Raw genomic sequence first — 280,837 nt, forward strand, 5'->3', positions numbered from 1 at the left:
TTGGAAAACAACCAGCTCGGGAACCTCGCTCCGGGTTTCTTAAACGATCTAGAAGCGAACACCGTTCTTGTGAGCAACAACAAAATTAAAACCCTCGAAAAGGAAGCGTTTGAAGGGTCGCTAGGAATCTTAATCCTTGACCTGTCGCGGAATCTAATCAAAACGATACACGAAGACGCTTTCGTCGGGTTGGAAAACTTGGAAGTTTTAAATTTGGAACACAACACGATTTGTCATTTAGCTCTGGGGGTGTTTAAACATCTCCACACTCTACGACAGCTTAATTTGGGGAATAATAAGTTGGCCAAGTTCACGATTGGGACCTTCTCGGGACTGCCGAATTTGCACAGTTTAGTTCTTGCAAATAATTCAGTTTCGGCGTTCGATGGGAATATTTTGATACCTTTTAACCACTTATCGACGCTGGATATTAGTGGCAACGGAATTTATTATTTAGACGCGAATTCGATTCATGAGAATGTTCCGACTTTGAAGACGCTGAGAATCGATGATAATTTGCTTTCTTGTATTCATTTGATTAACACTATTCAGTACTTCAAGAAGATGCACGTCCAGGTGGTTAACACAGTGGGAAGATATCATGTGCAGAATGTCATTGGGATTGCTTGCACCGAAATTATTCTTAATCATTCCGTTGATTTTGATCAGTTTCTTAAAGTGGCCAAGGAGGACACGAAACGGTCTGTTGCATTTTGTTAGATTTTTCGGAATAAAATATTGATGAAACTTTGTGTGTTTTTTGTGTAAAAAGTAAAAAAAAAGTTGATCAGTTCAAGAGCAGGTGTAGAGAAAAAAATGATTTGTAAAATGCGAGAATTTTTTGTCCAATAAAGTATTGAACTTATCGCCAGGTATTCAATTAAACTTTTTCATGCTTCATTAGAATTAGAATCCTGCTTTTAACGATTACATAAAGTTGGACCAATGCCAGTAATGCCAACTCTATCAAATAACAATGGAGGATGTTTGTTTGAAACTAGCACATCCCAAATAATGCGAGCGTAATAATGAGAGATTTTGCAACTGAATGTTAAAGTAAAGTCTCAACTCTTCAAAACTTCCGTTGAAAGAATGTAACTATACAATGTATTACTTCCTAGTCTTTTTTATCTGAATTTCATACGGAATATAAAAAAAAAATGGGATAATTTATTTCGTATATGAATCGGAAAACGGCGTGCAAAAAAAATCAAACCAACAAAAACTGCTAGGGTCAAACGAAAAGGTTGAAAACATATCAAGTATTCTCCTGTGATCCCTCGATATCTTACAGTAAGTTTAACATTGATGAATACTTGGCAAACTGGAAAAACAAAAATAATCGTCTGACATCGCATAGTCAAAGTTAAGAGGGATAAAATCAATTTGTTTTTTCCACAGTTGTGCTGTAATTCCGGGATGAACTCTTCAGAGCTGTAGAATTGTTTTCAACATAGAGGCAACCAGAGGCACCGACTTAGGAAGTTTTAATTCAAATTAAAAAAAATGCAAGAGAAATTTAAAGAAAATCTAAAATAGTATATTAAAACACCGAGTTTCATAAGGCAAATTTTAAGGCACGAATCCAAGTTTTATAATAGATGATTGCCTTAATGGCCTTATGAACGAAGTTTTTATATTATTTTTCCTAATTTGTTCTTGTAACAAAGCTATTTTCGCTATTTTTGTATTCGTTTTCAGTCCTTGAATATACATTTCGATACGGAATGTTAGAATAGCTTTGTTTCCATAGCAACTTAGGAATGTTTAAAATACAAATTTAAAAAAGAATTAATTTATAACATTATAACAATAAAAGTTTTCAAAATATGTTGGTTCAGTTATTCGTTGTATTAGAACTTTCAAATTTGTGGTAATTATTACTTGAGGCTTGCTCGTTAAATCAGCCAAATTACAAAATTACTGAAAGGACGAGAAAGAAAATTTTGCTTTTTGGGATATCATGAGATTTTGAAATTGAAAAGACATCTTCATAACTCTGTTATTTCTAGGAAAATAATTTTGAAATTTGCTGAAAATGCTACATTTAACTACTTTATTAGCCTTGTTAAATATCAAAATTTTTGAGAAAACGGGATGGAATTTTAGATTTTTTTTTGTATAGAACCAAAATTTTCGAAAATTTATGTGATATACTTGTAAAATGGGTCTTTTTCGGATTATATCCTTGAAATTTGCCGAGATTACTCGTTTAAACTTGCTTAATAAGTTTGCTCAGTCATAGAATTGTTCGAAAAGCGGGATTTTTATTGATTACCGTAACGGTTTTTTTTATTTTACCTGAACATTTAGGCGATACAAAAAACATCTCAGTTCTCGATGAAGAATTTTCCAGCTTCAATTTAAAGAAGAATTTGAAGAATTTAGAGAATTTAGAAAAATTAATTAAGTGTAAAGTTTCTTTAAATAAAATCGCCAAAATATCTCGGGAAAATGTAAAAGGAATTTTCAAAAAATCTAAAAAGAAAAATCAATAAGAATTTAAGCACAATCTAGAAAAATTAAACAGTACCGAGAACTCAGAAACTTTAAAAAAAAACTAAAAAAAAAACTGAGAAAAAAAATGAACCTAAATGGAAATAAAGACTGTAATGAAAATCAAAAAAATATCAAACGAAAAGTTATGGATAATTCAATGCAAATCTAAATAGAAAATAAAGAGAATCTGTAGTTAATAAGAACAATCGAAAGAATCTGAAAAAAATCTAAAGAAAACTTGTAGATACAAATACAGAACTTATTTACAGAATAACGTATACAGGTCCGGCAACACTTGTGTCCACCCTCAAAATCGTCTTCAATTTTAAAGATAAAATTTTAAAAATTTGCATACTCTCAACAGTTGACAAAGCTCTTGAAGCTGACGCAAAGATTTGTTTTTTATCACTAATGGTTTTAGCGTCGCGACGCCTTAAAAATGTAATTTTTAGTTAATTGTGAGGGTTTGTGATGTCAACCTCTAATTTATTTTTTTTTATTATAAATGAGTTAAAAATATCTCAGTTGTCATTTTAGATTCAATGCAAATTGTCTTCAAAATTTGAGAAAAATATGCTGTTTTATCAAGTTAGTTTCCAATTTTATTACGTCAAAATTGGAAACTACGTTTACACCCATCTGTCAACATCTTGTGTCACAAATGACATCTATTCTTTGGTTCGCTTTAGATTGTAACAAAAGTCTTACTTGGTGAAATTGTCGTCTTGTCGATGTTAATTAATGATTTCTGGTGTCCATAAAGTGCAACATGCCCGTGTTAATCAAAATTAACCTTTATAAGAGTGAATGAAGTGACTTGTAAAATTTTGGTGTAAACGTACTTTGCCGCTGCGCTGTCATAATTGTGAAAACTAACTTGATAAAACAGTGTTTTTTTCGCAAATTTTAAACACAATTTGCATTAGATTTAAAATAAAAACTCAGATATTTGTATCACAGTTATGTTGAAAAAAAATTGAATTCGCGAATTTTTCCGCAAAGACTCAAAAATCGCTAAAAATTATACTTCTTAGGCGTCGCAACGCCAACCAAACCGTGATAAAAACAAATTTTTGAGTCAGCTTCTAGAGCTTTGTCAACTATGAGCGTATGCAAAGTTTCAAAATTTTATCTTCAAAATTAAAGACGATTTTAGGGGTGGACACAAGTGTTGCCGGACCCTGTATAAAAAATCCAAAGAGAATAGATAGAGCCATTCAGAATCGAAAAAAAAGCAGATCTAGAACATCTGAAGAAAACCTGGAAAATTCCAACAGATCCGAGAAACCAATCTTAAGATAATCGTGTCCGTTTTTAAGGACTCAATATTTTCTCATGCGCCCAGGGCCTCCACCAACTTTAATCCTCCTCTAGAGTCACCACAAAGAAGCGACTTTGGAACATCGCCAGAACAAACGTAATATCGTTTGAATTTAATTTAATCAGTTGATGTAGCAAAAAGCGCTGGAATAATATAAAATATTGTTCAACTTCCAGGTTTTCAGGTTTCTTTTAGAGTTCATTTTCGTAAATTTTTAAGTGATAATTTTTTTGATTTTTCGGTTACAAGCTTGTCAGATGCTGTTAGATTTGAAGCCTTTACAAATTTTAGGTTCACCGGTTCTGATTCAGTTGAATTTTCCGGATTTTCTCTGTTTCACATACCCATCGCCCACAATTGCTTTGACCATCAATCCGAGAATAATATTTGCACACCTGCGAATCAATAACACAAGTTTCCATATGTGTACCGACTGTTAAGAACCTTATCTATAATAATTTTCCCCGTATTTTTTTAGTATTAACTACCGTATTTTTCGTGCAGATACACCTATAAATATTGTCCTAAACGATATAAATAAAAGTAGATTACGTGTGATAATAACAAATTTCCCCTAACTTTTTATCACTTCCTTCAGAGTTCCCAGATTTATCCCATAAATAAAACCATTAAAGACAATTTATATTTTATGAAGTCTTCAATTTTTACACAAAACGTTTGCTTTTATCGCGGATTAGGGTCACTGTGATACTTTTTCTCGTAATTAAAATCGTTACACAGAAGAATATTCGTTAATTCCTGAGAGGAGTCCTCAACAAACGCGGTTTTAATGGGGGCTCAGAATCAACTCCTTATCAAATAAGAGAGGGACGTGGTACAGATTAAGCGATTATAAAATCTCCATTAAAATAGGGATTACTCGAGATTTCAGCAAGCGTGTTCCAATTTCAAATAAATTAAATCATAACCGGCAGTACCTGATACGTCTGTCTAAACCAATTTAAACCAGCCTGGAAGTTGATAAGTCATGCATCCTCCAAATGGGATTCGCATCAAACATCTCCTGAATTCTTAATGAAATATTGATCAATCAATTTCACCTGAAATTTACACTAACGATTTCCAATTAAATCGGAAGTGCGTGAACGATGCTCTGGATCCAATTAATAAGACTCCCAGGCGTTGGTGCTTTAAATCGTTACGTTTACGAGACCAGAATGAAGACGTTTAATCTTTTTTATGAATCTCACATAAAACCAGACAAAATAGCGCCATCTGTACGTTTCAGCAAACGCAAGCGCTTCAGGGAGAATCGATGGCACTCTTCAGCGGATTTTCAGTGGTTACAACGCCGGCAGACACGCAACAGCGTTTGCAAGAGACGCTTACTGGTCATGGTACGAAAAAACTACGAGTCGCTAAACCTAATTTTTTTTTCTAGTACGGGTTTGTCAACTACGCTTTGGAACTCTTGGTGGTGAAGACTTTCGGCGAAGAAACATGGGAGACCATAAAGTGAGTAAATTCCACAATAAATAAAAAGTACCGAAATTTTTTTAGGAAAAATGCGGACCTTCAGATGGAAGGGTCTTTCTTGGTGCGCCAGATTTACGAAGATGAGTTGACGTACAATTTGATTGGCGCGGCTGTGGATGTTTTAAGTACGCTTAACTTTTTCAATTTTTTTTTTCTAATAGTCGTTGTAGAGATCCCAGCCAATGCCATTCTAGAGCTCTTCGGCAAAACTTTCTTCGAGTTTTGCCAGGACTCGGGGTTTGATAAGATTCTACAGGTGTTGGGCGCCACTCCGAGGGATTTCCTTCAGGTGAGCTAACAAAAATTTTTTCGCTCCAAAAAAAAAAATCTTCTAGAACCTGGACGCCCTCCACGACCACCTAGGAACTCTGTACCCCGGAATGAAAGCTCCATCCTTTCGTTGCACCGTCCGTCCGGAAGATGGCGCTCTCATCCTCCATTACTACTCCGACAGGCCCGGACTCGAGCACATTGTCATTGGGATCGTCAAAGTGAGATTTGACGATTTTCCGCACATTTAATGCACTTCGTTTTTTAGACCGTCGCGAGTAAATTGCACGGGACAGAAGTCGTTGTCGAAATCCTCAAAACTAAGGAAGAGAGTGACCACGTCCAATTCCTAATAACTGAAGCTTCCGGTCCTGGGAAAGTCCAAAACGCGGAAATTGACGAAATCCAAACTTTGTCTCTTGGTACGATTTTGCGGTTTCGCTTAAGAAAAATAGCAGCGTTTTAATCTCAGATTATTTTTGTGTTAGAGTGATTGAAATCGAAGTTGCGGTTCACGTTTTATGAAAGAAAATCGGTCTTGGAGAGCAGGTGGTTGATGATTGGAAAAGCAGCTGAGAAAAATTGCTTTGTTCGACATTCTATAAAATATTCAAGTGGTAATTCTTCTGCGGAACGTCAAAAACAGTCGGATTTCATTGCGGAAACATAAAAAATGCAATAAAAAAAGTTAGAAAAGACGTGGGAGCCCTCATAAACCAGATTTATACCTTGAGGCAATAAAATTTGACTCGTTCCTGAGATGTTTTTCATTGGGAAGACAAAGATATATGGAAAAAAAATTAATTTCATCGTCTTTTTGTCTCAGTTTCAAACACTTCTGGAAAAACTGGTTCCGCGAATTTGTTTACAAAACACTTCACGCTGATTTAATTATATCTTCAGGAATTTTTCAGAGCCCAAGGTGAACGCAGCCACGTTCTGTCGCGTCTTTCCGTTCCATATAATGTTCGACAGAGACTTGAAGATCGTCCAAACAGGTTCAACAGTGGCCAGAGTGATTCCAAAAGTCACCTCGCCAAACTGCCGCGTCTCAGACATCTTGGACACGGTAATTTTGCAGACAAAAAATCTTCGCTACAACGTAATGAACTTCTTCGGAAAAAACTGCATTGTTGTCAATTCCCAGGTGCGGCCCCACCTGGAGCTGACCTTCGAAAACATCCTCTCTCACATCAACACCATCTACGTGCTTAAAACGCGCCCAGGGGTGATGCAAGTGTTGGCTCCTCCGGAGTATCGCTATCTCCGGCTCAAAGGGCAAATGTTGTACGTCCCAGAAACCGATTTGGTCATCTTCCTGGGCTATCCCAGCGTGATGAATCTTGACGATCTCACCAGGTACAGTCCTATTAGTGCGATTTGTTTGTTTACACGGAGGATTCGCAGGAGGGGTCTTTACATCAGCGACATTCCTCTCCATGACGCCACACGCGATTTGGTACTCATGTCCGAGCAATTCGAGGCTGACTACAAATTGACTCGAAACTTGGAGTTGCTCACCGACAAGTTGCAACAGACTTATCGGGAGTTGGATAGAGAGAAGAAGAAGACCGATGGGTTGTTGTATTCGGTTTTGCCCATTAGCGTGGCGAATGAGTTGAGGCATAAAAGACCAGTGCCGGCGAAGAGGTACGACTGCGTCACTTTGCTCTTTTCCGGGATTGTTAATTTCTCGGCGCTTTGCGCCGCCAACACGGATCCAAAGGGTGTTATGAAGATTGTTAATATGCTTAATGAGCTCTACACGAACTTCGACGTTTTGACGGATCCGAAGCAGAATCCTAACATCTACAAGGTGAATTTAGCTCCTTCAGGACACGAAGAACTTTTCCACTCGTTTTTAGGTGGAGACCGTCGGCGACAAGTACATGGCGGTGAGTGGTATTCCGGAGTACTGCTCCACCCACGCCCGGAACATCGCGAAATTGGCCCTGGATATGATGGATCTCGGCAAATCCGTTCTTTTCGAGGACGAGCCTGTGGTAAATCCCCACGAACCTCTCCACAGATTAGATCATTTTTATTTGCAGAAAATCACGATTGGAATACATTCCGGAGAGGTCGTCACTGGAGTTATTGGTCATCGAATGCCGCGGTACTGCCTCTTCGGCAACACAGTGAATTTGACCAGTCGGACGGAGACCACGGGAGAGCCAGGGAGGATTAATGTTTCCGAGGAAGCGTACAAGTAAGACAACCAAAAAATTCGAGCGAAAGCTAGGAATTTCCTGTTCTAGATTCCTTTGCAAAGAAGACAACTACGACGAGCAGTTCCACTTCGAGTACCGCGGCCCGGTGACCATGAAGGGAAAATCTGAGCCTATGAACGTCTGGTTTTTGTCGCGAGCCAAACCTGAGGAAACACAGTGAAGAGGCGGCTAACCAGGTCAGGCTTGAATACAAATGAGCCGCTGGTTTTAGTACTGGATTGTACGATTTTTTTCCAGAGACGTATCATTGTATTTTTAACGTGGCCACCCATTGAAGTAATGATATTAAATCTTATAAACACAATTTAATTATTATTGAACGTGCGGTTGTGTCAGCACGCATAATAGAAATCCATGTCAGTTAGTATTTTATCGACTGTTGTTGTACCAAAGAGATAAATAAACGATTTAGTTTTAATCGATCTTGTTTTCTTTCAATTCGTTCAAATTTTTGCAGTTTGCGGTTTCAGCAACGCAGGCGCTTGGGGGAAAATCGATGATATTTATCAGGGGATTTTCAGTGGTAACAAAGCTGGCAAAGAGGCAACAAGTTTGCAAATAAAGAATTTTAGAAAATTTAAAAATAGAAAAATGTTCTTTGGGTTCTTAAATAACAGGAAGACCTTCGCCCTTTCGTTGCACTGCTCAGAAGATGGCGCCCTCATACATAACAATTCCGACAGGCCCGGACTAGAAAACTTTACGATTCAGATCCCCAAATAGTAAGAAAAACCCGCTTCCGCACATTTAACGCACTATTTACTCTTTAGCTCGTCACCTCTGGTGCAGATGTCGAAATCCACTTTGTCTTCTGGTGTGACTTCCTAGTTTTCGCAACATTTCATGCGGGCAAAAATTGTAATTAGCGGAAAATCTGTATTATGCGTGAAACACTGAGCTTTCTATTAAAACAAATCGACACCGTTTTAATGATATCTTCGAAGATTGAATCGTATTAGCATGATTGAAATTGGAGCTGCGGTCGGTGTTTTATGATCCAAAAGAAAAGCGCTCGTCGACAGCAGATGGCTGTAATTGGAAAAGCACAGGAAAAAATTGCTCTGTTCGACATTCTATTTAACATGCAATTGGTAATCGAACGTCTTACTTTGTTGCAGGAGCGAAAAAAGTCGACTAAGAAAACAGACATAAAACCAGATTTATACCTTGCGGTCATAAAAATTTGAAACTAGATAAGATACAGTACATCACTTTACACTTTCATCTGTCGGGTTCTTCTAAATCATTTTTAGTTATGACTTGATAGTTAATTTTTCTGGTTGATATCGCTATAGTATTCAACGTCACGTAGCTGCAACTTGCGTAAACTTCTAGTACAGCTTCTGAGAGCTTTTTTAATCTGTCATAAATGGCCCGAGTGTCATAATTCTAAAAATTCCGCAATCTGCACTTTCTTGAAGCATGTAGTAGTTACTTTTATAAAAATATTCCACGGATATGTTTACAAAACATTTTCACGCCGATTTAATTACATCCTCGGAGATTTTTCAGAGCCCAAGGTGAGCGCAGCCACGTCCTGCACGTCCAACAATGGGTTTGAAGATCATCCAAACAGGTTCAACAGTGGCAAAAGTGCCAGACTGTCGTGGACACGGTGATTTCCTTCCATCTGCTCAAAGTCAATAGACGGGAAAAAGGTCGGAGTGGTTTTATGGTATTAAAAAGAGATAAATTGGTGAAATTTTCGTTAAAGCGAAGAGTTCCCACGCATCATTTTACAAAGATTTATTATGAATATGCATTATGTTATCATAAATTTATTTCTAATTATACGCTGACCTTCTTGTAGAGAAACTCAGTAAATTGTTAATATGTTGCATTCGCAACAGAAACAGCGCTTCTAGATAAAATAAATAAAAAAAAAACTGCGAACCAATTTACCTACACGAACTCTTCATTATTTTTTTTAATTACTTTGAATCTCAACTTTCGTGAACCTTTTAATTGCCTATTGTTAATTTGAAACCGTTTTAATGCGAATTTCATGCACATTTCCAGGTCCGGCTCCTCTCAGATCTAACCTTCGAAACTATTCTTCTTCCAACGACACCCCAGCGAGGTGAATCTAGACGACCTTAAAAGGTACAGTCCCACTTCTTCGTTTTATTTGTTTACAAAGATCCGCAAGAGGGACCACAACATTAGCGACATTCTTCTTCTTGACGGCGCACTGGTGCTGGAGGAATTTTAACACGAAACGAGTTTGAATCAAACGGTTTTAGAACGAAGTTTGGGAAATTTTCTTATTAAAAAAAAACTGTTAATATACGAGTAATATCAGCCGCCCCCGCAGCTTTTAGAGGCACTCATCCCGCCAATAAATTAACGTTCACCGATCATAAAGATCGGCAAACAAGAGAAAATGATTTCTTGAAACATCCTCAACATAAAATCGCTCTTAGTTGGTTTACGACCTGTCGAGAGATTAAAATCAAAGTGAAATTCATATTCGATTTAACTTCCCTAATGGCGTTATGCAGTTACGACATTGTGTAACATGCCTCATTTACCGTACCATCTGGAATATTAAGAATCCGTTTTACATAACATTTCAAAACGAAGAATTTATTCGACTGGTTTTAAATATCTGGTTGATCGTGGAAATTACCGAAACGCGCCAGATGAGCAAATGTGTTCTATTTTATGTCTCATAAAATGAAATAAATCGGTTTATCAGCCTGATCGTGTTTCATTCTCATTATCTTTCGACACAAATCACGGAGGTGGATTTTTATAATGTTTGTTTTTCTTGAAAGAGTAAACAGAGGCGTTGGTAATAAATTCCAGTAAATTCTCCAAGAAAAATGGAGTACTTCGTAACGAAATTTCTCAAATTAAGACACGTGCCTTTTGTTCAATCATAACAGAAGAAATTAATTAGCTGAATGTAAACCTTGCAGGTGATAAAATCAACGAGTTAGCACATTCTAACATAATCGCTTACACAATCTTTGCCGAAAGTGTCACGAAATCCGACGTGCTCTCACCATTTTCTTATCACAATTCTACATCTAGCCGGAAACGGTTGGTGACAGTAAGTGGTTTACCGGAACGTTGCTTCACCCACGCCCGGATTATTGCCACAGGATCTGTTCTTTTCGGTGCTCAACCGGTCACTTTAGTATTCTCATTTATTTCCAATAAGTAACAAGCTCAACAATTTTTTAATCTTGCATTATATCCAAATACTTCTTGAGGGAGTTTGGAAGCGACAGCGCAAGTATCCCGTTGGGCAACTGGTAGTTCTCCCATAACCGTCTCCTGATGCAGCACCGGGATAAATGTTTAAGTTCCGGGACTTGAAATCCGCATCGCGTAACAGGAATGATAGCATCATCTATCAAATCGGAATAATTTTCAATAAGAACGCTCCTCTCGCAATGGATCGTTGAAATCACCCGCAGAACTATCTGAAGACAAGCAACAATGTTGTACGGGTAAACGTGACAAAACTCCATTAATCTCTTGAGGAGGTACTCGATCTGATGGTCATCAACCGAAGCGCCGTATCGTAAAAGAATATGAAGTTTATCGGGCACCCCCAATTGAAGAGCGATTTTCGCAGGGGTTGGAGAATCTCCCCCGCAACTCTCCATCGGAACGTCGATGAATCTCACAGTTTGGTCCGTTTTAGTTTCAAACTCCAACCCTCCATTTGTTGCGTGGTCGATGAAGTAGACCATTGCTCTAACATTCTCTTCTTGGCTATCAAAATCGCTTTTCCACCCCGCGATGTAATAAGGCGCTCTGTTTCCGAAAATAGCCCCAACGAAGATTCTTTCAAACGTTCCTTCGCAGACATAAATGTTTTCCAGGAGCGTCACAACAGTTCCTGTGTCTTTCAATTGCCAATCGTAGCACACCTTCACTGCCACGTACAGGATATTGTGGAATCGACCCATCATGCATACGGAACCATTCTTGGCGCGGTTATCTTCGTGGTAACGTATTATTGCAATGATTGCATCATGTACTGCAGTTTCTTGGGCGTAATTCATACCTACAATTATGCAATTGGTGGCTGTGCGAGATTCTACGTTTTACCTTGAATGCAGGCTTCAATGAGGGTGCTTATGTAGGTGACCATCATGCGGCGGTTTTGGCGGTCGTGGAGAGAGTTGCGGGGGCTGGAGTTGAATTGGTCGAGGTAGCATTTGACGAGGTAGTCCATGGATGTGACACAAGTTTGACAGAATTAAATGAGGGAGTTGGAGAGAAGTGGGCTTTGTTGCGAGGGGTTGTTATTAGATTTGGAAGTTGGAAGGTTTCTTGCCGGATTAACGAGTGACGCAGGAATTACTCGCAATTCCAAAAATATTGCGGCGTTTTCTGGTTTGGAGCATTTAATATTTTTAAGATTCTAGAAATCATTTAAAGAAATTAAAATGGAATTAGAACCAATCTAAAGAATTGAAGTGTCTTAAAAATGGAACAAATGAAGAAAAAAATTCAAAAACTGAAAAAAACGCTGACGAGATAATGAAATTAAATTAATTCAAAGTCTAGAAGTTAAAAATGTAAAAATCTGTTGAAATTCAAACAATATTAGAAAATTCGATGATGTTTAAAGTCTGTAAAATTTAAAATGATTAGACAAATCTAACTGTTGGATTACAAGGAAGGATGAAAAAAAATGTAAAGAAGCAAAAGAATAACATAGAAACAAAGTAATCCAAAAAAGTTCAAAAGAATTCTAAGCAAATGAAACACAAAAAAAGTCAAAAATCAAAAAAATCTGAAAACTTGAAAGAATACAAAGAACACGCAGAAATCCAAAAAAGTTTGGTCGAAAGAATAGGAAAAATCAAAGAAGCTAAATTAAATGATTAAAAAAGCAAGAGTCCAAAAGTTCTCAAAAATTTAAAAATTTGTTGAAATTCAAACAAAATTAGAAAATTCTATGATGCTTAAAGCCTGTAAGATTTAAAATGATGAGAAAAATCCAACTGCTGTATTATATGAAAGAATAAAAAAAAAATTAAAGACGCAAAAGGATATCATAGAAACAAAGTAATCCAAAAAAGTTCAAGAGTTGAAAGAACACAAAGAACACACAAAAATCCAAGCAAGTAGTCAAAAGAATAAAAAAAATAAAAAAAAAACTAAATGAAATGATTAAAAAAACAGAATCAGAAAGTTCTCAAAAATTTAAACATCTGTTATTCTATAATGCTTAAGGTCTGTAAGATTTTAAATGATTAGAAGAATCCAACTGTTGGATTACATAAGAGAATAAAAAAAAGTAAAGACGCAAAAAAATATTAACAAAGTAGGTAATTCAAAAAAAATCAAAAGAATTCTAAGCAATTAAAAATCGAAAAAGTTAAAAATACAAAGAACACGCAAAAATCCAAAAAGTTGTTAAAAGAATAGAAAAAAATCAAAAAGTTACTATTAAAAAAATTAAAAATGTAAAGAAAAAATGCAAAATTTGAAGGTTGAAATAATTAATAAATAAGAATTTATAAGAATCTGAAAGAATGGAAAGAATCGAAGAAAACTAAAGAAAAACCTAAAGAATCCAAAAAATAAATGCAGAAAATTACGTATTCTGAATTTAAAAATTTAAGAGCTCAAATTAGAATGTAAATTTATTTCTGTGGATTTTTTCCGAAATTTTCAAAGTTCCATATCTCCGATGCTACGACAGACAGAAAGATGCAGTTTTCACCATCGTTTTTTGGTCTTTTTGTGGCTAAGAATCCGAATGATTTATTTAAAGAAATAAACAAAATATGTCAATTTAGCAAGATATTTCATGATCGCAAACTTCGAACGTCGATTTTAGATGAGTGCCAGCCACAATAGCTCGAGTTCTTCCCATAATTTCCCTAAAATCACATATTATTATGCGTTGCCCGAAGACTTTGTAGCCAGCACTGTATTTATTTCAAATAAAAAATCGAAACCTCAACATAATTCGCATACGAGCTCTTTAAATTGTATGAAAATATGAAAGTAAAACTTACACCGACTAAAAATAAATGAGAAGGCAAAAAGTGCAAACACGCGATATTATGTGTATCGACACATGCAACCAAGAATATAATTATTCGTTTTTAATGAATTTGAGCACACTCAAATCATTTGCATATGTTATAATTCTTATAACTAAAAAAGATAAAGTATAGTCAAACGTATATTATTAGGTGGCATTTACATATTTGATCTTTTTTATTTTGCTAATTAATGGCGGATAAATTATTTTTAATGTTACCTCATGAACGTGGAATGTATTCTGTATTTCCACCAAACGTAATGGCAATTTTAGCGAAAGGTATCAATTTCCTTCCCATTCTAGATTCCTCGCAAGGAGGACATCGCGCGCTCCGGTAAGTATGAAGGGTAAATTCGAGCCCAAGAACGTCTCGTTTTTGTCACGAGCCAAACTTGAGTAAACTCATTGAAGAACCTTCGTAACAATACGTCTCCTAACCAGGTCAGTATGGTAATTAGATAAACACACAGTTGTATGGTTCCGCACATGCTTTCTTCATTTTCGTGAGATACACTCGCCTCTCTTCATCTTAATTGTATACTTTTGTAATTGGTCGTGTGAAACCGCCTCGGAAGTTCCCTAGAGACTCTATTATTTATGAACAGAGATGACAACGTGGATAAGTGGGCCACAAGTTGGTGAATTATACGAAAAATGGAGTAATTGTACGACAGAAATTATAATGGTAGTTACACGAGCAATTAACTACTTTTTGCACTATAAAACATGTTTGTGCAACCGATTTGCATGAAAGTTGTTCTGCGAATTTAAAAGCGCGCTGGCTGTTTATTTGACCGAAAATATTAAATTGTTTCGACCGAATCTCTGGACCACAATCATTTACCTATTGGCTGTTAAAACTGAACGTAGGAATATGTATTTCTATTCTCACTCCTACATGTACCTACTCTCGCAAATTTCTACTAATATGCGGGCCCACATTGTTTTGATTTTTAACTTTCTATTCATTTATGTGTCTAATGGGTTTCTCGCATTTTTGTCAGAAAATTAAATTTATTTACTTAATTTAATAACACTTTGTTACGTTGGTAACCCTGCTTCTGGATTCCTTTTCATGTTCTTTCTGTAGGTAGAAGCGGATTAAGATTGGTTGAGGTCCTGGAGGCATGAGAAAATTTTGGAACTCTTGAAAATAGGTACTAATAATGATAATATTGCTTCCTTGGTTTTAAATTTTCCTCAAATTAACTATCGATTTTCCTTGGATTTTTAAATATAACTTTTATAATTTATTTATACATATTTTCCAGGTTCTTCTTGATGATGATAATGATTTCCTATTGATTCTCCTAATTTCCCAGTGGTTTTTTAAGACTGATACATTGCCCAAGGAGCAAATATCTCGTTTATTTATATTATCTTTAAAGTTTCGAGTTTGTTTTAGATTAAAAATTCGCTCGAGTATCAGTATCTACATTATTTTAGAATTTTTCATACAAATCTCGGTTCTGTTTAAAGTTGCATAATGTATTATTGTTTGTCGATTTCAAAATAAAAATTTCAAAAATGAGTTCCTGTGGCTCTACAATTTTACAACTTAGCATACTTTATAAACTATAAATAAATAGTAATTTTCCAAAATGTTAGAGTTGTATTGTGAAAACTACCAAAGTTACAAATTTTAATTGAAAAAATAATAAAATTTTTGGTTCTACTTTAAAATAACATTTTTTAAAATGGGTTGCTTTGGTTTTAGAATTTTTAAATTTAGCACAAATAATAAACTAAGAAAAAGTAGTAATTTCTATAGATCTTATAGCTGTAGCGTAAAAACTGCCAAAGTTACAAATTTTAATTTAAAAAAAATAAAATTTATAGCCTGAATTCAAAATACAAAATTTTAAAACGAGCTCTCTTTGCTTTAGAATTTTACAACTTTGCACAGTTAATTAACTATAAAAAAAGGAGTAATTTCCCTAAATTTAATAGTTGTAACGTAAAAACTGGCAAAGTTACAAATTTTAATGTAAAAATTATACAATTTTTAGATCAATTTTAAAATAAAAATTTCTAAAATTGCTTCCTTTTGCTCTAAAATTTTACAATTTAGCAGAGTTAGTATTCTATAAAAAAGTTGTAATTTCCTGAAATTTTGTAAGTATAGCATGAAAACTCCAAAGGTAACAAATTTTAATTAAAAAAATAGTCAAATTTGTGGTTTGATTTCAAAATAACAATTTCTAAAATGGGTTCTGTTTGCTCTAAATTTGTACAATTTAGCACAGTTAGTAAACTATAAAAAAATAGTAATTTCCCTAAATTTAGTAGCTGTACCCTAAAAACTGTCAAAGTTACAAATTTTAATTGCAATTTTTGGTCCTATTAAAAAAAATGTAAAATGAGTTTTCTTGTCTCAGATTTTCCAGATTCTTTTTCTACACATACATTTTTCTACATCCTTTCTTTAAAATCCTCGTTGAACGAAATGACGAAATGACAAATATTCGTTGTTGATAGAAAATTCTAAACTCGTGTCGTTGATTATCAAGTTTTCCAATACACAAACTCTGTTGACCATCAGAAGAAATCTCTCCCAAAATCAATAAATCTTTATTCGATTTCACCCACACAAGAAGAAACAGTTTTCATTTGTGTAGACTTGCGTTAAATTTATAACAAGTAAGAGCCATTTGCTGTCGGACAGCACAATCGTGAATAGCGCCATTAGATTTTACTGCTCTCACGAAAAATATTTTTATATTTGGTCCTTAACGAACTTCTTACAGTTACATTTACAGTCTTCAGGAAGTGTGTACAATAATAGGTCTATAAACCCCACAGGGTACTGTTACTAATGCGCTTTAATTAATTAGAGGGAAAATTTTTAAGTAGTGCGAACCGTTTTTTAATGGTACTTATTTAGTTAGAAGCATAATAATTAATTCAGCGAGTAACCGCAGGTTTGAAATGCATAATTAAATTAGTTTGCACACACGTGCTTATATGTACCTACTAAACCATTTTTCTTTTGAGAGACGAGTTCTGCACGGTAAGTAACATTCCATGTTTGTCGTGACAACCTATCCGACCGTATTGTTTCAGTTATGCCATAGCATTCTTATGTGTAATTATAGAGTACAACTATCTACTTATAAATATCTATTAAACACAATTTAATCAAAACATGCGGTTGTGTCAGCACGCATAATAGAAAATCCATGTCAGAGTTAGTATTTTATCGTCTGTTATTGTTGTATGAAAGAGATAAAGTAAACGATATAATTTTCCGCGACCTTGTTTTCTTTCAACGGAAAATCAACATTTCCAAGTGAAAAACCAACGACCTATTGCATAATCGCCGCTTTCTCAACGTCGAATTTCACTCAGCTCGCTGCGCCCACACCGCCCGAAATTCTTCGTTTCGTTCACCTGCATCAAAGTCGCCGTGGGCGCCCAGCCACCTTGATGGCAAGGTGAACCGGCTCATTCCAGCACTTGTCGCGAATGTGACCGTTATTATTGACACGTGATCTCAAAGAGATGCTCCGGAAGGCTTTTGTTCTTCGGGTTGGTAACAATTAGGTGATTTTCATTTGGTTCCATTTCATGTCGCAAGAAATAAAGATAGTTCATCGCGGTTGACCTTAACAGAAGATGAGATCAGATGAGATGGGTCCCAATGGGTAAATTGCAACGTGTGGCCCTGAAGATAGCGCGGAAAGTCAACGAGAAGTGAATTATTATAACTTTCAAAATGAAAACAAGCTACGTTACTTAATTCTACTTTTTTTTGGTTGTTTGAGCGATTTTTGCTTTTTGCTATTACTGAAGAAAAGGTTTCACGGACGAACGACCTCTCAATCATGTGAAAGTGATGATCATATCAAAAAATTCAGTGCAAATTGTTTGAAAGTGACAGAATTGATAGCAATGTTTTCGCTTTCAATTTAAATGCTCTGCAGAAAATTTCCATGCAGTTGCATTCAGTTCCAATTTTAAAAATACTGTTCAAACTCTAGTTTTTAATAAAAATTGATAATTCTAGTAATTTTTACGCAGTGGCAATGGTCTTTTGAGATTTTCCTAGTTTAAATACGTTAATTAGCTCCACCAACTTAGAAAATTGTAGACCAGAGACCACAGTTTTTAGAAATTTTTATTTTGCAAATGCTCTAAAAAGCCCCATTTTTTAAATAAAATTTGCAATTTTCACGCTGTGATAATGAAATTTGGGGATTTTGCTAGTTTGGACATGTTTATCACCTCCACCAAATTAGAATATTGTAGACCAAAGAAGACAGTTTTTAGAAATTTTTATTTTGCAAATGCACTAAAAATTCCCATTTTTTTAAATAATAATTTGAAATGTTTGAAATTTTCTCGTTGTGACAATGAATTTGGGGATTTTACTAGTTTGGACACGTTTATCACCTCCACCAAATTAAAAAATTCTAGACAAGAGAAGACAATTTTTAGAAATTTTTCTCTTGCAAATGCACTAAAAATTCCCATTTTTTGTTTAATAAAAATTTGTAATTTTCTAATTTTTATGCTATGACAATGAAATTTGGGAATTTTACTAGTTTGAACACGTTTATCAACTCCACCAATTTAGAAAATTGTAGACCAAAGGAGACAGTTTTTAGAAATTTTTATTTTGCAGATGCAATAAAAATTCCCATTTTTTTTTAATAAAAATTTGTAATTTTTGTAATTTTTAAGCTGTGACAATAAAATTTGGAGATTTTACTGGTTTGGACACGTTTATCACCTTCACCAAATTAGAAAATTGTAGACCAGAGAAGACAATTGTTAGAAATTTTTCTTTTGCCAATGCACTAAAAATTTCATTTTTTTTAATAAAAATTTGTAATTATTGTAATTTTCACGCTGTGACAATAAAATTTGGGAATTTTACTAGTTTGGACACCTTTATCACCTCCACCAAATTAGAAAATTGTAGGCCAGAAGAGACAGTTTTTAGAATTTTTTATTTTGCCAAGAACTAAAAATTCCATTTTTTAATGAAAATTAGTAATTTTGGCAATTTAAGAGGTCAAAAGCGTTCTCTTTTTCAATTCACAGCATCAAAACTTTTAGAAACTTGCATTTTTCCGGTTTCTATTTTGCACAATTTTTCTGGCCCACATTTAAATTAACAGTACTTTAGCATGGCATTTTTGCATCGCATTACGGCATCTCATTGAAATGCGCTTTGAATAATTCATTCCGATAAATATTTCATTAAAGCAGAAAAAAACTTAATAACAGTAACATATTACCAGACACGTGAATTGCGCGAACGTGTCAGCTCGGTCACGTGGATTAGAAAATATGACTTCGATTTCAACTCCAGAAGGAGTAAAAAACGGACAAAGTCGTCGAAGCGGACACTCGAAATGACAATGAACATAAAAGAAATGCAGTTTGAGGAAAAAATTAGTGAAAGCGTCGTAATAGCAGTTTGCGGTATTTTTAGATGCTAATCACGTTTCAAGCTTCTGCAAAATGATATATTTTGGAAAAAGTAGGATAAGTCGCGATTTAGACAAAAGAAACACGAACAATACAACGTGGGGCGGTACTAAAAATATGAAAAATTTAAGACAGGAGAAGATTTATGGTGATTTGTTTTGGCGACCAGAACGAAAGTGACATGGAATTGTACCTTCTTCAGTTATAATTTCAACTTTCTGTTTGTTTATTTTATCACGGTACATTAGTACCATTAGGGAAAGATGATTGGAACCTTTGTTATTACGGTAGAAGAGCAAAAGAGAAATTTGAGTTTTATGCCCATTCTATCGCTCTAATTGCCAACGAATCGGCGAGTAATTACTTACGATTTTTCCAAAATTCTTCTAGATTTCAAAAAATTTGAAAATTAGCTAAAATAAGTTTTGACCACAACTGCAAATGAAACAGTATAAAATTGTGAATCAAATAGAGTGCAAACCTTTTGTTTATTTTTTATTCATTACATTTAAAGCTACACCCTGTATATTATTGTATTTTAGAAATGATTCTAAACGCACGTAATTTTCTATTATTGCCATGCAAAACGGGAAAGATTTTCTGATACAAAACGTCCCTTTCGATCAACTTGAATATCAATCTCTCGGCTTGATCATAAATATAATAATTACGTTGTTTTCCTTTTATTGGACTCAGGTCAGCTGGGTACTAACTCATTATCTCTAAAAAAAGCGAGTGCGTACGAACACACGCAGTTTATTATAAACGTGCTAAAATTTCACTACCTAATTGCCACTTAAAGGTGAAATTGACTTTTTTCTATTTCACCTTTCCTTCTGATTAGTATTTTACCTAAAAAGTGAGATTCTAATGAACAGACCAACAAAGTTAATTTTGTAAAATTTCGAACTAATCAGTTTGCAGTAATTACACTCCCGATGAACGTTTCAGTGAAATATTTTTACTATTTCATTTTAACTTTTAAAATGACTTTCACATAACCGCTACCGAGCCCACCTGCAGCTGCGATTTTATTATTTTTCTTATGATGTACCTAATATAAAGTTGGTTGAGTATTTTATTCCTTCAACACCTGAGAAATTATTTTGGTATCATTCCGAGTTGGGAGATTTATAATTTCACGCAACATGTTTGGAAACGAGACCTCAAATCTCCATCTTCTTGGCAGATCCAAAATGAACAGATTTTTTATCTACAATATTATGATAATTGCTTTTTAAATTATATCCATTTGACACACCACAGACCATTAGAGCATGACGTGAAGAAATAATAAAAATGCCATTAACATCACCTGACCTGTCACAACACATTTTTCTCAGAAGTCTTTGCTTATGATCAATCAAAGATTAGTAGTACCGGAGTTTAATTCCGTACGATTTACATCCATTAAATATCCAGATCACAACACAATCTTCTAGAAAGTTCAGTTTCCCGCAATTCCGTAAAGTGCACCGTTTATGCAGCGATCGTGCATTTTCCCTGCACTTGCGTAACAAAGGTACTATTACGCTAATCCGCGAATAATGCGAAATCAATATTCTTCTCCACCCTCCTCCCAAATTGCATTATCGCTTCTCAACTTTCTCCTGTCCTTCTCAAATAAATCATCATCTCATCACCGCTTTCCAACGCGAATTTCGGGTGGTACCTCCGGGGTTGCGAAAATGACTCAAAGCCCGGAGAGAGTACCAATGTCATCGAGAAAGCCGCCTTCTGAGCGGAGCCTGCGATCGCACAAGTAGCACAGCTCGTAGTCTTGGAGTGACCGCCGTGTCCGTCGTACAGTTAGTCGGTACCACTCGATGCCGTTAATTGACGTACCGTGTGCTGTGTTGGTGCGAAATATCGAGTGATTAGTTTTGGGTGTTTGCGATTAAGAAAAACGCGTCTTGCAGATGTTCCAAACCGGTACCGAATTGGTACAAGCGTATCGGGTTCATGGATGGTACTAATTGAAACGAGAGCGACTGAAACTCGATTTTGGTGATTCGATATTTTGGGTTTAATGAGGGCGTGACAGTGCACAGGTTTACATTACAAAGGGACGACTTTTACTTGGGTAAGTGCGATCGTATCACGAACACGTTTCGTTTCATTTGGGGTCTTTGGTGCACGAATTGGAACTTTTCGGACGCTAATTCAGCATTCTGGAGCGAAAGATGAGCTCAAGAGACAGATGGTGCACTTTTTAACATTGATAAAGAACTAAAATTAATTGAAAATTTCTAATTTCTTTTTGTCGATAACCTTTCATTAAAATAAGTGAATATCCAAACATTTTTAATAAACTTTCACATGCAGATATTCTTTTGAGATTTTTAAAATTATCATTTTGAGATCTGTTTTCTACAGACAAATAAGACAGGAGAAGAATTTAAAGAACGATATAACATAGAACCGAAACAAATGAAAAAAAAGTGAAGAATAATTAGATCCAACAGATCTGAAGACAGTTTAATTCGTCATGATTTTTGAGTGCTCCAATAATTTCCATAATAGTTAAGCAACTATTCCAAATATTTAGATCATACTGTGGAAAGAACATAGTTATATAAAAAGTACATTTGTGCCTTAAATTTCATACTCTACATTCCACATAATCGTTACATAATGTCTTTGACCACGTTGGATAATGTCTTTCAATTTATATGTATATCATGTCATAATATAAAAGTTGTATAATACGCTATTTGAAATTTAATTATTTCCTCTGTGAAGCTACCAATTTAAACCGTACAATAATTAAAATATGAAATCAGACGTAGAGCTGAAGTTTTTACAGTGATCTGCTTTAAGTAGCGGTTATAATTTATGTAATTCCGTTTTTCACACACTTAGTATCTCAGTACTTAAGAAATTGTAACTTTCCCACAACTAAGTATTTACTTAAGAGTTTTATACCTCTAGAAAACACTCAAATATTTAAATTTGTAGGTGTGTACTTCTAATGACTTTACATTAATAAATAACCGACAAAAACAGTCGTAAAACCTGAAAACCCGTCACCGCTTAATATTAAATTGATATTGCAAATTAAAACGAGTTCTAAACGCTTTTATGCAAATAATCTGCATATCGTACATTCGACTAATTAGTTGGCGACTTCAAAATTTCCCAAAATGTTACTAAAAGGATGTAAATTAAATTTCGCTGTCAGTCGATGTAAATTCCTATGAATGCTATTTAGATTTTATGTTGTTAATTATGAGTCTTATTATCATGTGAATGTGGAGTAGTAGAAACCTGCACCAGCAGTTCGTTCACTGTTAAAAAAACGACCATCAGTTCATTAAGTCCATTATCTTGCGGATAAACCATAGACTAATCAGATGTGCATTAAGTGATATACAGTCGTGTAATGTGTCCTCTGCATACATTTCCTGAATCGAATTACAACAGAGTCATCTATACAGCGCTGACAAGATTACTAATTACACCAAACTGTAAACAGCTAACTGATCTAGAACCGGTATTGACTGAAGGAGATCTGTAAATCACCGGATTACGGTAAAGTCGCTGATTTTCAGGAATTCATAACTAAATTGAAATGTCAGTTTTGTGCAATAAAGGATTTATTATCCAATCTTTAAGTGTGTTTTAACAAGTGGAGGAAAGTTGCCGGAGTGACATAATACTTTTCTAAAGTAATTAAATACGAAAGGAAAAGAGCGTGCAAGCTGATAGCGTGAACTATTAAACGAATCACATATTTTAGATTAATGGAAATAAAATGCACTGGAAATGTAATTATAACTTAACATGACCACTTGAGCGCGAAACGATGCATGCGGTTGATGGGCAAATGCTACAAATTGACGTCTTCCAGGGGCGTTTTTAAAATCAACTTTGAATAATTTGTTATACAAGGTGTTTATAAATGTTTTTAGCAGCAAGGGCGCTATGAAATGTCAAAAAAAAATTGCCGCACAATACAAATGAGGGTTCCGATTTTTTCAACTGACATTTGTAGTTAACCGCAATCATAAATCCAAAAAACTGTTCCAAAAGTCATTTGCCGGTTATTTGTGGAGCCATCTATTGATCAAAATTGACGTCCATCTATTACAGGTGTTTAACTTATCTCCTCATTTTCCTCATTTTAATTATAAAACGGTATTTCTCTGCAGGAAAAATGACGTGTAGTTGTGGTTTGAAGTATTCACTATAAAAACAAACCGATAAAATAGTGCATGTCGGGAATTCCAGAGCCACCCTTGATGCCATAAACATTTATAAACACCTGGGGATCCATAAACCAGAAATTTAGCTAGAAAAGTTCCGATTTGGGCGACCCAGCGGCTGCCTCGACCCGCCCCTGTCCGAGGGCGCCCCTACTTTAGAAAGGCCGTTCAATGTTTATAAATTTGCAGCAGCCTCTCGGCCACAATGGAGCAAGTCGGCATAGCACCTCCGCCGCTACCGCCGAAGACTCGCCGGTCCCCTCCAGCCTCCTCGACAACGGTACAACACGACGACGTGTTCACGCCATTCCCTGAACAAGTCAGTACCGACCATTCTCCAAGTCATGTCGTGAAAATCCGCATCAACCCTGATGAAAACGTGATATGCGACGTGGCGCCGTGTATTCGTATCAGTGTGAACTCGCCGGAGATGATCACCAACCGGGAGGCTCCCACCGACCGGTCAACGGCGTACTTTTTCTACAATTGTGCAGTCATGTCCAGTGGGCAAATCTCGCCGAGTGATACCTTGGATTCGGGTACCTGCAGTGATTTGGATAGTACGCCGCCGCCGGTGCCGAAGAAGAACACTTCGGTGACGCTGATCCAGCATAAGAGAGCTTCCAGTCTTACGGATAGTGACGATAACGAGAGCAACATCAGTTGTGACTCGTTGACCAGTGGGAAGGTCTCTCCGGTGCAACAAACAAACCTTCCACAGACGCTCCTCCAGGACATCAGACAACGGAAGAACAACGTGGTGGTCAAATCATACGAAGAACGCAAAGAAGAAGAGAAGCAGAGTGCCAATAGTTTGTCGTTTGAATCCGACGTGTTTTACAAGTTCCATTTAAACGAACATTTCGAGGAAGAAAAAGTGCCCAAAAAGGACGTTGAGGAGGATGAAACTTTTGCGGGATATAAAGACATTTTGGGAGACAGTGCCGCGACCATACGCAGCGCGAAAGGGACGGTGAGGGGGGTCAAAAACCGGGTCAGAGCTGGAATTGCCACTTTCTTACAAATCAACTCGATTGCGAAGGTAAGGACACCAACTTCATTTTTTGATACATTCGTCCTTACGAAAAGTAGGAAAGGATCGGACAATTAGCGCTTTTTACATTAGCAGTTCTGTTATGTAACAGTTGGCAGACGTGCGCATTCTGTTTTCTTATCTGAATGATGCACAGCTGCGGATGCTCAGATTTCGTAGTCTTTAAGACACAGAAAATGACTGTTAATTGCGGCCGAAGGTCGATTCAGTTACCTTTCGAAAAAATGTCGTTTTAATTTATTGTTAATAATAATATGACAGGGCAAAAATCTTAATTGACAGGTAATTGGAAAAATGCGAATCGAACGTAAGTAATAATCACGATTACGTTCAAAAGTGCACATACAAGTTTTCAATGAAAAAAGTTGGTAACCTAGTAAAACACAACTGCGTCAAAGGAGACTTAGAATACTGATTTTGTTGGTAGGACTGCTGTTATCGTCTCTCCTGACAGTTTGAGGTTAATTTAATTAATATGTCATTGTCAACACGTAACAGATGTCGAAATTGATATATAACAGGGCTACCAACAATTGCGAACAAAACGAGGCCTGCTATTCGGTGTTAATTTAATTCTTCTAATAACACTTCGGAGTTAGTCCGTTTCGTTTTATCAAGTCAGGGTCTAGCAAAATTTTCCGAATATGTAGAATCAGATTTTCGCACTTTGCCAGTTATTAATAGTTATTTATAGTCGCGTGTGGTAACTTACATTTTACAGCGCGAAATCAGTTTGAAGCACGACGATTAATTAATGATTGAGCGCTGTAAAATGGTTAACGCACAAGAGTTGTATTAAACTTTTTGGCCGAAAAACTTTAATTTAAATAATTGGGTTTTTCAAAATTCATGAGAACTGTCACATCTGACATTTAAAAATTTCATCATCTGTCAATTCTGTCAATTTTGTAGTTGGTGCACAAAAAGTACACAAGATGGCGCTGTATAAAAAACGTTTTAATATTACTTTAAAAATAGAAATATTGTCTCAATTGAGATAATAATTTAGGTAGATTCCACTTTGGTGATCAATCTTCATTATGGTAAAGTGATTTTAATTTATAAACGCATCTGAAGAGCAGACGATTTGGGCAATTTTTACCGCACGGCGTGTGTAAACGTCCAGGGCGCTTGTAAATCTAGTGTTTCCGAAGATGTCAATTGAATGTTAATTTGACGTTTACAATTCATGAGGCCAAAAACAATCTTACCTACAATATATTAAATGCAGTGAACAACCGCCGCTCTACTTAACAAATTAAATGAAAATCAATTTTCACCACATCAGATTTTCATTAAACCGCCCCCACATGGTTTAATAAAATTATTTAACAAACTGTGATAAAATTAGCTAATCACGTTGATAACAGTGCAATAACACGTTCATTCTAATTTACTTTTTCTCGGTGATTATCATATTTTGTTTATTTGTTTACGAGGGGAAATTAGAAAGGCAGTGAACGGACACAAAAATATTTTTGAAATGTTACCTTGTATCTAACTATCTCCAATCTATGATTAGTGGAACTGTAAAAGTTGAATCAAGTTTTTGTAAGAATTGCATAAAATAGACTGCGAGCAAAATTTAAAATTCAAATTTCGCGCCCTAACGACTTCAATTCGAAGGCGCGCGATTTGAAATTTAAATTTCACTTAGTTTTATCTATTAATATTCGGATTATGAGAAATACTTTACGATCGTTTTTCTCAAGCACAATCGCTACAAATCACAATCTGATAATGAGTAATTACGATTTGAGTCACCTGTGTAATTGGAGATAAGAGATAAAAGTACTTGTATGAACCGTGTGCGTGTCTTTGATGTCGTCTCCGCGAATTTTGAGCCAAAAAGGCACCGTTCGGGGCCACAAAAACCATGTCCGTCAAACTGTCGCTTTCTACTCCGACATGGCGTATTTTAAGGTAAGATGAAACCGCAGTCTATTTTCATCTCTGCATTTATCTTGGTTAATTGTTCCGTGGCGGATTTTCATGCATCCAATTGATTGATGTGGAAAAAATGATTTATGAAGGAGGAACAATAGAGCGCTGTTCGAAATTTCCTGCTTGTGCAGACAGACTTCAGATGTAAGATAATATGAAATGCCAAGAATATAATGACATTGTGAGCGTGAAACGGATTGACATTTCGCTCTTGCTGTTTCAATCAACTATTCAAAGCTCGACATAAATTGCGCAAATTTTAAACAATTTCCAACAAAATCAATTAAAAGCGAGCAATACTAGCCGAAAAATGCGAAAGTGAAAGGTGTGGCGAGTGGCGGAGCGAAACCAGAAACCGCAACAATTTGAGGTTTTTTAAGCGAGATTTTCCGAGAATGGAAGTGCAGGTGACTGATGTCACGGTACTGATTTGACTGAGCTTGAGGACAACGAACTGGGAAAATTGTTTTGATCAAGTCGCGTTTTATAAACACCAAAAATTCCGGGATTTCTATTGTTGATCTTGTTTGGGTTTTACTCGATTTGTAATAAACGCTCTGTAAAATATGCAGGTGTCTTTGAGGTCATTTCCGCAACGCAAGTGGTGCAGCAATGTATTTCATAAAAGTCGCGCTCGTAAATGCGGAAGAACCATTTCTCTAAAAATTGTGTTTACTAAATACCGACGTGTCACAATTAATTACGGTTCCGGAACAGGCTGGTTCTAATTATGGGGTGATTGTCTAATACGGGCAATGTGTTGACTAACTGTTCAGGATTTTTGATAAGAACATTGTAATTTTCAGAGGCGGATTAAAGGCGGTTGAGGCTCCGGGCGCTTGAGACAATAATTAAGATTGCTTTCTGGACTCTGATTGAAATTAAATTGTTTTATATTTTTTTCAGATTATTCATCGATTCTATTTATCCCTACTTTAGATTTGTCTCATTTCTCTACAATCTCGGAATTCTCTTTTTGGATTCGCTTCAAATCCTGCACAATTTTCCGTAGAGTCTTCGATTTTCTTTATTTCTTTAAACTGTTTTTGGTCTCTTCATAAATGAGTGATTCTGATCTTTTACTTTTTTCAATTTTCTTCAATTTTTTTTAATGATTAGATTTTACATATTATTATCAATTATTTTAAAGAGTAAGACTTAATTGTTTTAGATGCTTATTTTTTTTACTTTTTTCTTCGAATTTTTATTCACTGTAAATTCATCTTTTCGCAAGATTTTCTAAATTATGTTGGGATTTTCTTTATATTTTTCTCAGAAACTTTAGAGCTATTTAAATTTACTAGATTCTCTTGATTTTTCTAAATTACAAAATGCAGTTTTACCCGAATTCTGTTTCGTTTCTCATTGGATTTTCAAGGTTCGTTTGGAATTAGTTTTTTAACAATACAGAGTTTAAAAGTTACGTGTGTAGTTTCTTTCCGGAAAAAGGCGCGTAACACTTGTTATATTTTTCTGATATTTTCTTTAGAGTCTTTTAGATCGTTTTAGATGTGTTTGAGATTCCTTTTAATTTCTCTAGATCCTCTGGGCTGTTTTTTGATTATTTTTGAATGCACTAGATATTCCTCAAATTCTGTTTAAATTTTGTAGATTTTTCGCGGAATTTATCTTGGATTTTCTCCAAGTCGTGGATAAATTTTCTTTGAATTTCGTTTAAATCATTCGTTAAAATCCTCTTAAATTTATTTCTGGTCTCTTTAAAGTAGTTTAGTTTAGTTTAGTTTCTCTTTAAATCCTTTCAGGGGTTAATAGTTCAAAAAATGGCATATATCTACCTAACTTCCCCTGATTTCTTTGCTAATTTCCTAGTGATTTCGACCAACTTCCCCTGAGTTTCTTGTAATTTCGTCCAACTTCCCCTAATTTCCTTGTGATTCCATGTAACTTCCCCTGATTTTCATGTGATTTCATCTAACTTTCCCTTCTTTATATTCTTCTTGCTTTGCAAATTTTGTTTAAATTTTGTAGATTTTTTGCGGATTTTATTTCTAAGTTGTGCATAAATTTTCTCTAAATTTTATTTGAATCGTTCGTTAAACTCCTCTTGGATTTACTTCTGGTCTCTATAGCTTCATAGTTTCTCTTTAAATCCTCTCAGGGGTTAATAGTACTAAAAAATGACATCCACGTGACTTCCCCTGATTTCTTTGCTGATTTCCTTATGATTTCGACCAACTTTCCCTAATTTTATTGAGATTTTGATTAACTTCTCATTGCTTTGCAAATTCTGGTTCAATTTTTCTTGCATTTTGTTTTTTATTGTCTTGAATTAAAACTTGATATTAATAGAAAAAAGACTCCTAAAATTGGGGTTTTAGGACGCACTTTTCACATTACGACATATTTTCCGGATATTTTTTCGTTCATTCTGTAAAGTTAAAAAAACGATAGTTTTAGACACTTTGTGAAAGTGGAAATTGATCTTTCTGACCACTTTAGAGAGTCAATTAAAAGATAACGAGATCTCTAGATATGCGTATATTTTTGATACATTGCGTATGCTTTGGAATTTTGTTACATCATAGATAAACATTGGTTAGACAGCAGTAAAAATTTCTTTGAATGGAAAGGAGATGTGGACACTCCTCTGTAGTAATTTGTATTTGCAGAATCAATAAAATCTGTTCCTCATGGCCGACAGAAAGAAAAAGTGACTACAAAAGTAAGAAAATAGTAAAAGGGAGATAAGAAGAAAGAACACGAATAACCAAATAACTGCTACTTTGTCGTCAGTTTTCATTTAGTAAATTAGCTGTTAAAGGTTAGAAGGCCACTTTAACTTTCCACTTAGGCTGTTTTCGTTCATAATTAGTTAAATACCAGAGCGCTGATCTTTGATATATGAAATATTTTGAAACTAACTGTCCACTTCCATGCATAACTTTTAGTGTACACCTAACCAGTTTTGGAATGTTAAATTCGTTGCGTTTCTTTACTACTGTCGTCTCTTTAATTTCAAGAAACCGCAAAAATCCTCAGCAAACTTTTTGTATTTTGTACTGATGTTTTCACCTCCCACGCAAACATCGGCCGTTTTTATTTTAAGATCTCGGGCTCGTAACCTTTTTAATGGTCTTTAAAGCTGCAGTTCAAATGAATACGCGTTGTTTTTCATGAAACTTTCATTATCATCCTAGCGTGATCCCATTCTTAACTACTTTTTCCCTTCAACAATTCTGCATTTCTAACATTCACTGTTACAAAACAATAGCTGCATTATCTTCTTATCCACCGAAAAAACGATGGGTGGAGTAGAATGCAACAAGTCAACCGTTTCAAACATCCGTTGTTTCGCAAATAAAAATGTTTCGTGCAGTCAAAACCCTAATCAATACACCCCATTTAATTTAATTATGACTTTATCCTAAAATACACAAGGATTTATAAATTAATCCCGGAATTTTCATAATCGATCTTTTAAAACAGAGCATTTCAACACACAAGGTCGGCAGAAATTCGCTGCAAGGTCGCTGAAAAATAAAGCTTGGCGACAAGACCCGTTTCTAAAGATTTCATTACGCTTTTTTGTCGTGGCGCCGGGGTAATTATCTATTTAGTGCACAAATTAAAATTAATTAAGTTAGCAGGAGGTTGGAAAAATTCGCACCGACTTTCTAAAACTGGATCAGCTATGACAAAATAAGATAAGATAATTCTATGATAGGGAGACTTCCGCATTTTTCTGTTCAAGGTGACAGAACCATAAATCTCTATTGTTTGCAGTATCAACGACCAAATTCCATGAGATTAATGGTAAAGATCATTAATCCGAACTAACCCAGTTTCAATGACTCAACTTGAGTCATATCTGTATTGCTTAATTGGCTGCGTGAGGTAAAAACGTGCCAATCAAAAGAGTTTCCCACATTGAAAAGATCGCGTACTTTAATTAACTCTATTTTCCATTATTACTGGCACAAAAAATAATCACAATGACAGTCGGAAATTTTCATCTCGTTAACTCTTTTTCGCATCAACTAAATAAAGTTGAAAGTTGTAAGCCCATCAGAACATCATGACAAGTTCTCCAAATCCAATTAAATGAAATGTTTCCATTGTGATGATTGGTTCTTTGTTTTTAAATTGGCGGAATAAAAGAGAAGACAGGATTCTAATTAGAAGAAACGGTCCGGAAAACGGAGACATAATAGTAGAAATTTCATTGTCTTTTAATATTCCCACAAATAATTAAACGAAAGTGTAAAATTAACGTTGAGAGCCGCATCTCCAAATTAGCGCTCTTTTCGATTCTCCATTCTACATAATTTAGAGAAGATCCCAGTCAGTAATTATTTATTGCAATTGATTGCTCAAGAGTCTCACGACTCGAAAGTTCAAGGTTGCACGCCCAAAGCAAACATTTCAAACAGGAAAAAAAATGAATAGAAAAATATTCCAGCCAACTATAGCATCCCTCAGATTACTGTTTACCCCTTTCTATTCCGGGCGTAACCTCCATCCCACACACACACGTGCCGTAAGTTCCGGTTAGAAGCGGGTATCGGCTCCGGCGCCCGACTTGTACTTTTTGAATTAGCGGAAGAAGCGCGCCGTAACTCAATTAACCGAATGTGTGTGAAGTGAGCGCCGCATTTGTAATAAATTGGAGCTCTTTGATGGGTAAATTATGATAAAACGCACTATTTTCCGCTGTTTTAAACACGTTCAAGTTCAATTATTCGAATAAACATGACGAGTGTTTAACGATGTGTTATTTCACAAAAACACGCGTCAGAACAGAGATCGGATTGTGAGCAATTTGTTAAGCGAAGCGCATTAATCGGAACGGGAATATCGCACGAACAAATTTTTAATGAAACTCGCAAAAATAGAAAATTTCAAGGGAGGTAAAGGGGTTGGATTCGATGCAACTTGGAGATCGCAGCAATTACGTGTAATTGACAAGAAACTTTTTATGTTGAAAGTTAGATGTTTACCTCACGGGCATGTTACCTGTGTAATCCACGATGTATGCACGTTTGAACGCTAGCATTTTGCGTAATATGTAATTTGTGTTCAATTACAAAGAGATTATTTTGTGCAAGGACAGACCGTGCTGTAATTGAAAACATTGAGATTTATTCATTTCATTTTGTACGGACTACACTGGCACTGATACAAAATATTTTTCTAATGCAGCCTGAATAACAACGACGGAAAATAAAAAGCTAGAAAGAACGTCAGAATTTTCATGATGCTTTGCTGTTAGCATAAATCGACAAACATACAAACTACTGTTGAAATAAATATTTGTTTTGGATTTTGCCCCCATATTGGGCCTGATTTTCAGCGATTGCATTACATTAACTTTGTTTTGTTTATTTGGGCCATATTACGATTTAATGGATGCTAATAAAATTACCAAACATTTTAGTGACAATGTCTATAACTAATGTAAAATTGGGAAGTTAGATGAGGGGAGACCAGGAATTTGATTTTATAGTTGGTCGTAATATTTATGTTTGTAATTTGTGATAAAAATTGATGGACTTTCAGTTTCCCCAAAATCGGTTTTAATTATGAAGCTGTAACTTTTACTTGAAAAAGAAATAATAGCCTTCGAAATTGACCCCATCAGTTTTACTCTAATACAGTCAAACTTCCACAACTCGAACCTCTATTACTCGATTTTTTCTCGAAATTTATTTTATTCCCTTGCGTTTTCCTTAAATTTTACATATGATTTCATCTCTATAACTCGAAAAATTTCTCAGAATTAGTTTGTAAAAGATAATATTGTAGTAGTTTCCTGAATCTTCTGAAGTTGATTAATAGCTTTAAATGTCACCATAAATCTAGAATTTTATCAAAAGTGCTAGATAGCCATCAAACTTGCAACAAGATGCACAAAATTGATCTTCTGGGTTGTGTAAAAATCTTATACGCCATATGGAGAGCTCCGATCTAACCGAAAAAACTATTCAAAATTTTATTTCGAAAATCTGGTTTTGGTAAGTGATTCTGACAACGATATCCCACTCGAAGAATTGAGCCAGAAAACAAATTTCTAAGTACAAGAAGAAAAATATTCTAAAAAATCAGATCAAAATCAGATCTTTAACAAAAATTTCATAAAATTATAAAAATTGCAAGTTGAAACGATGTACATTTTGAAGATTTACATTTACAAATGAAAAATACTTCTTTCTTCTTCTTTAAAAAACAATTTTATGAAAAAAAAAATGCGAACAAACATTTAATTTAATAATGGATTATCTAGGTACTTCTATAAAAACTCGAACCAATTGTGGTTTTCTTTCAGGTTTCAAGTTATGGATATTCGACTGTATTAATCATATTAGCACAAAAATGGTTTTGGCAGTTTCATATCTTCAAAATTACTCATTTGGGGGTGAAATTCAAACCGAAAATTTGATATTTTTTCCCTCGTACGTAACTTTGTTTTTTCTTATCCAATTTCATTCGTTTTAATAGCTTTGGATGAAGAAAAAAAATCCCTAAACCACTTTTTACCATTCCGCTCGTGTGTTGGAAAAAATTAGAGAAAATGGCGCCGGCGTCGCTCAATTTTTTTCATCAATCTGTGAAAGATTAGCAACTAGATAAATTCATTCTCCGACGATCATTTTTATATTTTTCCAATTACGTACTTTTGAGGGTCTTATTGCCAGCGAAGCGAGCGTCAACTCACTCTACCACGAGCTATAAGCAAAACAATCCACAGGTTCCATCATGAGAGTTTATGAATATTGAATAGAATGACGCGCAATAAATGCCCTGAGCTTTCAGGATCTGCTTTATTTTATTTTCAGGTGCCATGAGCAGACATCCCGTTTTCTAGTTTTACCATTTTCGTAAAATTACACCACAAAAGGTGTGCTCTTTGTTTCTATTCTCATACGTCCTCGCGCTTCATTTCCTCCTATACAAATCATTCTGCTTTCTAAAGCCAGACGCGAACCAACTAGCTGTTGGGAGTTTTCCCTCTGCTCAGAAATTGAGGAAATTGTGCGATGTGCTTGATCAGGAAGTCGCTGAAAAATTGCCAAGTTGGTCCAACAGTCGGGAAACTTGCTCGCTTCGCTCGCTGAAGGAAAGACAGTCGGAAAAGTTTCCGAAGTTTTTCAACAGACAGACAGTTTAACTGTGAAAGAATGCTTGGGAGAGTTTGCTCGCTAAAAACGCAATTCGTAATTACCTCGTAAACCGCATTGAATTGCACCCCAAATCCACCTTTTATCCCCATTCTTAAAACTCCCATGCATCATTTCCGCCTTTCCAACTCACTTCTTAACTAAAATAGCCATTAGTCGGTTTGCTATCCATTTTGTTTCGCGACCAAACGGAGGAAAACGCGGGATAATCGACCTTTGCCTACATTTTAATTTTATTTCGTATTTATAAAAAATTTCCTCCGCTTATAAATCGGCGAATTTCTCCTCCAAGTCTGTAAATTTAATAAAAAGCGGATTGTGGGGCTCGAGTATTGTATTGATCAATCTTCCCGCGTGTAAGTAGGTTCTTTAGAGGATTTAGAAATTTTCTGGAGAAACGTAAGATGTTCGATTGCAAATTTATCTGTTGATATCAAAGAACTAGAGGATCTTCCCGAATCTTAAAAGGACTTTCACCGGATGTCCGGGAAAGTTGGTTGCACAACACCTTAAAACAGTTCGGTCTTACATTTCCTGCTGTATCTAGTCCGTGTGATATGGCAGGAATATAAAATTATGTGACTGTTTTACGGTCTAAAATTCCATCAATTACGGTTTTGTAAGACACTCGATACTGTAGCGGGACAGATTGCATAGCGGTGTGTTCCGCTACAGCTCTTCAATTAATGAGTGCAAGAGGAAGGAGTCAAGTTTGGATATCAACAGGTCCTCAGGACATTGACAAAGAAGTGAAGAGGGTCTCAACCGTTCTCATTATGGAAAAAAAAACTGTCCTTGGCCCAATGATCGTTAATCTTCGCCGTACCTAATTGTACTAATATGGGTATAAATTCCTGATCACTAATGACCCAATTAACGTAGTTCCAACAAGGTGGCGCCACCACCGAACCCTAAGAAAATGTTATGATCCTTTTATCCGGTACCCGGAAATATTGACTCTAAATTATCTCCGGCCGTTGAAGATTGTTTACATTTCCAAAGTGGCCTCTCCGTTTTTAATTTTTCTTTCAACTTTTGCCACATTGTCACAATCCCGCGTAGTTTGCATCAAATATTTGCTCAAGATCTCCCACGCTCGAAAACTAAATACGCTGTATATCCTCGGCTATTTAAATTGTAAATTCATAATTTTACATTGATCTGAAAAGCCGACACGTGGAATGTGTTCCTACCTACACCTGGCTCCGTCTGAATCCTGAAATTGCATCGATTGCTCGACCGAGACAAGAATAATGCAGCGCCAAGCTTATTTCGAACAATTACCCGGAGTTGCTTAAGCTGCGAGTCCGGGGTTTAGCCGGAAATTGGTGACAAGCTGCTGTTTGCAGGATCAAGGGTGATAAAAAGGGAAAACGGTTTTCATTTTTACCGCAATTTCACGCCAAAGGTGCGATGTACTATTCGAGAAACTAAGTTTAGAACTAAAAGTGCCAAGTTACAAAACTTAGAAATTTCTCTTGGGACGAGTGCGGACGAGTTACGTACACTATTTTTTCTACGACCCTTTCGCCGTGCTACTCCGTCTGATTAGAATTGGGGAATATAAGCGAATTTTTTCTTGCAGAACTACAAGGAGAAGGACGCCGGCAAGGTGGTGGTCTACACGACGACGATGGGCATCCTCCGCGAGACCTACCAAGCCTGCATGAAGGTGAAGCAGATCCTCCGCACCCTCCTCATCAAGTTCGAAGAGCGCGACGTCTTCATGAGCAACGAGTATCAAAACGAAATAAGGGAACGCATGCGTTGCGAACATATCCTCGTGCCACAGGTGTTCGTCGACGGGCAACACGTTGGGGTGAGTTTTAGAAGCATTGCTTCCCTAGTCCTGTCGCTCGATCGACCTTGGAAATCTTCCCGATTAAAACGTCGCGTCGGGAGAAAGTCGATGCTTTTACCAGACCGGGAAGGGATTTTTATTACGGGGTTGGATTGGGGGAGCGGTGAACTCTTTCAAGGTTTGTTTTCCAGGGGTAATTAGCGGGTTTGTTTTGTAATGCAAACGTGGCGAAAAAACTGCCAGACATTACCATTTCCAGCGGATATGTCTCTGACGCGATTTTTCTTTGGCTCTCAGATTTTCAAAGTAGCAGTGATGAGGGTAATTCGATTGTTATATCTACATTCATCCCGGCCAAAGAAAATGTTATTGTTTGACGAAATATCCCCAACAAAAGCTTGAAAATTGTATTTGTCCTCTGACATGAAAACGGGGTCTTCGACCCCGTCTGTTCCGAGCGGAAAGAAGACGTGTGCAGTTTAGGAATGTGAATTTCCGGTTGCCTAGCAGGATATGACACTCGACCACTGGCTATTGGTTCACTAGGCCGTCGAAGGAGGTCATTTCTTCGTCGATGGAAAAAAGTGTGAAAATTTACAAGGTCGCATGTAATTGCGATGATTTATGAATAAACGTGAACTTTCATTAGCAGTTGGTGGAAAGACGCGCAATTAGAAAAATAGGTTGTAAGACCGCCAACCTTAACGACTCCCCTGAGGCGCACCGATTTTATCCCAGAACAAATGCGCTGCTGCATTGATTTTAATCCGAGTGTTTTCTGACAGAAAAATTCGTGGAAACGCCCGGACTAATGTGGAATTATTTTTACCTGTCGTTAATCCGGAGAAAAAAACTTCTTTCAAAGACAATTTTTAAAGCTTCTTTACACTTTCAAACTTTCCGGTGTGTTGAAAAAGCGAATGCGCCCAATTCATAACTTTACCAACTCTTCCCGTATTTTAACTTCCCAGTTAGACCTGATTGAAGCTGTAAATAAATAGAGACGAGACCTGGAAATAGGTCACATTTCATTAAAACTTTGAAGGTCCCCGCATTTGATACATTTCACTCTCCCCGGGCTGCAATGAAGCAGATTAAAGTTTTGGATTCGGAAAGGTCCTTAACCCCCTTCAACCACCTTTGATTAGAGCGTGTATTAACCAATTTCCTTCTTCTTGCTAAATTTCCGTGCATCCAAACGTATTCTTGGATTTGTCGGATTTGGTTTAGTCCGCTCACAGTTCTTTCAAAGTGGATATTTTTACGAAATTTCCGGTTCATAAAAGACATTTCCGGGTTAAAAAATTCAGTAAACAAATCGAACGGAATTGAATACGAATGACAGGAGTGCGCTTCAGAAATTTATCTTTATCCACAAATAGCAGATTTAAATTAATGTCTCGTCTACTACAAGTACAAAATCACAAATTCCAACGACCATCAATTACTCGCCCAAAGAAGGCCATTTCTTCCGAAGCAGAAAGTAAAATTTTATGTTCGAGTTTTTACGACTCTAATTATTTATCTGCGATTTTCAGATAAGCGAACATGTTCGGATTGGAAACTTGAGACGGAATTGCTTAAGCGGTTTTGGAAGTACAGTTAATTAATTTCAAAACATTTATTATAATTAAAATATTCATTATACGTGTATTTAAAATTAATGATCTCAGACAGCGAAAGTCATACTTCACCTAAATTCTAAACATTCTTATTGCGATAGGCACAATATATCATTAAAAATCGTTATTAAAGTCTGTAGTAATACCAACCTATCGACCCATTAGAAACGAATTTCTCTAGAACCTCACAAAAAGCGCATTTGTTGCAAAACTATCATTTCTGACCTTTCACAATGAGAATCGCACCTTGACGAGTTTTCATTTAATTTGTGAGAAAACACGTCTCCAACAACCTTGGCTATAAAGTTTCACGAAATTGTAAAGTAGGTTACCACTGTGATAAGGTTTAGTTTGGAACGTTGCTAAATTATTCAGTTATTAATAAGAAAAAAATTAGATCAAGAAAAACAAATTGCGTAAGAAATGGAATTGTGTAACGGCAGAATTACCACGACAAATGTCAAGAGATTTTCGAAGGCAGGTGCGGCGAAATCATCGCGGATTTGTTACAACGAAGTGTCATTTGTTACTTCTTCGCAGTAACCCAGAAATCGACTTTTTGTAAGTTGTCAATTGTATTACATATCTAATGAAGAGAAAACTGGGATATCAAATCGTGTCTTTTTCCTCCGACTCTAATATTTTTATGCAAAAAGCGCCATTAAGTTTTACGATGGTATTGTGCCTCGAATCTTTTTACTTTTATAGGTGCCACTTAAAAAGCGTGAATGAAACCATTTTGCACATCCATCAAACCGGAACCTGGTCGTCACGACTAAAATTATTATTAATTCACCTGTAAGTCGATATTTCGGTGTTTGGAAAATTCGTGTAGAAAGCGACACAGTCGAATTCTTAACGCATCCTAACACTACTGTCACCCAATCGAGGTCACGGATGTGGGTCACATCACGATTTTACAAAACAAAACCTGTCGTATTGCTTAGATCATGCAATATGCGAGATTTTTATTAGAAGAATGTATAAAAATTAAATTACACACAACTCGAATAAAGCGTGTCAAGGCTTCCGGGGGTTTTTATGAGCGTTAAAAAGCCCCAAGCTCACTTAAAATTATTGCAAAACTAATATTTACGGGATTAAGTTAACGACCCGTGGGGTTTATGGTCTAATGAAGATTCAGTCTTCCGGGAGTTCCGGGAGAGAAAAAAATCTCCAGTCGATGAAATTCGATGAAATTTCAGGTGGGCTCTACTCTTACATTCGCACTTTCGTTGATTCATAAACTAGTTATCAGTTCGTGAGTACTAAAAGGAAAAGCTTTGCAGTGCTGTTGTGTTCTTTTGAGAGAGTTTGGTAAGAAAACATAACTTGGTCTGTCTGCATTTGCTTTAATAAGATTTCCAAGAACTGTTGACAAAGCCACATGAGTGTGCCATTGAAAGCATAATATTAATTTGGAGTACATATATTTCCCATCTTGCTAATTGCAAATGTCAATAATTGTTATAGTGTTTGTTTAGATGTTATTTGTGACATTTTGCCACTTCACTCATCAAAGTCTGCTCCGGACTCGAGGTCTGCTTTGAGTACATGCAAAGGTTCAGTGTGCTTACAATTTCTGGTTTACATTTAAGTACAATTAGATAACTAGAGAAACATAGTAATTTTCCAGGAAAATCGGAGCTACGACTTAACGAGATCTTTACGCTCTTTGGACCTGATATTGCAGAACAGGTCTATGAAATCTTCAATTAAATTTAATCATGAATTAAAAAAACGAGTTTTAAGGTTTGCAAATCGAACTTGTATGCTATTTTTCATAATTTGCATATTAAATGGACACTTCTACAAAATCAAAAAAAGAAATGAAAGAATCTCTCCAAAGAATTCTAAGAACGAATCCAAAAAAATTATCCAATTAGTTGTAGAATTTCTTGTTTGTTCTATGAAAATTAATCAATTTCTTCTCACAGTTTGAAGCTCAGGATCAATTTCAATTAATTTCAATTAGTCTTTAGTTCCTCTGCATTCTCTTTAGATTTGGTCCAATTTTTTTCCTCACATTCTGTTTAAATTTCCTTGAACTTGCAGGATTTTATCTTCATTTTCTTTTTATTAAAAAGGTACATAGAATTCATCTTTATTTTCTTTTGATTTCTTCTATATTGTGCATTGTTTCTTTTAGGTTCTTTACATTTTCTTTAGAATCGAATAGAATTTCAATATGCAGTTTAAAAAAAGATTTGTGATCCTATGATTGGAGATTTATAAGGAGCATATTATTTTACGATAATATTAAATAACTAACTACTAATAAAATAATTTTAGGCAATAAAATAAAAAATTGATATTCAATTTTTACAGTCACAATATGAAAACACATTTTTTGTCGATAAAAACGAAATAACTTCTGAGCAATAATTATTATAGTTCTAAAGTATAGGTATTACCTAAAATGCAGTTTTTGCGAACCATTCGTTGTTGTTTAGCAGATGAGTCCGTAAAAACTTTTTAGATCCGTCTTACAAACAACAATTTTAGCTTAAACATCTTACTATGAATAATTAATTTAATTAATATTTCTCAAAAATAGACAAAAATAGATTGTTTTAAATAAACACAAAAAAGTTTACTTTCTTGAATAAAATGCAGAATTCTGAAAAAATTACCAAAAGCGCGAAAAAAATTGTGTTAGAAGTTAGACTTACTTACAAACTTAATAAATAATATATTCACTTTGATGTACCGAATATATCAAATAAAGTCGAATCACTATGCTTTTTTTTTAGTTGTCACGAATTGTGTGCAAAAAAGCTCATTTTATGGACTTAAATGAGTCCGTAAAATAACTATTTTTGGGAGCGAAACATTAAAAGGTCTACATTAAGATCACAAACAAGGTCAAAAATACTCGGCAAAAGAATTACGATTTCTTGTTACCATCAAAAATGTTAAATATGAATGCATAAAACTGAGAACTTTAAAATAATTAAAAAAAACAGACGGCATAATAATAACATTTCCTCAAGCTCATAGTGAAAAAAAAACTTGCCGCGCAGAAACTATGGAATTCGTGTTTTTTTTTTAAATTGTGAACGAATTTATCTCCATTTTATCGCGAAATTTCAGTGCAAAAACCCCAAATAAACTGTCGCTTCAAATAATGCTCGGATTTATCATGTTCTATGACAAATTATTTATTTGCGGCGTAGAAATGTCATGCAACGCTTGGAGTTTTTTCGATTTTATTTCGCATTCAATAGTAAATCGTAGTTTTACTTGAGCTCAAAGTCGGGAGGTACTTATAAAGTTATATCCTTAACTTCTTTGCAATCGTGATCGCTTTTTCTGGTCTTTTTAGAGGCGCGACTTATATATAAATCTTTTACGGAGAGAGAAATATTAAAGAATTTAGAATGTTTTTAATTTTGAACAGAGGATAGTAAATTTCAGTGCATACATAAATAGTTTAATATGCAGAGGACAGCAGTGAAAATTTACTGCATGCGCCATTCATTACCCAATTTCTCGTTAATAAGCCTTGTTTGTCAAGCGCGTTACTTTTATTACCAATTTGGCAAATTTAGTAGTTGCGAAAATGCTGAATAAAATCGCGTTTTCTTTTTTAAGAGCTAATAGCATCGCGGAAGAGTTGAAAACCACTCAAAAGCTGTTTAGACAGCTTGAAGAGAAAACAAAGAACGGGAACACTTAGATGTAAAATGAGCATCAGGTGGTTTTATTATTCTCTCATTTCCCTACTTTTTCTTGTAATGTACATATAAACTGGGCTAAAATCGAAATACTGGTGGTCTATTTTAAAATTCTATTATTCCATGCATCGGTTCATTATTCAAGTTTCATTAGGATTTCGATTAAAAATCGTTCTTTTCGAGTGAATAGACAGGAATGAAACGGATTTATAAACCGTTCTGCCTGATCTATCTTTGCCATAATCGATCAAAATCAGCGCCGCCACCATCATAGGCGTCGTCTATTATTCCAATTAGTTCTGATAATTCCAATCCACTTTATCCCTTAAAACAAATTTGACGTCGCAATTCACCCCGTCTCTCTGTGAAATATGTACAGAGTGTGAAAGCGGGGAGCGCAAGAAAGACGTCTGGTCGAAGGTCAGTGTCCTGGAAATGCTGCTGAAACGACAACACATGGAATTTTTAAGCGCAGGACTACAAAGAAGTGTCCTTGCACTCGTCCCGAATTCTATCGATCGCTTCCCGAGATGAAAAATTGATATTTTTCATGGGACTATCGCGAGACACGCCTTTTTACGAAATTAGGATGAACAGCGTTTTGGGAGAAAATAGCCGGGGGCCTCACAAGACGGATCCATTAAGTCGCCTCAGGTGCACAAACTCGGTCGATACAGCTAGGCACCACCTAGTTCGCTACATTCCGCGGTGTCGGTTTCCACGTGTCTGTGGACTCCATTGTCGGAATTACATAATGGGGGTAATAAAATGAAGCGTCAGGACGAGCGCCCGAGGATCGAACTGATGACGAGGATAACGAGTTTTTACATCGCATTCAAGATTTACTTTGTGTGGCTCGCCGGGAAAAAAGGACAAACCACCTGATGCTTGCTTTCGGACAGATTTCTATTTTACGTTTTGATATTTCACTTTCTTATTGTTATTTTCAACACTGACAGTTATGGGTTTCTTTTTCAATTGCGGTGGAACATTTAAAACAAACCAAAAAGAATTCGTTCCTGTACAAACGCGGCCAAGAAAAATGAAAAACGGGTTGTCCTCAGGCTAAAATGGTTGTACAATTTCCTGTCTGCTCCAACGAGAGCGCGCGGGAGTTTTTGCTAAATACTCGTCAAAGGTAAATCACCAGTTTTTTAGAGTACAAGAAGGATTTTAGTATTTAGGCAAAACGAGATCTCGAAACCCACAAAAATAATCTTGAAACATTTATACAGGCTGTCTCAAAAGAACAGAAACTTGTTGGTCTCCATTACAGGACTGTTGCGTAAGACTTGATTGAAAAAGAAGCACTTTCATGCTCTAGTTCCGCTCACCTAATTTCATTTTTAAATAAATCGAAGTATGGATAATTGCACCTTGCAGATTTGCATCAAATACAGTAATTTCATGCACGCGGCTCCAGTTTTTGCCATCGATATCCATTTATCTCCAATTTGGACCACCACTGGACACAAACGGGCGATGTTTTTCAATTAGTCGTTCCAATGTATCGGCTATTGCTCCGACCTTAGAACGTTTAATTAAATCCAACTGTTCACTGGTAAATAAACGTAGAATTAATAGACCGAAACCGAATTCGACTTTTACTAGTGACGAAAATCAAATTTTGTTTGAGCAATTAATGCAGCAGATTTATGCATAATGTGAAGTAGCATCCTGTTTGGACGTGTAATTACCGTAACACTAACCTAATGTTTGGAATTCAGCGGGAAAAACAGGTAATGATAAACGAGCCAGATGACTAGCATGTTCAATTAAAGTAATCAAGAAAAGTAAAAGGGGTGTAGCGACCCGTGGGGGATCAGATCTTGCTGGTTTTCGTCGCGGCCATTAGGTTTTATCGAAATGAGAAAGTTTGGCATAAGAGGAGGGTAATTATTCATTAAGTACACGACGATGTTTACACTCTCAAATTATTTAAACCGGCGTTTTTTGACGTGTTGGGGAAATTAAAAAGAACAAACTTTTGACTTTTTCATTCTCAAACAATTGGAATTAACCTGAGTAATTGCAGCTGGAGGCATTTGTGTTAAATGCAAATTTCTCTTACTTCAGACCCCGCAGTATGACTGGAATTTGACTGTGTCGTTATTAATTTTCATCAAAGCCGCCAGCTATATTTTCCTCGCCAAGACTATTTTTTGTTCATTAAAATCTTCGAAACTGCAACACAGTGTCATAGTACAACGTCTATTTTACGACTTTGCTATTTTTGACATTTCTCCAAATTATACTAATTTTTGAGTTTTTCCTTAAGTCGGACTAAAAATTCCCAACTTGTCTAATCAACTCGATAATTTAAATAATTATGACTCTAAAATTAAACAAACTTGGGTATTTTACTACATACTGCGAAGTCACTCTTAAATTAACCCTAATTTTATAATTTTAGATAAAAAAAAATCGATTTTAGAATCTTTTATTTTTCAGGCGAACCAAAAATTTGCAAATTTTTCTATAAGTTCCATAGCTGTTTTTGACATTTCTAGAAACTGCGCAATAACAAAATTTTTGGAAATAAACGAAAGAATTTTTGTTTTTTCTTTTCAAATCGGACTAAAAATTTATAACTGTCTGATCAACTCGCTAATTTATATAATCATAACACTAAAATAATGCAGTTTGGGTATTTACTACTACGGAGTCGTTCTTAAATTCTGTCTAATTTTAATTTTTCTTACCAAAAAAGATCGATTTTAGAACTTTTTATTTTGGAGGTGAACTGAAAATTTCCAAATTTTTCTAGAAAGCTCCATAGCTTTGTCCGATTTAATGGTAAGACGATGAAATTTTGTAGTTTTACTATCTTTGGCATTCCTGACAATTGTGCGCAATTACAAGATTTTTGAAAAATATCGAAGTAATTTTTTAATTTTTTTCTGTTTAAATAGTACTAAAAATTCCTTACTATTTAATCAACGCGATAATTTAAAAAATCTAATTTCTAAAATTAAGCAATTTGTGAATTTTACTACTACAAAGTCTCCCTTAAATTGTGCCAACTTTTTAGACCAAAAAACAATTTTAAAAAATTGTATTTTGAAAGCAAACCAAAAAGTTCCAAAATTTTTTATAATGTTTCGTATCTCCGTCGGATTTAATGGTAAGACGATAAAATTTCGAGGTTTTGCTATTTTTGACATTTCTGAAAACTGTACGTAATCACAAGAACTAAAGAATTTTTCCTTTATAAATCGGATTAAAAATTCTCAACTGTCTAACTAACTCGATAATTTTAATAATCATACCTAACTCTAAGAGTACATAATTTGGGTATTTTACTACTACGGAGTTGCTCTTAAATTATGCCAAATTTCTAAATTTTAGACCAACAAAGATCGATTTTAGAAATTTTTATTTTAATTTATTTTAAACTTAATAGTAAAACCATAAAATTTTGAGGTTTAAATATTTTTGCATTCCTTAAAACTGCGCAATTACAAAAATTTTTAAAAATAACTAAAAATTTTTGGATTTTTCCTTTTTAAGTTGGACTAAAAAACTGTCTGTTCAACTCGATAATTTAAATAATCATAACTTTAAAATTATGCAAATTGGGTATTTTACTACTACGGAGTTGCTCTTAAATTGTGCGGAAATTCAAAAATCTGGTCCAAGAAAAATTGATTTTAGATTTTTTTTGAAGACAAACCAAAATTTTTTTTTATATAATTTCATAGCTCGACTACATTTAAGACAATATAATTTTGAAGCTTTAGTATTTTTGACAATCCTGAAAACTATGCGCCGCAGGCTCAGGCTACATTTACTGGAGAATCGTTCAATCAACTAAATAACTATTGAAATTATCGAGAATTTAGAAGGATTTTCCTAAAATTAATGTAAGCCGCCAGTTATATTTTCCTAGTCAAATCTGTTTTTCTCTCATTAAATCTTCGAAACTGCAATACACATTGTCATAATACAACGTCTATTTTACGACAGTGTTCACTCATAAAAGTTTCCTTTCGTTCTCACTTTACATAAAATTGCAACTATGAAGAAAACTGACTTTCAGAGCATGAAAAATAAACAGGCGACCGCAAATATCCAATTTCGAGTTACTTTAATAATTAAAGAGCAAGAAACGTGTCTGTGATTTGAATGTTTTACTCCAAGCTGATAAATAATGAATTTTTAATCAATTTTTGTGGTAATTGGTTTCGCGAAAAATTAACAGTTCGGCGCTTGATATTCCGGCATTGTCAAAAACTTGGGAAACTCACAAATTTCTGGTAACTCAATAAATATTCGCAGATTTCAGGTATGTCTAGGGAGGAAGGCAGTTTCCGTTGGAAACTTACGTCTTAATTTGGATGTTGAAATTTAATTAAAAGAGACACTGGAAGAATATTAAAGTTGTTAAGATTTTTACTCCAAAATACGCATTGATAACGACAACCCAAACCCAGACGTTTCGAGCGTAATTTAAGTTCGCAGACTGTTTCGTTCTTATAATTGCTTTTTGATTCTGAACGTTCTAAGACTTCTCGCCGTTTGTTGTTGTTGTGAATTCGTCTTCCTTCCCATAAATTGAAAGATGTTGACTTTTTTTTGCTCGAGTTCGATAAACTGCACACCCCAACTGTCTCTATTGCGTTTTATGAAACCGTTACTCATGTTTTTAGACGCCCCAGGCAGAAATTTAGTTCTTTTATGTCATGCACATGTCGCGTGTCCAACAAGTAGAGCAGCAACTCTTATGTCATCTCCACGCGTTCATCACAAACTAAACTACCGTTTTTGCCTGTTTTATAATAAAAGTAGACTTTATAATCGAAGCATCTCTTGTCCGTTCTAATATTCGATCTCTTGTTCCAGGACGCCGAGACAATAGAGAGATTAAACGAATCCGGAGAGCTGAGGAGAATATTAAAACCTTTCAAGGTAAGTACCACCGATCGTTCAAACTCCCCAATCGATTAGTCTAGGGACTGTTTTATTTACGTCGGCGAGTGTCAAATGAACGCTTTTGCGGATAACTGCTCGTTAATTACACCCAAGTACAAGTTTGAATGTGAGTTTCTGTTGCAGAGCATGGACGCTTGTACGACCTGCAAAGTTTGCGGTGGTTATCGACTATTACCGTGCCAAGTTTGCAACGGAAGTAAGAAATCCGTCCACCGAAACCATTTCACCACCGAATTCGTTGCTTTGAAATGTATGAACTGTGATGAAGTCGGATTAGTTAGGTGCAGCGCATGTTAATCGGAATCTCAAAGCTTCGAATCTTCCATCAACCCATTGGTCACAGGATCAATAATTCCGGGGTGCCGGAAGTTGCACCGTCCATTGCCATATCAGAGGTTCCATCCAATCTTTTGTACTTTTTATCATGTGGGGGCTTTTAAAAGTGCAATCTTGTTTAATTTTAAGAGTCTTATACCGATACGACTTATTTTAATTAGCTTTAGCCAATTTTAACATTCTAGCTCTAAGGTCATATTTGTATAAATTTTATTTTGTGTTGAAATAAAAACAAATAAAACACATTTCTACTTCTTTTTCCCTAAATTTCTCAGACTTTTAATTTCATCATCACCATTCTTATGGAGACCTTTAAATATTTGCGATAATGATGATAATAAGGAAACGTAAATGCGACCATGACTTTTTAGGAGAAACACGTAAAACCGCGTGTCACACCAAAGCTCAAACAGACTAATTATTATTTATGACTCGACTAATTTACAGATAAATCAACACGAAACACGACTGGAAATATCGAAAATCGAACCTTTTACGAATCAAACTTAAATCCTCAGAATTCCCAAACAAATAAAATTTCTCTGGAAGCAGGATTACGCGCAATGAAAGTTCACATAAGCAAATGTGAGTAACTTGACCCTGACATACCCAGAACCGTACCCAAATAGTCGGATTTTTCCGGGCCCTGGTAAAAAAAGTATAATTAATGAACCAACATTGAACAAATTGTTTAGATTAAAACAGATTAAAAATTAAAGTTACAAATTGAACGCACATTAGTCGCGACGAACAAAAAACTGAATGTCAATTTAATAAAAAAGTTCAAGTACAAACACAACATTTTACTGTTTCGAAATTGAAGTTTGCACAAATAGTTTCGTTTAAGAAACCGATGCATTTTCAAAATTTGCATAATATTTTTACACTGCACACGTATGCGGTTTTCTGCTGACATTTACTACAGACGCCGCGTTTATTTTGCTGGGGCCCGGAAATTGTCCTCCCGTTTCTTAGGGGGTTAAAACTATATTTGACCTATTTCTTATTTTAATAACTGTGCTCAGAGCTTGGCACGGTTATTACACTTTTATTATTAAATTTCTTTAAAAAGTTAGCAATACAATTTGCACTTTATGCAGCTTAAAAACAGTTAATTTTGAAATAATCGTTGTTAGAGCAACTTTTTTGGGACCCTCTCTAGATTTAAGACAATATGTCCCTTGGCTATGAAGCCTCTTTAACCTGGACTATGGTGGAAGCTCTTACACGCAAGAATAAACAATGCCTACCTGTTGGAGCACTTAAACTTTCATGTCCCTGGATTAGGTGGAAGATTTAATACAACATTTATCCCTTGAAGATCCTGAGCGAATATTTTAATAAAGTCACCCCTACTACGCAGGCGACTAATTACACAATATTGATAAATACAAAATTGACCTTAATGTTTTGTTTAGGGCTCAAGAAGATGTTAATTCAAAAATTAAAAGTGGACGAACAAAAATTTCGAATTTTTAGGAAGAAAAGTTCATAACTGATAATGTTAACGCTATGGCAATATAATTTGAACAAGTTACTAGTTTGAACATGTTTATTATTTTCTCTAAATTTCAAAATTGTAGACCAGAAAAGACAGATTTAAGAATATTTCATTTTATAGTCGAACGAAAATTTCGAATATTTGAGAATAAAAATTCATAACTCTGCTAATTTTAACGCTATGACAATGAAATTTAAACAGTTTACTAGATTGGACATGCTTATTTCAGAATTTTTCATTTTATGGTCGAACGAAAATTTCGAATTTTTGAGAAGAAAAATTCATAACTCCGATAATGTTAATGCTATGGGAATATAATTTGAACAGGTTACTAGTTTGAACATGTTTATTATTTTCTCTAAATTTCAAAATTGTAGACCAGAAAACACAGATTTTAGAATTTTTCATTTTATGACCGAACGAAAATTTAGAATTTTTGAGAATAAAAATTCATAGTTTTGGGAATTTTAACGCTGTGGCAATAAAATTTAAACAATGTCCTAGTTTGAACATGTTTATTACTTCCTCCAAATTTCCAAATTGTAGATCAGAAAAGACAGATTTTAGAATAATTCATTTTATAGTCGAACGAAAATTTCCAATATTTGAGAATAAAAATTCATAACTCTGCTAATTTTAACGCTATGACAATGAAATTTAAATAGTTTACTAGTTTGGACATGCTTATTATTTCTTTTAAATTTCAAAATTGTAGACCAGAATACACAGATTTTAGAATTTTTTATTTTATGGTCGAAACAAAATTTCGAATTTTTGAGAATAAAAATTCATAACTCGCTAATTTTAACGCTATGGCAATAAAATATACAGTTTACTAGTTTGAACATGTTTATTATTTCCTTCAAATTTTAAAATGGTACACCAGAAAAGACAGATTTTAGAATTTTTTATTTTATGGTCGAACAAAAATTTCGAATTTTTGAGAATAAAAATTCATAACTCTGCTAATTTTAACTATGGCAATAAAATTTAGACAGTTTACTAGTTTGAAGATGTTTATTACTTCCTCCAAATTTCAAAATTGTAGACCAATAAAGACAAATTTTAGAATTTTTCATTTTGTGGTCGAACAAAAATTTCGAATATTTGAAAATAGAAAATCTTTATTTTTACAATTTCCACAAAATCATCTGTATTTATTATAAATCACTGTGTATTATTCAAATTATATATAAAATGTTTAATTTTGGTAACTATTTAATAATGCGCGCCGTGTCGAATTGATTTTCGCCAGAGCCCACCCTGCGGCCCTCTGAAAAAATCCTGCAAAATCTCCGAAAAGATTAATGAAAAAAAGCGTCGGGATCCGAACAAATCCGTGCATCGATAACCTGCCATAAACTGATGCAAACCTGCTTCCCTTTTGTCTGCAGTTCCCAGACTCCCCGTGGGTTAATCCTGCCGCATCCCTGCTCTACCTTCCACCGACTGGCCTTAACCCAGCCTCGTCGACATTGAACCTGGCCAATCGGTGCCTAGGTCGCAAGTGACGTCGCGATGCGTGCGTCGAAACGCGCCAACTTTCATTCGAGGCGTCGCGACGCTGTTTTAGTTCACATTCTCCTGCCGACCATGGGACTAGTGAAAGCCGCTGCTGCCGTTACGCCCGTCCTTCCAAGTGAAGAACACAACTATTCCAACACCGGTAGTGAGACAGGTCAGCCCTTTTGTCTTCTTAGTGATCGGTGTAATTTTTTTCGATTGTGGAGAGTGCGTAAGTTGATTCGATTTTTGCATGGAATGAAGTTTGCAATTTTGCACGCTCTTACACACGGAGGTATTGTGGGTTGAGAAATACAAATCAACCGACGACACTCAGTGCAAGCTGAAGGAGTTATGAGGATCTATAGAGCTGTCGCTTTCAGAGCGTGAAACGTTCGCTTTTTTATTTATTTATTTCTTTTTTTTTAATAACGTGCAGTCGTGTTTACAGCTACAGAAATCATTTTGATTTCCCTCGATACAGTACGGTATTTATCGTCAAATTGATTAGGAAGAGATTGTCGCTGGAAGCTAACAACTCCTGTCCACTAAAAATCAAAGGAGACACAAATAATTCGGAATTTGTATGGGCATAGGTGTGGTAATTGGGTGCTGAATAAGTGAACAGTGTAGACACAATTGACAATCGTGGAAAGTTTCTTGAGAGACGATGAAGACAACGAAACTTGTTAAATAATTAAACAGGTGGTTTGTGGGATAACTTCCCAAGTTTTATAGGCTCAGGGTCGTTTTTATTATGTGCATGTCACGGCCTAGGCAGTTAAGATTCTCATATCAAAGCCACACGGTCCACAATCTTGAAATGTAAAATTAATAAAAGAAAAGAAAATTATTATCAAGGGAAGAAGTAAAGTTTTGCATTGTCTTTAAGTTCATGGAGTAATAAATAACGTTTTTGATCCATTAATTTGAGAGCTTCTGCGTCTTGCTGCACGGGAATTTTATAACACAATTAGCTGACATCAGATAAATTTTCTTAATTTAATACTAAAATGAAACATTCGTTTTTATTAAAAGACGCGAAGAAATTCTCTACTATTTTTTTTGTTTTCGAATTTTTTTCTACCACTTCTTTGTTCACAATCACTATTATTCAACACGTAACGTTTTAAATATTCCATTTTTAATATTATCACGTTACGCTCCTCCGTTATTTTTATCGCTTCGCATTTTAAACGGCACAAAGGAACACGTTAACAAAGACGTTTCACCAGTCCTTCAGGGTTAACAACCCCTCCTGCACAAAGGGTGAACCACATAAATACATTTTAATTATAATTCTAATTACCCCACTAAAGTGGTATTTATATTAGCAATTTCTCTGCTTTAATTTTTCCATTGTTGCCCCAACACCGGATTTAGTTTCCGGTACATGTGCGCTAATTATCCGGGGAACTGATATAACAGAGCTCTACATCTTGATTTTTATGACGGTAATTTCATATTTTGTGAGAAATAATTACGTCAACGAAAAAAAAGGCTGCGAATTTTGACTAAAAAAAGTTGTTGCATTAAAATTATTACATATGCACGCAGTCATACATTAAACTCGTTCATTAATAGGTGTTATTAACTAACGATTTTACCCCACCGTGCGTTAATGGCTCTCTGTTAGGACTGAATGACTGAAATTACCCGCTCCAAAAACACTTTCAATAATTGAAAACGCAAAAAACTAGTCTCGTCCCGTCAGCGAAATTATTTTTTCGTTACATGGATAAATTGGCTTTGAATACAAATACCGCGAAGCCACTGGCAAAGAGAGGTAAGCGGTGCACATTGAGCCAGCAAACAACTTGAGGGCATTTGCGAAAAATGCGATTTTAATTTTCAACTTCGCAATATTAAAGGTTGAAAACGGCAATTCCGGATGACCTTTTGCATTCGCCTTTGTAATATTTTCTTTATTAAATCTTTCCTATTGCTTCTAGCCACGACCGTTATTTGAAACCAAAAATTAAATAAAATATTCACCTGATTAAGCAGTTTTTACGAATCTCACAGGACAATACTTTGAACTAGATTGTAGTTTTCTTGGTTTTTATTGGTTTAACTGAACAGTTTATGTCTCATTAACTCGGCGACAAATCAAGAACATGGACCTTTATGCTCTATTAAAGATGATATTGGATTTTGACGCTGGTTTTTCCGAAGTTTATAGCTAATTCGCACCGTATCGCCCCGAAAACTTCTTAGTTATTGATCCCGCTTCATAATGAAGTTAGTTGTAGATCAAAAGATACAGAAATACGCCTCGGCTCAAATTTAATAATTTACAACATGCGGTGATATTTATCTTTGTAAAACGTTTTGATTGCTATCGCGGTAACGTCTGCTACAGATAAATAACGAGAATTTCATTGTTGCCGACAGAAATGCTTAGCAAAATTCGAAATGGCCTGTGATTATTTAAATGGAAGAAGATCTTTTTATTTATGGGTGGGTTTTATTACCAAAACTTGCAGCGATGCTACATTTATATCCCCTCATTTTTTATTACTTCTGAAAACTAGTGCCGTCATTTCTCTTAATTTCTCATTCAGTGATAATTTTTGCGAACAATGCGGAAACTCGTTTTTCCGATGCTTATTAAAGATATCTCCGTTTGAACTCAGTTTAAACACGTGGGCTGACTACCAGCATCACGCTGTAAAGTGCGTAAAAGAAATAATTAAAACTGGGGAAAACCACCCCCGATTAAACGAAAATAATAAAATGTGACGCTTTTACTAAATGAAGTCGCGTGTTTCAATCACGTTGTGGACATGTGACGTCTTAGAAAATCTGTCAGAAGCAGAACCCTAAATAACTCACGGTCATGGTTTTTGGACAACCTTTAATAAATTGATAACGTCGATGAAATTCCAATGCATCAAAAGTAATCAACTTTGTGACATTCAAAGACGTGTGCTGGACTGGAATTGAGTAAAAGAATCGTTCCTTTGAAACAATCAAAGTTCATTACGAGTTTTCAGATCAGCGCTTTTTGTTAATCGATGGAAATTTTATCGCCCACACTTTGTTTTCAATAATTGCAATCGTTCAAACTCGATGATTTTAAATCAAAAGATGTAGATAAATTTAGAACAAAATGTTTCTACTACTGTTTTCTGTAAGTAGGTATAATTCCTACACTCTGACTAAAATACTAATTACCCTCTGAACAAGAACAAAGTGATTCTTCTATCAAAGAGAATACAGAAAGTGTGGGTGGAAGAAAATAGCAGCATTGTGGCAAAGTTTGCACATACTTAGACAAAGCAACTTGAGACGAATGTACCTCAATGTTTTTATTGTGACAGCACGAGCTAAATTTTACCCGGCGCATCCACCATTTTTGACCACTGGAAATCCAGGGAAATTGTCGATAAAACATGTTGGCCCGAACTTTTAGATCTAAGTGGTAAGAAATGACTTCTTTGTGACAACTTTGTCCACTCGAAACTTATAAAATGTGATACGATGAGCTTCTACATAAAAAAAATTACAAGTGCTTTTTGCATTTAATGCCGTAACTTTGGCCATTTTGTTTGTATAACTGTAAGCTTTGGCAACATTTCTACTTTAGATTTGTTTATCAACTGTGCTAAACTACAATATTTTAGAACAAAAGTGTGAATTCTTAAAACATTTCATTTTTAGATGAAAAAAAATTTCAACCGTATTCTATTAAATGCCGTAACTTTAGCATTTTTCATTCTAAAATAGTAAGATTTGTTGGCGTTACTACTAATAACTGTGAAATTCTATTTTAAAACAAAAATGTGAATTTTTGGATGTTTTAATTTTCGAGACGAACAAAATTTTTTAGTCGTGTTCTAATAAATACCTTAACTTTGTCAATTTTGGTTCTAAAACAGTAAATTTTGGTGGCATTACTACTTTAGACTTAGTTAATAACTGTGTTAAAAAACAACATTTTAGAACAAAAGTGTGAATTTTTAAAAATTTTAATTTTCGAAACGAATAAATTTTTTTAATCATTTTCTATTAAATACCGAAATTTTGGCAATTTTGATTCTAAACCAGTAAACTTAGGGAGCATTTCTACCTTAGATTTGTTTATCAACTGTGCTAAATTACAATATTTTAGAACCAGAGTGTAAATTTTTAGAAATTTTCATTTTTAGATGAATAAAAATTTTTCACCGTTTTCTAAAAAATACCGTCACTTTGGCAAATTTGATTCTAAAACAGTAAGATTAGGCGGCGTTACTAGTTTAAACTTGATTAATAACTGTGTTAAATTACAACAATTTAGAACAAAAGTGTGAGTTTTTAGAAATGTTAATTTTCGAGACGAACAATTTTTTTTTATCATTTTCTATTAAATACCGTAACTTTGGCAATTTTGATTCTAAAACAATAAGATTTGGTAGCGTCACTACTCTAGATTGGTTTATTAACTGCTTTAAATTACAACATTTTAAAACACGAATGTAAATTTTTAGAAATTATTATTTTCGAGACGAAAAAAATTTTCAAACGTTTTCTATTAAATACCGTAACTTTGGCAATTTTGATTCTCAAACAGTAAAAGTTGGCGGCAGTACTACTTTAGATGTGTTTGTCGATTGAGCCAAATTACAAAATTTTAGAACAAGAATATGAATTTCTTTAGCAAAAATTCACCCGGCTCATCCACCATTTTGACCACCCCAAATCCGCGGAATTTGTCGATAGAAAATGTCGGTCTGGACTTTTAAGATTTAAGTGGTAAGAAATGAGCTCTTTATGACAGTTTCGCCCGCTCGGAACTCATAAAGTTCGATACGATGAGCTTTTACACAAGTTTTAATAGCCTCTCTTCTGTAATAAATACCCACAATATCTCTCCAAAATGTCAGTTTAAATACTTTTTCGGGGAAAACGCCGTCGATCTGAGATAACTTCAGTAAAACGCAAAAAACGCGCTAAAACAATTTGTTAATCAATCGCTAACCGTAATGCGATTTTTCGTTCCTTTTGTTAACTTATGCACATTTTTTCTCAAACTTCCCTAAAATTGTTCTTACATAATGATGAGCAGCTTTGATGTTACAAAATGGTTTTCTCTTTTATTACTTTACTTTGAACTTTTTAATTGACTTTCATGTCTGCAGCAGTTGCTAAACCAAAGTCGAATTTGTACAGTTGAACTACACTTAGAAAATATAATCTCTCATTGATTACTGATTAGTATTAAGTTAGCCCTTAACTCTAAACCCAGGTAAAGCAGTATTCACGCTTGATGATCAGAAATTACTTGCTGTCCTGAACAATCACCCTTCGGATGATTACAAACTCGGCAAAACTGCCTAACGAGATATTTTAACTCGTTTGTAGAGCCCAAACTTGGTATTGTTGGTATCTTCCTCAAACGCAGCGCATTAATTATTATCAGTGGAACTGCTTTGAAATGATGGAAATAGTAAGACATTCTTGAAAAAGCTCGCTGCGTAGATAATTTAACGATTGATAATGTGAAACTCAGTGGCTTGTCGCCATGCTATAATTATAAATTCGAGCATGATTTTTCGACCGTGAAATTACCAAACGAAAGTAAGCAAGGGTTGACGTGTCCTCATAAAAAACACACAAAGGATCAAGTTCGATTCGTATTGATTTATCCGATTTCTATTAACAGACCTTTCAGTCAACGTTGCAAAAGACAACTCCGGTGCACTGTGTTATTCTTCCATTTAAAACGAAGCTTTTAGTTGTGTAAACCCGAACGTGTCGAAATATCTTTCAGGTCACCAAACGATATTCAAAACAATTCCTGCGGAGAATGTAAAATGTAATTTCCCTCGGCATTATCAATATCGATAAAAACGGCTATTTACCAAAATTTCAAAGCGTCGTATCTCGGAAAAAGCGCGCCCGGTTTTTTTATTGTGGTATTATGTTTTCATTAGCTGGGGTAGACTACATAAAAGTTGTCAGTTGGATGCAAAAAGCTCGCGTGTTCTAATTGGCGGACGCAAAATCAATTTGAAGCCAGCACAACCTTGAAAGCGACCGAGAGCTTTGTAATCCAACTGTTGCTTTAAAGCGGTGTTGCATCACGCAACAGGTCTGAATTCTTCTGCCGATAAAGAGTTGTTTACTCGCATTCTCCATTTACAGGGACACATTTTCTTGATTAAAAGATTTCTGCTAGCTCGAAAAAAACCGATTTCTTTCGCAAATATTGACAGTGGCTTTTCATGGAACGTTATAACGTTACGAATTGAGTAAATGTTTCTTCGCTAACAGACCACAAAACAGTGCGCGAAACCCATAATTCAACCACAATAAATGCAGAAAATGTTGATGCGGGAAACACTAAACCTTCGTGGATTTCATACGGTTAAAAAGCTCGCCATTACAGCGAAATCCCGGCCACAAAAATGTTACAATGTCTCTTAAAGTGGGTTCTTAAAAGCTGAAATATTTAGAAAATCCACTTTCAATTTTGTCTCTTCATATGGAAGCGCAGTTCGCACCTGTAAACCCACCCTGTCTGTCAACGACAGTTTTACAATTTTCAAAACAACTCTGTAATCTTCAATCCGCGTTTCTCATCACACTGACAGCTTGTGCTTTTCCAGTAACAGAATGCGAAGGCAAAAATATGAAACGTGTCCAGAATTGAGATGCACGAAGCTGCATGTGCATCAAGAAAATAATAAATTTACATTCGGACATGGCAACGTTTTTATGAATTCTCTGAAGTCGTTTGTTTCGCATATTTTTGTATCCCAACAATATGATGAGTTATTGTCAGTCTTTTCACGTACGTTCATGAAAAGCACGGAGCATAAAATTAATTGTTCTTAATTTGCAGTTTTATTTCATTACGACACTTTGGTGCCTCCGCTCTTAAATTCGGACAACAATTTGAATAAAATCTGAGACAATGCAATTTTTCTCCTTGTTGCACTTTCAGCTTGCCCAGCAAAAGAAAAAGTTTAAATTACGTCGGTTTCACACTTATTTAGTCCCGCTAATGAGTTCCGGATTAGTTTTGAACAAAACATCCAATCAATAATTGTATGTATGTAAAATAGGTAATGATAGAAAACAATTAATTCAGTGTCACACCATTTGGATTGCAATTAGATTTTCCTGCTGGAAACACCCCCTGGGCTTACATGATTACGATTGTATTTGAATTCGGGTTGATTTAAATAATTTCGTTTCTAAGAAAAACAAACCAAAGTAAAATCTTAGCAAATATGGAGAGTAAAGCTAGCGGAAAAACCCATCAGAAAGATAAAAGGAGAGGCGCTGTTCACACGGAGTGACGTGACAAACCCTTTTTAAAAGCAAGATTAGGCTTGGGTAGTGGCGATGAGTTTATTATGAATAAAATTGGGGATGATTTTAGTGGTTGGAGTTTTTTGCTTCTGTTAATTTTTTAGTTTTGATCGTTTCATCGTCCTTCACTGTAAATTATCTCGAAGAAAATTGATAGTTAATCATCTTTTTGTTCTGCTTTTCTTGGGTTTCTTTAGTTTTTCTTTAGATTGACTTTCGTTACGGTCTCCAGATTTACTAATTTTACCCTTGATCCTCTAAAATGCCTCTACATTTTCGATAAACGATTTTCAGATTCCATTTGAATTGTCTGTGATTTTTTGGATCTTCTTTGTATTAAGGTACTCCACAATTAAGTTTACAAAAAAAAACAAATTTTCGACTTTCTGAAAATCCAAGAACAAATTCTTAACTAAAAAATCGCGAGAAAAACGGTGACGCAAACCGTTTCTTAATATCTGTTGTAGTTTCCGACCTATTGAGCACGAATTGTTTCAAACCTTCAAAAATTTGTTTATCTGGCGACAACCCAAAAATTCAAACGATTATAACTCAGTTATTTGTTGACAAAAATTCAAAAATTCTCATGTTTTTGGATTCAGCGTGACATTCTGCGTAAAGTGAGACCCAAATTTGTTCAGTTTGCTTAATAAATAAACGAGGCATTGGCCAAAAACTGTTTTGAAAACGTCATTTTAAGGTGATTTTTAATCAGTGTTTTCAAAATGAAAACGACGTTTAATAGCTTTGAATTATACATCAATCGAAAGAGGAGCTCGAAATCTATCCACTGGCCAAAGTTGAGATCGATCGGACAAATAGTTTACAAGCTATAGCCAAAAATTAAAAAAAATTAAATATTTTCATCGTTTGAGTCAGAATTTTTTTCGCGAAAAATCGACTATTGAATTTTGGGCTTTTGAGAACTTTTTCTAATGTAAAATAAGCCGAGAAAAACAATGGCGCAAACCGCATCTCAATATCTCTAATAGTTTCCGTGATATTTGACATTAAAAATTACGAAAAATGAAGAAAATCAACTTTCCGAAACTTTGAACGGCCATAGCTAAGTTATTTCTAGGCGGATCTAAATTTAAATCCCAGATTTGGAATCTGCGGAAAATTCTGCGTTCACTGATGTATAATAACATAAATTTACTCCAAAAAACAAGCGAAATATCGATATCAGAAATTTGGCATAGTTTTAGTCATACATTTTTGCGAAAATTTGCAAATTTTAACTGTAAAAAAATCAAAGAACTATTTCTTATGTAAAAAATCGCGAGAAAAACGATGGCGCAAACCGCATCTCGATATCTGAAATAGTTTCCGAGATATCGAGCACCAATTGTTTTGAACCTTCAAAAATTTGGCCCTCTGGCGACAACCCAAAAATTCAAACGGCCATAACTCAGTTATTTGTCAACAAAAATTGAAAAATTCTTATGATTTTGGATTCAGCGTGACATTCTGCGTAAAATGAGACCCAAATTTGTTGAGTTTGCTTAATAAATAAACGAGGCATTGGCCAAAAACTGTATTGAAGAAGTCTTTTTAGGGTGATTTTCAATCAATGCTTTCAAAATAAAAACGACGTTTAATAGCATTGAATTATACATCAGTCGAAAGAAGAGCTCAAAATCTATCTACTAACCAAATTCGAGATCTATCGCACAAATAGTTTACGAGTTATAGCCAAAAATAAAAAAAATGAAAAATTTTCATCGTTTGAGTCGGATTTGTTTTTCGCGAAACTATCAAATTGTAGGTTTTTGAGGACATATTCTAACGTAAAATAAGTCGAGAAAAAAAATGACGCATACCGTATCTCAATATCTCAAATAGTTTCCGAGATATTTAACTTTAAAAATTACGAAAAATGAGGATAAAAGAAAATCAACTTTCCGAAATTTTGATCGGCCATACCTCAGTTATTTGTAAAAAATTGCGAAAAAAACGATGGCGCAAACCGCATCTCAATATTTGAAATAGTTTCCGAGATATCGAACACGAATTGTTTAGAACCTTCAAAAATTTGGCCCTCTGGCGGCAACCAAAAAATTCAAACGGCCATAACTTAGTTATTTGTTGACAAAAATTCAAAAATTCTCATGTTTTTGGATGCAGCGTGACATTCTGCGTAAAATGAGAGCCAAATTTGTTGAATTTGCTTAATAAATAAACGAGGTATTGGCCAAAAACTGTTTTGAAAATGTCATTTTAGGGTGATTTTCAATCAATGTTTTCAAAATGAAAACGACGTTCAATAGCTTTGAATTATACATCAGTCGAAAGAGGAGCTCAAAATTTATCTACTGGCCAAATTTGAGATCGATCGACCAAATAGTTTACAAGTTATGGCCAAAAATAAAAAAAAATAAAAATTTTCATCGTTTGAGTGGGATTTTTTTTTCGCGAAAAATCGATTATCGAATTTTGGGCTTTTGAGAACATTTTCTAACGTAAAATGAGCAGAGAAAAACAATGGCGCAAACCACATCTCAATATCTCTCATAGTTTCCGAGATATTTAACTTTAAAAATTAGGAAAAATGAGCAAAAACAAAAATCAACTTTGATCGGCCATAACTCAGTTAATTTTTGTCGGATCTAAATTTCAATTTCATTCAGTTGAAAGCTGCGCAAAATTCTGCGTAAAATAAGCTAGAATAACTCAAGTTTACTACAAAAAATAAGCGAGATATCGATATCAGAAATTTGGCATAGTTTTCGTCATGAATTTTCGCGAAAAACTGCAACTTTGGACTTTTGAAAAATCTAAGAACTATTTTTTATTTAAAAAAACGCGAGAAAAACGCAACTATTATCTATTTTTAACTAAAATTATTTTCTTAATCCGCCTATTACTCCAGGGGCAATCTAATAATAGTTTCACCTTTCACGACACATCTCTATCCAGACAGCAGTAAAACTGTCATTACATTTGAAGCCGCTTTGAAACGAGCAAAGTAGTTGGCTAATAAATAAATGTATTAGACATTAATTCTCAATCTCAATTGGGAAACTCAAGACGTCGGTTAAACCCTCCCACGCTCATAACAGTGTTTAGTCTTGAAACTCTCCAGGATTTGGGCAAGCTCGTTTTACCACACGTGCCAATGCACTTGTTGTTGATAAGAGAATTAGTAAACATATCCAGACAATGAATTAAGTTACCGGCGCCGTACTGAAAGCAATCGAACTCGTCCAATTACCATTTGTATTAATCTCAGCAAGGGACGCATTAGATACAAAACAGATTAGCGTTTCTCCCGGTGTTCGATCCATTACCGAGATTAGTTAGGGTTAGTAACCCGTCTGTTTCTCTGTTGCAGCCGAGTCAGACTTGTCAGGTATCCTAACATATCAAATATTGGGCGTGCTTTTTCTAACGGCCATGGCGTTAGTTCTTCTAGCCGCGGTCAGTTATCAATGCGCAGCCACGTGGAAGTGGATCCGAGACAAGACCTGTGGCGACCCTTCCGAAGGCGAATCCTCGGTAACCAAGCAACAGGCGGCTATAAGAATCAGCCATTCGTTGCCTGACCTTCAAACGGAGCCATTGACACAAGAATATGTCCAGGAGCACAAGGACGTCGTCGCCAAGAAGGTGATTGATACGCGTCAAGGTGATTGATGACTTAGACAACTTTGTGCAGGTGTTGCGCCAAACAACCCTCCCGATCGTTCCGACAAGGCATCAGACGTTCCAGAGACAGCTTTCACACCGATTGGAGATGCCTTCCAATGTGCAATTTAGTATTTGTTCCCTGGAGCACCGCAGCGATTCCAGCATCGTGGGGCTCATTAAGGTAGTCAATACGAGTAAATTTCAATCGACTCGGCTACATTGAGACCTTTTCTTATAGCCAGAACTCTATAAGAAAGATTTAGTGAGGCAGTCGTCGGCTGACAGCTCCGGGGGTCCCGACATGGAATATTGCGGAAAATTACATTTCTCGCTGCGATACGACAAGGACGTCGAGGGGCTCGTTGTAAAGGTAAATCTCATCTAAATAATGCATGCAAAAAACACCATGAAACTACACTTTTTAATAGATAAATTTGAATGTAAGTTTTTGCAAAACTAGAAAAATACAAGTTTACAGTGCTGTGGCAATTACAGTGGGGCTTTCTCGTAAATCATTGGAGGAGCGCAGGCGGTCGCGATTTATTACAAATTCATGGATTTGCCGCGTCCCAATTTCTGCATTTGCGCTAGAAGCCAACGTCAACATTTGGGAGTCAGTTCTGGAAGTTATGGGAAAATTCCAGTGGGAATAAAATTGAATCTTTGAAGTCTTTGGATTCCTACTTTTCCCATAATTTCTATATTCTCTCTCTATTGTTGTTATCCATCATTCGTTTTATTTTTTCTGTGAATTTATCTTCACTTTCCCTTATTATGTCGAATCTCAAATTACCACTGATAACCAACTTCTATTCATCCATAATTACCGTTCTGCTCCCCTATTTAACTTCATTAATGACAGAAACTGTAAATTTCGCTCCCTCAGCGATTTCTTTTCAGCTGAGCTCAATAATTTCGGCCAAGTTTGTTCCAAGTAAGAACTGATTAGGAAAAAGTGCTTCATCATCATTTCCATCGAATCCGAAAGACACTTCAATCAATAATAGCGACACATTCAGCTTATTGATGCTTTTCTTCATTTTTATCATCTGTCTATGATCGCCCTATTTGCGCAGGTATTCGAGGGCCGCGACCTACCCATCAAGGATTCGACCGGAAGCAGCGATCCATACATAAAACTATACCTCCTCCCGGACCGGAAAAAGAAATTCCAGACCAAAGTTCACCGGAAAAACCTCAATCCTGTGTTCAATGAGACATTCATTTTTAGGTGAGTTTGAATCTTAAGTGATTACAGATTAATTGCCCGAAGAGGCGCACCGAGTGAACGCTTTTACACAACAAAAGGAATTTTCTTTTAATTGCAACACGGTATAATTATAGGTTGAGTGAACAGGAAACTTTGACAGGTTTCGCATTATTCTGAACAGTCTTTGCGATCCTATCAGAGTTAATTAATAATTCCTAATGCGTAGGGCGTGCAAAAAGTGACGACGGGGGGCGAGAAAGCGTTGACAGGTGATATATCTTGTTTTGCACGTTCGTAATAAGTTTCTAGTTTCGCCCCACTCAAAGGCGGTTTTGAATACCGGGGCAGGTTTTAAACAGACGAATCTCGGAAGTTGTCACCGGTGAAAAATCATTTCCATTTTGCCCTTTAATATAACTAAATATGCCTATCAAGCTAATTTAATAAATGGTGGATGCGCCGGGTAAAATTTGTATTTAATTACACTTGAATAATTTTTTTTTGTTTTATTTATGGGTGACCATACAATAATAAAAATTTTATTTTGTTTTGTGGTGTTTACAAACGCAGTGACATGAAAATTGCCACATTTATTATTTAAAAAATAGAAGTAAATAGCGCCATAAAACGTAATTATCTTTTTTATCCACCCACTTCAACTCCTACTTCCTCGTCAACTGAAATTGATAACTTAAAATAACAACTGTAGTTGAGTACTATTTTTCAATTCTCTTTTATTCAATGCACCAGTTCAATTTTCAACGACAATAAGCAAATATTTTCGCATATTTAAATGAATAAAAATAGCAAACCATAGCTATTTTTGTAACAAGTTGGGATCACTTGTCGTGGGCGTTGATCATTTTGCACGGGTAACAAACACGATTTTTTCTACAATTTCACAATCAAAGAAAATTTAAAGAAAAACTCTTCACGTGACAGGTCTGACAATTATTTTAAAATTAACTTTTTACTTGACAGAATTTCCGCAAGTGCAGCGGTTCGAATTCGAGCACGAATATGCGTGAACTCTCATAAAATTTGCCAAATTGTCTAGAAATCTAAATACAAAACGAATTAATTAGTTTTTATTAAGATCCAATGGTTAATCCCAGAGAAATCGGCAGATATTTCTTGAAATCTACAAAACTCGTCAAAAATCATTTAAATTTAAAACTAAATGACAATTTTTTTATTTACAAACGGTCGCTCAATAGTTCTAATAGTTTCCGAGATATTTATATTTAAAAATTGAAAAATAAAAATCAACTATCCGAAACTTTAACCGTCCATAACTCAGTTATTTGATGTCTGCCCAAAATTATGTGTAAAATGAGCTATAATAAAGCAAGTTCTCTCCAAAAATAAGCGAAAAATCGCTATCAGAAATTTGCCATAGTAGTCATGAATTTTTGCGAAAATTTGCAAATTTCATTTGTGGAAAAATCAAAGAACTGTTTCTTATGTAAAAAATTGCGAGAAAAACGATGGCGCAAACCGCATCTCAATATCTGAAATAGTTTCCGACATATCGAGCACGAATTGTTTTGAACCTTCAAAAATTTGGCCCTCTGACGACAACCCAAAATTTCAAAGAGCGATAACTCGGTTAGTTGTTCGCAAAAATTAAAAATTTATTATGTTTTTGAATTCAGCGTAAAATTCTGCGTAAAATGAGACCCATATTCGTTGAGTTTGCTTAATAAATAAACGAGGTATTGGCTTAAAACTGTTTTGAAAACATCATTTTAGGGTGATTTTCAATCAATGTTTTCAAAATGAGAACGACGTTTAATAGCATTGAATTACACATCAGTCGAAAGAGGAGCTCAAAATCTATCTATTGGCCAAATTTGAGATCTATCGGACAAATCGTTTACGAGTTATGGCCAAAAATAAAAAAAATTAAAAATTTTCATCGTTTGAGTCGTAATTTTTTTTCGCGGAAAATCGACTATCGAATTTTGGGCTTTTGAGAACATTTTCCAACGTAAAATGAGCCGAGAAAAAGAATGGCACAAACCGCATCTCAATATCTCAAATAGTTTCGGAGATATTTAACTTTAAAAATTAGGAAAAATGAGAAAAAATCAAAATCAACTTTCCGAAACTTTGATCGGCCATAACTCAGTTATCTGTTGTCGTATCTGAATTTAAATCCCAGATTTGAAATCTGCGTAAAATTCTGCGTACACTGATGTATAATAACTTAAGTTTACTCTAAAAAATAAGCGAGATATCGATATCAGAAGTTTGGCCATATTTTAAGTCATAAATTTTTGCGAAAATTTGCAAATTTCGTTTGTGGAAAAATCAAAGAACTGTTTGTTATGTAAAAAATCGCGAGAAAAACGATGGCGCAAACCGCATCTCAATATCTGAAATAGTTTCTGAGATATCGAGCATGAATTTCTTCGAACCTTCGAAAATTTGGCCCTCTGGCAAAAACCCAAAATTTCAAACGGCCATAACTCGGTTATTTGTTGACAAAAATTAAAAATTTATCATGTTTTTGAATTCAGCGTAAAATTCTGCGTAAAATGAGACCCATATTCGTTGAGTTTGCTTAATAAATAAACGAGGTATTGGCCTAAAACTGTTTTGAAAACATCATTTTAGGGTGATTTTCAATCAATGTTTTCAAAATTAGAACGACGTTTAATAGCATTGAATTACACATCAATCGAAAGAGGAGCTCAAAATCTATCTACTGGCCAAATTTGAGATCTATGGGACAAATCGTTTACGAGTTATGGCCAAAAATAAAAAAAATTAAAAATTTTCATCGTTTGAGTCGTAATTTTTTTTCGCGAAAAATCGACTATCGAATTTTGGGCTTTTGAGAACATTTTCTAACGTAAAATGAGCCGAGAAAAAGAATGGCGCAAACCGCATCTCAATATCTCAAATAGTTTCCGAGATATTTAACTTTAAAAATTAGGAAAAATGAGAAAAAATCAAAATCAACTTTCCGAAACTTTGATCGGCCATAACTCAGTTATCTGTTGTCGGATCTGAATTTAAATCCCAGATTTGAAATCTGCGTAAAATTCTGCGTACACTGATGTATAATAACTTAAGTTTACTCTAAAAAATAAGCGAGATATCGATATCAGAAGTTTGGCCATATTTTAAGTCATAAATTTTTGCGAAAATTTGCAAATTTCGTTTGTGGAAAAATCAAAGAACTGTTTGTTATGTAAAAAATCGCGAGAAAAACGATGGCGCAAACCGCATCTCAATATCTGAAATAGTTTCTGAGATATCGAGCATGAATTTCTTCGAACCTTCGAAAATTTGGCCCTCTGGCAAAAACCCAAAATTTCAAACGGCCATAACTCGGTTATTTGTTGACAAAAATTAAAAATTTATCATGTTTTTGAATTCAGCGTAAAATTCTGCGTAAAATGAGACCCATATTCGTTGAGTTTGCTTAATAAATAAACGAGGTATTGGCCTAAAACTGTTTTGAAAACATCATTTTAGGGTGATTTTCAATCAATGTTTTCAAAATTAGAACGACGTTTAATAGCATTGAATTACACATCAATCGAAAGAGGAGCTCAAAATCTATCTACTGGCCAAATTTGAGATCTATGGGACAAATCGTTTACGAGTTATGGCCAAAAATAAAAAAAATTAAAAATTTTCATCGTTTGAGTCGTAATTTTTTTTCGCGAAAAATCGACTATCGAATTTTGGGCTTTTGAGAACATTTTCTAACGTAAAATGAGCCGAGAAAAAGAATGGCGCAAACCGCATCTCAATATCTCAAATAGTTTCCGAGATATTTAACTTTAAAAATTAGGAAAAATGAGAAAAAATCAAAATCAACTTTCCGAAACTTTGATCGGCCATAACTCAGTTATCTGTTGTCGTATCTGAATTTAAATCCCAGATTTGAAATCTGCGTAAAATTCTGCGTACACTGATGTATAATAACTTAAGTTTACTCTAAAAAATAAGCGAGATATCGATATCAGAAGTTTGGCCATATTTTAAGTCATAAATTTTTGCGAAAATTTGCAAATTTCGTTTGTGGAAAAATCAAAGAACTGTTTGTTATGTAAAAAATCGCGAGAAAAACGATGGCGCAAACCGCATCTCAATATCTGAAATAGTTTCTGAGATATCGAGCATGAATTTCTTCGAACCTTCGAAAATTTGGCCCTCTGGCAAAAACCCAAAATTTCAAACGGCCATAACTCGGTTATTTGTTGACAAAAATTAAAAATTTATCATGTTTTTGAATTCAGCGTAAAATTCTGCGTAAAATGAGACCCATATTCGTTGAGTTTGCTTAATAAATAAACGAGGTATTGGCCTAAAACTGTTTTGAAAACATCATTTTAGGGTGATTTTCAATCAATGTTTTCAAAATTAGAACGACGTTTAATAGCATTGAATTACACATCAATCGAAAGAGGAGCTCAAAATCTATCTACTGGCCAAATTTGAGATCTATGGGACAAATCGTTTACGAGTTATGGCCAAAAATAAAAAAAATTAAAAATTTTCATCGTTTGAGTCGTAATTTTTTTTCGCGAAAAATCGACTATCGAATTTTGGGCTTTTGAGAACATTTTCTAACGTAAAATGAGCCGAGAAAAAGAATGGCGCAAACCGCATCTCAATATCTCAAATAGTTTCCGAGATATTTAACTTTAAAAATTAGGAAAAATGAGAAAAAATCAAAATCAACTTTCCGAAACTTTGATCGGCCATAACTCAGTTATCTGTTGTCGGATCTGAATTTAAATCCCAGATTTGAAATCTGCGTAAAATTCTGCGTACACTGATGTATAATAACTTAAGTTTACTCTAAAAAATAAGCGAGATGTCGATATCAGAAGTTTGGCATAGTTATAGTCATGAATTTAAATTTAATACCTTTGTGTTATACATCAATCGAAAGAGGAGCTCAAAATCTACCTACCAACTAGCCAAATTTGAGATCGACCGGATAAATAGTTTACGAGTTTTGGCCAGCAAACAAAAAATTGAAAATTTTTCATCGATTGAGTCGGATTTTTTTCGCGAAAAAATCGACCATCGTATTTTGAGCTTTTAAGAACTTCGTCTAAAATAAAATGAGCCGGGAAAAACGATAGTGGAATCGATAGTTAATTCAAGTCAAAATCTAAGTTAAATTCAGAATAAAATACAAAATCTGTCTTCTGGGACATCCTGTATATTAATGCCAGTGCCAAAACTCGCGTTACCTTTTCACCCCGATAATACGAGCCAATGTGAATACCCAATTCAACCCCATTTCTTACCACTTAATTTATTCACAGTGTAAACACAACAAACGTAAAACAAAGAGATACGAAGTTTACAATCCAATTACAAACCGCACCGCGAATTCTAAATTTAGACCACGCACAAAGAAAATTAATATTTAATTAAACAACATGACATCCATATCCATGCGAACTCATCAAATTGCACCAAATAATTAAATAATACTCAATGTAAAAGAAGATGCGTTAACAATAGATTTTAGCAAAATACCATGGAACTGCTAATTTAAATATTTATTTATATTGCAATGTTAAATCATCGAATAAACTATAACAAACTATAAAAAAGCATTTTTTGTTTCACCTTGTCGCGTCGCCTTACGTTTGCTCTGCAAATAACATTTTTTGCAAAAAAAATTATTGATTCAGAGCTTCTTTACTCATGTAAACACAATTAAGTCCAACGTTTCTTAAGCTAACACAGGTAGAGAATTAGGGCAATTCCTTTTGTTTAAATTTTAAGTACTCAGCAGAGATTCTAATTATAGCGAATCTTAGCGTTAAATGCATAAAATCAGAGTTTACAGCCAGGTCTTGCTAATAGGTCTTAAATCGTATAAAATTTATGACTACCTATTTGAATATTGGCTTTATTTCCAGTGTTCCTTACGAAGAGCTTCGTCAAAGATACCTTCAATTTTCCGTCTACGACTTTGACCGCTTTTCTCGTCACGATCTCATCGGCCACGTCGTTCTAAAAGGTCTCTTGGACTCGACAGACCTGCAGCAAGAAATCGAGTACACCATGAATATCTTATGCCCTCCACAGGTGTGTCTTTTGAAGAATTTACCGATCTAAATTTAAACACGACTGGGATAAAAATACCCGCTGCAGCTATCCTTAGGGAAGCTCCGGGAGAAACCTTGACCTATATAAATGTAGGTCGTGCAGGACTCTCCCAACGCATATCTCTTTGTCTATTGATTTTCAACTAAAGTCTTTTGAATTCGCAGGAAAAAGTCGATTTAGGCGAGTTGATGTTATCGTTGTGTTACTTGCCCACGGCCGGACGTTTAACCATCACAATAATTAAAGGAAGGAGTCTTAAAGCCATGGATATTACAGGCAAATCAGGTACTGTGTGAAAGTTAATGGTCGGGGAAATAGCGAGTTCCATTTTCAGATCCGTACGTTAAAGTCTATTTACTTTGCCAAGGAAAGCGAATAAAGAAGAAAAAGACTTCAGTCAAGAAAAATACGTTGTCGCCAATTTATAACGAGGCTTTAGTGTTTGATGTCCCGGCCGAGAATATCGAAGAAGTTTCGCTTATAGTCAAAGTGATAGACTATGACAGGTAAATATGACACTTCACACGTATACGGGTAAACAAACAACCACCACAACCCCGAGATCTGAAGCTGTAATTATAAATATTTCGAGAAGAATCGATCCAATTTATGACTAATGGAGTTTAGTTACGATAGAATTGATAACCATCGGATTTGAGGTCACGATCGCCTCCTCACTGTCTATTTTCTTTTTCGTTCAACGACCTCTCTCAATGCTCTTTTTGCTTCGTTCTTCTAATATTTTATTACGAATTTCCATATTCTTTCGGCGCTCTCATATTTTCGTACCTTTCTTGATAATTTATCTCTAATAGAACCAGTTTTTTCAATTTGAGAGGATAATCGTCAAATTTTATAACAGTGATGCAGCTGGATGCAAATTGTGCAATCAAAGAAAAAAGGGCGTGGTTTTGCTATAATTTTGGGGCTCTTCCTTTAATAATAAATAACCGATATTGATTAAGCTCATTGTATGCTAATTTGTAATTAATTTTATAGTCAAATTTAGTGGAAATGATTAATAGTTCTCACACTGCAAATTAAATTTTATAATTATTTTTTATATTTTGTATTGATTATCGCTTCTTCAGCAAGCAAGCTTAAAATTACACAATAACACTTTAAATTCGCTTGTTTTCAACCACCCCAAAACGGATTTTTATTTCTCTACCAAAAATCATTGGAAAACTACAAAAAAAAATTTGAAAGAACCGAAAACTGCTAAAAATCTTTCAAAAATCTTAATTTTCATAGACCACAAAAAAACTAAAAATCAACTATAATTAACATACATCGAAAGGACCTAAAATTTGCTTGTTTTTAAACACCCCAAAATGTACCGAAGTATTTAGACACTAAAAGAACTGATAATTGTAACGAAAAGTAATCCTACAAAATTACTAAAATTATTGAAAAGCAGGTCAAAGTTCCTTATTTTTAGATGCTAAAAATTAATTATAAAAACTTGAAAACTGTTAGGCAATTAAAAAAAAATCCAAATTTTGCTTTCGGTCCACAGCTTTGTAATTTGGTGCAAGTAATAAATAAAAAGTGGTATTATTAAACCATTAAAACTGCAAGTTATAGGGTCTAAAAATTAAAAATTCTAAAAAAAAATTGTTTGCCAATCTTAAATTAAAATTTTTTAAGATCTTACCTACTTGTTTTAAAATTCCGTAATTTCGCATCATTAATGAAAGTTTAGAAGCTAATAACTCCTGCAAATTTCATTGCTATACATTTCAAATTACAAAAGTTACGAAACTCAATAAGTGACGTTAAAAATTTTTGGTTCATTATAAAACAAATATTTCTGAAATTCGTGTTTCTGGTTCTAAAATCTTGTAATTTGGTACAGTTCTTACTTGTATAGACAGACATAACTCCTCTAAATTTAATTGTTGTTAAATAAAAATTACTAGAGTTACGAGCCCCAATATAAATTGTTGGAAAATTTTGGATATTTCAAAACTAAAAATTTCTAAAATTTATGCATATTTAATGAGAGTTTAGAAGGTAATCAGTCCTGCAAATTTCATTGCTATAGAATTCAAATTACAAAAGTTACGAAACTCAATAAGTGATCTTAAAAATTTTTGGTTCATTATAAAACAAATATTTCTGAAATTCGTGTTTCTGGTTCTTGTAATTTAGTAAAGTTCTTACGTGTATAGATACAAATAACTCCTTGAAATTTGAATGTTGTTAAATTAAAATTACTAGAGTTGCGAGCTCCAATATAAATTGTTTTTGGTTATTTCAAAAGAAAAAATTTCTCAAATCTATCTCATTTGTTCTAAAATTCCATAATTTGGCACACTTAATGAGAGTTTAGAAGGTAATATATCCTGCAAACTTCATCAATATAACATTCAAATTACAAAAGTTACGTAAACTAAACAATTGTTTGAAAAATTTTTTGGTCCATTATCAAAACAAAATTTTCTAAAATTCGTGTTTTTGATTCTAAAATCTTGTATTTGATAAAATTCATAAGTGCATAGACAGAAATAGCTCTTTCAGATTTAATTGTTGTTAAATTTAAATTAGTTGAGTTCTAATAGGAATTGTTAAATAATTCGCCACAAAATTTATAGAAAAGAGTGAATACGGATCTGCCACAGTGCCCCCACAAATAAATCTAATTCATCTTTTTATAGTGAATTATAAGAGCATGAAGAAAAGAACAGACATAGCAGTACAGATTACAAAATTGTTTTCCCTGCCCGGCGCCTCCACCATTTTCATCTAGAATATTGCCAGACTAAAAAGCCGCCTAGTGCTTTAGAAACTCCCAGCACAAAATTAATACAAAATTTGCTTTAGATACAAGCCGGTGAACTTAAAATGAAGAACCCTTGAAAGAGAAATATTGGAGAAGCAAGTTTTCCAGTTTTAGATTTAATAGATTCGATCCAAAATCCAAAACTTTGATTTCATAACGAGCCACAATCTAATATCGGCTTATTTGCTGCTATATTAAACCGATAAAATTCCTCCACAGAATTGGTTCGAACGAGCTAATGGGATGCACAGCAATAGGTTCAAGTTTCATCGGGATTGGTAAGGATCACTGGCTGGAAATGCTCGACAATCCCCGAAGACCTGTAGCGCAATGGTATCCCCTTCTCGAGTCAATACCGGGTCATATTCCAGCCGCCTCTAATGACTCTACTACCATTAGTTTGAGCTGCCTCAACAGCAGGTAATTGTTGATCCTCCTATTTCCTCTTTTAACACTTTTACTTTCAGGTGAACTTCCTCCACCGTGAAAAGAAAGGAAAAAGTCAAATCATTGGTGCTGCGACGATAGTGAAAGGGGAGAGCAAAGCCACTCCCGTAGGTTGTCAGTATTCTGTGTCTATTTGAAGACTTTCTAAAAAATCGCTATAATGTGTGTGAACAATAAGCAACAATGTTGTATTGTAGAGTTACTTTCAGTTTACTTGTATGGTTGACAATACCGATGCATATCAGCTCCTTGTTGTACTGAAAGATGGCAGTTCTGGTGGTACCGAAGCGTTTGCGTGGAAAAGTCAGTTTTGGACGGAAATCATGCAAACGTTTCGGCCTAGAGTCCAACTCAACATCTTGTGGAAGTTGGCAATTTAGTGCTCAACTTTAATGTTCTGTTATATTCAAGTATACTTGTAGATTAATTATCGATCTACGTGTCTGAATATCAATTATGCATGTTTGTTATCAGCTTGTTAAAATAAGAGAAATTATTTTAAATATATATTGTACTCAGTTTGTTTGTTTTCATAACAAGGAAAACCACTCGAATCAATAAATAATTTCGAAATAGCTCGCAGAAAACCGCCTTTCAACCCCCATCGATTATAGCTTTGTTTACAATCTCCATGACGACGTTTATTCCCAGTGGTGCACCGTTAAATTGCAAGAATGCCTCCAAATTTGGACGACAATTTTGTTAACAGGCCGTCTTCGGACCTTGTTTTATTTATGGCCGCATTGTTACCCAACGGACCGCTCTCTGACGACAGCGAGGAGGAAATTTCTCTTGGATCTATAGAAGAAGATATAGTCGCAGACCCCTCGCAAATTTTAATCCCTTTGGAGCACGATCTACGGGCACTCTTGGTAATGAAAAATTGGGTTCATTATTAAACAAATATTTGTAAAATTCATGTTTCTGGTTCTAAAATCTTCGTAATTTAGTAAAATTGATACGTGTATAGATAGAAATAACTCCTTCAAATTTAAATTAAAATTACTAAAGTTACGAGCTCTAATATAAATTGTTGGAAAATTTTAGGTACAGTAGAACCTCGATTATCCGGATGCGGACTATTCGTGCGTTACAAAAAACACACATATCGAAGATCAATTACTTCGTATTTTTGCTTCTAATGTTAGAAATTTCAAAATTTGAAATTTTACAAGTAACAGTTGGTGTAGTTTAATTAGATTTAAGTCAGTGCAGAGAGCAAAAACAAAATTATGTGTTAAAACTGTTGTCTTTGAATTTGCAAAGATTAAGAAAAATGCTTAAATAATTTATATAAATTTATAGGAAAACCTTCATAATTAAAGAAACTAAAAACTCAAGTGGCTGACAAAAATTTTGGGACCAAAAAAAAATAAATGAAAGTATCTGATTTTTTTACTTTTTTTTCTTATATCTGATAAGAGTAGATTGTTTCAATTTCTTTCAATATTAAAAATTGTTATTGTTAAGATAGATGTTGATAAATTTTGTTAAGGTTTTTATTTATATTTATTTTATATTTTTTTATATATTTTAAATTAAAAAAAACGTTCCAAATAATTCTGTTGCCTTAAAACTTATGAACAACTCGATTATCCGTGCAGGCTTCGGTCCCTAGAAGCACGGATAATCAAGGTTGTACTGTATTTTGAAAGTAAAAATTCCTAAAATCTGTCTTATTGGTTCTAAAATTTTATAATTTGGCACAATTAATGAGAGTTTAAAAGGTAATAAATTCTGTAAATTTAATAGGTAAAACATTCAAATTACAAAAGTTACTAAACTCAATAAGCAATTTAAGAAAAAAAATCAATTATTATAAAACAAATATTTCTAAAATCCGTGTTTCTGGTTCTAACATATTGTAATTTGGTAAAATTCCTACATGTATAGATAGAAATAACTCCTCTAAATTTGATTGTTGTTAAATTAAAATGACTAAAGTTGCGAGCTCCAATATAAATTGTTTTTGGTTATTTCGAAAGAAAAAATTTCTCAAATATGTCTCATTTGTTATAAAATTCCATAATTTGGCACACTTAATGAGAGTTTAAAAGGTAATACATCCTGCAAACTTCATCAATATAATATTTAAATTACGAAAGTTACGAAAACTAAACAAGTTTTTTGAAATTTTTTGTTCATTATATAACAAATATATGTATTTCTAAAATTCATGTTTCTGGTTCTAAAATCTTGTAATTTGGTAAAATTCTTAGGTGTATAGATAAAAATCACTTCACTAAATTTGGTTCTTGTTAAATTAAAATTACTAAAGTTACGAGCTCCAATATAAAATTTTGATTATTTCGAAAATATTTTTTTTTAAATGTATGTTATTCGTTCTAAAATTCTATAATTTGGCATATTTAGTGAGAGTTTAGAAGGTAATAAGTCCTGCAAATTTCATCGCTATAACGTTCAAATTACAATCTCGTTACGAAACCCAATAAGTGATTTTAAACATTTTTGGTTTATTATAAAACAAATATTTCTAAAATTACTGGAGTTACAAGCTCTAATATAAATTGTTGGAAAATCTAATTTTTTTGAAAACAAAAATTTCTAAAATCTTATTTATTCAAAAATTTTATAATTATCTTTGCTATAACATTCAAATTACAAAAGTTACGAAACTCAATAAGTAATTATGAAAATTTTTGGTTCATTATAAAACAAATATTTCTAAAAATTTGATTGTTGCTAAATTAAAAACACTAGAGTTACGAACCCTAATATAAATTGTTGGAAAATTTTAATAATTTCGAATATAAAAATTTCTAAAAACTATCTTCTTTGTTCTAAAATCCTATAATTTAGCATAATTAATGAGAGTTTAAAAAGTAATAAGTCCTGCGAATTTAATCGCTATAACATTCAAATTACAAAAGTTACGAAAACTAAACTAAAAAGTTTTTTGAAAATAGCTCGCAGAAAACCGCCTTTCAACTCCCATCGATTATAGCTTTGTTTACAATCTCCATGACGACGTTAAATGCCTCCAAATTTGGACGACAATTTGGCTAACAGGCCGTCTTCAGACCTCGTTTTCTTTATGGCCGCATTGTTACCCAACGGACCGCTCTCCGACGACAGCGAGGACGAAATTTCCCTTGGATCTATAGAAGAAGATATAGTCGCAGACCCCTCGCAAATTTTAATCCCTTTGGAGCACGATGTACGGGCACTCTTGGTAATGAAATCTGGGAGTCAAACCGGAAATTTTCAAGTTTTTTGCACATTAAATTACAGTGGACACTACTCAGACAATGGTAGCATAGACAAAGAATTCCAATAAATAGATTTACTGCTTCCAGGTGAAAGTGACTGGCACGGAAGACTTGAATAGGGTAACTCAAGTGAAATTAAGGGTAATAGCCAGAGACGTGCCTTTACAACATCTAAGCGTCTACATTCCCGCCCTCAGGGAACTAATTCTTGACGGGAGCGTCGTCTCCACACTTCGAGACCTCGGTTGTGGTCTCAGGAATCTCAAGATTTTACGAGTGAACCGATGCTGCATTAACTTCTTGGATAACATGTTGGGATTGGAAAGCTTGGAGGAACTTTATGCAGGTGATAACGCCATCGAGAATTGCATGCCACTGGCGTTTTTACCCGACTTAAAAGTGGTGGATTTGAGACGGTAAAACGTGAATAACTTAGAAAACCGAAAGAAATGTGTGTCGTTTTAGCAACAAGTTGAAAAATATGCGGCGTACCTTGACCTTCCTGACAATATGCGAGAAGTTGGAGCATATTTCTCTCGAGGGAAATGTTGAAATATGGCAGTTTCCAAAGTACCGACAGACCGTTAAAAGCTTATTACCTTCACTGAGAAGTTTAGATGGCATTACCTACATTGAAGGTAAACTCAATTTGATGAGTTGTTACATTATTCAAATATTTATCGAATTTCAGAGGAGGGTAATGTGGAAATTACAGACGACACGAACGCAGAACTACAAAAGTATTTAGCGCAGAAAGTGGAGGAATCGCCACAGACAGTAAAGAGAAGCAGTTGTTACTAATAAATTTAATATTTACAAATTTCAGGGCTTATCGAATGTGATTAATGGAAATACACCGAGGATTCGCCCAGCAGTGGTTGATGCTCCGAATGGGTTTACTATCACGTTTCCCCCCAAAGTTTGTCTCGGAAAATCAAACAAATCGAAAGCAAACTAAACAGAGAGCGCTTTAGCCGAGGCTTAGTTTCCATATTACAAATTGATTTAAGTAGTTTCTGATTAGTTTTATCTGAACTAATTCGGTGAGGCTGGAAAATCAGTTATTTTTTCAGATATGCTTTGATGAGCAAAGTTGAATTAAAGGAGAACAAAGTTACGTATTAAAATAAATTGACTCTCAATTTAATTTAGTATTGTGGTTCAGCAACTGCAAAAGTTCTCGCATTTGTATGCATAAGCAGTGTACTTTTATTGTAAAAACATGTTATATTTAAATCTACTTATCTACTTTGTGAAATAACAACTAATAAAATAGTTACAAAGAGGAGTTATAAACAAGTTTTTGCTAGTAAAAATTTGATTCGGTCATTACGTAACGAGCATACGCCGAATACAGAAATCCCGAATAAAAAAAAAAATCCTACCTTCTCAAATCCCGAGTCACCAACAGCCACCTTCTTCTTCTTCTCCATTGGAAGCTCTGGAACATCTCCAAAACTCACTCACTTTATTTGAAAAACGACTCAAATTTTAAAACTTAAAATTAGTGAACACTCCCGCACTAAAAACTTGTTGCACAATTAGGCAGAGATCTGAAACAGAAATACAGAGTGTTCATTTTATCCGTTTTGTTTAGGCAACACATTATACATGTCATAGACAACTTCATTCAAAATCCTATTTTTGAACGCAGAATTATGAGCCTCAAAAATTTACAACTTAATTAAAGTTGTGTTTTGTTAAATACTTAACTGTGGATACAATCAGTTGGTCTTTAAGATGTAGAAATTAAAACTCTGACTAGTCTCAACTTGTTTTGCAAGCTGCCTTTGCTATAATTTTAGTTAGAGCAACTTCAATAAACTTAATTTTTCTTAAGAGGCACTACCAGTGTAAAATTTTGAAAAAATCATTTTTTTTGCATATTTGGATAGTCTACACCTTTAAAAATAATATTCAAAAATTTCAAATAACTAGTATTTTAAATAGTTTTTGAGTTACTGCTATTAGTATAATAAACTATTACAGCTATTAACTATAATAAAGTTATCTTTAAACGCACTTTTCTCGAAACTATATTTTTCAAATTGGTTGCAGTTGTAACTCAAAGACAAATCATTCGATCGCCTTGAATTTTTTTGTTTGTTTTTCTGTACGATGACCTTCCAGTTTTTTGATCGTATAAAAAATATGATTTTGGAGGGCCAAAAATCATCAAATTTTCGAGCACATTTTTTCAAAACTCCGCCATTTTGTCAAATTTCAAAATTTCTCTACTATCGAAGGTCATCCAACAGAAAATAACTTCTAGTTTAATATTTCAACTACGGTGAAAGCCGCAATCAGTGCAGCAGTAAAGGGTCTTTTTTTTTCTAGTGGCTTGAGAGATACTTAATAACTCAGTCAGAAATAAATATTTTCATCTGAAAATTTTAAGTTTTCTTCATTTTTTATATGGAAATATATCCCCAAAATTTGAAAACATTTCATGCAGTAGTTTTCTTTAAAAAAATTCAAAAATCACCTTTTTTTAAACAGTCCCACTGGTTGTGCCTCTTAAATTGCTTAAATTTTCGTAATAATTTGTTTAAATTTAGAAACTGTCAGCTCTACATTGTAATTTATTTTAAACCGCTAACTTCAAGGTCAAAATTCGTCAAAATTTTGGAACATTGGGACAGAACTGAGAAGATTTATGCATTGGATTGTACATAAAAAATGCCTACACTTAGTAAAGTGCGGATTACAGAAATAGAATGAGCGGATTATGGAATTCACAAAATGTGTCCAATTACAGAGACTTTCAGATGATCTGAGGTCCGAATTAGACAAAGATTACTGTGATTGAATGAATCAAGTAGGTTAAAACAGGGTAAAATCGTGACGTCACATCACGTGTTCCTACGACTTGTGGCGTCATTATTAACAACCCTTTGAACCCTTTCCATGCTAATTTGTTTATGTAAATCAGTTTGAGTATGATTTTCAATAAATTTAAGTTGGAATCGCAAGTACTAGACGTATGAACTTCCAACAAGTTTTCAAAGAGACTACTAACTTCTAGTACTTGCAGGAATTGTAGTAGAACACAAAACTATTATCTTACCTAAACCTGTAGACACTAAACAACACTTTGAAAAGCCAAATTTAGTAAAATATCTGGATTTTCACAATTTTCACGAGCAAACACGCCATATTTGTAAACCCGCGGGAGCTAAACCAATCAGAAGCGAGCACTCAAGCGTGCGCATCTGGTGTTTTTCTTACCCGCATGGTTGGTTGCCTGCCTCGAAACGTCAACTTCAAAATCATGCAAAATTGACAAGTGCCACATAAAAACATGACACCCTCACTCAAAATATCGCAAAAAATACTCGACGTAAGTTACAATCTCCTTTAATTCTCAATAAGTTTAAGTGTGAATCAACAAACTAGATGAAATACCGACTTTGTACAATCTGAACCAACATATGTTTTTTAACCTTACTTTCAGAGACTTTCCCAAGAAGAACTCTGTCATTTCGGCAAGGTCTACGGAGTGGTTTCGAAAAACAACCTCATTCTTCTTGAAATACAATTGGAAGACTGTGAGAACGGTACCAACTACATCATCAATTCATTTCCGGCCGAAATCTATTTGTGCGGTATTATCAATATTGGGGGTGAAACTGACAACCAAGCAGTTATAGAAGGTCTATCTGAAGTGTACGTCACCGACAATCCTGTCTTTATCAACTACAGTCTTGAAACTCGTCAAATTGCAGCCCATTTCTTTATAAATGATCAACTTGAAAGCACCAAGTACACTGCTATTAGTGAACAAGAAGTATTGGCACAGTTCTTGTACACGCGTTTAACAACAAGTGTGCCTTTGACGTGCGAAGCTACAGAAAATGGCATCAAAGACTGTTTTACTAATCTAAGAAAAAATATAGCTTCAGGTGTCATGACTTTTGGGATCAGCAAAAGTAACATTTATTTGCTAGGGGGTGATAGTGAGAGTGGGGTTGTTGGAGTAACAGGCAGCCCCACGGTGGGTGAACTATGTGATGAATCAAACGATGGAGAAGGGGGGCGGAAGAAGAAGATCCAGCAGTCTGGAGTTGATGTTGTGGGAGTTGGCATGCTGAAGAAGATGACCAAGGAGAATGGCGTCCCCACTGGGAAGGATCATGCACCTTTGTGTGTCCTTGATAAGAGTAAGATTACAACGCTTCTCGTTCTTTTAATGTGGATTTTTGCCCCCATTAGAACAATGTAAAACGCTCAACATTCAGGTCCCCATTGACACGCTCGCCTTGGTCCACCGCCAGCTCAAAATCACCAATTTATACGAAATCCTTGTAGAAAGCGCCGTTAGAATTCTGAGGTTGATTGAAAACACCCTCGTGGAAGCCCTACGGGAGTCCGAGCAAATCTCACAACCGGAAGTTTTCCACTTTTATCCTGAAGATTGTGGCCACTTCATCACAAGAGTCTATCTGAAGAACGAAAGTGAAGAGAGTCTAACTACCCAAAGACAGGCGCTGCATGAGGAACTCCTCCTAAGCCAAGATTGGCCCCTCTTCCGAAGATCCAACCGCTTTATCTTCAAAACGAAGATGCAGGCAGGGGAACCACTGATCAACCCCCATATAGGACTCAGACCTACTGATAACGGTGAGTTTCCCACCCTCTTAGAGTCGCCTGAAGGGTTGTTTTAGGGGGGAAAATCGCTCTGGTTAAGGGAAGATACACGTACTACCACTACTGCCAAAACCGAATGGATGACAACGGCTGGGGCTGCGCCTACCGCTCCTTACAAACCCTCGCTTCTTGGTTCAAATGCCAAGGATACACAGATAAAGAAGTGCCAACATTCCACGACATCCAAAAGTGTCTCGTAGACATCGGAGACAAACCCGGGAGTTTCGTCGGTTCAAGACAATGGATTGGATCAACTGAAGTCAATTTTGTTCTCAACACCCTCTTGGGAGTCACGTCAAAAATTTTGTACGTCAGCTCGGGGGAAGAAATGGCCACCAAAGGCCCGGAATTAGTGAATCATTTTGAAAATCACGGATCGCCGGTTATGATAGGGGGTGGAGTACTCGCGCACACGATTTTAGGAGTCGATTATAACTCCCAGAGCGGTAACTTGAAGTTTTTGATTTTGGATCCTCATTACACAGGAGGGGAGGATTTGCACACGATACAAAACAAGGGGTGGTGTGGATGGAAAGGGGTTGATTTCTGGGATAAGACGGCGTACTACAACATGTGCTTACCGCAGGTTCCAAGGGGAATTTAATTTTTTTTCTAAGTTATCACATATAAACTGATACTGTTAAAACAAAGAGGTGACTTTTATTAAGATAAAATTACAAACGTCTTTTACACAGTAATGAATAAAAATCAAGTGAATTTATTGCACAGCCTATCCACTAAATACTTGATATTTACAGTAAGGCACAGTCAAGTCGTGGTACAACAAATAAATTAGTGCGCTTCGAACAACCTACAACAATGATCAACCTCGCAGGAGGTTATAAGCCGCTCCTAGAGCCCAACTGATCTCGTGACCGTCGATTTTCTTGTACAACTGCAATAAAACGGTTATTATTCCACCCCGGACAGTGTCAAAAGAACTCACAAATACTTTCGTGTCTCCTCTTAGCCCGAATCCTTTTTCCAACAACACCCAAATAAACGTCAAATCAAGGCACATGAAAGGTTGGTCAGCATTAGGTTCTTGGCAAGCTACAACAAACCAATTAGTATGAGGTTTGCCCTTCAGATCTACGCACATTTCTTAGCGGCTGTTTGGAACGAATCAACGTTTAAACTACCACCGGTTCCTTCGTCAATCAACCCAACTTCCGTTGCTCTGTCAAAATAATAACTAAAGGCAAAAATCAGTTTCGTTGGTAGTTCTTCTGGAGGCTTCGCCTTCCCTATCACATAATCAGTCACGATTTGGGAGCATTTCTCAAAATCAACAACAGGAGTTTCGCCCCCAACTGTAAACGACGTCGTTTTACTCTTATTAACGGGATATTTCTCCCTAGGTCCGCTAACGAAATAATCAGTTCCTCCAAAGTGAAATTTACGATCCTGAATGATATGGTTGATGCAATCTGACGTCACGTTGATTTTATTCGGTTGGTTTAACGTGACGACTTCTTTGCGAGCTGCCATCAATCCTAGACCTAAATAACTGTGGGTGTAGACGGGAATGGCACCGCCTGGCACGACGGCGTGATGGATATACTGATTTTGGGAGAGACTTGCCGGCGTCAAGGCGGAGAACGTCACTTGCGTCGAGCCGCCACCCAGGTCCAGCGCCGCGACGGTCTTCGACGGGTTTCCGTGAAAGCGTTCTGGAAGGAAAACTTGCAGAAAGGGCGGAAAAACTGTGTACACAACATTTACAGTGGCAAGCAAAAGTAACTGGGAGGAGATTAGACGCTCAAAAATTCAGTTGTGTAAATATGGATGTCAATTATTATCTACTTAAGTAGGCATAATGATTACAATTTACAAGGTTGACCAAAAAGTGTTCCCGTTACTTTTGGTCGACAGTGTACTAAACGGTACTTGCTGGGCGAGATTAGTATGCCACTGGAGAAATTTCTACGCAGATAAAACATTTAAAACGAGCAAAAACACTTAATGACTCAAGTTGCAATCTTAAATTATTTTGATGACTTTCACTAAAATGTGATAAGAGAATTGCGAAATTCTGGGTCATCATTATCCGGCATAAAAATAAATATACAAAATTAATAAATACCAACATAATAACTAACATAACACTTCGTTTTCTTATCATGTTACACACATGTTTGCATTATTCCGTTTTTGATAAAAGTAACAATTACGTGACTGCAAAACTGCCACGTCATTTCTTGAAAGTTAAATAATGTCTTTTTTGGTACATCAAAGCACGAAAATGCCTCACCTAGAAGAAAATTGACGGTAAACCATGAGAAGATCCCCTCGTCGGTGCCCTCCATGATTTCCACGCTATTTTCGTCAGTCAAAAACGGCGTTCCTTTGAAGAATTCTCGCACGGAATTCAACAAATTCTCTGCTTTTTCCTGTGGCAACAATCTTAGGCCGGCTGTGGCTTTAAGGATGAGGGGCGTTTGGTGCCAGTACTTCTCGGGGATTTCTTTTTTGGCCTTTTCTAGTAGATTTGATATCGTTTGAACTCCCTAAAACCATCAAAATGTGGCTAAGAAAACTCTGTGAAAAACTACCTTTTTGGGATTATCGGCAAATGAAGACAGTCCTGGCTTTGTATACTCAAACAACTCTTTATCTAAGACTAAGTGGCCCCCAAGGTACGACTCATGGAACGTGAAAGCTAAGACTCTGGAGCCTGTGCTACCAGCATCAATGACGACGGCATGGACAGGTTTATGGTAACCAAATTTCTTGGCAATACTGTCAACGGCTACGTGCCCCAAATGCCAGGGAATGTTGTCGATATAAAGAACTAAACAAGCGTTAATTTAAGGGGGACAAGGGGGCTGCATACTCACTGATAAACAACGTCAAAATAGTCCCACTAATAATCAAACAAAAGAAAGATCGATGAATCGACGACGGCTTGACTTCTTTCCGTCTTTTGCTCGGCGCAGGCCGCCCATTTTGATCTTTCTGCTAAAACAAAGACACATTAGCAACCCAGGATTGAGGTTATGTCGCTGGAACTCCCAAAAACCTACGTTTGCACCACTCATGAGTGATTTTCGTGTAATTGAGAGACATCAGGGGACGAGAATTGTGTTTGAATTATAAATTTTCATTAAAGCAAGAGGATGACGAGGTTTATTTTTACAACACCACTTCCCCAATCAGTTATTAATAGCCCACTTTCAAGTTCTTACCTTTCGTCTACGCAATTCGTTGTTGGTCATGTTTTTACGAGGGTTTTATGACGGCAAATAATGAATTGTTAGGCCGGCGAAAACTTTACACAAATGCCCTTATTGATTACCATGAAAGTCTCTAAGGACGTTCCAGTTGCGTGTCTGCGCACTTTGCCTCGATAAAATTGACTAAATAGATAGGAAAAGTGGCTACGTATAGATAATAACCCGAAGAAACGATAGAAACTTGCTTTATCATCAGCGGCCTTCAAATTGCACAATTAGTGATAACTACCTGTGAGATGTTTTATGTAATGTTCAAACAGTTTAATTACCATTTTTCGCGAGTGTAATCACCAATTTGGCCTCCCATTGCTGTCTCATTATCTCTTAGCAGTTAATATCAAGACTATAAAATTTGACTTTTAAAAATCGCGCGCTTACTCGAAATCAAACCACACGTGAATTTTAAAAATGGCGCCCTTTTACGAGCCTCCAATAATTTTATTCCTTAATAATAAAAATACAAAAAACGCAACTAAACTACATGTCTTCCGTATCTGAATCTGAATCGGCCTCCATCGCTTGTTTTGCCGCTTTCTCGGCCTCCAAATACACGCTATCGGGCACCTTCTCATGAACTCCGCGACTCTCCTCGCAAACCCACGACAACTCCAATTCAAAGTTCTTGTCTTTCAACTCGTCGTGCACCAAATAAATCCTGAAAATGCGAATTAGTCCGGTTTTCACAACGGAAATTAATTACATTTTCGCCGCTTCCTTCACCAGTTCTCTGCAGGTCATTGACGACAGTTTTAGTTTCTCGATTTCAGTTTTCGCCGACTGCTTGGCCTTGCCGATGGCGCAGCCATGGTACCCCTAAAAACGTGTTTTATGGACGAAAATTAGGGGTTTCGTCACTCACATAACTGACTCCTGATGGGTCAATGGTGTACATAGCAGGTCCGTCTTCGCCGCAGCTGGCCAGGATGACACTACACCCATATGGTCGCACGGCGCTGTACAAAGTATACGCGTGCATGTACATGCTGACGCGGTCATTCAAGTACTTCAGAGGGATGCAAACTCCATACTGAGATCTGTAATTTGCGGCTTCGCGTCTCGCAATGTCAACGATTTGTCTTGCATCGGCGATAAGTCCAGAGAAGGCCTAACAAAACAATATCAAATGCTTCGAATTAAGGGGGCAAATTTTACCATTCCGACGTGCCTATCGATGTTAAAGATTCTTTTGTTAGTGCCTAGTTCATGCAGCTTTGACATGACCAACTTTTCAGCGGCCAAGACAACTCCGTCTTTGCCCCTCAATCCAATAACTGTGCCGCTGTTCTCTACAGCTTTCATGGCATATTCAACTTGGAAAACTCGCCCGTCTGGGGAAAACTGGGAGGCTGAGAGATCGTACTAGAAAGTAAGGTTAAGGGTTGAAACAAATTGAAATTACCAAGTGAGATACTCACGCCTGTACCAATTGAACTCATTTTGGGGAAATATTAAAGAAAAGTGGCTAAAATCGATGGTTTTCAACAAAATTGTTTCACCGGCGTGAATTGCAACTTCAATTTCGGACAACAAATTTTTTGACATTTGACAACTGTCAAGTCAGCGCGACCTCTGCGCCACCTACCGAGCGATGCCGCAAACAACACCATGGCTGATTTGTTCAATTGTTTATATTGTATAAATAAAAATTACACTTACAAAATTTTTTGTACTTTGATGGATCCGTAAAATTTCGTGTAAAGACCGCCGTTAAAAAAGTGTTTTTGCCTACACCTATTTACAAATGAAAATGATAAATACGGTCTTTTTTGATTTACATAACAATTCCAAAAATAATAATAAACAAAATAAAGTTGAAGCTGTCTACAACATGATCATCTTTTTGGAACTGCAGTTTCCAGACGTGAATAAATCAACTTCTGCGGTTAAGAGAGAAGGTGATTTATCTTAGCCTATTGTAAAAATAATACAAAAATACTTTTGAACATTACAACTCTTAAAATCTATTTTCTTTCAGTAATTGCAAATTTGCGCTTTTATCGTTCAAACTAAAACATTTGAATGATAAAGTCATGGAATCACAGTCTCGTAATTTCTAATATTGACATGATAATCACAGCCTTTTTTAATACATTGAACTAAAAAAAGAAAACAAAATAAAAGTAAAATCGTACAAGAGATGTTACAAGAGGTTTAAAAATAAATAAATAAATAAAAAAAACAGGAATACAGATTGTACAAATTACATAATGGAAAGGTCAATTACTGGTCAATCAATTAAAAAAGAGAAAAATAAAAATCCGTTCTCAGTCTAAACCATATTTTTTATCTAAAACATACAATCTTCTTGTTAAGCTTCTTTCTTCGTGTTTCTTCAGCAGTAGCTACTTATTACAAATATAGTAAACATTTGGGTTACAATAATGAAATTCAAGATGATTTTGCTATTATGACTTAACACTATTGTAATATATTTTTATAAATACATGCATGACATGTACGTGCTACGTTAATAAACGGATGGGACCTAAAAAATTAATGTCGAGACCTATGAGATTCATCTCTGCGATCTCTTTCGCGTTCACGTTCACTTTCACGACGTCCTGAATCTCTTTCACGGTAGGATCTATCGTCATAATAACGTGATTTTGATGTGGGTTCTCCCGAAGGATCCACGGCGTCTGGTGGCGACTTGTTTCTGGATCGGGACACGCGGGACCTGTGCAAAAAACCCCCGTGCCAACATTAAAAAATTGAAAGTTAGGAAACTACTCATCCCCCAAAAGTTGGCAGTTTTTGCTAGTCTACTAATAAAAAAAAATGTACTTACGCGTCATCGGCTTCTCTGTCTCTGTACTCTCGTTCCCGTTCCCGCTCGCCTCTGCTTCTGGATCTGTCCCGATCCCGTTCTCGTTCTCTGTAGCTGTCAGCGTAATAGCGGTCGCGGTCGCGATCCCTGTCCCGATCACGTTCTCTGTCTCGGCTTCTTTCTCGATACCTGGAAGAGGATCTTTCTCTTCGGCCTCTTCTGTGTGCTCTTTCCCGAGATCTAGACCTGTCCCTACGCCCGGAACTGTAACTTTTATCTTCTACTCCTCGTAGAGTATCCTGTAACGAGCTGATTAAAATCTTACAACGATCATCATTAGCAACTTTGGATTGTTTAATCAAAGAGATCGCTGTAACGAGAGTTTCTATAGCGCTGGCGTATTCGCCAGCAGCGGCATCTGACACCGCTCGAGCAATAGCTGAAGACGAAACGGTGCGATTCCTCGACATAATATCTTCAAATTCTTGTTCGCTCAATGGTGGCATGTCATTGCGATGGTCAGGCGGCGGGCCACCGTAAGGAGGCTGCGGCATGCTTGTCGGCGGACCATAACCGTGAGGTGGACCGTGCGGAGGAACACTGTTGGGTCCCATCGGTGGCCCATGGGGAGGTCCATGCGGCGGCCCTTGAGGCGGACCTTGTGGCGGCATTGGTCCCGGCTGCATCGGATGTTGCATTTGAGGGGGAGGACCTCCTTGTTGGAAAAATGCAGGATTGACATGAGGAGCCGGTGGGCCTTGAGGTGGACCTTGTGGGGGTGGACCACCCATGGGTGGGGGGCCGCGTGGGCCCATATTAGGACCTTGCATGTGTGGTGGACCTTGAGGGAAACCTTGCTGCATTGGGGGGCGGTTCCAATCCGGACGCATCGGGCCTGGGGGAGGGCCTTGATTCGGCATGCCGCGGGGTGGCATTTGACCCTGCGGCGGTCCTTGGAACTATCAAAAGAATTAGAATCATAAAGTTAAAAGTATGGTAAGAGAGGTTACCATTGGGGGACGTGGCGGCCCTTGCGGGGGCGGTCCAGGCCGCATCGGCCCCATATTGGGCCCCGGTCCGTTTGGCCGCGGCCCATTCCACTGTGGTTGTCCTTGGAATCTCGGGGGCTGTCCTTGATTCATCTGCGGAGGGCCGTTGTACCCTACCGGGCCTTGCATCCGCGGCACACCAGGACCTGGCATGCCCGGAGGCATAGGCCCTCTCATTTGATTGTTCATAGGCATTCTACCGCCATAATTTTGGTGAGGACCTGGAGGAATGGAATTGTTAGCATGGCTAGGATGTTGGTTACGATTATTGGAGTTGTTTGTGGGGGATGGGCGGGTTTTGGACTGACTTTCGAAATTGCTGAGAGCTTGTTTGGTAGGAAGAGTGACCACGGGATTTTGTCCATTAATCTCTTTCTTAGGAAGATGATCCATGCATAGCCTCATGCTGGTTTCAGAACCCAAGGAAATAACGCAGAAGCCCTTAGACTGTCCATTGGCGCGATGCTCGAAGAATTTAACTTCATGGAAATCATTCACGCCGATATCATGCACCGCGTTGGCAATATCTTGATCTGTTGTCCACTGTTAAATCTTTGTTAGACCAAGGAAACTCTGATAACGACCCAACTTACCCATGTTAAGTTCCCGACGTAAAGTTGATGTCTCCGTCCGACATTCGGTGTGATATTATTACCCTGAGTCGAATAAGTATTTCCATTCGTCTCTTCAGTACTCGCCGTAGTGGCGGGTTGATGATTAGTTTCCGTCGTCTCCGTGCTGTTCGTAGCTGCTGGAGCGGCGATTACATCATCATAAAGATCCACGTTTTCGCCACCGAAGTCGTCCTACACCAAATCGATCATTTTTAATAATAATTCTACAACAAAAGTACCGGCAACAACAATCACTCCCCACCCCAACTACAGATCAATGACACCACAATTCACACAAACAAAACTAGAACCACTTTAATGGAACCTCAAGCACACGGGAATTGATTTTTGGTGTTAAAAATTCACTTACTTGGGCGAAATCTTGATCAATGTCGTCTGCGTACAGATCGATGTCGTTGTCCGCCATCTTCGAAGACGCGGAACTGTAAAAACAACATGGCGGTAATCGGGACGCCGACTGCAGCGCTGCGTGGGCGAAAGCGGCAGCCGCGGCGGGATATTTGAAATCTTGCAACTTCACTTTGACACTTCTTCCTCATTTTTTTACTCTTTCTGATGCCGGTGGTACTGCTCTTGGTACCCTTTTACTATTTTACGAAAATACATATAGATGACACTTGTAATTCTTTTTCAATTTTTTTATTGTTCAATTTAATTTATATTTATTAATTGTAACTGTTATTGTTTTTGTTCTGTCATTCCACCTTTATATAAACTGTTCTTGAGAAAATTTTAAACAAACTTTTAAGTTTATTTTAAAATAAAACGTAGTTTTTTTTACATGAAGCTGTTTTTGTATTTGTAGAAATGCGTTTTATAATGCACAATTGTTAAAAATGGACAATTTTTTTCGCGATTTTATTATTTGGATTAACCGTTGCCTTTATAATCTTTTTGATCGCGGTCCTGAAAGATTGCTAGAGGTACTCAAAGAATCGGAAATCTGAAGGTCGTAGGAAAAAAGATCTATAGATTTGGCGTTAGATTGTTTAAATAAACATGAGATTCTTGGTAACACCAGCTCTGTGGTCTGTGGTAGCTTTCGTAGATAGCGAGCAGGAAATCGCAGGCAAAATTTCCAAATATTTACTTTTTAGAGGCGAATAAAACACAATGTTAAAATCACTTTATTCTATTTGTATAATTTAAACAAAATTATGTTGAACAAGTATTATAAAAACAAAATTACAATTTGATAAATCTAGTACAATGATATTTACATTCATTGAAATATAGACAAATTGTGATTAAAGTCTTAACGCCATGAGTTCAGAGTAAATATATTCAATCCGAGACTAGTTTATCTGTTTACAAGTCATCTCTTTCCATACACCATCTCACTATAAACGGTACTGTTAAGTTTATATAAACATACATTATGGTAATTTTTTCTACGATGACATTGATTGAAATCAAAGAACATGAGTATCGTTGTTTAAATACACACCTAATGGGTGACACAAAAGGCTGGTGGTGTCGTCAATGAACGAAAACGAAAGTGGTGTATTAAAGCAACAACTCAAGTGATGCTGGTCCAGGGCCAATTTGTACTTATGTAACATACATAACATTATATAGACATCTACATACTCTCTAAATTTGGACCACCCTGTGTATCTATTTTTGTTGATAATGAAAGGGAAATAGTTGAATGAAAATAAATAATGAGTAATGGAACACATGGAGGGATGAACTGGGCTTAAGGACTTAGATCTACTAAAATTTGTTCAAATGTACATCTTTCAATAATAGTTACAATAGGTAACTGCGAATCTACTTAAGTAATACTTTGATTCAAGTATATATAAACACATATTCTTTCTATTCTATAATTTCTTAATATACATGAACCATCTTGAAATCAATATAAAAAATAAAACTATCAATTTAAAAAACGTACAGATTTTATTATAAAATACAGACAAACGAAAAGTCGAATTTAATACTGAAATGAAACGTTTTTATTATCCGAGACACCAACAGTAAGTCGTTTTAGCAACAGAGGGGCGAAGTAATCGAATGAGAATACAATTACTGTTGTACATCACTGTTCCGACATATATTTATACAAAAAGTACATTAAAAAATGACCTAGTTGAAATGTTTTTACAAAAGTAAGGGGCGCTCATGTTAAAAATTTGATAATTTACAGCTTCAGCTAATGTCTAAAGATGAGATGATAAAAATAATCTATTCTCATTAAAGTATAAAACAATATAACTATATAAATACGCTAAAAATTATAACAATGAATAATGGATGAGACGATTTTCATCGATAAAACAAACACACAGTCTAGTCTGGCACATGAGTATCGAATTTAACACTGATATCACAACATTACTTATGCAGTTATGCACGTAGTTCCTTGCACTTTTTATTGTATCAATCATGGATATGACAGCTAAAGTACATCCGAGATTTCTTTTACTATTTTTGTATCACCTTTTTACAAAATGCAGCAAGAAGCCGAACAACAACTGCTGTTGCCGCCTTTGCTCTTTTGTCGTTGATCTGCAACACACAACACGTTAACTCATAATAATTATAATCATTTTGAAAACACGCACCTTGAGAATTAGGCTCGGGCAAGTTCTCTCTCGGAACGAGATGCATCACTGTAGTCTTCCCGAATGGCAGTCCTAGAGCTCCTAATGTTACATTACTATGGAGGAAACGACCCTGATAAATAAGTCGGAGTATTTCAGCCTTTGAAACAGCTTCCTGACACCAATCTGAAAAAACACCACCACTTTTAAAATGCGGAGAAAAATGACGACTTCCAATAAAAACATTTTCTGCATTTGTCAGCGACGATTCCGCGCTGCTTTGTTTTTGATAACCCCCATTTACATACTCTGACGGGAACACTGTTTTCCGGAAAAAGTATCCACAAACAGATTTTTCATCGACCTTTTTCAACCAGGAAGAGCCAATTTCTTATTATTTATCGCAAATATTTGTTCTTTGTCATTTCTAAATTAAACAGGGTCCTCGATAACTTTTCATTACGCTCCAGTCGACAAGATAAAAGTCATATCACTGACATAACAACGTTCTGATATCTAAAAATACCAAAAAAACTCAATTTCACAAGCCCCGAAAACGCTGATGACAAATTGTAACACTTATTTATTAAACTTACAAAATTTCAGCTTTCTATCGCTGTTTCTTGCAAAATCTGACCGGTTCGGCGCTTAATCGCCTATATTTGGCATACATTTTATGCGTTAGCTATAAGAAAACACGTTTATTTATGAAGATTTTATGCAGATCGACAGACAAATGGTTTTTATAAGATTGTACAAAAAGCGTCAAGGTTTTCCGCTCGCTAAACGAGGAGAGAAGAGTTGATTGTTGGCTAGTCTTGAAAATTAAAATTTCTAAAATCCGTCTCTGTTGCTTAAAAAATTTAAGATTTGGGACAGATACTCAACAGATCAAAAATAGTAATATGTCCAAATTTCGTTGCTCTGCCATTAAAACTAATAAAATTACAGGTACGAATGAAAAATATTGGAAATTGGCTCGTCCTCAAAATGAAAAATTCTAAAATCCGTCCCTGTTGCTCAAAAAAGATGAAATTTTGGACAAATAGTCGACATGTCAAAAATAAAAATCTGTCCAAATTTCGTTGCCTTGCCATCAAAACTACTAAAATTACATGTGCGAATAAAAAATATGGGACAATTTTGTCTCGTCTTGATAATGAAAAATTCTAAAATCCGTCCCTTTTGCTCAAAAAAGTTGAAATTTGGAACAAATAGTCAATATGTCAAAAATGGTAATATGTCCAAATTTCGTTGCCCTACCATCAAAACTACCAAAATTACATGTCCGAATGGAATCTATTGGATATTTTTGCTCGTCTTAAAAATAAAAATTTCTAAAATTCGTCCCTGTTGTTCAAAAAATTTAAGATTTGGAACAGATAGTCAACAGATCAAAAATAGTAATCTGTCCAAACTTCGTTGCCCTAGCATTAAAACTATTAAATTTACATCCCAATAGGAAATATTAGACATTATTGCCTCGTCTTGAAAAAGAAAATTTCTAAAATCCGTCCCTGTTGCTCAAAAAATTTAAGATTTAGAACAGGAAGTCAACAGATCAATAATAGTAATCTGTCCAAATTTCGTTGCCTTAGCAATAAAACTATTAAATTTACACATCCGAATTGAAAATATTAGACATTATTGCTTCGACTTGAAAATGAAAAATTGTAAAATCCGTTCCTGTTGCTCAAAAAATTTAAGATTTGGAATAGACAGTCAACCGATCCAAAATAGTAATTTGTCCAAATTTCGTTGCCCTAGCATCAAAACTACCAAAATTACATGTGCGAATAAAAAATGTTGGACATTTTTGCCTCCTCTTGAAAATGAAAAATTCTAAAATCCGTCCCTTTTGCTCAAAAAAGTTGAAATTTGGAACAAACAGTCAATATGTCAAAACAGTAATCTGTCCAAATTTCGTTGCCCTACCATCAAAACTATCAAAATTACATGTCCGAATGGAATCTATTGGATATTTTTGCTCGTCTTAAAAATTAAGATTTTTAAAATCCGTCCCTGTTGCTCAAAAAATTTAAGATTTAGAACAAATAGTCAACAGATCAAAAATAGTAATCTGTCCAAATTTCGTTGCCCTAGCAATAAAACTATTAAATTTACCATCCGAATTGAAAATATTAGACATTATTGCCTCGTCTTGAAAATGAAAAATTCTAAAATCCGTCCCTTGTGCTCAAAAAAGTTGAAATTTGGAACAAACAGTCAACATGTCAAAAATACTAATCAGTCCAAATTTCGTTGCCCTACCATCAAAACTACTAAAATTACATGTCCGAATGGAATCTATTGGATATTCTTACTCGTCTTAAAAATAAAAATTTCTAAAATCCGTCCCTGTTGCTCAAAAAATTTTAGATTTAGAACCAATAGTCAACAGATCAAAAATAGTAATCTGTCCAAATTTCGTTGTCCTAGCATTAAAACTACTAAATTTCCATCCCAATACGAAATATTAGACATTATTGCCTCGCCTTGAAAAAGAAAATTTCTAAAATCCGTCCCTGCGTCTCAAAAAAGTTGAAATTTGGAATAAACAGTCAACATGTCAATACTAGTAATCTGTCTAAATTTTGTTGCCCTACCATCAAAACTACCAAAATTACATGTGCGAATGGAAAATATTGGGCCTGTTTAGCTCCTCTTGAAAAAGAAAATTTCTAAAATCCGTCCCTGTTGCTCAAAAGATTTGAGATTTGGAACAGACACTTGACACTTGACCTAGCGTCAATTCTGCCAAAACTACAGGTCAAAGTGGAAACTATTAAAAAAAATTCTTGAAAATAAAAATTAAAAAAAAACTGACATTTTTATTCTTTAAAAACAGCATGTTGGCCCCTCTTCGCTTTTCATGCCAAGATAATTTTGTCTATATTCTATTGAACAGTTTAATTGTTGCGATGCCGAAACTATAAACATTAACATCTGTTGCAGAAACTCAATCCGTTTATTTTTATACACGCAATATTTTAATAACACACTAATACTTAAAAATCCAAGTTTGCTTTTTGCTTTTATTGCACTAGATTTGTTTGCCCGGGAAGATAACTTTAACCGCTTGCGATCATTTTTTCAACCTCCTGAGCGCCACATTATGCAATTCATTGCGTTTTTACCTCGTGTGAATAAACAGCAGTTTCTTGCTCGCACAATAGATAAATTTCAAGCAATTGTTCACATGCAAAGTCGTACCGTTTCGTCAGAGAATAAACGCAACCTGCAACGGATGTTGCTTTTGATGGTATTAAAACTTGCCTTGCCATTGATTGATTTTTCATCCGATTATGATACAAAGTGGGAGCCTGTACGTATCAGTGCGGCATTATTCATTTCTTGTAGGTCTTTGCCTGATTGACGGCAGCTCCGTTTATTGGAAATTCAATCAGTGGCGCATAAATGAGGGCTTTTAACTTTTGATTTTATCGCTCTTTGCCTCCGAACCGTGATTTTGTTTTAACTGTCAAACACAACAATATGAATATTTTTTGACACTTCTTTTGTGGAATACTTTGGCTGCCAACACGAGCGCCGATATTAAATGTGTTTTCTTTGTTAACTCGTTTTAGACGGTTACACTCAATTCCTTGTGAAAGCATTACAATTCGATTTGTTCCATGAAATATCGCTGCGAAGTGAAATAGTTCTTTTTGAAGGTCTAGAAATTCCCTTCACGTAGTAAAGTAATATATCGATAAGCCGCACTCGAAATTAGTCAGTCAATAAGATCAATACTGTAGGAAAATGATGAGTTTTCGAGAATTTTCCCCACAAAACCTGCTGGCTTAAAAAACGAGCGCCGCCCGGAATTAACGACGCCCAAACCTGCATTGTATGTTTTCAAATGAACAACAATAAATAATCCGTTACCTTCTGGCCAGTTGTCGAAGACGTGTTGTGCAATATCACCAGCTGAATCGCTTGGACTGAACAGGAACTCTTTTGTCTTCCCGCTGACGAGGATCAGCCGCAGGTTTATCTGAAACAAAAACCCGGAATAAATGCCACGTGATCCCTTTGTGAGGAGTAAAATGTACACAACACTTGCAAAGTCGAGAGTATCTAGTTATTATATCGATTCGACTTAAATATTCAAACGTCGGAGAAACTAGATGATTACAGAGAAACGAAGTGATTACATGTAGTATTAAATTTCCGGAGACTGGAGGAAGCGATGGGACAATTAATGCACGATTAGGCACGTCTTGAATTTTTAATTGATGATTCAGCTACCGAAAAATGACGGCACAAAGCACACCCTCATCAAGTCAAGTTCGGCGACCTTGGGAGAATCCACCAGGAATTCCCATTTTGGAATTCCTCCTTTATTAAATTAATTTTGATTTTATTTACTTGCTTATGCAGATTGGAGATTAGCGGAAACGGTTTAATCTTCATAACTTCCTGCAAGAAATTATCAGTTTTTACATGCAATAAAAGAAGAATGAAGAGGGCGCAGCAAATAAAGCTCGAACTATGTGACCTGTCCGTTATAATCCGTGCGGAATTTAAAATTCGCGTTTTATTAAAACGGCGAGCGAAGCGAGCGAATCTACAATTCGAGAGCAATCTATAATATTAAAAGCTTTCGATCACCAGTAACATCACATCGAATATTGAACGGAATTCCCGAAAGCTTCGTTCTCAAACATTCAAAATTAAAAACCAACATCAAAAAGCTCGAGTAAAGTTCGACCTTTCCAACCCAAACTCCGGAAGTCATCAAACTTCTACCGCAACAAAAATGATTATTAAACTTATTTCGAATCTTCCCTTGGTGACAAACAATTTCAGCATCGCCCTTCCTCGAAATCCACACGATATACTCGAGAGGATCTTAAAGTAATTTCCGCTGAAGGCTTCTTAAAAATTCATGAGAAATTACTTTAACGGAATAAATATAACCTTCGAACATTTTCCCGTCGCAATTACAAACACTTTAACGGGAGGATAACATGCAAAAACGTTAATTTCTTTTATCGGAAAAACCCGCTCGTTACTTCGATTCCCAGCGAACGAGCTTATTTATTCCCTTCGGTTGTTCGGGCGGAATTTCCTTTCTTTCAGCTCCAGGTAACCCCCGGACCGCAAAACTTCCTAGTAATATCGCTAAAGTAATTCACTAAATCCAATTTGTGTACGGGATCGATAACTTAACGACTTGGATGAGAACAAAGTCGTCCAGTTACCGAACTTTTCCTGCGCATAAATCAGACTTTGTGTCGAGGACATAATCAAGCGGAAAAAACAGAGAGCCTCCCTTATTAGAAACGATAGGTGGAGGTAAAGAGACGTCGATACATTTAATTATTCAGTGAATATTTGAGGCTGGTATCGTACAGCTGCGATGGAAAGTCCGATCGACGGATGATGCAACAGCAGACGTGGATTATGATATCGGAAATAAGTGCGAGGTATTTCAAGGTATACAGGGGGTTTCACTGATAGTCTTTCGACTTCCCAAAGAAATCGTCATTTAGCATCAAAATAAGCGGATTTCTCTACGAATTTTGCAGATTTCGTGAAGACTTCTGCAGTTTTCTCGCGATTTAGCCGTTGAATCTTGATAAAAACTAGTAGTTTGCTAGATTTCAACCTCTATTCTGCGAATCCAACCCAGAAAACGGCCAAAAAAGCAAATTTCTCTATGAATTTTGTAGATTTCGTGAGTTCCGCAGTTTTCTCGCAATTTAAAAGTTGAATCTTAATAAAAAACTAGTAGTTTTCTAAATTTCAAGTTCTACTCTGCGAATCCAACCCAGAAACGGCCAGAATGGACAAAAAAATCGTCATTTAGCATCAAAACAAGCGGATTCTTAAGGTGCGTCCTCACTTGTAACAGAACATCGTAACGTAACCTCGTCGCGTAACATTTTTGTGGTACGCGATGAAGTTACGATATAATGATTTTTGACGCGTATCGCAACATCGCATCGTAACATAGAAGCGAACATTATGCCGTTCCGATTTCTTCAGTTAATATCGTCCACTGCATCAAGATGGATGTTGCTGCTGCGGCTTACATTGTTATTCATCATTTAATAATGAAGAAAAAAAAACCTAGACAACGACGATATTGGCAGAATCGCTTATTTTACAGTAGAACTGCATATGGTGGAAAAGAGTTACTGTTGGACTTGAAATTTCAAGCAGTTAGTAGCTTATATAAAAACTTTACGAGAATGTTACGAAAGTTACGCATTGATGTTGCACATGCCGTCCACACGTGTAACCAACACTCCATCATGGTCGCGTAACATTCCTTTGATGTGACGCTGAAAAACCGACAAGCGATGGAACGCTCCGATGTTACGATGTTACGGTGTTGCGTTGTTACGGAGTACCCGTCCACATTGATACGCGGCGATGTTACGTTACGATGTTCTGTTACAAGTGAGGACGCACCTTTAAGTTGCATCAAATTACGTGCCGCCGGTAAATGCAGATGAAAGGAAAGAATGAGAATATAAAAAAGTGTAATAAAGAGAAAACCTCAAATTGTCGAAACGGCAAACTTTTGAAATGTGTAATTTACCGTTTTAATAATAAAGAAAACAAGACTGCCAATTCAAAATAATTTGATTTAGTGTTTTTCCTCCCCTGCGCTACTGCTTCTCATTGGTCAACTTGAAGGTCTTCCAGTTCTTAAACGGAAGATGTTAGGACAAAATTAACTCGTTTACCACTTCGCGGATTGCCGTCTATTTACGTCCATTCGTATATTCAGCCAGCAAAAAGTCCAAATATCTAAATAAATAAGCAATCCCAAGAAACCAAGAGACAACAAAACGAAGGATTCGCAGAAAATATTATCAGCCGCTGGGGTTATCTAAACAGATACATGTGTGAAAAATCGATGGATATTGCAGTGTTAAGTCGACTTAAACGATTAAACAAATATAGACGTAAATTAGTGTTACATTTAACAACAGTAAATAATTCCGAGACTGAAACAACACCGTTTAATGCGCGTTTTACGAGTAGTTATCTTGAATGGCAGTTTTATATTTAAGCAAACGTTTAATTAAATGTGCCATCATGGTTGCATAAAAAGAAAAACGCAAATGAGATGTTCGGTGCGAGAAATAACTGAAAAGTTGAAAGCCAACCAAATGTGAACGTACGTCGGCTTCTTGCTCAAAATATTAGAGATGTTTAGCTCCCCTTGAAAATAAAAATTTCTAAAATCCGTCCCTGTTGTTCAAAAAATTTGAGATTTGCGACAGACAGTCAACAGGTCAAAAATGGTAATCTGTCCAAATTTCGTTGCCCTAGCATCAAAACTGTTAAAATTACAGGTTCTAAAAGAGAAAATATTGGACATTTTTGGTCGTCTTGAAAAGGAAAAATTAAAAAATCCGTCCCTGTTGCTCAAAAAATTAAATTTGGAACTGACAGTCAACATATCAAAAATAGTAATCTGTAAAAATTTTGTTGCCCTAGCATTAAAAGTACGAAAATTACACGTCCGAATGGAAAATACTGGACATTTTTGACTCGTCTTAAAAATAAAAATTTCAAAAATCCGTCCCTGTGACCCAAAAACTTTGGAATTTAAGACAAACCATAAACAAGTCAGAGCTAGTAATGTCTCCAAATTTCGTTGCCCCGCATCAAAACTACCAAAATTACACGTCCAAATGGAAAATATTGGAAATTCTTGACTCGTCTTCAAAATGAAAAATTCTAAAATCCGTCCCTGTTGCTCAAAAAATTTAAAATTTGGAACAAATAGTCAGCATGAAAAACATAGTAATATGTCCAAATTTCTTTATCCTACCATCAAAACTACCAAAATTACACGTCCGAATGGAAAATATTGAACATTTTTGGTTCGTCTTGAAAATGAAACTTTTTAAAATCCGTCTCTGCTACTAAAAAAATTTGAAATTTGGGACAAACAGTCAACATGTCAAAAATAGTAATCTGGCCAAATTTCGTTGCCCTAAGATCAAAACTACCAAAATTACAAGTACGAAACAAAAATACTGAAAATTTTTGGCTCGTCCTCAAACTGAAAAATTCTAAAATCCGTCCCTGTTGCTTAAAAAAGTTGAAATTTGGAACTAATAGTCAACATGAGAAAAATAGTAATATGTCCAAATTTCGTTACCCTACCATCAAAACTATAAAAATTACACGTCCTAATGGAAAATATTGAACATTTTTGGTTCGTCTTGAAAATGAAACTTTTTAAAATCCGTCCCTGCTACTCAAAAAATTTGAAATTTGGGACAAACAGTCAACATGTCAAAAATAGTAATCTGGCCAAATTTCGTTGCCCTAACATCAAAACTACCAAAATTACAAGTACGAAACAAAAATACTGGAAATTTTTGGCTCGTCCTCAAACTGAAAAATTCTAAAATCCGTCCCTGTTGCTTAAAAAAGTTGAAATTTGGAACAAATAGTCAACATGTCAAAAATAAATTACATGTTGAAATGGAAAATATTGGACATTTTTGGCTCGTCTTGAAACTAAAAATTTCTACAATCCGTTCCTGTTGTTCAAAAAAATTGAGATTTGAGACAGACAGTCAACAGGTCAAAAATAGTAATCTGCCGAAAATTCGTTGCCCTAGCATCAAAACTACCAAAATTACATGTCCGAATGGAAAATATTGGACATTTTTGACTCGTCGTGAACATGAAAAGTTCTAAAATCCGTCCCTATTGCTCAAAAAAATTAAGATTTAGAACACTCAGTCAACAGATCAAAGATAGTAATCTGTCCAAATTTCGTTGTTCTACCATCAAAACTACCAAACTTACAAGTTCGAATGGAAAATATTGAACAATTTTGCCTCGTTTTAAAAATGAAAAATTCGAAAATCCGTCCCTGTTGCCCAAAAAATTTAAGATTTCGAACAGTTAGTCAACAGATCAAAAGTAGTAATCTGCCCAAATTTCGTTACCCTAGCATTAAAACTATTAAATTTACACATCCGAATAGAAAATATTAGACATTCTTGGCTTTTCGTGAAAATGAAAATTTCTAATTGAGATTTGGGGCAGTCAGTCAACATATCAAAAATAATAATCTGTCCAAATTTTGTTGGGTTGTTTTACGAGTAGTTATCTAGTTTTATATTTAAGCAAACGTTTAATTAAATGTGCCATAATGGTTGCATACAAAAAAAAACGCGAAAGAGACTTTCAGTGCAACAAAAACAGTTGAAAGCCAACCAAAAGTGAACGTACGTCGGCTTCTTGCTCAAATCTCGCGAAAATTTAGTTTTCATTGGTCAAAACTGGGGCGGTGGTGCTAATTCCGACACGAATTTCATCTGAAAGCCACTGCGAACCAACTTCTCCAGTCGGAAAAGAAGTGTGGACTAAATATTTCGTAATTCATCTAAAAGTATTTCCCTTTGAGAAGATTCGAAAAAAGGATTCTCCTTTATGTCCATATAAAAGCGTCCGCCCCGAATGAATGAAAAATCAAATCCGAGCCTCTCGCCGGTTTAATTCCAAGTTATTTAGTCCGCAATTAAAGGCGCGTTCTTGCCGCGCCGGGTGATTGTATACCGTCAGGGTAAAAACAATTTAATTTCTAGGTGAGCGCTATATACGAAAGACCGTATTAAAGGCTTGACCTAACGGGTTAAAACGCCCACGACTTGTGAAATTGTGGGAAGACTCCGACTGGTATTATGCTCTCGGAGATCTGTTACCACACCGCATGGTCTAGTCATTACCCATTAAGCCACAAAAAAGGAATTTTAATTAGCTCTTTCCGAACGTTCTATCAAAACCGAACTAGCACCATTTATCCGCGTATTTCCGCATTGTTTGCTCACAGACTTTCGTAAACAACGCCCTCGGACGCGTGTCTGTGCGGCGTTTTAATGCGGGAGTGATTTGCATGGACACAACGAAAAATATTTATCGTTTAGTTTGTATTGGTATTCTTCGGTGAGGTCACGCGAACCTGTTCAAAATAAGCGTTCGAACCGTGCCCTGGAAGCACGACTTAAATTGCCGGCTCTTGCCGCAATTTGCAAATTATAGTATTGCCGACAAAATAATACAACGTGTTCCAGATTTTATACAACCAAATTGATAACAACTGCACCGGAAGACGCTCATTCATCGAATTTCGCCGTTCAAAAGAACAAAGTTCCACCAAGAAATTACCGTTCGGTATTGTCGTCGCAATTTCCCATATTTCTTTATATAAACTGTCCCATATTTTGCGCCGCCCATAAAATATAATTATTGCTTTCGTCGCTACCAAAGCCCCGAAAGCGAATCATCAAATCTTGATCTACTTTAAGTTATCCTTGATCTAAAACGAAGAAATATCGAGGAAATATAATCACAGAACCGAAAGTTTTTTATTTGATCGATCTTTTGGTATTTTTAAACGGTTCCTAACCTTGTCCTCTTCATTGATGTTTAACGCACAAAGAAAAACACAAAAATACGTATAAAAGAGAGCGTCAATCTAAATTTAAACGGTTATTTTCGCGTCTCGCGTACATATGTCACACATTGGTTAAGAGAAACCTTCAAAGAAAGCAGGTCATGTCAAATTTTCGCGTTCAGTGCCGAAACGGCAATGTCGCCTTTCTGTCAAGTGACAGAACGATAAATTTGCGAAGAGCTGTCGCGTTTGTCGCTAGTCAATAAACATTTTAATTAAATTAGTTGGCATACATCCTCCGCAGGATAATACAACCGATTTTCAGAGTGAGTCAAGTCTTTTGTAACAAATAACTATTTTATATTTTTGAAAAGATGAATGTATAGTTCGCACAGTGAGAGTTTGATGGACAGAAAAGTCACTAAATCTATATTTCATACCAATTGATAGTGTGGCCCCCATTGTGTTAAAGCCTATATACACATTGAGCAGTGTATTGTACTATGCTAGCACATTTTGGAAAAGTTGGTATTACTTGCAACGTAATGACGTAATATCCATTCGCAAAACATAAAAGTTACTATGGTTGGCAATAAAAAATAACCCTAAACGGAACAGTTGGTGAAATTGGTAACCAAATGGATATTTGACAATTATAATGCCAAAATTTCAAAATGAAATCTTTAATTTTAACTCACTCTGCAAGAAAGCGTAAGAAATAGATAATTTCTGCATTGGGAAGTTTCAACAAGACACTAAGAAGTTCTCTAAGGTAAACTAAAATTAAACAAACTGAACTGACATTGACAACAAACTTCAAAGTACAGTCCCATGAAATGATGATTGAAATGGACACTCTGATTTTACAGAAATCAAAGGTAACTTGACTTTTATCTTTTGTGAACTGATATTAGAGGGGGATGACGTAGTCAAAGGTTTAATTATTGACATTTTCTGGTTTTCAAAAAGTGTATTGTAAGCGGATGAAAATGTTTGCGCCAACGTTAAAAAAAGCAATTTCGACTTCATTTGCTCTGTACCAATGTGTAAGTTGACATTTAAGGTTTCACTAGAGGGTCTTTACTTTGTTTAAAATTTTAGAGCATGAATAGGATGAGGAATATTGTCTGGCCACCATGAACTTCACTCTTCTGTAAGTTTCACTATTCAAGAAAGGTAGACCTAATGTTTGGTGTATTTCAGGCCACATTCAATTTCTTTCTTTTTGATAGTTTGGTTATTGCAAAGTCTGTTTGGTGTACATTTGCGATATCGTTAAAAAAAGTGATCACTTTTGTAAAGGAAAACATTTTTGGAATCGTCTAATTGCTGCAAATCTTAAAAATGCGCCATTAAAGGGACACAACTTTGTTAAACTTCTTTGCAATGGGAAGTTTTGTGCTGACAACCGCACCTCAGAGTGAATCCCATGGTCATAATTTGACGACATTTTATTTCCTACACTAAAACAACATGAAATTTTTGATATGTGAGGTATAGACGTATTCAAATTCAGCAATTCAAAATCTTCGATGGTTGCGGTAGTTAGAATTTACCTAAATACGAATTGAACACTTTATAGTTGACTATGTAAACATTAAAAGCTTTGCTAAATTCTCCATGTGTTTCACTTTTAACCAGTTCTTCTAATAAGTTAACAACTTAAATATTTCAGTCATACGAAAACGGGCCACGCAAATTTTATAATTTCATTGTCAACAACTAGAAAAAGAATCTACTTCTTTGAAAACTTCAAATTTCCGTAAATACGGAAGCCAATTGTCAATGTTTAGAAGTGATGACGTTTCTGTCAAAGTGCTGTCAGACAAGGTCGTCAACTTTTGGTGTATAAAAATGTCCCTATGAAGTACATTCCTCCACACAATTTTTTGGGATACTTCCAAATTTCGGGCCAAGTTTGACATTTGGACCTCACTATCAATTGATATGAAGTATACGCAATAAAAAGTGTACCATACGCGCTAAATTTAAATTAACAAAATAACCCCAGTTACTGACAACTCTGTCAACCCATGTCGCGTAGGAATTTAGTGTTTTTAGTGTATTTTGTAGCATAATTTGCTGCCAACCAATATGTCAACTGTCGAAATCTCCCAATCTCTCACCGGATATACTATATTAGCGATTCACGTTCGGTAGAAGTAACTAATAGATACTTTTGGGTCGTTACGTTGAATTTCTGAAATAACTAGGAATTAAACATTGGCATCATTGTCTATCAAATAAATTTGTCATTCAAATTTGACAATATAACGAGATGGAATCAACTATTACAAGACAAGCGGTTTCAAAAGGAAGAACACAGGATCGGAAAGAACAAAGTCAGAAATTTATGGCTAAAATCAATTTCGCAAAGCGCACCAAACAACTGAAAAAACTTTATTTCACACTGCGAAAAATTAATTAAGCAAGACTGGTCAGCACTCATGGGAGACGCAACTGTAGACAGTATTCCATCAGTCATTATAACACTAACAAAAACAAAGTCAGATTCAGAAGATGAAATCGATGAACTAGTTTTGAATCTGATTCGGAGCTCTGATGATTTTCTTCTTTTTCGTTTGGAAAATAAATATTTACCTTCAATGACAAACCAAAAATTGTCATTTGGATGACATCTATTTTACAAGACATTACCCTAGAACAATTATAACCTTAGTTACACAGCTCAAAAATAAAAGTTACTAAATTTGAACGTGAATCTTTATTATGTTTGAATAACATGCATATCTTAAAATTATTTTCAGTTGGCAGAAGTGCACCATTTTTGCAGGGCTGCATTCATCATTTTTTCTTTAAATGCAACCTACCACTGTTAGTGGAGGATTTTGATGAGTTATTTAGTTATTAAAACTATCAACTTTTAAATTTTTGGTCGTGGCGTTGTCAAGTTATGATTTTTTTTCCGAAAATTCTTGAAGTTGAAGTGTCTGATTTAAAAATTGACAGCACCATTGCCTTCCGAGATATGAAGATAAAACTTCAACGTTCAATAACTAAACTATGCATTTTGTCTTGATTTGACCAGAAATTAATTTTATACTTAAATGTAAAAAAAAATTACAAATAGCCAGAACTTGATTTTTTTTTAATTTTTAAAGGGGTTCTGGTCAAATAACTTCGCAAACAATAATTTATAATAAAAAAAACAGGTTTATAAGCAAAAAATGTTGGTGGATTCAACGTAAATATTTTTTTCTATTTATTTACCAAAGATTGCACGCTTTTAGGTATTTATTTCGAAGATATTACGCATTTTGTAAAACAATTAATATTTAAACAAATGTAAACGATTACAATTTGTCAAGTTAGCGCCCTTTATATTGACATATCAAATGTTCAAACCAATTTTTGTGACATTCTATGAAGATTTAGGAGTATAAATTATGAAAAAACATGGTTAAAAACCTGTTTTTTGCTTTAATTACGATACAAAAAACTGAAACCAAGTTATAACATAGCATCCTCCCTACAAAATAAAAAAATACCCAGTTTGATGTATAACAAGTTGATATTATTTGAAAAAAAGTGGCAAAAAAAGCGAAAAAATCTTAAGAATGATATACAGGGTCCGGCAACACTTGTGTCCACCCCCAAAATCGTCTTTAATTTTAAATACAAAATTTTGAAAATTTGCATACGCTCACAGTTGACGAAGCTCTAGAAGCTGACAAAAAAATTTGTTTTTTATCACGGTTTGTTTAGCGTCGCGACGCCTAAGAATTATAATTTTTAGCGATTTTTGAGTTTTTGCGGAAATATTCGCGAATTCAAATTTTTTTCGACATAACTGTAACACAAATATTTGAGTTTTTGTTTTAAATCAAATACAAATTGTGATTAAAATTTGCGAAAAAAAAACGCTGCTTTATCAAGTTAGGGGTCGATTTCAAGTGTGACTTGCGTTACTGCAAATCCCATTTGCAACATAGCAACGCCAATCACATTGCTCATACCTTGGCAACGGTTGCAAATTTGCGTTAACGCAGTGACTTGAAATCGATCCGTTAGTTTCCAAATTATGACGGCGCAGTGGCAAACTACGTTTACACCAAAATTTCACAAGTCACTACATTCACTCTTATAAAGGTTAATTTTGATTAACACGGACATGTTGCACTTTATGGACACCAGAAATCGTTAATTAACATCGACAAAGCGACAATTTCACCAAGTAAGACTTTTGTTACAATCTAAAGCGAGCCAAAGAATAGATGTCATTTGTGACACAAGATGTTGACAGATGGGTGTAAACATAGTTCCCAATTTTGACGTAATGAAATTGAAAACTAACTTGATAAAACAGCATTTTTTTCTCAAATTTTGAAGACAATTTGCACTGAATCTAAAATAACAACTGAGATATTTTTAACACATTTATATTGAAAAAAAAAATAAATTAGGGGTTGATATCACAAATCCTCACGATTACCTAAAAATTACATTTTTAAGGCGTCGCGACGCCAAAACTATCAGTGATAAAAAACAAATGTTTGCGTCAGCTTCTAGAGCTTTGTTAACTGTGAGCGTATGCAAATTTTCAAAATTTCATCGTTAAAATTAAAGGTGATTTTGGGGGTGGACACAAGTGTTGCCGGACCCTGTATAATGTGTGTCAATGTAACTGTTAAAAATCTTTTTTTTCCAATAAAAACACACTTAAAAGAATTCTCAAGAAGCAAAAAGCCCTCAAGAAAACCTAACCAGTTTTAATGTCTTGATGAACTTTTCATCATTTCAATTTTATGCTGAAATAAAGCGTTTCTGCAAATTTCATCAAAATCTGCTTACTGCTTTTCGGTATTGCTTTTTTACGGAAATTCGATAGAATGTAAATTCATCAACTTTTAAAATGGCGATATCTTAGGAATGGTGATTTTTAGGAAAAAAAGTATAAGAACCATTTTTGTAGACAATATTATGATCCCTATATTTTTGATAAAACTTACCATTTTCAAGATAAAGCCAAAACAACGAAAATTTTGGCTGTTGACATTGAATAACTTTTTTAGAACACATAGGATCTATGAGGACTTTTGGTACTTTAATTCTACAGGTGTACCCAAGGTCTCTACCAAAATGCAACTCTATCGAAATTTTCGTCATTTGAAATGTCTATTTTGACCGGACTAAAACAATTTTCGGAAAAAAATCATAACTTGACAACGCCACAATCAAAAATATAAAAATTGATAGTTTTGAATAGCTTATTAAATAACTCATCAAAATCCTCCACTAAAAGTGGTAGGTTGCATTTAAAGAAAAAAAGTTGAATGCGGCCCTCAAGAGTAGTGCACTTCAAGTCAACTGAAATTACTTTTAAGATATGCATTTTATGCATGCAAACACATACATTGATCTTTTTAAAAATATAAAATAGTTTTTTATAAAAGCGTCACAGAAGGACTAATCAAGCTTGACTCACCCTGTATACTAGTTCATTGAATTTTTTATCAACGGTGTTTCAAACAAACGCTCATTTTTCCTTTGTGTGCGTGCGCTAAATATCCGCTTTCCGTGCTTATATCATTATAACTACACCATGTATGAAACTGATAACTTTTCTAGGGAAAATACGGGGAATTTTCAGACTTGCTGCATTCCCGAAGTGTTGACGCATTTTCTGGGAAAATCGTCCTCCCGGACGGAGCATCATCGGTTTGTACTTGGCACCTTTCAGACAAGTTCGCGTGTCAAAAATAGCTCGGTTTGTTTACTGTTATTAACCTTTACACTGCTCGGCCCGGAAAAATCCGCAAAATAATATTTCGCTCAAACTGCTCCGAACGGATATATTCGCATTGATTAAGAAGTGGTCAACTGCTCAAAACATAATTTTTTGAAGACACAAATATGGTTATCTACCTCTTAGAAATACACAGTCACAATAGCTTTCATTTTTTTAAATACATTTTTTTTTACCGTTCCCTGCTCAGAACGTATATATCCGTCTACGACTAAAATTCATTTGAAATCTATTCCATGCATCTTTTTATCCACGCAGTTTAAAAGTAGATACGAACTAAGGGCCAGGTAATATCACCATAATAATCAGCTCTCATCTCAATGTTACCTTGTTTAATATATTGACGTTGTGGAAAATTAAAATCTCTATGAACATTTGTAAAACTAGTTAATCGGTCAAGTGCTCAAGACGTTAATATACGCCAAGGCAAAACACCGATCAACTGCTCGGAACGTATATTGTCGCAGGAGCTGACAAACCGCGCACAGTTAAAAAAATTTTCAAAAAACATTGCGCAGTGAAAAGGTTAAATATTTAATAATAACAAAAATGTGAGTTTTTTGTCGTTTTCCGGGCGTAATTTCCGTTCTCGAATCGTAGAAAAAATAAAATTTACCTGGGAAACAAGCGGCAATGCCACCGATAAATTCCAATACACAATGATCCAAGCGCGAACGACGAAATATGTCAAGTTCTTGGGGTGAAATTCAATACAATTAATCTCCCTCGCTTTAAAGGCGAGGGGTTGCGCCCCCCAACATAGGGGATCCCGTTAACGACAACCACCACTGACGCGTTAATCTCCCGTCGAAATAAAGACAAGCAAATTGAGCAAGCGATATGTTAATTAAAAAGCGTTTCGTTCTCCTCTTTTCCACTTCTTTCTCCTTTTGGTAATGTGACGATCAAACCTGGAACAAAGACGGGGAGTTTGCTTTTCTTATGTTTGGATCGGTTGACGACCACGGCTTTGCTGACATGAATAAGAGACCGGAGTATCAACGAAATGAGTCCTGGAGAGCGAAAAGGCAAAGGGGCGTATATGACACAAGGAACCTAGTTCTGGGTCAGAGGGGAGGAGTCCCCGGCGGCGGATCGATAACCGGGCAAAGCGCGTTGCACTTATCAAGTGAAGTTTATGTCCTCTCTTGAAAATGATTCCTGCTGGATTGCACGGGTCAGCTGGTTATATGCACGAGTTGTCTCAAAAAGCTGCAGGACTTTTTCATTTCAGCGGTCGCTGACACTCTTTCCTATCGTAATTTCTCTTTATCGTTGCTTCCCTTTTATCGTGGCGTGCATCTGCGGCTAATAACCCATATATGGGGTTTCCGCCTGTCTTCTCCATTGTTATACGTGGAGATACTTTTTCTTACCCTTCGACCGACAAACCTCCAATTAATAATAACATTATCGAATTTTATTGGGATTATTATTATCATTCGTGTTGATATCACCTCCAATCTTTACGACAGCGGGGTGTCATTGACAGAAGTATAAATCCAACTGTTAATGACTCATCCCTATCTCATGTACCTCGTAAAATGACAAATTTTAAGTGTTTCTGCCATAAGGGCCAAAAGCATCGATCGTTCACAAACGGCGCAGGTTTTAATAACATGTTTATATGTGTCGTTCGAAAACAAATTAAAAATCTCCTCTGTAACCATCAATCCCATTCCTGGGAATATTGGAAATTGACAAACACACCGAAATGCACCTATAGCCGTCCTGTTAATCGTTGAAATATTGATGTTGCCGCGATCGTAAATCCTTCGTACACACGTTTGTTTATTTTCACCACCGGTGTGTAATTAAAATTATTTCAATTTGATATCACGATATGTAATTGTAATAACACATTCGGCATTCGTGTTAGATGTAGGTTAACCAATAGTTGCCGCGAAACTACATTATTTGCATGAATGGAGATGAAAGGGTCATGAATCAAACGTTCAGTGTTTAATGTCTTGCACTTGAATTGTCGAACATAATTTGTGATTTGAATGAGATCAATGACACGATGATTCGTTCTTAAAGTGGCAGAGATTCAGAGAGAGTGTTAAGTTTTGGGAGTGTTTGATGCGTCTTGAGAAGGTCAAGACCTAGACCTGGCAGGGTAAATGAAGCAGTCTCTTAGAAATCCTGAAAAATATTGGAATATCCCGAAATGTCCTACAGAATGGCAGAAAATCTAATCCTGATTCCCAAAGAATCTCTAAGAACTGCAAAAACTCATTAACAAAGTTGAGAATCTAAAATGATCTGAAAAGATATTAGAGAGAAAGTAAAGAATATAATGAATGGGATGCATGCCAAAAATCCGATTGTCCTAAAAAAATTGAAAGAATCAATGAACAAATTCTGAAGTTTCATATCATAAATTGGCCTAGAAAATCAAAAGAAACCAAATAATTTTCAATACGAATAAAAAAAAATCGTGGGAAAAATATTCGCAAAATTCTACAAACTCTAATAGAATCTCAAAAAATCTTATAAAATTCAGAGAATCGTAAATAACCTTAGAGAGAACCCAAAAAAATAAAGTAAAGAACGAAACTGAAGAAAAGCTAAGAATGTTTGGGGAGTCAAGAGAATTTCTGGAAGCTAAAAAATCTCATGAAAATCACAGATTATCCTAAATAACCCTAGAAAATGTATAAATAATAAAACCAAAGAATTCAATGAATTAGACTCATTCCGAGAATCCTAGAAAATCCCATAGAACGCTGAAGAATCTCAGGAAATTCCAAAGGATTCTAATAAGATTTTCAAGGTCCCAAAATCTCCTGTCACAAAGAATATAATAAATACAAATTTTTAAATTTTTTAAAAAAGCACAAAATTTCAGGGTACCTATCCTAAAAAGCCTCAGAGGATTTTAAATAATTTGAGAACCTTTGTGACTTCATGAACTAAATCCTAAAGAACCCTGCAAAACCTGAGAGAATCTCTGAAAGCTAGAAAATCTTATAAAAAATCCCAGATAATCGTAAAATTCTAGAGAACGTATGGCAGAATCCCCAAAAATCTTAGAAAAAACAAAAAAAATTCTAATGTCTCATTGTAAATTGTTGACTCAAAAAAATCCACATAAAGGTAGAAATATACAAAAAATCGTAAAAAATTCTTCAAAAATCTTCGAGACAATTCCACAGCAGTCCCAAAAACTTTCCTAAAATCTCCTCGATTCTTAAGCATTTCTAAATAATCCTTAAGCAAAGTCAAAAAAGTTAATTTGTAAACTAAAGAAATCTCAAGAGTCCCAGAAAAACCCTGGAAACTAAAAAATCCTTGCGAATCCCAAATAATCTTAAAAAAAGTCAGAAAATTCGTAGGGATAATCGAAAATCTCAGGAAATCCCAACAGATCCTCAAAAGTTCTAAAAAATTTATCCCACTGGACTAAATTTCGAAAATTTTTAACGACGAACAAAAACCGAGAAATGTAAAAGAACTGAAAGAATTCCAGAAAATCTAAAAATTCTGAGGAATCTAAAAAACCTGACGAATTGCCCAAAATCCCTGGAAACCTAAAATCTTCAAAACTGGAAAATCTGGCCTTAAACTTCAACAAAAATTCAAAATTATTAAAGAAAAAAACGCAAATTTTGAAATTTTTTCTTATAGTGAGCGTAAAATTTTCAAATTCAAGACTGCAAAATCAATAATTGGTCTACGGCCTTGAAATTTATGAAAAATGTGGCTTTAGACTTGCCTGTTAAGTCAACGAAAATTTAAAATTTTCTATTAAAAAAAAACTCAATTTCAATTAAAACCGCACAAAACAACAGAAATGGATTTCTATTGAATGGAAATGACAAAATATGTGCTTAATTATAAAATTTCAGTCCAAAAGAGACGAATTAAAAACAAAACAAGAGAGGATGTAAATAAGATAATCCAATAAATAAAAAAATAAAAACATAATAAATAGAAGGAAAACTAGACAATTCAGGCAATTACGGAAATTCCAAGCTTACAATAAAAAATGTAAACATTAAAGTAAAAAGCAAGAGATTATAAAATATTTATTTATCATGTCTCATTTTGGCATTTGTTTCGTAATTTAGACAGTCTAAAAACTAATAACACGAAATAACCCAAATACCGTTAAATTTAGATTAATTTTTTGCGCGCCGGATTATTTCTCCATCAAAACGAATTTACCCAAAATTACAATTTCACTCACCCCACAAAACGAAACTGCAATTGGATCTTACCTGAAACAAAAAATAAATAAATTTAGATATGATTTAATATTCAATATTTATTGAAATTTGCGTCGTTTTTTGTGTCACATTTGCAGTAATGCTTAAAGAAACACTAAACGTATGAAAATCGATCCTGTCGAAGCTGTGAATGGAGACATCGGGTGATCCATCAAACTTTACGACAAGCATTGTCAAAACAGAAATACACAAAAACGCCACTAATGACCTGACATTGACAATAAAAGGGTCAAGAGCCCAAATAAGAAACTTGTCTAAGGTCTCAGCGGTTACATAACGAAATTATCGCTCATTTTAGAGAAATCCAATGAAAATTTTAGAAAGTGGTTGGTTGCGTTTTCCTCGCCGTCATTTCATTCCATTAGGTTTATCAATTTTTCCGAAACAAAGCGGAATTCCACACATACGCGCTCGAGATCGGTAGAATCGATTGAACGTACATATTCCGTTCATTTCAGGAACTTCCTCTTGTTGTGAATGCCTCTTTATTATATTTGGAGTCGAGCGTGGAAAAAAGGACAAGCTTGATCCTGAAACAGCGCTCGCCCTGGTTTTTAACTCAATAAAAAGCCTAAAAGTCTACGCACGGGGTCTGGAACCGAAAGGTTTAAGTTAATTCAACATGATGTATTGCGTTCTTTTCATATGTTGGCGGAGAAAAGAGTTTTTGCTCTTATTCTTGGCGTTGTTACCGCGTCCCACTTCGAAACTGTTAATCTCAAGACGATCAACAGTTACTTCTGTCGACTATAAACCTAGAAAATAAATAGTGGTCGACGGTTCATCATCCACGCTCTGGTGCGGCCAACATGTCGCAACTATAAATTACCAAGAGGAGGCGTAGACAGCTGATAATTAATGATCGGTGATAATTACAGTACGTCGCCGTGTCTTTTTTCCGAAAAGAAATCGCGCCCTGAAATCTAACATCGAGTATTTAGCAGATGCTTTCCGAGGAGCAAAGTGGGCTTTTGTGAGGACATAAATAACTTAGGGCGACCGCGCTTACACTCTCGCCCACAAGACCACACCTATGAAGAAACCCTAAAATCACGTATCGAAAGAAAACCACATCTGGTTCGAATATCTCAACACCCTCCAGCATAAATTCTATTCCAGCTTCTCTATTCCTTTTCACTGTGGAAGAAGAGACGACGAAAAAACGTGTCTCGTAACTCTTTTTGAGATGCGACACCGAGATAAAATTACCCCGAGGAAATTTTACGGAATTAAATCCGGAGGACGACTCCCATAATCAGCAGCCGGCCCCTCCCAAATTCCGGGAGTTGAAAAGTGCAAATCGCAGGTAAATAATTATGTCCAAGGAATGTCGGTCCCGCGCCATCGCCCGGATTCCAAGAAGGACGGCGTCAAATCAAAAAAACGTGGAATTCAAAGTCCCTCAGTTTTCCCCCATCTTCTTAAACCCTCTCTTCCGGCGACGATCCAACATAGTCGTTTAAATCCTGACAGGATACAAGACGCGACATGCAAACAACATTTTAAACTTAGGCCTGCTATCCGAACATAATGAGCTTAGGATTATCAACATCGTCGATTTTCTCCCGACGTTGCAATCCAAACAAAAACGAAATTAAAGACGACGAACGCGTCCCATCATCATCGGCGTCACGAGTTTTTGTCGCACATAATCCTCCCCCAGGTGAAGGCTTTGGAAGCCGATGTTTTCTATGAATACTAACGAGAGAAACCGAATCCGCCACCGCCGAAGTAATTAGTTCCGACAAGATTACATTTAGATTGTGTCAAAGGCAGATTGTGAGTAAATATATTCCGGACGAGATAAACGCGGACAAAATGTTTTACGCAACTTTATGGCTGCATATATACCTATAAACGTCACCAATCAGTGGAACGTCGCCAGTTCCAGAAGCTGTTAACTGCTCCCGAAGCGGTAATTTTTGAAGAGTGAAATAATTTTCAAGGTACTTCGGGAGGTTTATAATTATTACTCACCGAAGGCCAATATGGCGAAGGTGCTTTTAACAAAATCATGATCTCATCAAAATCTGGTTCAAAGCAGAGAATGAATAGAATCTGAAGAAAATTGAAAAATGTAAATAAATTAAGAGAGTTTTAGTTTTAAATTTTGAGATCCTTTCATTTTTTATCTCTTTATTAATTATTTGTATATTTAGTCTAAAGAAAAAGAAGAAGCAAAAAGACGAAACATCAAAGAAATACAGAAAATAAAGGAAAAGATTTTAAAAACTCAAGAAATAGAAATAGTTTAAAAAAACAAAATAATTCAAGGAATTAAAACAAACTAAAAATTCAAACATCGAGAAAACCACAAAAGTCGAAAGAATAAAAAAAAAATTGCAAAACCCAAGAAATAGAAAGAATCCAAAAAAAGCAACAAATTTAAAAAATAAAAGAACTTAAAAAAAGCAAAAATCTATTAGATCAAAAGATCCCAAAAAATCGAAAGAACCAGAAGAGTCAAAAAATAACTCAAAAAATTTACAGAATACGAGATATCAAAAGAATTAAAAAAAAGGATTAAGGAAACATAAATCAAAGAACAGCAATAATACAAAGAACACAAAATATAAAGGAGCACAAAGAATGCAAATACCATAGTCCAATGATATTAAAAAATAAAAAACTTTCTGCGTAACTTCGGTTTCTCAAAAAAAACAGCTTTGGTTGCTTAAAATGAATTCTTTCAATCGTAAAATGAAAGAAAATTAAAAAATCTAAATAATCCAAAAAATCCAAGAAATGGACAAAGTGTAAAATTATACAGTATGTCCCCGGATTGAGTTCACAAGAGGGAAGTTTATTTTCCATTTTACAAAAAAATGTCAAAGGAATAACACTCATTGCTTATTTCAAAACATATAAATTAAAATTTCAAAATTATTAGTTTCTACTCTTAAAATTAATTTTTTCATTATTTTTATTTATTAAATTTTTAAATAATAGCAGGCTATGGATTCACAATAACAAATAATGCGTAAAAGATCAAAGAAAAATTTACCCAATAATGTGTAAGCATTAAAAAATTCGAAAAAAAATGCAATTGCATCCTTAACAATAATTGAAAAAATTCGAAACAGTCTTAAAGAATTACGAGTTAGAATTGAACTATGTGCTAAAACAGGTAATGGGTCAATCAAATAGTGGAAATTGGTTGAGTTAAGGAACAAATTTCATTCCTTTGACATTTTTTGCAGAATTAAAAATAAAAAAGTTCTTCGTTATTTTTTGTTTTTTCCGATTTTAAGAACACAGCTTGATAATATTAAAGTTTTAATTAAAGATTTATTTATTTTAAATTAAGCAAAAAATATTATTCCTTTGTCATTTTTTTGTAAAATAAAAAATAACGTTTTTTTTCCTCTTGTAAACTCAATCCGGGGACATACTGTATGTAATTATATCAAAAAATTCAAAAAATCGAAAAAATAACCAAAAAAAAAAAAAACAAAAACTTATAAAACCAAAAGAATTCAAAGGTGAAGAATTCAAAGGATCATAGAAAATTAAACAATTGAAAGAACCGGAAGAATACCAAAGATTATAAAAAATTAAACTCCAGGCGGTGACTAAAACAGCGCGGCTAACTTCAGTCCGTGACTAAAATGCCTCTTTAGTCACGGCGTTGAAGATTATTTTTTATTCTTTTGCACTTATTATTTGTTGTAGAGGCTCATTTTCCAAAAAAAATCACGCTGAATCTAAAACTGCCCTCTTCCCGTCGGTCCACAAATAACTGAATTAGAAGCGTTTGAAATTTTTTGGAGCCAAAATTTTCAAGCTTGAAAATTCGATCAATATTTCGCTTATTTACGCAGAATTTCTGTTGGCAGGTACTCATTTTACGCAGAATTTCACGCAGATTCCAAAACTGCCCTCATTTTTTCTGTACGTCAACAAATAACTGAATTAGAGGCGTTTGCAATATCGGGTAGCCGCCAGAAAACCAGAATTCTGAGACTCAAAAATTCGCTTGATTTTCGGTTAATTAAGGAAAAAACTCAAAGTATTATTACTCATTTTACATGGAATCCAAAAACGTGCGACGTTTAACTGTAGCTCCACTAATAACTGAGTGAGAAGCGATTAAAGTTTCGGTTATTAAATTTTGAGTTCCAAAATTTTCAAAACTCAATATCACCAAAACATCGAAATTCAAAGAATCGCAAAAGAACAAAAACACATTACGTACTATACTTTTTCTACGACCTTGAGTTATTATTAAAACCTGTCTGTCAGTTATCTATCAACATCACAAGCGCCAACTCCAGGCGGTGACTAAAACAGCGCGACTAACTTTAGCCCGTGACTAAAATGCCTCTTTAGTCACGGCGTAGAAGACAGTTTTGTATTTTTTACCATTCTTGTATAATGCCTCAAAAAAAATTCTTTTGTTTTTCTCTGAATCCTGACCTGAACACAACAGGCTTCGTCGATGATTACAAGCAAATGTTAGGAACGTAATGCACATTAGTAAAATTACAGTGATTTCTTGAATGTCATTATCATTACTGATAAAAGTTAATAATAAATGATAATACACGTTTCGTTGAGATAATTTTAACTTTTTAACAATATCATAGTACTTTCGTATAAAATGTTTCGCTTCCGAGCCATTTATCGGTTTGATTCCAACATCGCCTCACCTCGCTGCGCCCGCTATTGCAAGGAAAACTTCTCAGTGCTTATTCTAAATAAATTAAAAATAGAAAATTGCAAAAATCAGTATGAAGAAACTAAATTTCTAATGCAAAACTTTCGAATTTCTGTTAAATATTTGGTAATTTGACTAATTTTAGCGAACATCGGATACTCAAATACATAATACCAAAAGATCCAAAGAGTCTACAGAATTAAAAAACAAACAAGTCGAATAAAAGAACTTTGTAAAGCTCGAGGATAAAAAGAATACGCCGGAAAATTTGAATAATTAATTGAATTCAAAACAATTAAAGTATAAAAATTGAAACACAACTGACAAAACCTTGTAAAAATTGATTCACATTATGAATATTGAAATGATCGAATCCCATTATGTAACCGTTCGGTAGGAATTTATTAATTAACTGATACATCTGGAAACATCCCATTGTGGCCTAACTAACTGAAATAACACGAGTTATACAACATGTACAGTTAGTTATAATAATCTATTACATAAAGTGTAACTTAAGCTGTCTATCCACTCGTAAAGAATATCGTAAACTTGATCATTTGTATCTTGTTCGGAATGTCGATGAGTTATCAATTAGTGAAAGTGTCCACAACGGAAATAAAGGTGAGGCAGTTACATGCGTCATTGGACTCCCAATCAAACCTTGTTAAACCATTACGAAATGGAATTTGCATGACAATCTTGAAAATAAGGGTCGTAGTTTCCCTAGCCCGTCTATGTGGGTTTTAAGGGCTCGACATTTCGTCGTCCGATCGATAGATGGCGATGACAATATGCAGGTTTTTTATTGGCCGATGCGGGTAATAACGTCATGGTAGATTAAGCAATCTGGTTAACTGAATCAGCTGTTCGAGATTCAAATGAGGGTCGCATTTCTTATCTCACGACGGCAGCCAGTGAATAATTCACGGAACGAGATTTTCGCCCAAAGAAGTAACAGTTCGACTATCACCAAGGTCCGCCGCGCGATTTTAAAGGTCGCGTTCAATTCGCACCGATCGATCGATGGTAGTGGAGGGTTTGCTGGAACTGTGCCAAACAAATAAAATGGTAGTAGTCACCGCTGCGGCGCCTCCGAAAAAATCGAGAGCAATTCTTGCCAATTTGACACGGATTAGTCGTAGGCAAATTAACTTTCATCTTGTATTAAAAGCTGGGGTGGTGCGGACGTGACATGAATCTAATCGAGCTATAATTCCGGGGAGTTTATTACAACGAGCAAAAAATTTCGCCAAGGATTTTTAATGAAACGAGGACGGGGCCTTAAACTTTGCCTTGTCAAAGAGTTTTTTGCTCCCCCGAAGCGCTGGATTTAGTGAAGGCGCGAGAGATGACCTCTTGACGGTGGGTTATCTTCAACAGCTGACAAGTGCATTCCGGGAGGAAGTCATTACGGAACAATGTCCTAATTGATCGTGTACACACGCTGTAAAAAGAGGCGGCCCTTAAACAATTGTGTCATTCTTACAGCATCTGTGCTGAGAATTATTATTTCAATGTCGACCGCTGGAATTTCTAACACTTCCAAATTAGAGATGATTTTTGCGCCAATCTCAATTCAGGTTATGGAAACACCAGCAATTCTGTGGAAATAGATAAAGTAGCACACAACGAGAATACAATCAGTGGAAGGTCAAAAGTCGACGTGCACTTTTAATTAGAACGCTAATCCCGTTAACTGTCGTGATTTTTGAATCGTGAAATTTTTCGGCTCTAATGAAGACGATTTGTCCAGAGGATTTGAAATCCTGTTTTAGCTCTGAATTGAAAGCGGAGCGTATTGGTTTCCAAGCACCAGAAGCCACAAATGATAGATAGGTTTCTTATTTATTCAAAGCTGATTGAACTCTTTTTCTACTCAGAATTTATGTACTTTCTGTGAGCACGTCAGTATGTCGTCGCTTCCTTACTGGGAAATTAAATTTCGCTCCTACATGTAGACAAAGAAAAGCGAGACCTCCTGAAAACTTATCTTGTTTATAACTAGCGCTATTAGGGCTCATTGAATGCAGAATTTCACGCTGAATCCTAATCCGTGCCCAAAATTCCAATACGTCAACAAATGTCTAAGTTATGGTCAATTCAAAATTCGAGATTTCGCCAGAAGGTCAAAATTTTGTATTTTTCCTTATTGTGGAAACTACGACGAATAGAAAAATTCGGTTTTCACATTTTGTGAGCTAACAATCCGCACTCAAACACCCAAAATGCAATGGTCAATTTTTTGTTCGACTTAAATATGGCAAAAATTAAATTTTTTGTTTTTTGACAGCCTCTCGGAAACTACTTGCTTGCAAAACTAATTTGGACAGATGATAGATTTCGAGCTGCTCTTTCAATTGATATATAACTCAAAAAAATGAAACGTCGCTTTGATCCTGAAGAAGTTCCTGAAAAATCTACTTCTGTCAATTTCTAGTTTATTTCTAAAGCAAACTGACGTTAATGGGGCTCCTTTCAAGCAGAATTTCTCGCTGAATCCAAATCCGTGTTTAAAATTCCGATACGTCAACAAATAACTGAGTTATAACCAATTGTAATTGCAATTTGTCGTCAGAAGATTAAAACTTTGGAATTTTTCGGAAATATTGATGCTCTACATTGCGGAAACTACAACGGATAGAAAGTTGCGGTTTTCGAATTTTGTTAACCAAGAATCCACAATCAGAAATTCAAAATTCGATGGTTTTTTTTTTCGAAAAAAAAATCCGACTCAAACGATGAAAAAATTATTTTTTTTTGTTTTTTGACCGCCTCTCGTAAACCACTTGGTCTACCGATCTGAAATTTGGGCAGATAATAGATTTCGAGCTGCTCTTTCAACTGGTATATAACTCAAAAAATTAAACGTCGCTTTGATCCTGCAGAAGTTCCTTAAAAATCATCAAAAAGAAAACTTTTCAAAACCTATTTCGGTCAATTTCTAGTTTATTTCTAAAGCAAACTGACGTTAATGAGGCTCATTTTCTCACTAAAAATTTTTCACTAAATTTCTCACTAAATCCAAATCCGTGTTCAAAACTCCGATAGGTCAACAAATAACTGAGTTATGGAGTTATGACTAATTGAATTTGCGACTTGTCGTCAGAAGATTAAAATTTTGAAATTTTCCAGAAATATTGGTGTTCCATACTGCGGAAAATACAATAGATAGAAAGTTGCGGTTGTCGCATTTTGTTAACCAAAAATCCGCTCTCAGCGGAAAAATCCAAAATTCGATTGTCAATTTTTTTTTGAGAAAAAAATCCGACACAAACGATGGAAAAATTTTGTTTGTCTTGTTCTGCCCTTTAAAGATTTCTTTGTTTGTTTAGGCTCTGGCACCCTTCTAAAATAGATCTGCAGGTTCATGAATGAACGCAACCTCCTCTGCCAGCCGCGACCCAATAAAACCGCAATGAATTTCTGCATTTGCTTACACTTAGCATCCACTCCAATAAAAACTACCGTTTTCCGTGTAATTGAGATCTCCCACGGCCGCGTCTAAAAACACACTTCCTTATTGCACCAACAAGTACGAATCCTTGATGAATTTATTCCAAATTAGATTCCGCAACAAACCAGAAAGTTTCGTTTTTACAATCCTAGATTTCCTAAGAACTGTGCTTCGGACATTTCGTGATGGCCTCGAGCCTCCCGTGCATTATCAGTTAATCAGGACGGTGTTGCTATCCGAACAAGGATAACCCGCGGCGCATGAAAATTTGAATGTGAGGGTATTTTGTGTTGTTTACTGGGGGTAGAATACAAAGTTGAAACTTTCACCCAAGTCACGAAAGTTCCTTAACAATGACGTTGCGATAAGTGTTATCAAAACGTTAGTTATAAACTACAAGGTGTTATCTTCAGATGCGTTGGGCTTTTGTTCCCGATTGAGAAAGTTTCCGCGCCTTATTTAACACCTCTGCAATGCCAGAATCGATCCTCGGGTATTAATAATTGAGGCAGGTGAGGAAATTTGTGTAGATCGTGACGCAAGTTCCTTATAATTCATGAGCAATTTTTTACAATAGCTCGGGTTTAGGCGACGTGTATTATTACTAACGTTACTGTTATAATTAACGCATCCGCTAGAGAAAGTACAGTTAAATTCTGCTCAAATGGGTACAATGAAGAATGAGCGAGCGTTCAACACACGCTTGACGGAGTGTCACCGGAAAAAAGTGCTGGAGATGCGCTCGTTAACAACAGGGCTGGAGTAAAGGGTCTTGTTAAGTCAAGTTTTCATCTCTACACCGTTTAACCAACGTAATTTTTCTCAACTGAAAAGGATGAGGTGCAAGGATGGGACTAGAAATTTCAGGATTTCCATTCATGTTAATTTTAATCAAATTTATAGAAAGACGTCTCAAGATTATTTCACGTCTTATATTCTCCGATCCGCGCCACTTGGAATAGACAACTACAGTTCGCTTTGTTCCTGACAGAATAACATTTCGAAACGGCGAAAACAGCCACGAATTTTCTTGCGCATCAAACAATAAACAGCAATAAAAACAATATCTGTAATAGTTTTCCAAATATTTACCTTTGAAAATTAGGAAAAATCAACTATCCGAAACTTTGATCAGCCATAATTCAATTATTTTTTGTCAGATCTGAATTTCAATCCCAGAGTTGGAATATACGTAAAATTCTGCGTACCACTGATGTATAATAATTTAAGTTTACTTTCAAAAGTAAGCGAAATATCGATATCAGAAATTTGGCATAGTTTTAGTCATAAATTTTTGCGAAAATTTGCAAATTTCAACTGTTGAAAAATCAAAGAACTATTTCTTATGTAAAAAATCGCGAGGAAAACGATGGCGCAAACCGCATCTCGATATCTGAAATAGTTTCCGAGATATCGAGCACGAATTGTTTTGAACCTTCAAAAATTTGGCCCTCTGGCGACAACCCAAAAATTCAAACGGCCATAACTTAGTTATTTGTTGACGAATTTCAAAAATTCTCATGTTTTTCGATTCAGCGTGACATTCTGCGTAAATGAGACCCAAATTTGTTGAGTTTGCTTAATAAATAAACGAGGCATTGGCCAAAAACTGTTTAGAAGACGTCATTTTGGGGCGATTTTTAATTATTGTTTTCAAGGTGAAAACGTCGTTTAATACCTTTGTGTTAAACATCAGTCGAAAGAGGAGCTCGAGATCTATCTACTGGACAAATTTGAGATCCATCAGACAATTAGTTTACGAGTTATGGCCAAAATTCAAAAAATTGAAAATTTTTTATCGTTTGAGTCGGATTTTTTTTTCGCGAAAAATCGACTATTAAATTTTGGGCTTTTGAGAACTTTTTCTAACGTAAAATAAGCCGAGAAAAACAATTGCGCAAACCGCATCTCAATATCTCTAATAGTTTCCGAGATATTTAACTTTAAAAATTAGGAAAAATTAGAAAAAACGAAAATCAACTATCCGAAACTTTGATCGGCCATAGCTGAGTTATTTCTTGGCGAATCTGAATTTAAATCCCAGATTTGGAATCTGCGGAAAATTCTGCGTTCACTGATGTATAATAACTTAAGTTTACTCCAAAAAACAAGCGTGATATCGATATCAGAAATTTGGCATAGTTTTAGTCATAAATTTTTGCGAAAATTTGCAAATTTCGACTGTTGAAAAATCAAAGAACTATTTCTTATGTAAAAAATCGCGAAAAAAACGATGGCGCAAACCGCATCTCAATATCTGAAATAGTTTCCGAGATATCGAGCACGAATTGTTTTGAACCTTCAAAAATTTGGCCCTCTGGCGACAACCCAAAAATTCAACCGGCCATAACTCAGTTATTTGTCAACAAAAATTGAAAAATTCTTATGTTTTTGGATTCAGCGTGACATTCTGCGTAAAATGAGACCCAAATTTGTTGAGTTTGCTTAATAAATAAACGAGGCATTGGCCAAAAACCGTTTTGAAAACGTCATTTTAGGGTGATTTTCAATCAATGTTTTCAAAATGAAAACGACGTTTAATAGCTTTGAATTATACATCAGTCGAAAGAGGAGCTCGAAATCTATGTCCTGGCGAAATTTGAGATCGATCGGACAAATAATTTACAAGCTATAGCCAAAAATAAAAAAAATTAAAAATTTTCATCGTTTGAGTCGGATTTTTTTTTCGCGAAAAATCGACTATTAAATTTTGGGCTTTTGAGAACTTTTTCTAACGTAAAATAAGCCGAGAAAAACAATGGCGCAAACCGCATCTCAATATCTCTAATAGTTTTCGAGATATTTAACTTTAAAAATTAGGAAAATGAGAAAAAACGAAAATCAACTATCCGAAACTTTGATCGGCCATAGCTGAGTTATTTCTTGGCGAATCTGAATTTAAATCCCAGATTTGGAATCTGCGGAAAATTCTGCGTTCACTGATGTACCATATGAGCAAAAGAACTTTAGATAAAGGGTGGCTGTCTACAAACTTTTGTTTTGGTAACGTATGTCGGCTTTTGTTGTCATACCCAATCATATGTGCTTGAATCTTTGATGTCTTCGGCTCTTTGAACTTCTTGTTCTGCCAGAACCATTGCTACGATGCACGCTCCCGATTTCTTCAAATAACTGCACACCAATCCATACCATAATAAAATAATCACCATCCAAAGATGCTATGCCGAGAACTGTCAAATTTTGACGGCTTAGTTTAGACAATCAACGACAATTTCATTTGTTTTTCATGGCCTCCTATTATCTAAAATTTTGTTGCTCATACGGTATAATAACTTAAGTTTACTCTAAAAAACAAGCGAGACATCGATATCATAAATTTGACATAGTTTTAATCATAAATTTTTGCGAAAATTTGCAAATTTCGACTGTAAAAAGATCAAAAAACTATTTCTTCTGTTTTGAACCTTCAAAAATTTGGCCCTCTGGCGACAACCCAAAAATTCAAACGGCCATAACTCGGTTATTTGATTATGAAAATTTAAAATTCTTGCGGCTTTGGATTCAGCGTGACATTCTGCGTAAAATGTGCCGAATTTTGTTGAGTTTGCTTAATAAATAAACGAGGCATTGACCAAAAACTGTTTTGAAAAAACCATTTTGGTGTGATTTTCAACGTGAAAACGACGTTTAATACCTTTGTGTTTACAGCAATCGAAAGAGGAGCTCAAAATCTATCAACTGGCCAAATTTGAGATCGATCGGATAAATAGTTTACGAGTTATAGCCAAAAATTAAAAAAAAAATGAAAAATTTTCATCGTTTCAATCGAAATTTTTTTCGCGAAAAATTGACTATCGAACTTTGGGCTGTTGAGAACTTTTTCTAACGTAAAATGAGCCGAGAAAAACAATGGCGCAAACTGCATCTCAATATCTCTAATAGTTTCCGAGATATTTAACTTTAAAAATTAGGAAAAATGAGTGAAAATGAAAATCAACTATCCGAATCGGCCATAACTCAGTTATTTGTTGTCGGATTTGAATTTAAATCCCAGATTTGAAATCTGCGGAAAATTCTGCGTCCACTGATGTATAAGAACTCAAGTTTACTCCAAAAAATAAGCGAGATATCGATATCAGAAGATTGGCATAATTTTAGTCAAGAATTTTCGCGAAAAACTGCAACTTTCGACTTTTGGAAAATCTAAGAACGATTTCTTTCACGTCTCATATTCTCCGATCCGCGTCACTTGGAATAGACAACTACGAGTCGCTTTGTTCCTGACAGAATAACATTTCGAAACGGCGAAAACAGCCACGAATTATCTTGCGCATAAAACAATAAACAGCAATAAAAACTTCACCATTGTTCTTCGAGCAAGCTAATCTAGTATCTTTTGTGCAAAGACATGTTTCTTTGTACTTTTTGATTTTGCGAGTCCGTTTCTAGTGGCAGAAAAACAGATGCACCTTTCGTGCGGTTCTACAATTAATGCCATCTGCTGGTGCGAAATTTATCGTCCACCCCGAAACGATGCCACCGGATGCCGGTTACCTTGTAATCAAGGAACTTGTGCAACGAATGCAAATGTTTTATGGTAAAAGGGTTCGAATTTGGTCCCTGATGTCGTTGACCTTGTTTCTGTTTAGCTCCGGGAATAATCTCCTGAGCTCTCATCGTGAAAGCAATTAAATTAGTATTTCGCTCGTTTCCACCCAAGATCGGCTGGAAGCACGTCTCATCCAGAGAACGATTCATCTTATCCTCTATCAAAAGATATTGTTCGAAGCAGCTAGCTGCATGACCCCATCCCAGATTGGCCACGGATTCAACTTTCTATAAGGTTACTAAGAAGGTACAGTTCAACCATAAATACCCATCGGCCGGTACATTGTATACGACCAAATAAATCTTACATGGAGCGAGAGTAATTAACAGGTTGCTTTCCGATGCGCCGCCAAATGATTTGCATAATTGCCGGGGTTCAGCAGTCCTACCGTTTCCGTACCGTCGAATCCGATTCGTCAGACGGACAAATTTTAAATTCCATCCTTTTGTCCGACACCCAGACCATATCTTGTATCGAATTTGTAAAGCCCGCGCGCAGGTAGATGCCGGGCCACAACAGGACAAAAGGGAGCTCTGTCGAAGGTGCCGTCAAGGTGGATTATGTTTTCTTCAGAGCTGTTTGATTTATTTAGCAGAGAGCATTGGCGGAAATTCGACGAATGGAGTTTTCATTTTCAGCTTTCAATTATCGGGCCTTTTACGATGTTGAATTCCGAGTTATGTGCACCCATCGAAAACAGACGGAAAAAATGGGAGAGTAGACACAAAATCCCAAAACCAGAATCTAATTTAACGCCAACCTGAAAGTGGAGGTCGTTTTCCTTGTGTCACTCACCAAAACCGAAGTCTAAACGGTCCTTTCAAATCTTTTTTTGTGATGCTGGAAATACAGTCATTTTTGAACACGATCCGCTTCGGCAAGCACCAGAAATAAATTATTAAAATATTATACACTTATGTAACGCAAAATTCGAGTTTTTTAAGCCTTTATTTTTATATCCCTTCAGATTGTGTATTTTCTTTCAATTTTCGACTATTATGAGTTTGATTTGTTGATTATCGATCCGCTTCAAGATTGACATTTTTGCCCGTGACTCTACAGATGTTGACAACATGAACTTTAAACGGCCGTAAACGTACCGCAGCAATTACCTTTGAAGGACGAGCTCAATTCATTCATAAATTCGTAGAGATATCGGTGCCAATTAATTTGGCGAAGAACTTATTATTAAAGACTTCAGATTGGTATTCGTCGGTTTTCCGAATCTGAAATCCGTTTTGCTGCGGGAGGTCCGGATTTAGAGATATTCTTAAAAAAATATTATACAGGGTGATTTTTTTAAAACGGCAGGCGTTGTAGAATTTTTATTTATGAACCGATTTCAAAAATTTAATTTTTCATTGGAAGCGATTCTTGTTATATACATAAATAGAATTAGTATTCCTCCAATTATAATTAGGAGGATAAATTTTTTCATTTTTGATATTTTTTTTTTAAATATTTTTTGTAAAAGTAGAACATATTACACATTTCTGAATCAAGAAAATTAATATCTTCTAAATTATGGAAAAAAAAAATATAGGTTCCAATTTAAAATAAGAAAGTTGAGTATCGCCCAAAAGATACTAAGACATTTAGAAAACTTTTAAAATCATCAGTTTATAGGAAATTAAAAACCATTTAATTTGTTTTTTAAATTTTTGAAATCGGTTCATAAATAAAAATTCTACAACGCCTGCCGTTTTAAAAAAATCACCCTGTATGTTCTACGTTCTACGAAACAAAAATTTATTTTCACTTTTTCTTAAAAACTGGAAAAGTTATGGAATTGCTCGATGGTGTTTTAGAAAGACAATTTAATAAGCTTTCCATCGACCCATAAAACTCATTGCTAGGGTTTGTATTTCCCGGGATATTTTAGAAAAATCGATCTCATGCTCAAAAAAAATTAATAGTATATTAAAACACCGAGTTTCATAAGGCAATTTTTTAGGCACGAATCCAAGTTTATAAAACGAGCGGCAAAGTCGCGAGTTTTATAATGGATGAGTGCCTAAATGGCCTTATGAACGAGGTTTTTATATTATTTTTCCTAATTTGTTCTTGTAACAGAGCTATTTTCGCTATTTTCCAATTCGTTTTCAGTGCTAGAATATCCATTTCGATACGGAATGTTAGAATAGCTTTGTTTCCATAGCAACTTGGGAATATTTAAGATACAAATTAGGAAAAATTAGTTTATAATAATTTTCATATGCAATTTTCCATATACCTAACTCAAAAATTATAGATCAGTTTTTCATTGAAATGCATCATTGTAAACAGTGATATTTTGCCTTTTTGGAGAACTGACAAACGCATTGATATCTCTTACCGTTTAGAAGTTACAGAACAAAAAAAAATCCGATTCAAACGAAACGATGAAAAATTTTTTTTTTTGTTTTTTGACCGCCTTTCGTAAACTACTTGTTCTACCGATGTGAAATTTAGGCAGATTATAAATAGATTTCGAGCTGCTCTTTTAATTGGTACATAACTCAAATGCATTAGACGCCGTTTTGACCCCAAAGAAGTTCCTTGAAAATCACCCAAAAAAAAATCTGAAGCCATATTTCGGTCAATTTCTATTTTATTTCTAAAGTAAACTGAGTTTATTGTGGCTTATTTTACGCAAAATTTCTCGCTGAATCCAAATCCATGTTTAAAATTCCTATATGTCAACAAATAACAGAGTTATGACCAATTAAAATTTCTGATTGTCATCAGAAGATTACAATTTTGGATTTTTTCGGAAATATTGGTGCTCCAGTTCGCGAAAAATACAACGAATAGAAAGTTGCGGTTTTCAAATTTTGTTAACTAAAAATCCGCCCTCAGATATCCAAAATTCGATTGTCAATTTTTTGTTCGGAAAAAAATTCCGACAAAACGATAAAAAAAAAATTAATTACTTGCTCTACCGATCTGAAATTTAGAGAAGTGATAGATTAATAGCTCTTTCAATTGGTACATAACTCAAAGGTATTAAACGCCGTTTTCACCCCAAAGAAGTTCCTTAAAAATCACTCCAAAAAAAATCTTCTAAAAACGGTCAATTTCTAGTGATATTTATAAATCAAACTGAGATTATTAGCGCTCATTTGACGTAGAATTTTACACTAAATCCAAATCCGTGCTCAAAATTAAATAACTGAGTTATAGCCAATTAAAATTTCGGGTAGTCTTTCTTTCTATTCGCCTTTTTTCCTGAAAAAATTGTCTTGTCCTGCATACAATTGACATGTTTGTCAAAAAAATACAAACCTTTTTGTTATTTTTAAAAATTCTCGATCGAGATAATAGTGAAAAAAACGGCAATTTGCAGAATGTATGAATATAACAAAATATGAATTGTTTTCTACGAAATCTTTGTCACGTATCTTCTAAATAATAAGAGAAAATAACGTGTTTAACACCGCGTAAAAATGCAGATTTCTCAGCCTTTATTATTATTATTACCATTATTCCATGTAAAAAAAGTATGAAAAACTAACTCTCCCCGCGAATTTTATAATTCGTTAAAACGCCTGTTTAATTACCTTTTCAACGATGTATCATAAAGTTTCATGATATGTGAAGCTATTAAACAAAACGCGGTGTACAAAAAACTGATTTTACAAATATCTCCAAGTCCTGATCTGATGGGACAAAAAGAACTTCGGACTCTCCTGTAAAAATTTCGTCAATATTGACCATTCGTGCGCCAACAAAAAGAACATCTAGAGATTTAAAATCGTCTAGATCATTAAGAAGGAATCTCAAATATTTTACATGCAATAAAGGCATTTCTAGACAAGTCTGCATTCAACGAGATGCGCTCAGTTTAATTGAATACGTAGGAAGCAAAAACGATTTTAAACAGAAAAAAATAAAATCCATAATTCCGTTTTCATTAACCGAAGCTAAAACTTGGAGCAATATTTTTACAGAATGTTAAAAATACAGATAAAACTACTCAAATCTGTCGATCCCGCGGTATTTACTTTTACTCACTGACTATATTTAAAGGTGCGAATTAACAATGATGTACGTGTGCATTGTGCCTTAAATAAACATTCTGAGTAAACAAGTGCACTTGAGTGGAGTGGTTGAGATTAACAATGATGCGCAAAGGTTAAAAAAATATCAGTCGCTTCCGACTTTCGGTGCAATTTTTTTTACCAATAACTCGTGTGACTGCAACAAAACAACAAAACACAATTAATTGTCAGTTGCGAGTCACTACTTTAATGACTCATTCGAATCGCCAGTTTAATTACAGCAATTGAGATAAACTAAACTTTTCTTTCTTTCTGCTTGATCGACAGCAACTTTCTGTACCACCTTCGAAATGACACCACCGCACCGCTTTCCACTTGAAATATTGATTGGAAACTTTTTAATTTCGATGGAGGTGTCATTCAATTTTTCTATTAAAATCACCTTTAGTCATGTTTGTCTATTTTGTTGAACATGCTTTTTCACTTAGAGCCTAACTATGACTGATAATAATGAAATAGCATCGCAATGTTGTAACAAAATGCGGAAATTTTAAAGAGAAAATAAATTAAAAGCGAGCACGCGTGGGCACAAACACGAAAACCCATTAAAAAAAATGAATATGGAGATATTGTTAACTCGGATTTCCGCTCATTTATTTCATCTCGAACCCGCTTTACAGTTAGGAGGAATAATTATTGCAACACTCCACTAACTCTCCATTTTCAACATCTCAATTAATTCGGCCGTTCTCCAAAGAACGAACGAATTGATTCTAACGGTGTTACAAGTGCAAAATCGACTTCCGGGATTTGATCCCTCCACATCTTCGTAATCATCAATAACCGCCAACATAATCGTGGTAATTCACGCCTTTTCATAATCTATTATCCTCCAGAGTATTCTTCAATCTCTTCTCTTTATCACTCTTTCGCGAGAATCATTTTATTTCCCTGCCAAACATCTTCAGTTTATCGATTAACACATTCGACGAGGAAAGTTATAAAAGACTTCTTGCTTAATATGAGCAATGTTATTAACTTTGGATGTAATGGAAGTGGGTCATCCGACAGATGGTGACCACAAGTCGCGTTTAATTGTTGGCATTTTTATCGGAAAACGTCGATACTTTCACTGTAGGGGATGTTAATTGGACCCTTTGATCTGAGAGCTGAAGGGCGTCGCCATGCCGCAGGTGCCGCAAAACGCGCGCCTTGAATAATTAAAAGCAAACCAAGAATACCACACGAGTCTCAAATCATTTAAAAGACATGCAATTATCGCAAGAGTGGTACGGTAAATGTGCACCACAGGAAAAACACTGATTGACTAACCGACGATTTTATTCTTTCTGCGTAAGTGATAGCTGACAGCAGTGAATTAATAATAGTTGTAAGAAGGTTGGTGCATTAGGAAAAAGTTCAGAAAACAAGTCGATGTGTAATCTCAAGTTGAAGCTGACTTTCCAACGTGAAACGCTATCACACATTTTGACGAATTCGTGTTTGGATACGAGGCGAAAATTGCGAAAAAATCAGATTTTCGACTTTCGAAAAATCTAAAAACGAATTCTTTCTAGTTTCCGGGATATTGACCACGAATTGTTTCGAACCTTCAAAAATTTGGCCCTCTGACGACAACCCAAAAATTCAAACGGCCATAACTTAGTTATTTGTTGACGAAAATGAAAAATTCTCATGTTTTTAGATCCAGCGCGACATCTGCGTAAAATGAGCCTAATTTTGTTGACTTTGCTTAATGAATAAACAAAGCATTGGCCAAAAACGTTTAGAAGACGTCATTTTGGGGTGATTTTCAATTACTGTTTTCAAGGTGAAAACGACGTTTAATACCTTTGTGTTAAACATCAGTCGAAAGAGGAGCTCGAGATCTATCTACTGGCCAAATTCGAGATCGATCAGACAAATAGTCTACGAGTTATGGCTAAAATTCAAAAAATTGAAAAATTTTCATCGTTTGAGTCGAAATTTTTTTTCGCGAAAAATCGACTATCAAATTTTAGACTTTTGAGAACATTTTCTAACGTAAAATTAGCCGAGAAAAACAATGGCGCAAACCGCATTTCAATATCTCAAATAGTTTCCGAGATATTTAACTTTTAAAATTAGGAAAAATGAGAAAAAATAAAAATCAATTTTCCGAAATTTTGATCGCCCATAACTTAGGTATTTCTTATCGGATCTGAATTTAAATCCCAGATTTGGATTGTGCGTAAAATTCTGCGTACACTGATGTATAATAACTCAAGTTTACTCCAAAAAATAAGCGAAATATGGATATCAGAAGTTTGGCTTAGTTTTAGTCATAAATTTTCGCAAAAATTTGCAAATTTCGACTTTTGAAAAATCTAAGAACTATTTTTTATGTAAAACATCGCGTTTCCGGGATATTGAGTACGAATTGTTTCGAACCTTCAAAAATTTGGCCCTTTGGCGACAACCCAAAAATTCAAACAGCCATAACTTAGTTATTTGTTGACGAAAATGAAAAATTCTTACAGCTTTGGATTCAGCGTGACATTCTGCGTAAAATGAGCCTAATTTTGTTGAGTTTTCTTAATAAATAAACGAGACATTGGCCAAAAACTGTTTTGAAGAGATCACTTTGGGGTGATTTTCAATCACTGTTTTCAAGAAGAAAACGACGTTAATTACTTTCGTGTTAACTATCAGTCGAAAGAGGAGCTCGAAACCTATCTACTGGACAAATTTGAGATCGATCAGACAAATAGTTTAGCAGGTTATGGCAAAAATTCAAAAAATTGAAAAATTTTCATCGTTTGAGTCAGAATTTTTTTTCGCGAAAAATCGACTATTGAATTTTGGGCTTTTGACAACTTTTTCTAACGTTAAGTGAGCCGAGAAAAACAAGGGCGCAAACCGCATCTCAATATCTCTAATAGTTTCCGAGATATTTAACTTTAAAAATTAGGAAAAATTAGAAAAAATCAAAATCAACTATTCGAAACTTTGATCGACCATAACTGTATTATTTTTTGGTTTTTTTTTGGATCTGATTTTAAATCCCAGATTTGGATTCTGCGTAAAATTCTGCGTACACTGATGTATAATAACTCAAGTTTGCGCCAAAAAATAAGCGAGATATTGGTATCAGAAGTTTGGCATAGTTTTAGTCATGAATTTTCGCGAAAAACTGCAACTTTCGACTTTTAGAAAATTTAAGAACTACATATTTTGTATGTAAAAAATCGCGAAAAAAACGATTGCGCAACGCGTTTTTAAACATCTGTCGTAGTTTTCGATATGTTCAGCACATATTAATTCTTCCGGTTTTGGATTCAGCGCGACATTCTGCGTAAAATGAGCCCAAATAAGTTGAGTTTGCTCCACAACTAAGGGAGAAATCGAACGAAGAAGCTTTACATACTTGGAAAAAATGTCCTCGGCAAATTGATGAAAATGACCGATCGTGCAAAAATAAAACTTGCACTCCACAATAAGAAGAAACATTAATAATTCTGGACAAGCTTTTACTATAAGTTTTACACGCGACTGATTCATTAGTACACTTTTCAATATTTTGAAAATACTGATGACGATCCACGCAAATAAAAAAGTGTGATAATTACACCAAATTTGTGCGAAATCAGGGGTCTATTTTTGGTGATGATTTCAAATGTGTTTTGAGGTTTTTTCCTGGCGACTTTTTGTCAAGTTTAGAGTGGAAAAACTCAAGTCAAAACATAAACAAATTTTAATTTCTGAAGCTATTAAATTTTTTTTTTGAATGTATAATTCATTGTGCAAATTACACTATTCTAAAAACAATAATAATCACGTATAACCATTACAATTTTATTGTTCATTTTAATTTTAAAAACGATAAGCATTTCAATCTAAAACGTTCAGCTTAATTATAAAAAAATTCACGCGTCGATAATAAAACTTTTGCATCCAATTCAACCTGCTTTAAGATGCAGCTTTTGTGCAGCATGACGTCAGGATTCTAATTTTATTCACATATACGCAAAGATGAATTTTCATCCAATTTAGAATGATAAATGATCATTAAGAAAATAATAAAAAAAAAAACATCAAGAGCCATAACTCATTACACGAATGAATCAACGAGATAAAATGGACTCGTTTAAAAGCAATAACAACAATAAAATTGTTTATTTATGAAAGAGATGTTCAATCCGCTTTGAATGGAACGAGCGGAATGAAGATTAAAATGTATGTAATTGAAAGACATTATTTAAAAAAGTTTTGGCAAGCGAAAAGAAACTCAAATTTACCTGCGTACATGCAACAAAAGGTCGCAGTTTTGTATTTTGAAAGCACTTAATCATCCCAAACCTGTTTCAACCTGTCGTAAACATGCCATGAGAGCCAGATAAAAAGAGTTTTGACAGAGCAGGATCCGATAGTCATGGTTATCAGTATCATTTTTATCAGTAAAAAAGAAATAAAACTAATTGCATTTTTTAAATTGGTACTCCTGTCTATACAATTTTCTCTAAATTGACAGCAGTTCAACTACTTTTTGAAATGAAGAGTGCTTAGCTGTCTTGAAGGTAAACAGACTTATTACGTCACTTTTTTTGGCTTCTCTAGCACCTTGACATAACTGTTTCATTGTGCTGACGTCAAATCTGCGTCACAGTTTTCGTGGTTTAATTGCATTTTCCGCTAATCCGAGTGAAAAAGAAATCGGATGATTTCCTGTCATTGTTGGGAAAGATAGAAATCAATTTATTCCGTTATGCCTTTCCGTCAAAACAAGGATTCGTTGTAGCGCAATATGACCAACTGGGGTCTTCCGTTTTTTACATGTTGTTACAACTGTCATTTCCACAGCTACCAACTCTTGAAAAATGCAGAGCCTCCTGTGATCAAGTTATTTACAGTTGTACTGAGGTTGGCATGGCAAAAACAATGTAAATGTGGCTTTATGCAGACACTTCGGTGGTTTATGTTTTGAGGAGATAAAAAGTTGGAAATTCTCTGCAGCACTTGATCTTCATTAAAAGACTGCCTTTTCGTGATATATAATTTGGTGGGCCATCAAAGTGAGTCTCTTGGGTCGAATTTTTTAAATAATTAATTCGGTCGTAAGAGACGGAAGTGGCCGGCCAATGTTTTATGGAACTTTCTTCGGCATGCACTCTTAAATTTTTGACAAGTTCTTGTTCTGTGGTAATCTGTTGGTTTCGGGCAACTTTCTAATGAGCGGCGGGTGGTAAACGTGATTCCTTCTCCATGATTTGTGAAAGCCACTTTTGGAAATTGCGTGGGTGGTGGTCGTTCCGAGACACAAAGGAGCCCCTTTTGCGGGGTGAAAATCGCAATCTAGGTCGCCTTATGTCTAAACAGGAAGGGTGCGGTTACGAAAAGATGATTACCTTATCAGCTGGAATATGCCTGCCGGACATGGTTTAGCCCTCGATTCGATTATTATCCTAAATCCGCGGATGTTGAAGATGTTGAGCAATTTTCTCGACGGTCACAACACCACTCCACGGCCAGACATGAAGCTGAGTTTGCACTAACTTCGGGCTTCTAGCTATCCATCATTGGCGAAATTGGCGCTATTCCGAAACTAACTTCAACACAACACCAACACCAAAGGAAACACAGAGAAACGACCTCCTGGGTTCTAACAATGCAGAACAACTTTTCCAAGCCACCTTTCTACGCGACTGCGCCAACAGCCAGTGTTGCCAGATTTTCTGAAGTCGTGTCGCCAACCTAACACTTAAAAATCGCCCAAAATCGCCGCCTTTTCCAACCAATGACAGAATTATGGCTTGTTATTCAAAACAAAATTTGCATACTGCCATGCCCAATTAGGGTTGGGGATATTATTAAATAAATAATAAACAAAGAGAAGCAACATATTTATTACAATTCTCCACAAATATTTATAATTTCATCAACGTCAGAGGCATCGTTATTATCGTTAATGTTATTATGATTATACATGTTTGAATTAAATCTAGAGAACATATTAGCTGTAGGCTCAAATGTTTTGCAACAGATTCTATTCACATAAAAGTGAAATTTGAGGGACATTATTGAGTTCAGTAAATCCAACATCATTTTGTTCCTAAGTTTGCATTTAACTATATTCATAACCGAAAAACATCTTTCTACAACAGCATTTGATGATGGAAGACTAAGCATGGTAAACGCAAAAAGAGAAAGGTCTTTGAACATAATATCACCAGCCGCATTTTTTAAAGTGATTACTTTTTTCCAAAACACAATAGGATCATCGGGAATGGCATCATTAAAAATTTCGTTCCAATGAACGTTTACTAGATTTCGGTATTGAGTTTCAATATCACTTAATTTCTGAACCTTTGCGAAAATTAATGGTAATTCGGAAAATTTTGGTCTAAGTGCAGGATTTAAAATGATTTTTGGACTGAAAGCCTTTACCTGCCGAAATACGTTTAAATGATTAGGCATCCTTTGGATTAATTCTCTCAATAAACATTTTATGAACTCCAAGCATTTGCTTTGTATTTCTTGTACTCGATCGTTAGCCAAATTAGCTGCTTTTACAGCTTGACTAAAATCATATCCAAAATCGCAATCATCCATTCTTAAAAAATTTTGACTGAACTGCATACAATTCATTAATAATTCAAGGTTATTATTTAGATTGTTAATTACAGGTGGTCTTATGATTTGCCTTGCCAATGACCATATTGTTGTGTTTACGTCTTCAAACGCCTGGTAAAAATCAACATTTGCATTTTGAAAGTACATGTTTAAGATATGAATCTGCTTCAGAATTGGTTTTAAAAAAATAAGAATAACTTTGTTTTCTATATTATTGAATGCCTCACTTAATAATTTTGCTGTATGACATCTCTCTTTCGGGGCGTTAATTGAAAAAAAAGTTTGCAACTCCAAATACTGCGTTAAGATTTTCTCCAATGCTCCATACCTAGATAACCATCGTGTTGCAGAAAGCCGTGTTAATTTTTTAAACCGATTGTCTGTATTTGTATTGATCAAGTTATAAATCTCTGTATATGTGTGTAATCTTACAGTGCTATTTTTAAACCAATTGTATGTCTCTTTAAGTAGAAAGTCAGTTTCATCTGAAAATACTTCAGACGCTTTTGACGCACATAAATGTAAGCTGTGACAAATGCACTTAACCAATAATAAATTATTTAAATCAAAATTGCTTTTCAAAAGAGTAAATAGAGAGTGATGTGATCCACACAAATTTGACGCACCGTCTGTGCCAATACCTATCAAATTTTTTAAATTTAATTTGATCGAAGTAAAATAGTTAGTAACTGCATCATACAAATCTTGGGCAGTAGTGGTTGTAACATTTAGAAATGTTAAAAATTGTGTTACAATATCATTCTTTTTAAGAGAATAATACTTTATAATAATACATAGCACTTTTTGTGTTGATGAATCTGTTGATTCATCAACAATTAGGGAGAACGGTGAATCACCCACATCTGCAATTAAATCTGCAAGTAAAGATGGAGCAATTACACCTTTAATTATGGCAGCACATTTTGTTCTGTGAAGATGTATTTTATCCTGGTGTTCCGTTTTGAAATCGTTAATGATATCATTCAAGTGGTCTACACTTCTTATTGTGGAATGTGTGCCCACGTAACTGGCCAAGATAATTTCTTGTCTTTTGACAGCATTATTGGTTATGGAAACACCTGAAAATTGAGGACATGAAACAAAATTGTACACAATATTTGTTTGTTAAATACCAAATTTCACAATAGATAACTGGGATGCATCCATTTTGCTCTTTTGTTTTAGATGTTTTTCAGTTGTCGCATGTTTTTCAAGATCTCCTTTATGTGCCCGTAGAGCAGTTCTGCACCATTTGCAATAACTGGTACTGGAACTGTCTGATGCATTCGGATTAGCCGTTAGCCAACCTAAATTAAACCAAATTAAACCAACACCAATTGCCACCACAATACCATAAACCAGAAATTCTTAGAAAAGAAAATTGCAACCATCATATTTAGCAAAATAACATAACCTCAAATACAAGCACATGCACCCTAAATATTGCATTTATTTATTCATACAGTTATCAGCAACCAGCAGTGTAAGTTACTAACCTTTTAATATAGGGTTTGCTTCCCAATCCTTATTGTGGTGTTTCTTATATTTAACCCACTTTCCCATCACCTGCACGTGTTATTATAACTTACCACAGAACACAGTTTGGTTTGAACCACGGTTGTCTATTGAACACACTCCACTTTGGAGGTTATTCTATGACACTTACAGTACCAACTACCAACCGTCAACAGTATCGGAAAAGAAAAGTAACTAATTATCTGCTGATATTTATCAACGAAGATAGAGGTCCTACCACGGACCACGGGGCCGCTTTCTAATATTTATTGTATTGGGTAGCGTTGACTTGGCGAGGAGCATAAAAATCGCCCAATTTGCGATTTGCGATTTGGTTAAAAAACTCGTCGCAAATTTATTGTGAAAATCGCCCAATTTGCGATAAATCGCCCAATCTGGCCACACTGCCAACAGCACCAGCCGAACTGTCCTTCTTGCAACTTGCAACTGCTTGTTTTGACGCAACCCGCAGTGCACTAGCGACATCTACCAGAGGAAATGTAACTCATTGACAGGCAGGGAGACAACCACTCGGCGCGAAATTTTCGACTAAACGAGGCCCCCGGTAGCTTTTTAGGGTCCAAAAAGTTTAGATTTAGCCCTAAATATCATTCTAGGACCATTAGAGTTACTGACCATTAACTATTTTTATCTTAAGAGACGATTGCGACTTGGTGTTTTTTTGTCAGGTTGGTATCATTGGTCACGCTATCACTGTCATGTGTCACTGCCTTCGATGACGTTTGTTTTGAGGTTAAAAAAAACAGGAAAAATGGTAAACATCACAGGCTCTATCAAAAACACGGCTAAAACTGAGTTCAAGAAAGCCCCCATGTTACAGGTACTTTGTCCCCTGTCAGTGTCCTTCAAAAGTATCTCTGTTGCTTTTCAGTTGAAGCTCTGGGGGGCATGTAGCTAATTATAACCATTTTTGATGGATTTTCGGAGTCCTGGGGCTATTGTGGCCCTTAAGGAAGATCTGGAATGTAGAAGTCTTGTTTAAGGGCATTTGCAAGATGCAGGAGGGCCTTCAAACGGTTCTAGAGAGAACAAGGTGCTTAGGTATGATTGCGTGGGAGCTCTGAGGGGCTGTTAACAATATTAAGAAAGATGTGAAGAGGCTGCATCGCACCAAAGCATTTACTGGGCGCGACAAACAATTAAAGTCTTATTAGAAGTCGCTTCTCAAAAGTATAGTTGTGTAAAACGGGATTTTGAACCAAAGGAAGTAGGCACAATTAATTAATGTAGGCCTAAAAACTCATCTATTGTTACTTCTTTTTAACAACCGGGGCGTTATTACCATAATGCCCGCTAACTTCATTCTCTAATTTTTAGTAAAATATTAAGCACAATTTGAATTTTTTTTTTCTTTTACGGTGCATTACATTATTACTTGGTAGTTATAATGACGTGCTATTAGTAGTTCAACTCAGTTTTTTGAGCCGTTTTACAATAACAAAAAATTCGTTTATACAGTCCGGCAGCTAACCGGTGTATTGTTGGTTGCCTAAACATATTTATTTTATCATTTTTATTGATTTATTACACTGAAACCTGTGTAAAACGGAATCTGTTCATTACGGAAAATTTTGACGGTAGAATTACTCTTTAAAAGTACCTGTATATGCCGGAACGCGAACACGGATTTTTAAAACGGTTTTTTTTTTAATTACTGCTTCAAATTTTCTTAGCGCGGTGTTTCCCAACTCAGCTTGATAAAGAAATTTAACTTGCAGTCGTTGTTATGTCGGCGGATTGTTTCCGCATTGCTATTTTTTTGCAAAGTTGTTAACCATGAACGAGTAATGTAACTATAGTTTCATGTGAACGATGCCACACTGATCGACATTGTTGATTCGAAAATTTTGTTAACTGTTTTCAGGCATTTCTTACAAGATTTTTCCAATTTTTTTTGCACCATGCTTTTGCGCAAAATGCCCTTTAGGTAACAAATTCATTTGAACCTAAAATTATTGCACAGCAATCGTTAATTTTGGCATTAAACTTTTACTCTTCAATCCATCATATCTCGATAAATTGAAGACTTGGATTTTTTTTAACATTTCTCCGGTGATCTATGGCATTGTCCGATAATACAGTATCACGGTGGTGCGCGACTTTCCGGACACCTGTATAACATGAACATGGCAAAATTAAGGGATGTCTTTTCTGAAAAATTTCAACTATTTATTTATTCCAGTATGTAGCTTTTGTTTTTAGGGAAGGTTTTGAGTGAGATTCTAATATTCAAGTGTTTAATTTTGTTCGAAAGTTATAGTATTGTTTTTGTTTTAGTTTAAATTTTTTGTTAACTATAATAATTTTCTCTTTTTTGTCCTGTTAATAGAATTTGTATTCTGTTGGGCAATAAACGTATTTATTTATTTATTAGTAACAATTGGGAATTTTTCGAAAATATGTCATCCGCGGACTGGATAGAGTTAAACCGAGTTCAAGAATGTGATAATTTAAGTGTCAAACAATTATTAACTCAATTTAAATATGGAGCAATGTGTTCATCATCTGTTAAAAAATAAAAATCGGATTAACGAAAAATTGGCCAATGGATAGAAAATCTAAGTTGAAAACGGACAATTCGTGTTACCAAGGACAAAGAAGTAAAGAAATTAGTGTATAAGTATCATGATTACTTTTACAATTTCAAGCTAAATTCAAAGCTTCAAATTGTTGGCATTTCTTAAAAAAAAGTGTGTTGAGAAGCCGACAAATAATTATCTGATTTAAACAATAAAAATTGCAAAAAAATCTCTAAAACAGAAACATCAAACGGTCCCATGCGATTCCGTTTTATACAGGTTCCACTGTATAAAATGTAGCTCCATAGACCTTATTCATATTTAAATCATCCTGTTGTTCTATTAATATTCCCAAATTAATTTCCATTGCCGAGCCGCAGTCAGTTTTTGGACGTCAAACTACAAACCTTTTATCTTTCATCCAAAATTACAGGCATACAAGCCCAACTTTCTATTCTTCCTTTTGTTTGCTATTCTTTAAACCTGACAGGTATTTGAATAGCGCGGAATAGAACGAAATAATCCGATGCTTTTGAGTGGGACGTTCAAAACATGTCGACTGCTTTCTAGTGTACAGTACGAACCTGACCTTCTCGTGGTGTTTGTTTATGACCGACTTACAATGTAATGTGTCTGACAACGCAAAATGTTGATTTACACCGCGAAATTTCATTGACGCGGATTTATTATCATTTTATCTTACGTAATTCAGGTGAAATGTAATAAATTTAACGCACGTGTTAACTGGGATGTACATCGTCTTCGTACGCGGATTTAAAGGTAAGGCGAAGAATTATGTTTCCGGGCACTAATAACAAAAAGTTACTAAATTAGAAAATAATTGAATGTTTGTTTTGATTGAAAACTGTGGCATTTATTAAAGATGCGGATCATTAAGTCTGACATTTTGTGTACAAAGTCGCTCATTATAAATAGACGTAAAACTTTGCACGTTATTCGTATGAATGCCAGTTATATTTACACGGTTTGTTTGTTGTTAGAGACTTCCTTAATTAATCTTCCAAACGAGGAAAATTCGTGGCGCCCCATTATTTGTCTAAAAAATTATTTACTTAGCCTTGATCCGGTATTGTTATCTCTAATTCTATAATCATAGATCTAAATTTTTATTCTCTTGTGTGAGAAAAAACTCTCCTCAAATCTAGATAGGAAATGTGTTCTTCTCAAGGTGTTTCGCAAACTTCCGCCTTGAAAAAATAGGAATGATTCATCAAAAATTGCATCGTGATCGGTCCCTGGTTCATAGTACCAGGAATGGTAAATTAACCGTGGAAAATGCTATTATAGCGGTGAAAGTACGGTGAGACCGCAATAATTTTGTCGTAGAAAAATCGCAAAAACTGATGTATTACTTTCGAGAAGTGCTTTCTGAGAAATTCCTGGTTGCACTTGATCGTTTACCATGCAAGGCGTTAATTTAGAAGAGACAATAGGTAACGGTGTAGCTAATTAACGGCCGAAATAAAATCCCTAGTTTTTGTTAATTTCAATCCTAAGCAGTTCTTGGGCTCCACGACCAGAACGGTCGTTCATCAGAGTTCTATTTGAAGTGGCCTCTATTTATAAATGTGAAATTTTAATTTGCGTCCGTGGATATTTGATGAGGCGTAATTAGTTTTTTGTCCCAGTTTTTCTGTGAAAACGTGCAATATTAATATTTCTTTGCATAGGAGATATCGGAATTTACATATTTAAATTTCTCATAAAAATAAGTGTGAAATCGTTGAGATAAGATTGTTGCGTTTGTTTGTTGTCTGCACTGTATAAAAATTTGGAAGTGCATATTTGAACTGCAGCTTGGAATCTGATTAGAATGCACTGATTGTTGGGGCAAAAATTGCGGAAATCTTCAAGTTCGGCAGTTTTTTTATTTTGGAACAATTAATAAGAAATTCAAAGATTAATGGTTGATTTAAAATTTCTAAAATTTGTCTCGTTTGCGTAACTCGTAAATAAGAAAGGCAAAAATTGCAACTTCCGCAATTTAATTATGACAGCCCTATAATTGTCAATTTTACAAGTTTCAGCATGAAATATTGGATTTTTTTGGTTCATTCCGAAAGTTAAAATTTCTAAAGCATTAATTTGTTTGTCTAGAATATTGAAATTTGGGACACTTGATAAGTAAGGTAAATACAGTAGGGTCCTAAAATTGCATGATCATATCGCTTAAATTACCAAAATTAGAGATTTTTTTAGATAGATTTTTTGACATTTTTGGCTCGTTTTCAAAAGAAACATTTCAAAAATCTGTATGGCCTGTCCTATAATTTTGAGATTTACAACAGTTAATAACAATGTTAAAAAGAAAAAACTTTCGAAGATTCATTGTTTCACTGCCAAAAGTTTTAAAGTTACAGGTTCTAATTCAGTCCTAAAAAAATGCCAAATGCGAAAAAAAAAAATCTGAAATTTGTCTCGTCCGGTCTATAGTTTTGTAAATTAGTACAGGTAAAATTCAACGCGAAAATAGTATTTACCAAACATTTCATTGCCATGACACTAAAATTACGAAGATGACATATTAAAATAAAATGATCGAAAATTTTGCTTTGTTCTGAAAAAAAAAATAAAATCTGTATCGTTTGTTCTGTTAATGAACGAGTCCAAAACGCAAAACTCCCAAAATTTTACAGTCAAAGCACTAAAACTTCCAAAGTTACAGATTTTTTTTTAGTTTTTTGAGTTTCAAGAAACTTGAAAAATTTAAAAACTTGATTCATTTGCTCTATTGATTTTGTAATTTGGCTCAGTTAATGAATAGGGCAAGGACAGTACTTTCCCAAAATTTTCTTGACATACTTAAATTACGAAAATGACATATTGAAATAAAATTTTCGAAAATTTTGGTTCGTCCAAAAAAAAATTCATAAAATCTGTATCGTCTGTTCTATCAGTTTGAGATTTAGCACAGTTAATGAACAAGTCAAATAGACAAAGTTTCCAAAATTTTACTGTTAAAGCACCAAAACTTCCAAAGTTACAGTTTTTTCTACCTTGAAAAATTTTGAATTGTTAGAAATTTGAAAAATTCAAGAACTTGTTTTGTCTGCTCTGCTGATTTTGTAATTTGACATAATTTATAAACTGTCTTTGACTTATTTTCTGAAAATTTCTTTGACATAGCACTATAATTACAAAAATTACAGATGTTAATAAAAGTTTTTGAAAAGTTTAGTTTGTTCTAAAAATAAAAATTTCTAAAATTTGTAGGTCTGTTGTTTCATTTTAATATTTACTACAGTTAATACCAATGTCAAAGAGTAAACTCCCAAAGTTTCATTGTTACTCTGTCAAAACCCTTAAAGTTGCAGGTTTCAATTTAGTCTTAAAATTTTTTGCCAAATTCGAAAAAAAATTAATTTCTGAAATTTGTTTCGTCTGCTCTAAAATTTGGTAATTTAGTACAGATAGAAAACAAATCAAAAATAGTATTTACCCAAAATTTTATTGCCATAACACTAAAATTACGAAAATGACAGATATTAAAGTTAAATGATCGAAAATTTTGGTTCGTTCTTAAAAAAAATTCTGAAAATCTGTATCATCTGTTGTATCAGTTTGAGATTTAACACAGTTAATGAACAAGTTTAATTGACAAAACTCTCAAAATTTTACTGTTGAAGCGCCAAAACTAACAAAGTTACAGTTTTTTATTTAGTGTAGATAAAATTTTTAATTTTAAGAAATTTGAAAAATTCAAAAACTTGTTTTGCCTGTTCTATTGATTTTGTTATTTGGTACAGTTGATAAACAAGTTAAAGACAGTACATTCCCAAAATTTCATTGCCATTACACTAAAATTACGAAAATGACAGATATTAAAGTAAAGTGATCGAAAATTTTGGTTCGTTCTAAAATATTTCTCTTAAAACCTGTATCATCTGTTGTATCAGTTTGAGATTTAGCACAGTTAATGAACAAGTTTAATAGACAAAACTCCCAAAGTTTTACTGTTAGTGCCAAAACTAACAAAGTTGCAGATTATATATTCAGTGTTGGGAAATTTTGAATTTCAAGAAATTTGAAAAATTAAAAAACTTCTTTTGCCTGCTCAATTGAATTTGTAATTTGGGACAGTTGATAAATAAGTCAAAGACAGTACTTTTCCAAAATTTCTTTGACATAGCACTATAATTACGAAAATTACAGATAGTAATATAAAATTATAAATAATATAATATTAAATATTAATATAAAAAAATAATTATAAAGTTAATATAAAAAAATTTTGAGATTTAGCACAATTAATGAGCAAGTTAAAATTTTCATGTCAAAATTTACAAATTTTATTCTGTTGGAAATTGTTGAATTCTAAAAAAAATAAAAATTTCAAAAGTTGTGTCGTTTACTCAATTTTTTTTTGCTCTAAAATATAGCATTAATAAAACTTTGCGACTTTCCAATTCTTGGAAATATTCGTGCGCCCTAAAGCATTTCTGTCTGAAATGTGGCTCAGTTAATAAGTCAAAAATAGCCCCCTTTCCAAAGAAAATTATTTCAGTCTCCTTGTGTCTAACTGTCCGCAACTAACGTCGAAACTTCGATTTTATGCCAAGAAAAAATAACTTGAACTATCCAGAATCAACTAGTAAATACATGTACAAATTTGCGGGCTATATAAACACACTAATTGGATACTTAATTTCCTTTTACTCTTTGCGGCTTCCTTCGTTCCAAATATCTAAAAGGAAATTCAAGTTCCGTTACATCGCACTCGGGTTAAATTTCTTTACTTTGAAAATGCGTCACGAGCTGTATTTGAAAACCTGGTTCACGTGCGATGTCAATAACGGTTCCCATTCTCGTGATCCCTTTCAGCACTATCAATAGTATCAGGAAGACGAGAGGGGAGTTTATCTTTATTTTTTTATTGCGTGTAATACGTAGGAATATTCACCGATCCAAGACGAGTTTGTGTACATAAAATACACATTTAAACGAAGCAAATAACTGTAAAAGGCGTTGGTGTTCTGTTCTAGTTTTTGTTGAAAGATTCTACATTACAGAAAATTTGCCAAGCTATCAACCTTCGTACCGTGCAAAAACTGCAATATTTATTAGCACGATTAGCAAGTTATTTTTAAATGACCAGCAATGAAATGTTATCGCTCGGTTTAAAGTTTGAAGTTCCTGATAAAGTGTAAATATTCATAAACTCTTATTTTTTCAGTTTTGTGGTACAACCGATCCTGACTTCATAATGTCCAGAAGCGGCTACACGTGCGTGAGACATTTATTCTGCTGGCTTAATGTACTTCTTTGGGTAAGTCGAAGACTAATTACCATTCATCCTCTCACATGAGAAACAAAGCTGGTTTCTAATCTCACAATTGTCACGCAACCAATTAGTATTCTCACCTTTGCAGATTACCGGTTGTGGACTTCTGGGAGTCGGGATCTGGTTGCGGATAGCCTATGAAGGATACGCGTCTCTGTTACCACAATATGCTCTTCTCAGCGCAGATTCCCTCGCCATTGCAGTCGGGACAATAACTTTTATCTTATCATTTCTTGCATGTTGCGGCTCTTGGTTCCAAAGCAGATGCATGCTCGTTACAGTAAGTGCGGATATAACTCGTCCAACTTAATGTCTTTTGAAGTATTTCAGTTTGGTTGTTTTCATGTTCATAGCTGAGTTCCTCGTTGGATCTCTTGCGTTCGTTTTTAGAGTGTCGTTAGGCCACACTTTCCGACAAGAATTGCAAAATGGGTTGTGGCACCACTACAATGTCACTGCTACTGGGCCCAACAGTTTAGTTAACATCTGGGATAATCTCCAATCTGAAGTAATCCTCGTTGGTTTTACTTCGAAAATTACTAATTTTTCTTGTAGTTTAAGTGCTGTGGAGTCAACAACTATGAAGACTGGTTTATGATAGACGCTTGGCCTTCCAAGAAATGGGTTCCTGACACTTGTTGTCTTTCCTCGTACTATGTGGAGGAGTGTGGAAAGTCCGGAAATGCCGACTTTTTCTACGGCTCCGGGTGCTACCATCAGATTCACATGTGGTTCGTGCAGAGACTCCACATCGTGGGGGTTGTGGGGCTAGTGGTAGCATTCATACAAGTAAGATCATCAACTAAACTTCCAGAATAACCGAATTTTGTAGTTGTTTGGACTAATTTCTTCCATGTTGCTCTTCTGCACGGTGAGGTATAAAAGGACTTCGAGGACTTACAAATCGTATCAAACTCATGCCTGAATATTAAGAAGTTAGGAAGTAGAAACTGCAGTATTATTTAGGTTGTAGTTTAGTTTAGATTTGTATTTATTTCAAGTTTTTATAGCGGTCTTCCACTTTTGGAATAATTTTGTGTCTGAAGATTGACCACCTGAAATGCTGATGTTCCACTTTATGTGCTAAATGTACTTTATATTTATAGATGTTAATGTTTAGATTGTTGTATTTATATCCATCCAGGTCTAGAGAGTGTTAATGTTGTATATGTTGTTTTATTAAATAAACGAATATTTTTTTAAAGAAAATAGAAAAAACATTTCATGGTGTATAATTGGTATTATTTATTAACGATTTAAAAAATGGCTCTAAAAACTGGGGAGGAAAGCGACATTTGGAGTAATTTGGGGAAGAATACGAGCAAGAAACTAGAAAATAAAATTTGGACCCTTTAATACTTTTGTACCGCTTACCGTAGCCAAATTGCAAAATTTTTAAACCCGGAAGAGAGTTTTTAAAATTCTTGTATTTTAGGATTATATGTAGATTCAAGTTCACATTTTCGCTAATTTTAAGAATACAAGAATTAAATTTGTAGGCATTAATACATTTGATGCTCTTATTATCTCTGCCAAATTGCAAAATTTTAGAACCAACAACAAAGTTTTTAGAATTTTTTTATTTTAGGACGAACTAAAAATGTCTAATGTTATAGAATTAATTTCGTATTTTCGTTAATTTTGAGAGTACAGGAATGAAATTTGGAAACTTTAATATCTTTGATACTCTTATTAACTCCGTCGAATTGCAAAATTTTAGAACCAAAAGCCAAGTTTTTAGATTTTTTTTGTTTTAGGACGAACTAAAAATTTTCAATGTTCTAGATTTAATTTTCGTATTTTTGTTAATTTTGAGAGTACAAGAATAAAATTAGGAGATTTTATTGTCTTTGATATTCTTATTAACTCTGTCGAATTGCAAAATTTGTAGCAAAATTTTTTCCATTTTTTTTTATTTTAGGACGAACTAAAAAAACTTTATTGTTCTATGTTTAATTTCGTATTTTCGTTAATTTTAAGAGTAGAAGAATGAAATTTGGAGACGTTAATATATTTGATACTGTTATGAAGTCAGCAAATTTCAAATTTTTAGAGCTAGAAAGAAAGATTTCAGAATTTTTTTATTTTAGAACTAACTAAAAAATTTTAATGTTCTATGTAGATTCAGTTTCGTATTTTCGCTAATTTTAAGAATACAAAAATGAAATTTGTAGACGTTAATATCTTGAATACTCTTATCAACTCTGCCAATTTGCAAAGTTTTAGAACCAAAAACAGAGTTTTTAGAATGTTTTTATTTTAGGACAAACTAAAAATTTCCAAAGTTCTATATTAAATTCCGTATTTTCCCGAATTTTAAGAATATAAGAATGAAATTTTAAGGCATTACTACTTCTGACTCGCTTATTAACTTTGCTAAATTCCAAAAGTTTAGTAGTAAAAATAGAATTTTTAGAAATTTTTGTTTTCTAGACGAACCAAAATTGTTTCTTATTTTAAAACATTTAGCGTAATTTTGACAATTTAAGAAGTACACGATGGAAATTTGGAGGCGTTAGTACTTTTGTCTCGCTGATTAATTCTATCAATTTCCAAAATTTTAGATGAAGTAATAATTTTGTTAATTTTGAGACGAACCAAAATTTTAAGAAATTTTAAGAAATTCAGACACTTTACTACTTTTATCACACTTATGAACATATATTTTAGATTTTTCTATTTCTATGTAACATAAAAATATCTAGAGCCCTTAAGAAACTAGGGAATCCCAGAGAATTAACGAAACTTGAAGAAGTGACAAAATATGAAACAAACTCGAAAAATTTAGTGAACTCCGAATATATGGAACTAAGTAAAAAATTCCAAACGAGATTCTAAAGTAGCCACAAAAAATTGAAATTTAAGAATCCGGAAGAATTTATAGAATCTTGGAGAATCTGGGAAATTCGAAAGAATCAACACTAAAAAAAGACAAGAAAAAAATCATTTAAACGAACATATAAAAATAACTCACTGGTAATCTGTTTAGTATTCTTTTTGTTCCTTTTCCTTGGCAACTTTTAAATCGATAAAAAACTTCTTGAATTTGTAGTTCTTTATTGTATAACTGTCTGCCTATCAGTCACGAAGTTTCTGAGCGCCGTTAGCATAAAAAATACGGTGAAAGTTAACGCTCGCTATAAACTAAAATCTCTATCAACTCATGTTCTCCTAATATAAAATTGCAATAAATGTTGTTGTATTTCATTTTTTGTACGATTGTTTAAACAAAACGCAGATTTACATAAACGTTAAGCAATAAAAAATGACAATGAAAGTAGTCTGGTATAAAAACATCAAGAAAACGAAAACAATTAGACGTTTAATAAGGTGGTACGAAGTGCCACAATTTCTTTAAAACAAACTAAACAATTATAGAAGTAGTACAAGCGTGAACTCCTCCAAGTGCTTCTTCTTATTGTCACGAGTAATTTTCTAATCTTACTGATAAGACGTGCAAAAAAGATAAATGATACAGATAACAATAATCGCTCTCGTTTAACTTCCTCTGATGCTAATCCGAAAAAGATCCATCTTTCATGAATAAAACATTCTTGAATGACCCATCGATTACCGATTAACGCATTTCTTTAATCTTGAGCCCACGTTGGGAAAATGCGCGTGCGTGCGACATTATCGACATTTGAAATAAGCGCCTGTGTACAACAAATCCACCATAATTTCCAATTCTTATGTTTTCATTTCTGTCTAACCATCGTCCCGACTGTTTTAATCAAATTTTGCCTTTGTCAGCGATTCGTACATTTCATAACAATGTTTTTCAAAGCGAGTGCTACTGCGAATGTGTCACGGTGCAGTAATGTAACCATCCAATTAAAAATCTCGCCCATCTAAAAATAATGGTGTTGTGTTATGTTATTTTCGGGTTTTTGGTTTTTATTTTTGTTGTCTATTCGTTTTTTGAGATACACTACTTTCTCCGTGCCTCTTTGTGTGTGATTCTGGCGAAAATTTCGAAGAAAAAGACTCATTTGCTCAGCGAAACTGTTATCAATGGTGAGGATAAAAGGATTTTTTGGTATTGTCTAGATTAGTTATTTTCAGGAGTGTGCTTAACTAGTGATATCGATTCGATGCTCACTCATATGAACAACGCGAGATTCTTACGTGAGCTGGATTTCGCCAAAATAGATTTCTACGAACGAACAGGCCTCTATAAGTGCATCAAAAGGAACGGAGGGAGTTTGGTTCTTGGTGCCTCTACCATAAGATATCGACGCTTTATTAAATTATTCAACCGATATACGATAACAACTAAAGTAAGTTCTTCGTAATCCAGGCAAAATAGATAAAAAAAATTCAAAAGCTTGGAATAATTCCCATAAGGCTGATTTTTTGTGTGGACATTCATTTTATTGTTTCAAACAAAATGTCAAAAGTCCCCATGAAAAGGTGTGCTGCTAAAAAAGTTGTGGTAAATGTCAAAGAAAACAAATATGTGCAAATATCTTGTCACTGGTGATTCCAATGACAAAAATACTTATTGTGAAAATTGTACCTTATCAAATTTGCCACAAATAACATCTCGAAATATTTTTCGTAGAAGTTACCATTTTTGAGATATAAAAGTATTAAGAAATTTTAAGAATTTTATTTTTTTGTGTACCACAGTCGTAAATTGGAAGACGAACTAAAAATTGTCATCATTTTCAATTAAATTCCGTACCTTTGTCAGATTTTATCCTAAAACTGTGAAATTTGGAGGTTTTATTTCTTTAGACTTGCTAATGTACTCCTCTGAATTTTAAAATTGTAGAGCCAGAAATAGAGTTTTTAGAAATTTTTATTTCGAAGACGAACTAATATTTTTCAGGTTTTTTTTTTAAATTTCGTAGTATTGTCAGATTTTGTCCCAAAACTGTGAAATTTAGACATGTTATTAATTAAGACTTGTTAATCTACTGTTCTTAATTTCAAAATTTTAGAGCAACAAATAGAGATTTTAGAAATTTTTATTTCGAAGACGAACTAAAAATTGTCATAATTTTCAATTAAATTCCGTACCTTTGTCAGATTTCATCCTAAAACTGTGAAATTTGGAGGTTTTATTACTTTAGACTTGCTAATGTACTCCTCTGAATTTTAAAATTTTAGAGCCAGAAATAGAGTTTTTAGAAATTTTTATTTCGAAGACGAACTAAAATTTTTCAGGGCTTTTTTTTAAATTTCGTAGTATTGTCAGATTTTATCCTAAAACTGTGAAATTTAGAGATGTTATTAATTAAGACTTGTTAATCTACTGTTCTTAATTTCAAAATTTTAGAGCAACAAATAGAGATTTTAGAAATTTTTATTTCGAAGACGAACTAAAAATTGTCATAATTTTCAATTAAATTCCGTACCTTTGTCAGATTTCATCCTAAAACTGTGAAATTTGGAGGTTTTATTACTTTAGACTTGCTAATGTACTCCTCTGAATTTTAAAATTTTAGAGCCGGAAATAGAGTTTTTAGAAATTTTTATTTCGAAAACGAACTAAAATTTTTCAGGGCTTTTTTTTAAATTTCGTAGTATTGTCAGATTTTATCCTAAAACTGTGAAATTTAGAGATGTTATTAATTAAGACTTGTTAATCTACTGTTCTTAATTTCAAAATTTTAGAGCAACAAATAGAGATTTTAGAAATTTTTATTTCGAAGACGAACTAAAAATTGTCATAATTTTCAATTAAATTCCGTACCTTTGTCAGATTTCATCCTAAAACTGTGAAATTTGGAGGTTTTATTACTTTAGACTTGCTAATGTACTCCTCTGAATTTTAAAATTTTTGAGCCAGAAATAGAGTTTTGAGAAATTTTTATTTCGACGACGAACTAAATAAAAATTTTCAGGGCTTTTTTTTAAATTTCGTAGTATTGTCAGATTTTATCCTAAAACTGTGAAATTTAGAGATGTTATTAATTAAGACTTGTTAATCTACTGTTCTTAATTTCAAAATTTTAGAGCAACAAATAGAGATTTTAGAAATTTTTATTTCGAAGACGAACTAAAAATTGTCATCATTTTCAATTAAATTCCGTACCTTTGTCAGATTTCATCCTAAAACTGTGAAATTTGGAGGTTTTATTACTTTAGACTTGCTAATGTACTCCTCTAAATTTTAAAAATTTAGAGCCAGAAATAGAGTTTTTAGAAATTTTTATTTCGAAGACGAACTAAAATTTTTCAGGGCTTTTTTTTTAAATTTCGTAGTATTGTCAGATTTTATCCTAAAACTGTGAAATTTAGAGATGTTATTAATTAAGACTTGTTAATCTACTGTTCTTAATTTCAAAATTTTAGAGCAACAAATAGAGATTTTAGAAATTTTTATTTCGAAGACGAACTAAAAATTGTCATAATTTTCAATTAAATTCCGTACCTTTGTCAGATTTCATCCTAAAACTGTGAAATTTGGAGGTTTTATTACTTTAGACTTGCTAATGTACTCCTCTGAATTTTAAAATTTTAGAGCCAGAAATAGAGTTTTTAGAAATTTTTATTTCGAAGACGAACTAATATTTTTCAGGGCTTTTTTTTTAAATTTCGTAGTATTGTCAGATTTTATCCCAAAACTGTGAAATTTAGAGATGTTATTAATTAAGACTTGTTAATCTACTGTTCTTAATTTCAAAATTTTAGAGCAACAAATAGAGATTTTAGAAATTTTTATTTCGAAGACGAACTAAAAATTGTCATAATTTTCAATTAAATTCCGTACCTTTGTCAGATTTCATCCTAAAACTGTGAAATTTGGAGGTTTTATTACTTTAGACTTGCTAATGTACTCCTCTGAATTTTAAAATTTTAGAGCCGGAAATAGAGTTTTTAGAAATTTTTATTTCGAAGACGAACTAAAATTTTTCAGGGCTTTTTTTTAAATTTCGTAGTATTGTCAGATTTTATCCTAAAACTGTGAAATTTAGAGATGTTATTACTTAAGACTTGTTAATCTACTGTTCTTAATTTCAAAATTTTAGAGCAACAAATAGAGATTTTAGAAATTTTTATTTCGAAGACGAACTAAAAATTGTCATCATTTTCAATTAAATTCCGTACCTTTGTCAGATTTCATCCTAAAACTGTGAAATTTGGAGGTTTTATTACTTTAGACTTGCTAATGTACTCCTCTGAATTTTAAAATTTTTGAGCCAGAAATAGAGTTTTGAGAAATTTTTATTTCGACGACGAACTAAATAAAAATTTTCAGGGCTTTTTTTTAAATTTCGTAGTATTGTCAGATTTTATCCTAAAACTGTGAAATTTAGAGATGTTATTAATTAAGACTTGTTAATCTACTGTTCTTAATTTCAAAATTTTAGAGCAACAAATAGAGATTTTAGAAATTTTTATTTCGAAGACGAACTAAAAATTGTCATCATTTTCAATTAAATTCCGTACCTTTGTCAGATTTCATCCTAAAACTGTGAAATTTGGAGGTTTTATTACTTTAGACTTGCTAATGTACTCCTCTGAATTTTAAAATTGTAGAGCCAGAAATAGAGTTTTTAGAAATTTTTATTTCGAAGACGAACTAATATTTTTCAGGGCTTTTTTTTTAAATTTCGTAGTATTGTCAGATTTTATCCCAAAACTGTGAAATTTAGAGATGTTATTAATTAAGACTTGTTAATCTACTGTTCTTAATTTCAAAATTTTAGAGCAACAAATAGAGATTTTAGAAATTTTTATTTCGAAGACGAACTAAAAATTGTCATAATTTTCAATTAAATTCCGTACCTTTGTCAGATTTCATCCTAAAACTGTGAAATTTGGAGGTTTTATTACTTTAGACTTGCTAATGTACTCCTCTGAATTTTAAAATTTTAGAGCCAGAAATAGAGTTTTTAGAAATTTTTATTTCGAAGACGAACTAAAATTTTTCAGGGCTTTTTTTTAAATTTCGTAGTATTGTCAGATTTTATCCTAAAACTGTGAAATTTAGAGATGTTATTACTTTAGACTTGTTAATCTAATGTTCTTAATTTCAAAATTTTAGAGCAACAAATAGAGATTTTAGAAATTTTTATTTCGAAGACGAACTAAAAATTTTCATGGCTTTTATTTAAATTCCGTAACTTTGTCAGATTTTATCCTAAAACTGTGAAATTTGGAAATTTTACTACTTTAGATTTGCTAATGTACTGCTCTAAATTTCAGAATTTTAAAACAAGAAATAGAGTTTTTAGAAATTTTTATTTTGAAAACGAACTAGAGAAGAAATAGAGTTTTTAGAAATTTTTATTTTGAAAACGAACTAAAAATTTTCGTGGTTTTTATTTAAATTCCGTAACTTTGTCAGATTTTATCTTTGAAATGTGAAATTTGGAAAATTTACTACTTTAAACTTGCTAATGTACTGCTCTAAATTTCAGAATTTTTGAACAAAAAATTGAGTTTTTAGAAATATTTATTTCGTAGACGAATTAAAAATTTTCATGACTTTCACTTAAATTCCGTAACTTTGTCAAATTTTATCCTAAAACTAAATGTTTTTACCGTGGGAATTATCATCCATGCCAAGATATTCGCAAAAAATTGTTTTCTTTGACATTTATCTTTTATTTGTTTAGAACAATCAAATAAAGATCCACAAGATGTTTATTTTGCCTGATAGATATTGATAGAGACCAAGAAAACAGATTTTTTTCTTCCAGATCATCTACTGGGATGAACAGAGTATCTACATGGAGCATCGGTTTTTGAATCCTTCAGATAACTTCATCAACGCTATTGTTCTATGTCGCACAAGATTAACGAACTGCAACGCTGAGAGTGTCGTTAATGAACTTTTAGTAAATTATTCCGGGGACGACGTGGAGAGTAACAAGAAAGAAAGACCTGAATTAACGCAAGAGTTGGCCAAATGGATCGAATGTAACGAAATATCAAGCGCGAATTTAAGAAGTATTAAATAATTGGTGATCTGTTAGTTTATAGCTATTTTTACACGTTTAGACAAGAGGTGGTGTGAAAGGACGAAGTTTTTTCGTACATCTCTTATGCAAGGTTTGTGAAATTATTAGAACGTGTTAGAAAGAGTTATAAGGTGTTAAACGTCAATATTTTTCCAATCTAGAAATGTAAGCCCTTCCAAAGTTATGATTATGAATTTTAAGCAAATCTGTTGTTGACTAGTCACATATTTTAAACTAACTTTGTTATTTTCAGTGATCTAATTCTGATTAAACTATTGTGATATACATTTCGTTCTGATAAAATGTAAGTCTACGAATGAATAAATTTGTTCCAGGATGGTTTCATTTCTTGGTTTCTTTAGGGCTTTGCCAAGCATGCAGTTGGAGGAAATATTTTTTATATATTTTCCGTCAAATTTGGAGAATGAAAATGAATTTTTCATAACAGTGAAGCAATTGCTAAAGTAGAATTATTGCATGCTTCAGGGCAGGACTCAGAGATATTTTTTTAAAAAGGAAGCAAGTTCACTTCTGTTTCTTTTCAGTTTTGCTTCACTACTATTTATAAAGTCATCAAATTTTGTGATTCTTTATTGAACTGGCAATTAAACAGGCGTTCCAAAGAACTGAATAAGACTTGTAGATTTCTTTTTGCTGAGATATTTGCGAAGAACTAATAACAAATCGTACTTTTTTGTATTTTTATTTGGTTTAATTTGTAGAAAAAAAACCTTTTGGTAACCACCCGATTGTCTTTGATCGGCCATAATTTAGTTATTTGTTGTCGGATCTGAATTTCAATCCCAGATTTAGAATCTGCGGAAAATTCTGCATAAGTTCACTCCAAAAATAAGCGAGATTTATTATAGTTTTATTCCCGAATTTTCGCGAAAAACTGCAACTTTCGACTTTTGGAAAATCTAAAAACTATTTTTTATGTAAAAAATAGCGAGAAAAACGATGGCGCAAACCGCATCTTAATATCTGTACTAGTTTCCGAGATATTAAAGACGAATTGTTTCAAACCTTCAAAAATTTAGCCCTTTGGCAACAACCCAAAAATTTAAACGGTCATAACTCAGTTATGTGTTGACGAAAATTAAAAATTCTCAAAGCTTTGAATTCAGCGTGACATTTTGCGTAAAGTGAGGCAAAATTTGTTTAATTCGCTTAACAAATAAACGAGGCATTGGCCAAAAACTGTTTTGAAGAGGTTATTTTGAGGTGATTTTCAATCACTGCTTTCAAGGTGAAAACGACGTGTAATACCTTTATGTTATACAGCAATCGAAAGAGGAGCTTAAGATCTATCAACTGACTAAATTTGAGAGTGATCAGACAAATAGTTTATGAGTTATGGCCAAAAATCAAAAAAATGAAAATTTTTTATCGTTTGCGTTGGAATTTTTTTTCGCGAAAAATCGACTATCGAATTTTGGGCTTTTGAGAACATTTTCTAACGTAAAATGAGCCGAGAAAAAGAATGGTTCAAACCGCATTTCAATATCTCTAATAGTTTCCGAGATATTTAACTTTAAAAATTAGGAAAAATTAGGAAAAATGAATATCAATTACCCGAAACTTTGATCGGCGATAACTCAATTACTTCTTGTTAGATCTGAATTTCAATCCCAGATTTGGAATCTGCGCAAAATTCTGCGTAAAACGAGGTATAAAAACGCAAATTTACTTTACTTTAATTTACTTGTACATTAGAAAACTTAATTGATTACTCAATCCGACATAAAAATTCTAATCTGTTGGAATAAAATTGACTTCGGATTCAAAATTTTCTGTTTTAGAAAAAAGTTTTAGTGTCAGAACATTATGAATATATGTAGAATATAGAATACAGAACATTATGAAATGATAACGTAAAATGATTTGAGTAAAAATTTTTTCTTTGATAAAATCGTTCGTTGAGAGGAATAATTATTTTCACTTCTAATTCTAGATAAGCAAACAAAAGGGCACCGTTTTTTTTTAAGTTTTGCTACCCACGAGTTTCAAGGTGACGAACGCCTTTTATCAATACTTTCTGTTTTATAACTCGCTTTATGGGTATTTTAAACCACCTAAATAAATCAGTTTGTTTTTCATACCAGCAGAACTTTTCGTGGAAATTGGAAAAAAACGCACACAATCTTAATCTTCAATCTATAAATCTTGTCAAGTTAATCCACATTAATCAAACCTTTGTTCTGATTAGATGATTTGTGAACTTTGATTTGAAAAAAATTAATCCAAATTTAATCCAAATAAGTAACAACGAGTGCCCAGATTTACATTGTTTTAGTTTTTCACAAATGCAATGTCGACAAGGTTAATCGAAAAGAAAACCCCCGAAAAGCCGCGTGGCTAATTTTTCACTCAATCATTCATCAATCAAGATACGTACTAATCTCTAAAACGGATTAGCAATTGTATGGCAAACCCGTGATTTTTCTATATAATATTGAGTCTAATGACATAGTAAATCATTCATCAAGTGAAAATGAAGGTAGTTACTCTGATAAGTGTTGTTCTGCTCGGAATTCTAGCCATCGCTAGATCAGGTGAGAGTCAAATTTTCCTATTTTTTTTTCTATTTTGACTGTTTGAAGATCCCGTGGGAGAATGTCCAGCATCGGATGGAGCATATCCAGTGTTGCTCCCTTCAGAAGATTGTACCAGTTTTTACATTTGTTCTCATGGAGTACCAAACAACATCCCATGTCCCGATGGGTTGCTCTTTAACGTCAAAAACAACGTTTGCGACTGGCCGGATAGAGTTGACTGTGACAATGAACCCCCTGAAGAATGTCTAGCTGATTAGAAACTGTAAATGTATACATTGAAACCAATTACACCTTCATTAAAAATTACGAACATTCATTTTTGTTACTCGAAACTCATCTTTGAGATGGAACGTCACGTCTTTGATTAAAAAGACGGATGTGGATTTGATAATGTCGAGTAGTTGACGTTGACAAATTGAGGTATTTTATTACGAATTTCACTTGCGTGCGTTTATACACCTACGTTCGAGGAAAAGTGTTCAGATCTCGATTAAAAAAATATTGATTTTTTTATATGGTTTTGATACTACAGACAGCGAGATCAGTTTAATTTTTATGTGATTAGATGATACGTCAAAAAATTGACAAACGTCGGTGAGTGACGGATCTATAACTCACTAGATAACTGTTTTACAATTTATTTGATCACTCTGTATATCGACCGAATTAGATTTGGAAAAATAAGAATATAATTTTACTTTCCGCAAATTTAAACGCTTCTAATTCGATTATTTATTGACGGATTAAAAAAGTTCAAACAGTTTTAAATTCTGCGTGAAATTCTGCGTCAAATGAGTACCAATCTGTTGAATTATTGATCTGATTAGCTGGCACGTCAACAAATTGGCAAACGTCTATTACCAACTATATAAAAGTTTCACAATTTATTTGATCACTCTGTACAATATTTAAGGATTTGAGGTTTCCGTACCAAAAATCGTTTTAATGCGACTCTTCAATAGCTGTAAAATCAGTTTTGCTCACAAATAATTCAAATAATTGGGGCACCCCGTATAATATTACGTTTAATATTTATTTTAATTTTTTATCTGCTTGCGAAAATAGTAAATTTGTTGATGTTTATAATTTACGAAATAATAATCAATTAATTTAAACGCCCAAAGAAAAATGAATTGAAAAGATACTTAGATTTTTTGTAAAATACTTGAGAATTTTAGAAACCGAAGAGGAAAAAATGGTTTGTTTTGTCTAGATCTACCACCAGTTTAGTTTAATTAATGTACCTGTTTATTTGTCTTACACCCTGTATATTCTAAAAATTTAGAAAAACTGCAATTTCCACAAGGATTAAAAGTGAAACGCCTCTAGAAAACGAGTGGTGAAGTAATGTACATTTAAAAATTGCTTCTTTTTCTATTCTCTGGTCCTGTAGCAGGCAACCAACAAAACAACAAATAAATTTCTGTTTTCGGAGTTGTAAGATTTACCGCAACAACAAAATTATAAACAATTTCAGTTCATACATCTAATTTAAAGCGGAAATAAATTAAGAAAAAAAATTGGAACAGGTTCGTTCTTTGCTTTACCACTTTTACTTTATCTTCACGTCTTTTTACTGTATCTTCAAGACCCAGAAATATTAACTGTTAAAAAAAATTTCTTTCACTTAGTACATCACGTTCACTTTTATTTTTACCATAAAACTCTATAATATCTATGAAAAAACTCATGAATATCTAAAAAAATGGTTTAAAAAACTTTGAGTCTTATTTTCATAGAATTCAAGTGCTGAAACACATACAATTCAATCAGCATGTGTTATACACTATACTTTTTCGACGGCCACACTTGCAATGAACTAATTGATCAAAATCTAATGTTTAATTAATATTTTATCATCCTTTTGATTAAAAGTGGAAAGAATGCAGTCAAAATAATTATGAGAGTTGTTAATCGATGTCCGCGCGCGCCCGTTTGTCTGTAGTCGTGTTAGTTCTGTTAAATTTTACACACGGCTCGCTCACCTAATTATTTTTCTGCTTCATCAATAAAATATATTAAAATCCATACGTTTGTCAAATTTTATAAAGTTTCTTTGACCATTTTAGAAAATATTAGACTTTTTGAAGCTTAAATTTTAGAAGTCGACGAAAATTCAACTTTGAACGTCAATATCTCGAAAAGTAAAGTTCATAGGATCAAATTAGAGACGGCTCTGTACTCGTTGAACATTTTTTTACAAAATGGCGTCTTCCCTTCCCAAATCCGACATCAATTTCGCAAATCTAAAACGATTTAGACCCCACCGAGGCTTTTTTTATCACATTTACTTTAGACTTTTTTTAGAACTTTATCTCAAAAAATGTTGAAATTTTTGGCGCGGAATCAATAAAATAACTCAACATCAATGCGTTTGCCAAATTTCATAAAGTTTCTTTGACTATTTTAGAAAATATTAGACTTTTTTTAAACTCTGAAATTTCGAAGCTTAAATTTTAAAAGTCGACGAAAACTCAACTTTGAACGTCAATATCTCAAAAAGTAAAAATTGTACGATCACAGCAGAGACGGTCCTGTATTCAGTGAACAATTTTCTACAAACTGACGTCACTTTTTTCTTATACGACATTAATTTCGCGAATCTAAAACGATTTAGAGCCAATTGGGACAATTTTTTCTTACTTTTATTTCGATTTTTTTTGTCATAATTTCGAAATTATTTTAGCTTCAAGTGCGTAAAAGTGATAAAATGAGAGTGTAAAAGTATGTTATTTTGACAAAAATTTATTAACGATTTATCGACATTTGTTAGATTTCACGCCGATCTGCGCCAATTTCTCAAATTCCAACCGTTGAATCTGAGGAAAAAAAGAATTTTGATTATTAAATTCGCATCCTAAAACAGTGCGGAAATTCTGTCAAGTAAACTGTCAATTTTAAAATAACAGAACTGTCACTTGAAGTATTTATCGTTAAATTTTGTGTTTTCTGAGATTGTAAAAAAAATCTTGTGTCCAACTCGTGGAGAAGAGATATTTTTGAAAATTTTCTGCATCGAAATCAGAGAAGACCGATTTGTTTTCTACTTTTCTAGTAAACATTTTTATTGACTAGTGTAACAATTAAGGAGTTTTCCGGAAGAAAAATTGATTATTTTTGACAATTTCATAAAAATATAAAAATATTGAGAATTGAATGAAGTCAAATTTTAGAATGAATTTTTAACCTCAAACTCAAATTTAAAACTTCTTTTAATTTTGGTGGAATTATTGCCTCTTGTGCTAATTTTCCTTCTGCTAATCCCGGACTTTAGTGAAATAATTACGAAGCTTCAAACATTTTTTGCAACAACCATAAAAGCTTTCTCATGCTACCTACACTGAAATCCATTACAGCCTCAATAAAAATGATGAAGTCACAGCCCAACAATGTTTGATTTGTTCTTGAGCCATTCAATGCAAATCCGCGTCGAAAAGCAAATAAATCCGAACGGAATTTTTGTCATTTCCGTTCCTGACCCACACATTTATTCGCAACCGACATAAATCTAAATTTCATGATTACCTGCAGGATGTAATTATTTAACGTCTAAACCCAATTAAAATGTGAAGTTACAAATGAGGATCATTGGTTTTGTTGGTTGCATAAGTAAAGATCCGGTTGCACAATTGGGCAATTATGACATCATTGATTGAACTAAACGCATTATTGGAATTTTATGATTAATAATCATGGGAACTGTATTGGTCGGATGCTTGTACTAATTACAACTAATTGTCCTCGTTGGAGAAACTTCCTTTTAAAGAAGTGGAAAACGGTCGCTGTGATAAAATATGCAAGTTTATGTTTATTGAAATGATGAGATTATCAACAAATAGGAAGTTCACCGCAAGTTTATGTTTTAATTAAAATTTTTCTCTTAGTTATGAAACTCGTTTTAAATATTTAATAAATGTCATACAATGATTAACGGGCACAAAATCCACCGCAGGAATGTGTCAAGTCTCTGTTATTCTCCAATAAAAAAATACAATAAATTACGCATTTGCACACAAAGTGTCTATAAATCAAGGATAATTTTTTATAATGATATTATTAAACATGGCAACATTCGGAAAACTGTATTTCAGACTTATGCGTTTTTACGTCCCGGAGCACAAATCCCAGATGTTCGCTCCAGAAAAGCAATAAAACAGATTTTCGGCCCGATGTGGGTGGAACACAACGGAACTCGATATTTACAATAACAATAAATTAAACTGGATATGAATTCGCGCCCACAGATCCTAAACTAATTAACACCAAACGTTTCAATCAAACGTCTTGGCCTTCACCTCAAACTGACCTGCACAATTTCGGAATTAGGGCAGTGCCGAGAAAGCTAATTTTTCGGATTTAAGACTTCGAGGTCGTGACACCTAACAGAGCATCATAAAAATGCAAATTTATCTCCGCCCCAGGCAGTGCATTTTGGGCGACAGAGCAATTTTTCCAGTCATAAATTATCAGTTTTTTCTTTTTCTGCTCGATTTCAGACAAGCGCATGTCGTCATAAATCTTTTAAATGAATTCAGTTTTACTATTAATTAACCATATCAATAAATTAATAATTATAGTGACGGTGGTGATAAATCATGTGTGGGTTTTTTACGGGTTTGAACGCGGGGACCGACACGTGTTTGATCTGTACTTGTTAACAGTGTCAAAAGAAGCTTGCTACCGCTAGATCGCAGAAGAAGAGTCAATCGCTTTTTAGAATCCACTACAAATTATTTCCACAATGTTGTTCCATTACGTGTGTGTTGACATAAAAGGTGCTGTGTTGTTAGAATGGCGCAATAGGATTAGACGAGCTGCACGCAAAATGATGCAAAAGTGTTTCGAATTTTCGAAAAAATTACTAATTGTGGAGAAGCGACTTTCACCTCGCTTGCGAAATCCAATCTTTATCTTCAAGAAATTTGACTCGACGCTTTTCCAGACATTTAACTGAAACAATACCGCTGAAACCGCGAAAGAGCACGTTGCAGCAATTCGTACTTCTTATAGTAACACCGCAGGAATTCAAATCAACTCAATTAGTGTTAATTTAGATTAAGTTTACGTGCTACTGATTTATCTCAATTAAAATCAATTTTCCGAAGCTTTACTTAAGTAATCAGCGAAAAACGAAGAAATGTGAGGTGGTAATTTAATAGCAGCAGGAAAAACGCGGCAGTAAATTTAGTTAGAGGGCAGACTGACTGGGAGAAAAATAAAGAAACTGTTCACACATTCCATGAAAATGTATAATTGTCTGGAAGTAACTGCGGACCGACATTCAGGCATAATTATTCCATTTACGCGATTAACAGATGTAAATATGATCTGACCTGTGTATTTATGTCAGTAAGTACCAATTAACTACATAGTTCGCAAATTATCGCAGGAATATCTATAAATTTATCCCGTTTCTTTTCTGAACATGTTCACAGTCTCGGCCTTCAAAAAGATTTAATAAATGTACCTACGCTTACACAGGAAAATTCTGCAATAGTAATGACAATCATTAATAAAAGATCTGTGGAACTCGTTCCTGCAAAATAAGACAATAAAATTTTAACTTTTCCCGATCATTGCACGAAATGCGAAGGCCGTGTGAAAAATTTACGATTTTTGTTGAAAATGAGTGAGACATGCAATTTCAGTCAGTAATGAAAGGTTAATTTTTAAGCAGATTTTTTCTGCTTAGCCTTGAAACGACTGCTTTTTTAGAGAAGACCTGATTGACAAGCGGGGATTTTTAAAAAGACGTGAAAAAAACGCTTTCATTATTTATTCTTTTCAAGAAGTGAAAATACGCGTAGATTGAAGCTTTTGGCGTTCTTTCCGCTCTATATTTCCAAAACAATACGATTGACTCTAAGAAAGAGAAACGTGATTTTTCAAAGCAGATCGCAGATAACCGGCAGGAAAACGCTTCAGATTTTCCTGCATTTGGGGTTTTTTGCCCAACTGAAATTAGTAGTATTAGATGTTCTACGCTGTCGAAACAGCCTTCAAAGTGGGGAGAGCTTTCATTGAACGCTCTTTCAGTCATCCATGGTTCACCCACCAGTCTTTGACCGACTGTTGTGGCGAGTGTACCAGAGATTTTTGAACTTTGCAGCGCTCTGACATGTGGATTTATTTATAAGAGTGCATTTTCATCACCAAATTCTCGGTGAGTCTCCCATCTAATTTACATTCAAAACAAACACAAGAAAAAATTTGTCTGCTTGAGTTTGACGTGGTGTTATGAAAAATCCTTTCACTGTCATTGTTTTGAAATAATTACGTATTAGTAATAGCGTTCCTCAATTTTTCTCCAAGCGGAAACGGAAGTCTATTATTACCTCTTATTCTTGGCGCATCTCGCCTAACGCAGCATTGAAATCACCGCTTAAATCGCATCCTATTAATAACCAGTCCCTGATTTATCGCTCACTGTAAGATGATAGCTTATAATAATGTCAATTTAATGACATGGCTGTTTAAAAGATTGTCAAAATCAATATTTGGCGCGCTTCTTCAATGTCGCCGTTAAAGTTAAAGTAACAAGTGTATCCAAATACACCTGTCATGGTTATAACGTGGTGCAACTGTCACATCCGGTACCACAGTAGTACTCATTGTCCCCTCTACCGTACAATATTGAGAAATTATTCCAGTGTGTGTTCGTTATTTCATTCTACTTCCCAGAATGCAAATTGCGGAGGTTTACTGTGGAGGAAGTCAGTTCTTCATCGAAGATTTTACCGTTTCCGCTAATTGACCGAAAAACGTAACTATTGGAAACTGGGAAAGAACGAATTGGTTAATTAAAACTCAAAAAGAAACAAAGCTAAGATTTTGTCAGAAGCGAATTATTACCTTCTGATTTATCTTTGTAATTATGTACTGCTTAATGGTATAATTTAATAATTTAATTGTCTACAACTACAATTTATTAATGTCTATATTTCATTGGGAATTATGCTTTGACCCAAGATGCGGTCTAATTTTCGGAAAAAATTCTTTACTGCTCCATTTACTGGATCTGTTCAATTTTAGTCTAATTTAGGGTTTAGGCTAAAATTATAATAAAGTTTCAAATTTGTTTTGGCCAAAATGATTAAAGGTGTCTATTTTAAATTTTATTTTTTTTGATCTACAGGGACGGACTTTATAAATTTTCATTATCAAGACAGTCAAATATTTTCAATAGGTACATTCATTTGGACCTGTATTTTTGGTAGTTTTGACACTAAAGCAATGAAATTTGAATAGTTTGCTATTTTTGATTTGTTGACTGTCTGTTTCAAATCTTCATTTTTTTTATTTACAGGGACGGATTTTAGAAATTTTTATTTTCATGACGAACAAAAATTTCCAATATTTTTTATTCGGACCTGTAATTTTCGTAGTTTTGATGCTAGGGGAATGAAATTTGGAGAGATTACGATTTTTGACTTGCTGACTGTCTGTTCCAAATTTTGTATTTTTGTATGTAGAGGGACGGATTTTAGAAATTTTCACTTTCAAGACGAGCCAAAAATGTCCAATATTTTACATTCGGACATGTAATTTTGGTTGTTTTGATGGTAGAGCCCCGAAATATGCATAGATTACTATTTTTGATATGTTGACTGTCTACCCAAAATTCCAAATTTTTTTCGGCTACATGGACGTATTTTAAAAATTTTTATTTTGAAGACGAGTCAAAAATTTTCAATATTTTTTATTCGGGCCTGAAATTTTCGTAGTTTCGATGCTAGGGGAATGAAATTTAGTGAGATGTCTATTTTTGATTTCTTGACTGTTTGCTCCAAATCTTAAATTTTTTAATCCACAGGGACGGTTTTTAGAAATTTTCACTTTTAAGACAAGCCAAAAATGTCCAATATTTTACATTTGCCCTTGTAATTTTGGTAGTTTTCATGGTAGAGCTCCGAAATATGGACAGGTTACTATTTTTGACAAGTTGACTGTCTGCTCCAAATTTCAAATTTTTTGAGCTACAGGGACGGATTTTACAAATTTTTATTTTCAAGAGGAACAAAAATTTCCAATATTTTTTATTCGGACCTGTAATTTTCGTAGTTTCGATGCTAGGGGAATGAAATTTGGAGAGATTACGATTTTTAACTTGTTGACTGTCTGTTCCAAATCTTGTATTTTTGAATCTACAGGGACGGATTTTAGAAATTTTCACTTTCAAGACGAGCCAAAAAGTCCAATATTTTACATTCGGACATGTAATTTTTGTTGTTTTGATGGTAGAGCCCCGAAATATGGATAGATTACTATTTTTGACATGTTGACTGTCTGCCCTAAATTTCAAATTTTTTTCGGCTACAGAGACGGATTTAAAAAAAAAATATTTTGACGACGAGTCAAAAATTTTCAATATTTTTTATTCGGACCTGAAATTTTCGTTGTTTCGATGCTAGGGGAATGAAATTTAGTGAGATTTCTATTTTTGATTTGTTGACTGTTTGTTCCAAATCTTAAATTTTTTAATCCACAGGGACGGTTTTTAGAAATTTTCACAAGTCAAAAAGTCCAATATTTTACATTTGCACTTGTAATTTTGGTAGTTTTCATGGTAGAGCTCCGAAATATGGACAGACTACCATTTTTGACATGTTGACTGTCTGCTCCAAATTTCAAATTTTTCTAGCTACAGGGACGGATTTTAGAATTTTTATTTAGAAGACGAGCCATAAATTTCCAATATTTAAATTGTTTTTTAAAAAATATATTTGGATCCCGACCAGATGGAGCAAAAAGTGTTTGTAATTCATAAAAAAAGGGAAATTTACATTGGGAATGTCTACCCATTTCACCAGTTTGAATTTTGGCAGAGAAAAATGTTCCTCCAAAGAAAGTTTAATTATCTACTTATCCAGTTCATAATGTGTCTCAATCTAGTTTGGTGGTTCCAAATTTGGTCAACTGGTCTAATTGCGTTGCCCATATATTTCCTTGCGGTACTTTCGCTTCTGAAAAACCGTCGCGTTTTTTCTCAAAGATTCCGCATATTTGTCTTGGCCTAGGTCTATGAAAGCGCGCAACAAGATTGTTAGAATGATAACACGATTCAATAACGTCCTTCAGGATAAATTCGCGGTGGTCTGTACAGTTCCTCGTCAGATCGTTCTAAATCTTCGCCTGAAAGGTCATTGTCGAGCACGAGTGTTGAAAGCACCTTGCGAAACCGTCGAAAACGTTAAACATTAAATATTTATGCAGTACCACGACCGGTGTTTTGAAAAAGCAAAAAAAAAGTGTCGGTTTTAGACCCGACAATGCGTTGCGTGCAAATGAGTGCTGATTTTTTCCTGTAAGTGAGTGCTTATTCCACATGGCTAATTAGTACCTTTTTACGGCTTAAAACGTGATTTTGATGCCTTGCGAGGATAACGAACGAGTCGTGAAGAGATTTCAGAAAGACTCTTCTTCCAACTTTACGAGCGTGTTTTATGGTATCGTAACTCCACGTTTCGATGTTTTATTGGCACTTTTTGGACAAAATAATAATCCGTTAGTTTATTTTATTGTGTCGTAAACGTCGCAGAAGTTTTATATCAACTTGCAGCGTCCAGAGATTAGCTCTCCATTATTAAAATGTTATCCTCTGAGATGACTCACGTGGAAAAAGAACATAACTGTACACGCCACCAGATGTGGATTTTTCAATTTTGCTTCATTTTTAAACTCACTTTCAATAGGAATACTCGGACGTTTCGCTGCGGTGACGACTCACTTTGTGAAGTGCTCGATCAACTGTTACTTGGGTCATTTTGGGATTTTTTTCGACCAACAGACGTTCTTGTTCCCAGTGAAGTGAACCATGACTTAAGTTTTCTGATTTAGCTACCGAGGATTCTCTTTTGTGTGGTTTTCAGAGGACAAATTGCGTCTCCAGTTTACATTGTACCGTTGTGCTTCCGCCACGCCACTTATGCGCGGAAATATGACTAATTTGGGGGGAAATTAAACATCAAAAGGCTCATGGAGGTAAAAATTCCACAAACCAATACGACCTGGAATTCTCGTGCCGAAACAAATATTAAAGAACGTGATGGTATTTTGCTGGCAGACATTGAAGCCGCAGCTCATAAATCTCCACTTAGAGGAATTACTTGGGAATTAATTAAACTCGGATAATTCCACGTGGGTTAAGTACCACCCACTGCAAATTCACGGGAATTACTGTAACTATTCTTTCCTAAATTAGCGATTTGTTTGGGTCACAAAACTGTAAAGCGTGAAATTTCCGCACGAAAATGGCATTGTTCTTAATCACCACACGTGGGCGATTTTGATAAATGAAAGTTGGGCCGTTTTTGGAGTAACTACTGTCAAACTTACAAATTTATTCGCATTTGGGACGAAATAAATTTGTGTCAAACAAATTGGGCGTTTCTGCGCTGTTCCTATATCATGGGTTTTATGGTCTTGATCGTGATACGGATTCTAAGTAGGTGTTTAAATAAAATAAATTATTAATAAATAATTAAGGTTGCGCGACAACTAATCATGCTCGAGCACCGGTCATTTCATTCCTACACTATAATTACGTTAAATGGACGTAATGGAATGTTAAATTACACGTCTAATTAGGTCACATGCAAGTGAAAATTCTAATTACGCAGAAAACGAAGCTGAGAAAGTTTTGGGATAAGCAGGAGTCAACGCTCTGCTGAAGAGAAGTAGCCATAACCATAACTGCTTATGACTTTTTGTACGGTTAATTAATTATACTGCAAGTCTATTGTTACGGCAATCACAACACGTTAAATTACCCACATATGTTTATTCTAATTTTGCAAGGCATGGAATTGTTATTTATGATAATTTTTTATCGTCGCATTTTGTCTTGTCTGCACGCATTTTGCTAGAAATGGACGAAATGTGGGCTTCGTATATGATTTTCTTGTTACGGATGAGTCATCTAAAGACCCAGATTGTACCACCAGGTATGGAAAGATTATTATTGGTATTAACTACGGCTAGTCGAAAGGTCGAGTTTTGAAATTCAGTTTCAGAACAATTGCAATTGAATACAGAATTTGTTTAAAAAAAAACAAATGTTTAAAACCGCCAATAATTATTATTAATTATAATTCTTGATAACCAAAAAAATGCAAAATTCTCGTATCTACGAGTATCTCGTACGATAGTCCAGAAATATTTTTAAGACAAGATTTGGCCAAAACGGTGTTTTTCTTTAAAGAGCTTTCAAAAGTAGGTAAGACTAGAATTCATACAAATAGAAACAAAAGCGACGGACTTCAAATAAGGTTAAATATTTTTAAAACCATTAGCATCATTTTAAAGAAACAAGAATTAAGTATAGCTGTTATTTTTTTCAGATTTTTATTTTGATCTTAAAATCTAAAGTCTAAAAACCCTAAAATCTGTGTTTTCGCTGTATGATTTTGCAATTTGGTAGAGTTAATACATGAGTTAAAAATATTAACTTCTCTAAATTTTATAGCTGTAGCACTAAAATTACCTAAATTACGAATTTTATTGGGTATTGCCGGAAATTTTTGCTTGGTCTTAAAAAAAAATTCTAAAATTTGTGTTTTTTGCTTTGCAATTTTGCAATTTGGTAGAGTCAATACATGACTGAAAAGTAGTAACTTCCCCAAATTTCATAGCTGTCGCATTAAAATTACCAAAATTACAAATTTTAGTAGGTATAAAATATCCAAAATTTTTGCTTCGTTTTCAAAATTAAAAATTTGTAAACTTGGTGTCTCTTGCTCTACAATTTTGAAACTTGGTAGAAATAATCAACGACTCAAAAGTAGTAATTTCCCGAAATTTCATAGTTGTGGCAGTAAAATTACTAAAATTACGAATTTTAGTGAAGGATATCGAAAATTTTTGCTTTGTTTTCGAAATAAAAATTTCTAAAATTGGTGTCTTTTGCTCTACAATTTTGAAACTTGGTAGAAATAATAAACGATTCAAATGTAGTAAATTCTCCAAATTTCATAGTTGTGGCACTGAAATTACCAAAACTACGAATTTTAGTGAAGGATATCAAAAATGTTTGCTTCCTTTTCAAAATATTTTTTTTTAAATTGGTGTTTTTTGCTCTACAATTTTCAAATTTTGTAGAGTTAATAAATGACTTGAAAATGGTAATTTCCCCAAATTTCATTGCTGTAGCACTAAAATTACCAGAATTACGAATTTTAGTGAACGATATTTCTGCTTCGCTCTAAAAACGAAAATTTCTAAAATCTGTGTCTTTTGCTCTACAATTGTAAAATTTAGTAGAGTTAATAAACGACTCAAAAATACTAATTTCCCTCAATTTCATAGTTGTAGCACTAAAATTACCAAAACTACAAATTTTAGTAAAAGATTTCGAAAATTTTTGCTTCCTGTTCAAAATAAACATTTCTAAAATTGGTGTCTTTTGCTCTTCAATTTTGAAACTTGCTAGAAATAATAAACAACTCAAATGTAGTAAATTCTCCACATTTCACAGTTGTGGCACAAAAATTACTAAAACTACGAATATTAGTGAAGGATATCGAAATTTCTTGCTTCTTTTTCAAAATAAAAATTTCTAAAATTGGTATCTTTTGTTCTACAATTTTTAAATTTAGTAGAGTTAATAAATGACTTAAAAATAGTAATTTCTCCAAATTTCATACCTGTAGCACTAAAGTTACCAGAATTACGAATTTTAGTGAACGATATGGAAAATTTCTGCTTTGCTCTAAAAACGAAAATTTCTAAAATCTATGTCTTTCGCTTTACAATTTTGCAATTTGTTACGAAAAGTCAATGATAGTAACTTTCCCAAATTTCATAGGTGTAGCATCAAAATTAGAAAATTTCCACCGAAGAGCATGAAGAAAATTCTTCTAATTTTTGTTTCATATTTTCTCCATTTTAATTTTTTTAACTTCTGGGCTCGCAAGGCGCAGTGTTGAAACGCAAATCCACGAGCAATAAATAATAACTAATAGAATTAGCAACAAAGTTAGTTGTGGTTACAACATTATACAACAAAACCCTAGTAAGTGTCGTTGCTTCTAAATTTACGACGTAATCAAGAAAGTCATAATAATATTAAATGTTTATAGCTTTGTTTTCGAGTAACCAAAACTCAGGATTATGGGCGTTTTTCATGCTCGATATCTTCGAAACTACAACAGATAAATTATAAGAAAAATACTAAGATAATTAATAAAGAATCCAAAGATAATTTAAAGACATTGTGGAGAAAATTTAGACGAATTCAAAAAAATCAAAAGAGAATCTACTGAATCTAGACAGTTCAAAACGAATTTGAAAATTTGGAAACTGGAGATCAAAACAAAAATTTTAAAAAACCAAAAACTATGTTAGAAAAAAATCGAAAAAAATCTAGAAATAAACATTTTCATTTTTATTCTTTAATATGATCAGACTGAAACCACTCTAGTATTCAAAAAATTATAATTTTGAAGAAATGTCTTCGCACTATAAAATTTTTGAAATGTTGCTAATTTTATGCATTTTTTGTGATTCTTCTTCTTCTTCAGATTCTACGCCCTCGGAGTTTTTGGCTATTTTTTTTTTCGCACATTAATGTCGAATTTATGAAAAACTGTATTCAATTCAAAGCGCTCATAAAGTGCCATTAAATTTGGCATTGATTTATGTAATTTCGCTCGCAAAAAAAAACCACTTCTTAACGATGTCGAATCCAAAATTGGTGTTTTCCTTCATAAACGTAATCGCCGTAAGTGTCGAATAAATAGGTCTGTAGAAACTGGCTTAAATCACAGCTAATCAAAGGAAATTATATGCGAAAGAACTTGTTTAAGTCATGCAAGTCGCGTGATAGCGACGTATTAATTAAAACGGTAATTAGCTGATATAATGCAGGTCTATATCATTATTAAGAAATTGCGTAAGTTGGTTTTACCTCCAAACAGATCTGCAAATTATCAACTGAAAGGAAACTGTGAGAACTTTTTTTCGAGCAAACGAAAAGATATCATCGATAATGCGATCCTCAGTCAAAGCTATAATCACAGTCAATGCGAAAAAGAAAAATTGAGTAATTCCAAGATGATTTATCTCGATAGATTGCAGACGTACGTGCGACATTTACTCCTTTAATTAGCGGTGCAGATTTATCACAATCCTGGAAAAAGCGCATCTCGGAAAACAATTACTCCGTAAAAGCAGCTGCTGGTCATCAACGCCTTCAGTCTGCAAATTAATACGGTATTATAACGTCGATGACGCTGTAAAGATAATCCTTGATTCATTTTTAATTAACTACCTCGAAAAAAAAGCTTCCGTTTTATCAGCAATCCAGTTTGGCGCGTTCGTTTTACTTTTCGTCACGGTTTTACTTTCCTGGGCAAAAAACGCGTGGATGACATCTGTTCTACCATTAAATACAATGTTGCAAATATGGAAAATGTAAACGAGACGACATCTGCAGGACGAGGAACGGTTTTCGGCCGAAAAATCACGATGATCGTTAAAATTATCGTAAGCTGTCTGATTTTAATAAACTTGCGCTCTTAGAGGTGGGTGAAGGTGCAAAACGATGTATAAATTCACGTTTCCTGAACTTTTATGATTATTCATTGCATGTAGTCTGGTTTTGCAATTGAACAATTCAAGACGCACTCGCTTACGTAACTGTTTTCTACCCACGCAATTAAATAAATTTACGTGCTACATAATAGCGATATTGGAATTCTGACTGAGCTATATGAAGAAAGATAGAATTTTAAATTGGAAACGCTTCGATATGTTAACACCGTTTTTCTAGTAACAATTATTCGGTTATTTGTTGCCGTACGGGGATTTTGAGCCCAGGTTTGGATTCTGCGTGAAATTCTGCGTAAAATGAGTACAAATAAGTTAAGTTTGGTTTGCTAATAAGCGAGATATCCATCGAATTAGAACACAACTCTCCTCAATCGTAAAGTAGCTAGCTAGGAATATGAATGAGTTATTTCATATCAAATCGACCACTTTTGACTCCGACCCTTTTTGATTTGGCTAAAAGTTTTTCATCTTTTTCTACCCTATGAAAAACAGTTCTCAGAATTTTTTCAAATTTTTGTTCTCAACCCAAAAGAAGCTTTAATTTTTCCAAAAAATGGCTTTTATATTTTTAAATAGCTATAACTTTTTCAAAAATTAACTTATTGAAACGTTTTTTTTTTCAAAATTTTTGTTTTAAAATGTACTTTTTGGAGATTAATACAAAAAAATTTAAGATAATAATTTTAATAAAATTTGTGTCTTTTTTGAGAAAAAAAACGTTATTTTCTCGAAGTTCGACATTTTTTATTTTTTATTTTATTTTTTCAAAAAAAACTTCAATTAATTCTGCGATCATTTCCGCATATCCCAAGTGAGCCAATTTTTTTTCTACTTTTTTTATTTATTATATATTTGGACTTTTTGGATTAGGTGGATTTATTTCTCAAAAATCTGAAAATTATTAGATCTGTGGCATAATCATTTTTGTCTAAAATGAACTTGTTCAAATCGGCTGACTGCTTCTGAAAATATTTGACCTTATTCGAAACCCATCATTTTTTCTTCATATTTATATGTAAAGACTAGAATTTTAAAAGCTCCTGAAATCATAATGAATATAGGCAAAAATTTGAAAAAATTGACTGCTGCAGTACAATCTATTTTATTTACATCGATCCTAGATTTTTTTAAATCGGTTGACTGATTTTAAAAATATTTGATCATTTTTGAAATCCATCACACTTTGTTCATATTCATATGCAGAACTTGAAAATTTTGAAAATTTTTTAAAGCACAACCAATGGAGGCAAAAATCTGAAAAAAATAGGAGCTGTAGCATAATCTTTTCTCTTCAATATAAAAGCCAGCTCGTTAAAATCGGTTGACTACTTTCGAAAATATTTCATCTTTTTCGAAATCAAATATTTTTTTCTTCATTTCTATATGTAAAGACTCAAACTTTGAAAGCTCCTGAAATCATAATAAATAAAAGCACAAATTTGAAAAAGATCACAGCTCTAATACATTTTTTTCTGTTCAAAAAGTTAATTATTGAAAAAGTTAATTTTTGAAAAAGTTATTTCAAATTATAAAAGCCATTTGTGGAAAAATTCATAATTTTTTTTAGATCGAAAACAAAAGTTTGAAAAAAATCTAAAAACTGTTTTTAATAGGATAGAGAAAAATGAAAAACTATAACTTTCAAAGCTAATCACAATCATAACAGATAAAGGCAAAAATCTGTACAAAATCACGGCTATAGGTCAATATTTTCTCTTTCAAATGAGACTAAATTTTTTAAAATCGACCAACTGGTTTTGAAAATATTTGGTCTTTTTCGATGTAGAAATTTAAAAGCTTAAAACACCACAACAGATCAAGACAAAAATAGGAAAAAAATCACAGCTGAAGTAAAATATTTTCTTTTGCTAAAATTAACGATATTACGGATCTACGATCTCAATTTTTAAAATTCTTTAGTTGAAATTGGAGGCTGAGAATTTACATCATAGTCTTCAAAATTGCTCCTTTTAGTGAAAAGTGGCTTCAACGTGATCATTGTAGTAAAATCAGAATAACGAATTGAAATTTCTGCCTTATTGTTGGTGGGACAATAGAAAAAATTCAAAAGAACATTTTCGCTTTGCATTTAAGTAATAATTGGAAATCCGTCCACTTATAAACCACGTTCCTCCAGCTCATTTCTTATCTTATTTATCTATCATTGCAAAATGTGAATAAAATTACTCAATCCACCATAAAAGCGAATTCTATGCGCCATAACAGAGGTTAAAGTGCCTCAATCTACGATCCCAAACATTTGAAAGAGGCATTAAGATATTTTACACTAATAGGAAGTTAAATAATGAAAACCAACATGATCATTAGGCCTCTAAATCGAGGTTTCACCTACTGGTAATTAATTCTGAAGACATTAAGTTTTATGAAATTAGAAAAGCAATAAAACTAGCTGTACATATTTCGTGTGTTATTTACAACAATAACAATGCGTCACGATTATAAAAGTGATAGTTCTTTTGTGCTTAGACGAACCCAAGATGGAAGAATTCGTTATGAGTCATACGCCATGACGGAAACTCTGTTCACATTACCATATAATGACAGTTTTTGACCTTTTTGAGCGACATTTTTTCTTGGGAAAATTTCAGCCTGACCCACAAAAGCCAGAAGAGAAATCGCACCCTTTTCAACAGGTGAAAACCGAACCTGTTACACTGCACCTGTTATCAGGGGTAAAAGCCATCGAAGCGCGTCCCTTCCTCAGTGTTCCACTTTGATGATCGCCAACTGTCGTAATAAAAAGATCGTTACGTTTTGTACACTTGCACAAAGCGGCGGGTTTCGTTTTTTTCCCTGAAAACTTTGATTACAACGTTTGCCTTGCAATTACAGAAAAAAATGTGCAAGTCGCCCTTGTAACCACCACTTAAATTTGTATTTTTCTGAGAATTAGGCAAGCGGTCATTACGTCAAACGAAGATGGATGAGAAATGACACAGAGACTCTGTCGCAGGAGGCGATTATTAAGCCACTTTTTGCCGGGGGCGGCAACGAGAGCGGTAATTTTGTAACTACAAGTCAGTTGGATTGATATTGTGTTCAAGATTTTTTTCACGTCTTTTGAGTGCTACTGTAGAAAGAATTCCTCGTGGCTCATAAAACACTTTTATCGACCAACTAAAATTCCAGCTGTCCCATCCTGGAAAGCTCTCGCCACGAATTTATGGTGTTGTACAAGACGAGGATGTCCGGACGACAAATAACGCAGTGGCGGAGGTAGAACAACTAAAAAGGTTTTTTTCTAAGTAACTAGGTTTTATGTTTCCGGTTCGAAAACACAATTAAAAATAAACGAGAGCACTCAGCGTCCGCCACTGCGTGCTAAGTACCTTTTTATTTATGAATGTCATAAATGGCACACATGTGAAACATTGTAATTGATTTATCAAGTCGATAATCTATAAATTATCTCAACGGTAGCGGTTAACAGTCCTGCAATTTAATGGGTCCGCTAATGCGACTATTTACTGTTTACAAGGACCCCATCGCCGCCCCCGCCTCTGTAATTGAATGTTTTTACTATCATTTATACGGTGATCGTGACGAACGAGATTTACGACGATTATTAAAAACCGCACCTGTGCATGAAATAGCGTACGTTTTAATAAAATCAATGCGTACGCCGCGGTCATATTATGTTGATATACTCATAAAATTTCCTTTCACTGACACTTCGGGTCACAAACTTACCGTTAACCAGTGGCGGAACGAAAAAAAACGAGAAAATAAGGGTAATGGGGTTTGAGTGAAGGCCGTATTTCAAAGCGTGGAGGTATTAGAGGAAGCTTTGCAATGATAACGAGTTAAAATGCATGCTCTAAATTTCAGAAATCTTCAGATTTGAACGATTAAGTGGAAATGTTAAAACGTAAAAATTTCATGAAATGTCGGGCTCAAGGAAGGGAATTCTTTGCATTTTTCGAATTTTTTCTTTTTGAGATCATAAAATTCTTCAAATCATTGATTTTCAAAAGAACAGATTTTATTATTATTTATCTTTGGATTGTGAACCTATATCTTTCACTTTCGTATTTTTTCGATTCTTCAGATTCTTTTTTCTGCTTTTGATATTTGGACTTTGTGGACTAAAAAAATAGGGCTGTAACATAATTTTTTCTTTCTAAAAAGAAGGTAAACTCGGTCAAATCGGCTGACTACTTTTGAAAATACTTAACCTTTTTTGAAATCAAACATTTTTTCTTCATATTTATATGTTAAGGCTCGAAGTTTGAAAGCTCCTGAAATCATAATAATTAAAATTCTAAAAATAATCACAGCTGTAGTACATTCTGTTTTCTTTAATTCGATGCGATTTTTTTTTAAATCGATCTGTTGGTTTTAAAAATATTTGATCTTTTTTGAAACGCAGCAAATTTTGTTCATATTCATATGTAGAAATTACAATTTTGAAAGCTTTTTTATATCACAACTAATGGAGGCAAAAATCTGAAAAAAATTAGAGCTAAAGCACAAACTTTTCTCTCTAAAATGAAAGTACGCTCGTTAAAATCGGCTGACTACTTTTGAAAATATTTTACCGTTTTTCGAAATCCATCATTTTTTCTTTATACAGGGTTCGGCAACACTTGTGTCCACCCCCAAAATCTTCTTTAATTTTAATGATAAAATTTTGAAAATTTGCATACGCTCACAGCTGACAATGCTCTAGGAGCTGACGCAAAAATTTGTTTTTATCACTGATAGTTTTGGCGTCGCTACGCCTTAAAAATGCAATTTTTAGTTAATTGTGAGGGTTTGTGATATCAACCTATAATTTAATTTTTTTTCAATATAAATGTGTTAAAAATATCTCAGTTGTCATTTTAGATTTAATGCAAATTGTCTTCAAAATTTGAAAACAAAATGCTGTTTTATCAAGTTAGTTTCCAATTTCATTACGTCAAAATTGGGAACAACGTTTACACCCATCTGTCAACATCTTGTGTCACAAATGACATCTATCCTTTGGTTCGCTTTGAATTGTAACAAAAGTTCTACTTGGTAAAATTGTCGCTTTGTCGATGTTAATTAATGATTTCGGGTGTCCATAAAGTGCAACATGCTCGTGTTAAACAAAATTAACCTTTATAAATGAAAATGAAGTGACTTGTGAAAACGTGTAAACGTTGTTTGCCGCTGCGCTGTCATAATTTTGAAAACTAACTTGATAAAACAGCGTTTTTTTCGCAAATTTTAAACACAATTTGCAGTAGATTTAAAATAAAAACTCAGATATTTGTATCACAGTTATGTTGAAAAAAAATTGAATTCGCGAATATTTCCACAAAAACTAAAAAATCGTTAAAAATTATACTTCTAGGCGTCGCGACGCCAACCAAACCGTGATAAAAAAACAAATTTTTGCGTCAGCTTCTAGAGCTTTGTCAACTATAAGCGTATGCAAAGTTTCCAAATTTTATCTTTGAAATTAAAGGCGTTTTTAGGGGTGGACACAAGTGTTGCCGGACCCTGTATTTATATGTAAAGGCTCGGTTTTTCAAAGCTCTTGAAATCATAATGAATAAAGACAAAAATCTGAAAAATATCACAGTAGTAGCAGTAGTAGTAACTTTTTCTCTTCAAAATGAACCTAAACTTGTTAAAATGAGTTCCTGTTCATATTCATATGTAGACATTAAAATTAAGAAAACTCTTGAAAACACAACAAATAGAGGCAAAATATGAAAAAAATCACAGCTACAATCTCTCCTCTCCAAAATGAAGCTAAATGCTATAAAATCCGCTGAGTAATTTTTAAAATATTTATATTTTTCTAAATTTAGCACATTTTGTTCATTTATCTGACCACAACAGTGCACGCAAAAATCTAAAATTTAAAATCGTTGAAGCGTCTTAAAAATATTTGATTTTTATTTCAAATTTCCTTTTTTTCTGGTTGTACTTCTTTTGATTTTTTCCGATTTCTAGAGGGTAAAATTTTGAAAATTTATGTAACCACAACAGGTTTCAAAGCGCACATTCCCATCAGGTTTTTAAGTCATTAAGCTGAATTTAATTAAAAGGCTCCTCTTACTCTGAAGAGGCAAAACTCATCCCGAGCAATAAAACCAAAATTTGCAAATTGGCCACTGCTTGTTAGTTTCCATTAACGATTTGTTAGTGACATAAATCTTCATTAGTTCCTCAGACAAAAGAGCGGAAGAGCGTCTTCATTAAGTTGTTAAAAGTATGTGCATCATCTCTTGCCAATTATCCGACTCAACATTTGGAACACTACAATGGTCATTTAATGGCTCAATTTTAATTAAAATAGACAGATCTAAATCGAGCCCTGTAAGGATCGCTGTCACTGTATATAGCATTAAGAGCCCATTTGCAATTTAGTAAACGATCAATTAATTAAAAATAAGTGCAAGGTTGTTTCTAAATGAACAGTTTATTCAAAAAAGTAGGTCTCGATTGGCAATGGTAGCACTTTATTGCTACCAAAATTGACCATAATGAAATGTCACCGTTGATAGTAGCGGAGGTTTTAGTATGGGACATCTGTTTTATGCAAATTCCGAGAATTCAAACAATGCGCATAAATTAAAACAAATTAAAAGTACAAACACATCGTGAGGTTCCTTCTTGTCTCACCGTAAACTTCAAATCTATTTGTATAAAACACGACGATATTTTATTTTATGGCTATTTTTATTAAAACGAACGCCATTAATTTATAGTCATCGATTTTTCAACGTCTAATTTATTCCGGCAATGTCGTAAGACACGTATGGGAATAACTATGTCAAGTTCAAATTCTGTTGTAGCTAGTTTTTAACTGTATTCAATGACATCAAAGAACGGGATTTTGCAAAAATCAATCTCGATTTCGTCAACAAGCGAGTTTCTTTTTGATAGGCTTAAAATCGGACGCAGCGATGCACAGTGTTTGATTACAACGGAAAAAGGGCATTAGATAAAGGACGGAAACATGGAAATGCTGGTGGCCAGTTCTCACAATCTTCTTCGCGATTGTAAAAGGGGTCGGTTTTTGCCACTATTTATTAAATAGTTATTTACGTTCGAGCAACTGTAAGTAGGCGTTTACGTCGCCCCAGCAAATGCCCCCTGAGCCTGCGATTTAGGCGGTATTTGCTAGAGAGACATTAATCTGACAATTTTTTGACAACGCCACTTTCAATTTTCGAATCTTTTCATATTTTTAAAGATTTTGGTTCTTTTCACACTTCGTTCGCCACTCAGGCTGCAAAATCTTCATTGTTGCTACAAAGTTCGAAAAAATTTAAATATTTTTTAAATTAACCAGCCGATTTTAAAGAATTTAGCATCATTTTAAAGCAAAAGGATTGTTCTGTAGCTGTGATTTTTTTCAGATTTTTAAACCAATTCTTTGCGGTTTCACGAGCTTTTAAAATTCGATCTTTTCCATCTTATAACCATTAAGTGCCAAATTTCGAAAAAATGAAATATTTTTTAAATTAGTCAGCCGATTTTAAAGAATTTAGCATTATTTTAAAGAAAAAGAATTGTGCTATAGCTGTGATTTTTATCAGATTTTTAAACCAATTCTTTGCGATTTCAGGATCACTCGAAATTCTATTTTTTCCATCTAAATATAAGTAAAAAGTGCCAAATTTCGAAAAAAGTGAAATATTCTCAAAATTAGTCAGCCGATTTTAAAGAATTTAGCATCATTTTAAAGAAAAAGAATTATGCTATAGCTGTGATTTTTATCAGATTTTTAAACCATTTCTTTGCGATTTCAGGAGCACTCGAAATTCTATTTTTTCCATCTAAATATAAGTAAAAAGTGCCAAATTTCGAAAAAAGCGAAATATTCTCAAAATTAGTCAGCCGATTTTAAAGAATTTAGCATCATTTTAAAGAAAAAGAATTGTGCTATAGCTGTCATTTTTATCAGATTTTTAAACCAATTCTTTGCGATTTCAGGAGCACTCGAAATTCGATCTTTTCCATCTAAATATAAGTAAAAAGTGACAAATTTCGAAAAAAGCGAAATACTCTCAAAATTAGTCAGCCGATTTTAAAGAATTTCGCATCATTTTAAAGCAAAAGGATTGTGCTATAACTGGGATTTTTTTCAGATTTTTAAACTAATTCTTTGCGGTTTCACAAGCTTTTAAAATTCGATCTTTTCCATCTTAATAACCATTAAGTGCCAAATTTCGAAAAAAGTGAAATATTTTTTAAATTAGTCAGCCGATTTTAAAGAATTTAGCATCATTTTAAAGAAAAAGAATTGTACTATAGCTGTGATTTTTATCAGATTTTTAAACCAATTCTTTGCGATTTCAGGATCACTCGAAATTCTATTTTTTCCATCTAAATATAAGTAAAAAGTGCCAAATTTTAAAAAAAGCGAAATTCTCTCAAAATTAGTCAGCCGATTTTAAAGATTTTAGAGAAAAAAGATTGTACTATAGCTGTGATTTTTTTTAAATATTTTTGCCTCTAGTCATTCTGCTTTAAAGAGTTTTCAAAATATTAGTTTCTACATATTAGTAGGAAAAAAAATGACGAATTTCTAATAAGGGCCAATATTTTTAATACCAGTCGGCCGATTTTACAGAGTTTAGCAACATCTAAAACAAAAGATGATGGTATAGCTATGATTTTTTTTCAGATTCTTAAATTAATTTTTTGAGCGGCATTTGCTGGAGAGTCACTTTCAATTTTCAAATCTTCTAATAGATGGCGCCACCAACATTTTTTTATTTTCAAAGATTTCCATTATTTTCGCACTTTGCTCGGCAATATCTTCATTGTTGCTGCCGCTTTTGCATGTAAATTTATACGACAGTCTATCAGATACGGGCCCCCACAAAGCACGAAAGACCTACTTCCTAGTGATAAATAAAAAAAATGTAGTCACACCAATTTTTACCGATATTTTCTGTTTTCAGATTATACTCGACTTGACAATCTGGGTGAGTACTTTCCTCTGTTAAAAAAAATGTAATGAACGACGGGATAATTAATTAAACTTCAGGGTTGTCGTTTGCGCAATCCTGAAAATTCGTGATCAGTGAATGGCACCTTTCGTACTCCTGACATTTGTTCTTCTATCCTCCTCTCTCTTCGAAAGTCGTTCGTTTTTTCACGATGCATCTTTTCTAAACATGTGCACATAGGTAATGAGAGGAGGCGTGCAAGAGCATTGTTTATGACGATTTCTGCATAAATTAGTCGACATTTCAGTCGCATAATTTCTAATAGCGTTCATGTAGTAAATTGCAGTACAGTTCGAACTTTCTTCGCTTATAAGGCGATGGGAAACAGTTAAGAAAATTGTATAAAATAGGCCTCCTTTTTTGGATTCGGGGGCCTGCAAATTTCAGATGAGAGAATATCAGAAATAGCACTAAAATGAAACAGTTAACGGTTTTTATGTTCTAACGGTGTCAAAATTCATTTAAGATGATGTTTATGGATGCTTGTAAAACACAAAGAACAAGAATTAGAGAAATGGGAAAAAAGGTGTTAAATTCGGCGACATGGCACGCGCATTCTCTACAATATCGAAATTTCTGCTTGTCTTCGAAGTAAAAATGTTAAACAGTATCGACAAACTATTATTTGTTTGTTGAGGCGTAAAGTAGCATATAACTCACTGGCAATTGGCCAATCATAATAATTACCTGTCAAGTTATTTAATACAAATTCTGCGGAAAGATTTAACAGTCACAAAACAAAAAATAGCAGTAGAAATGTTTTATGTATTAATAATTGAGAAAAAAAATAAGAATCCAAATTTCGAAATTCATCTTTTTTGTTCAGGTATAAAGACTAGAACTTTGGAGGCTTATGGAACCACAACAAAAAAAACAAAAATTTGAAAAAAAATCACACCTATAGCACAATCTTTTTCCTCTAAAATGACACATTCATTTTTTTTTTTAATTCGGCTGACTGGTTTAAAAAATATTTCACTTTTTTGGAATTTTATGGTTTTTTTCTAAGAGACTAAAATTTTGAAAGATTTTTGAAGCTCAACGAATTAAGGCAAAAATATGAAAAAAATCATAGCAATAGTATAATATCTTGTCTCCAAAGTGAAGCTAAATGCTTTAAAATCGCCAGACTAATTTTAAAAATATTTCGCTTTTTTGAAATTTGGCACTTTTTGCTCCTATTTACATGAAAAAGATTTTGAACGCCCATGAAACCGCAAAAATTGGTTTAAAAATCTGAAAAAAATCGCAGCTACAACACAATCTTTTTTCTTTAAAATGATGCTAAATTCATTAAAATCGGTCGATTAATTTTAAAAATATTTCACTTTTTTCGAAATTTCGCACTTTTTGGTCATATTCAGATGGAAAAGATCAAATTTTGAACGCCCCTGAAATCGCAAAGAATTGGTTTAAAAATCTGAAAAAAATATCTCAGCTATAGCACAATAGATTTGCTTCAAAATGATGCTAAATTCTTTGAAATCGGCTGACTGATTTTACAAATATTTCACTTTTTTCCAAATTTCGCACTTTTTGGTCATATTTAGATGGAAAAGATCGAATTTTGAACGCCCACGCCTATAGCACAAGCCTTTTTCTTTAAATAGCACAATCTTTTGCCGTTAAAATGATGCTAAATTCTGTAAAAAAGGCCAATTAATTTTAAAACAATTTCATTTTTTTCGAAATTTGGCACTTTTTGCTTATGTTTATATAGAAAAGATCGAATTTTGAACGCTCCTGAAACCATAAAGAATTGGTTGAAAAATCTGAAAAAATCACCGGCTTTAGCACAATCCTTCTTCTTTTAAAGGATGCTAAATTGTTTTAAATTGGCTGGCTTATATTAAAAATATTTCACATTTTTCGAAATTTGGCTCTTTTTGCTTATATTTATACGGAAAGAAGAAACCTTTAAGACTCTTTTTGCTTATATTTATACGGAAAGAAGAAACCTTTAAGAATTGGTTTAAAAATCTGAGAAAATTCACAGTTGTAGTACAATCAATTTTCTTTAAAGTGGTGTAAAATTTTTTAATATCGCTCAACTGGTTTTAAAAATATTTGACTTTTTTTCTAAATTTATCTTTTTTGTTCATAGCCATATGTAGTATAATTTGAAGGCTTTTTAAACCATATTGAATCAAGGCAAAAATTTGACACAAATCTCAGCTGTAGTCCAATCTTTTTGCTTTAAAATGATGGTAAATTCTTTAAAATTGGCTAACTAGTTTAGGAAATATTTGACTTTTTGCAAAATCAAGATCAAATCTAAAAAAATAAAAACCACAGGACAACCTATTGTCTGTAAACAAGTTTTAAAAAATCCCTTTTATCTAAATTCATCATTTCTTACACAGATATGTCAAAACCAGCTCAGACAAAACTTTGAAAAAAAATGCAGATGTACCACAATCTGTCCTTTTTAAAACGAGGCTATTTTTTTAAATCGCCTGACTGGTTTAAAAAGTCTTTGACTCTATTCGAGACTCGTTATTTTCTGGTTCACATAAATCCACAAGTGACAGGATAATCTGAATGAAGGAATTCAAAGAACAACTTGAAAAGAACTTGAAAAATCTAAATAATCTAGAACGGAAGCTTTGAGCGCAAGGAATGTCCGAAATTTCGCTATGCTGTTTGGCGCCGTCTATCAGTGGAATTAAAAAAAAACGAAATTATAGTTTTGGAGACTTAAATTTAAGTAGCACCTGTTGATATTTATGACCCGATAGCATTGATAATGATATAAAAATTGACCGAATGGAACCCATAAATTTGTATAATGACACAGATTAAATTTTTTTGTAGTTTGAGTACTTCGGTCATTATATCTTGTCATATCCATATTTAAACATAATAATTCAAGAAGATTACAGTGTAAACTCGATCATGCGGGTTACTTCAACTACACACACCGAATAATAAAACGAAAGAATTGAAAATCTCATCACAGTTTTATTCGAATTCCTCAAATTGTCTTTCGTGATTTATACTCTGCACCCGTCTCGTTTACCATCGGAAATTTATAATTTAATTTGGCCCCAAAAACAAGCCTCTATCCGTAGTCAGCATATAATCAAAGCTCGCGCACAATTTATGGTTTCATGAAATCGTGAAACGGCGTTTTTGATGTGGCCCGCGTTATTTTTTTCTAAATTACAGTTATTTGGTGGTCGCTCGTTATTCGCGGTGTTTTTGTTGGGTCTAGCGCTTAAGGCCCCTCATTCATTTCTTATGTTAATTTACGAGAGTATGACGTGGAGAAACTCTTCGGCGTCATCGACGAATATGTGTTGTGTTTATTTTAATGTGGGTTTTTTTGTGGCGTCGCCGGAGGATGATGCACGCGATCACACACCTGGTCTTTAGCTACTGGGTATAAGAAGGACGGCCTCGAAATGTTCAATGTTTTTCTCCGTAATTGTAGAGCGATTTCCTTGCTAAACTGAGCCACAAAAGTGCTGATTTTCTCTGGATCTGTAAGTTGTGACTAGGATTTTATCTAACTTGCACTTTTAATTGTCGCACCATTGCGGGCTAGGCTAGAGGTTGGATTTCTATTAACGGCGCTTAGAACGTCATTTCACACCTTTTTATCTAACCTAGAGATGAAACAATGCGTTCGATTGGAAAAAGTTACCTCCATGTTTGACACTCCTTCCATAATAAATTGCAAATGAGAGCGTTTAAAGGTCGTAGTACAATTTACAGGTGATGACGAAGACGACAAAAATTTCGCAAACTACAACACACGGTTACCTTTTTTACGCAGCCTTTCATTAACTAGACAATAGATTTAAATCTGTGTATGTAGATGAATCACCATCATTGCATTATGTTCCTTTGCAACAGTTATTTCATTCATTATACTGTTGCAACGCGTTTAATTCCTTTTGAAATGCACAGATAGTACATCAAGATTACGCAACAATATGGAGAACCATTAGTGAGAATGGAACCAAAAGGAATAATAATCAGCTTTAAATTCATACCATAAATATCGAATATAATGAAAATGTTGCGTAACTGGGTTATCGAAAGATCGAAACTGCGTCGAAGAAAAATCGTTTTATGAAGAAAATAGCACGGATAACATCTGCTACTTTCGAGAAACGCAAATTCAGGTTCTTTGCAAAAAACTCAAAATTTTTAAGGAAAAATTGCACGTTTGGGGCCTTAGAATTCTGGAGAATCAAAGATTTTGGTACAATTTTTTCACTTAAAAGTGACAATAAACTCTTTAAAATTGACTGACTAATTTTGAAAATATTTTACTTGTTTTTTTAAATTTATCATTTTGTATTTGTTTACTATATCAACAGGCTAAAATTTTGAAAACGTTTGAAGGTGTAACTACACGTGTTAAAAATCTGAAAAAAATCACGGCTGCAATACAATATTTTATCTTTAAAACGAGCCTAAATTTTTAAAAATCGTCTCATTAATTTTTAAAATATTTGACTCTCTTTTATGTTCAGTTCGTCCTGTTCTTACTGATAAAGACTAGAAGTCTGAAGGCTTCTGAAGGGGCATCATAAAAATCTGAAAAAAAGTACGGCTATAGCACATTTTTCCTTTAAAACAAACTAATTTTTTTTAAATCGACTGATTGGTTTTGACAATATTTGATAATCATCAAAATTCAGTTTTTTCAACTCTTTTTCTAGAGGGTAGAATTTTGAAAATTCATGAAGCTGCAACAAGCCATGATAAAAATCTGAAAAAAATCACAGTGATAGCTCAATATTTTCTCTTTAAAAACGAGCTTAAATTTTTGAAAATCGACTAAGTGGTTTTAAAAATATTTTACTTTTTCCGAAATCCAGTTGGTTTTGTTTTTCCGTCTGCAGGCTAGAGTTTTGAAGCTTATGAAGCCGCAATAAGCCATCATAAAAATCTGAAAAAAATGTGGCTATAGCACAATATCATTCTTTTAAAATAAGCCTAAATTCCTTAAAATCGGTTTATTGATTTGAAAAATATTTGACCCTCTTCGTTTTTTGTTTGTTGCGCTTTTAGGTTTGAAGACTAAAATTTTGAAAGCTCATAAAGTTGTAGCAGGCCATGATTTAAATCTGCAAAAAATCACAGTCATAGCACGATATTCTCTCTTTAAAATAAGCCTAAATTCTTTAAAATCGAATTACTGGTTTTAAAAATATTTGACTTTATCGGCTGACTGGTTTTAAAAATATTTGACAAACTTCGAAATTCAATTTGTACTGTTCTTATCCTCTAGAGGCTAGAGTTTGAAAGTTTATGACACCGCAACAGGCTAGGATAAAAATCTGAAAAAAATCACCGCTATAGTACAATATTTTTTCTTTAAAACGAGACTAAATTCTTAAAAATCGTTTGACTGGTTTAAAAAAAAAAAAAAATTTTTACTTTTTCGAAATTCGTCTTCCGCGTATACAGACTAAAGCTTTAAAAGATCATGAAACCGCCTATCATAAAAATTTGAAAAAAATCATGGGTATTTAACTATATCTTCCCTTCAAAACGAGCCTAAATTCTTTAACATCGACTGACTGGTTAAAAAATATTCAACTCTTTTCGTTTTTCAGTTAGTTCTGTTTTTGAAAGCTCATGTAACCGTAGCAGGCCATGATAAAAATTTGAAAAAAAAAATAACAGTCATAGCACAACATTTTTTCTTTAAAAAGAGCCTAAATTATTAAAAAATCTTCTGGTTTAATTTAAAGATATGTATTTTTCTTTGATGTTCGATTTGTCCTGCTTTTACTTCTAGAAGCTAACATTTTAAAAGCTCGTAAAACCGAAACGGACCATGAAATAAATCTGAAAAAAATTATGGCAGTATGACAATATTTTCCTTTTAAAACAAACCAAAATTCTTAAAAATTGCATTATTCATTTTAAAAATATTTTTTACGCATTTTTTACACATAAATTCTGAATTTTAAACCTGAAACCTCCTACAATTAATGCCATATTCTTCACCTTTAAATTGATTCAAAATCGCTCTTAAAGGCTTAAGCTCAAAAATGCACAACCAACAGAGAAGTAAACATACCTATTTGAATTTTTCACCTTCAAAATGATCTAAAAATGACAGGTTTTAAAAATTCATGGCGCATCCACCATTTTTCCACATTTTTAAAACGTTTTTTTTTAACTCTATGAATTTGTTAAATATCTGATTTAATTCAATTTAAGTAAACCTAAAATCTGCAAATAAACGTTAAGTTAACAAAGGAGACCTTTTAAAACGTTAAAATAGGACGACAAGATAAACAAATAAAAACTTCGTGTTTAATTGGTTTAAATGTTTATCCGTTTCTGTAATATTACAAATTGTTTATTTGTAATTTGTTATCCTATAATTGGTTTTTCTGTACAATAAATAATCACTATGTATCATTAAATAAACATTGCCAATTAGAAAGTGACTCGCTCATTTATTGCAGAATTTATTAGAAACTGCAAATTTTTAGACTTCAAGTCAATGAAAAATTTGCAGATTTCACGCCACAAAAAACGAATCCTCTTCAAACTATAATAACAGACAGCTGAACTGAAACCTCGATCCAGTTAAACTGAACCTTCTAAAATTGAACTGTTAAACGCTACCAGAGTTCATATGTCATCCACATAGTTAATGAGGTGCTTTCTAACCTTCTAAATACCCGTTAAACCGATAATTGTTATTAACTTTTAAGATCAACAGAATCAAACGATCGGAAGATGAATTTAGTCGATTCGTAGGGAATTTGCGTTGAGGCTAATGCGATACAATTAAGTTATTAATCAAATCAATCATAAATTGTCTTTGTTAATTAATGTCAGAACACACTGAAAGGCGTCTGTTGCACTACAGGAATGCCGCACTCATGTAATCATATTTATCTCTTCTCGGCAAACTAATTTACTTGATTTATATGTTTGACTGAAATAAATGTGTTGGGAAAATAATTGAAACCGAGATTTGGTCAGAGGTACAGTTAGCTGGTATAAACTGTGTCAAAGCGATTAGAATTGTGTTGAAATTTGAGGGCTCCGGTGCGAGTTTTTCTAGAGAAAATCCCGATTTATGGTCTAATCTGATTGGAGTGGCGAAAAATGAAGAAGTTTCCTGTTTATGTCATAGAAAATGAATTGAATTTATGGTGACGTGCATATTAATACAGAATTGATTTTCTTATTAGTGGTGACTGGTTTTCCATATTTTTAATGAACTCGGCCATTGCAATGAGATCGATGAACCACGTCTTAGATACTTGAATATTATCAAATTTATTAATGCACGAGTTATGCAAAATCATATGTCAAAAACCTTGTCTCGAATTTTTTGCATTCAAAATGTAAATTTTGAGATTCGAGATAACTTTCTTTTTTATTTTTAATTTGGTTTATAACCTTGTAGCATTAAAACGTGTCATTTTTCTGGAAATGCTCCCGCCAATTACACAACCGGACGTTCGCAATTGTGGCGAAAAAGAAGGATTCTGTGCGAACCAAATAATGAAATCAAGTATGGAATTGCTTCACACGTTATTACCGCGAAAGCTCCAATTACCACAGTAAAGCACGTTGAAAATCGCTGACAGGACTAATTGGCAGTTTTTCTGGCAGGACCTCGCCTTGAACAAGAAAATTGCTGCAGACGTCGTAAAGTGCATTGTTTTTTAATGTCAGTGTGTTGCAAGCGATCTCATTTGCAATTACAACTTGCTCCTAATAACTAAGCGGACACTTGTTAGGCGCTGCAGGTTTTTTCATCAGACTGAGTTATTTTATTCATAACGTACGACGAAAAGTGGAAATTCTCGCGGTTCTTTCAAGTATCAATTAATGGAGTGGAGTGATTAATTCACCAAGTAAGGTAATCGGACCCAATTTGATTTCCTTGTCACACACTTTGAGTTCTTTGTACGCATTTGCATGTTTGCTTGCGGAATATTTATAGCGGTTTAGGAAGGATAAAGCGCTTCACGTGCGGCGGTTTCACCGAAAACTATTTGCAAGGTTTTGTATTTTTCATACACATCGGTACAATTTATTTTAATCTATTCTAGTTTAATAGAGAAAAAGTTGCGTGTTGGAAAGATTTATTAGCAAAGTTGCAAGGACTTTTGAGCTATTATAATGGCGAAGTTAAAAATCTTTAGACGCTTAGAGAAATTGTTTCTTTAACATCTAAAATTGGCAAAATGGATACAGAAAATTATGTTAAAAATTGTTTTGTAATTGTTTTCATCAAAGTTCGTATGCTTTTTAGATTTATAGATGCTTTTGGAATTATCTAAACTTTAATACCTTTGTCAGACTCATCGATCGAGTCCATTTTTTCTGCAATTTGTCAATTTTTTGCAAGAATTTCCGAAATTCTCCATGATTCGTTTTTAATATAATGTAATATTTATCAAAAATCTTTAGAATTATCCTGGACATTTCTATTTTTTTGATTTTTTATTGATTCTTTAATTTCGTTTAAAATTTCCAATTTTTCTTATGTTTGTATAAGATTTATACATTTTTTGTAGGTTTCATTTGCCGAAATATAGAAACGAGAAAGTTTTAAAATAACCACAGAATCAAGAAAAATTATAATTTTTTAACCCCTAAAAACTAGAAATTTCTGATACATATTTCAAAAATGTATTTTTAATTATGTCTAAAATCTTTTAAGTCACGATATGCAATTTGCTTCGTGATTGAAACTGTCAAAGCACAGACACGCCGAGTTTTTTGAAACTTCAGAGTATTAATAAAATACAGAATAAAAAATGCAAAGAATTCTAAATAAAAAATACAAGGCTTGGATTTTTGAAACGAATGGATTTTGTTATAGATTTCAGCTGAAACTTTTAAAATACCCACAAAATTAAGAAAAAAATCAAATTTCCAAAGATTCAAAATGACATTTCTAATTCTTTTTGAGACCTACAAATTCACAAAATGCGATTTGTTTTCTGTCTACTTCATCTGTCGAGGAATTTGCCGAAAATTTTCCGAAAAATTCATACTTAAAAAATCTCAAAAAGGATGGATGCGAAATTTCTGCCAATCTATTCATTATAAACCTTCCAATTCACAAAATGCGACTTGATTCATGTAGATTTCATACACCTAGAAACTAAAACGAAGAATTTTCCAAAACTCCACAGAATTAAGAAAATAAATAAAAAAAAAACCTGATCCAGATTTTCCTATTTTATTTTTTCCCTGGAGTTACAATTTTGTAATTTAATGTGTATAAATTAGAAAATGAAACAAACAAATGTTGAAAAATTCGAATGTTTAACCCGAAAATTATTCAATTTACAGACCTAAATAAAAATGTTTTGGAACCCTCCCCTCTGATCCCCAAAGATTTTTTTTCATTTCTTCCTGTAATATTACAATTTTCAAATTTTCTGGAGATAATAAAGAGATCCAAACCCGTAAATGACAAAAACGTGGCAATTTCGTCTATTTAACCCAAAAACTGTTCAATTTACAAGATTTGTGAAGAAAATGCTACTTTCTCCCTGTTCCTGTTTTTTTTTAATTTTTAATTTTTTTTTTGTGCCGTTACAATTTCGTAACTTACGGTGTCTAATACATAAATCAAAATTATTTAATTGTGAAAATTTCTATTACAGATCTAAAAATAAAGTTTTGTGAAGGAAAACTGGCAATTTCTCCTTGTTCTTGAATCTTTAACTGAAAAACTGGTCAATTTACAGGGCAAAATAGAAAGTTTCGTGAAGAAAAAAACACTTTCTCATTTATTCTTAATTTTCTTTTTAATTTTTTTCCTTACGCTCGACAGTTTTGATATTTGATGTGTCTAATACAGAAGTTTAAACTAGTAAATCCTGAAAATTTTGAATTTTTAACTCGAAAGTTGTCCAATTTACAGGACTAAATAGAAAATTGAATATACGAAAATGCCTATTTTCTTTCTGACGACAATTTTTTTTGTGGCAAATTTTTGGTGGCGGTTTCAAAATTTGCAAACGTCGTTGTCAAAGAATTCTCGAATCTGTCAAATCAACAATTTAATTAAGTTTTAGAGGGTTTACCGGCTAAAAAGCTTTTTACAAATTTCGCAGTTTCTCCAGCAAATGCCGCCTTCTCCTCAACATTGTAGTCGAGCCGTAAAATGCTACTTCCAGTTGGTTAAATGTAAAGACCTATTTTTTCTAGATAAGGAATAGAAGCGTAAAGTGCAAAGTTGTTCCACATCTAAATTATCCTAATTAGTTTAGCAAATCGCATATAATTTGCGTAAAGCATCCAATCATCTATAATGACTGTTAATTGCCGCTTGAAAAAGCTCAAGAGAATTTCGTTTCCGGCCGATCGATCGCTCCAGCGGCCTCGAAAATAATTAAGGACGTTAGTTAACGCCATTGTTCTAAGCGAAAAGAAAGCGTCGAGATTTACAACTTCTTTGCTTATTCCGTTTTTTCCTGGTTCACGGGCACGTGCCTCTCGCGCTTGGCCGCCTACGAAGCGGATCGCTCCAAGCCATCACGGAACACAGAAAATCCACGATCTTTATCAGATGAAACTTTTTGATTTCACACACAATAACGTCATCATTACAGTGGTTACTAAATCGAGGTGATTTTAGATATGACCTCTGAAGGGGTTTCTCATTCTCCGACGTTATTTACATTGCCAACGCATGTTACACGATAATTATCGTAATAACGGCGATTATAATATTGCGAAATTTTATCAGTTATGACAGGTGCACTATCGCTATATCGCTCATAATTTATAAGCTAATCGGCGTGTGGGTGTAATTTGCATGTGCTTGGGAATTTTTGAGGATTGACTCGGACAAAGCGTGAGAGAAATTTCACTTTTTACGTGTTTTATTGACATTTATAGATGCAATTAATACCTGTTGGAATCCTAAGCTAATCACTGTTATTAAGTGAACGTCTGTGATATTTGTGGAACCACAACCTGAATTATAATCAGATGCTCTTTACTCGCACTGATCACATTCAAACCACTAAAAATTAAAAAGCACTCAACACTGAGAAAATCTTATTTCTTTATGTACGTATTTTGTGTGAAATGTTGTGGTTTCTACTTTTATTGCGGCAAAAGTGTGAGAAATAAATTTGTAACAACTCTTTACATTTGCTGGTGGTAAATTTTATCTTTGATTGTTGGGACGAACGGAGCTGTGGGAACATTCGGAAATTTTGTAACAGTTTTTATATTCATGCACAATGACTAGCAAACGTCTATCAAATCTAGAGGATCTAAAAAGAAGCAGAATTGGTGAAAAGTTGGAAAAATTGAAAGAATCCGAAAAGAAATAGAGATTTTTTTTCAATAAATTTATAAACAAGTCGTCGAGAATTTTAATTTTAAGTTCAAACCAATTTTACTGTTAATTCTATGGATTTCTGAAATGCCTGCGTATTTGTGTTTAGGAGACTTTAAAAAGAATTAAAAGTATCAATTTAAATTGACAGAAATTTCTCACCTTTCACATTTTTGATCTATATATTTTTTTTAATTCTGAGAATACTTTGAATCTTATGCGTTTCTACATTTATTTAACTACAAATTTTATTTCGTCTTTTTACATTTTTTTATTATCGTAATAATTTAAATCAGTTTTTATTTTTTCGAATAATCTAATCAAATCTTCTATTTAGTTCTCCTGTAAATTGAACAGTTTTTGAATTAGAGATTCGAAATTTTCATAATTAACCAATTTCGATCTTTGTATTAGACACAGCAAATTGCAAAATTGTAACTTTACAGAAAATATTTAAAAAAATCCGGATTCAGAAAAAAGTTGCTATTTTAATACAGATTTTTTTACTGGTCCTGTAAATTGGACAATTTTCGGGTTAAAGATCCAAAATTTTCAGAATTTCCTAGTTTTGACTTCTGTGTTAGACACACGAAATATCAGAACTGTAAGTGAACAAGAAAAAAATAAAAAAGGGAAATCAGGATCTGGTAGAAAGTGGCAATTTTTTTTCACAAAACATTTTTGATTTAGTCCAGTAGACTGAACAGTTTTAAAATTAGAAATTCGAAATTTTCACAATTAAATATTATCAATTTTTGTAGTAAACACAGCAACTTACAAAATTTTAACTGCATAGGAAGCAATAAAAAATCCGGAATTAGGAAAAAAATAACATTTTTTTACAAAATTTTTTATTTGTCCTGTAACTTGGACAATTTTTGTGTTAAAGATCCAAATTTTCAACATTTACTAGTTTTCAATTCTGTATTTGACACACCAAATATCAAAACTTTACGTGCAAAAGAAAAAAATTAAAAAAGAAAATCAGGACCTAGGAGAAAGTGGCAATTTTTTTTTACAAAACTTTCTCTTTAGTCCTGTAAATTGAACAGTTTTTGAGTTAGAGATTCGAAATTTTTACGATTAAGTAATTTCGATCTTTGCATTAGACACAGCAAATTACAAAATTGTAACTACTCAAAAAAAAATAATTTAAAAAAAAATAGGAACAGGAGGACAATAGCAATTTTTATACAAAACGTTTTATTTAATCCTGTAAATTGAACAGTTTTCAGGTTAAAAAGCTGCATTTTTCAGCATTTACTTGTTTCATTCTCCATTTTTTACATACTAAATTGCAAAATTTGAACTTCACAGGATAATATTAAAAAAAAAACACCCAGGATCAGGCAGAAAATAGACATTTTCTTAAAAACTCTTCTATTCAGGCCCGTAAATTAGACAATTTTCGGGTTAAAAATCCAAAATTTTCAGGATTTCCTAGTTTTGACTTCTCTATTAGATTCACCAATTAACTAAACTGTACCTGCACAAGAAAAGAAGATAAATAAGAAAAATCGGGATCAGGGAGAAAAGGCAATTTTTTTTTCGAAATCGTCTATTTAGTCCTGCAAATTAAACAGCTTTTGAGTTAGAGATTCTAAATTTTTAGGATTAAGTAATTTCACTTTTTGTATTGGACACTGTGAATTACAAAATTGTAACTGCAAAAGAAGAAAAATTAAAAGAAAAAACAAGAACAGGGAGAAGGTGACAATTTTTTCACAAAACTTTTTATTTAGTGCTGTATATTGAACAGTTTTCAGGTCAAACAGTTGCATTTTTCAGCATTTGCTAGTTTCGTTCTTCACTTTATACATACTGAATTGCAAAATTGTAACTTCACAGGAAAATATTAAAAAAACAAAACATTTTTATGATCAGAAAAAAAATGCCATTTTTCTAATAAATTTTCTATTCAGTCCTGTAAATTGGACAATTTTCGGGCTAGAGTTCCAAGATTTTCAGGATTTTCTAGTTTTGATTTCTGTATTAGAGATACCAAATAACTAAACTGTATCTGCACAATAAAAAAAAATAAAAAATAAAAATCAGGATCAAGGGAAAAGGGTATTTTTTTCACAAAACGTTCTATTTTTTAGTCCTGTAAATTGCACAGTTTTTGAGTTAGAGGTCCAAAATTTTCACGATTAAGTAATTTCAATCTTTGTATTAGACACTATAAATTACAAAATTGTAACTGCACAAAAAGAAAAATTTAAAAGTTATCAGGAACAGGGAGAAAGTAGCAATTTTGTTAACGCACAGCTGCATCTTTTCCGCACTGACATCGCCATGGTGCAATGGAAAAATGTGCTTTACAATTAAAGCGACCAAAAAAGAACTTCTCACCGATAAGCCTCATAATGAAAGCGAAGCTTTGCAACATGAAGCAAGATAACCGCGTACCGCCACTTTTAATTAAATGTGACAAAAATTCTCTTCCTTGCTTTGTTGCGTTGTCTTCTCACGCTTCCCTTTCTTCCATTGACAGCCGTTCCGATACCGATTTTTCAACAATTAGGCCAAAAGTTCGCTGTACCTTCGCGTGGGCGGCTAAGGTTAAGGTTCAGCACATTGTCAGAACAATAACCTGATTTTCGCGAATGTACCTTTTCGCGTTGCGTGATGTTTTCAATTTTTGCGCATCTTCACGATTTCGGCCTAAATATTTCAGACGTCGCTTGCGGTATTTCTACGCGTTGTGGATAACAGGTTGGTATTACTGTACGAAAACTGACGGTGAAAATTCAAATTAATAGTTGTAGTCTGTATTATTTTAATCGTTGCCTTGTGGTAGTACGACCGTTTACTTCCTACTTTGCTACCGTATCATTAGGATCTCAGAGATTTCCAAAACGGCTTGGAAAATCGTGTTTGTGATTAACGGTGCTTCATTAAAAGCGATAAGCAAAGACAACGAGGTTTCCTGATGACAGTTATGTCAAACGAGCCGTTGCAGTCAATCTAATGCTAAGTTTTGTCGACAAAAACTTACTATGGTCTGGCACTTTTACTACAATAAAACAGAATTTGCAAGTCATGTCGTCGCTTTCAGTTGATTGTTAATATCAGTGACTTGGTTCTTCCGCGTTTGCTCTTCTTAATCTGTATTACTAAACAAATTAACTAGCGGTAGATATTATTTTTAATAAGAATGCACCGCGAAAGCTCAATTATTACCGGATTACTTTAATCAAGCACGAGGCAGGAGGACAATAAGCGAGGAAAACGAGCTTCTGTTTCGAGATTCGAGGTAGTTGATCTAACAATATTTCTACATCTTTAGTGATTTTTATTTGAATAATTGAGACCTACATGGGAGACAGGGCGGAAAAATTGCGTAGGAGAAGGTGAAACGTGGTTGCTAAATCAGAAATTATGAGGTGTAGGTTTGGAAGAAATCTGGTTTAAATTGATACAAAATTTGGGGCTAAATAAATCACGAGTCCAAAAAAAGCTTTCCAGGATTATTGAAAAATTCGCAATTTTTTAACAAGACTATATCTCTAATCCTCTAAATTGGACAATTTTCAGGTTAAATAAACAAATTTTTCAGGATTTACGAGCTTTGATCTCTTTATTATCCCTCGAAAATTGCAAAATTGTAATTTCACAGGAAGAGATTTTAAAAATTTTTCTTTCAGGATCACTAAGATTTTGTACCAAACTTTCTATTTAGTCCTGAAAGTCGGACACTTTTCGACTCTGATATCCTCAATTTTCAGGATTTACGGGTTTTTGATCTCTTTATTATCTCCAGAAAATTTTCTTCCAGGATCAGAGAAAATGTTGCAATTTTTATACCAAATTTTCTATTTACACCTCTAAGTTAGACACTTTTCTACTTAGAGATTCTAAATTTTCAGGATTTACGAGTTTTAATTTCTTTATCATTTCCAGAAAATTTTAAAATTGTAACTTCACAGGAAGAAATTTAAAATTTTTTTCTTGCAGAATCAGAGAAAATGTTGCAATTTTTATACCAAATTTTCTATTTACACCTGTAAGTTGGACACTTTTCTACTTAGAGATTCTAAATTTTCAGAATTTACGAGTTTTGATTTCGTTATCATTTCCAGAAAATTTTAAAATTGTAACTTCACAGGAAGAAATTTAAAAATTTTGTCTTGCAGAATCAGAGAAAATGTTGCAATTTTTATACCAAATTTTCTATTTGCACCTGTAAGTTGGACACTTTTCTAGTTAGAAATTCCAAATTTTCAGAATTTACGAGTTTTGATCTCTTTATTATTTCCAGAAAATTTTAAAATTTTAACTCCACAGGAAGAAATTTTAAAATTTTTTCTTCCAGAATCAGAGAAAATGTTGCAATTTTTATACCAAATTTTCTATTTGCACCTGTAAGTTGGACACTTTTCTAGTTAGAAATTCTAAATTTTCAGAATTTATGAGTTTTGATCTCTTTATTATTTCCAGAAAATTTTAAAATTGTAACTTCACAGGAAGAAATTTAAAATTTTTTTCTTGCAGAATCAGAGAAAATGTTGCAATTTTTATACCAAATTTTCTATTTACACCTGTAAGTTGGACACTTTTCTACTTAGAGATTCTAAATTTTCAGAATTTACGAGTTTTGATTTCGTTATCATTTCCAGAAAATTTTAAAATTGTAACTTCACAGGAAGAAATTTAAAAATTTTGTCTTGCAGAATCAGAGAAAATGTTGCAATTTTTATACCAAATTTTCTATTTGCACCTGTAAGTTGGACACTTTTCTAGTTAGAAATTCTAAATTTTCAGAATTTACGAGTTTTGATCTCTTTATTATTTCCAGAAAATTTTAAAATTTTAACTCCACAGGAAGAAATTTTAAAATTTTTTCTTCCAGAATCAGAAAAAATGTTGCAATTTTTATACCAAATTTTATATTTACACCTGTGAGTTGGACACTTTTCTACTTAAAGATTCTAAATTTTCAGGATTTACGAGTTTTATTTTCTTTATCATTTCCTGAAAATTTTAAAATTGTAACTTCACAGGAAGAAATTTAAGCTTTCCAGGATTATTGAAAAATTGGCAATTTTTTAACAAGACTATATCTCTAATCCTCTAAATTGGACAATTTTCAGGTTAAATAAACAAATTTTTCAGAATTTTCGAGCTTTGATCTCTTTATTATTTCTCGAAAATTGCAAAATTGTAATTTCACAGGAAGAGATTTTAAAAATTTTTCTTTCAGGATCACTAAGATTTTGTACCAAACTTTCTATTTAGTCCTGAAAGTTGGACACTTTTCGACTCTGATATTCTCAATTTTCAGGATTTACGGGTTTTGATCTCTTTATTATCTCCAGAAAATTTTCTTCCAGGATCAGACAAAATGTTGCAATTTTTATACCAAATTTTCTATTTACACCTGTAAGTTGGACACTTTTCCACTTAGAGATTCTAAATTTACAGGATTTACGAGTTTTGATCTCTTTATTATTTCCAGAAAATTTTAAAATTTTAACTTCACAGGAAGAAATTTTAAAATTTTTTCTTCCAGAATCAGAAAAAATGTTTGCAATTTTTATACCAAATTTTCTATTTACACCTGTAAGTTGGACACTTTTCTAGTTAGAAATTCTAAATTTTCAGAATTTACGAGTTTTGATCTCTTTATTATTTCCAGAAAATTTTAAAATTGTAACTTCACAGGAAGAAATTTAAATTTTTTTTCTTGCAGAATCAGAGAAAATGTTGCAATTTTTATACCAAATTTTATATTTACACCTGTGAGTTGGACACTTTTCTACTTAAAGATTCTAAATTTTCAGGATTTACGAGTTTTATTTTCTTTATCATTTCCTGAAAATTTTAAAATTGTAACTTCACAGGAAGAAATTTAAGCTTTCCAGGATTATTGAAAAATTGGCAATTTTTTAACAAGACTATATCTCTAATCCTCTAAATTGGACAATTTTCAGGTTAAATAAACAAATTTTTCAGAATTTTCGAGCTTTGATCTCTTTATTATTTCTCGAAAATTGCAAAATTGTAATTTCACAGGAAGAGATTTTAAAAATTTTTCTTTCAGGATCACTAAGATTTTGTACCAAACTTTCTATTTAGTCCTGAAAGTTGGACACTTTTCGACTCTGATATCCTCAATTTTCAGGATTTACGGGTTTTGATCTCTTTATTATCTCCAGAAAATTTTCTTCCAGGATCAGACAAAATGTTGCAATTTTTATACCAAATTTTCTATTTACACCTGTAAGTTGGACACTTTTCTACTTAGAGATTCTAAATTTACAGGATTTACGAGTTTTGATCTCTTTATTATTTCCAGAAAATTTTAAAATTTTAACTTCACAGGAAGAAATTTTAAAATTTTTTCTTCCAGAATCAGAAAAAATGTTTGCAAATTTTATACCAAATTTTCTATTTACACCTGTAAGTTGGACACTTTTCTAGTTAGAAATTCTAAATTTTCAGAATTTACGAGTTTTGATCTCTTTATTATTTCCAGAAAATTTTAAAATTGTAACTTCACAGGAAGAAATTTAAATTTTTTTTCTTGCAAAATCAGAGAAAATGTTGCAATTTTTATACCAAATTTTCTATTTACACCTGTAAGTTGGACACTTTTCTAGTTAGAAATTCTAAATTTTCAGAATTTACGAGTTTTGATCTCTTTATTATTTCCAGAAAATTTTAAAATTTTAACTCCACAGGAAGAAATTTTAAAATTTTTTCTTCCAGAATCAGAAAAAATGTTGCAATTTTTATACCAAATTTTCTATTTACACCTGTAAGTTGGACACTTTTCTAGTTAGTAATTCTAAATTTACATGATTTACGAGTTTTGATCTCTTTATTATTTCCAGAAAATTTTAAAATTGTAACTTCACAGGAAGAAATTTAAATTTTTTTTCTTGCAGAATCAGAGAAAATGTTGCAATTTTTATACCAAATTTTCTATTTACACCTGTAAGTTGGACACTTTTCTAGTTAGAAATTCTAAATTTTCAGAATTTACGAGTTTTGATCTCTTTATTATTTCCAGAAAATTTTAAAATTTTAACTCCACAGGAAGAAATTTTAAAATTTTTTCTTCTAGAATCAGAAAAATGTTGCAATTTTTATACCAAATTTTCTATTTACACCTGTAAGTTGGACACTTTTCTACTTAGAGATTCTAAATTTTCGGGATTTCTGAGTTTTGATCTCTTTATTATTCCCAGAAGATTGCAACATTACAAAGAAGTTGATGGATCTGAAGGTTATGAAGCGTCTGAACCAGCTGAAGGATCTGAAGAAGCTAAAGGATCTCATGGATCTGAAAGATTTGATTTAACTGAAGAAACTAGTTTATCTTAAGTATTTGAACTGTGTGTAGAACACGAAGGATTTCATGGATCTGAATTATATAAATTATCTGAATAAAAAGAATTTGGAAAATCTGTACCACCAAGAGAACAGAGAAAACTGTAGAAGAACGAAGGAAAATTAAATAAACAACATTTCGAGAATCCAAAAATTGTAAAATTTAACTCAAATTTAACTCTTGAATTTTTTACAGTTATGAATTAAAACGCTTGTGTAACCTGACGTGGGAACAAAATTTCCTATTCAATATCGTTAGCAAGAGAACGAAGTTTTTTCATATCGTAAAAATTTCGATTTTTTAGGACGTATTTAAACCGGTGACAACAAAACCGCTTGGAAACTGGACAAAGTTGTTAACATCGAAACCAGCAATTGCTACAAATTTTTTATTGGTCGGTGTCAGACACCGTTTCATTTTGTAATTTACATCTTCTCCGTAATACTCGTATTTTTTGTAAATTCCACATTGGCGCGTCACGGAAAAAATCTAAATGATAGTTAACAGGCGTTTGTTGGTTTTAGTGTCGACTTGACAGGCTTTCGTTGCACTGTAGGAAGTGAGATAACTTCGATAATGTTGTTTATTATGCGCGACGAACTATGAAATGCTTTTACAACAGTACGTTGACATTTTTCAGCAACATTAAAAGGTTTTAATGAAACACGTTGAAAACCGAGTAAAAATACGATCGAAGCACTGCTTTAATACTTCAGGAAATCATCGCCAGCGTGTGACAAGTTCTAAGCGACATATTATAGACCTGGTACTCTTAAAATGCACATTTTAAATGAAGAAGCGTGAAGCAGTCGCTGCCGTACTGGAAAAGCCACTTCGACCTGTTAATAATATTAAATTAAAATCGCATTTACACGGTGCACGCCCTCAAAAAAATACAATTTGAGCAGTGGCGGGACGATTGGGGTTCCTGCGTCTCGTGGCGTCTTAAAGCTTTATCTTTCTTTTATAGCGTGGTAAAATTTCACGGTCATTGGCTGCGTATTATACTGATTACGACGCTGGTTGCACTTGATTGCTTCCAGCTCTCGCTTAAATTGTTTATTCTCGATCGAGCGCATTGAGACATTTTAGCTACTCTTCACAAATCCTTAAATTTCGACATCCTGCCCCGCCGCTGCCTCCCAGACTAACCTACTAATCATCTCGTCGGTAGACCGAAATGCACGCCACAAAAGCCTAGCTTCTATAATCTCCTCAAATTACTGGTTTGGTTTTATTTGTTTTGATTTTTGAAGCTGTGATTACAGACTACCGTTGAACTACTTTATTTCGTGGACCACCTGTGCTTCAAAATTCGTTTTGGTTTCCTCACAATTCTCGATATAACAAAATCGCTTTGACGCTCGACCGAGGCAAATAAACTTGACGAGTGTGGAAAACCATAAATTATTTATCGTCGCGATGTCGCAAAAAATCGCCACTAATTAACAGAGGCCGATTGATTGAACGGCGACCAAAACTTGCGCAAGAAGTGCAATGTTAACACCTCAGCTCGTAAATCGCGGGATATTTACGTTCTTCCTTGTTAATTATTGTTAAACTGTCTGATATAATTACAGTGGAAAGTGTTTTTCATGTAAATTAATTGATCAAGGTATGTCACTGCTAATTAAAACTAAATTGCTGTCATATTGAAATTGTGTGAAAAATTGGAAAATATGGCAATTACTCTAGTTGCGTTGGCATTTTGCTTGTTTAGTCGGTCTTGTTTACGCAATTTTATGATTAATCGCTTCATTATTGCGAGGAAAAGCTCACATTTCAATATTATTGATTTGTCCAGTTGACTGTGTTGACAGTTTCCTGAGGACTATTAAAAGGAGTCTCCGATTGATGCGTTCTTTTAATGGAAAAGTGAAGAATCCGTACGTGTATTGTTGGAATTTTAATTATTATTCCTTGTAAAAAAACACGACATTGGGAAAATAGAAAATACTAATTAACCACAATACAAGGCTTTGGTAACATTGCCGGTAATTGCATTGTGTTAGACGTGTTTAGCATAGAAAGGCTCTTTTTGCTAATTTTGTAATAATGGAAATATTATTAATATGTAAAACGACTTTCAACAATCAACTAGTGAAATCTGAACCCGGAATCGTCGGAATGCTGCTTTGACGAAGATGATAAAGTCATTATTTTTGTCGATTCCGTTTTCATATGTCTTGATCATTAGAAGCAGTGGACAATTAATGGCATCGTTGGATTTTATGGCCAAAAAAATCTAATTTCATCAGATGATCGGAATATGCATCCAAGCATTCCGACTAGTTGAAAAAACTGTGCTAATATATGCAGCGGAATCTCTAATTTTAATTCGGTTTTTTTGTTGAGATGCGTTCTTTGACGCCTTTTTTTAAATTGTCGTAGGAAAATACGTACTCGTAAATACTGAAAATTTCAACTCTTCAAAAATTGTCTAACTTCCATGACTAAATAAAAAAAATTGTATAAAAGTGGTTAATTACTTTATTTTTAAAATTTCATCCTGTGCAATTACAATTTTACAATTTAGTGTGTTTAAATAAGAGATGGAAGTATTACTTATTCCGAAAACTGTGACTGTTTAATTTGAAAACTGTCCAATTTACAGAACTAAATAAAAAACTTTGTGAAAAAAATGTTACTTTCTCCCTTATTCTGATTTTTCTTTTTTTTTTCATGTGCAGGTATAGTTTAGTTATTTTGTGTGTCTAATATACAGTATGTCCCCGGATTGAGTTCACAAGAGAAAATAAAACGTTATTTTTCATTTTACAAAAAAATGACAAAGGAAAAATATTTTTTGCTTAATTTAAAATAAATAAATCTTTAATCAAAACTCAAGGTCGTAGAAAAAGTATAGTACGTAATGTGTTTATGTTGTTTTGCAATTCTTTGAATTTCTTTCTGTCGTTGTTATGGTGATATTGAGTTTTGAAAATTTTGGAACTCAAAATTTAATAACCGAAACTTTAATCGCTTCTCACTCAGTTATTAATGGATCTACAGTTAAACGTCGCACGTTTTTGGATTCCATGTAAAATGAGTAATAATACTTTGAGTTTTCTGCGTAATTAACCGAAAATCAACCGAATTTTTAAGCCTCAGAATTCTGGTTTTCTGGCGACTACCCGATATTTCAAACGCTTCTAATTCAGTTATTTGTTGACGTACAGAAAAAATGAGGGCAGTTTTGGAATCTGCGTGAAATTCTGCGTAAAATGAGTACCTACCAACAGAAATTCTGCGTAAATAAGCGAAATATTGATCGAATTTTCAAGCTTGAAAATTTTGGCTCCCAAAAATTTCAAACTCTTTTAATTCAGTTATTTGTGGACGGACGGGAAGAGGGCAGTTTTAGATTCAGCGTGAATTTTTTTGGAAAATGAGCCTCTGCAACAAATAATAAGTGCAAAAGAATAAAAAATAATCTTCAACGCCGTGACTAAAGAGGCATTTTAGTTAGCCGCGCTGTTTTAGTCACCGCCTGGAGTTTAATTTTTTATAATCTTTGGTATTCTTCCGGTTCTTTCAATTGTTTAAGCTTCTATGATCCTTTGAATTCTTCACCTTTGAATTCTTTGCACTTTTGATTCTTTTGGTTGTATAAGTTTTTGGCATTTTTTGGTAATTTTTTCAATTTTTTGAATTTTTTGATATAATTACATATGTAGAAGTCAAAACTAGTGAATCTTGAAAATTTCGAAGCTTTAATCCGAAAATTGTCTAATTTACAGGACTAAACAGAAAGTTTGGTACAAAAATCTTTTTCATCCTGGAAGAATTTTTTTTTTATTTATTGCTGTGCAGTTTTTTGCAATTTTCTGAGGATAATAAACAAATCGAAACAAGTAAATTCTGAAAATTCAGAATCTAAGACTTAAAAAGTGTCCAATTTACAGGACTAAATAGAAACCACCGTACAAAAATTGTCACATTTTCTCTGATCCTGGAAAAAATTCTTCCTGAGAAGTTTCAATTTTGCGATTTTCTGGGGATAATAAATAGATCAAAACCCGCAAACTCTAAGAATTTAAAATCTTTGAGTCAAAAAGTGTCCAACTTACAGAACTAAATAAAAAGTTCGGAACAAAATTGCTACTTTCTCTTTCGATCTTTCTTAATTTCCTCATGTGAAGTTAAAATTTCACATTTTTTTGTAAATAATGAAGAGATCAAAACCCGTAAATCCTAAAAATCATTAAAATCCACAAAATTTCTCTAAATTTTAACATTTACGAATGAGATAATTTAAGGAATTTCCAGATTCTAATAATTTCGAAATTAAACTGGAAAAAGGAATGATCAAAGGGCTTGAGAACTTGAAAACCCGAGGACCTTAGAAATCAGAGCCTGAAACCTCGAAATATGACCACCTGAAGCTGGGAATCTGAAACTGCTCCTCCAAACTGTTTCTTAATAATAATAAAGAATTTCCATGTATTCTAGCAACAATTTTCATTGTTTTTTTACGACACACGAAGTTTTTATTTAAGAATCTCCGTGTGATTTTCACAGACCTGGAGGAAAATAATTAATTGTGCAATTATTGGTTGAGGAAACGTCGTCACAACATGTCAGGAATTTGTTTGTTCTGTTTGTAGCTTCTAGATTAAAATCTTGAAACAAGTTAACAAGTTAATACCGCGATAACGGGAAATATACTTGTCATCAAAAGTCCACAGCCTCTCACCTGTATACCGAGTGATTTAAAAAAAAAATTACTCAAAAAATACCAATTTACTTAATAGAGCGGCAATTAATGGAGCAATCAAAACTGAGATTGCTATAAAATATCGAAACCTTAAATTTTATGTTCTGAATAAATTGCTAGTCAAGAAAGGCGCCAGCGACTCGATTACCATTGCAGACAGGCTCGGTGTGGTACTGTCTGTTTCTTAAACGGAATATTTAAAGAGAATTCAATCCTCGTCACGGTCTGTTCTCACAAATTGATTTGAAATAAGTTTATTCTTCGATTGCGGCAGTAAAAAATATTTCCGATCAAATTCTGACCCGGAATCGGTGAGCTGAGAGACAAAAACTGGGGCAATTTGTCCGTTTAATTACCCGAGAAAAACCCTCTGTGGGAAATAAAACAATTTGTTCAAATAAAAATCAATCAACAAGTCCATAAAACACCTTTTCCACAAATCACCGAGCGTGTCAGAAATTTCTATGAAGGTGCGCTACCGAGCTAAGTGTTCATGAATCAGTGGTTAAACGATGGCGGCGGAGAAGAGGAGGAGCTTTACGTGTTTCCGGCGAGACGTTACGTGCTCGCCGGCTCTATCAACCAAGTTCCCACCATTTGTCGGAAAACAATAAAAATCCGCCACGCTTCATTAGCCCAGTTTAAGCAAACCAGTTCACTAACTCAATTCTTCCAGATACCATGATGTGGCTGGAAGACGCGAAAAGACAAGTGTTGGACGACTCGGACGACAGCGCCAGCAGCGACGAAGAAGTGCCCATCTGGGTGCGAGGCGAGCAACGCTGGGTCTCTGGCGTCACCGCCGACACCACCTGCAACGACGTCATCCAGGTGCTGCTGCAGGACGAGGAAACGCGGGTAAGATGCCTTCAACATCGCAACATCCCCATGTCTTAATTTGATTCCTCAGGGGCGGCACGTGGGCTCCCCCGACTTGTACCACATCACCGAGCGGTGGCGCGGCGTGGAGCAGCCCCTGGACCACCAATCCGCCATCCTGGACATCTGGAACGCCTGGGGAACCGCTCAACCTGAAGTAAGCCCCACTTAAACGCGTCAAATCAATCTTACATTGTTCGCAGGTGAAGATCTCGCTCAGGAGGATCAAGTACGACAGACCACCGAGCCGAAGAACGCGTTGTCGATCGGACGCCAGCACATGGTCGGATCGCAGCGCCTGGAAGACTATCCATCCGAAGAGACTGCATGCTTTACAAAATGAAAAGCAGCCGTCAAGCACGGAAGAATTACTTAAACTAGTTTTAGCGCAAGGCGAAGTGATTAGGCGACAACTGAAGAAACTGAGGTGAGAACCTAATTGATGAACCCAAGCGGAAAATTGCATTTCCTTTCCTTCATGAGTCGTGTGTTTTGCAGACACAGCGAGCACCAAATCGGGTATTTGGAAGACAAGACGCACAAAGCCCGAGTGCGGAAACACGGGAGTAATTACCTCCTGGAAACGTACTTGAAGGGGCTCTCTGAAGCTGTGGACCCCGAAAGCCAGGCGAATCTCTGCGCCGACAAGAACAGCGACAGTGGAGTTATGACCGAGGGGGACAGCGAGCAGTCCAATAAACCTTCGAGATCCACAGAGGTACTTCTAAATCCTCTCATTCTTCGTGTTAACTGTGTTTTTCTAGACCTCTTTCGAGCGATTTTCGCCGTCCTCCGAGGAGTTCAGTAAAGACCTCAAAGACGACGACACGAGTTCTACAGTCAGCGAAGCGACTATGAGAGAACAACTAGAGCTATTCGAGTCAATTTCCAAACTCAACAAACGTCTTCTCCGAGAAGAAGAAAGTTTAGTCAGGTTAGACGCCAATCTTCGGAAGTACGACAAGCACAAAAGCAGCACGGAAGATCTAGCGAAAGCGTTGACGAACCTGAGGACGGAAATGACGAAGAGCGCGTGCGAGATGCAGCACAACGAGGTGGTGCTCGAAGAGACGATGGAGATGCTCATGAACAGGCGGCACCACCTGGAGAATTTACACAAAGATTTAGCTAATGAGGACCAAGAGTATGAGATGTTGCAGGCGTTGATGTGCAGCACGAAGAGGCAGAGGCACAGCGCCGAAAATAGTTGTAATTCTTATTATTCGCATACCAAAGAGTTGTTAGATACCTTAGTGTAGAAATTCGACATGTTCTAAGTACTAATTAATTTAATACCAAATATTTTGTACCTAATAGTTTTATCGACAATTTCACGTGTTTATGTTGGAAAATTGTTAGTCATTTGATCGTAAATATATGTTTTTTATGAGGGGTTGTTTTCACCACCAAAGAAGTTGAGGCTGCGACAAGCAATAACGCGGGGTTTTACTGGTTGCCTATACTAATGACCCAATATTTGACTAAGAATCGAGTCAGATCCCTTCAATAGATCAATCAAATTCAAGTATCGAAGTCAATAATTCGATATTCAGCCCCAATTCTCTTATCTAATCTAATTTAAACAGTTAATTTGTGTCGTCTGCTCAGTGTGACGAAGCAGCAAGCATGGACCCCCCAGGTGACTCCTGCAGCAAAAGTACCCTAAAAATCCCCCTTGCCTGTTCTTAACTTTCTTCTTTTAGATCCGAAGTCCGAGGATTCAAAACCCGAAGGAGCTGAGAAGAAATGTGGCTGCGGTAAGAATAAAACCAACGCGCCTTGTTGTAAGAAAGAAGGTGGAGCGAGTGACAATGCTGGATCGTGCTGTAAAAAAAGCAGCGCGAATGAATAAAATTCCCCAATGATTTATTTGTGTACTTTTATTGACATTCTCCTGACTCTCATAAATAAGTTATGCAACGCAATAAACAAGATTGTTTACAACGTGTTAAATCTGACTACTTTCTGCAGATGTGTGAAGCAACTCTTATCATTATCACACGTCCTTAGAAAACTGGTGAATCAATTTTGCTACAGAAACGCCACCATCGTTTCTAAAACAAGTCAAATTACGATGGAGAACTAAGTAGTTGGTATGAGAATTTACTCTTTCTTTTTCTTTTTCTTCTTTTTCTTCTCGGGTTCGGGCTTCACTTCTTCTTCCTCTTTTTCTGGCTCTGGTTCGGGTTCTTCCGGTTTTTCTTCCTCTTTTTCTTCTTCCTCTTCTTCTTCCTCCTCTTCCTCCTCCTCTTCTTCTTCTTCTTCTTCTTCTTCCTCCTCCTCCTCGCTGCTACTCTCTTTCTCCTCCCCACACTCTTTCCCGCTCTTGCAACATTCACATTTCCCCGCCTGGCAACACTCGCAGGACTTCTCTTCAGATTCCTCCTCCTTTTTCTTAGCACAGAAAGGACACTCCGGAGTTACAGGTTTACATGGCGTGCAGTGAGAACAGTTCGGTGGCATACAGAAAGCAGGGAAGAAGACAGGATAAAAACCGTACGGGTGACACGCTTGGCTTTTCATCCAACAGCATTTCGATGATGCAGAAGAAGCGTCGCTTTCTGCAACACTTCCTTTTTTCTCACTAACTGACAAACGTCCCGCTTCTAGAAAAATAAAGTCAAAACGAAACTAAAACAAGAGAGGATTTTACCTGCAGCAATGTCATCTTCAGAGGCACTCATTTTGTCTTCACCGCAAGTTTTTGGGCGGTTTTATATAAACAAATGGCGTTGTGACGTGAGTTAATTTGCTAGTCTTATCTTAAAGAAAATATTCCAGAAGGTTTGAGAGTAATAAATGTGTGATGAATGAAACTTAAATTTCGAAATTAATTTGGGGTTTCAATTTAATGCCGCAATAAAACATTTTTTGTCACCTGGAATTAACTTAATTAGATTCGTCCGTTCTAACTAATTTTAAATTGGATAATATAAGAATGATGGCACAAAAAGGGGGATTGAAGACCAACCGCAGTTCATCATTTAGCAATTCTTGAAAAAACTGCTCATCACCGTTAGCTTCAAACTGATTATGTGTTGCCGTGTTTGTTGCCTACGCATATTTTTTCTTACTTTTCTTACACGCATTACATCGATTGGTATGTCTCTCACCGTTACTATTTCTATACAACGAAAATAAATAAAAGAGGAAAATATGTGAACATTTAATAAATTAAAAGTAAAATGTTTCCTCAACATTCATAATAGTTATAAAAATTTGCCACTGCGAATGTTTAGCGATCAGTTTTATTTATTTGGCAATAAAACTCAATTTATTTGCTTCATGACAAACAAGTTGTTATCACTTAATAATGCTCGTCTCGCTTACGTGAATGAAATCATCAAAACAAAAATATAAAGTTGCACACGGTACTCTCATTTAGCACACGAGCGTTTGTGAATGACACGACTCGTTAACTAATTTTATTAGCAATCGAGACACAAAAACGCGGAATAGAGAAAAAAATTAAAAAGAGATTTCCTATACGCAATTTCCGAATCTGCAGAATCATCAATCAAATAAAAAAAATCTAAAAAATAATAGAATTTTGTGTTTTTGTGTACTTATAAGCAGTGATACTACTTCAACACGGTTTATTCACATTTCCGTCTAAAGTTCAGTAATGGGGGTCATTAACGCACGATTTTTGCTCGCAAATCGTTCATTAAAAAACCACAGTAATAAACGATTTTTTATGGGTTTCTGCACTTTCAACTTCTATTAAATGCCAGAAAATACATTTTCCTTTTTCTTATTTTTCTCAAAATACGTTCGTCGGCAAAGTTTTGTAACTAACTCGTTGGTAAATATATGTATAAATTTCCTTTTCACTTCTGAGTTATTTACGATGAAAAACTGTAAACTATGTGTTTTTCCCTTTTCAATAACACTAACATTGCGCGACAAATTCAAATTAATTTTGAGTACCTTTTTTGAAAGTTGGTGTTTTGTGATCTAAAAAGAAGTGCCAAACAATATCTTCACCTCAAAAACTTCACTTCAAAAAAATATAAAAAATGGCTGGTTTTTTTAAGGTTTATTTAAATTATTGACGTAATTATGGTCATAAAGATTCAAAATATAACAGAAAAAACAGAAATTAAAAAAAAAGATGGAAATCTATCCAAATCATAATTGGTTTGGACCGCCTATTTTTAATGCGAATTTTTACACTCACAAAAATTCGTGCTTTTTACACTAATTTTGAATAAATCGTACTTGAGCTGTGTAATGATTTTTATTTTGAAAACAAAAAGGTTTAATACTTGCAATATACACTCATAACCTAGTTAATGTAAAAATTAAATTTAAAAATTGGTATTAATGACATTAATTAATTAATATAGACAACCCAAAATACGCTTTTTTATCTACTTGTAGAAGAGAAATTTAATTTCACAGTTCAAGGCGGTCTTAAATATCAGAGAAACTTCTTCGAAGCATCTTCAAAAATAGATGTAAAACTTTGAAATTCTTAAGTGTGAATGTAAAAAAGTGCAAACATTCGAAACATAAAAAAAGTGAAAAAAGAAACGCTTGCGTCCGGGGGCCCAATTTCTGAAAGGCGCCTTAAAATTACATATTTTCCGCTGACACAAATATTTGAGATTTATAGTTTCATTTGTAGATTTTCCTGCTCGTTTTCTCGAAAGTAAAGAAAGTAATAAGGTATAAATCGAAAAAAATGTATCTATAGAAAATTTAGAAAATCTACGGAAAGTTTAGAAAATTTAAACAAAATCGTGGTGATGTCTTCAAAATCTGAGACAAATGCAAGAATTCTCAGAATAAAAAAATTAAAAGCGATAGAGGCAAAACAGTAAATCGAGTTAAATTTTGCCTAAATTTTATCTCATTTGAATGATTGATTTTAAAGACACGAAGGAATAAAAAATATGTAATAAACTCGGAAGATTTTAGAAAGAATAGAGATGAAATGTAAAGATCATAAGTACAAAAAATCGAAAAAGCATTAAAAAAAATTTAAGTGTACAGGGAAAATGTAAAGAGAAAAAAAAATATAAACAAATTTTTAGAGAAAATGTTTATATTTTAATAAAATAAATCTATTGAAACTGGAGAATCTTTATGTAGAGAAAATCGAATCAAAGAAAGAAACAAACTAAATGCTCAAACAAGTAAATCTAAATAATAAATTGAAGTGGTAAAAATAAACGAGAGAATATTTAAAGAATCTAAAGAAAGTGGAGAAAGAATCGAAATATAATCTAGAAAAAATATATTTATAAATGAAATCAAAGAATTTGAAGATAATTAAAATAGGAATCTAAAGAAGTATTTAAGGAATATGTAAAAAAAAGCTCAAAAAGAATTTAAAGAAGCTTTCGAAATAATAAAGAGAGAATCTAAAGAAGGTTCAATCATTTAGCAAACTTCAAAAATTGTGGTATTCCAAATAATTCTGGAAAAAAGTGTACAAAGAACCTAAAGCACCCGAAGAATATAAAAAATCTAAACAAACGAAAAATTTAAGTCGTTAAGTTGTGGATTCCTTTTTGAATTTTTTTGTCGGAGATATATAAATTGTAATCACTTTTAAATTTGGTAATTGAAAATAAAATTATAAATTCTGAAATAATAATTTTTTTGTTGTCCTTTTTATAAAATCGAAATTGCATATTAGCCCAAAATAGACTTAGCAACTCAACAACTTAAGCCGGCGATTTCATAAAAAAGAATCCAAGTTTTTGCAAAATGCAGAATTCAATTTTTTTATAAATTCTAACAATCTATTCGTAAGTATTTTTTTTAATAACAATCAAGCAAAAATGTTAAACTGGGTAAGAGATTCAAAGAATCCAAAGAAAAGACTGAGAAACCCAAGGAAGTTTGAAAGTTACCACGAATCTACTGACACACTTACATATCTTTGCATATTTTCCAATAATTTCAAATACATATGGTCATATTTCCACTTTATGCGCATTTTCCGCTCTTCCAACATACTCAATCGATGATTGAAATCTACCTGGAAAATACCAAACAACCCATTTTTTATTCCTCATGAAAAAAATTCGCAGACCGTCTTACATTAGTCACAGGAAATGAGTCGTTGAGCATTTTAATGAAACTCCTGAATTTAACAATTAGCGATTAACAATTCGGATTACTTAATTGGAGGCACCGGATCTAACAAGTCGTCACATTAATTTTAAAATTCGAAGAAAAGATTATTTAGAGTTTGCATTTTTATTAGATATCCATATTATAAATAATTATTGTGATAAGATAAATCCATAGATTTTTGTAGACCTTGCACGCGACACGAAACTCCACCATCTGCACTCGGTGCCGTGGGCTGCTTATAAAAATGAATCTAGGCAACACATTATCCATTCTTTCCTCTACTTCCTAGTGACAAGAAAGCGCTTTATCTAACCCACACGCGTTATTCACCGCTTTCACAATGTCAAGCCAAACGTGCTGCAAAAGTAGTAAAAACCCCCTAAAAATTCCCTTAATAATAACATTTTTCTCAGGTTCCTCCGAAGGCTCGACCGAAACCTTCACCAAAATGTGCACCCTTCAGACGCCAGAGGGCCAATTCGACTGCGAGTGCATCTGCAAATGCGAGCGCACGTCCTCCGCCAACTGCACCTGCGACTGCAAATGCACCCCGGAAACCGCCCGGAAGACTGCTGAAGGAAAATACCAATGCGAATGTACTTGCAAATGTTGAAATTTTTGCCAAATAAATTCGCGTTGATTCCAATCATTGAATACGTTGCCCTCCGGAAACGCCAAAGAAAACGGAAACGTCGATACAATGAAATAGTATCTGTAGATACCATCGTTTGTATTTAGCTCCTCAGGAATATTAATTGCAAATGTCGTTGAAGTTAGCTTGGGATTGGCTTTTTGGTTGCGCCGTAACATAGGCAACACAACGAGCACTCGGCTTTTTTTACAGTAGACCAGACAAATTCTGGAATTTCGTGGGTATTTTCATGATTTCGCTACTTTTCTTTCAAATTTATGGCAATTTGACTTTGGAATAATAACCTCCCATTGTAACAATCAATACTTTGGTGTAAAATATACAGAAAAGGGATAATCAAAGGGGGTTGTGCTGCCGCCTTTTTCATCACCGTTATCGTAAAAATCCAGCATCTACCCCGGTCGCAGTGATCCCAAAAAATAGAGAAAAATTCACTGATAAATCCCCCATATCAAGTTTGTCTCCACCAGCCGTCAGAGGGTTGTAATCTCGCCCCATTTATATTCACCCTCTAAAAATGTGAAAAGTCGAAAATGTACCCCAACGGCATTAGACCCAAAAAATAGAGAAAAATTCACTGATAAATCTCCCATATCAAGATTGTCTCCACCAGCCGTCAGAGGGTTGTAATCTCGCCCCATTTATATTCACCCTCTAAAAATGTGAAAAGTCGAAAATGTACCCCAATGGCATTAGACCCAAAAAATAGAGAAAAATTCACTGATAAATCTCCCATATCAAGTTTGTCTCCACCAGCCGTCAGAGGGTTGTAATCTCGCCCCATTTTAATTCACCCTCTAAAAATGTGAAAAGTCGAAAATGTACCCCAATGGCATTAGACCCAAAAAATAGAGAAAAATTCACTGATAAATCTCCCATATCAAGTTTGTCTCCACCAGCCGTCAGAGGGTTGTAATCTCGCCCCGTTTAAATTCACCCTGTAAAAATGTAAAAAATCGAAAATGTACCCCAACGGCATTAGACCCAAAAAATAGAGAAAAATTCACTGATAAATCTCCCATATCAAGTTTGTCTCCACCAGCCGTCAGAGGGTTGTAATCTCGCCCCATTTTAATTCACCCTCTAAAAATGTGAAAAGTCGAAAATGTACCCCAATAGCATTAGACCCAAAAAATAGAGAAAAATTCACTGATAAATCTCCCATATCAAGTTTGTCTCCACCAGCCGTCAGAGGGTTGTAATCTCGCCCCGTTTAAATTCACCCTGTAAAAATGTAAAAAATCGAAAATGTACCCCAACGGCATTAGACCCAAAAAATAGAGAAAAATTCACTGATAAATCTCCCATATCAAGTTTGTCTCCACCAGCCGTCAGAGGGTTGTAATCTCGCCCCATTTTAATTCACCCTCTAAAAATGTGAAAAGTCGAAAATGTACCCCAATAGCATTAGACCCAAAAAATAGAGAAAAATTCACTGATAAATCTCCCATATCAAGTTTGTCTCCACCAGCCGTCAGAGGGTTGTAATCTCGCCCCATTTATATTCACCCTCTAAAAATGTGAAAAGTCGAAAATGTACCCCAACGGCATTAGACCCAAAAAATAGAGAAAAATTCACTGATAAATCTCCCATATCAAGTTTGTCCCCACCAGCCGTCTGAGGGTTGTAATCTCGCCCCATTTATATTCACCCTCTAAAAATGTGAAAAGTCGAAAATGTACCCCAACGGCATTAGACCCAAAAAATAGAGAAAAATTCACTGATAAATCTCCCATATCAAGTTTGTCTCCACCAGCCGTCAGAGGGTTGTAATCTCGCCCCATTTATATTCACCCTCTAAAAATGTGAAAAGTCGAAAATGTACCCCAACGGCATTAGACCCAAAAAATAGAGAAAAATTCACTGATAAATCTCCCATATCAAGTTTGTCCCCACCAGCCGTCTGAGGGTTGTAATCTCGCCCCATTTATATTCACCCTCTAAAAATGTCAAAAGTCGAAAATGTACCCCAATGGCATTAGACCCAAAAAATAGAGAAAAATTCACTGATAAATCCCCCATATCAAGTTTGTCTCCACCAGCCGTCAGAGGGTTGTAATCTCGCCCCATTTATATTCACCCTCTAAAAATGTGAAAAGTCGAAAATGTACCCCAATGGCATTAGACTCAAAAAATAGAGAAAAATTCACTGATAAATCTCCCATATCAAGTTTGTCCCCACCAGCCGTCAGAGGGTTGTAATCTCGCCCCATTTATATTCACCCTCTAAAAATGTGAAAAGTCGAAAATGTACCCCAATGGCATTAGACCCAAAAAATAGAGAAAAATTCACTGATAAATCTCCCATATCAAGTTTGTCTCCACCAGCCGTCAGAGGGTTGTAATCTCGCCCCATTTATATTCACCCTCTAAAAATGTGAAAAGTCGAAAATGTACCCCAATGGCATTAGACCCAAAAAATAGAGAAAAATTCACTGATAAATCTCCCATATCAAGTTTGTCCCCACCAGCCGTCAGAGGGTTGTAATCTCGCCCCATTTATATTCACCCTCTAAAAATGTGAAAAGTCGAAAATGTACCCCAATGGCATTAGACCCAAAAAATAGAGAAAAATTCACTGATAAATCTCCCATATCAAGTTTGTCTCCACCAGCCGTCAGAGGGTTGTAATCTCGCCCCATTTATATTCACCCTCTAAAAATGTGAAAAGTCGAAAATGTACCCCAACGGCATTAGACCCAAAAAATAGAGAAAAATTCACTGATAAATCTCCCATATCAAGATTGTCTCCACCAGCCGTCAGAGGGTTGTAATCTCGCCCCATTTATATTCACCCTCTAAAAATGTGAAAAGTCGAAAATGTACCCCAACGGCATTAGACCCAAAAAATAGAGAAAAATTCACTGATAAATCTCCCATATCAAGTTTGTCTCCACCAGCCGTCAGAGGGTTGTAATCTCGCCCCATTTATATTCACCCTCTAAAAATGTGAAAAGTCGAAAATGTACCCCAACGGCATTAGACCCAAAAAATAGAGAAAAATTCACTGATAAATCTCCCATATCAAGTTTGTCTCCACCAGCCGTCAGAGGGTTGTAATCTCGCCCCATTTATATTCACCCTCTAAAAATGTGAAAAGTCGAAAATGTACCCCAACGGCATTAGACCCAAAAAATAGAGAAAAATTCACTGATAAATCTCCCATATCAAGTTTGTCTCCACCAGCCGTCAGAGGGTTGTAATCTGGCCCCATTTATATTCACCCTCTAAAAATGTGAAAAGTCGAAAATGTACCCCAACGGCATTAGACCCAAAAAATAGAGAAAAATTCACTGATAAATCTCCCATATCAAGATTGTCTCCACCAGCCGTCAGAGGGTTGTAATCTCGCCCCATTTATATTCACCCTCTAAAAATGTGAAAAGTCGAAAATGTACCCCAACGGCATTAGACCCAAAAAATAGAGAAAAATTCACTGATAAATCTCCCATATCAAGTTTGTCTCCACCAGCCGTCAGAGGGTTGTAATCTGGCCCCATTTATATTCACCCTCTAAAAATGTGAAAAGTCGAAAATGTACCCCAACGGCATTAGACCCAAAAAATAGAGAAAAATTTACTGATAAATCTCCCATATCAAGTTTGTCTCCACCAGCCGTCAGAGGGTTGTAATCTCGCCCCATTTATATTCACCCTCTAAAAATGTGAAAAGTCGAAAATGTACCCCAACGGCATTAGACCCAAAAAATAGAGAAAAATTCACTGATAAATCTCCCATATCAAGTTTGTCTCCACCAGCCGTCAGAGGGTTGTAATCTGGCCCCATTTATATTCACCCTCTAAAAATGTGAAAAGTCGAAAATGTACCCCAACGGCATTAGACCCAAAAAATAGAGAAAAATTCACTGATAAATCTCCCATATCAAGATTGTCTCCACCAGCCGTCAGAGGGTTGTAATCTCGCCCCATTTATATTCACCCTCTAAAAATGTGAAAAGTCGAAAATGTACCCCAACGGCATTAGACCCAAAAAATAGAGAAAAATTCACTGATAAATCTCCCATATCAAGTTTGTCTCCACCAGCCGTCAGAGGGTTGTAATCTCGCCCCATTTATATTCACCCTCTAAAAATGTGAAAAGTCGAAAATGTACCCCAACAGCATTAGACCCAAAAAATAGAGAAAAATTCACTGATAAATCTCCCATATCAAGTTTGTCTCCACCAGCCGTCAGAGGGTTGTAATCTCGCCCCATTTTAATTCACCCTCTAAAAATGTGAAAAGTCGAAAATGTACCCTAATGGCATTAGACCCAAAAAATAGAGAAAAATTCACTGATAAATCTCCCATATCAAGTTTGTCTCCACCAGCCGTCAGAGGGTTGTAATCTCGCCCCATTTTAATTCACCCTCTAAAAATGTGAAAAGTCGAAAATGTACCCCAATGGCATTAGACCCAAAAAATAGAGAAAAATTCACTGATAAATCTCCCATATCAAGTTTGTCTCCACCAGCCGTCAGAGGGTTGTAATCTCGCCCCGTTTAAATTCACCCTGTAAAAATGTAAAAAATCGAAAATGTACCCCAACGGCATTAGACCCAAAAAATAGAGAAAAATTCACTGATAAATCTCCCATATCAAGTTTGTCTCCACCAGCCGTCAGAGGGTTGTAATCTCGCCCCATTTTAATTCACCCTCTAAAAATGTGAAAAGTCGAAAATGTACCCCAATAGCATTAGACCCAAAAAATAGAGAAAAATTCACTGATAAATCTCCCATATCAAGTTTGTCTCCACCAGCCGTCAGAGGGTTGTAATCTCGCCCCGTTTAAATTCACCCTGTAAAAATGTAAAAAATCGAAAATGTACCCCAACGGCATTAGACCCAAAAAATAGAGAAAAATTCACTGATAAATCTCCCATATCAAGTTTGTCTCCACCAGCCGTCAGAGGGTTGTAATCTCGCCCCATTTTAATTCACCCTCTAAAAATGTGAAAAGTCGAAAATGTACCCCAATAGCATTAGACCCAAAAAATAGAGAAAAATTCACTGATAAATCTCCCATATCAAGTTTGTCTCCACCAGCCGTCAGAGGGTTGTAATCTCGCCCCATTTATATTCACCCTCTAAAAATGTGAAAAGTCGAAAATGTACCCCAACGGCATTAGACCCAAAAAATAGAGAAAAATTCACTGATAAATCTCCCATATCAAGTTTGTCCCCACCAGCCGTCTGAGGGTTGTAATCTCGCCCCATTTATATTCACCCTCTAAAAATGTGAAAAGTCGAAAATGTACCCCAACGGCATTAGACCCAAAAAATAGAGAAAAATTCACTGATAAATCTCCCATATCAAGTTTGTCTCCACCAGCCGTCAGAGGGTTGTAATCTCGCCCCATTTATATTCACCCTCTAAAAATGTGAAAAGTCGAAAATGTACCCCAACGGCATTAGACCCAAAAAATAGAGAAAAATTCACTGATAAATCTCCCATATCAAGTTTGTCCCCACCAGCCGTCTGAGGGTTGTAATCTCGCCCCATTTATATTCACCCTCTAAAAATGTCAAAAGTCGAAAATGTACCCCAATGGCATTAGACCCAAAAAATAGAGAAAAATTCACTGATAAATCCCCCATATCAAGTTTGTCTCCACCAGCCGTCAGAGGGTTGTAATCTCGCCCCATTTATATTCACCCTCTAAAAATGTGAAAAGTCGAAAATGTACCCCAATGGCATTAGACTCAAAAAATAGAGAAAAATTCACTGATAAATCTCCCATATCAAGTTTGTCCCCACCAGCCGTCAGAGGGTTGTAATCTCGCCCCATTTATATTCACCCTCTAAAAATGTGAAAAGTCGAAAATGTACCCCAATGGCATTAGACCCAAAAAATAGAGAAAAATTCACTGATAAATCTCCCATATCAAGTTTGTCTCCACCAGCCGTCAGAGGGTTGTAATCTCGCCCCATTTATATTCACCCTCTAAAAATGTGAAAAGTCGAAAATGTACCCCAATGGCATTAGACCCAAAAAATAGAGAAAAATTCACTGATAAATCTCCCATATCAAGTTTGTCCCCACCAGCCGTCAGAGGGTTGTAATCTCGCCCCATTTATATTCACCCTCTAAAAATGTGAAAAGTCGAAAATGTACCCCAATGGCATTAGACCCAAAAAATAGAGAAAAATTCACTGATAAATCTCCCATATCAAGTTTGTCTCCACCAGCCGTCAGAGGGTTGTAATCTCGCCCCATTTATATTCACCCTCTAAAAATGTGAAAAGTCGAAAATGTACCCCAACGGCATTAGACCCAAAAAATAGAGAAAAATTCACTGATAAATCTCCCATATCAAGATTGTCTCCACCAGCCGTCAGAGGGTTGTAATCTCGCCCCATTTATATTCACCCTCTAAAAATGTGAAAAGTCGAAAATGTACCCCAACGGCATTAGACCCAAAAAATAGAGAAAAATTCACTGATAAATCTCCCATATCAAGTTTGTCTCCACCAGCCGTCAGAGGGTTGTAATCTCGCCCCATTTATATTCACCCTCTAAAAATGTGAAAAGTCGAAAATGTACCCCAATGGCATTAGACCCAAAAAATAGAGAAAAATTCACTGATAAATCCCCCATATCAAGTTTGTCTCCACCAGCCGTCAGAGGGTTGTAATCTCGCCCCATTTATATTCACCCTCTAAAAATGTAAAAAGTCGAAAATGTACCCCAACGGCATTAGACCCAAAAAATAGAGAAAAATTCACTGATAAATCCCCCATATCAAGTTTGTCTCCACCAGCCGTCAGAGGGTTGTAATCTCGCCCCATTTATATTCACCCTCTAAAAATGTGAAAAGTCGAAAATGTACCCCAATGGCATTAGACCCAAAAAATAGAGAAAAATTCACTGATAAATCTCCCATATCAAGTTTGCCTCCATCAATTGTCAGAGGGTTGTAATCTCGCCCTGTGGGTTTAAACAATTTTTTCGCTTTTGTTAGGCGGTGAGACCAGCAGTAGTTGTTGCTAAGGTCTTTTGTGCATACACTAGGTTACATTGGGAAATTTTAAAACATAATAAAGAAAAATAACTTTAAACATAATAAAGAAGTTTACATTATGTACTAACAACATGACGGACTAGACAACCAGCAATACGTGAAATGCATTTTCGTATCTGCCCTCATTCTATTGGCTACTTCTATTTCTTAGTGTTCGTCGATTGGTTATCCTGCAGCGAATGCAGCTTGCTCAAGTTAACCTTGAATAACACGAAAGACAATAAAGTCAAATCTACAATTACATAAAATTATGACAATTGCCTCTATCTGCACCTGTGTACAAAATCCTGGATAAAAGTACGAATTTTATGCTGCCAATATTTTAGAGGATGAAAATCAAATGTGAAATGATCTTTTTTAAGAACTTTAATAATAGGGAATTATAAAATTTCAGCCGCTGCACATACATCTCTACCGAACATATACAAAATGGCGGACCGGCTTCTTTTAACATTTAACATTCTTTGCTTTGTCAACGACCTGCAACTGAAGTTTATAACATGTCACATTAATTAGTGTAGAAACTCACCCAAATTTCCAAAATTACACATCGATATCTCGGTTGAGACGTACTTATTTCCTAATAGATGGTTAAAGATTAATAAACAGGTTCAGCTGATTTCCACACCACCATAGAGGTACAGCTTTTTAGGCGCGTTTTTTTTTACGTGCTTTCCCCAGTAGGCCTAATGCACAAATAAATAAGCAGACATTATAAAAATGTTTTGTCGCCGTGACCACGCATTAATTACGTAGCTAGCCTCGAAGCTTGGATACAACATCATAATGTCTGCTCATTTATGAGATGGCCGAATCTGAAATAAGAATTTAAATTAAAATTGAAAACATTTAAAAATCGACTTACGGTGTTACAGGCTGCACACCACAATGTGTAGATTGGTAGAACGAAATATAAAGTTTATCATAAACTTTACTTTCGGCCACTCAAGGCCGTCTAGGCCGCATCCGATAAGCGGGATGGCCAAGTGGGAGATGCGCTCGGATATGACCATATCTCTCAATCGGAGCAACGAACAGAAAAGTGTGTAGTATGTAGGTTTACCATGCGAATATTTTTTAGTGATGAGGTAAAAAATATTGCGCATAGAAAACCGCAACACAGCAACACCTCCCGTTCGTTGCCGTTGCCCTTTGAGAGTTTCAACTCTGCCGAATTTTAGCCTAAAACGTTGATGTTATAATGATGAAGATAAAGAATTATAATTATCGTTTTACCGGAAGTCTACAGCTATACCGCGCCCCATCCTGAGGTCCTCCGCAACGCAATGCGCCAGGGAGAAGTACTCAGGCATCTGGAATATATCTTGGCGGACTTCTTCGATGTTAGGATAGAGGTGCTGCACTCCAAAGTGGAAAAATTCGGCCTCTAACTCTTGGAAGTTAGCCCAAACATTCTAAAATTCGAAACAATTGTGTAATAATAAAAATAATTTAAATAATATTTAAATACCATGAGACAAGTAAACTAAGAAAACAAAATAAAAGGCAATCAGTTAAGATTAATAACTACAATAGTTCAAAATAATTTAAGTAATTATACGTACCCTGCTTTGGTAATCGTAAAAATTACAAGTCATGATTGCACTGTTGTCACTGCCAAAGTTCACAACACAAATGAATATCCAGCTTACAACTTTGGTACTATATCAAGTGGGGGTTGAACTTGGTGGGAATAAAAAGCAAATTTTGTTTTAGTGGGGGAAATAGCGGGTGACCTGACAAGGGACCCAAGAACGAAAAAGAACGTTGCGAAAATCATTGAAAACATTCGGCGAAATACGCTTAATATATCTAAAAAAGTAGAAAACGGTTGCAAAGTTGAAATTCCCAGAAGAGCTACAATCTTTATAATATAACGGTTTCTTTAGGTTAGCTTTGGTTTTCTCCGACAATGAAAAGAAACGTATTTTCGAGCAATAAATTTAATGCAAACTTACAAACTTGAAAGTTGAAATTTTTGTCTGTACATAATATACTGTAATGAGACGGGCTTATACATAATGTATGCGATAACTATTCTTATCCTCATCCCCAGAATTGCTCTAAATTTTAGTTTTAAGCTGCAAAATTTAAATACATATAGATATGTATACTTAAACTTCATCAGTGGGTGGTCCACCAAATGGTTTTCTTGTCAGTGCGAATTGCAAATATTAAAATTTGCATTGCGCGTTTGTAAATGACTTTGCAAATAACCAATTAAAGCGTACATTTTTTATAGGTATCCCTGCTAACCCTATTTTTTGCCAACTTAGAACAAACCAAAATAGAGCTGGAATAAGCCTCAGCAGCCACATACCTACTACAGGTTGTGAAAACAATTGCATTTAATTCTATTTTGAAATCATTTTAAAATTATCGCTTAATTAGCATAATGACTGACGCTCTTGTAACATAAATTATAAAATATTCGCATAGTTTGTGCTTTTTTTCGATTATCTTTTATTATTCTGACCGTTATACGATTACTGGCTTATCTAACGTAGGTACGTGATATTTGTGAGACTCGGATTAATTACGCCGACGACACGTAATCGAAAACTTCAACAAGTACGTAACGGATTTTAACGGATTTTAATAGAACATTGAGGAAAATTAGGATTTGATTGATTTAATTGATTTTGCATTCTATAGCATTTTGCAATGAACTCGGGTGTTAACTGTTCATTATTTAAATTATCTCTTTACATAGTTTTTTTGTTTACAACTGAAAATTGTTGCCTTTGTCGGTTTCTACTCATTTGTAACGGCTATTTTCAGACGACCGACGTCGTAAAATGAACTTTCCAGAAATTGTCGGCTCAGCCTGTTGTAAAAAGGATTTCGTTAGGACTTTCTGAACAGTTTCTGTTTGAAGCAGATGTACCTACACCGCCAAATATTCATAAGTAATATAACAAGTGAGCTCGAAATTGGGTCTGTGACATTAGCATCCCGAAAATAGAAAAACAAAGTTTGAACGTTACGAAATGAATGCACCCATGATGCAAAAAGTTTTTATGCACCATTTTAATAACCAAGTTATAGAGGTTTTTCACTTGGAGTACAGGTGTCACGTGACACCAACACCTCACTATACTCATTTAAAAAAAATAATACGTTCATTGTCTTCAGCATGTAATGCACCATTATGCACCATCAAAATTTTGGATTTTACTTCAACCCTTAATGTCTTTATCCCTTACAAAAATCTATATTTTAAATTTGATTAAATATTAATACATTAAGAGAATGCACCCATGATCCACCCTCATGCACCGCAAAAAGTTTTTTTTGCACCCTTTTAATAACAAAGTTATAGATGTTTACAACTTACTATCACTTGACACCAGCATCCCAACTTAAAAACATCAATAACTTTGTAATTAAGGGGGTGCAATTAAAACTGCTTGCCGTCCGAAACAGTGTATCACGAGTGCATTCCATTGCGCTATTGATTTTTGGTTATGTACAAAAAAAGAATTTTTGTAAGGGATGAAGACGTTAAGGGTTGAAGGTAAGTCCAAAATGTTGCTGGTGCATAATGGTGCATTACATGCTAAACACAGTGAACATATTATTTTTTTCAATTGGGCTTAGTGACGTGACACCAGCACCCCAACTTAAAAACCTGGAAAACTTGGTTATTAAATAGGTACAAAAAAAAACTTTTTACGGTGCGCAACAGTGCATCACGAGTGCATTCCCTTGTCATATTGATTTCTGATCAAGTCTAAAAAATAATTTCCGTAAAGGATGAAGGCTTTAAGGGTTGAAGTAAAATTTAAAATTTTGGTGGTGCATGATGGTGCATTACATGCTGAAGACACTGAACGTATTATTTTTTCTAAATGTGTATAGTGGGGTGCTGGTGTCACGTGACAGCAGCACCCCAAGATAAAAACCTCGAAAACTTGGTTATTAAAGGGGTGAAAAAAAAAATTTACGGTGCATGAGAGTGCATCACGGGTGCATTGATTTCGCAACGTTCAAACCTATTTTTTCTTTCGTCGGGGTGCTAATGTCACGGACCCGGTATACGTGATATTTGCAGGACTCGGATTAATTACGGCGGCGGCGATAGGTAGGTAATGGAAAATTTCGAAACGCATTATAAATACAATACTAAGTAAAATCAGGAATGATAAATCTTGCAATCTGTAGCACTTTGGATTGGAATCGGGTGTCTATTTTTCATGATGCGCCATATTATTAACTGTTCATACCTTTAAATAGATATTACATATTTTGTTTACATTGTTTACAACTAAAAATTGTTTCCTTTTGGACAAACCGACGTCGTAAAATAAGTTTTATAGAAATTGTCGGTTAAGCGTGTGATGAAAAGGATTTTGATCAAAATGATTCCTGAGAATTGTCTGTTTGAAGCAGGTGCAGGCCGCCAAATATTCACAGAAATTACACTATTAGGTGTCGTATAAAAACTTACCTTGATTTACAAAACATATAGACGTATCTACTAATAGATGGTTAAGACTGATAAGTAGTTTCACCTGATTTTCACATCATCATTAAGGTACAACTTATTACGCGCGTTTTTCTAACGTGTTTTCCCCCAGTAACACTTTTATTAATGCACTTTTCATAGAATCGATAATAGATAGGTACATTAGATATTTAAAATTAATTTATAGAAAGCAATTTATTAAATAATGAATAAAATAAAACATATCCATAAAAAAAGCACAGAATTGAAAATGCGGCGATTAACTAAAGCTTTAGTAGATACATACCTAACTACCTACATTTTTTCAACATGTCTGAATATTTTGTAAAAACAATGGAAATAGTAATAACCGTGTAAATCCTACCAAAATGCACAAATTTATTCCATTTTCTGTTATTAATATTAATCATTTTTAGTGATTTTAACTTTTGGTGAAGCCGAAATAAATTTTGAATAATGTTGTTCCTTTTAAAGAAATTATACACAATGGAAATAGACAGTTATCTTTATCAAAATAGTCACCACATTTATTGGTTAATGACAAGTTTGAATTTCTATACATAATACATAATTTATTGCTTTTATTTAAATAGGATCTTTTCCGCTGATAGGTAAGGAAGGCATTTTTATTGTTCTAGCCGTTATGCGATTTCACGCTTATCTCTAGACGTACGTGATATTTACGGGACTCGGATTAATTACGGCAACGATACGTAATCGAAAATTTCGACAAGTCAGGGATTTTAACGGATTTTAATACAACATTGAGAAAAATGAGGATTGATTGATTTTGCAATCTATAGCATTTTGCATTAAAATCGGGTGTTTATTTTTATGGAGCGCCATAATAAGTATTCATTAATTAAATTATCTCTCTACATACCTACTTTGTTTACAACTGAAAATTGTTGGCTTTGTCGGTTTATACCCATTTGTAACGGCTATTGTCTGACAACCGACGTAGTAAAATGAACTTTTCAGAAATTGTCGGTCTACCGTGTTATAAAAAGGATTTCGTTAGGACTGTTTCCTGAGAATTTTCTGTTTGAAATAGATGTAAACTGTCAAATATTTATAGAAATATGGATATAGAGACATGACCTACCAATACATTATTTTCCTATGGTAAAAAATTGAAAATAACGAAACAATGAACTTTTATGAAGGCAAGTACCCACATACCTATGTAGCCAGTGGAGCTTAAATTAACACAATATTATGACTTATGAGATGACATATTACTTAATCTGTGTTGTGATGCATGATTCTTAAATTAGACAACCCCGTTATTAATATTGGAAATTCAAAACAATTCGATAAGCCGTGATGACTCGTTTTTTGTAGCAATTTTTTAGCAACTTTCCGAAATTTAACGGTAGTTTACCCCACCCCTACTCCAACAATAAGCGCATTGGTGTATCATCGGAACCCCCTCTCCATCAGAACCGACTTTCAGACGGAATTTTCACAATTTGTTCAATCTGTTTTGAGCTTTTGAAGTTATTAACAGTGCGAATTTTTTAAACGAGTTTTTATCAAAACTTACAAGTGTTTTTTTTTTAATTCACAACATAACTTATCTACTTATCAAGTTTTCATATCTGCATATATATTTAACGATAGATCCGTAGATAATTTTTAGTGTGTTTTATGACCAGAGATAATATCTTCATATTTGGTAAGGTCTTTTTGCACGTTACTTTGATTCACTATATTTTGTAGTGACATTGCCGACGTGTGCAATTGACTGCACATTTTTTTTTAAACAGCTCCTTATAATTTATATTATTAATTTTGTTTTTTAATATATTTTTTTGTATTCTTAAAAAATGCCTCGTCAGTCACAAAGGAGTCGTGAAAACATCATTAATGCTATTACTGAAAATAACATAAGTACAGAATGTTTACTGAGTTGGGATCAAGAGAGTTATGGAATATTGTGTTCTGCATTAAAATTAAAATTTTCAAGAAAAAATATGAAATATATATATTTAATTGTTAAACGGAGTATCATTAAAACAGAAATAAAAATTGAAGAATTAGATGTCTTTTCAAATAGTTCATTTTTAGGAGAGGTAGGAGAGGCTGAATTAAATGAATTTCATATTAAACAAATTAAAAATGAGGAGGACAGTGACGACAGTAAATTGCATTCATTACAAGAAAGTAAAGAAATAATTTTTAACCCATTTTCATCTGATGCAAAGAGTGTTTCTATTGAAAAGGATCGTTTTCCTTTTATTAATGTCGAATTATACACAAAAAGAGATATAGTTGAAAATGCTGAAGTCATGAGAAAATATTTGCTAGATACTTTTCCACAAAATGAAATATCGTGTGTTATTTCATTCAAAGGGTTACATTTACGAAAACGTAGAAATGGGCCGCTTTCTATACAGTACGCGAAATGTAAACATTCAAATTGTAAGAAATTTAGAATAGAAACTTTTGATATGCCGGGTTCAGAGTTAGTCAGAATTATTGTTAAGAGTAATTTAAACATTGAACGCCATGAAGGAGAAGAATTTTCCTATCAATTGAGAGGTACTAAAAGAATTGAAGTAAAGAAGGAACTTTTGAAGACATTTCCATCCGTAGTCAGAAGTCGCGACGTTGCCGCATGTAACCCATCATTAATTGCGGAAGGAAATTGGCAAGACCTCAGATCTTTACCGGTTTACCAAAAAGCACGTTCGGAAGCGATGGCGGCAGGCGATTTTCATAAAAATCCGTATTTAGACATATTGCTACAATCTCAGAATGAGAAGAATGAAAAGTATATTCAATTTCCCGATGGTAACATTGAAGTTTATTTATATAGCAGGCGTCAATTAGAAACTATATTAGAATTTTCGAGTAATCGCATTTGTTACTTTGATGCTACCGGTTCAGTAGTGAGAAAATTAGAATTTTGTACAAAAAGACTATATTACTATGCAGGCACGTTAAATTTACAGGGTATTATTATACCATTATTAGAGTTGATTAGTTCGAAACATGACTCGGCAACGTTAACTAGCTTTTTTATTAATTTCAAAAGATTTGTAACCGTTCAATGTCACAAAAGTTGGCCAATTTTAGACGTAATAGTTGTTGATTTTAGTTTTGCTCTTATGTCATCTCTGTGCTTAGGTTTTAACGAGATGACTCTATTTTCTTATCTGCAAGCTACGTATAGATTCGTTACTAATCAAATCTCTAGCGCGGATTTAAATCAAATAATTTGCATCAGAAATTGTTGTTCCCATTACATTAAAATGATTTCGAGGCAACTTTTTAAAATGAAAGTAGGAAAATACGAACAAAGATTAATTTTAGATATTGTTGCAATAATGATTCAAGCCTCAAATATAAATGATTTAAAGGAATATTTTAGAATAGCTTGCATAATTTTACTGTCAACCGTAAAAGATGAATACTTTAAAATGGCCTATAATAAGCTCAGATCAATTGTTTGCCACTATTCTTCGGCTTCAGATTTAGAAAAGGACAGTACGTTTATAAACGATGAAATTTTCGACGATTGTAATATTGAAGATGTACGCGGAAAATATGTAGACTCACCTTTTTTCATTTTATTTTTTCAAGTTTTTTTAAAGGAGCAATCTAAAATTAACAGTCATGAAGAAAATCGCCCCCCCCAATCAGAATTTGTAAATAACTCTTTCCATAGTCTACCGTTTATTCAATATTTACTAAATAAATGCATGCCTTTTGCTCCATTGTGGACAGCAATTTTAACACCTTTGATACAAAGGAGAAATGAAAATGCACCTCTAAGATTAAGTAATGCGAATGTTGAATGTTGGTTCAAAATAGTTAAAAAACAACTGCTTCATGGTCAAAGTAATTTAAAAATAGGAAGATTTGTTAAAACTTTAAAAGAGAAAATTTTCTCAGATTTAAAAGCCGTGGAATTAAATATTGAAAAAGTACCAAGAAAGAAAAGAAAAACTGTGAAAAATGTTCGAATGCAACAAGAAATTGACAATCCATTAAAAGAAGAAAAGTGGGCAAAAAGAAAAGCAAAGAAAATAAAAACACACTTTGAAACTCCTCATTTAATGCGGCAATTTAATATTAAAGAGTCATCACATTTAGAACAAAATAGGAGTAATTCAGAGAACAAGAAAGCGGCCGAACAAAGAATTATTGATAATAGCAACAATACGCCTCCTTTATTAAGTTCCATAGGCGAAACCTCTTCAAATGCAGAGCAAAAAACGATTTCAGAAAACAGTCACTTTACTTTGCGTAATGGTTTATTTTTAAACAATGAATATTATTTACTAAATTCTATTAGATTTTCATACGTTGTGGGCTCATTTTCTTTAAAAGGTAACAGCAATATTCCGCTACGAAGTAATGATTATAGAACTCTCTTGTCAATAAATAATACTTGTTTTCCTAATATGTCAGAGATTACAGATAGGGATAGATGGATATCTGATTATGTAATAGATTCATTAGCAAGTACCTTTTTAGCATCTAGATCTGACATTTTGTATTTAGATACGGTTACGGTCGCGCTCACTTTCAGCATGGAAGGACGGTCGGAAAGAAAATTAATGCAACCATGGCAACATTTTAATTTTGTCATAATTCCATTCAATTGGCTTAACGTCCATTGGGTCCTTTTCGTGCTAGATATTCGTTCAAAAGTAGTATATTACATAGATCCCCAAGGTAAACGAGAAAACGAACATGAAAACGAAATTTTTCTAAAATTGAAAGCATTTATATCTTCAAAAGATAGATATGAAAAGTATAAAAAATTAAATGCAAGAATGTGGTCCATTAAACAGTTTAGCAACTATCCCATGCAAAGAGACGCTCATAATTGCGGTATATTCGTAATTTACTATATTCAAGTAATTTCGGGTTTACATAAAATGTGTGATTTTGAAAGTTCCTGTTTACCATCTTTTGATCCCGAGCAGTTCAGAATCACTTTGCAAAACGTAATTCTCATCGCTTCCGAACAAATGATAAAAAAATGTCAAATTTGCGGCAATTCAATACGAACGGAAGAAATTTTTGAATGCAAACAATGTAATAGATCTATTCACAAAAATAAATGTGTTGACAATGTTGATAAAGACAACAGTATTTGTTCATTGTGTAGTTTATTTAAAGGGAACAACAATATTCAAAATATTCAGGCTTCACCATCAGTAGAATTAACTGAAATAGAGTTTGAAGAAATGATTAATATTAATCACAGAGATTTAAACACCATATGCCAAAGAAAAGATTTTAATTGTTTGTGCCAGATATTGGGACTTACCACCCGACCAACATCAACCTTTAAAATGAAATAATTTTGTGCATTTTAGTAGAATTTACACGGTTATTAGGTACTATTTTCAAAAATTTTTTTACAAACTATTCGAACATATTCAAAGAATTTATAACTTTAGTTTTTTGTCGCGTTTTACATTCTGTGTAGTTTTTATTTTTATGGATAGGTATCTTTATTGTTGAACAAAAGTAATACGAAAATATGACCATGTATCATAAGCAGAAAATTATCATTTAATAGACTTTCATAAACTACTCGTATTTTCTATGACTATTTTTAAATTTTCTATGTAATTATCTCATTCTTTGAAAAGTGCATTAGGCCTACTGGGGAAAGCACGTAAAAAAAAACGCGCCTAAAAAGCTGTACCTCTATGGTGGTGTGGAAATCAGCTGAACCTGTTTATTAATCTTTAACCATCTATTAGGAAATAAGTACGTCTCAACCGAGATATCGATGTGTAATTTTGGAAATTTGGGTGAGTTTCTACACTAATTAATGTGACATGTTATAAACTTCAGTTGCAGGTCGTTGACAAAGCAAAGAATGTTAAATGTTAAAAGAAGCCGGTCCGCCATTTTGTATATGTTCGGTAGAGATGTATGTGCAGCGGCTGAAATTTTATAATTCCCTATTATTAAAGTTCTTAAAAAAGATCATTTCACATTTGATTTTCATCCTCTAAAATATTGGCAGCATAAAATTCGTACTTTTATCCAGGATTTTGTACACAGGTGCAGATAGAGGCAATTGTCATAATTTTATGTAATTGTAGATTTGACTTTATTGTCTTTCGTGTTATTCAAGGTTAACTTGAGCAAGCTGCATTCGCTGCAGGATAACCAATCGACGAACACTAAGAAATAGAAGTAGCCAATAGAATGAGGGCAGATACGAAAATGCATTTCACGTATTGCTGGTTGTCTAGTCCGTCATGTTGTTAGTACATAATGTAAACTTCTTTATTATGTTTAAAGTTATTTTTCTTTATTATGTTTTAAAATTTCCCAATGTAACCTAGTGTATGCACAAAAGACCTTAGCAACAACTACTGCTGGTCTCACCGCCTAACAAAAGCGAAAAAATTGTTTAAACCCACAGGGCGAGATTACAACCCTCTGACAATTGATGGAGGCAAACTTGATATGGGAGATTTATCAGTGAATTTTTCTCTATTTTTTGGGTCTAATGCCATTGGGGTACATTTTCGACTTTTCACATTTTTAGAGGGTGAATATAAATGGGGCGAGATTACAACCCTCTGACGGCTGGTGGAGACAAACTTGATATGGGGGATTTATCAGTGAATTTTTCTCTATTTTTTGGGTCTAATGCCGTTGGGGTACATTTTCGACTTTTTACATTTTTAGAGGGTGAATATAAATGGGGCGAGATTACAACCCTCTGACGGCTGGTGGAGACAAACTTGATATGGGGGATTTATCAGTGAATTTTTCTCTATTTTTTGGGTCTAATGCCATTGGGGTACATTTTCGACTTTTCACATTTTTAGAGGGTGAATATAAATGGGGCGAGATTACAACCCTCTGACGGCTGGTGGAGACAAACTTGATATGGGAGATTTATCAGTGAATTTTTCTCTATTTTTTGGGTCTAATGCCGTTGGGGTACATTTTCGACTTTTCACATTTTTAGAGGGTGAATATAAATGGGGCGAGATTACAACCCTCTGACGGCTGGTGGAGACAATCTTGATATGGGAGATTTATCAGTGAATTTTTCTCTATTTTTTGGGTCTAATGCCGTTGGGGTACATTTTCGACTTTTCACATTTTTAGAGGGTGAATATAAATGGGGCCAGATTACAACCCTCTGACGGCTGGTGGAGACAAACTTGATATGGGAGATTTATCAGTGAATTTTTCTCTATTTTTTGGGTCTAATGCCGTTGGGGTACATTTTCGACTTTTCACATTTTTAGAGGGTGAATATAAATGGGGCCAGATTACAACCCTCTGACGGCTGGTGGAGACAAACTTGATATGGGAGATTTATCAGTGAATTTTTCTCTATTTTTTGGGTCTAATGCCATTGGGGTACATTTTCGACTTTTTACATTTTTAGAGGGTGAATATAAATGGGGCGAGATTACAACCCTCTGACGGCTGGTGGAGACAAACTTGATATGGGGGATTTATCAGTGAATTTTTCTCTATTTTTTGGGTCTAATGCCGTTGGGGTACATTTTCGACTTTTCACATTTTTAGAGGGTGAATATAAATGGGGCGAGATTACAACCCTCTGACGGCTGGTGGGGACAAACTTGATATGGGAGATTTATCAGTGAATTTTTCTCTATTTTTTGGGTCTAATGCCGTTGGGGTACATTTTCGACTTTTCACATTTTTAGAGGGTGAATATAAATGGGGCGAGATTACAACCCTCTGACGGCTGGTGGAGACAAACTTGATATGGGGGATTTATCAGTGAATTTTTCTCTATTTTTTGGGTCTAATGCCATTGGGGTACATTTTCGACTTTTCACATTTTTAGAGGGTGAATATAAATGGGGCGAGATTACAACCCTCTGACGGCTGGTGGGGACAAACTTGATATGGGAGATTTATCAGTGAATTTTTCTCTATTTTTTGGGTCTAATGCCGTTGGGGTACATTTTCGACTTTTCACATTTTTAGAGGGTGAATATAAATGGGGCGAGATTACAACCCTCTGACGGCTGGTGGAGACAATCTTGATATGGGAGATTTATCAGTGAATTTTTCTCTATTTTTTGGGTCTAATGCCGTTGGGGTACATTTTCGACTTTTCACATTTTTAGAGGGTGAATATAAATGGGGCCAGATTACAACCCTCTGACGGCTGGTGGAGACAAACTTGATATGGGAGATTTATCAGTGAATTTTTCTCTATTTTTTGGGTCTAATGCCGTTGGGGTACATTTTCGACTTTTCACATTTTTAGAGGGTGAATATAAATGGGGCGAGATTACAACCCTCTGACGGCTGGTGGAGACAAACTTGATATGGGAGATTTATCAGTGAATTTTTCTCTATTTTTTGGGTCTAATGCCGTTGGGGTACATTTTCGACTTTTCACATTTTTAGAGGGTGAATATAAATGGGGCGAGATTACAACCCTCTGACGGCTGGTGGAGACAAACTTGATATGGGAGATTTATCAGTGAATTTTTCTCTATTTTTTGGGTCTAATGCCGTTGGGGTACATTTTCGACTTTTCACATTTTTAGAGGGTGAATATAAATGGGGCGAGATTACAACCCTCTGACGGCTGGTGGAGACAAACTTGATATGGGAGATTTATCAGTGAATTTTTCTCTATTTTTTGGGTCTAATGCCGTTGGGGTACATTTTCGACTTTTCACATTTTTAGAGGGTGAATATAAATGGGGCGAGATTACAACCCTCTGACGGCTGGTGGAGACAATCTTGATATGGGAGATTTATCAGTGAATTTTTCTCTATTTTTTGGGTCTAATGCCGTTGGGGTACATTTTCGATTTTTTACATTTTTACAGGGTGAATTTAAACGGGGCGAGATTACAACCCTCTGACGGCTGGTGGAGACAAACTTGATATGGGGGATTTATCAGTGAATTTTTCTCTATTTTTTAGGTCTAATGCCATTGGGGTACATTTTCGACTTTTGACATTTTTAGAGGGTGAATATAAATGGGGCGAGATTACAACCCTCTGACGGCTGGTGGAGACAAACTTGATATGGGGGATTTATCAGTGAATTTTTCTCTATTTTTTGGGTCTAATGCCATTGGGGTACATTTTCGACTTTTCACATTTTTAGAGGGTGAATATAAATGGGGCGAGATTACAACCCTCTGACGGCTGGTGGGGACAAACTTGATATGGGAGATTTATCAGTGAATTTTTCTCTATTTTTTGAGTCTAATGCCATTGGGGTACATTTTCGACTTTTCACATTTTTAGAGGGTGAATATAAATGGGGCGAGATTACAACCCTCTGACGGCTGGTGGAGACAAACTTGATATGGGGGATTTATCAGTGAATTTTTCTCTATTTTTTGGGTCTAATGCCATTGGGGTACATTTTCGACTTTTGACATTTTTAGAGGGTGAATATAAATGGGGCGAGATTACAACCCTCAGACGGCTGGTGGGGACAAACTTGATATGGGAGATTTATCAGTGAATTTTTCTCTATTTTTTGGGTCTAATGCCGTTGGGGTACATTTTCGACTTTTCACATTTTTAGAGGGTGAATATAAATGGGGCCAGATTACAACCCTCTGACGGCTGGTGGAGACAAACTTGATATGGGAGATTTATCAGTGAATTTTTCTCTATTTTTTGGGTCTAATGCCGTTGGGGTACATTTTCGACTTTTCACATTTTTAGAGGGTGAATATAAATGGGGCGAGATTACAACCCTCTGACGGCTGGTGGAGACAAACTTGATATGGGAGATTTATCAGTGAATTTTTCTCTATTTTTTGGGTCTAATGCCGTTGGGGTACATTTTCGACTTTTCACATTTTTAGAGGGTGAATATAAATGGGGCGAGATTACAACCCTCTGACGGCTGGTGGAGACAAACTTGATATGGGAGATTTATCAGTGAATTTTTCTCTATTTTTTGGGTCTAATGCCGTTGGGGTACATTTTCGACTTTTCACATTTTTAGAGGGTGAATATAAATGGGGCGAGATTACAACCCTCTGACGGCTGGTGGAGACAATCTTGATATGGGAGATTTATCAGTGAATTTTTCTCTATTTTTTGGGTCTAATGCCGTTGGGGTACATTTTCGACTTTTCACATTTTTAGAGGGTGAATATAAATGGGGCGAGATTACAACCCTCTGACGGCTGGTGGAGACAAACTTGATATGGGAGATTTATCAGTGAATTTTTCTCTATTTTTTGGGTCTAATGCCATTGGGGTACATTTTCGACTTTTCACATTTTTAGAGGGTGAATATAAATGGGGCGAGATTACAACCCTCTGACGGCTGGTGGGGACAAACTTGATATGGGAGATTTATCAGTGAATTTTTCTCTATTTTTTGGGTCTAATGCCATTGGGGTACATTTTCGACTTTTCACATTTTTAGAGGGTGAATATAAATGGGGCGAGATTACAACCCTCTGACGGCTGGTGGGGACAAACTTGATATGGGAGATTTATCAGTGAATTTTTCTCTATTTTTTGAGTCTAATGCCATTGGGGTACATTTTCGACTTTTCACATTTTTAGAGGGTGAATATAAATGGGGCGAGATTACAACCCTCTGACGGCTGGTGGAGACAAACTTGATATGGGGGATTTATCAGTGAATTTTTCTCTATTTTTTGGGTCTAATGCCATTGGGGTACATTTTCGACTTTTGACATTTTTAGAGGGTGAATATAAATGGGGCGAGATTACAACCCTCAGACGGCTGGTGGGGACAAACTTGATATGGGAGATTTATCAGTGAATTTTTCTCTATTTTTTGGGTCTAATGCCATTGGGGTACATTTTCGACTTTTCACATTTTTAGAGGGTGAATATAAATGGGGCGAGATTACAACCCTCTGACGGCTGGTGGGGACAAACTTGATATGGGAGATTTATCAGTGAATTTTTCTCTATTTTTTGGGTCTAATGCCGTTGGGGTACATTTTCGACTTTTCACATTTTTAGAGGGTGAATATAAATGGGGCGAGATTACAACCCTCTGACGGCTGGTGAAGACAAACTTGATATGGGAGATTTATCAGTGAATTTTTCTCTATTTTTTGGGTCTAATGCCATTGGGGTACATTTTCGACTTTTCACATTTTTAGAGGGTGAATATAAATGGGGCGAGATTACAACCCTCTGACGGCTGGTGGGGACAAACTTGATATGGGAGATTTATCAGTGAATTTTTCTCTATTTTTTGAGTCTAATGCCATTGGGGTACATTTTCGACTTTTCACATTTTTAGAGGGTGAATATAAATGGGGCGAGATTACAACCCTCTGACGGCTGGTGGAGACAAACTTGATATGGGGGATTTATCAGTGAATTTTTCTCTATTTTTTGGGTCTAATGCCATTGGGGTACATTTTCGACTTTTGACATTTTTAGAGGGTGAATATAAATGGGGCGAGATTACAACCCTCAGACGGCTGGTGGGGACAAACTTGATATGGGAGATTTATCAGTGAATTTTTCTCTATTTTTTGGGTCTAATGCCGTTGGGGTACATTTTCGACTTTTCACATTTTTAGAGGGTGAATATAAATGGGGCGAGATTACAACCCTCTGACGGCTGGTGGAGACAAACTTGATATGGGAGATTTATCAGTGAATTTTTCTCTATTTTTTGGGTCTAATGCCGTTGGGGTACATTTTCGACTTTTCACATTTTTAGAGGGTGAATATAAATGGGGCGAGATTACAACCCTCAGACGGCTGGTGGGGACAAACTTGATATGGGAGATTTATCAGTGAATTTTTCTCTATTTTTTGGGTCTAATGCCGTTGGGGTACATTTTCGACTTTTCACATTTTTAGAGGGTGAATATAAATGGGGCGAGATTACAACCCTCTGACGGCTGGTGGAGACAAACTTGATATGGGAGATTTATCAGTGAATTTTTCTCTATTTTTTGGGTCTAATGCTATTGGGGTACATTTTCGACTTTTCACATTTTTAGAGGGTGAATTAAAATGGGGCGAGATTACAACCCTCTGACGGCTGGTGGAGACAAACTTGATATGGGAGATTTATCAGTGAATTTTTCTCTATTTTTTGGGTCTAATGCCGTTGGGGTACATTTTCGATTTTTTACATTTTTACAGGGTGAATTTAAACGGGGCGAGATTACAACCCTCTGACGGCTGGTGGAGACAAACTTGATATGGGAGATTTATCAGTGAATTTTTCTCTATTTTTTGGGTCTAATGCTATTGGGGTACATTTTCGACTTTTCACATTTTTAGAGGGTGAATTAAAATGGGGCGAGATTACAACCCTCTGACGGCTGGTGGAGACAAACTTGATATGGGAGATTTATCAGTGAATTTTTCTCTATTTTTTGGGTCTAATGCCGTTGGGGTACATTTTCGATTTTTTACATTTTTACAGGGTGAATTTAAACGGGGCGAGATTACAACCCTCTGACGGCTGGTGGAGACAAACTTGATATGGGAGATTTATCAGTGAATTTTTCTCTATTTTTTGGGTCTAATGCCATTGGGGTACATTTTCGACTTTTCACATTTTTAGAGGGTGAATTAAAATGGGGCGAGATTACAACCCTCTGACGGCTGGTGGAGACAAACTTGATATGGGAGATTTATCAGTGAATTTTTCTCTATTTTTTGGGTCTAATGCCGTTGGGGTACATTTTCGATTTTTTACATTTTTACAGGGTGAATTTAAACGGGGCGAGATTACAACCCTCTGACGGCTGGTGGAGACAAACTTGATATGGGAGATTTATCAGTGAATTTTTCTCTATTTTTTGGGTCTAATGCCATTGGGGTACATTTTCGACTTTTCACATTTTTAGAGGGTGAATTAAAATGGGGCGAGATTACAACCCTCTGACGGCTGGTGGAGACAAACTTGATATGGGGGATTTATCAGTGAATTTTTCTCTATTTTTTGGGTCTAATGCCGTTGGGGTACATTTTCGACTTTTCACATTTTTAGAGGGTGAATATAAATGGGGCGAGATTACAACCCTCTGACGGCTGGTGGAGACAAACTTGATATGGGGGATTTATCAGTGAATTTTTCTCTATTTTTTGGGATCACTGCGACCGGGGTAGATGCTGGATTTTTACGATAACGGTGATGAAAAAGGCGGCAGCACAACCCCCTTTGATTATCCCTTTTCTGTATATTTTACACCAAAGTATTGATTGTTACAATGGGAGGTTATTATTCCAAAGTCAAATTGCCATAAATTTGAAAGAAAAGTAGCGAAATCATGAAAATACCCACGAAATTCCAGAATTTGTCTGGTCTACTGTAAAAAAAGCCGAGTGCTCGTTGTGTTGCCTATGTTACGGCGCAACCAAAAAGCCAATCCCAAGCTAACTTCAACGACATCTGTCGATGCAGCTTCGGGATCAGGATTAAAGGGTAAGTTAACTGCTAACTTTAAAATGTCGGTTATAATTTCTAATAAAATTTTTCTTGCAGTAAGTCCGTGTACAAAGATGATGGCAACGTTGGACCCAACAAGGTACGATTTTTTTCCTCCTGGGTGACGGGATTTGAACGACGATGGACCTCGCGATGCGATGTTTCTCCTTCAGAGTTACGTTTGCATTTTTTCGCGGAGCTAAATTTAGCTAAATGAATATAATAAACTCTTCGTAAATTCGGAACTTCCGCGATCGCGTCGCATCACCTCCTAGCAAGATCCGTCGAAACCGCGTCTTCCGCGAGTGTCAAAGTTAAACTCGAGTTTCGTAACACAGTGCCGAAGTAATTTTTAGTGCGCGAGATAATTTAGTGTCTTAAAAGTAAAATTAAAATCGTTTTTGAAACGAAGTGAGTGAGTGGTTCCTGGTTCCCGGTTCCTAGAGGGGGATGCAGTGGCAGGAGCGCGACGATACTTTGCTTATGAATCAGGATTAAAGGTAGGTCCATGTACGAAGACGATGGCAACGTTGGATCCAACAAGGTAGAATTTTTTCCTTCTGGGTGACGGGATTTGAACGACTTTGAACCTCGCGATGCGATGTTTTTTCTTTACGAGTTGTTCGCGGAGTGCAAGTGCATTCGTTGTTTGACAAGTGGTAGTAGTAGTGACACTGTATTAGTGTGTTAACATGCAGGTAAGAGAAAATTATGTTTAGCTAAATGAATACAACTCTTTTTATAACTCTTCGTAAATTCGGAACTTCCGCGATCGCAAGAACCGTCGAAACCGCGTCTTCCGCGAGTGTCAAAGTTAAACTCGAGTTTCGTAACACAGTGCCGAAGTAATTTTTAATGCGCGAGATAATTTAGTGTCTTAAAAGTAAAAGTAAAATCGTTTTTGAAACAAAGTGAGTGAGTGGTTCCTGGTTCTCATTTTCTTGAGGGGATGCAATGGTAGGAGCCTGCCGATACCGCTTAGGGATCAGGATTAAAGGGTAAGTTAACCGTCGTTTTGAAAATGTGGTACAATTTTCTAATAAAAAATTTCTATTGCAGTAGGTCCGTGTACGAAGACGATGGCGACGTTGGATCTCACAAGGTAGGATTTTTCCTTTTTGGTGTTGGGATTTTGCGTTTGCGGATTTTCGCGGAGTGTAAGTGTTCCCGTTTTTTTGCGCAGTGGTAGTGTTAGTGCTATGGTGTCAGTGTGTGTTAACATGCAGGTAAGAGATTATCAGTCGCCTAAATGTAAAACCCGGCATTGAAAACACCTTCGTAATTTATAAGCTTTTATTTTATTTATTATTAATAATTATTACTAATAAATAAAGTAAGAGCTTATAAGTTACGAAGGTGTATATATAGTATTATTATTTATACTTATTATTATATTATTATTAATTTTATTTTCCATCATTTAAAAGTAAAAGCGCTAACAAAGCTTTTTCAATTGCTCTGAAAATTAGAATTGAATGCAAATGTAGACTGTTACATTTAAGCGACTCGTACAATTAACGTCGTTTTCATTTCTTGAAAAAGACATTATTAGATAAAAGACGATTATACCCAGGTAAGCATACCATTTTATCCCTTTTTAACACTTTTTTTTTAGGTGTAACTCCGCCTGCAGCATCCTGAGGCCTGTTTCATAAAACTTACTGTGGTAATTTACAATTGTTGATATTTGTGATTGAACTAAAAATACCTTGGTAATTTACCTCAGAATGTTTTATGATACAAGCCCCCTGGGGTACGTTACGTATCACTAAGGACGCTGTTGCCGGTCCCAAGCCCGGAAAAAGGAGGAGGGTTTTTCGGCTAATTTAGAAAGAAACCTGCTTATTCTATAAAGGATTTTGAAGATTATTTCGCGGTTGGAGAAAAGACTGGAAACATAGATGGCAATGTACGGGAGAGTTGCTAGGACAGATTCCAAGACACCGTTGTCTAAGATTATAGAAACCAGTTTTGTCACAGAAAAATGAAGATGTTGGTCCAGCGAGAAGATAATAAAATAGTAAGTTCCCTTTGATTTGATTGATTTGTTTGATTTGTTGCATTTATTGGAAGTAAAAAGAAGCCAAAATCTAAGAACAAAAAAGAAAATTTGAATTAAATTCTTTGTGTATTATTGGTTGCCTACCCAATTTAATTTTTAACGTGACAGGAACTTTAAGCCCGTCTGGTTGTCGGTTGTCACTTTCTAGTAATTTTCGCCGGTTTTGTTGGCAGCTGCCGATCTCCCGTCTTGGTGACCTAACCTAACATTTTAGAAATCCCGTTGAAAGATGTTTAAAAAGTGAGTTTTCTTAATTATTACACCATTTCCACTCCATTTTTTAGATTCGACGAAAAGGAAAGCATTTCAGGCGTTTTGCAATTGAAATCGTCAGTTCAGAAAGGAATCCGCACAAAGTTGGTTGATTCATACCCCCATTTAGAAGGCGTTATCGATAACATTTTACCAAAAAAAGACGCCTTACGTATTGTCAAATGGTACAGTTTTAGCCCCCTTTATTATTTATTACTTAACCTCACTTTTTCTAGTCATGACCACATAGAAATTATAGTCAACTCTGGGGGAGAATTGCTGTTTTTTAGGCATAGAGAGGGGCAATGGATGCCAACGTTGAGATTATTTCACAAATGTAACGTTCGGAAATTTCCATGAAATTGTTTTAACCAAATTATGATTCAGATCCTTTCTTTTTACCAATGCAACAAGTAGATAAAGGTGCTATTAGGTTTGTACTAAGTGGGGCTAATATTATGTGTCCTGGACTGACATCTCCGGGGGCGAAAATGACGGAAGTCCCTAAGGACACTGTTGTGGTAAATTTAATTCAAAGAGACTGAGCACCAGAATAACTTGTTTTATAGGCGATTATGGCAGAAGGGAAACAACACGCTCTAGCAATAGGTAAAACCACTTTATCTACTGAAGACATGTAAGTTGCGTTATTGTGGTGATCTTCAGCTAAAGTGGTTGTTTCAGAGCGAAAATCAATAAAGGAATAGGCGTCGAAAATTGCCACTATCTCAATGACGGCCTCTGGCAGATGAAACCTGTTAAATAAACCGACGGATTGTTGGCCAACTTTTGTATTTATTGCATAATGAAGGGAATAAACTCTTTTCTAAAACTGTTTGTTTGCGCGGTTTGTTGCCTATCGTTTAGGCGCCCCGCAGGAATAAATTCCTGCGCTCGGCTCTCTCCGGCGCGATCGATCGCCCTCCTGCTTGTCCAACTCGCAATTCCTGCTGCTTCTGTTAAGTCCTGCTCTGAACAGAACGTTTGTGTGTTAGTAGCAGTGTTGATCGTGTGTAAAAGTGACATAATAAGCCGGGCGCAGTGTATGTGGTGCCATATGATGAACAGAAAATGACATCGACTACAACAATCCGAAAGTCGTACGGAAACAGAAAAATCTTTACGTTTCCTGAAGATTACTCTCTTCGATCTCCTAGACAAAGGCCGGGATCGGCCAATATCCCGAAGAAAAATGAAGAAACCGCCAAAGTTATTAAATACATCGATGATAACGTCATTGGGAAAAACAACGCCTTCCTGGGACCCTTCGGGAGACGAAAAGGTAGCTTTTGTGGTGTAAACAAATCAATCCGCGGTGGTCACTGCCAAATATCGCGGTTCAACTATTAATAGTGGGAAAAATCGCCCTTGAAAGCTCATTTTTATTGCGGACACGTGATGCGCTCCTGGGAACAAAAAATTCATGCACCGAAATTATCGACTGCAATTTCTCACTGCTATTTCCCCAATTCGATCGATACCGAGGTGAAATTAGTGAATTTCAAAGTCCCACTCGCTTTGTTTACTCAAATGATTCAGAAGTCTCCACAATTATTAACACCGGCCGCAATTTACATAATTTTCTTTCAAAGCAAACTGTACTCGATTTGTTTATTTATTGTAACATTCAAGTCATGATTGCCACCATTGCGGCGACCTATAAATACCAAAAATGTTCAGTTTTTAGCGCGGATTTGGCAGTGCCGGGAGATAATTCACGGACGTCATATCCTTTCAAAGTGGAGTGTTTTCCATTCGAAAGCCAGAATTCCGAATTGCTATTTTTGAAGAGTTGATATTGTTCGGGATTAATTGGTGGAACGCGTTTGCAGCGGATTTTTTATTCATAAATTCAGTTCTGTTTTCAATTTTCAGAGTTCAAAACTCGCCGTTTTCGTCCACTTTCTCGGTTCGAAATTTTGAGCTTTCATACATTTTCATTGTTCTTTCGGCTTCACTTTCACTTTCGTCTTCCTTTATCCCGCTTCTTCAAATTATCGAGATTCTTTAGATCTTTCGATTTTTCATATTCTTCCAATCCGAAAGACCTGAGCGGATTCTTTAGATTTAGCAAATTTTTCTTCAAGTCTTCTTCAGATTCTGACTTTCTATTTTTTTTAACCTCTTTTTAATACTTATTTTTGCAACTTGTTTTACCCACTAGACGTGTTTGTCCGCGAACCAATTTCGCACGAGTAACAAACAAGATTTTTTCTACAATCTTAGCTAAATCAAAATTTAACGTTAAATACGTTAAACGTTAGGTTTGCTCCAAAAATAAAAATTTCTAAAATCGGTCCCTTTTGCACAAAATTGTTACAATTTTGTGTCATTAATAAACAATTCCTTATTAGTAATTTCTCCAAATTTTATTGTTGGCGCATTAAAACTGGACACAATACGAATTTCATTAAAAAAAAAAGTTTTTAATTTACCCTGCAATAAAAGTTTTTAAAATCGGTCCCATTTTGTAGAATGTAGAATTTTACAATTTAGTGCAGATAATAAACCATTCATAATGAGTAGTTTTTCCAAATTTTATTGATGCAACATTAAAACTGCAGATTTTAAAAATTTAATAAAATTAATTAAAATTTTTGGTTCATCGTGAAAATAAAAATTTCTAAATGTGTTCCTTTAGCTCTAGAATTTTATAATTTAATAGAGTAATTAAACGATTAAAAATTAGTACTCTCTGTGAATATGAATGATGTAGCACTAAAACTGACAGTTATTTCAAATTTTGATACGAAAAAAATCTTTTTAGGTTTTACCCCAAAATAACAATTTCTAAAATGAGCCCATTTTGCACTAAAAACTCAACAAACAATTTTGTGCGGTTAATAAACAAATCTGAATCGGTTCGCTGCCGATTTTTTATTCATAAATTCCTCCAATTCTGTTTTCAATTTTCAGAGTATAAAACTTTTTTTCTTGTCGCCACTTTCTCGATTCGAAATTCTGAGCTTTCTTACATTTTCATTATTCTTTTGGATTCACTTTCACTTTCATCTTCCTTTATCGCGCTTTGTTTCTGCAGATGCTCGAGATTCTTTAGATCTCTAAATTTTTCAGATTCTTTTAATCCTAAAGACCTGAACGGATTCTGCAGATTAAGCAAATTTTTCTTCATGTCTTTTTCAAATTCTGAGTTTTTAGTTTTTTTAATCTCTTTTTAATACGTATTTTTGGAACTTGTTTTTAAAATATGTCTCATTGGCACAAAAATGTTACAATTTTGTGATATTAATAAACAATTCCTAATTAGTAACTTAGAGTCGATAAATGGGAATACAAAATGATCGTTTATTTACAGTGTCAATGCCTGTCAAAATTACATACTTTTATGTTTTAATGACAATTACAATGTCAAGTTTATATACCAAGCGCTTGAAAAGATTTTTTTTAGTTCTGTGAACTTTTTGGTTTGTCTATAAACTGAAGAAAAGTATGAAAATGTTGAATAATTCCGAGTTTTTTGCCGTAGTTCTTCTTATTGTTTGAATTAATTTTGAGATTAGTATTTGCGATCATAATTCATTATTTTCCTTCCATTATTTAGTCTGCTCCAATTTAAATAAAATCATCTCTTTCCGAACGTAATGAATCTGAAAATCAACAGAAAACTGGAGATAAAATTAACTTTTTCTACACTGTATACAACTCAAAACGTGTAAACAACACAAGACGAAAAGCAAATTTTTGATTACGCACGGCGAGCGTCTCTTTGTGCTAATAAATTTGTGCTCTTGTTGACTCGAAACGAATCTAATTAAATTGTACTTTATCCACCAAAACTCGCAATTTTGTGACGCAACGTGCGTTGATTGTGGCCATTAATCAGCGAACGCACATTTGCTGCTCTCTGCCTAATTACAGCACATGTAACCCAAATTGTTTCGCGGAAAAAAATTCAGGACACAACTCGACGCATGAATTCCATTTCCACGAATCTAGTAATAGTCGTCGTATTTTCCTAGACAGTGTGTCGCTTCGTCAATAATAACTTAGTTTTTCCAAGTTGAACGAACTGAAATTTTCTCGGAAATTAAACTAGGACAAGGATGGTATGATTTTCGTTGTTTTGTTTCGACGCCACGTGTCGAATTATCGATTTAGGGGTGACCTACCCTCACACCATCATCGGTGGGTTTTGTTATTACGAGTGCGATAACCCCGCTCCCGAAAAAGACACCCCTTTGTACCGCACTATTATGGAATCGTGGTTCATCGGCCGTGATTTTTTAATCGTATTTTGATCAGATAACGAAGACATGTTGACAGTGTATGCAAATATTGTTCTTGGAATGACGAGCTCAATTATTTTTAAAGCGTGTTGAACAAATTTACTTTTGATTCGGTGCCAATTCGATCTGTGACTTTCGAGATTTTTAATTGAGGAAGAAATGAAATTTCTGGTTTACTGGGAATTGTGCGGTTTTAAATGCACCTGCTGAGTTGCTTAATTGGTTATGTTGCTATTCGGGTCGACAATAACATTTCAAATTGTTTATTGGCTGCATTTCAGAGTTTTTATAATTGTGCTCGCGATTGCTTTCAAAATACCGGATTTTATGGCAGTTTGATACATTCCAGGCGCTTTTTTTATTTTAATCGCATTTTTTTAAAGTGGCATTGAATACAAACTTATCATTGTCAGACTTATCTGGGTATTTGCATAAACACTCGTTCGCCAATTTTGAGTCATCACAATATGTAAAACTGTGTCAGCATACTTTTAAAATTTGCTTTTTCATTTACCTACGCCGCAGATAACAAACGTGTTGTTATTTGTGGTACTGCCAGACTTAATCTCTTTCGAGAAAATGATAACGAAAGTGCTGGAAAATCCTTTTATAACAATGCGACAGGATAATCCTCGATGTTTGGTAATTTTGTATTAGAAGTTTAGATAATTGGAATTTAGAATATGAGAATAATTTGGAGCTTTAGCATCTAAGGGTCTAACTTTTTGGTACAAGTTAAAACTGAAATTTTCTAAACTCGGTGCTTTTTGTTCTCAAATTTTGCCATGTTGTACAATAAATAAACGAATTTAAATTAGTTATTCCTCAAAATTTAATAATTTAGGATGAAAACTGCCAAAAATAAAAATTGTATTCAAAAATGGGAATTTTTTGGTTTGTCTTCAAAATAAGAATATAAAAAATTGCTCCTCTTCGTTTTTTTTTTAATTATCTGCAGTTTATTAACTATCTAGAATTAGTCACTTCCTCAAATTTGATTAATGAAACATGAAAACTGCGAATGTTGCAAATTTAATTTAAAAATAATATAAATTTTTCAGTTCATTCTGAGTTTGAAAATTTCTAAAAACCGGTCTTTTTTGCTCCAGAATTTTGTAATTTTATAGAGTTATTAAAGAAGGAAAAATTAGTAATCTCCATAAATATGAATGATCTTCCATTAAAATTGCTAAAATTTCATATTTTAATAAGAAAAAAAAATGGTATTTTAAGGTTTGACTCCAAAATAAAAACTCCTAAAATCAGTTCCTTTTGCACAAAAATGTAACATTTGCAGTTAATAAACAATTTTGAATAGGTAATTTCCTAAAGTTTTATTGATTCAGCATTAAAACTCCAGATAATATAAATTTAAATAAAAAAAATTGAAATTTTTTGTACATCCTGAAAATGCAAATTTCTAAAATCGGTTTCTTTTGTTCTACAATTTTACAATTTTGTGCAGATAATAAACGATTTTGAATTAATAATTTGCCTAAATTTTATTGATGCAGCATTGAAACTTATTAAAAAAAAATTTTTGGTTTATTCTGAAAATAAAACCGATTTTTTTGGTCTCGAATTTTGTAATTTGGTAGAGTTCTTAAACGATAAAAAGTCAATAAACTCCATAAATATGAATGATGTACCATTAAAACTTCCGAAGTTTCGGATTTTCTTAAACAAACGGTATTTTTAGGTTCGACTCCAAAATAAACATTCCTAAAATGGGCTGTTTTTGCACAAAAATGTTACACTTTTCCAAGCTAATAAACAATTCCGATTTAGTAATTTCCCCAAATTTTACTGATGCAGCATTAAAATTGTGGACAATACTACTTTTATTCGAAAAGAACTTTTTTTTTATCCTGAAAATGAAAATTTGGAAAATCGCTCTCTTTTGGTCTAAAATTTTACAATTTTGAGTAGATAATAAACGATTTGAAAATAGTAATTTCCCCAGGTTTTATTAATTCAACATTAAAACTGCAGATTTTACAAATTTTATAAAAAAAATGAAATTTTTGATTTATCTTGAAAATAAAAATTTCTTAAATCAGCTCCTTTGTCTCTAGAATTTTATGATTTGATAAAGTTATTAAACGATGAAAAATTAATAATTTGCGTAAATATAAATGATGTAGCATTAAAACTGACAAATTTTCAAATTTTTGTAAGAAAAAAATCGTATTTTTAGATTTGATTCCAAAATAAAAATTCTTAAAATGGATTTTTTTTGGACAAAATTGTTACAATTTTGTGCAGTTAATAAACAATTCCGAATTGGCAATTTCTCTAAATTTCATTGATGCAGCATCAAAACTCCGGACAATGCAAAAAAAACTTAGTTTTAAAAATTAGTAATTTCTCTAATTATGAATGTTCTAGCATTGAAATTGCCAAGGATACAATTTTTTTAAAATTTTTGGTTTGACCTTATTTTTTTTTGTAATTGGTTCCTTTTGCTTTACAATTTTACACTTTTGAATGATTATTAAACGATGCAGAATTGGTAATCTCCCAAAATTTCACTCATGTTGCATCAAAACTGGATAACTGCCAGCGTTACAAATTTGATTAATATTTTTTTGAAAATTTGTTTCTGAGAAATTTGGTTCTGGGATTTACACCTTCATAAATTTAGAATACAAAATCTTTTCTGAACGTGTAAGAACATTCATTTCAAGACCTACACTTTCAAGTTCAGAATGTAGACCTTGGAAGATCAGAAAATCAGTCAACTCATCTCTAGTAATTCAGAATTTCAAGGTCCCACTCTAAATGAGTCCTTTTCTGCGGAGCCAAAACGCGCTTTCTTGGCTAATTTCGCCCAGAAATTCCGTAACTGACCATCTTACCGTGTCCTCAAAAATCGCTCTTCGAATTCTCCGCCTTTTTACCTCGAACCAGTTGACATAATTAGCCCGAATCTATACTTATCATCGCCCCGACCCTGTATATTCCAATCTCATGACATGAAAATTATAGCGTGATGTACAACTAGAAATTAATCGCTCTCTCATTTTGCCAATAACCGAGACGCAATCTCACAACCACGTGATTCCTGCCGGAAAATTGCAAATGCAATTCGTGGAAAATCCAGCGCGCATATGTTAGTTTTCATTTGATTGAATGGGAATGTATTGAGGGTATTCTTAGGTTGGCATAGGTTTCTGTTTTGGCTAGCTTTATGAATTTCGCCATTGTACTCCATAAAGAATTGATTCCAAGGTTTGGAAATTAATTTTATCAGCGCCCGGATGTATCACTCTTCAGATATTGTTGATTTCAGTCCGGTGGTAACAAAGCAGCCTTCAGTGAGGGACGGACAATAATCGCGTATAAATATTAATGAATTTGCGGCCACACGTCTGATATTTTTCCTCAGCCATTTGGGCGTCGTCCAATCGTTGAACCCCTTGATAAACTTTGCTCTGATCTTATAGAAATAACCACGAAATTATTGCACAATTCGTTAAATGTCAGCTGTGATGCGAAACCGCAATATTGTTTCGTAATAACAAGCGTCCGCGCTAGACTTCAAGTCGCCTTTCATCGCTCCAAGCTGTGCTTGTTTTGCCCGACTTTATCAGAATTTATTCAGCGGTGATGTCATTGCCGCTTTTTATTTCATTTAATAGTGTAGAAAGTCTGTTTGTTTATTCCACAGCGACACGTGGCGTGGCCGTGAATTTCGTCGTTTTGTCCATTTCCGCGCGATGCCCGCATTGTCAAGGTAAAAATTCGCAGGAGCATGCAGAAGAAAGTTTGATTCATTTCGATTTTCCGGATTATGCGCTTCCTGTGACTTTCTATTTTTTGCACTTTCTCGAAGGCGAGCATTGTTTTAGAGGAAAAGGAAGTCGTTTGTCAGACTATTTTTGAAGCAGCGACTGTCGGTGCACGAGGCTTCGAACCAAAGGTCGGGAAATTTAAATGAGCGCTGCGTTTTTCACATGTTGGTACGATTGACATTGCAGAACTGTCAAGATAATGACGTATTTGCATATAAATTAGTGTTTAACCTCAATCGGTTAGTGAGGTGACGACAGAGCTGCCAACATGATTTTATTTTTGCAGCTTTTTTGAAAAATCATTGACGTTTTACTGTTATTTTAACGTCACGGAGTGAGGTTGAATTCACGTGCGGATAATAATTACTGATAATTTATAATGTCAATTGCTACAAACAATAGATTCCCAAGAGTGCAACAGTTGCTTCCGGGAGTTTTCAATGATTTTGCTTGCGTGATTTCTGTACCTACATGCTATGCAAGACGTTTTTATAAAGTCCTTTCTAGTCGATATAAATTAGCTTTTATAGTGGAGAAAATCGAGGAAGAGGGAGATTTTGGGGTAATTCTTTTTTTTCTCATCCAGAAATTCAAATTTTATTGATGCAGCATTAAAACTCCGGACAATACAAATTTTATAAAAAGGGAATTTTTGGTTTATCGTGAAGATGAAAATTTCTAAAATCGGTCCTTTTTGCTCTAGAATTTTACAATTTTGGGGAGATAATAAACAGTTCGGAATTAGTAATTTCCCTAGATTTTATGGATGCAGCATTAAAACTGCAGATTTTACAAATCTTATAAAAACATGAAATTTTTGGTTTATCCTGAAAATGAAAATTTCTAAAACCGGTCCCTTTAGCTCTAAAATTTTATAATTTGGTAGAGTTATTAAACGATGAAAAAATAGTAATCTTCATAAATATGAATGATGTAGCACTAAAACTACCAAAGTTTTAAATTTTTATAAGAAAAAAAGAAATTATTTAGGTCTGACCCCAAAATAAAAATTTCTAAAATTGGTCTTTTTCGCACTAAAATATTACAATTTTGTATCGTTGATAAAGTTGATAAGTCCAAATTAGACATTTCTCCAAATTTTATTGTTGCCGCATTAAAACTCCGGACAATACAAATTTTATTCAAAAAAAAATTTTGATTTATCCTGAAAATGAAAATTTTTAAAACTGGTAGCTTTTGTTCTACAATTTTTCAATTTTTTGTTGATAATAAACGATTCGAAATAAGTAATGTCCTTAGATTTTATTGATGAAGCATTAAAAGTGCAGATTTTACAAATTTTATAAAAATAAATTGAAATTTTTAGTATATCCTCAAAATAAAAATTTCTAAAACCGGTTCTTTTAGCTCTAGAATTTTGTAATTTGGTAGAGGTATTAAACGATGAATAATTAGTAATCTCCGTAAATATGAATGATGTAGCACTAAAACTGCCAAAGTTTGAAATTTTTATAAGAAAAAATAGTATTTTTATGTTTGACCCTAAAATAAAAATTTCTAACATGGTTTTTTTTTGCACAAAAATGTTACAATTTTATGCAGTTATTAACAATCCAGAATTGGTGATTTCTCCAAATTTTATTGATGCAGCATTAAAACTTTGGCTAATACAAATTTTATTGAGAAAAATTGAAATTTGTGGTTTATTCTGAAAATATTTATTTTTAAACTGGTCCTTTTAGCTCAAAAACTTTGTAATTTCGTAGTTACAAAACGATGAAAATGAGTAATCTCGATAAATATGAATGATGTAGCATTAAAACTGCCAAATTTTTATAAGAAAAAAAAGGTATTTTTAGGGTTACTCCAAAATAAAAATTTCTAAAATAGGTCTTTTTTGCACAAAAATGTTACAATTTTATGCAATTAATAAACAGTTCCGAATTGGTAATTTCAATTAAAATTCCGGATCATACAAATTTTATTAAAAAAAATGGAAATTTTTGGTTTATCCTGAAAGTGAAAATTTCTAAAATATGTTCCTTTTGTTCTTCAATTTTGTAATTAAGTAGATTTATTAAACGATAAAAGTTTAGTAAGTTCCGTAAATTTGAATGATTTAGCATTAAAATTGCCAAAGTTTAAAATTTTTATAAGAAATATAAATGAGAATTTTCACAATATTATTGCTGAAGTGGTATCAACTTAGTTCCCTACATCTTTTCCTATGCCTTTTCCTTTTTTTTTAATCTCATTATGTATCTAGCAAAGCCCTGATTTGATTTTTGGCCTCACCATCACCAAATCAATAATCAGATAATTTATCTCATTTATCTCTGTCCACAATAATCTTCATAAAACCTTCCGTACTTTTATCAAGGCCTCAAACTGGCTAAACAGATTTATCTAATAGTTTGTCTGCTGTATTATCAGTCCCAACCTTCGTAGTTTTGCAAGTGTAAATCTCGATAATAGTCAGATTTTTGCCAAACCTATAAATACCAAAAACCATAAATTCGGAAGATGTTGAGATCCTAAAATATTTTCTAATATCTTATAGAGTACGCAAACGTAGAGCGCTATTAAAATCTATTTTAAGGGAAGTGTAGAATACCAAAGAATAAAAATAATCAAATTGGCGAATCCGTAACAGTTTAGCCGCTTTTGTAAAAAATGTCTTCGCCCTGTTTTCCCCTTTCTGCGCGTTAGTGCTCGTGGAACTTCCCCGCGAATTGGGGCCAACTGCGTTGCCAACACTCTCTTCATCCTGATTTATCATTTTGAATGAATCCGCAGCTAAACACTTAAAAAGCGATTAATTTGTTGACGTTATTGAAACGCACGTTCTTTTATGATGTTAGCAAATTGTTTGTTCCATCAGGGTCAATCCTGTTGTAATTATCTTAACGTCGTTGCTTTTCGTCTTCTATGAATCAGCTCACAATAAATTTATCCAGACGAGGACAATTTAAATTAAACTGTGCCATAAGTCACTGTCACAGGAGGTCAATGGCGAGTCGCTCAGGTGCATCAGAGAAAGCATAACTTGGCGACATGCACTTTCCTTGAATTTCCGCCAATCGATTCGGAGAAAAAGGGTCTTTATATAGCGTGGAGTATAATCAAGTCGTAAAACCTACCTCCTCAGGTTTTGCTTTTTTTACTTCTGCAACGAGCTATTTTTAACCGTGACCAAGTGACTGCAAAGCAGACTACTTCTTCGAGTTTTTATTCTTTTTGGTCATGCAAACTGATTAGAGGTGGGTTCTAAACATGCAATTACTTCCATTGACGAAAATAAATTACTACTTTGGTTTTTGCTTGGTTTCTGAATGGAACTAATGGCGGTTATTACGTTGATGGAGATAATAGCATATTTATGACGCATTGAATTTCTGATGTCATGGGTGAGAATCGACAGAAATTGCACCTTGTAACTATCTTGCAGCAGTTTGCTAATTATCACGTTCGACGTTATTTTAATAGTAAATTGGAAGTGGGAAGATGGGCTCTGATAGGACTTCCAAACAACAACAAAATATGGAGCGAAGACGTTCTAATTCCCATTTTTATTTAACAATGTAATTAGGTACTTAAGTATGGCAAATAAAATAACTAAAGCACGTGATAATATTGGCACTTGAGATTGGAGTCTTGGAACTTTGTTTGATTTCATGAGTATGATAAGGAAGTGAGATACAGGAGTTTCTATCTGACATTTTCAATTCTTTTATTCTGCTTTTATTATTTTCACACTTTTTAATTTTTTATGAAATACTTATGATTCCGGAAAAAATCCACCGAAATAGATTTACATTTTGATTTGAGATATTGAATTTTCGATTTCAACATCGTAAAACCGGATTCTTGGCAACAAAAGCACAAGAAAAACAGTGGCGAAAACCGCATCTTTCTATCTGACATAGTTTCGGAGATTCTCAGCATTAAAAATTCTGGAAAAAAATACACCGGAATAGATTTACATTCTAATTTCAGCAATCAAATTTTTGAGCTTGGGGAATGTTAAACCGGATTTTTGGCAACAAAAGCACGAGAAAAACAGTGACGAAAATCGCATCTTTCTATCTGACATAATTACGGAGATGGAGCGTTGAAAATTCCGGAAAAACTACGCCGAAATAGGTTTACTTTCTAATTTAAGCAAATACATTTTTGATTTTGGGAAATGTAAAACCGGTTTTTTGACAACAAAGGCACTAGAAAAGCGATGGCGAAAACCGAATTTTTCTATCTGATATAGTTCCGGAGATATTGTGCGTTGAAAATTCCGGAAAAAATACCCCGGAATAGATTTAGATTATAATTTGAGCATTTAAATTTTTGAATTCGGGAAAAATCTAAAATCGGATTCTAGATAACAGTGGCGAAAACCATATGTTTCGATTTGATATAGTTTCGGAGATATTGAGCATTGAAAATTCCGGCAAAAATGACACCTGAAAAGATTTACTTTTTCATCTGAACAATTAAATTTTTGAATTCGGAAAATGTAAATCCGGATTCTTGACAATAAAACCACGAAACAAATAGTGGCGAAAACCGCATCTTCTATCTGACATATTTCCAGAGATACAGAACGTTGAAAATTCCGGAAAAATTAATGCACGAAGTAGATTTACATTTTAATTGGAGCAATCGAATTTAGGTATGTCACGCCGGATTTTTAACAAGAAAAACGCAAGAAAACAGTGCCAAAATCGCATTTTTCTATCTAACATAGTTCCAGAGATCTTGAGCACTGAAAATTCCGAAAAAATTCGGAATAGATTTTCATTATAATTTGAGCGATCAAATTTTTGAATTCGGAAAATGTAAAACCGAATTTTTGGCAACAAGGGCACTAGAAAAGCGATGGCGAAAACTGCCTCTTTCTTTGTCGTAGTTTCGGAACTATGGAACACAGAAAATGTCGAAAGATAATCCACGGAAATAGATTTATATGTAAGAGCAACAAAAATGGAAGAAAAACAATGGTCAAAACTGCATTTTTGTATTTTTCTTAGTTCTGGAGATATGAACCACTGAAAATTCCGGACAAAAATTCAGCAAAATAGATTTAAATTCTAATTTGAGCTATTGAATTTTGGAATTTGGGGTATGTAAACCCGGATTTTTAACTATAAAAGCAGGAGAAAAACGATGACCAAAATTGCATTTTTCTACCCCTCTTAGGACCGGAGATATGGTACACTGAAAAATCCAGAAAAAAATTCCACCGAAATAAATTTTTATACATTTTAGTTTGAGACATTTAATTTTCCAATTTAGGTATGTAAGACTGGATTCTTGGCAACAAAAGCGCGGTACAAACGATGCTGCAAAGCGTATTTTTCCACCTATCTTAGTTCCGGAGATATGTAACATTGAAAATCCCGGAAAAATTGAATCGGACTGAATCTTTGAATTCTCAGTATGTTAAACCGGATTCTTAGCAACAAAATCGCGAGAAAAATGATCGAGAAAACCATATGTTTTTATCTGTCATAGTTCAGAAATTTCGGTTTTTTTAGGGGTTGTGCGATAAAATTTCGTCTGCGGGCATAATTTATCTCTTTCGGTCTTCGATACCAAAATAACTAAATAATGTTTGGTCTTTTTTTTTCAATTTTTTAGTCTTCGGAGTTTTCCATTCTAGACCTCAGCAAATTCTTATTGCGTCACTGAAATCTTCTGGCCAAATTGCAGATGAATTAATGACAATTTGCACTTATTCAAATCGCTATGAGTTTTCTGGCAGAATCTGTATCTAATTCCAAGCCAAAATTTCCAAAATCTGAAATTTTTATGAAATTAAAATTCAGACCAAACCGCCACGCACCGATTGTTGTTACGCTACGACAAATAACTGCAATTTACATATGAATAGCCACGTGGAAAAAGGAGAGGTCAATATTTGTGTCCTAAATTTATGAAAAATTTCATTCGTAAATTCGCAACTTTTACCGCTTCCTGTTTATACCCGCTAATTTATTTCGTCTTAAATGTCGCCACATAAAATCCAATTTTATGAGAGCAAGAACAAAGACCTCAGTGCCTTTTATATCTTCAGGAAGGTCCAAAACCGAGCCGACAAAAAAAATCCAACCGCTCTTTTTCAAGGCCACAACATGTTGACTAATTTTAAACAATATTTATAGACTGCCAACTTACTGATACAAAGATGCGTGTTTTGAACTGTGTCCAGACTTGTTAGCAGTGACTTTGGAGCGCTTCCCGATGCGGATTCGGGTGATTTCACGTGATTTTCGAGTGAAAATTTGACATTCCAATTGAAGCTCTTGGTGACATTGATCGGCAATCCGGTTCTATCACGATTCAGACAGTCTTTAAAAGTTTTTCCACGTGTGTGATAAATGGTTGAATAAATATTAATTTAACGATCTTTTAGGGAGTTCCACGTGTTGCCTTTATTAGGATCCACACGTGTCTTGCTCCTGAACAGACAGCTTGGATCTCTGCGTATTTATAGGACCTCGTAAATTACCCAACAGTAATTGAAGGATTAGTTGAATTTTCTCATTAGCTCGTGTAAATATTTGCGTGTTGCTGATAAGAAATGGAGAGATCCCATTCACCTTCACAGGCTTCGAGTTCAACATATTGACTGTGGCCCTATCGTAGCCGTTGATCGATATTGTCGAGGTCCTTGATAGTGCTAATGTGGGTCAGGATTAAATCATTATTTATATACTATAATACAGTGGCGAAAAACAATCTTCGAGGGTTGGTAATGGTGAAACAAGGGCCTTGTTCTGGAAACCCATTTTTGGATTTAGTAGAACGTTATTTCCGATTTATGGGGTGATGTGGTGTTTCAATAAACGATGAAGGACACTGGATAATTACGGGTTAGAGCTAACACAATTTCCTGAAAACGCGGGGGGGTTATTACACGCTCGAGTTGATCTACTGGAGTGATTAAGTGGGTAATTGTTGCAAATTGGGTCAAGATCGGAAGAAATGACGATTCGGGAGAAATTCCCTTGCAACGGGGTGAAGTTTGGGAAAATTGAGCTCTGTTCTATTGTTGCAGCACTTGTAAACAAGAAGGAATGGAATTGTGCGTTTTAAATTCGCCTGAATTGATAAGGTGACACGTGCTGGGGAAAAATGCACATAACACATGCAAGCATTCTTTATAGATAGCTTTAACTGAAGAATTTCACTTTCAATTTGACCTCAAGCTTCGTCTCAAATTAATTTTTCGAATGTTACAAAAAATGTAATTCCTGGATTTTTTTACGTTTGTAGTTTTGAAGTTTTATAACTGACATTTTTAACTTTGTATTAATGGGACTTGAAGACATAATTACACACATGAACTGTGCAAATTTCAAAATTTTGCAACCAGAAATAAAATTTTTAGAATTTTTTTAATTTGCGGCCGAACCAAAAAAATTCAATTCTTCTACTTCTAAACGTCATGGCTTTGGCAGTTTTAACGCTATGCCAATGGTATTTTTAGGGTTCATTGGTATCACCTCGATAATTAACTGCTAAATTACAACATTTAAATGAGAAATACAATTTTTTGGAAATCTATAAATACTGTGGTTTCAGTACGTAAACCAAAAATGTCTAATTTTTTTTGAAGTTTTGTATCTTTGATATTTTTAAATTTATATTCATGGGACTTAGAGATACAATTTGCTTCAGTATCCTTATCAAGTGTGCCAAATTTCAAAATTTTGCACCAATAAATAAATTTTTTAGAAATTTTTATTCTCAGGATGAATAAAAAATTCTCAAATTTTTTAGCAAACTTGGTAACTTTGATAGATTTAACCCTATAGCAACGGATTTTGTCTATTTTATTTTTTCCATTGCATTTATTATTTCGAATTGCAAAATTTTCCAAAATGAAATAGAATTTTTATTTTTTTTTTTATTTTGAGGACGATTAAAAAAAACAGCTCTTGTACTAAACGTCATAACTTTGGCAGTTTTAACGCTATATCAATGGCACTTCAAGGTTTTATTGGTATTATTTCACTAATTAACTGTGCTAAATTACAACATGTTAGAACAAGAAATATAATTTTTGGGAATTTTATAAACATGTGGTTTGAGGACGAGAACCAAAAATCTTCAATTTTTCTTTGAAGTCTCATATCTTTGAAATTTTTAAAGTTATATCCATGGGATTTAAGCACATAATTTCCTTCAGTATCTTTATCAATTGTGCCAAATTACAAATTTTTGCACCAACCAATAGAATTTTTAGAATTTTTTATTTTCACTATGAATCAAAAATTTCCAAATTTTTTAGCAAATTTCGTAACTTCAATAGTTTTAACCCTATAACAACGGCTTTTGGAGATTTTAAGGGTTTATTGGTAACATTTCACTTATTAACTGTGCTAATTTATAACATTTTAGATCAAGAAATAGAATTTTTTGGAATTTTATGTAGTTTGAAGTCTCTTAACTTTAAAATTTTTAAAGTTATATTTATAGGACTTAGGAATATAATTTCCTTCAGTATCATTATCAATTGTGCCAAATTCCAAAATTTTGCACCAACAAATAGAATTTTAAGAAATTTTTATTTCCAGGATGAATAAAAAATGTACAAATTTTATAGCAAATTTCGCAACTTTGATAGTTTTAATCTTATAACAACGGCTTTTGGAGATTTTATTTTTTTTATTATATTTATTAAGTACCAAATTCCAAAATTTTTGAACAAGAAATAGATTTTTTTTTTATTTTGAGGAGGTACCAAAAAATCCAACTTTTGGACTAAACATCTTAACAGTGGCAGTTTAAACGTTATGTTAATGGCACGTTAAGGGTTCATTGGCATCAGTTCACTAATTCACTGTGCTAAAGTACAACATTTTAGAACAAAAAATATAATTTTTGAGAATTTTGTAAGTATGTTGTTTGAGAACGAGAACCAAAAATGTTCAATTTTTTTTAAAGTCTTAACTTTGAAATTTTTAAAGTTATATTCATGGGACATAGGGCTATAATTTCCTTCATTATCGTTATCAATTGTGCCAAATTACAAAATTTTGCACCAACAAATAGAAGTTTTAGAATTTTTTATTCCCAGGATAAACCAAAAATTTCCAAATTTTTTATTGAATTTATTAATTAGACCAAATTCCAAAATTTTAGAACAAACAGAATTATAGAGAAATTTAGAGTTTGAGAACGAACACAAGTTTCCAAATGATCTTTTAAATTTCACAACTTTGGTATTATCAATGCTAAATCAATTGAACGTGGAGATATGACTTCTTTCAATTTACTTATCAATTGTGTCTAATTCCAAAAGTTTCCAACAAAAAACAGAAATGTTTTTCATCAACTTTATCGATAATTTCTCTCCACTTCAATTTTCGTGGACCTTGCTTCTACCGCTCCTTTTTTATCTGTTTGTTTCGCGTTATGTTTATGCTCTTGTCCTGTTTATTTAATCAGAGATCAGGAAGTTCGTCATTTCTGTGTATTCTGTCATATTTTGAAACTTTATACTTCGGAGTTAAGTAACTGGTTATTGCTCCTTTTATCTGTAAACAGCACAAATATTAATCATTTTTATTATGTTTAGAACAATTTTATTATGCACTCGTTCCACTTCGAATCATCATAAAATTGCAGTAAAAATTTCTCAATCAATTTCACCGAGCGACGTTTCAAGGATACCAATTACTATTTTAGTAGGTTTTTAAAAAATTCGACACTTTTTTTACTCGCTGAATTAATTATCTTCAATACCACTTATCGACTGTAATGAATCTTGTTTTATCTCTGATTTGTTTAAACATGGCTAAACAATATTTACAAACTGTTACCATGCTCATTTTTCCTCGTCCTCGTCACATTTTTATCACTTATTGTTGTTGTCAATAAACAATTTCGGCTATTGTTAAACAAACTGGGAAGATTAAATCCAATTCTTTGTCATCTTATGTTATTTTCCGATAAGTTGAGATAATCGTCTTAGTTACATTCGCACTGATAACGTGCCAGCCTGTCTGTTATTTCACTGATAAAAAATTTTCAAGATCATTTTGATGGTCAAACGATATCGCCCACGTTAAATTTGTGTTTTATTTAGTTTTCGCGTAAACAAAACTATTTATCATGGCCATGACTAGATAACTGTAGTAAACGTAGTAATTCATGATTTTTTTTTCCCCGGGATTATCATTGTGGTCTGAGAAATTGTAACGTCTGGATGGTTTTTTCGAATTTCGATTTATTGCCTCGTTACAAGTAATCGCATCCACTTCCTTATGTTATTTTATGGGACGACCGTTACACGTTTTGCTCTTTGAAAATTTCTGAGAAAATCGTCGTCCTACTAAACACTCTCTGTAATTAAATCGGAAATGTTAAGGTATCGATTCCTAATTCAGCAATCAATTTATTAAGGTACCGCGCTGTAATTATCGGTTTTAGAAATACACCTGTTCGTCCGAAACAACTTTCTAAATATTATCTTTGCAAATTTATTAGATCAAGGATTTCATCGCCAAATTTGGCGAAGTTCAATTGTGTTTTTGTTGAGATATTTTGCAATTTAACCAGTTTGAAGCAGTTACCTGCACTTTTTTTTATTCCTCTTAAATAAGTGTTATCAGTTTTATTAAAGTTATCTCCTGGGAATTATGTCCGTTTTCAGATAAACTGACTGTTGTTTGTGGCATGGGAAATAAATATGTAGTGCGTTGGAATTGACACGTGGACCTGTAGGCGGATTTTATGGAACTTTTCATAACTGCCAACAATACATCGGATTGCAATTTTAGCTTAGTAAACACTGCGTACTTGCATTCCTGTCATTTCGATGGCTGACTATTTGATAATTTTCAAAACGTGAGGAGACAATTAACAAATTTATGTTGATTATGGTCTGCTTACTCTGAGGATGATAACTGTGCTTTCGAAACGTGCTGGTATGATTCAAATGACATACTTACCCAATTTTTGTGATGACGATGGACTATGGACTTTTTGTTAACTTTGATGCCTTTGGGATGGTAATTTTGTGCCTAAACTGGTTGTATTTCCTAGTAATTTTGTTGGAATTTAAAATAAAAAATTAATTTTGCCGGTCCTGAATTTAGGAATGTAGATAATCGAAATTATTTAGAAACTTCTTCCACGGACGCTCTTCCAATTTGAAATTACAACTGATATTAAAAAACGCTTTGCGCCACCGTTTTTCTTTTTCTTTTAGATGAAAAATAGTTCTTAGATTTTTCAAAAGTCAAAAGTTGCAGTTTTTCGCAAAAATTCATGACTAAAATGATGCCAAACTTCTGATATCGATATCTCGCTTATTTTTTAGAGTAAACTGAAGTTATTATACATCAGTGTCCGCAGAATTTTCCGCAGATTCCAAATCTTGGATTGAAATTCAGATCCGACAACAAATAACTGAGGTATCGCCGATCAAAGTTTCGGATAGTTGATTTTCATTTTTCCTAATTTTTCCCAATTTTTAAAGTTAAATATCTCGGAAACTATTTGAGATATTGAGATGCGGTTTGCGCCATTGTTTTTCTCGGCTCATTTTACGTTAGAAAATGTTCTCAAAAGCCCAAAATTCGATAGTCGATTTTTCGCGAAAAAAAATTCCGACTCAAATGATGAAAATTTTTCATTTTTTTTATTTTTGGCCATAACTCGTAAGCTATTTGTCTGATAGATTTCAAATTTGGCCACTAGATAGATTTTGAGCTCCTCTTTCGACCGAGGTATAATTCAATGCTATTAAACGTCGTTTTCATTTAGAAAACATTGATTGAAAATCACCGTAAAATGATGTTTTCAAAACTGTTTTTGGCCGATACCTCGTTTATTTATTAAGCAAACTCAACAGATTTGGGTCTCATTTTACGCAGAATTTCACGCTGAATCCAAAAACATGATAATTTTTGAATTTTTGTCAACAAATAACCGAGTTATGGCCGTTTGAACTTTTGGGTTGTCGCCAGAGGGTCAAATTTTTGAAGGTTCAAAACAATTCGTGCTCGATATCTCGGAAACTAGTGCAGATATCGAGATGCGGTTTGCGCCATCGTTTTTCTCGCGATTTTTTACATAAGAAATAATTCTTTGATTTTTCTACAGTCAAAATTTGCAAATTTTTGCAAAAATTCATGAACAAAACTATGCGAAATTTCTAATATCGATATCTCGCTTATTTTTAGAGTAAACTGAAGTTATTATACATCAGTGTACGCAGAATTTTCCGCAGATTCCAAATCTGGGATTTAAATGGCCGATCAAAGTTTCGGAAAGTTGATTTTCATTTTTTCTCATTTTTCCCAATTTTCAAAGTTAAATATCTCGGAAACTATTAGAGATATTGAGATGCGGTTTGCGCCATCGTTTTTCTCGGCTCATTTTACATTAGAAAATGTTTTCAAAAGCCGAAAATTCGATAGTCGATTTTTTGCGAAAAAAAATTCCGACTCAAACGATGAAAATTTTTCATTTTTTTTATTTTTGGCTATAACTCGTAAACTATTTGCCCTATAGATCTCAGATTTGGCCAGTAGATAGATTTTGAGCTCCTCTTTCGATTTATGTAGAACACAAAGGAAATAAACGTCGATTTCATTTTGAAAACAGTGATGGAAAATCATTCCAAAATAGCCTCTTCAAAACAGTTTTTGGCCAATACTTCGTTTATTTATTTAACAAATTAAACAAATTTTAGCTCACTTTACGCAGAATGTCACGTTGAATCCAAAGCTTTAAGAATTTTTAATTTTCGTCAACAAATAACTGAGTTATGGCCGTTTAAATTTTTGGGTTATCGCTAGAGGGCCAGATTTTTGAAGGTTCAAAACAATTCGTGCTCGATATCTCGAAAACTATTTTAGATATTGAGATGCGGTTTTCACCATCGTTTTTCTCGCGCTTTTTTACCTAAGAAACTTTAGTAGTTTTAGTTGAATTTGGCGAAGTAAGAATGGGAATCTAAAAGAGAACTTAAACCACTTAACCATGGAATCTAAAAACCCGAGAAAATTTTAGCACACGTTGCCAATCTTTTCACCCAATTATTCCGTCTCTCTGTGCTCCACGTGCACCGATAAAAATTGTTTTTGTTATTCTCTATTTTAAACGTTTTACGAGCCGCAAACGGTTATCTATTTTCGCAGTTATTGACATTTTTTATTTGTATTGAATAATTGTTTAGTCAGCACGCATAATACGAACACGCCATAAATGGCCAAGTTAGGTCATTGGACTTCTAAATTAAAAAAAAAAAGTGTTTTTGGTTGGTGTTGGATGACTTGGAGCTATTTCAAGATTATCTAAAAAACAAGTTAATTTATTTGTACTGCCGTTTTGAAGTTAGAATGAAGTTTTCTGTTTATTTGTTCGCTGATAAAACACATTTCTCATTTTTTACTGGTGAAAATTTCAATATTTACATTGGACGTCATACGATAATGTTCAGCGTGGTTGCCAAAACAAAGCGGACAAATTTCCGCGGTATTGGGAAATTCGTAATTAATTCCATTCAATTGCAATTACGCTGCCTTACCTGGAAGAAATAGGAAATTGATTGGGGATTGACTCAAGGCTATTGATAATGTTGAGTAAACATCACTTATCAACTTATAAGGCGTTTCGCTTACGCAAAACACGAGATAATGTCAAAGCATCGAATTTGAGTGAGCGATTGTCTAAAATTAATTTAATGGATCTGCGGTCATTTTTCCATGCAATTTTCTCCCGATGATTGATTTGACTTTGGTCCGGTTCATCGCCTCGCAAAAATCAATTAAAATTTTCTTCAAGTGCCAAGGTTTCCTCTTGACATTGATGCAAATCAGACTGCTCTTTATCACTCTGTGGGCGGGCTTTTCAGTTTTGTGGTAAATTTATAATAATTTATGGAGACTTTGAAAAGATGAAGGTTTCATTTCCTGAAGTGCGTCACTGCGTCGTTTCTTCCACATTGTTCGTGGAGGACTTTAACTGCAGGAATTATAATTTATGGCAGCGTCAGTAGCCTCGTGTTTGTTTCTTTATTAATGAATTCTTGTTTTTTTCCAGTTGTGTATTGCGATTACGCGGCTTCGGGAAGATCTCTGCAGTTTATCGAAGAATACATCACTAGAGAAGTGCTGCCGAGCTACGGAAACACGCACTCTACAACCAGCATAACATCTCTTCAGTCTACGAATTTCAGGTAATTTAATTGGAGGAAAAGTGCGAGTGCTGCTGTTTTATTAGCGCGTAGATTGTTGTCGATCCGTCATAGTAAAAGCATTTACGTAGCGCTTCATTAAAAAGCAATTACGTGTAATCGAAGTTGTTTGGAATTTTTTGTGACTCAATTAGAGTGTTACAGAGGCGCCTAATTTTGGGGAATTAGTTCAAATCGCCGTTCCTCAAAAATTTCAAGACGTTTGAACAATCACGTCGAAAACTCATTACTCTAACAATGGAACGTGGGTAAAAAGCTGCTTGAAATGAGTTATCGATTTTGAAAATGCACTCGGAATGAATGACCTTTAATTTAGCTGATAACACGACACGAAGGATATCCTGATCACATTATTCACTTAACTTGATCAAATTGTGTCACCGTGGATCCCCGGATGCGATCATTAGATTATATTAACTGATAATTTAAGCTTCTTTTAGGTTCATTCTTTTCTTCGGCTCATTTTAATTTAGAAAAAGTTCTAAAATGCTCAAAATTCAATGGTCGTTTTTTTCGCGAAATAGATTCCCTCTCAATCCATGAAGGTTTTTTGATTTTTTGTTTTTTGGCCAAAACTCGTAAACCGATCGATTTAAAATTTGGTCAGTGGATAGATTTTGAGCTCCTCTTTCGATTATTATACATCACTGTACGCAGAATTCCAAATCTGGGATTTAAATTCTGATCCGACAGCAAATAACCGAGTTATGACATTTTTCCTCATTTTTCGTAATTTTTAAAGTTAAATATCTCGGAAACTATTTGAGATATTGAGATGCGGTTTGCGCCATTCTTTTTCTCGGCTCATTGTACGTTAGAAAATGTTATCAAAAGTCCAAAATTCGATAGTCGATTTTTCGCGAAAAAAAATTTCGACTCAATCGATGAAAATTTTTCAATTTTTTTAATATTGGCCATAACTCGTAAACTATTTGCCCGATAGATCTCAGATTTGGCCAGTAGATAAATTTTGAGCTTCTCTTTCGACTGATGTATAACTCAATGTTATCAAACGTTACTTTCATTTTGAAAACATTGATTGAAAATCACCCTAAAATGATGTTTCCAAAACAGTTTTTGGCCAATACCTCGTTTATTTGTCAAGCAAACTCAACAAATTTGGGTCTCATTTTAAGCAGAATTTCACGCTGGATCCAGAAATATGATAATTTTTTAATTTTCGTTAACAAATAACTGAGTTATGGCCGTTTGAACTTTTGGGTTGTCGCCAGAGGGTCAAATTTTTGAAGGTTCAAAACAATTCGTGCTCGATATCTCGGAAACTCTTTCAGATATCGAGATGCGGTTTGCGCCATCGTTTTTCTCGCGATTTTTTACATAAGAAATAATTCTTTGATTTTTCTACAGTCGAAATTTGCAAATTTTTTCAAAAATTCATGAACAAAACTATGCGAAATTTCTAATATCGATATCTCGCTTATTTTTAGAGTAAACCGAAGTTATTATACATCAGTGTACGCAGAATTTTCCGCAGATTCCAAATCTGGGATTTCAATTCAGATCCGACAACAAATAACCGAGTTATGGTCGATCAAAGTTTTGAAGGGTTGATTTTCATTTTTTCTCATTTTTCGTAATTTTTAAAGTTAAATATCTCGGAAACTATTTGAGATATTGAGATGCGGTTTGCGCCATCGTTTTTCTCGGCTCATTTAACGTTAGACAATGTTCTCAAAAGCCCAAAATTCGATAGTCGTTTTTTCGGGAAAAAAAATTTCGACTCAAATGATGAAAATTTTTCATTTTTTTTTATTTTTGGCCATAACTCGTAAGCTATTTGTCTGATAGATTTCAAATTTGGCCACTAGATAGATTTTGAGCTCCTCTTTCGACCGAGGTATAATTCAATGCTATTAAACGTCGTTTTCATTTAGAAAACATTGATTGAAAATCACCGTAAAATGATGTTTCCAAAACTGTTTTTGGCCGATACCTCGTTTATTTATTAAGCAAACTCAACAGATTTGGGTCTCATTTTACGCAGAATTTCACGCTGAATCCAAAAACATGATAATTTTTGAATTTTTGTCAACAAATAACCGAGTTATGGCCGTTTGAATTTTTGGATTGTCGCCAGAGGGTCAAATTTTTGTAGGTTCGAAACAATTCGTGCTCAATATCTCGAAAACTATTACAGATATGATATTGAAATGCGGTTTGCGCCATCGTTTTTCTCGCGATTTTTTACATAAAAAATTGTTCTTAGATTTTTCAGAAGTCGAAAATTGCAGTTTTTCGCGAAAATTAATGGCTAAAACTATCCCAAACTTCTGATATCGATATCTTGCTTATTTTTTGGAGTTAAACTTGCGTAATTTACCTCATTTTCGCAGAATTTGGCGCAAATTTCAAATCTGGGGTTACAATTCAGATCGGATAACAAATAACTTCGTTAAGACCGTGCAAAAATAGTCTGGTCCAGAATGCAACGTGATTTTTATGAAATTTTCCGCTTTGCGTTCCAGGCAAGAGGCCAGAGACATTATCAAGAATGCGACCAATGCCTCCGACGCCGACGCCGTAATTTTCACGGGTCATGGCTGCACCGATGCGCTCCAGAAACTTATCAGTGCTCTGGATCTAAGAGAACCACCGATCGTCTTCACTGGATCCAACGAGCACCATGATAACCTCCATTTGTGGCAAGAAATCGGCGCTAAGGTTTGGATGCCAAATTCGGTCTGGTGGTGTGCCAACTTCGACATGGCTTTTTACAGATGATTCGCATCGGGGAGACCAAAGAAGGGTATTTGGATCTTGTGGACTTGGAGAACCAACTGAGGTTCCACCAGAGCTGCGGGAGACAGATGATTGGGTGCTTTTCAGTGGCGTCGAACGTCACTGGGATTGTTATCGATGATGTTGCATGTACCATTCTTCTCCATCAGTACCAAGCGTTCGCGTTCTGGGACTACAACATCGCGGCGCCCTACATCACCGTCGACGTCAACCCTCTGGTGCCGGGAGTGGAAGAGAACTCCGCCAACAAAGACGCGATTTATTTCTCCGGCCACAAATTCGTCGGAGGCGTGCAGACTCCTGGTAACACCCAAAGCTTAACGAGGCGCCGCTAATGACACATTTTCAGGAATCTTAATCGCCAAAAGAACTATTTTTAGACGACCCAACGCGTGTGACACTGATGGGTTCTTCACCTCCCAAGAATACAACAAAGTAATTTCAACTTCGATTTAACTACTTATTTAATTCGTTTTTTAGAGCTTTGAGATGCAAGAAGAGGGAAGCTGCGCTGCTGTGGTCGAATCCATCCGAGCCGGTCTCGTGATGCAACTCAAAGAGACCGTCACTGTTGCCAACATCTTGCAGAAACAAGAAAAAATAAACAAGTAATTTTTACGCCATATTTGTGTCAATGCTGCTTTATTTATAACCGTGTCATGGTCATTTCAGGCAAATGCTCCAACACATCCGCACCATTCCTGAGATTATCTTGTTGGGGAACACGTCCCCGACCCTCCGCCGCCTTCCGGTGTTTTCCTTCATGGTGCGCCACCCCCGAGGCACGTTTCTTCATCACAATTTTGTTTGCGCCGTCCTCAACGATGTCTTCGGCATCCAAGCGCGAGCTGGATGTCCATGTTCGGGGGTCTACGCCCAGGATTTATTAGGAATCGACCCGTGTCTCGCCGACCAGTACGAGAACATCATCCTCGAAGACCGAAGACTCAGTAGTTTAGATCTAGGAGTTGATAACTCGAATTTGGAGCTCCTCCGTCCCGGTTTCACTAGAATAAGTCTTCCATATTTTATTAATGATGCTGAGTTGGCGTTTATCATGGAGGCGGTGAAGATGGTGGCCACCGAAGGCTGGAAGTTGTTACCGCAGTACGTGGTGGACTTGGAGACGGGGCAGTGGCGGCACCACACCAACGCCATGTTAAAAGACAGGAAGTGGTTGTCGTCGATTCGGTACGTCGACGGGAAGATGACCATGAACGAAAGGAGGATTTCCGGTCCGGGACTCTTCCCCCAGAGCTACCAGGAGTGTCTTCAAACTGCCAGAAACTTGTTTAACCGGGCCCGGAAAACCGCCAATCGCCACCCTTACACTGACCAAGGGATCGCCTTTGATGTCAGAGGGGAGAAGCTTCGGTGGTTCATGCTGCAACACGAAGCGCAGAACATCCTCACGAGCAACGCGCATAACATCAAGCAAAAGGTCCCGTTTGATCCTGTCAGTTACTCGGGATCGAAGAGATCGGAGTGTCATAAAGAGAAGGAAATTCCTCCTTTTCCGGTGTCCAACTCCGGCTCTCCTCGTCACTTCAGTTTGCCCGCCATCGACGATCCGAAGATTTTAACGTGTTCTTCGCCAGTGCCGTATTTCTTGCACGACGTCAACGGACTTTATTACCCTCATTTGAGTCAACCGGCTGTGAATTTCGCAGTTGGCGAAACGGTGAACTCCGCGAATTTGAATCCTCTTCAACAGAACTTTGCGCGCGAGCGCTGTCTCAGTTTGGGGGCCCCCAACATGTCGCCGCCGGTCCTAAGCCCTCAGACACGCGTCAGTTTAGGTATGCGCCAATTCCGCCAGCGCAACTTTAGTTATAGTAGTCAGAACGAGTTACATTCCTTGGAGTCAGAAGCCAACGTCTCCCCAACTCACAGTCTTAACATGTTGTCTTCGGGGAGCTTCGAAAGCAACCAAATGGGGCGATCCTCCCCTGCCCCTGACATCCAAAGCTACGTCACCGAAATGACCAAAGAAATCGCCACTAATATCAAATCCGAACTTCGAGAAGTCATCTCTAGAGTAGAAGACGTGTTGGAGAACACCGACAGCGACCACTGCCGGGCGTTTTGCTACGATAAACATGGCAGCGGCAGCGAGGATGGAAGAAGTGACTCCATTTCGGCAGAAGTTGCCGAGTACATCGAGAAAATGTCCGTGGAGATGGCCAACGAAGTCAAGTCGGAAATCAGAGATGTGGTGAGCGCAGTGGACGTCTTCATCACGCCGGATTGCCAGGACAAACACCCGTTTTCGAGGACGACGAGTGACGATAAGAATCCCGAGTTGACGAAGAGCGAGATTTACACTCCTGGGAGCAGCAGCGAGACGGTCATCCACCTCATTAACAAAGCGATGGGCGCGGAGTTCAAGTGAGTACTGCCCTCGTATTGATCCAGTACCGATTTCTTTGTCTTTAGACTTAGTGACGAGGAGTCGCAACAAACCGATAAACAGTACAAGAACAAGATTCTTACGTCCACCGTCGCCAGCGTGAGTTCCCAAGACAGCGGCATCAACCTCTCATTCCACGACCAAGAGTACTTCACCAGCGAGTTCGCCAAGACCCGCAGCAACTCCGAATCCCTCGCCAATCGCAAATCCGAGACAGACGAAGTGAAGTTCTCCACGTTACAAAAACAGAAACAAAAATACACGAGAACGACAAGCGACAGCGGCGCTTTGGAGGCAACTTCCTCCAAGTGGATTTGCGCGCCGAAGACGATTTGGCAGCCAACTGTTGAAGCTCTCCAAGAGTTCGAAATGATCAAAGATGGTGATAACGTGATGGTGTGTTTGTCGGGCGGGAAAGATTCGTTGAGTTTGTTGCACACGTTGCTTCAGTTCCAAAGTTACGCGCAGAATAAAGGAATTTTGTTTAGTTTGGGGGCGGTGACGGTGGACCCGGACACTTCCGGGTGTGATCCGTGCGTGTTGATCCCGCACCTGCGGAGTTTAGGGGTTCATTATATCATAGATGATAAGAAGAGCGACCGTGGGGATGAATCAGGTGAGAACCAGGAAGTGGTAATTTGAGCTACAGTTTCTTGTTACAGAGCAATTCGAGGAGGCGAAAGAAAACTTGTATAGTTTCCGCACGTCGCGTCTTCGCCACCGCTTGTATTCTTCCGCGAAGAGTTCGGGGTATAACGTCCTCGCCATCGGCCAACACTTGGACGATTTGTGCGAAAACTTCTTTCTTTCGGTGTTCCACACTGGGAGGTTGCGAACCATGCGCGCCCATTACTACATTAAGTACGTTTGAAGTTATTGTTTTCGTTTCTTTATTGTGGTTTTCTAGGGAACATAAACTCCGAGTCATCAGACCGTTTGTCTACGTCCGCGAGAAATACCTCCGTCAGTTCGTCAGCAATCAAAACCTACCAGTTTCCAGCAGCGCCTCCAGTCCCGACCTCACCAAGGAGCGGCAAAGAATTAAACAAGTGTTAACCCAACAAGAAATCCTTTTCCCCAAACTGTTCACGAGTCTTCGGTCAGCTCTACATCCGTTAATAGGCTTCCAAATCAAAGAATGCGAAGTGAAATACCGGCGGAGATTGAAATCGAAAGATGATGATTGCTCGGAGAATGAGACTGATGAGGAACCGGTCGTTTCTGGGGACTCAAATTGCTAGTTTAGTTTTGTTGCGATTTTTTATTGTTTCTCGGTGTTTATCTAGGAGTTTGATGTTTATTATGTTGTCGAAAGAGAGAGGAAGAGTTGGCAGTGATTTTCGATCTGTTGTAGTACGTAAATACGAAGACGGTAAACCGGAAGTGCGGGGACCTTGCCAGAAATTTCCGTTTTCAGCGTCTGACTCGAATTTCAAGTCCTTTACTCTAGTGGCGATAATATTTATTGTCACTCAGGATGAAGCAAAGAAGATTCGAGACTCGTCACGCTTGAAACACCCCGATTTTTAACTGAAGTTGGTGGGAATGAAGAGAAACCATGAAGAAGCTTCACTGGCGTTTCTCAAAACCCATTCGCTTTAGTCGTGCCATTTAAACAGCAGCGGACGGTTTACCAGTTGTTTCATTTTGTACAAATACTTTGAATTGTGATTTTTGGGGTCTTAAAACACAACTCGCAACTGCCCAGTTGGCGATTTTTGTTTTTAAGCCTCCACCTTCTTCGGAAGTTGATATTACTGACTGAGTTAATTTTTATATCGTATTTAATTTCTACTTAAAAGTGCATTTGTTCCGTATGATTTTCCCAGTAGTTTTGGTATGGATTGTGACATCAATAACTACAATAAGTTTCCTTTAGGGAGTGTGATTTGAAAGTATATAATTGTTGCATTCGGATTTAAGATATTTAATAATGTTAACATGAGTGAAATGTATTTTATTTCCTAAAACTGTAATAAAACATTGAAAATATCAGCGATTATAATAAACCAAGCGTCAACCTCTAATACTAATAAAATCATAAATAAGGAACTTGGGGGTTGGGGGTTCACTCGTTGTCGGCACTCTCCCCAGCGCAACCGCAATCTGAAACCAGAAAATTCGCGTTTCAAGTCTTAAGACTCCGCATGAAACTTACTTTTCCCATCAGAGGAACACTTGCAGTCGTCACCACATTTGCAGTCTTTGCCACACGCAGACTTCCCCTCCCCGCAGGTCTCTGGAAAAATCAACAAGTGAACGTGGGAACGTGGCGGCGACACCCTAATATCGATCGCGAAGCTTAAAAGAAAAACTCACCTTTGCAAGCATCACAAGGCGACGGCATCTTCACTGATTTAACACTCGTAACAGCCTCAAGAACACTGGAGGAAGAAACCGGTGACGCTCTGTGGACGCCGGTATTTATAAGAGCTGCGCTGACCCCACGATCGAACGTTGCTCTGGGAATGTTGGAGGGGATGAGCAATGCGAACGAATTTTAATTGCGAGGATTTTTTCGGATAATTTTTTGCGGCAAGTAGAGTGTGCTGAAATTTCGGAGTTTTCAGAGCAGATATCGCGAAAATTTTCTCTATTTTCCGCGGCTCAACTCTTTGACTTGCATGGCTTCTAGTTCAGCGACCTTCTTCGACATCATGCTTCAGTTAGATCAAACAATTACGAAAGAATTGCAGGAATCGCACGTCTTCAGGAGGCGAGAAAAATCGTGTGTTAATAAACGGCCGGTAAAGTCGCGGATTTGGAGTGCGTGTTACGCATTTTTTTATATCCACGGGGCATTGGCTTCGATCTTTTTCCTGCGGACGCAATCAAAGAATCCCCGCCGAATTCGGCGTTTATTCACGGAATTTTTCCGCTCGAACGCATTTCTGCCATTCATGGATACACTTTGCTTATCTTCCTTTCTAATACAGCGGTTATCTCGGATTTTTCTCCGAGATCAAGGACATACACTCGCTGCATTAAATACACTTAGACTATCTTTACCGGTTGCAATTAATGTCGTTGAAGTTAGCTTGGGATTGGCTTTTTGGTTGCGCCGTAACATAGGCAACACAACGAGCACTCGGCTTTTTTTACAGTAGACCAGACAAATTCTGGAATTTCGTGGGTATTTTCATGATTTCGCTACTTTTCTTTCAAATTTATGGCAATTTGACTTTGGAATAATAACCTCCCATTGTAACAATCAATACTTTGGTGTAAAATATACAGAAAAGGGATAATCAAAGGGGGTTGTGCTGCCGCCTTTTTCATCACCGTTATCGTAAAAATCCAGCATCTACCCCGGTCGCAGTGATCCCAAAAAATAGAGAAAAATTCACTGATAAATCCCCCATATCAAGTTTGTCTCCACCAGCCGTCAGAGGGTTGTAATCTCGCCCCATTTATATTCACCCTCTAAAAATGTGAAAAGTCGAAAATGTACCCCAACGGCATTAGACCCAAAAAATAGAGAAAAATTCACTGATAAATCCCCCATATCAAGTTTGTCTCCACCAGCCGTCAGAGGGTTGTAATCTCGCCCCATTTTAATTCACCCTCTAAAAATGTGAAAAGTCGAAAATGTACCCCAATGGCATTAGACCCAAAAAATAGAGAAAAATTCACTGATAAATCTCCCATATCAAGTTTGTCTCCACCAGCCGTCAGAGGGTTGTAATCTCGCCCCGTTTAAATTCACCCTGTAAAAATGTAAAAAATCGAAAATGTACCCCAACGGCATTAGACCCAAAAAATAGAGAAAAATTCACTGATAAATCTCCCATATCAAGTTTGTCTCCACCAGCCGTCAGAGGGTTGTAATCTCGCCCCATTTTAATTCACCCTCTAAAAATGTGAAAAGTCGAAAATGTACCCCAATGGCATTAGACCCAAAAAATAGAGAAAAATTCACTGATAAATCTCCCATATCAAGTTTGTCTCCACCAGCCGTCAGAGGGTTGTAATCTCGCCCCGTTTAAATTCACCCTGTAAAAATGTAAAAAATCGAAAATGTACCCCAACGGCATTAGACCCAAAAAATAGAGAAAAATTCACTGATAAATCTCCCATATCAAGTTTGTCTCCACCAGCCGTCAGAGGGTTGTAATCTCGCCCCATTTTAATTCACCCTCTAAAAATGTGAAAAGTCGAAAATGTACCCCAATAGCATTAGACCCAAAAAATAGAGAAAAATTCACTGATAAATCTCCCATATCAAGTTTGTCTCCACCAGCCGTCAGAGGGTTGTAATCTCGCCCCGTTTAAATTCACCCTGTAAAAATGTAAAAAATCGAAAATGTACCCCAACGGCATTAGACCCAAAAAATAGAGAAAAATTCACTGATAAATCTCCCATATCAAGTTTGTCTCCACCAGCCGTCAGAGGGTTGTAATCTCGCCCCATTTTAATTCACCCTCTAAAAATGTGAAAAGTCGAAAATGTACCCCAATAGCATTAGACCCAAAAAATAGAGAAAAATTCACTGATAAATCTCCCATATCAAGTTTGTCTCCACCAGCCGTCAGAGGGTTGTAATCTCGCCCCATTTATATTCACCCTCTAAAAATGTGAAAAGTCGAAAATGTACCCCAACGGCATTAGACCCAAAAAATAGAGAAAAATTCACTGATAAATCTCCCATATCAAGTTTGTCCCCACCAGCCGTCTGAGGGTTGTAATCTCGCCCCATTTATATTCACCCTCTAAAAATGTGAAAAGTCGAAAATGTACCCCAACGGCATTAGACCCAAAAAATAGAGAAAAATTCACTGATAAATCTCCCATATCAAGTTTGTCTCCACCAGCCGTCAGAGGGTTGTAATCTCGCCCCATTTATATTCACCCTCTAAAAATGTGAAAAGTCGAAAATGTACCCCAACGGCATTAGACCCAAAAAATAGAGAAAAATTCACTGATAAATCTCCCATATCAAGTTTGTCCCCACCAGCCGTCTGAGGGTTGTAATCTCGCCCCATTTATATTCACCCTCTAAAAATGTCAAAAGTCGAAAATGTACCCCAATGGCATTAGACCCAAAAAATAGAGAAAAATTCACTGATAAATCCCCCATATCAAGTTTGTCTCCACCAGCCGTCAGAGGGTTGTAATCTCGCCCCATTTATATTCACCCTCTAAAAATGTGAAAAGTCGAAAATGTACCCCAATGGCATTAGACTCAAAAAATAGAGAAAAATTCACTGATAAATCTCCCATATCAAGTTTGTCCCCACCAGCCGTCAGAGGGTTGTAATCTCGCCCCATTTATATTCACCCTCTAAAAATGTGAAAAGTCGAAAATGTACCCCAATGGCATTAGACCCAAAAAATAGAGAAAAATTCACTGATAAATCTCCCATATCAAGTTTGTCTTCACCAGCCGTCAGAGGGTTGTAATCTCGCCCCATTTATATTCACCCTCTAAAAATGTGAAAAGTCGAAAATGTACCCCAACGGCATTAGACCCAAAAAATAGAGAAAAATTCACTGATAAATCTCCCATATCAAGTTTGTCCCCACCAGCCGTCAGAGGGTTGTAATCTCGCCCCATTTATATTCACCCTCTAAAAATGTGAAAAGTCGAAAATGTACCCCAATGGCATTAGACCCAAAAAATAGAGAAAAATTCACTGATAAATCTCCCATATCAAGTTTGTCCCCACCAGCCGTCTGAGGGTTGTAATCTCGCCCCATTTATATTCACCCTCTAAAAATGTCAAAAGTCGAAAATGTACCCCAATGGCATTAGACCCAAAAAATAGAGAAAAATTCACTGATAAATCCCCCATATCAAGTTTGTCTCCACCAGCCGTCAGAGGGTTGTAATCTCGCCCCATTTATATTCACCCTCTAAAAATGTGAAAAGTCGAAAATGTACCCCAATGGCATTAGACTCAAAAAATAGAGAAAAATTCACTGATAAATCTCCCATATCAAGTTTGTCCCCACCAGCCGTCAGAGGGTTGTAATCTCGCCCCATTTATATTCACCCTCTAAAAATGTGAAAAGTCGAAAATGTACCCCAATGGCATTAGACCCAAAAAATAGAGAAAAATTCACTGATAAATCTCCCATATCAAGTTTGTCCCCACCAGCCGTCAGAGGGTTGTAATCTCGCCCCATTTATATTCACCCTCTAAAAATGTGAAAAGTCGAAAATGTACCCCAATGGCATTAGACCCAAAAAATAGAGAAAAATTCACTGATAAATCTCCCATATCAAGTTTGTCTCCACCAGCCGTCAGAGGGTTGTAATCTCGCCCCATTTATATTCACCCTCTAAAAATGTGAAAAGTCGAAAATGTACCCCAACGGCATTAGACCCAAAAAATAGAGAAAAATTCACTGATAAATCTCCCATATCAAGATTGTCTCCACCAGCCGTCAGAGGGTTGTAATCTCGCCCCATTTATATTCACCCTCTAAAAATGTGAAAAGTCGAAAATGTACCCCAACGGCATTAGACCCAAAAAATAGAGAAAAATTCACTGATAAATCTCCCATATCAAGTTTGTCTCCACCAGCCGTCAGAGGGTTGTAATCTCGCCCCATTTATATTCACCCTCTAAAAATGTGAAAAGTCGAAAATGTACCCCAACGGCATTAGACCCAAAAAATAGAGAAAAATTCACTGATAAATCTCCCATATCAAGTTTGTCTCCACCAGCCGTCAGAGGGTTGTAATCTCGCCCCATTTATATTCACCCTCTAAAAATGTGAAAAGTCGAAAATGTACCCCAACGGCATTAGACCCAAAAAATAGAGAAAAATTCACTGATAAATCTCCCATATCAAGTTTGTCTCCACCAGCCGTCAGAGGGTTGTAATCTGGCCCCATTTATATTCACCCTCTAAAAATGTGAAAAGTCGAAAATGTACCCCAACGGCATTAGACCCAAAAAATAGAGAAAAATTCACTGATAAATCTCCCATATCAAGTTTGTCCCCACCAGCCGTCTGAGGGTTGTAATCTCGCCCCATTTATATTCACCCTCTAAAAATGTCAAAAGTCGAAAATGTACCCCAATGGCATTAGACCCAAAAAATAGAGAAAAATTCACTGATAAATCCCCCATATCAAGTTTGTCTCCACCAGCCGTCAGAGGGTTGTAATCTCGCCCCATTTATATTCACCCTCTAAAAATGTGAAAAGTCGAAAATGTACCCCAATGGCATTAGACTCAAAAAATAGAGAAAAATTCACTGATAAATCTCCCATATCAAGTTTGTCCCCACCAGCCGTCAGAGGGTTGTAATCTCGCCCCATTTATATTCACCCTCTAAAAATGTGAAAAGTCGAAAATGTACCCCAATGGCATTAGACCCAAAAAATAGAGAAAAATTCACTGATAAATCCCCCATATCAAGTTTGTCTCCACCAGCCGTCAGAGGGTTGTAATCTCGCCCCATTTATATTCACCCTCTAAAAATGTCAAAAGTCGAAAATGTACCCCAATGGCATTAGACCTAAAAAATAGAGAAAAATTCACTGATAAATCCCCCATATCAAGTTTGTCTCCACCAGCCGTCAGAGGGTTGTAATCTCGCCCCGTTTAAATTCACCCTGTAAAAATGTAAAAAATCGAAAATGTACCCCAACGGCATTAGACCCAAAAAATAGAGAAAAATTCACTGATAAATCTCCCATATCAAGATTGTCTCCACCAGCCGTCAGAGGGTTGTAATCTCGCCCCATTTATATTCACCCTCTAAAAATGTGAAAAGTCGAAAATGTACCCCAACGGCATTAGACCCAAAAAATAGAGAAAAATTCACTGATAAATCTCCCATATCAAGTTTGTCTCCACCAGCCGTCAGAGGGTTGTAATCTCGCCCCATTTATATTCACCCTCTAAAAATGTGAAAAGTCGAAAATGTACCCCAACGGCATTAGACCCAAAAAATAGAGAAAAATTCACTGATAAATCTCCCATATCAAGTTTGTCTCCACCAGCCGTCAGAGGGTTGTAATCTCGCCCCATTTATATTCACCCTCTAAAAATGTGAAAAGTCGAAAATGTACCCCAACGGCATTAGACCCAAAAAATAGAGAAAAATTCACTGATAAATCTCCCATATCAAGTTTGTCTCCACCAGCCGTCAGAGGGTTGTAATCTCGCCCCATTTATATTCACCCTCTAAAAATGTGAAAAGTCGAAAATGTACCCCAACGGCATTAGACCCAAAAAATAGAGAAAAATTCACTGATAAATCTCCCATATCAAGTTTGTCTCCACCAGCCGTCAGAGGGTTGTAATCTGGCCCCATTTATATTCACCCTCTAAAAATGTGAAAAGTCGAAAATGTACCCCAACGGCATTAGACCCAAAAAATAGAGAAAAATTCACTGATAAATCTCCCATATCAAGATTGTCTCCACCAGCCGTCAGAGGGTTGTAATCTCGCCCCATTTATATTCACCCTCTAAAAATGTGAAAAGTCGAAAATGTACCCCAACGGCATTAGACCCAAAAAATAGAGAAAAATTCACTGATAAATCTCCCATATCAAGTTTGTCCCCACCAGCCGTCAGAGGGTTGTAATCTCGCCCCATTTATATTCACCCTCTAAAAATGTGAAAAGTCGAAAATGTACCCCAATGGCATTAGACCCAAAAAATAGAGAAAAATTCACTGATAAATCCCCCATATCAAGTTTGTCTCCACCAGCCGTCAGAGGGTTGTAATCTCGCCCCATTTATATTCACCCTCTAAAAATGTGAAAAGTCGAAAATGTACCCCAACGGCATTAGACCCAAAAAATAGAGAAAAATTCACTGATAAATCTCCCATATCAAGTTTGTCCCCACCAGCCGTCAGAGGGTTGTAATCTCGCCCCATTTATATTCACCCTCTAAAAATGTGAAAAGTCGAAAATGTACCCCAACGGCATTAGACCCAAAAAATAGAGAAAAATTCACTGATAAATCCCCCATATCAAGTTTGTCTCCACCAGCCGTCAGAGGGTTGTAATCTCGCCCCATTTATATTCACCCTCTAAAAATGTAAAAAGTCGAAAATGTACCCCAATGGCATTAGACCCAAAAAATAGAGAAAAATTCACTGATAAATCTCCCATATCAAGTTTGTCTCCACCAGCCGTCAGAGGGTTGTAATCTGGCCCCATTTATATTCACCCTCTAAAAATGTGAAAAGTCGAAAATGTACCCCAACGGCATTAGACCCAAAAAATAGAGAAAAATTCACTGATAAATCTCCCATATCAAGTTTGTCTCCACCAGCCGTCAGAGGGTTGTAATCTGGCCCCATTTATATTCACCCTCTAAAAATGTGAAAAGTCGAAAATGTACCCCAACGGCATTAGACCCAAAAAATAGAGAAAAATTCACTGATAAATCTCCCATATCAAGATTGTCTCCACCAGCCGTCAGAGGGTTGTAATCTCGCCCCATTTATATTCACCCTCTAAAAATGTGAAAAGTCGAAAATGTACCCCAACGGCATTAGACCCAAAAAATAGAGAAAAATTCACTGATAAATCTCCCATATCAAGTTTGTCTCCACCAGCCGTCAGAGGGTTGTAATCTCGCCCCATTTATATTCACCCTCTAAAAATGTGAAAAGTCGAAAATGTACCCCAATGGCATTAGACCCAAAAAATAGAGAAAAATTCACTGATAAATCCCCCATATCAAGTTTGTCTCCACCAGCCGTCAGAGGGTTGTAATCTCGCCCCATTTATATTCACCCTCTAAAAATGTAAAAAGTCGAAAATGTACCCCAACGGCATTAGACCCAAAAAATAGAGAAAAATTCACTGATAAATCCCCCATATCAAGTTTGTCTCCACCAGCCGTCAGAGGGTTGTAATCTCGCCCCATTTATATTCACCCTCTAAAAATGTGAAAAGTCGAAAATGTACCCCAATGGCATTAGACCCAAAAAATAGAGAAAAATTCACTGATAAATCTCCCATATCAAGTTTGCCTCCATCAATTGTCAGAGGGTTGTAATCTCGCCCTGTGGGTTTAAACAATTTTTTCGCTTTTGTTAGGCGGTGAGACCAGCAGTAGTTGTTGCTAAGGTCTTTTGTGCATACACTAGGTTACATTGGGAAATTTTAAAACATAATAAAGAAAAATAACTTTAAACATAATAAAGAAGTTTACATTATGTACTAACAACATGACGGACTAGACAACCAGCAATACGTGAAATGCATTTTCGTATCTGCCCTCATTCTATTGGCTACTTCTATTTCTTAGTGTTCGTCGATTGGTTATCCTGCAGCGAATGCAGCTTGCTCAAGTTAACCTTGAATAACACGAAAGACAATAAAGTCAAATCTACAATTACATAAAATTATGACAATTGCCTCTATCTGCACCTGTGTACAAAATCCTGGATAAAAGTACGAATTTTATGCTGCCAATATTTTAGAGGATGAAAATCAAATGTGAAATGATCTTTTTTAAGAACTTTAATAATAGGGAATTATAAAATTTCAGCCGCTGCACATACATCTCTACCGAACATATACAAAATGGCGGACCGGCTTCTTTTAACATTTAACATTCTTTGCTTTGTCAACGACCTGCAACTGAAGTTTATAACATGTCACATTAATTAGTGTAGAAACTCACCCAAATTTCCAAAATTACACATCGATATCTCGGTTGAGACGTACTTATTTCCTAATAGATGGTTAAAGATTAATAAACAGGTTCAGCTGATTTCCACACCACCATAGAGGTACAGCTTTTTAGGCGCGTTTTTTTTTACGTGCTTTCCCCAGTAGGCCTAATGCACTTTTCAAAGAATGAGATAATTACATAGAAAATTTAAAAATAGTCATAGAAAATACGAGTAGTTTATGAAAGTCTATTAAATGATAATTTTCTGCTTATGATACATGGTCATATTTTCGTATTACTTTTGTTCAACAATAAAGATACCTATCCATAAAAATAAAAACTACACAGAATGTAAAACGCGACAAAAAACTAAAGTTATAAATTCTTTGAATATGTTCGAATAGTTTGTAAAAAAATTTTTGAAAATAGTACCTAATAACCGTGTAAATTCTACTAAAATGCACAAAATTATTTCATTTTAAAGGTTGATGTTGGTCGGGTGGTAAGTCCCAATATCTGGCACAAACAATTAAAATCTTTTCTTTGGCATATGGTGTTTAAATCTCTGTGATTAATATTAATCATTTCTTCAAACTCTATTTCAGTTAATTCTACTGATGGTGAAGCCTGAATATTTTGAATATTGTTGTTCCCTTTAAATAAACTACACAATGAACAAATACTGTTGTCTTTATCAACATTGTCAACACATTTATTTTTGTGAATAGATCTATTACATTGTTTGCATTCAAAAATTTCTTCCGTTCGTATTGAATTGCCGCAAATTTGACATTTTTTTATCATTTGTTCGGAAGCGATGAGAATTACGTTTTGCAAAGTGATTCTGAACTGCTCGGGATCAAAAGATGGTAAACAGGAACTTTCAAAATCACACATTTTATGTAAACCCGAAATTACTTGAATATAGTAAATTACGAATATACCGCAATTATGAGCGTCTCTTTGCATGGGATAGTTGCTAAACTGTTTAATGGACCACATTCTTGCATTTAATTTTTTATACTTTTCATATCTATCTTTTGAAGATATAAATGCTTTCAATTTTAGAAAAATTTCGTTTTCATGTTCGTTTTCTCGTTTACCTTGGGGATCTATGTAATATACTACTTTTGAACGAATATCTAGCACGAAAAGGACCCAATGGACGTTAAGCCAATTGAATGGAATTATGACAAAATTAAAATGTTGCCATGGTTGCATTAATTTTCTTTCCGACCGTCCTTCCATGCTGAAAGTGAGCGCGACCGTAACCGTATCTAAATACAAAATGTCAGATCTAGATGCTAAAAAGGTACTTGCTAATGAATCTATTACATAATCAGATATCCATCTATCCCTATCTGTAATCTCTGACATATTAGGAAAACAAGTATTATTTATTGACAAGAGAGTTCTATAATCATTACTTCGTAGCGGAATATTGCTGTTACCTTTTAAAGAAAATGAGCCCACAACGTATGAAAATCTAATAGAATTTAGTAAATAATATTCATTGTTTAAAAATAAACCATTACGCAAAGTAAAGTGACTGTTTTCTGAAATCGTTTTTTGCTCTGCATTTGAAGAGGTTTCGCCTATGGAACTTAATAAAGGAGGCGTATTGTTGCTATTATCAATAATTCTTTGTTCGGCCGCTTTCTTGTTCTCTGAATTACTCCTATTTTGTTCTAAATGTGATGACTCTTTAATATTAAATTGCCGCATTAAATGAGGAGTTTCAAAGTGTGTTTTTATTTTCTTTGCTTTTCTTTTTGCCCACTTTTCTTCTTTTAATGGATTGTCAATTTCTTGTTGCATTCGAACATTTTTCACAGTTTTTCTTTTCTTTCTTGGTACTTTTTCAATATTTAATTCCACGGCTTTTAAATCTGAGAAAATTTTCTCTTTTAAAGTTTTAACAAATCTTCCTATTTTTAAATTACTTTGACCATGAAGCAGTTGTTTTTTAACTATTTTGAACCAACATTCAACATTCGCATTACTTAATCTTAGAGGTGCATTTTCATTTCTCCTTTGTATCAAAGGTGTTAAAATTGCTGTCCACAATGGAGCAAAAGGCATGCATTTATTTAGTAAATATTGAATAAACGGTAGACTATGGAAAGAGTTATTTACAAATTCTGATTGGGGGGGGCGATTTTCTTCATGACTGTTAATTTTAGATTGCTCCTTTAAAAAAACTTGAAAAAATAAAATGAAAAAAGGTGAGTCTACATATTTTCCGCGTACATCTTCAATATTACAATCGTCGAAAATTTCATCGTTTATAAACGTACTGTCCTTTTCTAAATCTGAAGCCGAAGAATAGTGGCAAACAATTGATCTGAGCTTATTATAGGCCATTTTAAAGTATTCATCTTTTACGGTTGACAGTAAAATTATGCAAGCTATTCTAAAATATTCCTTTAAATCATTTATATTTGAGGCTTGAATCATTATTGCAACAATATCTAAAATTAATCTTTGTTCGTATTTTCCTACTTTCATTTTAAAAAGTTGCCTCGAAATCATTTTAATGTAATGGGAACAACAATTTCTGATGCAAATTATTTGATTTAAATCCGCGCTAGAGATTTGATTAGTAACGAATCTATACGTAGCTTGCAGATAAGAAAATAGAGTCATCTCGTTAAAACCTAAGCACAGAGATGACATAAGAGCAAAACTAAAATCAACAACTATTACGTCTAAAATTGGCCAACTTTTGTGACATTGAACGGTTACAAATCTTTTGAAATTAATAAAAAAGCTAGTTAACGTTGCCGAGTCATGTTTCGAACTAATCAACTCTAATAATGGTATAATAATACCCTGTAAATTTAACGTGCCTGCATAGTAATATAGTCTTTTTGTACAAAATTCTAATTTTCTCACTACTGAACCGGTAGCATCAAAGTAACAAATGCGATTACTCGAAAATTCTAATATAGTTTCTAATTGACGCCTGCTATATAAATAAACTTCAATGTTACCATCGGGAAATTGAATATACTTTTCATTCTTCTCATTCTGAGATTGTAGCAATATGTCTAAATACGGATTTTTATGAAAATCGCCTGCCGCCATCGCTTCCGAACGTGCTTTTTGGTAAACCGGTAAAGATCTGAGGTCTTGCCAATTTCCTTCCGCAATTAATGATGGGTTACATGCGGCAACGTCGCGACTTCTGACTACGGATGGAAATGTCTTCAAAAGTTCCTTCTTTACTTCAATTCTTTTAGTACCTCTCAATTGATAGGAAAATTCTTCTCCTTCATGGCGTTCAATGTTTAAATTACTCTTAACAATAATTCTGACTAACTCTGAACCCGGCATATCAAAAGTTTCTATTCTAAATTTCTTACAATTTGAATGTTTACATTTCGCGTACTGTATAGAAAGCGGCCCATTTCTACGTTTTCGTAAATGTAACCCTTTGAATGAAATAACACACGATATTTCATTTTGTGGAAAAGTATCTAGCAAATATTTTCTCATGACTTCAGCATTTTCAACTATATCTCTTTTTGTGTATAATTCGACATTAATAAAAGGAAAACGATCCTTTTCAATAGAAACACTCTTTGCATCAGATGAAAATGGGTTAAAAATTATTTCTTTACTTTCTTGTAATGAATGCAATTTACTGTCGTCACTGTCCTCCTCATTTTTAATTTGTTTAATATGAAATTCATTTAATTCAGCCTCTCCTACCTCTCCTAAAAATGAACTATTTGAAAAGACATCTAATTCTTCAATTTTTATTTCTGTTTTAATGATACTCCGTTTAACAATTAAATATATATATTTCATATTTTTTCTTGAAAATTTTAATTTTAATGCAGAACACAATATTCCATAACTCTCTTGATCCCAACTCAGTAAACATTCTGTACTTATGTTATTTTCAGTAATAGCATTAATGATGTTTTCACGACTCCTTTGTGACTGACGAGGCATTTTTTAAGAATACAAAAAAATATATTAAAAAACAAAATTAATAATATAAATTATAAGGAGCTGTTTAAAAAAAAATGTGCAGTCAATTGCACACGTCGGCAATGTCACTACAAAATATAGTGAATCAAAGTAACGTGCAAAAAGACCTTACCAAATATGAAGATATTATCTCTGGTCATAAAACACACTAAAAATTATCTACGGATCTATCGTTAAATATATATGCAGATATGAAAACTTGATAAGTAGATAAGTTATGTTGTGAATTAAAAAAAAAACACTTGTAAGTTTTGATAAAAACTCGTTTAAAAAATTCGCACTGTTAATAACTTCAAAAGCTCAAAACAGATTGAACAAATTGTGAAAATTCCGTCTGAAAGTCGGTTCTGATGGAGAGGGGGTTCCGATGATACACCAATGCGCTTATTGTTGGAGTAGGGGTGGGGTAAACTACCGTTAAATTTCGGAAAGTTGCTAAAAAATTGCTACAAAAAACGAGTCATCACGGCTTATCGAATTGTTTTGAATTTCCAATATTAATAACGGGGTTGTCTAATTTAAGAATCATGCATCACAACACAGATTAAGTAATATGTCATCTCATAAGTCATAATATTGTGTTAATTTAAGCTCCACTGGCTACATAGGTATGTGGGTACTTGCCTTCATAAAAGTTCATTGTTTCGTTATTTTCAATTTTTTACCATAGGAAAATAATGTATTGGTAGGTCATGTCTCTATATCCATATTTCTATAAATATTTGACAGTTTACATCTATTTCAAACAGAAAATTCTCAGGAAACAGTCCTAACGAAATCCTTTTTATAACACGGTAGACCGACAATTTCTGAAAAGTTCATTTTACTACGTCGGTTGTCAGACAATAGCCGTTACAAATGGGTATAAACCGACAAAGCCAACAATTTTCAGTTGTAAACAAAGTAGGTATGTAGAGAGATAATTTAATTAATGAATACTTATTATGGCGCTCCATAAAAATAAACACCCGATTTTAATGCAAAATGCTATAGATTGCAAAATCAATCAATCCTCATTTTTCTCAATGTTGTATTAAAATCCGTTAAAATCCCTGACTTGTCGAAATTTTCGATTACGTATCGTTGCCGTAATTAATCCGAGTCCCGTAAATATCACGTACGTCTAGAGATAAGCGTGAAATCGCATAACGGCTAGAACAATAAAAATGCCTTCCTTACCTATCAGCGGAAAAGATCCTATTTAAATAAAAGCAATAAATTATGTATTATGTATAGAAATTCAAACTTGTCATTAACCAATAAATGTGGTGACTATTTTGATAAAGATAACTGTCTATTTCCATTGTGTATAATTTCTTTAAAAGGAACAACATTATTCAAAATTTATTTCGGCTTCACCAAAAGTTAAAATCACTAAAAATGATTAATATTAATAACAGAAAATGGAATAAATTTGTGCATTTTGGTAGGATTTACACGGTTATTACTATTTCCATTGTTTTTACAAAATATTCAGACATGTTGAAAAAATGTAGGTAGTTAGGTATGTATCTACTAAAGCTTTAGTTAATCGCCGCATTTTCAATTCTGTGCTTTTTTTATGGATATGTTTTATTTTATTCATTATTTAATAAATTGCTTTCTATAAATTAATTTTAAATATCTAATGTACCTATCTATTATCGATTCTATGAAAAGTGCATTAATAAAAGTGTTACTGGGGGAAAACACGTTAGAAAAACGCGCGTAATAAGTTGTACCTTAATGATGATGTGAAAATCAGGTGAAACTACTTATCAGTCTTAACCATCTATTAGTAGATACGTCTATATGTTTTGTAAATCAAGGTAAGTTTTTATACGACACCTAATAGTGTAATTTCTGTGAATATTTGGCGGCCTGCACCTGCTTCAAACAGACAATTCTCAGGAATCATTTTGATCAAAATCCTTTTCATCACACGCTTAACCGACAATTTCTATAAAACTTATTTTACGACGTCGGTTTGTCCAAAAGGAAACAATTTTTAGTTGTAAACAATGTAAACAAAATATGTAATATCTATTTAAAGGTATGAACAGTTAATAATATGGCGCATCATGAAAAATAGACACCCGATTCCAATCCAAAGTGCTACAGATTGCAAGATTTATCATTCCTGATTTTACTTAGTATTGTATTTATAATGCGTTTCGAAATTTTCCATTACCTACCTATCGCCGCCGCCGTAATTAATCCGAGTCCTGCAAATATCACGTATACCGGGTCCGTGACATTAGCACCCCGACGAAAGAAAAAATAGGTTTGAACGTTGCGAAATCAATGCACCCGTGATGCACTCTCATGCACCGTAAATTTTTTTTTTCACCCCTTTAATAACCAAGTTTTCGAGGTTTTTATCTTGGGGTGCTGCTGTCACGTGACACCAGCACCCCACTATACACATTTAGAAAAAATAATACGTTCAGTGTCTTCAGCATGTAATGCACCATCATGCACCACCAAAATTTTAAATTTTACTTCAACCCTTAAAGCCTTCATCCTTTACGGAAATTATTTTTTAGACTTGATCAGAAATCAATATGACAAGGGAATGCACTCGTGATGCACTGTTGCGCACCGTAAAAAGTTTTTTTTTGTACCTATTTAATAACCAAGTTTTCCAGGTTTTTAAGTTGGGGTGCTGGTGTCACGTCACTAAGCCCAATTGAAAAAAATAATATGTTCACTGTGTTTAGCATGTAATGCACCATTATGCACCAGCAACATTTTGGACTTACCTTCAACCCTTAACGTCTTCATCCCTTACAAAAATTCTTTTTTTGTACATAACCAAAAATCAATAGCGCAATGGAATGCACTCGTGATACACTGTTTCGGACGGCAAGCAGTTTTAATTGCACCCCCTTAATTACAAAGTTATTGATGTTTTTAAGTTGGGATGCTGGTGTCAAGTGATAGTAAGTTGTAAACATCTATAACTTTGTTATTAAAAGGGTGCAAAAAAAACTTTTTGCGGTGCATGAGGGTGGATCATGGGTGCATTCTCTTAATGTATTAATATTTAATCAAATTTAAAATATAGATTTTTGTAAGGGATAAAGACATTAAGGGTTGAAGTAAAATCCAAAATTTTGATGGTGCATAATGGTGCATTACATGCTGAAGACAATGAACGTATTATTTTTTTTAAATGAGTATAGTGAGGTGTTGGTGTCACGTGACACCTGTACTCCAAGTGAAAAACCTCTATAACTTGGTTATTAAAATGGTGCATAAAAACTTTTTGCATCATGGGTGCATTCATTTCGTAACGTTCAAACTTTGTTTTTCTATTTTCGGGATGCTAATGTCACAGACCCAATTTCGAGCTCACTTGTTATATTACTTATGAATATTTGGCGGTGTAGGTACATCTGCTTCAAACAGAAACTGTTCAGAAAGTCCTAACGAAATCCTTTTTACAACAGGCTGAGCCGACAATTTCTGGAAAGTTCATTTTACGACGTCGGTCGTCTGAAAATAGCCGTTACAAATGAGTAGAAACCGACAAAGGCAACAATTTTCAGTTGTAAACAAAAAAACTATGTAAAGAGATAATTTAAATAATGAACAGTTAACACCCGAGTTCATTGCAAAATGCTATAGAATGCAAAATCAATTAAATCAATCAAATCCTAATTTTCCTCAATGTTCTATTAAAATCCGTTAAAATCCGTTACGTACTTGTTGAAGTTTTCGATTACGTGTCGTCGGCGTAATTAATCCGAGTCTCACAAATATCACGTACCTACGTTAGATAAGCCAGTAATCGTATAACGGTCAGAATAATAAAAGATAATCGAAAAAAAGCACAAACTATGCGAATATTTTATAATTTATGTTACAAGAGCGTCAGTCATTATGCTAATTAAGCGATAATTTTAAAATGATTTCAAAATAGAATTAAATGCAATTGTTTTCACAACCTGTAGTAGGTATGTGGCTGCTGAGGCTTATTCCAGCTCTATTTTGGTTTGTTCTAAGTTGGCAAAAAATAGGGTTAGCAGGGATACCTATAAAAAATGTACGCTTTAATTGGTTATTTGCAAAGTCATTTACAAACGCGCAATGCAAATTTTAATATTTGCAATTCGCACTGACAAGAAAACCATT

General features: G+C 34.6%; 18 protein-coding genes and 1 long non-coding RNA gene across 28 annotated transcripts in view; 12 read left to right on the top strand and 7 right to left on the bottom strand.

Annotated features, from left to right (window-relative positions):
• Positions 1–819, top strand: part of LOC148166386 (uncharacterized) — a 1,461-nt gene extending 642 nt beyond the window's left edge. Inside the window, exon 2 of the mRNA XM_088049041.1 lies at positions 1–819. This exon is cut by the window's left edge and continues 374 nt beyond it. Within this exon, the coding sequence (XP_087905167.1) occupies positions 1–720 (720 nt within the window). The 3' untranslated portion in view covers positions 721–819.
• A 4,110-nt stretch (positions 820–4,929) lies between these two features.
• Positions 4,930–8,236, top strand: LOC148166387 (guanylate cyclase soluble subunit beta-1-like). Its single transcript, XM_088048526.1, has 12 exons — positions 4,930–5,178; positions 5,223–5,296; positions 5,342–5,442; positions 5,488–5,606; positions 5,653–5,808; positions 5,856–6,009; positions 6,502–6,656; positions 6,735–6,946; positions 6,995–7,403; positions 7,453–7,590; positions 7,639–7,796; positions 7,846–8,236. The coding sequence occupies exons 1-12, from the start codon at positions 4,930–4,932 to the stop codon at positions 7,976–7,978; spliced, it is 2,058 nt and encodes a 685-aa protein (XP_087904652.1). The 3' UTR covers positions 7,979–8,236.
• Positions 8,237–10,952: 2,716 nt separating this feature from the next.
• LOC148166388 (uncharacterized) lies at positions 10,953–12,789 on the bottom strand. The gene is made up of 2 exons (XM_088049214.1): positions 11,884–12,789; positions 10,953–11,839 (listed from the first exon to the last, which is right to left on the bottom strand). The coding sequence occupies exons 1-2, from the start codon at positions 12,008–12,010 to the stop codon at positions 11,004–11,006; spliced, it is 963 nt and encodes a 320-aa protein (XP_087905340.1). The 5' UTR covers positions 12,011–12,789; the 3' UTR covers positions 10,953–11,003.
• Positions 12,790–20,980: 8,191 nt separating this feature from the next.
• LOC148166389 (glutaredoxin domain-containing cysteine-rich protein CG12206-like) lies at positions 20,981–46,225 on the top strand. The gene is made up of 5 exons (XM_088048994.1): positions 20,981–21,356; positions 23,668–24,520; positions 35,198–35,431; positions 45,555–45,620; positions 45,768–46,225. The coding sequence occupies exons 2-5, from the start codon at positions 23,684–23,686 to the stop codon at positions 45,939–45,941; spliced, it is 1,311 nt and encodes a 436-aa protein (XP_087905120.1). The 5' UTR covers positions 20,981–21,356; positions 23,668–23,683; the 3' UTR covers positions 45,942–46,225.
• A 2,833-nt stretch (positions 46,226–49,058) lies between these two features.
• LOC148166390 (synaptotagmin-10-like) lies at positions 49,059–70,930 on the top strand. Of its 5 annotated transcripts, XM_088048739.1 has the most exons (11): positions 49,059–49,159; positions 59,621–59,638; positions 59,693–59,895; positions 59,945–60,097; positions 60,155–60,286; positions 60,993–61,147; positions 67,030–67,198; positions 67,384–67,504; positions 67,554–67,725; positions 70,224–70,424; positions 70,472–70,930. In XM_088048739.1, exons 1-11 carry the CDS (start codon positions 49,075–49,077, stop codon positions 70,473–70,475), a joined length of 1,413 nt encoding a protein of 470 aa, XP_087904865.1. In that variant the 5' UTR covers positions 49,059–49,074; the 3' UTR covers positions 70,476–70,930. The 5 variants fall into 5 exon arrangements, with proteins under 5 accessions (XP_087904865.1, XP_087904861.1, XP_087904863.1 ...); XM_088048735.1 differs by having other exon boundaries at positions 49,059–49,216; positions 59,621–59,895; XM_088048737.1 differs by having other exon boundaries at positions 59,621–59,895.
• Positions 70,931–71,100: 170 nt separating this feature from the next.
• On the top strand, positions 71,101–74,900 carry LOC148166391 (leucine-rich repeat-containing protein 56-like). Its single transcript, XM_088049063.1, has 5 exons — positions 71,101–71,323; positions 73,769–74,097; positions 74,147–74,319; positions 74,373–74,458; positions 74,508–74,900. Exons 1-5 carry the CDS (start codon positions 71,126–71,128, stop codon positions 74,637–74,639), a joined length of 918 nt encoding a protein of 305 aa, XP_087905189.1. The 5' UTR covers positions 71,101–71,125; the 3' UTR covers positions 74,640–74,900.
• Positions 74,901–76,901: 2,001 nt separating this feature from the next.
• LOC148166392 (ufm1-specific protease 2-like) lies at positions 76,902–78,978 on the top strand. Its single transcript, XM_088048749.1, has 4 exons — positions 76,902–77,021; positions 77,136–77,841; positions 77,894–78,301; positions 78,346–78,978. Exons 1-4 carry the CDS (start codon positions 76,983–76,985, stop codon positions 78,930–78,932), a joined length of 1,740 nt encoding a protein of 579 aa, XP_087904875.1. The 5' UTR covers positions 76,902–76,982; the 3' UTR covers positions 78,933–78,978.
• On the bottom strand, positions 78,969–81,733 carry LOC148166393 (ectonucleoside triphosphate diphosphohydrolase 5-like). Of its 4 annotated transcripts, none has more exons than XM_088048751.1 (7): positions 81,517–81,733; positions 81,169–81,286; positions 80,884–81,122; positions 80,583–80,838; positions 79,429–80,001; positions 79,275–79,381; positions 78,969–79,223 (listed from the first exon to the last, which is right to left on the bottom strand). In XM_088048751.1, the coding sequence occupies exons 1-7, from the start codon at positions 81,544–81,546 to the stop codon at positions 79,152–79,154; spliced, it is 1,395 nt and encodes a 464-aa protein (XP_087904877.1). In that variant the 5' UTR covers positions 81,547–81,733; the 3' UTR covers positions 78,969–79,151. The 4 variants fall into 4 exon arrangements, with proteins under 4 accessions (XP_087904877.1, XP_087904876.1, XP_087904879.1 ...); XM_088048750.1 differs by having other exon boundaries at positions 81,169–81,289; positions 81,517–81,732; XM_088048753.1 differs by lacking the exon at positions 81,517–81,733 and adding an exon at positions 81,355–81,510.
• Positions 81,734–81,960: 227 nt separating this feature from the next.
• On the bottom strand, positions 81,961–83,126 carry LOC148166394 (proteasome subunit alpha type-3-like). Its single transcript, XM_088048816.1, has 5 exons — positions 82,980–83,126; positions 82,717–82,923; positions 82,424–82,669; positions 82,265–82,377; positions 81,961–82,219 (listed from the first exon to the last, which is right to left on the bottom strand). Exons 1-5 carry the CDS (start codon positions 82,998–83,000, stop codon positions 82,042–82,044), a joined length of 765 nt encoding a protein of 254 aa, XP_087904942.1. The 5' UTR covers positions 83,001–83,126; the 3' UTR covers positions 81,961–82,041.
• A 699-nt stretch (positions 83,127–83,825) lies between these two features.
• Positions 83,826–86,470, bottom strand: LOC148166395 (cleavage and polyadenylation specificity factor subunit 6-like). Its single transcript, XM_088048815.1, has 5 exons — positions 86,365–86,470; positions 85,974–86,186; positions 85,342–85,923; positions 84,353–85,290; positions 83,826–84,241 (listed from the first exon to the last, which is right to left on the bottom strand). The coding sequence occupies exons 1-5, from the start codon at positions 86,419–86,421 to the stop codon at positions 84,058–84,060; spliced, it is 1,974 nt and encodes a 657-aa protein (XP_087904941.1). The 5' UTR covers positions 86,422–86,470; the 3' UTR covers positions 83,826–84,057.
• Positions 86,471–87,131: 661 nt separating this feature from the next.
• LOC148166396 (ubiquitin-like protein 3) lies at positions 87,132–131,314 on the bottom strand. Its single transcript, XM_088048634.1, has 4 exons — positions 130,996–131,314; positions 92,453–92,561; positions 88,586–88,750; positions 87,132–88,529 (listed from the first exon to the last, which is right to left on the bottom strand). The coding sequence occupies exons 1-4, from the start codon at positions 131,023–131,025 to the stop codon at positions 88,465–88,467; spliced, it is 369 nt and encodes a 122-aa protein (XP_087904760.1). The 5' UTR covers positions 131,026–131,314; the 3' UTR covers positions 87,132–88,464.
• Positions 131,315–134,436: 3,122 nt separating this feature from the next.
• Positions 134,437–142,812, top strand: LOC148166397 (tetraspanin-9-like). Of its 2 annotated transcripts, XM_088049101.1 has the most exons (7): positions 134,437–134,576; positions 134,628–134,797; positions 141,470–141,562; positions 141,666–141,857; positions 141,900–142,085; positions 142,133–142,366; positions 142,410–142,812. In XM_088049101.1, exons 3-7 carry the CDS (start codon positions 141,500–141,502, stop codon positions 142,500–142,502), a joined length of 768 nt encoding a protein of 255 aa, XP_087905227.1. In that variant the 5' UTR covers positions 134,437–134,576; positions 134,628–134,797; positions 141,470–141,499; the 3' UTR covers positions 142,503–142,812. The 2 variants fall into 2 exon arrangements, with proteins under 2 accessions (XP_087905227.1, XP_087905226.1); XM_088049100.1 differs by lacking the exons at positions 134,437–134,576; positions 134,628–134,797 and adding an exon at positions 136,797–137,055.
• Positions 142,813–145,079: 2,267 nt separating this feature from the next.
• LOC148166398 (protein THEM6-like) lies at positions 145,080–150,840 on the top strand. Its single transcript, XM_088048833.1, has 3 exons — positions 145,080–145,594; positions 145,643–145,857; positions 150,235–150,840. The coding sequence occupies exons 1-3, from the start codon at positions 145,438–145,440 to the stop codon at positions 150,493–150,495; spliced, it is 633 nt and encodes a 210-aa protein (XP_087904959.1). The 5' UTR covers positions 145,080–145,437; the 3' UTR covers positions 150,496–150,840.
• Positions 150,841–159,078: 8,238 nt separating this feature from the next.
• Positions 159,079–202,663, top strand: LOC148166399 (ras association domain-containing protein 9-like). 2 transcript variants are annotated; one of them, XM_088049082.1, is made up of 8 exons: positions 159,079–159,216; positions 176,513–176,536; positions 200,592–200,773; positions 200,826–200,951; positions 200,998–201,221; positions 201,293–201,512; positions 201,559–202,451; positions 202,498–202,663. In XM_088049082.1, the coding sequence occupies exons 3-7, from the start codon at positions 200,597–200,599 to the stop codon at positions 202,051–202,053; spliced, it is 1,242 nt and encodes a 413-aa protein (XP_087905208.1). In that variant the 5' UTR covers positions 159,079–159,216; positions 176,513–176,536; positions 200,592–200,596; the 3' UTR covers positions 202,054–202,451; positions 202,498–202,663. The 2 variants fall into 2 exon arrangements, with proteins under 2 accessions (XP_087905208.1, XP_087905209.1); XM_088049083.1 differs by lacking the exon at positions 176,513–176,536.
• Positions 202,664–202,672: 9 nt separating this feature from the next.
• LOC148166400 (uncharacterized) lies at positions 202,673–203,927 on the bottom strand. The gene is made up of 3 exons (XM_088049084.1): positions 203,448–203,927; positions 202,902–203,400; positions 202,673–202,848 (listed from the first exon to the last, which is right to left on the bottom strand). The coding sequence occupies exons 1-3, from the start codon at positions 203,476–203,478 to the stop codon at positions 202,791–202,793; spliced, it is 588 nt and encodes a 195-aa protein (XP_087905210.1). The 5' UTR covers positions 203,479–203,927; the 3' UTR covers positions 202,673–202,790.
• Positions 203,928–207,140: 3,213 nt separating this feature from the next.
• LOC148166401 (uncharacterized) lies at positions 207,141–207,530 on the top strand. The gene is made up of 2 exons (XM_088049266.1): positions 207,141–207,249; positions 207,298–207,530. Exons 1-2 carry the CDS (start codon positions 207,225–207,227, stop codon positions 207,495–207,497), a joined length of 225 nt encoding a protein of 74 aa, XP_087905392.1. The 5' UTR covers positions 207,141–207,224; the 3' UTR covers positions 207,498–207,530.
• Positions 207,531–234,636: 27,106 nt separating this feature from the next.
• On the top strand, positions 234,637–235,575 carry MCTS1 (malignant T-cell-amplified sequence 1 homolog). The gene is made up of 6 exons (XM_088048662.1): positions 234,637–234,731; positions 234,776–234,928; positions 234,980–235,080; positions 235,131–235,264; positions 235,313–235,380; positions 235,428–235,575. The coding sequence occupies exons 1-6, from the start codon at positions 234,721–234,723 to the stop codon at positions 235,507–235,509; spliced, it is 549 nt and encodes a 182-aa protein (XP_087904788.1). The 5' UTR covers positions 234,637–234,720; the 3' UTR covers positions 235,510–235,575.
• A 97-nt stretch (positions 235,576–235,672) lies between these two features.
• Positions 235,673–264,116, top strand: LOC148166403 (uncharacterized). The gene is made up of 10 exons (XM_088048661.1): positions 235,673–236,025; positions 256,801–256,936; positions 259,441–259,636; positions 259,693–260,017; positions 260,064–260,149; positions 260,195–260,322; positions 260,387–262,102; positions 262,151–262,740; positions 262,787–262,985; positions 263,032–264,116. Exons 1-10 carry the CDS (start codon positions 235,815–235,817, stop codon positions 263,363–263,365), a joined length of 3,921 nt encoding a protein of 1,306 aa, XP_087904787.1. The 5' UTR covers positions 235,673–235,814; the 3' UTR covers positions 263,366–264,116.
• LOC148166404 (uncharacterized) lies at positions 264,067–264,610 on the bottom strand. The gene is made up of 3 exons (XR_015771006.1): positions 264,444–264,610; positions 264,283–264,363; positions 264,067–264,230 (listed from the first exon to the last, which is right to left on the bottom strand). It is a non-coding gene; the product is annotated as an uncharacterized LOC148166404 (long non-coding RNA).
• Positions 264,611–280,837: the final 16,227 nt, after the last annotated feature.

This window comes from Gnatocerus cornutus, unplaced genomic scaffold (assembly GCF_029298725.1).
Source record: "Gnatocerus cornutus isolate USDA-ARS CGAHR unplaced genomic scaffold, icGnaCorn1.1 ctg00000023.1, whole genome shotgun sequence".
NCBI lineage: Eukaryota > Metazoa > Arthropoda > Insecta > Coleoptera > Tenebrionidae > Gnatocerus > Gnatocerus cornutus.

Bases quoted from the DNA above. Each gene is read 5' to 3' on its own strand.
- LOC148166390 (XM_088048735.1), top strand. From the start codon at position 49,075: ATGGGACTAGTGAAAGCCGCTGCTGCCGTTACGCCCGTCCTTCCAAGT. The intron at 61,148-67,029 runs GTGAGTTTGAAT...CTTTATTTCCAG, and splicing joins AATGAGACATTCATTTTTAG to TGTTCCTTACGAAGAGCTTC. The intron at 67,199-67,383 runs GTGTGTCTTTTG...TTGAATTCGCAG, and splicing joins ATATCTTATGCCCTCCACAG to GAAAAAGTCGATTTAGGCGA.
- LOC148166399 (XM_088049082.1), top strand. From the start codon at position 200,597: ATGATGTGGCTGGAAGACGCGAAAAGACAAGTGTTGGACGACTCGGAC. The intron at 200,774-200,825 runs GTAAGATGCCTT...TTGATTCCTCAG, and splicing joins TGCAGGACGAGGAAACGCGG to GGGCGGCACGTGGGCTCCCC. The intron at 200,952-200,997 runs GTAAGCCCCACT...CATTGTTCGCAG, and splicing joins GGGGAACCGCTCAACCTGAA to GTGAAGATCTCGCTCAGGAG.
- LOC148166400 (XM_088049084.1), bottom strand. From the start codon at position 203,478: ATGAGTGCCTCTGAAGATGACATTGCTGCAG. The intron at 203,401-203,447 runs GTAAAATCCTCT...TTATTTTTCTAG, and splicing joins TGAAGATGACATTGCTGCAG to AAGCGGGACGTTTGTCAGTT. The intron at 202,849-202,901 runs GTAAATTCTCAT...GACTTGTTTTAG, and splicing joins AAGAAAAAGAAAAAGAAAGA to AAACGATGGTGGCGTTTCTG.
- LOC148166401 (XM_088049266.1), top strand. From the start codon at position 207,225: ATGTCAAGCCAAACGTGCTGCAAAA. The intron at 207,250-207,297 runs GTAGTAAAAACC...CATTTTTCTCAG, and splicing joins AAGCCAAACGTGCTGCAAAA to GTTCCTCCGAAGGCTCGACC.
- LOC148166398 (XM_088048833.1), top strand. From the start codon at position 145,438: ATGGTGTTGTGTTATGTTATTTTCGGGTTTTTGGTTTTTATTTTTGTT. The intron at 145,595-145,642 runs GTGAGGATAAAA...AGTTATTTTCAG, and splicing joins CAGCGAAACTGTTATCAATG to GAGTGTGCTTAACTAGTGAT. The intron at 145,858-150,234 runs GTAAGTTCTTCG...TTTTTCTTCCAG, and splicing joins GATATACGATAACAACTAAA to ATCATCTACTGGGATGAACA.
- LOC148166388 (XM_088049214.1), bottom strand. From the start codon at position 12,010: ATGGACTACCTCGTCAAATGCTACCTCGACCAATTCAACTCCAGCCCC. The intron at 11,840-11,883 runs GTAAAACGTAGA...GCATAATTGTAG, and splicing joins CATTGAAGCCTGCATTCAAG to GTATGAATTACGCCCAAGAA.
- LOC148166397 (XM_088049101.1), top strand. From the start codon at position 141,500: ATGTCCAGAAGCGGCTACACGTGCGTGAGACATTTATTCTGCTGGCTT. The intron at 141,563-141,665 runs GTAAGTCGAAGA...TCACCTTTGCAG, and splicing joins GGCTTAATGTACTTCTTTGG to ATTACCGGTTGTGGACTTCT. The intron at 142,086-142,132 runs GTAATCCTCGTT...TTTTTCTTGTAG, and splicing joins GGGATAATCTCCAATCTGAA to TTTAAGTGCTGTGGAGTCAA.
- LOC148166393 (XM_088048750.1), bottom strand. From the start codon at position 81,546: ATGACCAACAACGAATTGCGTAGACGAAAG. The intron at 80,002-80,582 runs GTGAGGCATTTT...TTTTCCTTCCAG, and splicing joins TACCGTCAATTTTCTTCTAG to AACGCTTTCACGGAAACCCG. The intron at 79,382-79,428 runs GTGCGTAGATCT...GGTTTGTTGTAG, and splicing joins CCAAACAGCCGCTAAGAAAT to CTTGCCAAGAACCTAATGCT.
- LOC148166391 (XM_088049063.1), top strand. From the start codon at position 71,126: ATGCCTCCAAATTTGGACGACAATTTTGTTAACAGGCCGTCTTCGGAC. The intron at 71,324-73,768 runs GTAATGAAAAAT...TACTGCTTCCAG, and splicing joins ACGATCTACGGGCACTCTTG to GTGAAAGTGACTGGCACGGA. The intron at 74,098-74,146 runs GTAAAACGTGAA...GTGTCGTTTTAG, and splicing joins AAAGTGGTGGATTTGAGACG to CAACAAGTTGAAAAATATGC.
- LOC148166394 (XM_088048816.1), bottom strand. From the start codon at position 83,000: ATGAGTTCAATTGGTACAGGC. The intron at 82,924-82,979 runs GTGAGTATCTCA...CTTACTTTCTAG, and splicing joins TGAGTTCAATTGGTACAGGC to TACGATCTCTCAGCCTCCCA. The intron at 82,220-82,264 runs GTAATTAATTTC...TCGCATTTTCAG, and splicing joins GTGAAGGAAGCGGCGAAAAT to GATTTATTTGGTGCACGACG.
- LOC148166387 (XM_088048526.1), top strand. From the start codon at position 4,930: ATGCTCTGGATCCAATTAATAAGACTCCCAGGCGTTGGTGCTTTAAAT. The intron at 6,657-6,734 runs GTAATTTTGCAG...GTCAATTCCCAG, and splicing joins TCTCAGACATCTTGGACACG to GTGCGGCCCCACCTGGAGCT. The intron at 7,797-7,845 runs GTAAGACAACCA...TTCCTGTTCTAG, and splicing joins GTTTCCGAGGAAGCGTACAA to ATTCCTTTGCAAAGAAGACA.
- LOC148166396 (XM_088048634.1), bottom strand. From the start codon at position 131,025: ATGTCCGGCAGGCATATTCCAGCTGATAAG. The intron at 92,562-130,995 runs GTAATCATCTTT...TTTTTGTTTCAG, and splicing joins GGCATATTCCAGCTGATAAG to ATAAACCTGCGGCTGATCCT. The intron at 88,751-92,452 runs GTAACGGATTAT...GTGTTTTTTCAG, and splicing joins CTTCGACAACTGGCCAGAAG to ATTGGTGTCAGGAAGCTGTT.
- LOC148166395 (XM_088048815.1), bottom strand. From the start codon at position 86,421: ATGGCGGACAACGACATCGATCTGTACGCAGACGACATTGATCAAGAT. The intron at 85,291-85,341 runs GTAACCTCTCTT...TTCTTTTGATAG, and splicing joins GGCCGCCACGTCCCCCAATG to TTCCAAGGACCGCCGCAGGG. The intron at 84,242-84,352 runs GTAAGTACATTT...TTTTTTGCACAG, and splicing joins GACAGAGAAGCCGATGACGC to GTCCCGCGTGTCCCGATCCA.
- MCTS1 (XM_088048662.1), top strand. The intron at 235,081-235,130 runs GTAACGTTCGGA...ATTATGATTCAG, and splicing joins GTTGAGATTATTTCACAAAT to ATCCTTTCTTTTTACCAATG. The intron at 235,381-235,427 runs GTAAGTTGCGTT...TGGTTGTTTCAG, and splicing joins ACTTTATCTACTGAAGACAT to AGCGAAAATCAATAAAGGAA.
- LOC148166403 (XM_088048661.1), top strand. From the start codon at position 235,815: ATGACATCGACTACAACAATCCGAAAGTCGTACGGAAACAGAAAAATC. The intron at 260,150-260,194 runs GTAATTTCAACT...TTCGTTTTTTAG, and splicing joins CCTCCCAAGAATACAACAAA to AGCTTTGAGATGCAAGAAGA. The intron at 260,323-260,386 runs GTAATTTTTACG...TGGTCATTTCAG, and splicing joins AAACAAGAAAAAATAAACAA to GCAAATGCTCCAACACATCC.
- LOC148166389 (XM_088048994.1), top strand. From the start codon at position 23,684: ATGGAGCAAGTCGGCATAGCACCTCCGCCGCTACCGCCGAAGACTCGC. The intron at 24,521-35,197 runs GTAAGGACACCA...TTTTTCTTGCAG, and splicing joins AAATCAACTCGATTGCGAAG to AACTACAAGGAGAAGGACGC. The intron at 35,432-45,554 runs GTGAGTTTTAGA...CTCTTGTTCCAG, and splicing joins TCGACGGGCAACACGTTGGG to GACGCCGAGACAATAGAGAG.
- LOC148166392 (XM_088048749.1), top strand. From the start codon at position 76,983: ATGACACCCTCACTCAAAATATCGCAAAAAATACTCGAC. The intron at 77,842-77,893 runs GTAAGATTACAA...TGCCCCCATTAG, and splicing joins TTTGTGTGTCCTTGATAAGA to AACAATGTAAAACGCTCAAC. The intron at 78,302-78,345 runs GTGAGTTTCCCA...GGGTTGTTTTAG, and splicing joins ACTCAGACCTACTGATAACG to GGGGGAAAATCGCTCTGGTT.